Consider the following 288,358-nt stretch of genomic DNA (forward strand, 5'->3'; position numbering starts at 1 on the left):
CCCAGATGAACTTTCCTCCGAAATTCATGCTCTACATTCTGGACCCACAGCTTCTTTACAGCTGGCTTCTTATCCAAAAATGACCCCCTTAAAAAAGGAACCAGATGCCCCTACTATTTAATTTGAGTCTGGAACCACTTCTCCGGCTGTTGGAGAGGCAAGTATGAGGGATAAATACAGGGAATGAAAAGGTTAAACTGGCGACCTTTGCAGATGATTTAACCTTCCTGGCGGTAAGCCCGAGCTGAGCTCGGGGTAAGCCGCCGGAAGGCACTGCTCAGGCCCCGCTGGGCCGATTTGCATAATTTTTTTTTTGCTGCACGCAGCTAGCACTTTGCTAGCTGCGTGCAGTGCCCGATCGCCGCCGCTACCCGCCGATTCGCCGCTATCCGTCGCGCCGCAGCCGCCCCCCCCCCCAGACCCCGTGCGCTGCCTGGCCAATCAGTGCCAGGCAGCTCTATGGGGTGGATCGGAATCCCCTTTGACGTCACGACGTCGATGACGTCGGTGACGTCATCCCGCCCCGTCGCCATGGCGACGGGGGAAGCCCTCCGGGAGATCCCGTTCTTTGAACGGGATCTCCGGATCTCCGATCGCCGGCGGCGATCGGAGGGGCTGGGGGGATGCCGCTGAGCAGCGGCTATCATGTAGCGAGACTTTGTCTCGCTACATGAAAAAAAAAAAAAAATTTAAAAAAAAAAGATTTGCTGCCCCCTGGCGATTTTTTTGCAAACCGCCAGGAGGGTTAATGTTATTTGGATGACCCCCTAAGACAGATTCCTATAGTTTTTAAAACAATTGAGCAAGTTGGGGAACGGAGCTGATTCAAAATGAATCAGGCTAAGTCACAACTGCTATTTCTATCTGCGCAGAGACCAAAATTTGACAACATTCAGACCAAAGTCAGTACACAGGTAAAATATCTGGGAATCAACATTAGCAAAGACCCTTCATCCTTGTACTCTCTCAACTATGATGCTTTGTTAAAATCAATAAAGATTACAGTTAACTTTTTGGGAAAATCTGGCCTTTTAATTTAATGGGAAAAAGCGCTTTCATCAAGTCGGTAAGCTTCGGACGATTATTGTACCCACTCCACACTATCCCCTTGCTACTAAAACGCAAAGATTTACAGACAGAGATTTTACGCAATTTCTCTGGGCGGGAAGGAAACCCAGGATTGCTTTGTTTAAATTGAAAATGTCTAAACAAAGAGCTGGAATGGTGCTCCTGGATGTCCAATCTTATAATTTGGCATGTCTATTTAGGCATATACGGGATTAGGTAAGACAAACCAGCATTTTTTCCAACTTTAATCTGGAGACAGTTTTTGTTGAACCATGGTCCCTACTAGCGATCCTGCACACCCCTTTAGAAACTAAGCAGATAACGATTAATGGGCAGCCTGGAAGGAACTGCAGAAGAAATGTACCCTCACTATGGTTATTTCAATATATATGCCCCTTTAGCAACATCCCAGTTTTGATGCCAGTTTGGCTCATAAAGGTTATTTAGAATGGGAGGAGAAAGGAATTACAAAACTGGAAATATTTTACATTTACAGGAACATAGATGGTGCAGCTTTCCCAAACTTTGCAACTCATATGGTGTGCCATAATCACATTTCTTATACTATGCCTAGGTTTAAGATTTTGTCAGATCTAACTTGAGACATGTCCAATGTTTGGTGCATAAATTACTTCGACAAACTGGTATTTCCTTCAACTCATAAAATGTCATTAACTGAGGTTCAGTCGAGCCTACTGGAGCGCAAATAGGAGCAATGGGATCATATGTACCTAAAGAACAAAGATTTTGGTATGAAATTTGGTGGCGAGTGAAGTGGAGAGAGAATCTCATTTTAAGATGATACATGGGGCAAAATATGCCTTTACCTAAAATATAAACAACCTCCAGCTTACTATAACCCTTTTTGTAGATTACCAACTGCCTACATCTATCCTTGTTTTGGGTCATGCCCTATAATTGTTAAGTACTAGGGTAAGGTTAAAAACTATGTAGCTGGTGTGAGTGGTGTACATTTAAGGGCCGGTTTACACTTGAGCGGATGCAGAATGCAAACGCTAAGCGCATATGCGAGGTCGATGCGTACTGTCTGTTCTGCATCCGTATGCAACAAATATGCCCAATTGTTCCACGTCCACGGTCCACACATCAACCCCTCCACTCCTAAATTGATCATGTCCGCCTGTACACATCGCCACTCACCTGTACACATCGCCACTCACCTGTCCTGCCTGCTCAATCCCTTCTAAACAGCTCGGATGCCCACAGGAGCAGGGGCTCTCCATAGGCTGCATCAGGCTAAATCTTCCTAGCAACAGGGAGAATTTTCATTGGTCCAACATGAGCCAATGAGAATTCTCCCAGTTGCTGAGGATTCCCATTGGTCTTTTGCAGCCCAATGGGGTTTGACTATATAGAAGGGACCGAGTGGCGGGACACGTTAGTATGACGTCACTGCAGCGACGCGGATGCGGCAACTAGCCTAGTGAGAATGGCAGTGTCCATTCTCATAGGCTTTCATTGGACACATTATCCCGTCCGGTCTGGGAGAATGTACCAAGATGGGACTCTGTATTCTGTCTCACAATCTGCGGCACATGGATCGTGCACTAATCCATGTTTTGTAAGAAGTGGAACTGGATCCTATTTTGAACATAGGATCCGCTTCCTGTGTTTAAGCGGAGCTTTAATGGACAACTGAAGTAAGAGGTATACGGAGGCTGACATATTTATTTGCCTTTTTAACAATACCAGTTGCCTGGAAGCCCTGTTGGTCTATTTGACTGCAGGAATGCCTGAATAACGCCAGAAACAAGCATGCAGCTAATCTTGTCATATCTGACCGTAACATCAGATTGTGGGTAAAAGTATTAGAGGCAGAGGATCAGCAGGACAGCCAGGCAACTGGTATTGCTTAAATGGAATCCCTCTTTTTACAGTTGTCCTTTAAAAACATATCGCACGGAAATGTTTTTAAACCAAGTGTGGACTGGCCCAAAATACTTACATAGTTATTTTGGTTGAAAAAAGACATACGTCCATCGAGTTCAACCAATACAAAGTACAACTCCAGCCTGCTCCCTCACATATCCCTGTTGATCCAGAGGAAGGCGAAAAAACCCCCACAAGGCATGGTCCAATTAGCCCCAAAAGGGAAAAATTCCTTCCCGACTCCAGATGGCAATCAGATAAAATCCCTGGATCAACATCATTAGGCATAACCTAGTAATTGTAGCCATGGATGTCTTTCAACGCAAGGAAAGCATCTAAGCCCCCTTTAAATGCAGGTACTGTGTCTTTTTAATTAAAAGGAGCCTGAGGATACTGTGAGATTGGATATAAATGTACATCCCAAAGGGAAGGCACATATGGCCCACCTTATGCTGATACTGGCAAACAAAATAATTTATAAAAAGTGGATCTACACATCGGCACCTACTGCATGGGATCTTCAGGAAGACCTGGTATGTATGTTAGAAATGGCAAGAGACACTTTTACACAAGATCAACTAAAAAGTTTTTATGACGTGAAAGAAAATCATAACTACCACATATGGCAGAAATACAACAAATGGTACACCCGCTCAAATACACTAGTTGGTATTCCCATGGCCGTATTTCAGGCAAGGCCCCAAAGGTCATGGCCTAGGGCACCAGAAAAGCAAGGGGCAGGCTGTGGGCAGAAGTGCGGCAGTAGCAGTTAGTCTTTTGTCTTGCTACACAGAGTTTGCACATAGCAGTGGGCGGCTACCAACAGCTGGATCTGGTACTCGGGGGATGAAGGCGGCAGCGAATGGACACTTAAAGGGAACCTTAACTGAACGGGGGGTAAAGAGTTTCACTTACCTGGGGCTATTACCAGCCCCCTGCAGCAGTCCTGTGCCCTCGGAGCCGCTCTGGAATCCTCCGGTCCCCCGCTGTCACATAGTTTCGTTTTTGACGACTCACCAGTCGGCCGGCCACCATGCATATTATTGGACGCATTCATTACTGCAATTAGCGCTGTTGCGGACCGCAACGTGTACAAAAATACGCGTTGCCGCATTCCGCACGTGTAGATATGCAGCAGCACGTATTTTTGTACGCGATGCGGTCCGCAACAGCGCTAATTGCAGTAGGGAATGCGTCCAATAATACGCATGGCGGCCCGCCGACTGGTGAGTCGTCAAAAATGAAACTAAGTGACAGCGGGGGACCGGAGGATTCCAGAGCGGCTCCGAGGGCACAGGACTGCTGCAGGGGGCTGGTAATAGCCCCAGGTAAGTGAAACTCTTTACCCCCCGTTCAGTTAAGGTTCCCTTTAAGGTGGCCATACACTCGTTAGATTAGCAGCAGATAGATCATCAGATAGATTTCTGATCTATCTGATGTGTTTAGGAACATTTTTTACTAGGAACAGATTTGAATACGTTTCAGTATGAAATCTATTGAAAATCGATGTGATGGCATTTTTTTGCCATCAGATTTCCATTAAGTCCAATGCAAAATGATAAGCAATCTCAACAGATCGACCTAGATTTTCCAGCCTGCCAGATCGATTGAAATCGAAATCGGCTCAGTGTATGAGACCCTTTACAGTGATCTCTGAGCTGCCTGTCACTCACCGAATGTGTTGCTGGCCAAGGAGCTTACAATCTAATCCCTGCCATCATGTCACTAATGCTGGGTACACACAATACGATTTTCCACCAGAAAAGATTCTCTTATCTTCCGCTGATTTTTCTTATCTTTTTCCATTCCCTTCTATGAGAAATCAAGCCAAAAAACGATCGGAAGGAATATCGGACATGTCGGAAATTATCTATCAAACCCATCTATTGGTGGTAAAAACGTATGGTGCTTTCCCAGCATAACTGTCCTCACTTCACTAAAGGTGGCCATACACTTATAGATTTGCAGGAGATTCGACCATCAGATAGATTTCTGGCAGATGCCTGTCAAGTCGAATCGGACAGGAATCTATCTGATGTGTGCCACACACTAGGAACAGATTCCCAATAGATTTCAGAATGAAATCTATTGAAAATCGATCTAAATGCATTATTGGACCATTAGATCCAATGCAACTCTATGGGCCATTAATCTGCTGCCAGCAGCAGATCGACCTAGACTCTCCATCCTGTCAGATAGATCAAATTGATCGAAATCGGCTGCAAATTGATCGATCATCTGATTTAATAGAATCAATTTGCGATCGATGGCTGAAATCAAGCAGTGTATGGGCCCCTTAACTGTCCTCAGAGGAGCCTACAATCTAGTCCCTTCTATCTGTGTTGTGGGGTTTAGGATGCTGTCGGTCTGGGGGCAGCTGGTGATAGTGGGCCTTATGCAGTAAAAAGTACAAATCCGGCCCTGGGTATTCTTAAAGGGAACCAGAGACGAAGCACCCTTGTGTATTTTACCATAGAAATCAGTGGGAACATTAGAGAAAACATTTACCATGCTCTCTGTTCCATCCTCACTGCTAAAAGTGTCTGTTATCTAGCTGAGATAAGAATCCCGGACTGAGCATTGATTCTGGCTTTGCTATAATGACTCAGCTATAATGATTCCTGAGCAAAGCCAGCAGGGGGCAGGCTTGGACTTGAAGACAGCAAAGAACACAGTCTCAGCTATAATTATTCTGTAGCAAAGCCAGACCGACTGCTTAGTCGGGATTCTTATCTTAGAGGTGATAACAGGCAAATTAAACAGAGAACAATGTAACAAAGAGCAGATTAGGTGTTTACTGTCATGTTCCCACTGATTTATAAGGTAAAATACATGAGGTTGCTTCATCTCTGGTTCTCTTTAAGGTAGCCACTAACGGTCCAATTTCTAGCGAAAAATCGTTTGAGCGATCAGAAATTCTGATCGGAAGTGAAATATTGTAATAAATCGTTCACTACACCATCAACGAACCAATCTTTACTTCCTATCTATCACAACCAACAAGAAAATCCAAATTTTGGTTCGACAAAAATTCATTCGGGCGACATTTTTTTCACTCCTTCATAATCGATTGTGTCCACCAATGGAGATTATTTACAACCAATCCGATCAGAATTTCTGATCGCTCGAATCATTTTTCTCTAGAAATTGGACCGTTAGTGGACATCTTTACTCTGATCTACATGGCACGTTAGGACACTTGCAGGTTACGCAATGCCTTTCCTTTGGAACATACCGGTCTACACAGATGGCAGTGAGGGTGGGGGGCTTTTGAGGTGTTGGACAATGGACATTATTAAGTTTTTATGCTGTATAGAACACAGTTATCACTTTATCTTATTATTAGTCTTGAAGTGTCTGTGTACTGTGGATGATGTCAATGGAACTCAAAAATAATAAAACATTATTAAAAAAAAATTTAACCATCTTTGGCATTAGTGATCTTATAGGACACAGTGAGGCTGAAATGCGTCAAAGTCACATTTTTAGTTGCAATAAAGATGGCCGCTTTATTAGAGAGATTTAACCAAAGTGCAGATCACTATATCTTGGTTGGTTACATTGTTTATGCTTAATGACTGTGGTAGACTGTAAGCTTTAGATGATCTATGCACGCTATAAAAACCTGCGGAATTTATTGGCGCCGTATAAATAAATACCGTATGTGCAGGCACCTTCAGGCAAAATATTGAGTTCGGTTTTCATGACAGATTTGCTTTAAGACCGAATTTCCCTTTTTTTTCCTCTATCCCATCGTATAGATGGCGCATCATAATTTAGTTTGATTGCAGCGCGTAAAAATGGACCAGTGAGGATGAGGTATAATAGGCAAGCCATTTGTCCCAGATAAAGATAATCAATGCTTATTTTGTTGGGCTGCGGTATGTTGACGGTCGTTACTTAGATTTATCGGTGTGTTTTGGATCCCGGCAGTGGTGGGGAGCCATGCTGCATGTGTCAGGGGATAATACATTTATATTAAGCGGTGTCATTCTAGCGGAGGGAAGCAAACCAAGCGTAGCCATTTAATAAAGCGCCCGGCGATGAATTTCACGCAATGAAAAGTTAATATTCCTGCCATTAGAACTGCAAAGCAGATGGCAAAGAAAGCCAGTTTTGACTGGGATAAGTAGCAGTAATTATACTGAAATTCCTTCTCGTCATCATCAGTGCAGCTGTATTATCTGTGCTGCTAATTATGTTTCCACATAGAGGTTAGCTAAGTTTGTCCCACATTAATTCATGTGTTATACAGTATGATTTTTATATATACTGTATATATATATATATAGCTATATATTAGTTTTATATTATTATTATTATAATTATTGTATCCATATACTGTAGTACCAAGTTTCCCCCGAAAATAAGACCGTGTCCTATATATTATTTTTTGCATCAAAAGTTGTGCTAGGGCTTATTTTCAGGGGATGTCATATTTCTATAAACACACAAGTTCCTGTGCTGTGAGTCCTTCTGCCTTCTCCACAGTGCCACCTTTTCCTCTGCTGGATCTACCTCTTGTCTCTTTAGTGTCTTCTTGGAGTACCCCTCTGTACCCGTGTCTTCCTCTATCCCATCATCCTATGTCCTCCGCTGAGTCCCCCTCTGTCCCCATGTCCTCCTGTGTCCCCCTATGTCCTCTGCTCTATCCCCCCTCTGCTGTATCCCCCTCTGTCCCCATGTCCTCCTGTGTCCCCCTTTGTCCTCTGCTGTGTCCCCCTCTGTCCCCATGTCCTCCGCTGTGTCTTCCGCTTCCCCAGTTCCATACTGCAGTTTCCCCGAGCTTCAGGCTATGGGCAAGAAGTAGGGCAACTTATGTTTCTGGGCTCCAGTAATAACACATTTTTCCATACATTTTCCCTTTACTGCCGCTAAGGGCTCTTTTCCACTATGAAATGCGATCGCGATTCCGATCGCAATCGCGTTTCAATTTCCAGCATGCGATTGCGATTGCGATTGAGCTACTATACTCATTATAGTCCAGCTCAATCGCATACAAAACGCGCCAGGACAACGATTGCGCTTTGACCAAAATCGCATCGCAATCGGATCGCACTAATGGAAATTGCTGCTGCAGTTTCCATTAGTTTAATGTACCTTGCGATTTGCGATCAGAAGCAAATCGCAAATCGCAGGCTAGTGGAAAAAGGCCCTAAGGCTTACTTTTGGGGTAGGTATTGTTTTTTAAAGCTGAACTGAAGTTGTGATATCAAGAGATCAGGCTACCAGATATCTTGACAGGTAACAAATCAGCATGCCTTTCCATGATTTAAAAGAGAATTGTTTTGGCATTCGGGGAAGGTCAGTGCACAAATTATTAATGACGTAATTTAGGACATCAAATGGTAGGCACAACCGTATTTTTTCAGTAACAATAAGGGGGAATTGCAGGTATAACGCGCCACATCAAATTATGTCCAAAACACTATTTTATTTGCACAACAAATAGGGACACATGTGCACTCTTTGCACACCGAGTACACCACATACATATAGTAAAATTAATTACATACACACTATCATACACACTTTCCATGATTTGCTGTTCTGTTTACGTTAACCCTTTGGGGACTGGCCGCCTATCCCCCCTTAAGGACCAGGTGTTTTTGCTGGAGGAGGGGCGCGCTTGGGGGGTCAGGCATCCGGATCCCCAGTGGGGCTTACTGGGCTCGGTGTCCCCCCTGTAGCCAGATGTCCCCCTTGTAGCTGGCAGCTATTACTCGCCTTCCAGGCTCTGTCGATGAGCCGCAGTGGACCCCTCCACTCCACTGGCATCTCCTCACCTACTGCCGCTCAGTTCTGGGAAGCAGCTTGATGATGTCATCAAGCCGGGACCCGGCACTGACGTAAGAGAGAGCAGGGATGCCAGCCAGAGCAGTGGGGAGCGCCGATCGTCGTGGGAACGGCAGGGAGGTGAGTGGATCCTCTTTTTCCCCCCTACCACCGCAGCTGCCAATAGTGATCACTACGATCCGCCAGCAATCGTAGTGATCACGTGATCAGCAACCATACGCGATGGCTGCTGATCACTGATGGGAGATGTCAGCTGTCATATGACAGCTTAATCTCAACTCTCGGGTGTGTATGACGGTGTCGGGAGCGGAAACGGCGGGGCTAGAACAGCCACAAGTGCAGCGTAGGATCTAATAGAAGCGGTCCGGAAAAGGTTAAAGTGGACCCAAACTCTTGCACAGCATCCAATGAAAAGTTTTTATTTCACATATAATTGTTGGAGAAATTCACTGCACTGTGTCCTGTGTTTGTTTAGTGGATCCAAGTGTGTAATTAGTTCTTATCAGTAGCTGTGAATGAACTGCAGGATCTCTGTCAAGGCAGCTCTATCCATACAGTCAACACTCGGCCTTAACCCCTTAAGTGCTCCCTAAAAAGTGAAACCAAGTTAAAACTTCCGAGTTTTTTCTTTTTTTTTATTTCTATAAATTGTAATGAAGAACTCTTTTTTTTTCCTTAAATGTTATCATGCTGTGGCTAATCCTTTAGAACAAAGAGGAAGTTCTGAGCTTAGTTCCACTTTACATCCAGAAGTTGCTGGAGTTTGTTATATGAAGTGTGTAAGATCTTCGGGGCACTCATGGCAGCGGAACATTGAGACCCATGCTGAGGCTTAAGCCTCTGGGTCTCGGCAGGCCGCTGACGTCACTGGAGCATATGGCACTCAGCTCCCATTGGATAGGCGGCGGACGCGCTCTCAGTACGCGCCCCGCCGCTGTAAACAATAGCCACGTGTGTATATGGCGTGTCAGCTGACCTGCTGACACACTGCAATGTCTTTGGTTACTTGGATGCTTTTGCTTTCTGATTAGGTTAGCCCTTGTATTTAACTCAGTTGAGCGCCCCCAGACATCGCCCGTGATAGCATTTAGCTTTGGCTTGCTGCTGGGTATGCGCTACCAAACATTTGATTACTGTTGCCTTGTATCTTTGACCACGTTTAACTCTACCTTGATTTCCTGTTGCCGACTCTGATTTGTATCCTGACCACGCTTATTTGATTCCCTGTTGCCGACTCTGCTTTGTATCTCGACCACGCTTATTGGAATACCTGTTGCCGACCCTGCTGTGTACCTGGACCTTGCCTGTCTGCTGCCTTAATCGACTTCTGCTTGGATAAGGACTTGTATGGGTGCTGCCTGGACCGACACTGGCTACACTGACCACGCTACCTCTTAGTACTTGAACTGCATCCCATTCTACCTGCCAACAACCACCTGACTCTCATCTGGATTGCTTCATCTTCCAGGCCTCAAGTGACTATAATGCCTGTGTATACTGTGCCTTATTTCCTTAGGTTCTGTGTGGTGGATACTATCTGTCAGTTTGTATGCTACATCTACCTGCAGGGTATTGTAGTTCTGTGTTAGGTAGGAGTTTGTGCAGATGTTATGGGCTGGGCTAGAGGTCAGTCATATGGGCATACAGCCTGACCTATAGTCATCAACCAGACAAGTCTGACAAAGTGATTGTGCACAATATAGAGTTACTTTGTTGCCTTACATGATTTAGGGTTTGGGGAAGGGAGAATTGTTGCCCTTGCTGCAGAAGTAGAGAGGGTTGCGTGATATGCTATGCTGGGTAGAACAGGTGTCACAGATTCCATGAGTATAGTAGAGAAGGAGGCAGATTGCACAGCCACAGAACTTTGTCCTTGTGGTTGAGTTGAGTAGACACCAGTAATTTACATAAAAAATGGTATGCATACCCAATAAATCAAGCATATAGGGCTTGATGCATCAATCTACGCTAAATCTACTGTGCACACACCACGCGGGTTAACATAACTGCGTGCGGTTCTGTGTGTGTAGCCTGCGCTCCTAACTGCCGCGCGATTTGAACGTATCTTGACCGTGGTGCTCCACTACATAAGATAAGGGGTACGTACAGTGCTGCCCATAATTATTCATACCCCTGGTCAGAGCCGGATTAAGGCCAAATGGGGCCCTAAGCAAAGTAGCAGATTTGGGCCCCCTTCCCTAAACCCCCTCCCCTCCCCCCCCCAACATTCTATGCATCAATTCAGACATGAAGTGAGAGCGATATGGAGGCTGACACACACACATATATTTGTACTTTTCACTGCCCAAGGCCTGCTGTCACGCCCCCTCCCCCCCCAACTAACAATATCCTCACCAATAACTACCCCTTCAGCGCTGCATACACAGGAATCCGCACCCTCCTGTGCCATTTGTTGTCCATCTGCACCCCTCCATAGTAACAGAATGCATCTATTGCCTGAAGGCTAGTGATCCCTCTGTACAGCAGCAGTCTCTGAATTCTCCCGAAAAAACATTTTTTAAAATCTCAGACAGGCGACAATTATTGCATGTTACGGGAAACTTCAGGGCAATGCAGAGGCACCCCACTAAGGGATTATCTATATACAAATAATATCTAAGGTATCTGTATATAGTCATATATTTGAGAGCAAAAACCAAAGGTATACTGTTTTAGCTATCCCTTTGGTTTTTGCTCTCTTTCTAATGTTTTTTTGTTCACTGCTCAATTGCTTAAAGGCTTATACCCAATATGCAATCTTTCTAACGACTGGAGATTTTTAGAGTGACAAGTGATCGTTTCTGTGATCACACAATGTTGGTACAGATGCGCAATTAAACGAGCGACGTGTGGAGATGTGCGGTGATAACGTCCGTCACAGCAGATTGGATCTTTCAGATCCTTGGCGACTCCACTCAAAGTACCGTGATCACTAGACTTCCCGCTCGCACCTGTCGTGTGCCATCAAGTGTACCCACTAGCAGGAAGATGGATTGGGGGACACTCGCCATCAAGAGACATCACTGGAATCCATTTTCTTGGGTCGTCAGGTGAGTATTCAGCTCAATGTGTACCTGAGACAAGACGACCACAAGGATTTATACTTACCTGGGGCTTCTTCCAGCCCCCTGTAGTCCGTTAGCTCCCTTGTTGTCCTCCCGACTCACTGTCAGGCCTGTAAATTTAGCGACTCGACTAAGACATGGGCCACTGCATATTTCACGTTCTCGGCTGTGTGCACCCTCTGATTGTGATCCTGTTGCTGGGAGCATATTGTGCATTGACAGTTCACAAAGATGGTCATTGCACTTACGAAAACACTCCTGGTTATGGGATCATGATGGGGGTGTGCGTAGCTGGGACCGCACATGTGCCATGCACCACAATCCAGCAGGATTAAGGACTCCACCACGGCACAATGGAGGGGATCACAACAGACTACAGGGGGCTGGAAGCAGCCCCAGGTAAGCATAAATACTTGTGGTCATTTTCTTTCAGTCAGCCAGGTTTAGGTTAAAAAGGGGGAAGATTGAGTTGGTGTGTGGGTTACAAGTAACTTAAGACATACTCAGACAGGGGAAACAATTGAAATGATAGCTTTCGCCTTACTTTACACACTTCATATCAGCCCCAGGAGCCAGGCAACTGCAAAAACCTCTGACCTCCTCTGACCTGTTGTAAAGATTGCAAAGATTACAGACTTGTTCTGGGCAACTGTACCTTGCCACAGACAGCCTGCTGAGAGCTAAAGTGTTAATTAGTAGAGGGGAGAGATCGCATTCACAGGGGATGGAGGTGACAGAGGAGCTAATATTGTGAAGTGTGGAAGAGAGAATGCAGAACAGCATAGACACACAACGCGGATCCCTTCTTACCGCTCAGTTCCTTCCATCCGTGCCCTGCAAAACCAGCTGACCTGAAGTTTTTGAGGAGGGGGGAGGAAGAGCTGAAGAAACACGCTGTGTTACAGCAAGCTGAGCTGCAATGTCCGTGCAGCTGCTGCTGGCTATTGTTTATATGCTGCTCTCTGCTTCCCATACTTCCTGTAGTTAGATGCCCGCTGCCCTGCCTGTATACATGTACAGATTTGAAGGTGCATGGCACAGCACATGGATGTTAGTGGACGAGCGACAACTGGCATGTGGAAGGCTCTCTTTGGGAGCACCTGCCCAGAAATCCTGGCGCTGACCCTCTGCAGGCTAAGGTGGAGGCTGGAGCGTCTGTTTACCATGGCAACAGCGACGCTCAGCCTCAGCTTATTTCCGGAACCGAACTGCACTGTGTGGCATGCGAGGCAGGAAGGAAGGTAAACGAGCCGGGTGACATGCGTACATGCTAGAGATGGGAAGTTCGGATCTTTTCAATGATCCGGATGATTCGAATCGGATCATTGAAGAGATCCGGATCTTTGATCCGAATCTCGGATCATTTTACTACCGAAGCATTCGGGGGTGAAATGAACAGCAGGACAGGTCTGTGGGCAGGAGAAGGAGAGGGGGGTGGACACACGGAGAAGGGGAGAAGATGGACAGAGGGCAGGGAGTGGACAGAGAAGGGACAAGCAGAGAGCAGAAATGTTTGCACGTAATACCCACATGCTGCAAATCACATGCTTTACATATATTTCACCTATATGTTCATCTGTACACTTTGAAAGAAAAGGTCGCACAGTGAAAGAAAGCATTCCCAGAAGATAAGTGCAGCTGTTTAGTGCCGAGTGCAGGAGGATTATATTACGCTGCAATCACAGTGCCTGCAAAGTTACTGAGCTGTGCTGAGCCAAAAGCTTCCAATGTGATCACTGTGCAGCACTACGGAACAGCCAGCCTATAATGGGCAGCACGTTATAGCCAGTATGTGTGCTCTACACATATCTGGCAGCGGCACCCATGTCCCCTCTCTCTCATCTACCTGTCTCCCTGCAAGGCTGCCTCCCATCCAACAGAGCGATCCATCTCAGCTCTGCTTCCAGGACCCCGCTGCCTGCTGAGAGGGGGCGTGTCGCTCCTGGCCCCGCCCCTTTTCCGATCCGAATCGTTCATTTTTATGATTCGGATGATCGACTCATAAAATAGATTCGGATCAAAGATCCGAATCGTTCATGATCCGGACAACACTAGTACATGCTGCTGATGGGACTCCTTAGCTGCAGCAGCAGCAGCAGGCAAAAAAAAGTTAATGGAAGGATGGTAATGGGGCCCTTTAGGCCCTGGATGGGGCCCTAAGCTGGTGCTTGTTGTGCCTGGTGGATGATCCGGCCCTGCCCCTGGTAAATTTTGACTTAAAGTTACTTTTATTCAACCACCAAATCTTTTTTTGATGGGAAATGACATAGGTGTCTCCCAAATGATAATAAGATGATGTACAAGAGGCATTATTGTGGGGAAAAAAACACATTTCTCTTAAATTATATTTCAACAAAAAAGGGTCCAGTCCAAAATTATTCATACCCTTCTCAATAATCAATAGAAAAGCCTTTATTGGCTATCACAGCAATCAAACGCTTCCTATAATTGCAGACCCGCATTCTGCATGTCTACACAGGTATTTCTGCCCATTCATCTTTAGCAATGAGCTCCAAATCTTTCAGTTTGGAGGGTCTTCTTGCCATCACCCTGATCTTTTGCTCCCTCCACAGATTCTCAATTGGATTTAAGTCAGAACTCTGGCTGGGCCACTCCAAAACGTTAATGTTGTTGTCTGCTAATCATTTCTTCACCACTTTTGTTGTGTCTTTTGGGTCATTGTCATGCTGAAATGTCCACTGGTGCCCAAGGCCAAGTTTCTATGCAGACTGCCTGATTTTGTGATTGAGAACCCTCAGGTATTGCCCTTTTTTCATGGTACCGTTTACTGTGATTAGGTTCCCTAGTCCATTGGCTGAAAAAATACCCCCAAACCATTAGGTTCCCACCACCATGTTTGACAGTGGATAAAATTGACAGTGGGGATGGTGTTCTTTGGGTTGAAGGCTTCTCTTTTTTTATACCAAATGAAGGAAACATCATTGTGACAAAACAATTAAATTTTTGTTTCATCTGACCATAACACAGAAGACCAGAAGTCTTCTTCTTTGACCAGATGAGCATTTGCAAAGGCCAAGCGAGCTTTTGTGTGCCTTATCTGGAGAAGTGGAAATCTTCTTAGTCTACATCTGTGGAACACAGCAGTGTGGATTGCCTACCTTGAGACATTGCCACCACCAGAGCTTAGATTCACCAGGATCACCAGGTGGTGATCCTTGGATTCTTTTTCACCTCTCTCACTATCCTTATGGCCAGTACAGGTGTCACTTTTGGCTTTTGACCACGTCCTCTGAGATTTTCCACAGTGTGGAACATCTTGTATTTTTTTTAATAATACTTTGCACTGTAGCCACTGGAACTTGAAAACATTTAGAAATGACCTTGTAGCCCTTTCCTGACTTGTGAGCAACCACAATGCGCAGCCGCAGGTCCTCACTGAGCTTTGTCTTAGCCATGACTGTCCACAAACCAACTGCAGAGAGCTGCTGTTTTTCACCTTTTGAGTTGATTAAAACAGTGGTTCCTAATTAATCAAGGTAATTAGAATGCTTTAGAACAGCTTGGACTATTTGGAATGCTATAGAACTTTGGATTTTCCCAGAGACTGTGACAGTTTGTGAAGGGTATGAATAATTTTGGACTGGACACTTTTTGCTCAAATGTAAGTTAAAGCTGAGAAATGTTTTTTTCCACAATAATTCCTCTTGTACATCTTTTGGGAGACACCTACAGTATGTCATTTCCCATGAAAAAATTACTTGTTGGTTCAATCAAAGTAACTTTAAGTCAAAATTTGCCAGGGGTATGAATAATTACGGGCAGCACTGTATGCACTGAATACCAAACTTCACTGTGATTGTGGTTATGCGATCCTGACTGCAAGGCAACTGAGCCAGTAGATAACAGAGTACATTTTCAATCGTTCTTTTAACTCTATTGCTTACATTCACATCGCATTTCCAGCACATTTTAATAAGACTAAAAATTTTCTTTTCATGTTTTTTTGTTCCCGTCTCTCAGCTTTCGAACACCCACAGGATTGTATATTTTTAACAGGACAATTATGTCAAGTTGAAATCTGGCAGCAGAGTGTTTTGTAGGTGTCACCATATTGTCACAAGCGGTAATGTTCCATAGATATGCTTGGCATGTCGCTAATTAGCGTGTGCATCCTGACTGGCTGCAGAGCCAGGGAGCTGCTTGACACATTTGTGTGGAATGTCCTTGTGTGCCAGCTAACAAACTGCCAGACTAATTACTTCAGACAAACCTGTTGACATTTTCTGTTGAAACTCCTCTCACTGCCGCCGCACGCTCTGTGGGAGGGGGCCGCTTACCTGTCATATTCATGTCAGTAACCCTGGCTACGCTCTGCAGAATTGACAAAAGCAACCAAAATGAAATACAGAAGTTTATTACTTTTTCAAGTCATTTCCTATGAGTGGCTTGTTAGGCTATATCTACTGTATGTAAAGGGGTGACAGGTTCTACCATGGCTTGCTTGATCAGCAGGCCTAGCAGAAAATTTAGCCTTCCCAGAAAGTGACATCTTCAGTTAGTGATCAGAGTAAGGTGTTCAAAGAACTGCTATACGTTTCCCTCAGATACACAGCTTTCAGACTTTCACATATCTGTAAGGACAGCAACTTAAGATGGAATATGAGGAAGCATGCAATGTACTTTGCAGTGTATGTGTAATGATCTGCTCAGCTGCCTGTGCAGGCAGGCAGCTTTTTGACCATTGTTCAGGTCTGCAGGTCTCTGGAAGAGAGACCTTTTGTCAGTTTTTCAGCTTGCTGCTGCTGAAGAATTTGCATACGTTTGTCATGAAAATTGCCTAGCCACATCCCTTGTAGGCTTGCTCTATATATACCATGTGATATCACAGACCTTCGCTGGTCATAAGGATTAGTTCCTGTGAAACACTCCGGAGAGTGTCAGCCTTGCTCATTGTTTGAAGATTAGCTTAGAGTAATTCTTGGGACTGCACTAGGCAGATTCCCTAAGTGCAGTTAGGATTGCATATCTGTTTTGTTTGTCTGTTGCGATTGTCCTGTCCCTGCGGTGGCCTACAGGAAATCGTTCAGTGTGCCTGGGTGCTAACCGGAACAGCGGTTGTTATTGGTAGCCCCTTCTGTTCTGTTCCTCTTTCGCTAGTGCTGTGCATCCTATCTCTCGCTTGTCCCTGTTTTCGTGTGTCCGTCTTGTCTGTTACGAACGCTTGCTGGAGGCTCGGTGAGGTAACCGTTAAGCAAGCGCTCGCGTCCTCTCTTTCATGTTTGTCTGTCGGTGGTTAGTTAGGCGTGCTTGTCTCTATTGTGCTTATCACGTGTAGACCGCGCATAAACGCGTGCACTGTTGCGAATGAGTGCGGTGTTCGCGTTTAGCTAGCGTTTGTTATTTTCCTTATCTTCTCATTGTATGATTTGCTGTGCCTTTGCTACTCTCGTGTTCTGCCTTGCTGTAGCCTTGTGTCACCTCTGGCAATCGCCTCTCTCGCGATTGCGTTCCTACTTCATATCTGCTGTTGTGTATGCACCGTCGCGGGTTGGCGACTAGTTTGGTGCACACACATACAATCTGTCCCTGTGCTCATTCTCTTCCGCAATCGCTTCTCTTGCGATTGCGTTCTCACTTGGTTTCTTCTGTTGTGTGTCCACCGTCGCAGGTGGCGGCTAGATTGGTGGACAAACATACATTTCTCATCTGTGCTTATTCGGTCTTGTGTCGCTGTTAGCAATCGCCATCTCCGGCGATTGCCTTCTCGCTTTGTCTTCCTGTTTGTGTGTTCATCGTCGCAGGTGGCGACTAGTTTGGTGAACACACATACCCTCTGTCGCTTTGATCTCTCTCTTTCACGGCTATCTTGCCCTGCGTTTCTTCCCTTCGTACAATTCCTGTCTGGCATGTGTGGCAGGGCAGAGGAGCTGTTCCTCTGCACTCCACAGCTCCCCCTGTCGACAGGAATTTCCCTCTACAGGTGCATTGCACCTTTTGCTGGGTTTCCTCAAATTACACGCTTGTGGAGGATTGCCGCAGTGTCAGCGCACGTCTTGTGCGCTGATCACGGAGGGAATTCCACAATCGTTACAGTATGCAAGCTGAAGCTCAGGGACAAAATCAGATATTTGCCTAAAGAGAGGGAGGCCTCAGAAACCTATTGAGGCTTCACTTGGCGGTCTGCTGTCCCCCATCGCTGAGCGCCCTCCCCCCCAAGTTTAGTGACAAGGCATTGTGGCTAATCCTATTGGTGCCTCGTGCGTCCTCTTCAGCCTTCATGGCCGCGCAGTAGACGCTCAGGTCCGCATGCAAAGTAGCACGGAGTTGTGGGCTCTGTGCTACTATGCATGCGGGGGGCGGACTCAAGCTTCTACTGCGCAGCCATGAATGCAGAAGAGGAACCACGTAGCCATGAGGTGGAGGGGGCTGCGCTTAGCAACGGGGGGCTTCTGACAACCGAGGGAAGCCTGAATAGGATCCTGAGGCTTCCCTCACTTCATAGTAAGTATCTGATTTTGAACGCAAGCTGGGTTAAAACAGGGTTGTCAGCCAAATTCAATTTACCAACTGCTCTGTGTTTATTATGTAGTCTGTATTCCCCCTCCCCCCTTTTCTCCCAACTAACCGAGCTCTCTGTTGGTGGGGTCTGATTGCCCCCAGATGTTTGTTTGTTTGTGTATTTTTGTTTTTCTTTATGTTTTTTTTTTAAATAAAAAAATGTGTTTTTTTTATTTGTTGTACTCCCCCCTCCCTCCCCCCCGCCAGCCAATCCCCGTGATCAGCTGTTATAGGCTTCAGCCTATGACAGCCGATCACCCCTGTGCCTCTGAATGGGACAGCTGTGTCACACGGCTGTCCCCAGTACAGCGTTGCAGTAGATTGCAGCGCTGTACCAATAATTAGACGTCGGTTTCCCCATCTAACAGTCTCGCCGCTCGGAGACTGAAGGCTCCGCTCCACCCACCAAACAGTAGATGTGTGCGCAGCATTTGCGCGATCTCCTGCAAAACAGAGCCCCAGGACTTTACGCTGATCGGCGCTAGGCGGTCCTGGGGCTGCCACCGCGGCCACGCCCATCAGTTTGATGCGGTCGGCTAGAGGTTAAAACAAACTTGAAGCGAAAAAAATTTGGAATTACAGCGAAAGCAGTGCTCAGACAGTTATTAAGGCGAGTCAAAAGAGGGAGTGCAAAACACTATGAAAACTGTGTAACTCGGCCGCCAGCGATAGCTGGAAGCTGAATAACATATTTCCCTACTGTCCATGACGACCTGGAGGGGGAATAGTAATTAACTCCACCGGGGCCTTTGCAAGGAGCAGGGTGAGCCTTTTTTCAGCTTTACCCGAATAATGTATAGTAGCAAAGAAAAGAGTCTCGTTTTTTATTTTCAGTTATATAACTTTATTTTTATTTATTTTTTTATAACATTGCATCATTCTGTCATATTTGCAGTTTACAAACCACACACTGTATTTTAAGCTATAAAACAGAGCAGAGCTTTTGACACTCTAACTTTCATGCAGTAAAACCTTATCTCAATCTGCCTCTCACTGTTTCTTGGCAGTTTAAAGTTCACCAGAGCTGAGAGTGATTTGGAGGCTGCCATATTTCTTTCCTTGTAAACAATGCAGGTGCCTGGCAGTCCTGTTGATCTTCTGGCATACGTAGTGTCTGAGTCAAAACCCTGGAATAAGCATATGGCTAATTCAGTAAAACCTGAGTCAGCTGAGTCAGAGTACCTGGTCTGCATATGCTTGTTCAGGGTCTGTGGTTAACCGTATTAGAGACACAGGAGCAGGAGGACTGCCAGGCAACTAGTATTGTTTAAAGGAGAACTGTAGCGAGAGGTATGTGGAGGTTGCCATATTTATTTATTTTTAAGCAATACCAGTTGCCTGGCTATCCTGTTAATCCGCTGCCTCTAATACATTTAGCCATAGGCCCTGAACAAGCATGCAGCAGATCAGGTGTTTCTGACATTATTGTCAGATCTGACAAGACTAGCTGCATGCTTGTTTCTGGTGTGTTATTCAGACAACACTGCAACCAAATAGCTCAGCAGGTTAGCCAGGCCACTGGTATTGTTTAACCACTTCACAACTGAGGTGTTTTACCCCCTGACCACCAGAGCAATTTTCTCCTTTCAGCGCTCCATCCATTCATTCGCCTATAACTTTATCATTACTTATCACAATGAAATGAACTATATCTTGTTTTTTTCACCACCAATTAGGTTTTCTTTAGGTGGGACATTATGCCAAGAATTATTTTATTCTAAATGTGTTTTAATGGGAAAATAGGAAAACATTTGGAAGAAAAAACATTATATTTCAGTTTTCCGCCATTATAGTTTTTAAATAATGCATGCTACTATAATTAAAATCCATGTAACTTATATGCCCATTTGTCCCAGTTATTACACCATTTAAATTATGTCCCTATCACAATGTTTGGCGCCAATATTTTATTTGCAAATAAAGGTGCATTTTTTTCAGTTTTGCATCTATCCCTAATTACAAGCCCATAATTTATAAAGTAACAGTGTTATACCCTCTTGATATAAATATTTAAAGATTTCAATCCCTAAGGTAACTATTTAAGTTTTTTTTTTATTGTAATTTTTTTTTATTTATTTTATTATTTCAAAAAAAAAATATTGATAACAATTGGGGAGTGTGGGAGTTAATTAGTTAAAATTAATAGTAAAAATAATTTATTTGTATGTGAAAAAAATGTTTGGGTGTAGTATTACTTTTTGGCCACAAGATGGCCACATTTTTTTTTTAGGCGTCCTGCAAGCGTCGGAAGGACGCTTGCAGGAAGGGAGGCTGGGAAACTGAGTTTTTTCACAATGATCGGCTGCTTCTCGTAGAAGCATGCCGATCATTGCGGGGGCAGAGATCAACGAACGGGAATGGATTTTGTAGATAAATATTGTAGCCTCCGTATCACTCTCACCCCGGTTTCCATTTAAGTGCTTCAAAAAACAGGTCTGTATTCAACCCAAGTTAAACGGAATAGTTTAGAGAAGCTCTTTTGCATTGATAACAACTGAAGTTTTTTAAACGCTTCCTGTACTGAAAAAAACAATATGAGACTTTTTTCTTTGCTACTAATGTTCTATTTGTTATCTGTACTACACTTACAAATCATTATCTCATAAGTCTAATTTCGCTTCAGGTTTGCTTCATGGACCGTAATGCTGCTGCTAGTGACAAAAATAATGACAAATGTGGATTCCATTCTGACATCTGTGAGCGGTTAGAGTTCTACATCACAATGTCACCCATAGTTGAAATTTTGTGTCTGTCTGTGTGTCCTTTGCTCTGCCTCTCCCAGTGCCAGACCGCCCATGACACCAAGTGAAACTTTGGCGTCAGGCGGCATGTGTGGCTGAAGTGGCATCTTGCCTGCCTCCTTCCATCGAGAAGGTAAGATGATCAACGGCAGCAGGGAGGGAGGGGGGAACTACCTATCTGGCTACCTATACTGGGGGTAAATAAATGGGCTACCTATACTGGGCCTGGGGGAAACTATACTGGCTACCTATACTGGGCCACCTGCACTGGGTCTGGGGGCAACTATACTGACTACCTATACTGGGCTTGGGGGCATCTATAGTGGCTACCTATACTGGGGGCACTAAACGGGCTACCTATACTGGGCCTGGGGGCAACTATACTGGCTACCTATACTGGGCCTGGGCCAACTATACTAGCTACCTATACTTGGGGGCAACTATACTGGTTACCTATACTGGGCTTGGAGGCATCTTTACTGGGGGCAACTAAACCGGGCTACCTATACTGGGCCTGGGGGAAACTATACTGGCTACCTATACTGGGCCACCTGTACTGGGTCTGGGGGCAACTATACTGACTAACTATACTGGGCTTGGGGGCATCTATAGTGGCTACCTATACTGGGGGCAACTAAACGGGCTACCTATACTGGGCCTGGGGGCAACTATACTGGCTACCTATACTGGGCCTGGGGCAACTATACTAGCTACCTATACTTGGGGGCAACTATACTGGTTACCTATACTGGGCTTGGAGGCATCTTTACTGGGGGCAACTAAACCGGGCTACCTGTACTGGGCCTGGGGGAAACTATACTGGCTACCTATACTGGGCCACCTGTACTGGGTCTGGGGGCAACTATAATGACTAACTATACTGGGCTTGGGGGCATCTATAGTGGCTACCTATACTGGGGGCAACTAAACGGGCTACCTATACTGGGCCTGGGGGCAACTATACTGGCTACCTATACTGGGCCTGGGGCAACTATGCTAGCTACCTATACTTGGGGGCAACTATACTGGTTACCTATACTGGGCTTGGAGGCATCTTTACTGTGGGCAACTAAACCGGGCTACCTCTACTGGGCTTGGGGACAACTATACTGGCTACGTATACTGGGCCTAGGGACAACTATACTAGCTACCTATACTTGGGGGCAACTATACTGGTTACCTATACTGGGCTTGGAGGCATTTTTACTGGGGGCAACTAAACCGGGCTACCTCTACTGGGCCTGGGGGCAACTATACTGGCTACCTATTCTGGGCTTGGGAGCATCTATACTGGCTATCTATACTGAGCCTGGGGGAAACTATACTGGCTACACATACTGGGCCTCAGGGCAACTATACTGCCTACCTATTCTGGGCTTGGGAGCATCTATACTGGCTACCTATACTGGGCGTGGGTGCAACTATACTAGCTACCTATACTTGGGGGCATCTATACTGGTTACCTATACTGGGGTGGGGCCAAGGCCGGTTCTAGACTTTTTGCTGCCTGAGGCAAACTTGTGACGATGCGTTCCCCCTATTCCCAAATTGGAATGATCGCACAGCACCTGAAAATTTGCACTGCACGTTATAACTGCGGTGAGACTCCCAAAAAACACCCTCAGTATAGGTAGGCAGCCAGTTATAGGTGCCCCCCATATTGGTAGCTAGGTACAGTTGCCCCCAGTATAGGTTAGCCAGGTACAGTTGCCCCCAGTATAGGTTGGCCACGCACTCTCTTCACTTCCTGTTTCTGCCTGGTGGGGTAGTTATACTGACTACCTACTGGGGGCACCTACCTGGCTAACCTATACTGGGGGCAAATACACTGACTACCTTTACTGGGGCAACTATACCTGGCTGACCTATATAGGGGGCACCTATATCTACCTATCTATACTAAGGGTTTTCTTCTTTTTTTTGGTTGCACCACAGCTATAACGCATCCTCTCAAATTTGCCCCAGGCAGGAAAAAGTCTAGAACCAGCCCTGGCCTCTCCGTATTAAAATTTTGCCTCATCATCAGTAATGGGAAGCATGTGAGCGGCCGTCACCAGGTGCCTTCATTCATTCTCACTCATTCCTGTCAAATCCCCCAGGTTTCCTGTATATCTTTCCAGATTCATTAATAGCCTCATTTGGCTGAAAAAAATATCCACATTTCATTAAGTAAGAAAAATTATAGGCAGATGGAAATGAGAATACCATCTGATTGGTCACATCTTTGCTTTACCTGAGCAATATTGGCGATAAACTCTTTCCAACTATCAGAGTTTTACAGCGCCGTTACTGCTCTAATGTCCTGATCTACGGAATAAATCACTGCAGTTCTTTTTATGGTTCCTCGCTGGCATTTTTTCGCATTAATGATGACTGCGGGTACATTGGAAGTTACATTTATTTTCCTGTTTGAAATTGAGATAATCCGGCCCTACAGTCTTAAATCTGTGCTTAAACCGTGTTTAGTACTTTTCTGGCGGATTGCCTTAAAGTGCCTTTCTGCCGCAACTCTGCATAAATTCTTCAAAGGCGTAATATTATTGCGTGCTTATTTTTTTTGCAGAGCATTCGAGCTCATTAGTCAGGTGAATCTGAACACATTCTGGGCCCACAAATTAGGACAAGGGGCCGCTGGAGGGTGTGCCTGTACTTTTGCAGACTTCATGTGATCTAGGAAAAAATCATCACTAGTTGGATGGAGTGAGTTTTTGTTTCGTGTAGAGTGGCCATGTTGTTCAGGGGTGCAGTCATGGCGTAAACATCTTATTTAAAAGTACTTCCAGTGGAAATAGACAGAGCCTGTAATGACAGGCACTGTCTGCATGAGGATGGACGGGGTGTGTGTGTGTGTGTGTCAGGGTTGCCAACCTGTTTTCTAATTTTTGATGGACAAAAGGCCCAAAAAAGCAGGACACCCAAAATTTTGGACGGACGGGGGGCGGAGTTGGGGGCGGAGTTAAAAGCGCACTTTTAAGTAGAGTTGCGGGTGGCGCTAAGCTCTGGCCATTATTATTTTTAATATTTATATAGCCAGGGCTGTGGATACGGAGTCGAAGAGTCAGAGCAATATTTGGGTACCTGGAGTCATTGGTTACAAAAACTAAGGCATCGGATTTGGATGATTTCTGTACCAACCTGTATATAGCAATGACCTCTTCTGCAGCACTTTACATAGTACATATAGTCATGTCACTCAATCCACAGAGGAGCCCACAATTTAATCCTGTCATAGTCTAATGTCCTACCATATTATTATTATGTATTTATATAGCACTGACATCTCCCGCAGCACATTATAGAGTACATAGTCATGTCACTGACTGTCCTCAGAGGAGCTCACACTCTAATCCTACCATAGTCATAGTCTAATGTCCTACCATATTATTATTATTATTATTATGTATTTATATAGCACTGACATCTCCTGCAGCACATTACAGAGTACATAGTCATGTCATTGACTGTCCTCAGAGGAGCTCACACTCTAATCCTACCATAGTCATAGTCTAATGTCCTACCATATTATTATTATGTATTTATATAGCACTGACATCTTCTGAAGCACTTTACAGAGTACATTATCATGTCACTGACTGTCCTCAGAGGAGAGGTGGGTCAACTTTTTGACTCAAAGGCCACATTAGGTTTTCAAGTTTGACTGGAGGGTCAGACCAAAATAGGAGTGTGGTGCACATAGCGCGCCCTGGCAAGAAAATGGTGTGGCCACGACAGGATGTGGGCTGAGCTAACTGTAATGTAACAGAGTAACACAAATACAGTGGGCCCAAGTTCTCTCCCAAAACGCAGGCAAAGTGACCCTAAAGTTAATTAGACAATGTTCCCCCACCCACAATCAACAAAGGCCCAGGGACAGGAAGCAGACTCCCTCAGACAGAAAGACACGTAATGCGGCAGTGTTTCACCAGAAAATACGTATAATGGCACAGCGTTTCCGCAGTTGGATACCTTCCACCTAATTTCAAGCACCGTACAGTGCATTTTAACCAGCAACAAGCCTACAACAAGCTACAGCACGATATACTGTACATATAGATTGGATGGAATGCATACCTCTAATAGTCCTTATCACTTAGATTTTTTTCTTCAGAGAGAGCCAGGCTGCCAGACTCCAGTAGTGGACTGACCGTTCATTATCCTCGGCTTCCTCCATGCTCCAGCACCAGTCCAGGCTCCATCCAGCACTGCATGGCAGTAGGCCTGGCTAAAAGGGATTGCTAATCCTCTCTGCTGTGGCAGGCACGGGGCGGGTGGGTCACTCTTACTCATGACACTGTGACTGTCATTCTAAGGGCCATTTTACACTTAATCAGTTGCTCTCAGTTAAAACGTAAAGAAAACTGATTTTCAAAGTAATGCCCATGTTTTCCTATGGCACCTTTCACACTTAACACTTTTTAACTGAAATCTTTTTCACAATGCACTGCTATGGAAAAACGCGTACCAACTAATTATGTGTAAATGGGTCCTAAGTCAGTGCAGTGTGTGGTCTGTCCTTGTCTGCTGCTGGTTGCATGGTCTCGTGCCAGTGTGTGGCAGTGGTGCCGGTGTGTTGTTCAGGCAGGACACACAGTAATGCAGGCTGGCTGGATGGCTCAGCTGCACGGGTGCCTTTGCTGCTCTTTCACTTTTCCTGGTGCGAGATGAGTGCGTGACGTGGTAGGATGGCCCAGCTACCTCTCTCTCTTTATTGCCAGGATAGAGGGCTGGAGCCAAAAAATGCGTTATTGGATTGATCCATGGATGAGGGAGGACCGCATGCTTGGCCACTCGAGCCCCGGCTTCCCAAGCTTCCTAGGACAGCGAAGCAATATAGCTGTCTGAAAGTGCACTGTTTGCACAGCAGGTGCACACAATACGGGCAAGAACAGACAAGTGATTTTGGGGGTGTTTGGATAGACAGTCCATCTAAATATGTATGCATGGCAACCCTGGTCAGCCATCTACCTCCGTGGGGTAGATTATGACATTTTTCATATGTCTAAATCCTTGGTGGTGTAGTTAGGTTTTATTGTGAGGTGCATTTATTTTCTATTATATAATTCACTGAGAAACAAGCATGACTGATATAATTTATAGATCTCCTTTATGAAACTATAATAGAAAACACATGCAGCTCACAATAAAACAAAAGTTTTGTGTGCAACACTAGACTACAATAATACAATACTCTAAGTTGCACAGCATTACTTTAGGGTACATTTCCATACATTATTTAGCATTGTGTGTGACATGCAGCCCTGCCTTGCCTGTCAGGGCTCTGCATAATGTCACACACACCATAAGCAGAGGAATTCTGTGTCATCTGCTCCTGGCTGCAGAGGTCATATACCCCGGAGCAGACGACACAATCTCACATGAATTACACTAATTTATACCTGTCTGGCTGGCTGAGAATTAAGGAACACGGCTGTGAGCAGAACGCAGCTCTCTCCACTGTAATGCTACTGCTATTGCTACTGCAGAGTGCAGACAGAGTTTGTGGGGAGCGAGCTCTGTCGGCTGGCTGCCTCTCTCTCTCATTGGCTGGAGAAAGGCACCAGCCTAAAAAAAGAAATCTCCTGATTGGTGGGCGGGAGAGAAGGGGGGAAAAGAAGCTCCTGATTGGTGGGTGGCAGGTAAAGGGGAAAAAAAACTTCTGCAGCCGCAGGGGACCTGGCTACCTATAGCTGTCTGCATAGGAAATAGCGGCAGTGTCAAAGAGTTGTTATTTTAACGGACGCCTGTCCCAAAAGGACGGGCAGTACAGACGGGAAATTTCATGTGTTTATTACGGACTGCCCGTCCTTAGACGGACGGTTGGCAACACTGGTGTGTGTGTGTATGTGGGGGTGGGGTCACAGGGCTACAGTATATACATTACTTGTCCTGAAGTCTTCAGGCAGAGAGACCCACCATGCGCCCCCCCCCCAGGCATTGCGACGGCGGCCATGTTTCTGTAGACTGCCGAAGGTCTTCATAAACCTCCGCCCGCGTGGCCACGCCCCGCTCCCAGCTTCTTAGCCATCAATCAGGTGTTTGGTGGCTGCTGAGCTGGGGGCGGACTGTCGCCACGCAGGTGAGTGTGCACATAGCCCGGGCAACAATTTGAAGAAAAAATTGCACAGGCTCGGAGGCCGAGTGTTCACCTGCCTGGATGGATGACGTCAGGACAGGTGAGTATTTCACTGGAAGTACTCTTTAAAGGGAGGGACCCTAAATAAACTGTAAAAAGAAGAGTTTTACCTGGGGCTTCTGCCAGCCCCTTGCAGCCATCCTGTGCCCACACTGGTCCTCAACGAACCTCTGGTGCCCTGTTGTGGCTAAGTTTTGTTTTTGAGTCAGCAAGCCACTGCGCCTGTGCAGTGCTGGCTGCACGCATCCTCATTCGCCTGCACAGGACACTCCCGGTGATGGGAGCGCAAATGAGGACGAGTGGGGTACCGAAGGATCATTGAGTACTGGCGCAGACACTGGACAGCTGCAGGGGGCTGGTAGAAGCCCCAGGTAAGTAAAACCCTTTTTTACAGTTAGTTTAGGTTCCATTTAATGTTTGCAGAAGCCAATTTGCATAATTAGAATCATTTTTATTTGACCAAATAAGTTTGTACTAACAAGGAATTTGACTTGGTAGTTGCTTAATGAACATAGACAGTATGATACAGGCAGGGGTCGAGTCCTGCGTGGACGCGGGTGAACGGCGTTCACTCACTTTTTCTTCAGAGTGAACGCCGTTCACCCTGGCTTGTGTGGAGGGAGCAGAGCAGAGAAGGCGAGCTATGGGGACAGTGGGGATGGGCGGACATCTCCCCCCCCCCCATCCCTCACCTTTGTGCTCCCCTTCCTGCCTCTCCCCTCCAGCGTGTCGGGCCCGGTGGCGAAAGTGGGTGGAGACTTTCCGCCTTCTTCCAGCCGCAAGGGACGCTCCGCTCTGTGTGTGGCTAGAAGACCAGACTAGCCGCACACAGAGCGGAACGTCCCTTGCGGCTGGAACGAGGTAAGTCTCCGCCCAATTTCGCCGCCGGGCCCGACACTTAACAACGCTGGAGGGGAGAGGCAGGAAGGGAAGCACAAAGGTGAGGGATGGGGGGGGGGGGAGATGTCCGCCCATCCCCACTGTCCCCATAGCTCGCCTTCTCTGCTCTGCTCCCTCCGGGTGGGGGCACACCTGGCTACCTGGGAACATATACCCCTGCCTACATATACTGGGGACATATACACAGGGGTCTAGTCCTGGAAAAAGAAGTGAGTGTACTCACCCGGAGAATACCTGCACAGCGCGGCGCGCCAAAAATGGGCGTGGTCAAGCACACGGTGGGCGTGGTCATGGGTGGGGCCAAATATACATGACCTTAGCAGTGATGTAAAAGGTCTGATGAGGAAGTTTGAGCTCTGCCGTAGTGTATCCCCCAAAAATAGATGTAATCTCACAGCATTTCACCAAAAAGACACATAATCTGGTAGAAGTTCCTCCAAAATACAGATAATATGGAAGTGGTTCCCCCAAAATAGACAATGTGGCAGCAGCAGTTCCACCAACATACACATAATTTGGAAGCAGTTCCCCAAAATACGCGAAACCTGGCAGCGGATCACCCAAAATACACGTAACACCCAAAGGACATATAATCTGGCAGTAGTGGTCCCCCAAACATACACAATCTGGCAGCAGTTCCCCAAAACAGAGCCGGGACAAGGTCCTCCAGCACCCAAGGCTGAGACACCAAAGTGCGCCCCTCCATCCCTGCCACCCCAGCTGTCACATACTGATTGCTATTAGACTAAGAGGCGCCAAAGGGCCCACAACCTCCCCAACACCTTAATATCTAGTTATATGGCTTGCAGTCACTGCCATGTATCCCCTTTTCTTATTTCTTTCTGCTTCAAACACAATTAGGAATGACAGCTGAATGAATTCTGCGCCCCCTCCTACACTGCGCCCTGAGGCTGGAGCCTCTCCAGCCTATGCCTCGGCCCGGCCCTGCCCCAAAATACACGTAATCTGGCAGCAGCCGTTCCCCTAACATACACATAATTTGGCAGCTGTTCCCCAAAATACATAACAGCGGTTCCACAAAAATGCAGATAATCTGACAGCAGTTCCCCCAAAATAGGTACCCCCAGGTAGCCAGGTCTATAGGTGTCCCCAGTATAAGTAGCCATGAGTATAGTAGTCCCCAGTATATGTAGCCAGAGGTATAGTTGCCTAGTATATGTTGCCAGGGGTATATGTGCCCAGTATATGTAGCCAGTGGGATATGTCCCCAGTATATGTAGTCAGGGGTATATGTGCCCAGTATATATAGCCAGGGGTATATGTGCCCAGTATATGTAGCCAGGTGTATATATGCCCAGTATATGTAGGCAGGGGTATATATGCCCAGTATATGTTGCCAGGGGTATATATGCCCAGTATATGTAGCCAGGGGTATATATGCCCAGTATATGTAGCCAGGGGTATATATACCCAGTATATGTTGCCAGGGGTATATATGCCCAGTATATGTAGCCAGGGGTATATGTGCCCAGTATATGTAGGCAGGGGTATATGTCCCCAGTATATGTAGGCAGGGGTATATGTCCCCAGTATATGTAGGCAGAGGTATATGTCCCCAGTATATGTAGGCAGGGGTATATGTCCCCAGTATATGTAAGCAGGTGTATATGTCCCCAGTATATGTAGGCAGGGGTATATGTCCCCAGTATATGTAAGCAGGTGTATATGTCCCCAGTATATGTAAGCAGGTGTATATGTCCCCAGTATATGTAGGCAGGGGTATATGTCCCCAGTATATGTAGGCAGGGGTATATGTCCCCAGTATATGTAAGCAGGTGTATATGTCCCCAGTATATGTAAGCAGGTGTATATGTCCCCAGTATACACTACGGCAGAGCTCAAACTTCTTTTTCCAGGACTAGACCCCTGGATACAGGGATAGACAGTATGATACAGGGATAGACAGTATAGATAGTACAAGTCTAGGACAGTATATGCGTTAAATGGTAGCAAACGGTGAGACGGGTACATTTTTCAGTTCTATGCTGTAATGCTAACATGTTACATAGTTATTTAGGTTGAAAAAGACATACGTTCATCGAGCTCGATCAGAGAATAAGGTACAACACCAGCCCGCTCCCTCACATATCCCTGTTGATCTAGAGGAAGACAAAAAACTCATACAAGGCATGGCATGTTTACAAGCCCCAAAAGGGTTGAAAATGAATTCCCAAATCCAGATTGCAATCAGATAAAATCCCTGGATCAACACCCCTGGGAATTACCTAATAATTTTAGCCATGGATGTCTTTCAACGCATGAAAAACATCTAAGCCGCCCTTAAACGCAGATATAGAATTTGCCACAACTACTTCCTGTGGCAATATATTTCACATTTGAATCACTCTTACTGTAAAGAAGCCTTTCCTGAATAAATGGCTAAAACTTTTTTCCTCCATGCTCAGATCATGTCCCTTAGTCCTTTGCACGAGCTTAGAGACAAAAAAAAATGTATCTGACAAGCTTTTATATTGCCCTCTGATGTACAGTATTTATACATGTTAATTAAAACTCCTCTAAGGCTGTTTTGTTTTCAAAAGGAAATAAGCCCAGTTTATCTAACATTTCCTGGTGAGACCATCCATCACTCTAATCAATTTTGTTGCTCATCTCTGCACCTGCTCTAAAACTGCAACACCCTTCCTGTAAACCCAGAACTGCATACCATGTTCCAGATGCGGCCTTACTATAGAGTTAAACGGGCAATATTATGCTAGCATCCTGAGTTTTTATTTCCTTTTTAATGCATCCCAAAATTGTATTTGCTTTAGCTGCAGTGGCTTGGCATTGATTACAATTATTTAACTTGTTGTCAACGAGTACTTATAAGTCCTTCTCCAAGTTTGATGTCCCCATCTGTGTCCCATTTATTTTGTATGGTGCTAGACCATTGGTGCAACCAAAATGCAGGATTTTACATTTTTTAGCATTCAATTTCATCTCCCATTTATGTGCCCATACAGCCATTCTATCCACATTCTTCTATGTCACAATCTTGATAATTCTGCACAATTTTGTATCATCTACAAAAATAGCGAAATTACTTTCTACTGCATCTACTAGCTCATGAATAAATACATTGAAGAGTATTGGACAGGGGCGTAACTAGAAGCCACCGAGCCCCCCTGCAGAGATTCTGACAGCCCCCTCCTGGGCCCGCTCAGGGCCGTTTTGGGGGGCTGGAGCATGAGGGGAAAACCATGGCCACGCTCGGTGTGGAGGGGGACAGTCCCCACCTCCCTCGCCTCGGGCTCTCCCCTCTGCGCTCCCCTCCAGCTTAAATTAGTGTCTGGGCAGCGGTGGGCAGATACATACCTTCCTTGCGTTCCACCGCGGATACTTCTCGCTCTAGTGTCTGACGCTACTTCCTGTTTATAGACGAAGTGACGTCAGACGCTAGAAAGAGGAACATTCCTGATGCAACGCAAGGAAGGTATGTATTTGCCTGCTTCCCATCCGCTGCCCAGACACTAATTTAAGCTGGAGGGGAGAGCCCGAGGTGAGGGAGGGTTGGGACCGTCCCCCCTCCCCACCGACTGTGGCCACGGCTTTCCCCTCATGCTGTGTCCCCTCCAGCCCCCAAAATGGCCCTAAGCGGGCCCCGCGGGAGCCGGGGCTGCAGGCCCTATTGTTACGCCCATGGTACTGGACCCAGTACAGACCCCTGTGGGACACCCACTGCTAACAGTCACCCATTTTGAATTTGATCCATTGACCACAACTCTTTGCTTTCTGTCCACTAGCCAGTTCCATATCCATGCACACAGATTCTTCCCTAGTCCTTGCATCCTCAACTTTTGCACCAGACTGTTGTGGAGGACAGTATTGAAGTCCAAGTATATCACATCTACAGAATTCCCAGTATCCACATTAGCATTCACCACCTTATAAAAGCTGAGCATGTTAGTCAAACAAGACCGGTCCTTAGTAAACCCATGCTGTTGCTGACAAATAAAGGGGTTTATCGATAACTAAACTTAGTTCCCTTAGTACCCGAGGATGTATGCCATGCCAGGTGGTGCCTTATCCGTTTTGATTTTATTTAGTCTTGCCTTCACTCTTTCTGTGTTGAGAGGTCCCAAGCTCTGCCACAGCTCAGGACCCCCAAACCACATGCTACACCTCAGGGGGTAGAATGGGCAGTCCTTCAGAGACTAACTGCCAGTGCTTCCCGTAACCACATCACAACGTGAAACTGAAAGTGTCCCTTTAGGCGTTACAGAGAATTCAGTTCAGCCAGTGCATACATCGGTACTGCAGATCTGGACATATACAGTGTTTCTCAACATTTTATAAGTGTGTACCCCTTTTAAAACCCTGAACTCATCGAGTACCCCCTAGCATAGTAAACATGATCACAAGTACCACTTGACAAATGTATATTTAATCGTAGTACAGATAATTGCTTCTAAACAATGTGCAAGCATTTATTATTGCTTTTAATTAGCTAAAATACTAATTTGGTGTTGTTTAAATAAAAATTATAATTTTCTAAATCTCTAAATTTGTTATTCTTGGTTAAAGAGAGTCTGAAGCGAGAATAGATCTCGCTTCAGACCTCATAGCTAGCAGGGGCATGCGTGCCCCTGCTAAAACGCCGCTATAGCGCGGCTTAACGGGGGTCCCTGTCCCCCCAAACCCCCTCCGAGCAGCGGGGGAGCGCTTCCTGGTTGGGGCAGGGCTAACCGCCGCAGCCCTGCCCCATGCGCGTCTGTCAGACGCGTACCTCCGCCTCTCCCCCGCCCCTCTCAGTCTTCCTTCACTGAGAGGGGCGGGGGAGAGGCGGCGATGCGCGTCTGATAGACGCGACTGGAGGCAGGGCTGCAGCCGTTAGCCCTGCCTCCAGGAAGATCAGGTCCAGCGACCTTTTTTCCGACCCAGGTTTGCGGGGGGTGGGTTGGGGGTGAAGGGACCCCCGTTAAGCCGCGGGATAGCGGCGTTTTAGCAGGGGCACACGTGCCCCTGCTATATATAAGACCTGAAGCGAGATTTAGTCTCGCTTCAGTGTCTCTTTAAGTATATCAAGCCCGAGTACCCCCTGGACCCATCAGAAGTACCCCCTGGGGTACGCGTACCGCATGTTGAGAACCTAGGTACTGGCTGACTGGCTGTGCTCTGCAGATCAGGCTTATTGCAGGTGCTGCTTGGTGAGTTAGCATTGCCTTTCCATATGTGTTTTTTCTCTTCAACTTAGGCATGCCAATTCAAGTTGAGACCACCCCCTAAAAGACCATGGCCATGACATCACACTGTGGGAGGGGTTTCACCACAATCTCAGCCACACAGACCCCCTTGATGATCTATTCGAGAAAAGGCAAACATTTCTCATGGGAAAGGTACTGATTGTTTTTTTTTTCTTGCATATGCATTTTTCAAGTCTTTTGCATGCGTTTTTATGTGTTTGCGGTCCGCACATACAAAATGCAAATCACTAGGAAGACAATCACTAGGAAGCGGAAATACATCACAAAAAAATAAAAAAAAGCATATTATAACATATGGAAAACGCATAAAAAACACATACCATTGCGTTACAATTGCCTTCCATTATGTGCGTTTTTCATGCGTTTTTGAAAATTATGCAACAAATCCAGCATTTTTAAAACCGCATATGCATTTTTTTATGAGGCCCATTGACATGCATTAGCGGCAAAAAACTTTGCATTTTCCGCAATGTTAGCGTTTCTGCTATGTGTGTTCCTAGCCTAAAGCAAAGGACACAGAATCCAATTATATAAAGGCAGCCTTAGTCGCTGCATTAATGGAACAAACCACTAGGTGGCACAAGAACACAACAGTTAGAGTATTTTACTTTTTTTTCCTTTATAGGAAACCTGATTTCAAGAGAATAGTTATATTTACTTTTAAAATATATTCCTTGCCTGGCTATTGTGATGTCTGTTTCTACAGAGAATAGGGGAATTTTCACACCACGGGAAATTATGCAGTGTTTGCGCTGTGATTGCCGATAAGCTACGGTGACCAGACGTCCCGGATTGCCCGGGACGCGTCCCGGATTCAAGGTTCGCCTTCCCAGGCTGCATGAGGTCCTTGGAAACGTCCCGCTTTTAGCAGCGGGACGTCCCGGCCTCGGGACTCTGGTCACTTTATTGCATGAACTGACAGCGGCGTCTATAGACGCTGTGCCAGTTCACTGCCCGCAGCCCCGCTCCAGCCTACTTACTGTCTTCCGTTGTTTGTAGATTCACCCTCTCACCACCACTCACCAGGTCAGTAGTCTTGACCTGTCGGCCGGTGCAGGTCCCCAGCAGGTACACCACTCCTGCTAAACCACACTGTAGATCGTTGAAATCAGAGACCGCCCTCAGAAGGCTTTTTCAACCACTGTATTCACAGGAAACCAAGCATGACAAAATACACGACATGTTTCGGGCGTCGCCCTTCCTCACTTGAGGAAGGGCGACGCCCGAAACATGTCGTGTATTTTGTCATGCTTGGTTTCCTGTGAATACAGTGGTTGAAAAAGCCTTCTGAGTGCGGTCTCTGATTTCAACGATATACTTACTGTCTTCCAGTGTTCCGACACCGGCAGGCGAGCAGGGCTACGGCAAGATGGCTGCCGAAGCCCTGTACTGGAGACTATTTGTGTCTCCAGTACAGGGCTTCGGGCGCCATCTTGCCGTAGCCCTGCTCTGCCTGTTAGCGCGGGAGACTGCAGGAGGATCGTCCGGGGGAGATGCGCGCCAGAGGAGTCTTCTGCCAGGTGAGTAAATGCTTTTTTCCCCCAGATGTTGTCCACAATGCGTTTATTTTGTACTGACATGTTTGCCCGCAGTGCGTTTATTTTGTGCTGACATGTTTGCCCGCAGTGCGTTTATTTTGTGCTGACATGTTTGCCTGCAGTGCATTTATTTTGTGCTGACATGTTTGCCTGCAGTGCGTTTTTTTTGTGCTGACATGTTTGCCCGCAGTGCGTTTATTTTTTGCTGACATGTTTACCCGCAGTGCGTTTATTTTGTGCTGACATGTTTGCCCGCAGTGCGTTTATTTTGTGCTGACATGTTTGCCCGCAGTGCGTTTATTTTGTGCTGACATGTTTGCCCGCAGTGCGTTTATTTTGTGCTGACATGTTTGCCCGCAGTGCGTTTATTTTGTGCTGACATGTTTGCCCGCAGTGCGTTTATTTTGTGCTGACATGTTGTCCATTGCGTTTATTTTGTGCTGACATGTTGCCCACAATGCGTTTATTTTGTGCTGACATGTTGCCCACAATGCGTTTATTTTGTGCTGACATGTTGCCCACAATGCGTTTATTTTGTGCTGACATGTTGCCCATTGCATTTATTTTGTGCTGAAATTTTGCCCACATTGCGTTTATTTTCTGGTGTCTGGGGTAACTGTTGCTGCATTTATTATTTAATGGTCATAGTTGGCTCTGTTTGCTGCTTTGGGGTTACGGTATACTATTAAATAGCATCACACAGTTTCTGCACACCCATGATGCAAAACCTCTTCTGACCACATCATGGCGTAAACACTGCTTTCTCATGCCTCGCTGTTACATCATTATGTTAGCTCCGCCCATACAATGTCATGGCCACACCCATGCGCGCCGCATCCCCCATTTTTCAGCGCGCCGCCCCCGTGTTTTTTGCCCCCCCCCCCCCCGTCCCAGGTTGAACCAACAAAAACCTGGTCACTCTGATAAGCAAATGACTAGTGCAGTAGCTTGCTATGGGAGCATTCACACTGTAGTGTTTGTGATGGCAAAAGTGCACACTCACACACACTTCACCCATCGCCAGTGGCGTAGCTAAGAAGCTGTGGACCCCAAAGCAAGTTTTACATTGGGGCCCCCCAAAAACTCTATACATAATAATTGATGCGGTGCACCAAAACCTGCCAATGGCAACTAGAGTGTCAGAGGTGCACGAAGGGAATGGGGAACAGTTTGTTACTGATTACCACTATTCAAAGTATCTATAGAAGTCAAAAGCCCCAAATAAGCAGTTGTCTATCTAGCGCTGAAACTACTGTTCACATATTGGAACAACATCCACCACCTATAAAGGCATAAGCTTATGCCTTGATAAAGGGGACCTGATTGTCCCCGAAACGATTGTCGGTTGAGACGATTTGGTGTGTATTATATATGTGCATTGGAACAATAAAAGCACGTTGTTCCTTGAAGACTGTGGCCTCAATTCACGGAGCTTTATCAAACACTTTATCAAACGTTTGATAATTTACCTCATGGGTAAAATCTAATTTTGAAGTCACTAAGGTGTTATATATTTATTGAACGTTTTATCGGTAAAACATTCGATAAATATATAACACTTTAGTGAATTCAAAATTACGTTTTACCCATGAAGTAAAGTATCAAACGTTTGATAAAGTGTTTGATAAAGCTCCGTGAATTGAGGCCTGTGTGTGTATCCCTCTTTTGACGACTGTTGGATTGTCGCTGCTACGGGTTCCAGCACCAGCACTGCTCTAATATAAGTGTGTGATTCTTTCGATTGAAGGGTCACTTGCATAGTGTACCCCTCCCGGCTATCATTCGCATGCCCCTGCATGCCCTTCTCTACGTCACTGGATTCCCAGCTTCCCCGTCATACTTGCGTTATTCCATACATGCTCACCGCACTGCCGCCACCAAAAATGTAAATTTTTTTGCACTGCGCATTGACTTCAATACATTCCGCCACTGCTGCCTCGCCGCGGAAGTCGCACAGTAACATGCTGTTGACTTTGTGAGGGTCGGCAGCGAATCAGTTACTTCCAGCATGAAGCGGATAGTGTACTGAGCCCCATACACTTTATTTGCTGTTGCGTTACCCTGTGTGCAGAAAAGGTAATGCATCGCCAAAAAAAAGTGTATAAGTGTAAAAGGGGCCTCCGTGTTTAGTAACCGCATCTGGAATATATATACAAATAATAAAAACAGCACACAAAGCATGACCACTTGGTCTATTCTTAACAATGTTAATAATTAAAATTTAATCACAATGCTTTGACAGTTCTGTCTGTATTGAACCATGATTGGATGAAAGGCGTGTGCTAAAAAAAATGGCTCAAAGCCTCTTGGCCCCGGTTTTCTGTGGTGAGGCGCACATCAGTTACATGTTTCTGAAAACTATACGTCTGCAGTGTATTATTATTCTGTATAATCTGATATAACAATGTAAAAGTGAAAACAAAAATCAACATGATGACCTCATGAAGGAGATTATTCCAAGAATAAAGCAATAATAGCTTTGGCATATTACGCTCCAAATGCTAAACCACAACATGTCAGGTTATATTTTCTTTTGTTTTACAAGGTATTTATGGGGCCTCGGATTGAATTTCATACAGATGGAATAAAAAAATAAAGATAATGTCAAACTTAGTTTTCTATTACGCTACATTATTATCGGCAGGACAAGCTTAAACTTTTCACTTTCTCACACATAAGGAACTGAACTCAGATTTGTGAAATAAGAGACACTTGATTAGCAAAGATGAATTTCAGAACACTCAGGCCTTTTCAGAGCTATTTTCAGCTGAACAAACATTTATTTATCTCATCCAGTTTCTACGGCTAAGTTTACAGTGGGATTTGTGTTGTGTTCCTTGTGAAAATAGGAACACAACAGAACGGAAACGTTTTGCATGTTGTGTCACATACAGTGAAGCATATTGTCAATGAACAGTATGCTTTACTGATAATGTGTTGCAATACTGCATTCTATTACATTGCACCACATCAGAAGCAATTTGAACGTTGCATAAATTAACCTCCCTGGCGTTATGATTTTTTCCAGGTGTAGGTTCTAAAAGTCGTGCAATTTTTTCACAAGCTTTTAGACCCTAAAAACAAGAAGAAAAAAAAACATACCACAGAGAGATCTGCAGTACTGTAGGTCCTGCATATAACTCACTCAGGCATGGGATTACCGCTCTGTGCTGCGGATTTCCGTCCCGAGCCGGACGCGGGATTACCGCTAAGGAGGTTAAATGTTGCAGTGCGACTTTCTATGTTACAATGTGTTCGTTATGTTAAGCAACGTACACAGATCCAACTAGCACACAACATGCGCATGACCACCAGCATCACCCGACGAACTGCACGACTTGATGTACTGCACGACCTGCAGGTTCACACATTCAGACAGATAAACGACCAACTCCTTTACATACTGCGCATGCAAGTGGAATGACGGACTACAAACTGAAAACAAGTACAAGTCATTTAAAATATGTTTAAATGACTTGCACATACGCATCAACTGCACAATATCAGACCAACATTCGTGTGAGTTGATCCGACAGTTGGATTGGGCAAGCCAAATATCAGGAACCGGCCTCACAGCAAGCCCGCAGAGACAGTTCCCGACTGGGGTTTGACCAGACCGAGAGGGGAAGCAGCCTTATTCAAGCTAGCACAAGGCTGTAACCCCTCAACAACACTTCAACCACCACCAGCAGCTGCTAGACACTTTGACAATTCCCACTCTGTTGTCGAGTGGCCTGCACTCAGTCCAGCGTTTTCATAATTGGGTCAGCTTTGAGCTTTAGGCCAGAATACAACAACGCCACACACCCAATGCAATCACACGGTAGCAAGGCACAATCCAAGCATTACAATCAGGCACTGAACTTGTAACAAACACTGCAGTCTCTCTCTAGGAATGTGAGCTCTGCTAGTACATCAGAAGTCAGGCTTATTAAATAAGGATTTAATATTCCAAAAAGTAGAACAGTGCAGAAAGAAATATATACAAAGTTATTTATGAAACAAAGTAAAAAGTTACAAAAACAAAGTAAAAAAGTACAAAGGCACACAACAAGACAGTTTGTAAAAATAAAAACGGGAATCAAAACAGAAATTGAACCAGCGCAAAGGTCCAACTTGGTCGTGGGAGGACATGGGGTCTGATCGGGAATCAGGGACCTCTCTAGCTCAGCGCTACCTCCAGGAGAAGACAAGTTCTGAATTTTCCATGCTGACTTTTAAAGGAAGGTGCATAGCCTTACGTTATCTAATGTTCAGATCCAGAATTAATTTAATTTCTTTAGATGATATCACGGTTTTCAAAGACCTCTGTAATATCCCAGCTTGCTGTGATATGCAAATTTCAAAGGTTCCTTTTCCTGTTCCCAGACTCTAGACCAATGGTGTATACAGACTTCAAAGCAATGCAAACACCTCCAGCACATCAGACTATTCAGGACAACTGGTTGGGTAATTATCTAATTAACTGTTTCCTTGCTGGAGGCTAGGTAAATACACAATGTCCAGGTGTCTGGGAGCTTTTCAACTTAGTTGGTCTATTCAAATTAGATTCACAGAAAGCTGCAGATTTTCTCTTTCAAGATCTCTTCCTACTTTACCCAGTGTCCAGGTGACAATCATTCCCTAAAGCCAGGCTGTCTCCAGACGTGCTAACCAGGGTGCTAAGTAGGTTAGCACCGGATTTCTCAATCAGATCGCGCGCTAACTTTGTGCGCAAAACTTTACACGCGCAAAGTCCTATGCGCGCTAAGTCCCACAGGCTTTAATGAGCACTTTGAGCGGAGCGCCCTGCGCTCTGTGCAGTGCGCGCATAAAGTTTTACGCGCATAAAGTTTTACGCGCGAAAAGCTTGTTTAGATGTGCTAAGGGGGTTTTCACAGGCGTGCTAACAGTTAGCACCGCTTTGTGAATCAAGCCCTTTGTATTACTTCTTTTCTGGGTCCACTGACGTCAGGAAGTGAAAATCTAAATTGCTCTGCAAAAGCGCTTACAAAAGTGATTTTCTAAGCTCAAAGTGCAGGGAAAAGCACTTTGAAAAAAGCTCAATAAATCGCTCAGCGCTTGCGATAGATCTGGTGATTTATAATGTGAACAAGGCCTAAGGCCCCAAGACATACTAGAAGGCAAGAGATACAAAGGTATTTGCTCACTTAACCAGTTCACCCCCAAGGGTTTTTATCCTAACGGACCAGAGCAATTTTCAGTTGTCAGCGCTCCTCCCTTTTATTCCCTAATAACTTTATTACTACTTATCACAAGAAAATGATCTATACCTCGTTTTTTTCGCCACCAATTAGGCTTTCTGTGGATAGTACATTTTGCTAAGAATTTTTTTATTCTAAATGCATTTTAATGAGAAAAACAGAAAAAAAAAGAAAAAAAATCATTATTTCTCAGTGTTCAGCCTTTATAGTTTTAAAATTAAACATTCTCCTGTGGATAAAACAAACACGTTTTATTTGCCCAGTGGTCCCGATAATTAAACCGTTTAGATTATGTCCCTACCACAATGTATGGCGACAGTATATTATTTTGAAATATAAGTGGTTATTTTTCTGTTTGTTCTGGCCATAATTACAAGCCCCTATGTAATAAATTAAAATTAATTTTCCCCCATAAAATATAGAATAAAAAAAGCTGAGTCCCTAAGGTAACTATTTATTTATTTTTTTTAAGCTGATTTTTTTTTTTACAAGTGTTTTTTTTGGGGGGGAGGGTTGGAAGTGTAATTTTATTAATGATGTGTATATACTTGAAAATGTATGTATTTTGTAAGTGTAATATACTTTTTGGCCACAAGATGGCGCTGGTGAACACTCATAGGACGTGTTCACTTTTTTTTTTTTTTTTTACACACTTTATTAAACTGTTACATTTCCTGTTTATGTGAATGGACGTAGCCGCTGTTCGCGGTCACGTCCATTCACTCCAGGCACTGCGATTGGGTAGAGGACTGTTCAGTCCTCTTCCCCAATCGCCCAGCACGGGATCCCGACGGTAATGGCGGCGGTAGCGGCGGACACACGGCGGTAGCAGCGGCGGGAATGCGCGACGTATTAAAACGTCATGTTGCTGTTAATAGCGGTAAGCATGACGTTTTAATACGTTAGGATGGCGGTAAATGGTTAAATATAGCTGTGGAGATCACACAGCACATGTAAATATTGCCATTACACAAACTGCAAATAGTGCGACTTGCGTTATACACTTAACATATGTGTACGAATGTAAAGTTTAGTGAACACCCCTCTTTCTGTCTCAACAAATGATTCATCTTTCCTTAGCTGTTTATCTTATGATTTGTCTTTCCCTATCTGTTTTCCTCATGAATAAGCTCTCCTAGGCAACTGTGCAATTAGATTGTAAGCTCCCAAGGGCAGAGATCTCCCCCTGGTGTTTCTGCTGTAATTTATCATATGAACATGCGTCAGTACTGGTGATGTCTCATACCACATATCTACTATGTACAGTATGTATCTGTAATTGTATTGCAGGTTGTCCTCATTGTACAGTGTGTGGAACTTCTCATGTATTTATGCTCCAGTCCCCAATACTGTCTGTTTTGTACTGTGTACAGTGGTACGGAAGATGTTGGCACTATATAGATAAAAAATAATAAACTGTTTCTCCTAGGAGCTAATTTTTCATCTTACCTAGAAATTTTTTTTAATCACCAAGCAACTAAAAAAGCACAAACAAAATAGGTACAAAAGTACATCAAACTTATTCTTAAAGAGACACTGAAGCGAAAAAAAAATATATGATATAATGAATTGGTTGTGTACTATGAATAATTTCTAGAAGATTAGCAGCAAAGAAAATATTCTCATACTTTTATTTTCAGGTATATAGTGTTTTTTCTAACATTGCATTATTCTATAATATGTGCAGATTACACAACACTCAGCATTCAAAATGAGTCTTTCAGAGCAGTCTGTGAAGTAATGACCTCTCCTCTAGCAGAGAAAAAGTAAACAGTTCACTTACAGTTGAGATAATAAAAGTCAGATAACAGCCCTCTCCACGACTAACTTAGTCGGAGAGCTTAATGGCTTGTTTGCATAGAGATAACAACTGGAGTTTCTCAACTCTTCCTGTACTGGAAACAATTAGACTGATGTATCTGATCTTAATGTTTTATTTCTTAGCTGTACTACACATACAAATCATAATATCATAATTTTTTTTCGCTTCAGTGTCTCTTTAAGGCCCGTACACACGCCTGACTGCAGGCAACGACGGGTCCGTCGTCACCTCCCGCTGGGAGGGTTTTCAGCAGACAGTCCGGCGTGTGCACAGTTTGTCGGCGGACTGATAAGGCTGTTTCTGAGCGATCTGCCGGGCGGATCGCTGAGAAACAGCCTTATCAGTCTGCAGACAGACTGTACACACGCCGGACTGTCGCTGGAACGCCCGCCCAGAGGGAGGTGACGACAGACCCGTTGTTGCCTTCAGTACGGCGTGTGTACGGGCCTTATGTATTTCTATGCTTGCTGGGAGTTTAAAATGTACTTTTGATAAGGTGTGAAAGCATGTCCTGTCAGAGAACTCAGGAGAAAAGTTAATTGCATACGGGCCATTATCTGTTTATCTCTTGAATTAACGATCCTTATAGCTGAGGTGAACAAAGAGTAATGCCAAATACGGTAATTCCAGTGGCAAGCTGTGAGAATCAACCCCAAAATGGCAGCTTTTCCATTCGGCACACCCTGTGCCAAAAAGTGTGGGCTGTGTGTGTGTGTGGGGGGGGGGGGGTAGAAAAGAGGGAGTGGCAGACATTATTTACCTCACAGATGTATCATGCCAAAGCTTTGGGCACTACGCGGCTTCGCTGCAAAAAGCCCGTCTTCGTCCCTTAGGGGGAAGTTCTTTTTATGGTGTGGTGAGAGGGGACAAAGTAAGATTTGCTAACAACACTACTAATCATTTTGACCTGCATTTTTTTATTGAAGTAGCCACCGACTATTCATTTTATATCATTTCCATGTTAGGTTAAAGACTTAGATTAAAACTAATGGTGCTTCATAACCTAAAATCAGAATTTTTCTTCACGAGAATGCATTGTTAAATAAAAACAGGCTGCATGTTAACGTAACCAATGAATGGGTTGGTGCAATTTCTCAATCAAAGCTTTAGGACCATACATTCATAAAACCATTAGGGAAGGGAGAGGCAGGCTTGTGGTAATGGTGAAAACATTGGCAGCGATGTTCATGTGCAAGATAATCTGCCCCTGCAGGCTTCAGCTAGACCACAAGCTATTCCGGGTCTTACCCCTAGGGGGTGATCCAGCCGGTAACTGCTTCTGGCAACAGCATCACGCACAGCTAATGAGATCTGTAGGATAGGGGTGAGGTAAATAGGAATGACTAATAGGAATCACGTTACATAGCCGTGGAGAGAGCGTGCAGATTTTATTACCTTTCAGAAATGTCTTTGTAATGCGTATTCTCACCATGGTGATGTCACACTTGACTTTTAAACTTTTAGAAAGGCAGATGTGTTTAGAAGAGAAGATTTCATGTAAACTAATCAGTGAGCTTTCAGGCGATATTTATGACAGCGCTGTGTGCCTTGGGCAGGGCCGAGAAACATTGTGGTCATCATAAGGAATGCGCGGTGATTCTTAGTATATGTCAAGTGTCCCTTATTCAGAAGGACAGTCCCTCTTTGGGAACCAAATTCACCTGTCCTTCTTTCTTACTCATTTGTCCCTCTTTCAGGACTGATGTACAGATTTGTGTAAATATATGCATTTTTCTGCTGAAAATGTGTTTAATTGACTCCAAACTTTATTTCCATCCATTAAATTAATATATTTCTTAGTTCCAAATATTAATATGAAGAAAATGTCATGATGAGAGAAAGGGCCAGTGTGACTAGAATTCTAAAATTACATCTTTTGCTCGTGACTTTTTAGTGGTATGCATGTGTTAGGGGTGTGGCAGGGGTGTGATTAGGGGTGTGGCAGGGGCGTGTCTTAAAGTGCCCCACTTTCTTATCTCAAAAAGTTGGGAGGTATGATGGTGACTAAGGAAAAATGAAGATCACATTTACCAGTATTGCAATGGCAAAGCAATGTTTTCCTGAGAGCAGGAGCAGGCACCTTTGTCCCTGCGGTAATGTGTGTTTCCATCTCTCTGGCGCTCTGCAATCGACTTCTTTGTCTTCCTTGGCCGAGTTTAACCTAGTGTGTGTACGAACCTTAAAGTGAACCTGAAGTTAAAGTGATATGGAGGCTGCTGTATGTATTTCCTTTTAAGGAATACCACTTGCCTGGCTGTGCATAAAAAAGGCGAAGCAGGTGGTTTAGGTGCCGCCATAGCAGCAATGTTGTACTGCGTGGCTAGATCGACATCTCCTCTCCACTCACAGCGCTGCAATGCTGACATCCTCTTTAGAGTTCCAATCACATGATATGTTATGTGATCGTAACCCAGGGGATAATGTCAGCATTGCAGTGCCACCTGGTGGCGGAAGAGGGGTGATGAAAGAGGCTCTTTTATCACTCCTCTTCCACCACTGGGCGGCGTTGCAGGGCTGCCACCATCCCCGGGGTTACGATCACATGTCATATCATGTGATTGGAACTCCGAAGAGGATGTTGGCATTGCAGGGCCGCCGGCAGAGGAGAGGAGATGGCATCCAGCCGCCCGAAACAGGTAAATATGAAAGCTCTGTGCTTCTCTGCACACCGTGCCAGGCTGGGGAAGGCACACTTCCCCAGTGGCAAAAAAATAAATAAATTGTCCCTGCAGAGCACATACAGCTTTTCTGCTAAAGGGTTCAAGAAAAACATTTCTTCATTACAATTTATAGAAATCTTACAATAACCCCTGCAGTGTTTACTTCCTGGTTTCCTGGGAGCACTGAAGTGTTAAGCCCGTGTTTACATATTTGTCCAGTACAACTGCACAGCTCAGCACAGATCAGACAGAGCTGACAGCCTTGATTTACACTTGCTCATTACTTGAGGACAAGGGGGAATTAGACTAATCTCTCTAAACACACAGAGTAAATTATATGTGGTTTCCTTGTCTTCTGTGCAAGAGTTTCGGTCCGCTTTAAAACTCATAACACAAACGTGTTATGAGCTGTGGTGTTCCAGCGAACCCCTAAAGGGGGGTATTGTCTTATATCTGTATGAAACACTTGGCCAGCCTTTGGCACTCATAAAGACTAAATCTATTGCATTACGGGAAGCTTACATTTAAGTACTGTATATACTCGAGTAGAAGTCTAGAAATTTAGGTCTGATGAAGTATAAACGTGTAGGGGTCGACTTATACATGAGTCACGGGCAAAACTGAGCACACTGAGTAATAGGTGTACTATTAGTGACATTCCCATTTGTAGCAATTTACCCTGTGGTAAGTGATACTGTGGGGAAAGGGAATGCCAAGAAAACACAGGTCTGAAAGTCTTGGCCACAACAATTAACAAGGAAAAGGGCAGGGGGAAATACTGGGCTGCAGGAAGGGGGCTGTCAGCTTGTTTACTGTACAGAGCTACAATAACTCAACATGCGTACAGAAACATCAAAAACAGCAGCGCAGCTTAATGTGCTGGAGCACACGCTATGCATGCCTTACTTAGCAGCGCTCACTGCCATGTAAGGAGCGTGCCATCCCTTAGTTACGCGCAATGGTTCCGTAGCAACGCGTGTAACTTTAAATGCGGACGGTCCTGTGAAGTATCGCTACCGCGATACTTCACTAGTGGCTGTTACTACATCAATTAACATGTTAATTGACATAGCGTGCGCTCCAGCACAAGCTGCGCTGCTGTTTTTGATGTTCCTGTACGCATGTTGGGTTATTGTGGCTCTGTACAGTCAATTAACAAGCTGACACATCATTGCATTCCAGCAGTTCTGGAAGTGTGGTTAACTTACAGACAACAAAGGGTGATTTGCTTATTCAGCAGTGATGCATCCTGGGACACATCATATACTCCCTCCAACCTAAATTATCGCAAATACCTGTTTTAAGAAGGAACACTTTTGTTTTATTTTCATTGATATTCTATTTCTGATCCATGCATAGGATCAATTTTTTTTTATTTACTATTTAAACATGTGTAATTTGGTTAGTGCTTCTCTGGTTATGCCAAATAAAAACTTTTGAAACTAAAATTTACTGATATTCTATGTTTTAAAATTGTAAAAAAAATGTTTTAGAAATGTAAATTACCATTCTAAAATATCAGTAAATATGGATAATATTTTACTACAACTTCACCTAACGCTATTCTCACACAGAACCATCCCTGTCTAACTTTAAAAGGAACCTGATGTGTGAGACCATTGGAAGCTGCCATATTTATTTCCTTGTAAACAATACAAGTTGCCTGGCAGTCCTGCTGAGATTTCTGGTCAGAAGGGTCTAAATAACACACCTAAAATAAGCATGCAGCTAATCTTGTCAATCTTGTCAGATTTGTCATAGACATCTGATCTGCATGCTTGTTCATAGTCTATGGTTTAAAGTATTAGAGGCAGAGGGTCAGCAGTACAGCCTGGCAATGTGCATAGTATGAAAGGAAATAAACATGTCAACCTCCAAATGCCTGTCGCCTCGGGCTCCCTTTAACTGCCCTTCCCCCTCCCGCCTAACCTTAAAAACACCCCCCTACACCTAACCTTAACCGCCCCCCACCTCACACCTAAACTTTAAAAACGGAAGTCGTTGGTTTCGGCACTCACCACTGGGCACTAAAACCAGCAATGTTTTGCGCGCGGGGCACACGGGGAGTGTTATTCAGGGCTCTGGCGATCGCCAGATCACTAATTACACCTTCCTCCTTATTGCAAGGATTTGGAGGAGTAATTGTATTTAGAGTAAACCAAAGACCTCGTAAAGTAAAGATTTGATACTCACCAGTGGCCAGTACCATAAAAAACCCGTCTGAGTCCCACGCCGTCCTCCCGTGGTCTGCCGTTCAGCCGCAATCAGCCCCGGTAACTGGCTCAGTAGCATTAGCCCGGGTCTACTGCACATGCACGGGAGGTCCGCACATGGGCAGAAAACCCAAACTGGACCTGACTGAGCCAGTTACTGGAGCTGATCGCGGCTGAACGGCAGATGGCGGGAGGACAGCATGGGACTCAGTTGTGTTTATGGGGCGGCACGAAGCCCCGGGTAAGTATCAAATCTTAACTTTACAAGGTCTCTGGTACACTTTAACGCCGCCGGGGAGTTTAGTGGCAGCAGGGAGAGCCGTCATTTGGCTCTCCCGGCGCCCAACTCACCGATGGTGTACTAACACGTATGCTTAAAAACACCCCCCACACCTTACCTTAGCCACCCACACTCACACACACCTTACCCTTAAAAACACCCGCCTACGCCTAACCTTAACCTATCCCAATCCGCCAATCCACTGCAGTTATGATAATGATGGAGCTACGGCATAGGCGCCATTATAAATTTGGGCTATAGTGATACATTTGGGTGTCCAAATTTCACACTATAGCGGCACCCATGTTTCTTCTAATAGCAGATGCCCAAATTCCCTTCTTCAAAAACGAATGGCTAATTGTGAGTTGGTCGCGTATTAGTCAAGTGCAGAAAATGGGGTATACCTGTACAGACATCTGCCTGACTGAAATCATAGCTCCCAACTGTCCCTTTTTCAGAGGGACAGTCCATCTTTGGGAGCCCTGTCCCTCTGTCCCTCTTTCCTCCTAATTTGTCCCTCTTTTAGGACTTTGTCCCTCTTTCTATGTAAATATATATATTTCTCTACTAAAAAGTGTGTTTGAGTGACTCTAAACTTTATTCCCATCCTTCAATTTGATATATTACTCATTTTTAAAATGTTAAAATAAAGGAAAATGAACCAGGATAGAAAGGACCAGTGTGGTTGGAATTATAAAACAACATATTTTCCTCATTACGTTTTTATTGTATGAGTGACTAGGGATGTGATGGGGGTGTGATCAGGGGTGTGGCATGGGCGTGGCTTAAGTGTCCCTCTTTCTCATCTCAAAAAGTTGGGAGGTATGCTGAAATATCGCAATTCGCAAACAATGGTTGGCTGTCAAGTCAGATGTAGAGGCCTCTGCTGTCTCATGGAAATAGTGAACTGTGAGAAAACTAACCAGCAATAACAATAATTTCTTTGCTTGGTATGGCATCCTTTTAAAATATTACTGCAATTATAGCCTGATGTTTCTTCAATCGAATCCAGATTTGCTTCAAAATAAAGTTGGGGCAAAATTACTGCCTCGACACTGTAAATAAGCTTAATGTATAAGTTACGGATAATGGAGCAGAACTGCTTGTGAAATACCTCATAATAACAGCAGGCAGCAGCCAGAAGCCCACAGAGTGTGAAGGGAATAGAGAGTCAGAGAGAGAAGGTGAGAGGAACATTTCTCCTGACAGATAGATTGCTCTGTCATCTAAGAGTCTGCGCTCCAGTCAGCTGGGACACGTTACATTTACAGCTGTGTTTTTACAGGAAGTAGATCCATTAATAAGTGTTGTTCAAAACTTGCTACAAAAACTAAACTCCATGGAACTTATAAACAGATCTAAAAGAAAAGTTCAGCCACTGAGTGTCCACACAGGATTAGGAAAATATATGTGACTGCAGCGGCCTCATTAGAAAGAAACTTACAGTAAACCACAGTGTACAATGCTGACATTTTCTTTAGTGATTTACTTATTAAATATCCCACAGAGCTCACAATCTAAGGCCTACCACAGCTTAAAGTGTACCCGAGGCGGCATGTGACATGATGTGATAAACATGTGTATGTACAGTGCCAAACATATTAATAACCAGGCTGTTTTACTTGTTTTATTTTGCTGCCTGTAAGAGTTAGTTTTTAACCATTTACCGCCATCCTAACGTATTAAAACGTCATGCTTACCGCTATTAACAGCAACATGACGTTTTAATACGTCGCGCATTCCCGCCGCTGCTACCGCCGTGTGTCCGCCGCTACCGCCGCCATTACCGTCGGGATCCCGTGCTGGGCGATTGGGGAAGAGGACTGAACAGTCCTCTACCCAATCGCAGTGCCTGGAGTGAATGGACGTGACCGCGAACAGCGGCTACGTCCATTCACATAAACAGGAAATGTAACAGTTTAATAAAGTGTGTAAAAAAAAAAAAAAAAAGTGAACACGTCCTATGAGTGTTCACCAGCGCCATCTTGTGGCCAAAAAGTATATTACACTTACAAAATACATACATTTTCAAGTATATACACATCATTAATAAAATTACACTTCCAACCCTCCCCCCCAAAAAAAACACTTGTAAAAAAAAAAATCAGCTTAAAAAAAATAAATAAATAGTTACCTTAGGGACTCAGCTTTTTTTATTCTATATTTTATGGGGGAAAATTAATTTTAATTTATTACATAGGGGCTTGTAATTATGGCCAGAACAAACAGAAAAATAACCACTTATATTTCAAAATAATATACTGTCGCCATACATTGTGGTAGGGACATAATCTAAACGGTTTAATTATCGGGACCACTGGGCAAATAAAACGTGTTTGTTTTATCCACAGGAGAATGTTTAATTTTAAAACTATAAAGGCTGAACACTGAGAAATAATGATTTTTTTTCTTTTTTTTTCTGTTTTTCTCATTAAAATGCATTTAGAATAAAAAAATTCTTAGCAAAATGTACTATCCACAGAAAGCCTAATTGGTGGCGAAAAAAACGAGGTATAGATCATTTTCTTGTGATAAGTAGTAATAAAGTTATTAGGGAATAAAAGGGAGGAGCGCTGACAACTGAAAATTGCTCTGGTCCGTTAGGATAAAAACCCTTGGGGGTGAACTGGTTAAGTATGGAAGTGACAGCTGCTGTCTTGTTGGTACCTTGTCAGGAATATAGTAAACCTCACTGATATGCAGATTACAGCCATAAAAGTTTTCCTGGCAGGATACAATTTCTGAGGGCAGGGAGAGATAAAATACATGAACTGTTGACCTTTTTCTAACTCTGGGACACTTATTAGGCTGCCACTGAGCAGAGGCAACAAAAAATTCAATCTACTTTGTAAATGTTTAAATATAAAATAAAACCATGCGATATCTAAAAAAGGTCATTTATAGGAGTAGCAGTACAATTGTTTCTCATGAGTTTATTTTCATCTCGGGTTCACTTTAAAACTGGCAACATTTTTGATTCTTTTCTGACCAATTTAATCCTTTTAATACCTTCTGTTTTAACCACTTAAGGACCACAGGCTTTACCCCTCCTAGTGACCAGGCTATTTTTTACAAATTAGGCCACTGCAGCTTTAAGGGTTCGCTGCAGGGCCGTACAACTCAGCACACAAATGATTCCCACTCCCCTTTTCTGCCCACTAACAGAGATTTCTGTTGGTGGGCTCTGATCGCTGCTGCCCTGTTTGTTTATTTATTTGTTGTTGTTTTTTTTTAAAAAAATTCCAAGTCCTCCCTTCCCCCACCAGCCAATCACCACGATTGGCTGTCATACAGTAGGCATCAGCCTATGAGAGCCAATCACTCCTGATCCTTTGTAGGGGACAGCCGACTGACACGGCTGTCCCCAGTACAGCTCTGCCTTAGAACGCAGCGCTGTACATTTTAAATAGATGGCGGTTTCGGCGTCTAACAGTCTCCTAGCAGCGATCGCCGCTGGGAGACTGATGACAGAGCTTTGTCATTCAAACGGAGATGCGCGCACATCGACATGCGCAATCTCCTGCAAAACCACGCCCCAGGACTTCACGGCAATTGGCGTTGAGCAGTCCTGGAGCTGCTGCCGTTTCCACGCCTATTGGCGTGGAGTAGTCGGCAAGTGGTTAAAAAACACCCGAGGTGAAAATAAACGAATGAAATAAATTGTATCTATCCCCCTTCTCCAAAAAATGACTTTTTAAGATATTTCACAGTTTTATTTTTTATTTAAATCTACTTTTTTACAGGGTTTTTTGTATTGTTTTTGCTCAATGACACATTCATTGAAGTATGGTAGAGCTAAAATCTATGAACTATTGATCTTTTTTATCTCTTTCCTGCTCTCAGAAGCCATTTTCTGCTAGGAAAGTGTTTTATAGTTGTAATTTCTTATCAGTGAGGGTCTCACTGTAGTCTGACCCAGTCCTGACACAGACAGGAACTGCCACTTACATACCTGATGTTCAACTCTTTCAGGAAGAGAAAGAAAAAAAAGGAACAAAGCATAGTTATCTATGTGCTTGGCACTGTACATACACATGTCTATCTCATCATGTCACATGTCACCTCGGGTATCCTTTAATGGATCACTATCACAAACATCGTAAAATGTAAAATACATGTAAACGCATACAAATAAGAAGTTTGTTTCTTCCAGAGTAAAATGAGCCATACATTACTTATATCCCATGTTCCTGCTATTTACAGTAGGTGGTAGAAGTTTGAGAGAACCGAAAGGTTTTGGACTAGCCTATCTCCTTGTGGGGTGTTCTCAGGGTTTTCTTTATTTTCAAAAGCACTTAGCAAATGGCAGTTGCTCTGTCCAACTGCCAAAAAAGTGTGCAGTGAGCAAGGAGGCTGGCCAGCATCTTTGTATAAATCTTTTTAAGTGAGTGTCTTTATAAAGAATAAAGGCCATGCTGAGAATCCCCCTTGAAGAGATAGATAGTCCAAAATTGGTCGGTTCTGTCAGATTTCTACTACCTACTGTAAGTGAAGTGACAGCAACATAGGAAAAAAGTAATTTATGGCTCATTTTACTCTGGAAGAAACAAACTTCAAACTTCTTATTTGTATGCATTTACATGTATTTTAAATATTATCATTTTTTGCAATAGTGGTCCTTTAAAGGAATACTGTAGGGGGTCGGGGGAAAATGAATTGAAGTTACCCGGGGCTTCTAATGGTCCCCCGCAGACATCCTGTGCCCGTGCAGCCACTCACCGATGCTCCGGCCCCACCCCTGGTTCACTTCTGGAATTTCAGACTTTAAAGTCTGAAAACCACTGCGCCTGCATTGCCATGTCCTCGCTTCCGCTGATGTCACCAGGAGTGTACTGCGCAATGCCAGTATGGTTTGTGCCTGCACCATGCGCTCCTGGTGACATCAGGGGAAACGAGGACACGGCAGCGCAGGCGCAGTGGTTTTCAGACTTTAAAGTCTGAAATTCCAGAAGTGAACCGGAGGCGGGGCCGGAGCATCGGTGAGTGGCTGCACGGGCACAGGATGCCTGCGGGGGACCATTATAAGCCCTGGGTAACTTCAACTCATTTTCCTCCGACCCCCCTACAGTATCCCTTTAATAAGACAAATTTCTGTTTTGCATAGCATTTCAGTAAGGAGGCTTTTTGATCTTTTTCTGCCCCTTACACACACCTAGGAGTTCTGATTTACCGTGAGCTTGCTGGGAAATCTGTAACTGTTGATCCAATCTGCCAGATCTTTATTGTCCCCAACATATCTGTTTGCTTTCCAGAGACACTGCACCGGCACTGGTCTGAGGGGGGATTCTGGGCAGCTGTAATCTCCCCCTGCGTTTGCCTATGGATTGGATAGTCTCAGCTTAAACCAGCGCTGGTTCCCACTTACTGACGTACAGACATCTTCCTACACACAGGCTCATACACAGTATACCTGAAACACTGCAGACTGTTCCTCTCACTTGCCGGGGATATGTATCCTCTCCAACATATCCAGGTTCCTCCTACCTCACCACCACCAGCAGTCATGTGTTTTTCGCAACTTCCTGAGATCTCTCCTCTCCTTTGCTAAAAGCAGTGAGAAACAGAGAAAAGACTCTACTGTCTGCTCCCTCATCAGTCCTACCAGCTCCTACACAATATAGAGGCAACAGTAACTCTACAATGAATAGTTGCAATGTGCACATTGACCCCTAGGTGGCAATGAAGACACACATCTAGGCGGCCTACACATAGAAACAGCCCTGACGAGTTCCTAGCTTGACTTTATTAACTCCATTTGCCAAATCAGCAGAATATGCGTCTGTACACAAAAAGAGTGTACTAGGGGAGTGTTAGAAATCTTATACTAAGAATAATGATACATATTTTTTTTCCAAGTGATTGATTTGTAAATGATTTTAGTTAGCTGGCCTCTTGGTTAGGACTTAAAGAGGAACTTTAGTGAAAAGGGGGAAAAAATAAATGAATACATTGCAAAGTGAGAAGTTAAAAAACAGAAGAGAAATCAAGAAATGATTGATATTCGCCTTGTAATTTGTTTATATTCTTTGATCCACAATCAGCCTGAACGTAATCATCTTTACTACTGGCAGACACGAAATGAAACCACACCCTTTTACAATGCGATAGGCTAAAATATTTTGCTTTTTATTTTTTATAGTTATACATATGCACAGAGGGAGACACTGGTTTCTTGTCAATTGAAAATAGCTGTTATTTCCCCCTGTCATTTAATGCAGCAAGGCTCACAGACAGGAAAGTGTCAGGACCTAGGTCCTGACATCACTCTGTGGGAGGGGTTTCACTACAATATCAGCCCCCCTGATGATCTATTTGAGAAAAGGAAGAGATTTCTCATGGGAAAGGGGTAACAGCTACTGATTGGAATGAAGTTCATTCCTTGGTTACATTTCCTATTTAAGCCAGGGAACTAGCCTTTTGTAGGAGGCCAGCAACAGCCTCTTTCATATGCAGTGGCGTAGCTAAGGAGCTGTGGGCCCCAATGAAAGTTTTACAATGGGGCCCCCCAAGCACTCTATTCATAACAATTGATACGGAGCACCAAAACCTACAACTACAACTACAGTGTCAGAGGTGCAAGAAGGGGATGGGGAACAGCTTGTTAATAATAACTACTATTCAAAGTATCTATAGAAGTGATTATTATGAGCACAGGGCCAATAGAGAGCTAATACTGTAGGTGAGGGAAGGCCCTTCGGGGCCCCTCTGGCCCAAGGGTCCCCGATGCGTTCGCAACCTCTGCAACCCCTATTGCTACACCCCTGTTCATATGGTTTTTGTGACAGGTGTTCTCTAATATATATATATATATATATATATATATATATATATATATATAGTCTGGCTGACTAATTACATTCAAGCAGCCAGGATACAGACCAAGGCACGCTGCATAAAATATTCTGTTAGCAATTCTAGATTTTAGCCCCAGTGGAACAAGTGACATAAATTAAATCATGATGCTGGTCCCATATTATCAGCTCTGCATAAATCCTGCTCAGTAATTCCTCCCAGCTGCTAGTGTGACTCCCTGACCCTCACGGAGTGGGAACCAAAAACACAGAGACCCACTTCTGCAAGATGTTCATTGTGATTTTAGGGGGAAAGGTGCTGCACATGAAGACAAATATACTGTCAGTGGATAGAAGGATAGACAGGTCCCCTGAAAGCTGTTCCCTTCCAAACAAGAGAACCAGTCTCCTCAGGGGAAAAGGACTAGTTTAAAAGCACTGCAGTTGCTTCAAATTAGAAAACTTGGCAAGTGCTGGCGAATAGGAGTGGAGTTTTGCAGAGAGAAGTTCCTCATCTGCAGCTTGTAGGCTTAGCTCTCTCCCTGAGATCAGACTGTCTGCTGGATTGTCATTGTGGCTGGAGTACAGAATTCACAGGGATAAAAGGTTCTGTTCCCTGCAGGAAACTTATGGGACTATTTGGCTGCAAGCAAGTTCCTGGGATGACAGTACTCCAACATAAGGTAGGATACAGCACTAAGACGGGGACATCTCTGTGATAATGGGGGGTGTAGGATAAAGGGTAGGTCCATACAATTATCATTATTATTTTAGTATTTGTATAGCGCTGACATCTTCCGCAGCGCTGTACAAAGTATATTGCCTTGTCATTAACTATCCCTCAGAGGGGCTCACAATCTAATCCCTCTCATAGTCATATGTCTGTGTATGTGTCATGTAATGTATGTTTTGTAGTCTAGGGCCAACTAAGAGGAAAGCCAATTAATTTATCTGTATGTTTTTTGGAGTCCCCAGAGAAAAGCCACGCAGACACAGGAAGAACATACAAACTCACAGCTCCCACCTGTCCCTCTTTCGGAGGGACAGTCCCTCTTTGGGAGCCCTGTCCCTCTGGCCCCTTTTCCTCCTCATTTGTCCCTCTTTCAGGACTTTGTCCCTCTTTCTATGTAAATATATACATCATAGCTCCCAACTGTCCCTCTTTCGGAGGGACAGTCCCTCTTTGGGAGCCCTGTCCCTCTTTCCCTCTTTCTTCCTCATGTGTCCCTCTTTCAGGACTTTGTCCCTCTTTCTATGTAAATATATATATATATATTTCTCTACTGAAAAATGTATTTGATTGACTCTAAACGTTATTCCCATCCTTTAAATTGATATATTGCTAATTTTAAAATGTCAAAATGAAGAAAAATTAACCAGGATAGAAAGGACCAGTGTGGTTTGAATTATAAAACAACATATTTTTCTTATGACATCTTTATGGTATGTGTGACTAGGGGTGTGATGGGGACGTGATCAGGGGTGTGGCAGGGGTGTGGCTTAAGTGTCCCTCTTTCTCATCTCAAAAAGTTGGGAGGTATGTAAGCTCCATGCAGATAGTGACCTGGCTGGGATTCTAACCGGGTACCCAGTGCTGCAAGGTGAAAGTTCTATCCACTAGTACGACACCGTGCTGCCCATACAATGATGTATTTTATTTTCTTTCAAAATACTATAGAGCTGAATTAGATTTTTTTTATTTTTATGAGTATTGTGTTGGTGGATGTTCCTTGCTTCAGTTATCCCTTGGTAGTCTCACCCTGCATGCTGCATTATCACTTCTCCTAAGGTATTCTCTGGAAGTCAAAGCTAAGAAGGTAGACTGCAGGCAGGCAGAGCTGGGTACTCCTGAGGGGAGCTCACACTGCTGGGTGATAAGAAGCTGGCAGGTGGCTTGTATCTGCAGACAGAGGCATCACTGACTTGCAGTAAGCTGAGGGAAATACCAGGGATGCTTCTTGTTAGATAATGTAGCACTATCACTTATTCTGCAGCACTTTCCAGAGAACATGGCACAATTAACATTGCAATAGTTGTCCCTACACAGGTCTATAATGGCCCAATCTGGCAACAAATCAACTATTCCAAATATCAGTTGGGAAATAGAAACTAATATTTACCTTGCATCACTTGAATTGAAGGTGTCCATCAATGATACAATTTTGATTGTACAATCTTACCAAGCTTATGCTGAAGAATGGTAAACTAAGCAAATACGGTAGCAAGAATATTCTTGAGATGTCTGACATTCAATGATAGCAATCCACCCAGGCCTTGATGCAGCAAAGCAGCCCCAAACCATGACGCCCCCACCACCATACTTCGCAGTTGGGATGAGGTTTTCAATGTTGGTGTGCTGTGCCTGTTTTTCTCCACACATAGTGTTGAGTGTTTCTTCCAAGCAACTCAACTTTGGATTCATCTGTACACAGAATATTTTGCCAGTACTGCTGTGGAACATCCAGGTGCTCTTTTGCAAACTTTAAATGTGCAGCAATGTTGTTTTTGGACAGCAGTGGCTTCCTCTATGGTATCCTCCCATGTACTCCATTCTTGTCTAGTGTTTTATGTATCTTAGATTCGCTAACATAGATGTTAACATATGCCAGAGACTTTTGTAAGTCTTTAGCTGACACTATAGGATCCTTCGTCAACTCATTGAGTATTCTGCGCTGTGTTCTTGCAGTCATCTTTACAGGACAGCCACTCCTAGGGAGAGTAACAGCAGTGCTGAACTTTCTCCATTTGTAGACAGTTTGTCTTACCTTGGACTGCAAAGCTTTTTGAGATACTTTTCTAACCCTTTCCAGCTTCATGCAATTCAACAATTCTTAGTCATAGGTCTTCTGAGAGCTCTTTTGTGCGAGGCATCATTCACATCAGGCAATGCTTCTTGGGAAAAGCAAACTTGAAACTGGTGTGTGTTTTTTATAAAGCAGGGCAGCATTGATTGGACTCCAGCTGGCTAACACTTCACTCCAATTAGCTCTTGGAGATGTCCTTAGTTAGGGGTTCATATACTTTTTCTACCTGCACTGTAAATGTTTACATGGTGTGCTACTGTATACTTTGAAGGCATACATTTGGTAGTCCCTCGTATTACATACAACTGGTAAGATTGTGCAGTCAAGATATGTTTAACCCTTTAGCAGCCAATTTATTTAGAGGCTTGCAAGTGCTCCAGGCCAATGTATCTGAGCACAATGTTTTATTTCTTCTTTGTTACATTTCCCTGCTTCTAATTAGTACTGCTGTATTGTGTATTTATGACCACTTGTCACTAGGGGGCAGTGTGAGACAATAACAAAGGACTTCTGCTTTCAGTTTCTATATTTTCTTCTAGTAGAGAGAAAACAAAGCATTCCACGAATTTACAGCACAACGCTTTCTGCCGACTGAGGTCAAAAGCAGTGCACTGATCTCAAATGAGATAACTCTATAGAAACTGCTAATGGGTTAAGGTGCTAGTCGATTTTCCAGGGCAGATTTGAGCACTGTTATTGAATCTGCCAGAGAATGATGCCCCCAACATGCCCACCTGAACGTAATTTTGATTGAATTGCAGCAAAAATTATTAATCTGTCTGGACGGAAGATCTCGTTCACACGGGGCGGGGCGATAGCAGTGGTAGAGTGATGGCCGTAGCTGAAATCTATTAAAACTCTATCTGTCATGTGGCAGGAAGAGATCCTTCTCTGATCAGATTCCGATCGATCTTTTGGGCGTGTTGAGTGGCCAGCTATTAGTCAGGTTTCAGCAGCATTTTGATGGAAATCAACTGGTCTGCTACACTGTTGCGTATTCACTCAGTTTTCCCTTCTATGCATGTAGAAGAAAGAAAGCCCATAAGTACAGCACCACTCTAAAGATATATTAAATTGTTATAAATTTATTAACAAGAATTAACATCTGATAATTGACACATTGGAAAGTTCAATATATAAAAACACTTAAAAAGACCACATTGTCCTAGAATTCCAGCTGCAATAGTTGATATCCATCATACAAATAAATGAATAATTACTTGCAAATATAGAGAAATAAGCATCAATAAATTGTAAATTAAATAAATACCAACTTGGTGGGCTACAATGTAGAGCCCACCAGTGGTAGAACCCGGGTTCAGTATTACCTAAAGTGCATATAACATGTGAATACAAATATATACATATTGAAAGTGCTAAGTGCAAAAAATATATACATTAATGTGCAAATATTGAACTGCAAAAACTGTTGATCACTGATAATAGGAGCAGCCAGGGCCGGGCCGAGGCATAGGCTGAAGAGGCTCCAGCCTCAGGGCGCAGTGTAGGAGGGGGCGCAGAATTCATTCAGCTGTCATTCCTAATTGTGTTTGAAGCAGAAAGAAATAAGAAAAGGGGATACATAGCAGTGACTGCAAGCCAGATAACTAGATATTAAGGTGTTGGGGAGGTTGTGGGCCTTGTGGCACCTCTTAGTGTAATAGCAATCAGTGTGTGACAGCTGGGGTGGCAGGGATGGAGGGGCGCACTTTGGTGTCTCAGCCTTGGGTGCTAGAGGACCTTGTCCCGGCTCTGGGAGCAGCCCAAGGATAGAATGCATAGAGCGTGAGAAATAACAGTGAGAAACAAGATACTTAGCCCAGGTAATAGAATGTAGGCAGCTGGAGCAAGACTGGGGACCCCTCAGACATTCCACCAGGTTCGCGAGCGTCACCTCGCTTTGTGAGGAGGAGAGGACAGACTCTCGCTTCAGACTCTCTTTAAGCTAGTGATTTTCAATAGGGAGCAATTACTGATAAAGGGTTATATCAGCTAATCAGCTACTATGAAGACATATATATATATAAGCAAACATATGTAGAATGAAAGTGTAGAGACGCTGGCACTGCAGTTAATCCTTGTGAAGAAGGGGGGGGGCACTATCCCCACAACGGGTATGGGGAATGTAAATCCCAGCGTGCTCAGGCAAACAATGGTATCTGTGCATGAAAGGAGGAGAAAAGCGCCGGCACTGCTGTCATTACTTTATTTCAAGAAAAAAAGAATTTTTTATTTTAAGAAAAAAACACATACCCGGAGTGGAGATAAGTTGCGGTGGGTGCAGTGGGAGAGGAGCCTAGCCTAGCCTAGGCTCCTCTCCCACTGCACCCACCGCAACTTATCCACCTCCACTCCGGGTATGTGTTTTTTTCTTACAATGTATGTACACCAATCGCTGCATTTTTTCTGGAACTTGAGACACAGATATATGAAGCAAGGACAATGCAGAGAGGAGCCAGGAATCTAGTAGCAGATGCACAATGTGCTGTAATTGTGCACTATAAGACTCCTTAGCAGGATCATTATAGGACATCAACTCTTAAAGCACACCTGAAATGAGAAGAATATGGGGGTTGGCTGCCACGTTTATTTCCTTTTTTAAAAATGCAAATTGCCTGGCTGCCCCGCTGATCCTCTGCCCAGGGGCGTAGCAATAGGGGTTGCTGAGGTTGCGACCGCATCGGGGCCCTTGGGCCAGAGGGACCCCGAAGGGCCCTTCCTCAACTGCAGTATTAGCTCTCTATTGGGCCTGTGCTCATAATAATCACTTCTATAGATACTTTGAATAGTGGTAATAATTAACAAAGTGCTCTCCATCCCCTTCTTGCACCTCTGACACTGTAGTTGCTATTTTGGAGCACCATGTATAGAGTGCTTGGGGGCCCCAATGTAAAACTTGCATTGGGAACCACAGCTCCTTAGCTACGCCACTGCCTCTGCCTCTAATGATTTTAGCCATAAACTCTGCACAAGCATCCAGATTGACTGGATTTGCTATATGCTTGTTTCAGGGTTGTGATTCAGACAGTACTGCAGCCAGCAAGATCCAGGGCCGGTTGAAGCAACAATGGGGCCCCAGGGCAAAATAAACCTGCCCCCCAACGGATACCCTGGAACAAAAATCGGCATTAAGGGACCTTTTTTGCAGCTGGTATAGTCAGGGTGTGAAGCCCCAATCGGTCAGAGCTCCACATTCTGGCTACCCCAGCCTGCATGGGGGACAAGGGGTTAAAAAGTTTCATGAGGGGGGACCCCACATAATTTAAAAAAACAAAATTCCCACACTCTAAACAAAAAAAAAATTGGGAAAATAGGAAAAAATGCCAGGGATCTTCATACAGCCATATTGCGGCTGTATATCGATCCCTGGCCAAAGCGCTGCGGCTGCGTATGGACCCCCAGGAAACCCCGTCAGGAAATGTAGTGCTCTTTCTTTTGATGCATGTAAAATTACACTACCGTTAGGTACTAAAAGTGACATTTACCGCATTTAAAAGTATACTTTTTTCCTTCGGAACTTTAAAATCGATTTTCTTATTCCCAATCAGTGCAGTTTCTAGGCTAAAATGCACCCAGGGCGAGGGTGTAAAAATTGCGCCCCCCCCCCCCCGCAGCAAGGTATGGGTACCCGCAGTATAGGTTAGCCAGGTCTAGTTGCACTCAGTATAGATTCCCCCAGAATAGGTACCCCAGTATAGGTAGTCAGCTATAGGTCCCCCCAGTATAGGTAGCCAGGCATAGGTGAGCCAGTATAGTTGCCTCCGGTATAGGTTAGCCAGGTAGGTGCCTCCAGCATAGGTAGCCAGTATAGTTGCCCACAGTATAGGTTAGATAGGCAGGCGTCCCCGGTATAAGTTAGGTAGGTAGGTGCCCCCAGTACAGGTTAGCTAGGTGGGTGCCTCTAATATAGGTAGCCAGAATAGTTGCCCCCAGCATAGGTTAGATAGGTAGGTGCCCCCAGTATAGGTTAGTTAGGTAGGTGCCTCCAATATAGGTAGCCAGTATAGTTGTCACCTGTATAGACTAGCTAGGTAGGTAGGTGCCCCCAATACAGGTTAGATAAGTTAATGCTCCCACTATAGGTTAGATAGGTAGCTTCCCCCCAGTATAGGTTAGGTAGCTGCCCCCCAGTATAGGTTAGATAGGTAGCTGCCCCCCAGTATAGGTTAGATAGGTAGGTGCCCCCCAGTATAGGTTAGATAGGTAGGTGCCCCCCAGTATAGGTTAGATTAGGTAGCTGCCCCCTCAGTATAGGTTAGATTAGGTAGCTGCCCCCCAGGTTAGATGGGTAGCTGCCCCCCAGTATAGGTTAGGTAGGTGCCCCCCAGTATAGGTTAGATAGGTAGCTGCCCCCCAGTATAGGTTAGATAGGTAGCTGCCCCCCAGTATAGGTTAGATAGGTAGCTTCTACCCAGTATAGGTTAGATTAGGTAGGTGCCTCCCAGTATAGGTTAGATTAGGTAGCTGCCCCCTCAGTATAGGTTAGATAGGTAGGTGCCCCCCAGTATAGGTTAGATAGGTAGGTGCCCCCCAGTATAGGTTAGATAGGTAGCTGCCCCCCAGTATAGGTTAGATTAGGTAGGTGCCCCCCAGTATAGGTTAGATAGGTAGGTGCCCCCAGTATAGGTTAGATTAGGTAGGTGCCCCCAGCAGAGCAGGGACAAGGTCCTTCAGCACCCAAGGCTGAGACACCAAAGTGCGCCCCTCCATCCCTCCCACCTCAGCTGTCACACACGAATTGCTATTAGACTAAGAGGGCCACAGGGCCCACAACCTCCCCAACACCTTAATATCTAGTTATCTGGCTTGCAGTCACTGCCATGTATCCCCTTTTCTTATTTCTTTCTGCTTCATACACAATTAGGAATGACAGCTGAATGAATTCTGCGCCCCCTCCTACACTGCGCCCTGAGGCTGGAGCCTCTCCAGCCTATGCCTCGGCCCGGCCCTGGCCCCCAGTATAGGTTAGATTAGGTAGGTGCCCCCCAGGATAGGTTAGATTAGGTAGGTGCCCCCCAGGATAGGTTAGATAGGTAGGTGCCCCCAGGATAGGTTAGATAGGTAGCTGCCCCAGTATAGGTTAGGTAGGTGCCCCCATGATGGAGGGGGGAGCCGCGGGGAGGGCAGCCCGACCTCTCCCTCCCTTCCTTTCCCCGGGCCGCCCTCCGTGCGATCCCCCCTCGGACGGAGTGCAGAGTAATGCAGCAGGGAAGCACTATGCAAAACTACTCACCTCGCTGGCTCCAAGCGCTGCTAGTCTCTCGCCGCCAGTCTCCTCTCTGCCTACACGCTGATACACACACACACGCTGCTTCCTGTTTAGCAGCGTGTGTGTGTATCAGCGTGTAGGCAGAGAGGAGACTGGCGGCGAGAGAGCAGCGCTTGGAGCCAGCGAGGTGAGTAGTTTTGCATAGCGCTTCCCTGCTGCATTACTCTGCACTCCGTCCGAGGGGGATCGCATGGAGGGCGGCCCGGGGAAAGGAAGGGAGGGAGAGGTCGGGCTGCCCTCCCCGCGGCTGCAGCTCCCCCTCCATCACAGCGCCCCCCTCCCAGCAGCGCCCCGGGCGGCGGCACGCCCCGCACGGCCGTAGAAACGGCCATGTTCCCAATGATCTCCTTAACATAGCCTGCAAATGTAGGGTTTCTAGAATTTAGGATTTGCTATTAACCATTAAAGTCAGCAGGTTTTTAAATGTGTATTTTTTTCCTTTGAAACTTTAAAATCGATTTTCTCAAAAACTATAAGGTTGATTTGAAATTTTTTTTCCCTCTTGTAGCCACTGGGGGCCCCTACAAGCTCTGGGGCCCTGGGGCAATTGCCCCCTTTGCCTCTATGGTAGCGCCGACCCTGGCAAGATCAGAAGGACAGCCAGGCAATTTGCATTGTTTAAAAGGTAATAAATATGGCAGCCTCCTTATCCCTCTCACTTCCGGTGTTTAATGTATTCCTAGAGGAATTCTCTACACCACTACAGTACAAAAGAACAATGCAGTATTATAAACATTCCTTTCATTCCAGTAAGGGATTCATATATAATATATGCATTAAGTGTATCTAGTCATGTTAATGTGCGATCTGCATACAGCAGTATATAGACAGTCATTGCTCCCCCCTGTACTGCAGGGGCCCCATAGCAGTCACATGGTGTGCTGTGGCTGTAGCTATGTCCTTGGCTGTAGAAATGGCAGACTGACATTCTGAGCTCTATAGCTATTACATATTGTTATCTATGCTTAAATAACAGCTGGGGCCCCCTCCCCCTCCTGTCTGGTATTATGGAACAAGTTTTATTTATTCATTAATAGAACTGTCAGAGTGAAATGCCTGCTAATCCTCAGCTTGCCTCTACTCTTATTACAGGCACACATTCACTTGTATTATTTCATTTTTTGTAGCAGACTTGCATCTGAAAGTGAACTTCCATCCTCCCAGTAGATCTCTTGTTTCTTCTGTTTTCGGCCATTTTTCATTCTCATTGGTTTCTAATAGAACTTTGGACTCATCATTGTGACAAATGTTTTCTGGACAAAGTAAGGCCCAACAATGGATTTATCAAAGTGACAGCTTTCTTGAAGCAGCCAGAGAGGCTTATTGATATTGTACACATGGTGACTGGGAGATGCTGTAATACCGCTCAGATTTCTGGGATTGGAAAGTGAGACACCTGTTACTGAGAAAATATTTGGGAAAAAGTCACATCCCTGTTATACTGTGATGACATCATGTGTTTAGTGGTCAGCACTGTTGCTTTGCAGAAAGCTTTGGAAACATAGCTTCCAACTGTCCCTCTTTTGGAGGGACAGTCCCTCTTTGGGAGCCCTGTCCCTCTGTCCCTCTTTCCTACTCATTTGTCCTTCTTTCAGGACTTTGTCCCTCTTTCTATGTAAATATATATATTTCTCTACTAAAAATGTGTTTGATTGACTCTAAACTTTATTCCCATCCTTTAAATTGATATATTACTAACTATAGAATGTTAATATGAAAGAAAATGAACCAGCATAGAAAGGACCAGTGTGGTTTGAATGATCAAACAACATATTTTTCTTATGAAATCTTTATGGTAGGTATGGCTAGGGGTGTGATGGGGGTGTGATCAGGGGTGTGGCAGGGGCATGGCTTAACTGTCCCTCTTTCTCATCTCAAAAAGTTGGGAGGTATGCGCTGGATGAAACACACACATTAGATAAAAGTCAGTAGAAACAGCCAGTAGTGACCGCTTCAGCTGACAATCATTAACCTTTCTAATGTGTGTACAATATATGTCCCATACATAGCTCCCAACTGTCCCTTTTTCGGAGGGACAGTCTCTCTTTGGAAACCAAATTCTTCTGTCCCTCTTTCCTCGGTAGCAGGAAAAAAGGGCCCTGGCTGAGGGTGGACGAAAAGGGCGCCGCCATAGACTTTAATTCAATTATTGTTAATACGGCGAAAAAAGCGCACTGCGATAAATATCGTTAACAACATTAGGACACTATAGTTTTTGAAGTATGTTACCATTTTAGAAGCTTGCAACGTTATCGGTTTTGTCTTATTATTTCATTTGTATGTACAGATTTTACGTTATCAAACATATTATCGTTTCTATGTGTAAAAGGGTGTTTCTGCAGAGAGAGTGGTTAGGGTTAGGCACCACCAGGGGGTGGTTAGGGTGGGCGGCGGTTAGTTTTAGGTAATGCTGGGGGGAGTTAAGGTTAGACACCACCAGGGGGGTCAGGCACCATCGGGGGGGGGGGGGGCAGGGGGGTGGTTAGTTTTAGGCACCACCAGGGGAGGGTTCTGTGTGAGAATAGGGTTGAGTTAAGCTGAATTTCTGTAACGTTGATATCTTTTTATTATTATTTCCCATATGTTTTTACAACGGTATTTATCGTTAACCAAGCTTGACAACGATGTTTATCTTTATCAGATTTCGTTATCTACCGCCGCCATTTCCATATCCAGCCGGGTCCTTTTTTCACTGCGTCCTTTTTTTCATGCACACCTTTCCTCCTCATTTGTCCCGCTTTCAGGACGTATGTACAGATCTATGTGAATATATGTAGCCTTCTATTGAAAAATGTGTTTAATTGGTTCCAAACTTTATTCCCATCCTTTAAATTGATATATTTAATTTCTAATGTTAATATGAAGGAAAACTGCTGATGATATAAAGGAACAGCGTGGTTTGAATTTTAAAATTACATATTTTGCTAATTAATTTTTAGTGGTATGCGTGATGGGGGTGTGATCAGAGGTGTGGTGAGGCATGATTAAAGGTGTGGCAGGGGAGTGATTAGAGGTGTGGCAGGGGCATGATTAGAGGTGTGGCAGGAGCGTGATTAGAGGTGTTGCAGGGGCGTGATTAGAGGTGTGGCAGGGGAGTGATTAGAGGTGTGGCAGGAGTGTGATTAGAGGTGTGGCAGGGGCGTGATTAGAGGTGTGGCAGGGGAGTGATTAGAGGTGTGGCAGAGGCATGTTTTAAAGTGTTCCTCTTTCTCATCTCAAAATGTTGGGAGGTATGCCGACGCCTGATTGCAAAGTTATTTGTGTTCCCCCCACCCTCTTCGCTATAGTCCCTTTGCCCCCTCCGTAGCAACAGAATGCTTGAAGACCTGATGGGTATCACATGTGTGTACATGCAGACTAAGCAGCCCCATGTATTTGTGCAAAAAGTATGCAAAAAAATATGCAAAATCACATAAAATCAACATTACCCACAAAATTGTAAGTATGATCAGAATCGTAAATTTCACTGAGCCGAAATTAGTCATTAGAATCAACACTATTCTACATCACAGTTACAAAAAATATGTTCTGTTATGCCTCATAAACTTCAAAGCAGTCGTGAAAAGTAGTGTTGGGCGAACATCTGGATGTTCGGGTTCGGTGTGGTTCGGCCGAACATGCCCCTGATGTTCGGCATGTTCGAGCCGAACCCCGAACCCAACCCGAACATGTCCCTTTGGGGTCCCAGCATAAAAGGAGAGCATGCCCCGAGCGTGGGGGGGGGGTCGTAAATGCCCCCACCCCTTCCCGCTAAGCTCTCCCTTCTTCCGGTACCCTATAATTAAATTTAAGTGCCCAAAAGTACCTGAGGAGGAGGAGGGCAGGAAGAGGGAAGCCGGAGTTCTTGGGCACTAGTACCGTCTGGTGCTTCCGCCCTCTCTTGACGCACTTCCTGTTTACATTTGAAGTCGCGTCAAGAGGGCGCAGAAGTACCGCGATGACGCGAACGAGGGTACGCGTCATCTACATGATGACACGTACCCTCGTACGCGTCATCGCGGTACTTCTGCGCACTCTTGACGCGACTTCAAATGTAAACAGGAAGTGCGTCAAGAGAGGGCGGAAGTACCAGACGGTACTAGCGCCCAAGAACTCCGGCTTCCCTCTTCCTGCCCTCCTCCTCCTCAGGTACTTTTGGGCACTTAAATTTAAATTATAGGGTACCGGCAGAAGGGAGAGCTTAGCGGGGAGGGGTGGGGGGCATTTCCGACCCCCCCCCCCCCCCCCGCGCGCTCGGGGCATGCTGTCCCTTTATGCCTGGACCCTATAGGGGGCTATGTTCGGCCGGACACGGCTGTGTTTGGCCGAACAAAGAAGGCCTGTTCGGGTTCGGGCAGCATGAGGTGTTCGGGGGGTGTTCGGGGGTGCCAAACCGAACCCGAACAGGCCAAAATCCGGGCGAACCCGAACAGTGGCGAACACTGTTCGCCCATCACTAGACTGAAAACATTACACAAACCTCTGAAAAATAACACAAAAACAAGATTACACAAAAATTGTAATTCTGATCAGAAGCAGAAAATTACAAGAAATTTTACAAGCCAAAATTACTCATTATGATCAATGCTACTCTACAACACAGCTCGCAATTACTTTATATGAAGCCTCTGCTCTGGAAGGTAGCAGTATAGCTCCCAACTGTCCCTTTTTCGGAGGGACAGTGCCTTTTTGGGAGCCCTGTCCCTCTGTCCCTCTTTCACCCTCATTTGTCCCTCTTTCTATATAAATATATATATATCTATACTAAAAATGTGTTTGAATGACTCTAAACTTTATTCCCATCCTTTAAATTGAAATATTACTAATTTCAAAATGTTACTATGAAGGAAAATTAACCACCATAGAAAGGACCAGTGTGGTTTGAATTATAAAACAACATATTTTTCTTATGAAATCTTTATGGTATGTGTGACTAGGGGTGTGATCAGGGGTGTGGCTTAAGTGTCCCTTTTTCTCATCTCAAAAAGTTGGGAGGTATGTAGCAGTACTGTAGGGGGCATTGAAGCTTCATCCCACCATACCTGCAGTGGGAAGGGCTTTGTTCTCTTACTTATAAACCCTCTGCATGCGTATAAAGTGCATGAGTGTAAAGTACACATGTGCAATGACTTTCGCTTGCAGAAATCAGGACTTGATTTCTCAAGCAACAGTTCAGGGCTGCTTGTTGTACAGAGACATCACTAGTCTACAGGCCAACATTACATTTGTTGCTGTGGACTGGGGAGGTGGTACAATGGCGTGATGCAAGATGGAGCCACTTCTGGAAGCAAGGTAGATCACCTTGCTTCCAGAAGTGGTTCCATCTTGCATCACGCTATTGTACCACCTCCCCAGTCCACAGCACAAAGATCTGGTGTTCCAGATCCTTATGCAATGTCAAGGAACTCCTGCACACATGCTAGATCCTCGCTCAAGATGTTACTTAATGGCCGTCTTGGTCGAATGTCCTGTAGCGTGTAAGCGGAAGTACTATTTATAATTGTAAGGGTGGATGAGCACCAGACATATTGTGGGAGAGTTTCAAAAGAAAGGAGAAGCGTGTGAAAAGTTCTGTACACAGACATGAGAAAAGGGGACAAGAGGGGATGAGAGTAGAATGCTATTAGCAGAGTGGAGGCTGCGTTTGATATTGCAGGCAAAAATTACCACAGAGAAGTATTGGGAGCACTGCTAAAGGCAGTCATACGCAGGTAGATTATGGCTCGATATACCTACCTTATCGATCATCATCTGTTTGGGATTGAATCGGACAGTGATCAATTGCTACCATACATGGCAAGCTCAATTTTCATAGATTCCAACAGAAATTTATAGAGCATTGATCATGGTAGCGTGATACTGTTCAATGCAGGTCTCACGCTACCTTCATCTGTTCAATGCAGATGAAGGTATATTGGGCCTTATTTATAAGAGACTTAGAGGGAAGAATTGCCTGAAGGGTCTGTAATGTCTCACAAGAGCCAGTCGCATGATTTATTTACAGTATGGGAGAGTGAAAAGAGAAAATGATTACATGGTGTGATGCAATACATTGATGGAATTCAACTGAAATTCACACAATGGGCTCAATTCTGGTAGCTATGTGAGGTAAATATTTTTTGGGAGGTAAAATACCTCATGAGGTATTTTCCTCTTCTTTTATCAATTCTGAAAGATTTTTCTTCATTTCCAAACATGAGGTAAAACATGCGGTAAAACATGAGGTAAATGCATAGAGTGAGGTAAAACATGAGGTATTTCTGTGGTAAGCCTGCAGCACATAAGTAAAAGGCCTCGATTCATAAAAGTGCTGTCGGGAAGGTAACGTCGAGCGGGGAAACACCGCTGTCGGTATTTCCGCCTTCAGGGTGGTAATTCATAAAAATTTTGCTAGTTGTGACAGGCGTGCGGAGATATTCCGCTGTAGGCAGGCGTTAGGCTGTCGGGAGACATGCGGAAACAGGAGAAGCAGGCGGAATCCCTCCGTGCGGTGTTCTCTCTGCAGCTGCTTGGGAGGTCTGTCCCATTCACTGCACTGTATTCCGCACGCTTCTCGCCACATCAGAGGTAGCGGTAATACCCGTCCGCATACCGCTACCTCTAATCTTTATGAATTGACATTTGTTACTTTTGCTATGATAATCACCGCGCAAGGCGGTGATTGATCACTCTGCTCGCGAATGTCGGCTTTTCATGCGGAAAAAGCCTTTATGAATACAGATTTTGCTGTGTGGTCGGTAAAGTGAGCAGTTTTCAGCATTTCCGAATGCGGGAATGCTTTATGAATCGAGGCCAAAGTCTTTAATTGTCTCCCATAAGTTAGGATAGTCTTTGGAAGATGTCTTTTTTTTTTTTTTTTTTTGAGGAGGGAAGGTGTATTTGATTATGTAGCAACCTATGAAAAGTAAATTTATAGGCATCCATTATATTAAAAAAAAATCATGAAGGATTGTACAGGGTTTGGAGCACTTTTTCTTTTTTAAAACAAAATGGAAGCTAGTGGTCAGATCACTTTTACTTATTTCAGTAAAATATGGGGGCCCTGAACACAGAACAAGCTGAAAAGGCTCCATGTTATGTGACAGATATCACAATTCGCCAAACACAAACGTGTAGCATGCACCATTTTCAGGTGATTTTCCGGCGATCGCGTTTAGTGCTATAGAAGCACTAATCGCGAGCGTGGAAAAATCGCTGCAGTTTCCAGTGATTTTTCTGTGTTAATTGTGGAAAAATCACTCCCGCAACCGCTGGCATTTTGCGCTTTTAAGTGTGAATGGGGCCTAAAGGACAATTGAAGCGAGTGGGATATGGAGGCTGACATTTATTTCCTTTTAAGCAATACCAGTTGCCTGGCTGTCCTGCTGATCTATTTGGCTGCAGCAGTGTCTGAAAAACACCAGAAACAAGCATCCAGAAACAAATAATCCAGTCAGGTCTGACAATAATGTCAAGAACACATAATCTGCATATGCTTGTTCAGGGGCTATGGCTAGAAAAATTAGAGGCTGAGGATCAGCAGGACAGTCAGGTAACTGGTATTGCTTAAAAGGAAATAACTATGGCAGCCTTCATATAACTCTCACCTCAGGTTCCCACTCGCTTCAGTTGTCCTTTAAGGCCATCATATACTATACATTTTTTTTAGTTTCAGTAAAACTTTAAGCTAATAAAAATCTATTGAAACTGAATGGCCATTCTTAATCAATACATTGATTAAAAATGGCCATTCTTGATCAAGCAGGCCTTAATACTTGGGGGGGGGGGGGGGTATGGCAGGCATGGCATGTCCCCCTAGAGCAGGCATGGGCAAACTTGGCCCTCCAGCTGTTAAGGAACTGCAAGTCCCACAATACATTGCAGGAGTCTTACAGCCACAGTCATGACTCATAAAGGCAAATGTATTGTGGGACTTGAAGTTCCTTAACAGCTGGAGGGCCAAGTTTGCCCATGTCCCCCTAGAGCCATACCTACCATACTAGCAGTGGTACTGATCTCTGACTGGATGGTATGGAACTCTGGAACAGGATGCAGTGAAATGCCCAGACTTGAAACAAGACATCCAGGTTTGGACAGTGCTGTAGGAAGTACATCAACGTTTGTGACATCCTATGTAATAAAACCTGTGTGTCCCTGTGTGTGCCTCCTGTCCCTGTGTAGCTGGGTCCGTGTTTTTTGCTACTGCGCATGTGCGCAGCACGGACCCAGCCTCACACAGGCAGGAGGACAGGGCCAGGGAGCCGGGCGGGTGTGTGAGCGGGCGGCCAGGTGTGTGCGCGGCGGGTATGCGCGCACTAACATGCGGCGGGGGCAGCGAGAAACACAGACCTAGAGCCCGTTTTTAAACGGGCTTGGGTCTGCTAGTTTCAGCATAAACATCCTTTGCTAACTTTCCCCGGAGAAACAAATTCTTCATGAGGGTCCATAAGTCCAATGACGTGAAACATGCTTGTGCCTCTGTCATCACAACTTCTCACTAAAAGAGAAGCACCTAATTGTAAACACCTGATATTTGTCCTGTGCCCCCACACTCATTTCATCTGGAAGGGGGCAAAGCTAGGAACTTATCTGCACCCCCTCATGCCATGGAGGTCTATGTGCCTGTCGATGTGCTGCACCCTTATAACATTTGCAAACCCCATGAGCCATGCCAGTAGACAGCACAGCTCAGCTGCATTCAGAAATCAGTATCCTGAGGAGCACGTCATGGTCATGTGGCTGCCTTTCTTTCGTTCTACATGTAGCAATAGAATGAGCTGGCCGGGCCCCCTGCAGAACCTTGGCCCACCAACTCCCCCCCCCCCCCCCCCCCCCAAGATCACAACTCCGACGGACCCCCTGTAGTAGCTTAAGCTGGCCACTAACGGTCCAATTTCTAGCAAAAAATCGTTCGAGCGATCAGAAATTCTGATCGGACGAAAAATCGTTCACTACACCATCAACTAACCAATCATTTCTTCCTATCTATCACGACCACCAAGAAAATCCAAATTTTCGTTCAACGAAAATTCATTCGGGCGACATTTTTTTCACTCGTTCATAATCGATTGTGTCCACCAATGGAGGTTATTTACAACCAATCCGATCAGAATTTCTGATCGCTCAAATGATTTTTCGCTAGAAATTGGACCGTTAGTGGCCAGCTTTAGATTTATCCCTACCCACCGATACAGCAGAGCACATAAGCATCAAACATTACCAGTTCTCAGCGGAGTTAGTGACTTGTTCTCTTCACTCCTCTCTTCAGCCATGCCATACAGTGTATCTCTTTGCAGTGCTTGATGCACATGTCATATGACATGTAGAGACGAGAGCCGTTAGGAGATATTAGAAAGTGAAGTCCGCACGATGTCGGTAGAATCAATATGGCTGTATTCAATCGTTACACATAACAAGCTAAAAGCCAGCACCACATCCTGACATGTTTCGGGCGTTACACGCCCTTAACCTCCCTGGCGTTCTATTAAAATCGCCAGGGAGGCTGCGGGAGGGTTTTTTTTTAATAAAAAAAAAACTATTTCATGCAGCCAACTGAAAGTTGGCTGCATGAAAGCCCACTAGAGGGCGCTCCGGAGGCGATCTTCTGATCGCCTCCGGCGGCCAGAAGTAACACGGAAGGCCGCAATGAGCGGCCTTCCGTGTTTCGCTTACCTCGTCGCCATGGCGACGAGCGGAGTGACGTCATGGACGTCAGCTGACGTCCTGACGTCAGCCGCCTCCGATCCAGCCCTTAGCGCTGGCCGGAACTTTTTGTTCCGGCTACGCTGGGCTCAGGCGGCTGGGGGGACCCTCTTTCGCCGCTGCATGCGGCGGATCGCCACGCTGCAGCGACGATCAGGCAGCACACGCGGCTGGCAAAGTGCCGGCTGCGTGTGCTGCTTTTTATTTGAGACAAATCGGCCCAGCAGGGCCTGAGCGGCAGGCTCCGGCGGTACTGGACGAGCTGAGCTCGTCCAGACCGCCCAGCAGGTTAATCATAGCATAGGCGCACGTGAGAAAGGGTGACTCCTATATAGAATAAGGTTACACCTGATACCACATGCTCAATTGACCCCACCCACAAAGAAAAGTGCATATAAAACAATGGGGGGAGAAAAAGACGCACAGAAAATCCCCACATTGAAATAATCTATTACATAAAAACATTACAAGGAGCATAAGAATGTAAATGCATGCGATTAAGCACCATATAACATCAGGCAGCATGAATTAAATCCTCTTCATGAAATTCAAGAGATTCAAAATTTAAACATATAATCATATGTAGACAAAAGACAAAGGTGGTCATTTGATCCACTTTAAGTGACTGTGTTGAGGTCCCATCTTGCATTAAGCCCTCCTGGTGAGCGTGTCCCTAATTGGAAGATCCAATAGGCCTCCCTGGTAAGGAGACGTTTGTAAATGTCTCCCCCTCTCACAGGCCTTAGGACACGCTCAATACCCTGGAATGAGAAAGAGGACATGTCACCTGAATGGACTGATCTAAAGTGCTTTGCTACATTGGACACCTCTAGGGTTAACCAGCCAGCCCCCCTGTAGTGTTCAGCTATACGTTGTCTGAGGTGCCTAGTAGTGCACGCCACATATTGGGTGTGGCATAAGGAACACGAGATAAGGTAAATCGTGTACCTCGTGTCACAATTCATATATTGTTTGATGGGAAAAGTTTTACCGTTGCAGAACGAAACAATAGAACGAGTGGGTTTGTGGACAATACAGTAGTGGCAAGTTGAAAAATTACATCTACATGAGCCAGGGGTGGTCAGCCAACACGTCCGTTGTGTACTGGAAGGGAGAAGGCTGGGTGACAGGATGTTCCCAAGTGTGGGAGCCCTCCTACTGGCAAATCTAACTCCCTGCTTAATGATCTGATTGAGAGTTTCGTCCGCCTGCAGCACAGGAAGATATTTCTTCACAATCTGCGTAATTTGTTTATATTCCTGGCTATAGGTAGTCACAAAAGTCGTGTCAATGTTGGATCGTGACTGCGTTCGGCGGGAGCCAGAAGTCAATAATTCCTCCCTGGTTCTCATCAAGGCCCGCCTCCTACCCCTCTCAATCATCCACCTGGGGTAGCCACGCTCCTCAAGACGAGAACTCACAGTGTCCAGCTCCACGCCGAGGGCCGAGCCATCAGAACAATTGCGGCGTGCCCAGATCGACTCACCCATGGGAACAGCACGGATGGTATGGGGCGGATGGCAGCTGTTAGCCCTCAGGGTGGAGTTGCCACTGCACGGCTTGCGGTACGTGCCTGAAACCACAGAAGCAGAAGAGGGGTCCCCCCTCAGTGTGAGGTCAAGACCTCACACTGAGGGGGGACCCCTGACCTCACACTGACAGAAGTGACAGGTTTTGGATTAGTCTATCTCTTCATAAGGGATTCTCAGCAAGGCTTTTATTCTTTATAAAGATATTCCCTAAAAAGGATTTAAACAATGATGCTGGTTAGCTTCCCTGCTCACTACACAGTTTTTGGGCAGTTGGACAGAACAAATGCCATTCACCAAGTGCTTTGAAAACAAATAAATCCCTGAGAATCCCCTATGAAGAGATGGACTAGTCCAAAACCTGTCGCTTCTCTCAGATTTCTACTACCTACTGTAAGTAACAGCAACATAGGAGAAAAGTAATTTATGGCTCATTCTACTCTGGAAAAAAATGTACTTCTTATTTGTATATGTTTGCACATATTTTACATTTTAAAAAATTTCGCCATAGTGCCCCTTTAAGATGTAATTTGGACCAAGGCAAGGTAGTAGATTTGGGCCCCCCTTGTAGTCTTTTTGGTAAGAGGAAGTGGAGGGAGGCCAGAGAAGTTGGCATTTGGGCCCCTTGACATCCACTAGATCTTTGGCACCTGCTTAGGTTACCTGGTGGACGATGCTGCGGCAGTACAGCACGGCTGTACAGACGAGTGAAAAGGATGTGTAGCAAGCTCCGGTGTAAATAGGAACTGTATGATGCTTCTGCTTCCGTGCTCTGCATCTACCCACAGAACTGGCCCCCTTAGCCCCAGGCCCCCCGGCTATGGCAGAGTCGTGGGGGTTCTTGTTATGCCCCTGGATGGACAGTCCTCACCAGTAGAATAATACTAAGCACACAGCAAGCCGTACAGCTGGGCTACAAGACAGGCCAAGGCAACAGACTCTTACTAAAAATAATCACAATTCAAGCATGAAACATATGCTGATGTTTTCAGCTGATTACACACAAGGAAGTCAATTTATTTATACAGTCAGTTCCAGGGGACCCGTTAATGAACAGAAAGACATGTAGCCGTTGCACTAATGCTTTATTAAGTCAGCATGTTATGGTTATGATAACACTGAGTGAAATCTAGCCCACAAATCTGCATACGGAGGCTTTCTACGATTTATCGAACACGACGAGCATTCTGGGGCCTGGACACAACTCAGCTTTCCTATATAGACACAAGAACGGCTATTCTAAGAATCAGAAGTTATTCCTGACATCTGGCCAACTCGCTGGCATTACAGCCATAAATGGCAGGACTGAGAGCATAATTCCTTGTAAATATGACCTGTCTTCCCAAGAAGAGGACTTCATTTGTGCTGGAAGAATGTAAAATTAAAAAAGTGTTTGTTAACCATAGCAGCTGACAAGGGATATGTTGTCTTTTTTGAGCATTCCTAAAAAAATGAATGGGTCAGATAAGAAGGTAAATTGGGCACAAAGCCTGATCGGTAATTTTTAACGTTGCCTTAGGCCGCAATGTGGCTCTGGTGACGCTGACTGCATTACCTGGCCGTCGGAGGTGGTGGAGAGGTGGCTGTTGTATAACTAAACTCCCGCTATCGTCGAGGGTGAAAAGCAGCCTAGCATGGAGGAAGCTAAACTTCTCAAACAGTTCACCAGCCTATCACGTTGTTAGCAAAAGACAAAGACAAACACTTATATAGCGCTTTTCTCCTGGCAGACTCAAAGCGCAGGTGTGCTTATAGGTAAGGGCAGTTGTTGCTGCCCATTTTCTGCATGCCAGCCAGCATGCCAGCCAGTCTTCCATGCAGGCATGAGCTTCAGAATTCCGCGGAAGCTAATTTTCCGAAATTCCGCCGGAATTGCGTGTTCCGCATTGTACCGCGGAGCGCGGAAATTACAAAACGGTAGTCGGAATATGCGGAATACCGTGAATTCGGAATCTGAATTTTTTGCCCAATCAGGAGATGCGGAACTAGTTGACCAATCATGATCAGCTGGTGAAATCACTTGCAAATGCTTGCTGATGCTGACGTCACTCCTCCTGTCCTGGTAACTCTCCTCACTATCGCCGTCCACATGCACTCAGGGACTCCTGGCTGGAAGTGACATCTGCAAACTTCTGCCTGGGCGCCACCCAATCACTCCGCATTACAAAAGAAACGTATTTCCGCAAAAAACGAAACTTTTTACATTTAAAAAGTACAAATCAACTTTATTAACAATACTATTATCAACAGCATTGATGATCATCTTAAATTTCAGATACAAAAACGATGTTTCAAATGAACGACTGAGTAATTCCTCAGAAATTTACGGAAATCCATTTAAAAATTACGGAAAATGTACCCGGAATGTATCGGAATTACGCCGGAATGCAGCGGTAGCGGAATTACCGCAGAATCGGAAATGGGCTCTTCCGACCATGCCTGCTTCCATGAAGTATCCAAACCCTTGAAATAAGCAGAGGGGGTCGGAAAACGATGTACAGGGTACGGTTACTATAAAGATAAGCTCCAGATATCATCAGAGGTAGTGGCGGGGGTAAAAGGTCACCCGGGTTTTGGCTATTACATAGCTGAACGCCACATCAGCTAACTGTTAATGTTAGACATGGGGGAGTGAGGTAATGTTAGGCGCAGATAAGGAAGGGTTAGTTGAAGAGAACACCAACCCACACATCCCATCTTCTACTTACCCCCTTGCCCATGCTTATAACAAGCCCATAGCATAGCTGAAGGGAAGCTGAAGTTGCGACCACACCAACGTCCTTGGTCCTTAGGGATCCTTACAGGGTCCCCTTTTCGTCACAGCATTAGCTGTTTATTATAGTGATTAGAACTTTCATGTTACATGCTGGGTCCCCGGTTCAAATCCCAGATAGGGCAACATCAGCACGGAGTTTGCATGTTCTTCCCGTGCCTGGGTGGGTTTCCTCCGGGCACTCCGGTTTCCTCCCACATCCAAAAAACATACAGATAAGTTACAGTGGCTTGCAAAAGTATTCGGCCCCCTTGAAGTTTTCCACATTTTGTCACATTACTGCCACAAACATGAAACAATTGTATTGAAATTCCACGTGAAAGACCAATACAAAGTGGTTTACATGTGAGAAGTGGAACGAAAATCATACATGATACAAGACAAGGCCTTGTCTTGGTAGGTTTACAGTTGTGCCATACTCCTTCCATTTCTGAATGATCGCTTGAACAGTGCTCCGTGGGATGTTCAAGGCTTTGGAAATCTTTTTGTAGCCTAAGCCTGCTTTAAATTTCTCAATAACTTTATCCCTGACCTGTCTGGTATGTTCTTTGGACTTCATGGTGTTGTTGCTCCCAATATTCTCTTAGACAACCTCTGAGGCCGTCACAGAGCAGCTGTATTTGTACTGACATTAGATTACACACAGGTGCGTTCTATTTAGTCATTAGCACTCATCAGGCAATGTCTATGGGCAGCTGACTGTACTCAGACCAAAGGGGGCTAAATAATTACGCACACCCCACTTTGCAGTTATTGTTTTGTAAAAAATGTTTGGAATCATGTATGATTTTCTCACCACTTTGTATTGGTCTGTCATGTGAAATTCCAATAAAATTGATTCATGTTTGCGGCAGTAATGTGACAAAATGTGGAAAACTTCAAGGGGGCCGAATACTTTTGCAAGCCACTGTATTTAGCTTCCCCCTAAATTGGCCCTAATCTTCGATACATACACTACACGATACATATATAGACATATTACTACGGTTGGGATTAGATTGTGAGCCCATCTGAGGGACAGTTAGGGACAACACAATATACTCTATACAGCGCTGCAGAAGATGTCAGCGTTATATAAATACTAAATGATAATAAAATAATAATACAACTGAATCATAGTGAAGACTGAAATCATTACAAATGCCCATTGTTGTTTTAATATGTACCGGTGTTTGTAAACTAGACTTGCATTGATCAAATCAGATTTACTGTGAGTTTCCCATAGGAAAAGCTACACACACGAATGTTTTAGTAAGTTGCCTATTTCTGGAGCCTCAGATTCTGTAATCTGCTCCTCCACTTTTTTGACATTTGCTTCCTGGCGTTTTGCATCTGTGTTTTTCTTCATTACAAGCTCTGTTAATGTTGGAAGTTATGGCTTTGTTGTACCAAGTCTGGAATAAGTATCTAAAGGATGATGAAATCAGCACTTTGGTCCGAGTTCAAAAATGTTTTCTCATTTCACCGGATGGACTAAGTAATAAAGCAGCTAAATCTGATCACAACCAGGGCAAAATGTTGCAAAGCAAGAAATATTAGTTTGGGAAAGAAACTGAGGAATATATACACATTTCATAACTAGTCGGCCAAATCCTGGTTAGAAAGCAGGTCTCTTAACTGGACATGTATCTGCAGCAAACAGGGCCGGATTTACCATAAGGCACTGTAGGCACCCGCCTACAGGCGCCTGATGATGGAAAGGCGGCTCACTCCCCTCTTAGTGCCTCCCTCCTTCCCTATGCAGAGTCCTGATGAGTGTTAATGAGAGGTTACTCACCCTTCTCTCAGCATTCCACTGATATCTCCCTTCAGTCAGGGACACCTCTAGCTACTTAATACTGAGGTTCCTCTAACTACATAATACATGGGGCACCTCTAGCTACTTAATATTGAAGGTACTTTTGGCTACCTAATACTAAGGGCCACCTGTAGCTCCCTATGACAGGGAAGGGAAGTAGGGGAGAAGTGACAGCTGGCAGAGCCAGCACACTTGTGGTGCGGTTCGGTGGGGGTTTGTAGGTTCGTGGAGGGTGAAGTCTAAGGTGCCAGGACATCTGTGCCTATAGGCTTCTCTGAGGTAAATCCAGACCTGGCAGGAAATAAAATATCATACTCCCCTCTTTGATAAGGCTTCTTCTGGACACCAAGGAGCCTCTTTAGTGATTCGGGAAAAGCAGCTATGAGGGTCTCAGCAGTGGTGCAGCTATGAAGCTGTGGGCCCGGTGGAAGTTTTACATTGGAGCCCCCCAAGCGCTATATACCAAAACCAATCAAAGACAACCACAGTGTCAGAAGTGCATGAAGGGGATGGGAAACTGTGTATTAATGATCACTACTATTCAAAGCATCTATAGAAGTGAATATTATCAGCAAAGGACCAATAAAGAGCGAATACTGTGGTTGAGGGAGGGCCCTTCGGGGCCCCTCTGGCCCAAGGGCCCCGATGCGGTCGCAACCTCTGCAACCCCTATTGCTACGCCACTGGGTCTCAGTAATCTGCTGCTTGCTGGAATTATGATTCTGAGAATCTCAAAGAGATGAACCAAAAAAAAGACAGGGGCCTTCTAAGAGTAGTGGTTAGTTCCTTTAGTAAGGCTTGGTTCCCACTTCCTGCTGCAAAAACCCACCCGTTGGTAGATCAGGGGAAAGCAGCAAGTTAATCCTATTGTTAAAAATAGGGTACTTTTTTAAGGTTCTCAGAATCATAATTTCAGTGACCAGCAGATAACTGGGACCCTCACGGGGCTCCTCCGGCTGTTTCAGGTCACTAAAGAGGCAATTGGTGTCCAGAAGAAGCCTTAAAGTAGACCTGAACCTAGAAAAGAGAAAAAAAATCCTGTGAGAAAACTCAAGGGGTGAGTTTATTGAATCAGAGCATAACAGACAGACAACTAGTCATTTTAAAGTAGTATTAAATAAGGACTGTCAATGAGATACAAATACAGTAATTCAGCAGATGCAGAATTGTGCAAAAGAAGTTTTTATGCAGCTTGAAAATGGACCAATCAAATCTTAACCTAAGCTTCATTCTATTGGTCCATTTTCAAGCTGCAAAAAAATCCATAAACAATTTGCATAATTCTTGCTTACTGGACTAAATTAAAAAAAATATTTTTTACAATATTTATTTATAGGTTATTTAGTAAGTGTTTGTCTATTGTAAAATCTTTCCTCTCCCTGATTTACGTTCTGAAATGTATCACTGGTGATGACATCTTTAGTTCTGCCAGGTGATCTGTACGGAATATTCATTACTGAGAGTTCTATGCACAGAGGGTGATACTGCTTGCTTGGCAGTTGGTAAAAGCTGTTATTTCCCACAATGCAACGAGGTTCACAGACAGCAAACTGGCAGGACCATGGTCCTGACATCACACTGTGGGAGGGGTTTCACCACAATATCAGCCATACAGATCCCGCTGATGATCTATGCGAGAAAAGGTAAAGATTTCTCGTGGGAAAAGGGGGTATCAGCTGCTGATTGGGATGAATTTCAATCCTTGATTAAAGTTCCTCTTTAAATTTTAGGTACAAATATACACATCTATAAAAAAATAGTTTAACCTAAAATATTTATTCTGTGGCGTCTTACAGCATTTAATACTTTGGTTTTGTTGTTAGCTTAAACTGGAATGAATTTATAAAACACTACAAAAAAAATATTATCATAAACCTAATTTCCTCTATCTGCAGAGGAGCCCTAGACTTTAAAGAGAACCTGTACTGAGTAACACATGTGGTAACTTCAAATGGACATTACATAGTTACCTTGCCATCAGTTCCTCTCAGAAGCTCACCATTTTCTTCTGACAATGATCCCTTCCAGTTCTGACAACATTTTGTCAGAACTGAAATATATCAGTTGCTGTCAGTTATATATCAGTTGCTGTCAGTTAGAGCTGAGAGGAGAACTGATGTGTCCATATTTCCCTATGGCTCAAGTGGGCGATGCTACAGTTTAACTGTGTGCTGACCAGAAAGCTGTTATGGGGTAATGGCCATTTTCAAAATGGAGGACGGAAAATTCCCTTGATCACAGTGAACAAATAGGACGCGGGACAGGAGAAAGACACTGAGGAGTAGACTACATGGACGGTAAGTATGACTTGTCTATGCTTATTTTGACTTTTAATTTTCAGTTCAGGTTTTCTTTAAGGTGAACATTTATTCCAGATGTCTGTTTCTCTGAAGCCAGTGCTTGGACATAGAGCTTCATCTAATCTTCATAGATCTCTTCTTGAAACCAGTTGTGCTTCCAAAACAAAGTTTAAATCAAGATTTGTTCCCATTTGCCGAGGCACATGCTGTTCCCATTTAGCAGGTAGGATTTGCAGGAGAGGGACATGTGCACGGGCCTATGACCACATGCAGGAGATCAATAGCTATCACTGACCACATGCAGGAGATCAATAGCTATCACTGACCACATGCAGGAGATCAATAGCTATCACTGACCACATGCAGGAGATCAATAGCTATCACTGACCACATGCAGGAGATCAATAGCTATCACTGACCACATGCAGGAGATCTATAGCTATCACTGACCACATGCAGGAGATCAATAGCTATCACTGACCACATGCAGGAGATCAATAGCTATCACTGACCACATGCAGGAGATCTATAGCTATCACTGACCACATGCAGGAGATCAATAGCTATAACTGGACACATGCAGGAGATCAATAGCTATCGCAGAATATGTACGTATATATGTGATATTACACGACACAAACTTCCAGGAATGTTATAGCTTCCAATCAGAAACAAGTGGCTCACATACGTTCACAGATACAGTTCGTCACATCTTAGCAAAGCAGATTCTCATGTTTAAGTCCGTTGCGTTACAAGCTCTTGACTAAGGGCCCGTTTCCACTAGAGCGAATCCGCATGCGTTGTCTGCATGCGGATTCGCATAACCAATAGAAGTGGATGAGACTGTTTCCACTTGTTACTTTTTTGGTGCGTTTTTCTGTGCAGGATTTTTCTGCACGGTAGGGCCTGCAGAATTCGCCTGCGTGAGGAATGCAGGCGATTCACAGGCTATGTATTTAATAGGGAAAACGCACATGCGTTTTTTGCCGCGATTTTGCGTGCGAATTCGCACGAAAACTAATGCAAATTGAACCAGGCAGTGACATGGTTAAATTCGCATATACCCTGCCTATGCGAAATCGCATGCGAAATCGCGGCAAAAACGCACGCGGAATCGCATCCGCATGCGATTTCGTCAGCGGTGGAATCCCGGTGATTCGCACCGCACTAGTGGAAACGGGCCCTAACATTCCTCCTGAATGTTAGTCAATTATCTTCTTTCTATACTATGTTATATCATCTAGACTACCTATGTACAGCATACATCATGTCAGAACAGAAATGGATTATATAAAGGTTTAGAGGCCTACTTAAATTATAACAATAGTAAGTTTTGATGGGCCAGATGGATGGGCCCGTGGCTGGATTGGTAAAGGGCAGAGAGCTCCAGTCCGACTCAGACGCCAGCAAGGTGGAAGTGGAGTACTGGTTTGGGCTGGTATCATCAAAGATGAGCTTGTGGGGCCTTTACGGGTTGAGGATGGAGTCAACCTCAACTCCCAGTCCTACTGCCAGTTTCTGGAAGACACCTTCTTCAAGCAGTGGTACAGGAAGTCTGCATCCTTCAAGAAAAACATGATTTTCATGCAGGACAATGCTCCATCACACACGTCCAAGTACTCCACAGCGTGGCTGGCAAGAAAGGGTATAAAAGAAGAAAAACTAATGACATGGCCTTGTTCATCTGATCTGAACCCCATTGAGAACCTGTGGTCCATCATAAAATGTGAGATTTACAAGGAGGGAAAACAGTACACCTCTCTGAACAGTGTCTGGGAGGCTGTGGTTACCAGCTGATGACAGCCCACATTATAAGGCTTACCAGCTGATGACAACCCACATTATAAGGCTTACCAGCTGATGACAGCCCACATTATAAGGCTTACCAGCTGATGACAGCCCACATTATAAGGCTTACCAGCTGATGACAACCCACATTATAAGGCTTACCAGCTGATGATAACCCGCATTATAAGGCTTACCAGCTGATGACAACCCACATTATAAGGCTTACCAGCTGATTACAACCCACATTATAAGGCTTACCAGCTGATGACAACCCACATTATAAGGCTTACCAACTGATGACAACCCACATTATAAGGCTTACCAGCTGATGACAACTCACATTATAAGGCTTACCAGCTGATGATAACACATTATAAGGCTTACCAGCTGATGACAACTCACATTATAAGGCTTACCAGCTGATGATAACTGACATTATAAGGCTTACCAGCTGATGACAACTCACATTATAAGGCTTACCAGCTGATAATAACCCACATTATAAGGCTTACCAGCTGATGACAACCTACATTATAAGGCTTACCAGCTGATGACAACCCACATTATAACAACTCACATTATAAGGCTTACCAGCTGACGACAACCCACATTATAAGGCTTACCAGCTGATGACAACTCACATTATAAGGCTTACCAGCTGATGATAACCCTCATTATAAGGCTTACCAGCTGATGACAACCCACATTATAACAACTCACATTATAAGGCTTACCAGCTGATGACAGCCCACATTATAAGGCTTACCAGCTGACGACAACCCACATTATAAGGCTTACCAGCTGATGACAGCCCACATTATAAGGCTTACCAGCTGATGACAACTCACATTATAAGGCTTACCAGCTGATGATAACCCTCATTATAAGGCTTACCAGCTGATGACAGCCCACATTATAACAACTCACATTATAAGGCTTACCAGCTGATGACAGCCCACATTATAAGGCTTACCAGCTGACGACAACCCACATTATAAGGCTTACCAGCTGATGACAACCCACATTATAAGGCTTACCAGCTGATGACAACCCACATTATAAGTAGAGATGAGCGTAATGGCGTAATTACGATTTCGCGAAATTTCGCGTAATTAGTGTAATTACGTTTATGGCCGTAAGTACATAATCGTAATGAAGAAGGATTTCGCGTAAGCGTAATTTTCGCATTGCAACGGGTATTACGAAATTAATGCGTATGGCCATGCTCCCGAAGCGGAAAAGTTGACGCATGGATCAATGTTAGGTAGCCGCCGACTTTAAGGGTTAATAGCAAAAACCCCTTAAATGCTAAGAGCCTCAAATTTGGAGAATATATTAAGGAGATCAGAAGGAATAAGAGGAAAAAAATTTTTTTCAAAAAGACCTTCTAGTTTTTGAGAAAATCGATGTTAAAGTTTCAAAGGAAAAATGTAAACATTTAAAAACCCGCCGACTTTAACGGTTAATAGCAAAGCCTGCTTAAAGTTTAGGAACACCAAATTCCCAGCGTATATTAAGGGGATCAGTGGGAATAAGAGTAAAAAATTTTTTTTCAAAAAGACCTTATAGTTTTTGAGAAAATCGATTTTTAAGTTTCAAGGGCGAAAATGTCTTTTAAATGCGGAAAATGTCAGTTTTTTTTGCACAGGTAACAATAGTGTATTATTTTCATAGATTCCCCCAAGTGGGAAGAGTTTTACTTACTTCGTTCTGAGTGTGGGAAATATTAAAAAAAAAACGACGTGGGGTCCCCCCTCCCAGACCTCTTTAACCCCTTGTCCCCCATGCAGGCTGGGATAGCCAGAATGCGGAGCACCGGCCGCGTGGGGCTCCGCACCCTGACTATACCAGCCCGCATGGTCCATGGATTGGGGGGTCTCGGAAGGGGAGGGGCAGCCAAGCTTTCCCCTCCCCCTCCGAGCCCTTGTCCAATCCAAGGACAAGGGGCTCTTCTCCACCTCCGATGGGCGGTGGAGGTGGAGGCCGCGATTTCCTGGGGGGGGGTTCATGGAGGAATCTGGGAGTCCCCTTTAAAAAGAGGTCCCCCAGATGCCCACCCCCCCCTCCCAGGAGAAATGAGTATAGAGGTACTTGTACCCCTTACCCATTTCCTTTAAGAGTTAAAAGTAAATAAACACACAAACACTTAGAAAAAGTATTTTAATTGAACAAAAAACATAACCACGAAAAAAGTCCTTTAATATTCTTAATTAACCATTAATACTTACCTGTCCCTTTAAATAAATGATGCCTCGAAATAGCCTTCGGAAATGTTCTATCAGTTACAATGTAACAAAGTTATTACAATGTAACAACTTTGTTACATTGTAACTACGCCGCACCCGACGTCACTCGCCGCTGCCGCATACACTTACGCATCCGTGCAGGACGCTAAGTCCCCGCAGCTCCCGCTGTCCACCCCGCCCACATCTGTCACCCACATGTGGGTGACATGTGGGTGACATGTGGGAGAGGCGGGGAGGGCAGCGGAGCCGGCGGGGACTTAGCGTCCTGCACGGACCCGACAGAGCTCTGAGCTATATAGCTCAGAGCTCTCTAAAGCATCTTTGTATTTGGGCTCCAAGGAGCCCTATTGGTCCTTAGCAGACCAAAGATGCTTAGAGAGCTCTGAGCTATATAGCTCAGAGCTCTGTCGGGTCCGTGCAGCGCAGACGCGTATGCGGCGGCTGAGCAGCGAGTGACGTCGGGTGCGGCGTAGTTACAATGTAACAAAGTTGTTACATTGTAATAACTTTGTTACATTGTAACTGATAGAACATTTCCGAGGCTATTGCAAGGGATCATTTATTTAAAGGGACAGGTAAGTATTAATGGTTAATTAAGAATATTAAAGGACTTTTTTCGTGGTTATGTTTTTTGTTCAATTAAAATACTTTTTCTAAGTGTTTGTGTGTTTATTTACTTTTAACTCTTAAAGGAAATGGGTAAGGGGTACAAGTACCTCTATACTCATTTCTCCTGGGAGGGGGGGTGGGCATCTGGGGGACCCCTTTTTAAAGGGGACTCCCAGATTCCACCATGAACCCCCCCAGGAAATCGCGGCCTCCACCTCCACCGCCCATCGGAGGTGGAGAAGAGTCCCTTGTCCTTGGATTGGACAAGGGCTCGGAGGGGGAGGGGAAAGCTTGGCTGCCCCTCCCCTTCCGAGACCCCCCAATCCATGGACAATGCGGGCTGGTATAGTCAGGGTGCGGAGCCCCACGCGGCCGGTGCTCCGCATTCTGGCTATCCCAGCCTGCATGGGGGACAAGGGGTTAAAAAGGTCTGGGAGGGGGGACCCCACGTCGTTTTTTTTTTATATTTCCCACACTCAGAACGAAGTAAGTAAAACTCTTCCCACTTTTGGGAATCTATGAAAATAATACACTATTGTTACCTGTGCAAAAAAAACTGACATTTTCTGCATTTAAAAGACATTTTCGCCCTTGAAACTTAAAAATCGATTTTCTCAAAAACTATAAGGTCTTTTTGAAAAAAAAATGTTCCTCTTATTCCCACTGATCCCCTTAATATACCCTGGGAATTTGGTGTTCCTAAACTTTAAGCAGGCTTTGCTATTAACCTTAAAGTCGGCGGGTTTTTAAATGTTTACATTTTTCCTTTGAAACTTTAACATCGATTTTCTCAAAAACTATAAGGTCTTTTTGAAAAAAAAAATGTTCCTCTTATTCCTCCTGATCTCCTTAACCCCCTTGGCGGTATGAAAAATACCGCCAGGGGGCAGCGCAGCAGTTTTTTATTTATTTTTTTTTTTTTTAAATCATGTAGCGAGCCCAGGGCTCGCTACATGATAGCGGCTGCTCAGCGGCATCCCCCCAGCCCCGCCGATCGCCTCCGGCGATAGGCGATCAGGAAATCCCGTTCAAAGAACGGGATTTCCTGGAGGGCTTCCCCCGTCGCCATGGCGACGGGGCGGGATGACGTCACCGACGTCAGCGACGTCGGGACATCATTGGGAGACCCGATCCACCCCTTGTCGCTGCCTGGCACTGATTGGCCAGGCAGCGCAGGGTTCTGGGGGGGGGGGGTGCTGCGCGCCGCACCGGATAGCGGCGATCGGGCGCACGGCGGCGGCGATCGGGGTGCTGGCGCAGCTAGCAAAGTGCTAGCTGCGTCCAGCAAAAAAAAAAATTATGAAAATCGGCCCAGCAGGGCCTGAGCGGCACCCTCCGGCGGCTTACCCCGTGTCACACACGGGGTTACCGCTAAGGAGGTTAATATATTCTCCAAATTTGAGGCTCTTAGCATTTAAGGGGGCTTTGCTATTAACCCTTAAAGTCGGCGGCTTTTTTATACTATACGGAGCGTTACGGTTTAACGCGAAATTACGGTAGCGTTTAATGCGAAATTACGGCATGAACGAAACGTGAAATTACGCGTTGAAAATTACGCTTACGGTATTTTCAATTACGATTTTAATGGCAATTACGCTACCGTATTTTCGCATCGTAATCGCAAATTTCGCATGCGTAATTTTAGTAATGCGAAATTACGAAAATTTCGGCTCAACTCTAATTATAAGGCTTACCAGCTGATGACAACCCACATTATAAGGCTTACCAGCTGATGACAACCCACATTATAAGGCTTACCAGCTGATGATAACCCACATTATAAGGCTTACCAGCTGATGAAAACCCACATTATAAGGCTTACCAGCTGATGACAACTCACATTATAACAACCCACATTATAAAGTTTACCAGCTGATGACAGCCCACATTATAAGGTTGTATATCGGGCATATATGTGAGCATCTGCGGCAAATCTCCAATCTCCCCTCTTGTAGATTGTGATAAGAATTCCACTCCTCTGTAGGCTTGAATATAGCATATCCTCAGCAGCAAGGGTGATATGTATAGTAAATGAGGGAATAAGAACGATTTACACACACGCCCGATATACAACCTTATAATGTGGGTTGTCATCAGCTGGTAAGCCTTTGAGTTTTTCCTTACTGTCTGCTGCCATAGATTTGGAGTTCCTGGTTGGAGATAGCCAGCGCTGAGAATTTGGAATATGCTTTGTTACAGACATTTGGGACTTATCTGATCTTTCAGCTGCGGCTTGTTTATTAATCCCCTTATATTCTAATAGTTTAGACTGTGGCTCTGATTTAAAATGCAGAATTTTTGTTGAGGCCGGAGCCACACGATAAGTGCTTTTGTGAGCGCTTGTGTTTGATTAGCGCTTGCTGAGCACTTCCCATTCACTTTCATTAAAATCCGCGTAAAAATCACAGCGATTGCCACGATTGCGTACATGAAAAACCGTACGCGATCGCGGTTATTTTTACTGCGATTTTCATGAAAGTGAATGGGAGCGATTTTTTAACAAGCGCTCAGCAAGCGCTAATCAAACACAAGCGCTCACAAAAGCACTTATAGTGTAGATCCGGCCTTACTGAGTGTTATGAAGTCAGCAGAAAAGCCTGGTATACACATCCAAGCTTGATTGGCCAATTCTATACCTTTCATGTAGTATGAGAGCTTACCTACACAATCTGTTCATAGTATTCAATTGATGTTCGCCCTCATACTAGATGAAAAAATGGCTAACCATTGGCCAATCAAAACTGAAGTTGTGTACAGGAATGTGGGGACCAGCAGAGCACAGAGTTTGCTAAACCTTTAAATAATAGGAGATCAGAAGCAGGGCCGGATCTGGACTTCCCAGTGCCCTAGGCCCAGTACCACCAACCGCCCCCCCCCCCCCCCCCCACACACACACACACACACACACACACACTCAGGGTGCATACACACATCAGACCATAGTCTTTGGAAAATGAAAGATCACAGACCAATTTTACCCCCTTCCATGTAGCATGAGAGCCATACCTACACAGTCTATTCTATGGAGCTGAATTCCCCATCAGACAGAAATCTTTGCAAGATGCTGCACACACAGATGCTGTACAGGCACAAAAGATCAGTATCTGCAAAATATCAGTATCTGCAAAAGATCAGTATCTGCAAAAGATCTGTTACTGCCAGAGATCCATTCCTGCAAATTGCATTCATAGTCTATGAGATCTGCAGATCATCATACACACCTTGTTTAACTGACATTGATCTGCAGATCAGACAATCATCTGCAGATCTGAAAATCCATCCTGGTGGATCTGATCTGCAGATGAATGTCTGTTAAACAAGGTGTGTATGAGGATCTGCAGATATCATAGACTATGAATGCATTTTGCAGGAACGGATCTTTTGCAGGAACAGATCTTTTGCAGATACTGATCTTTTGAATGTCTACAGCATCTTTGTGTGCAGCATCTTGCAAAGATTTCTGTCTGATGGGGAGTTCAGCTCCATAGAATAGACTGTGTAGAGTATGGCTCTCATACTACATAGAAGGGGGTAAAATTGGTCTGTGATCTTTCATTTTCCTAAAGGCTCATACACACATCAGACCACAGTCTTTGGAAAATGAAAGATCACAGACCAATTTTACCCCCTTCCATGTAGTATGAGAGCCATACCTACACAGTCTATTCTATGGAGCTGAACTCCCCATCAGACAGAAATCTTTGCAAGATGCTGCACACAAAGATGCTGTACACATTCAAAAGATCTGTTCCTGCAAAATGCATTCATAGTCTATGATAACTGCAGATCATCATACACACCTTGTTTAACAGACATTCATCTGCAGATCAGATCCACCAGGATGGATTTTCAGGTCTGCAGATGATTGTCTGAACTGCAGATAAATGTCAGTTAAACAAGGTGTGTATGATGATCTGCAGATCTCATAGACTATGAATACAATTTGCAGGAACGGATCTTTGGCAGGAACAGATCTTTTGCAGATACTGATCTTTTGTGTGGCTGTACAGCATCTGTGTGTGCAGCATCTTGCAAAGATTTTTTTTCTGATGGGGAGTTCAGCTCCATAGAAAAGACTGTGAAGGTATGGCTCTCATACTACATGAAGGGTGGTAAGATTGGTCTGTGATCTTTCATTTTCCAAAGACTATAGTCTGATGTGTGTATGAGCCTTAACGATCACTTGTTTGCAGGAGGAAATGCCTGTTTTAGTGACTTGTGTATACCTATGAATGTTTTTTCTCTGAAAAATGATGAATGATTGTTTTTCCTGTTAGAGCAGTGAGTCCCTAATGCCTGGTACGCACCAGATAGATGGGTTGAATCGATTTTCCGATCACTTATACAAAGTCGATTAGAAAAATGATCAGAAATCAGATTAGACCTGTCAGAAATAATCAATTCGAACCCATCTATCTGATGGCAAATTGCATGGTGTGTACCAGGCATGAAGTAGCAGAGCGGCGTTCATCTCCCTCTCTGCTCTTCTGTAATCACAGATCTGTTGCATCTATTTTATAGTATTTATTGTACTGATTCTTTCACAGGTGTTTTTTTTACTGTTTGCCAACACTGTACAAATATATATTTTTTTTTAATTTTTAGTGTATGTTATTACTTTTGGTATACAAAACAGAATGTAACAATACAAAAGTATACAACAGTACATTTGCAATTATAATTATAGAGAAGTTGTCTATCTCATACTACTGCAGACAGTACTGCTGCCTTTAAAATGAGCCAGCAAGGGGTTAAGATTTAGCTTAGAATGGGCTGTCATAAATCTCTCTAAGGAAAAAAAAACACCTTATCTTTCTGTTTAAGATTTACAATCCAGGGGGAGAGAGGAGAAGGAATGGCTCAAGTCATTAACAGAGTCTGACCAGCAATACATTGTTTAGCCCAGCTTGAGTTGTAAAGTGGAAATAATTCTGTTACCTACTGGATCAGAAATTTTGTCTACATTGTGATCCATGTTTCTCTCACCCCTGGCAATAAACTGAAGCTTGTATCATCGCACACCAGCACACCACGAAGTAAGGAAAATACACAGAGCTCTGGAATTCTGACTGTGTGTGCAGCAAAGCCTGGCGGCTTCAGAGCAGGAGAAATGATTTATTTTGACATGCAGCCTCTTATCTCTCTCAGGTCCTGGCGCCCTTTAATCCTTTGGATTTTTTTCCACCCTAGGCCGTGGCCTCTGCGGCCTTTGCAGAAATCCGGCCCTGATCAGAAGCAGACAAAGCATAACGTCACACACATCAGAAACCTTCACAACAAATTCAGCTATTTTATTTTCCATTGAACTAATCCTACTTGAGATTTTATATTAAAAAAAAAAAAAACAACAAAATGTTTGAAAGTATTTCGTTTTCAAAAGCCCAGGAAATTCTAGCAAGATAAATGACAATTTTCCAGAAGCAGAAAGCTTGCCAGGATCTGTACGCCGGCTTTGTGTGTTGATAAATGAAGCTGATTGTAGATGATAATATAAGCCCAGAGATTTCAGAAATCTATTAAAGGACTGACATCTACCATGGAGAATCCTAGAATCATAATCATGTCAGTATGAAGATCAGCAGAGCATGAGGAACTGCAGTGCAAGGAGCAGAAATGTACAAAACACCCAATCAAAGTTTGTTATTTAGATCAAGCTCTGTGAAAAAATTTCTGTTGCTTCTCATGTGACTGGTTGTTCCTGTATCTTTACATCTCTTCTGGACTGGATTGAATGTTCCCTGGCTGAGCAGTGATGAGAACTGGGTATATGCATGCTATGAATTGCACACAGTCTAAGCATGAAAGCTATTGCACATGTATATTCCAACAATTAGAACATAGCAAGGATTTCTAAAAGTCTTATAAATTAGCAGTTGTGCAGTTGTAGTTACATGCAGGCAAGACAACCAGATTTATTGCAGAAATTCCACACTGGGGGTGGTTGGATGTGTCTATAATCAAATGATGCTATTTTGCTAACCTTTTAATAATCTTTATTATGATCTGATACTTGCAAACAATTTGTAATAAATAAGGCAAGGTTTACTGTCAGGGACGGATCTAGACCAAGTTGCGCCTGGGGCAAGGTCAGGTTTTGGCGCCTCAACTGCCATTCCCCATCCAGTTTTGGCGCCTAAAGGTCAGGTTTTGGCACCTAAACTGCCATTCCCCATCCAGTTTTGGCCCCTAAAGGTCAGATTTTGGCGCCTAAACTGCCATTCCCCATCAAAATTTTGCCTCCTTTTTAAGTATTTAACAAACTGCGCCTGGGGCAAGAGACCTGTCTGCCCCCCCCCCCCCCTAGATCCGTCCCTGTTTATTGTACTCCTAATCTTCTGCAGCATTCTTCAGTTTTGAAGATGCTCAGCAAATCTACACCATAATGTATGTTTGTAAGCTGCTTTATAAATTAATACTAATTATAATAACAATAAAGTTCAGCTTTAACAAAAATATTACTAGTAATAGGACCATCTTCTAATGGTATGTACACACTTGCGACTATGGTCGTTTGAAACAGCAGCTTAACGATCGGTCTGCCGACAATCGGGGAAAGAACTTTACCAAACGATCATTAAGTACAACGACGAACGAACGATATCGACACGATGAGAAACTACAACAGGGTGGATCATATTGAACGACAATCGTTACAAAACTATAGTGTGTACAGTTATCTGCCGAGAACGATCGATACAAGGGCCAATGCGCCTGCGTTGGATTGTGCCCAGCTCTCGTACTTCCTTTGTAGCGCGGCCCGTAAAGATTGTTACATAACAAATTTCAAATAAACTTTAGAAAAGAGAGAAATCGAGAGCCCAATATGGTGTAGTATGTCAGAGAAACGAAGGGAAATGAATAAGTGAGATGGTTATACTCACAAACGTGGGTTACCACACAGGCAACCACTGTATAGGCAGGTGAGGAGATTAGACCTGTCCTCACTCAGGATTAGGAAGTCGCTCTCTGTAGATCAGAAAAAATGGGGTAGGGTCACCCCTCCACCTGGGGTGGACTCAAGTATACTGGTAGGTGATCAGAGGCGCCAGCAGAATAAAATTAATATAAAATTGTTAAAAATTGCCGGGAGGGAAAGTGGTGGACTTCCCCTCAATAATAAGGTCTGTCATCAAATCAAACGAATACATTTATTCAATAGTACCCCAAAATCTGCAACGCGTTTCGTGGCAACAGACCCAAGTTCAAATAAACTTTGTTTGCAAGTTAACTATCATATATTTGTATCTATTGTAACCCCATGTTTGTGTTTTTTTTTTTAATTCTACATAAATATGTACAGAACATTTCCCTCTGATCGTTCTTTTCTGCAAGAACGATCGTTAAAATGTGTATGATGATTGCTGCATCCCATCGTTGCATTCCAATCGTTCCATTATTGTTCGTCTTGTAACTATCGTTCCTTGTAAACTATCGTTATCGCAAGTGTGTACGTAGCATAAGGATGACTACTTTGGTTCTTACCTCAACTTCTGGCTGCCAGCTGCTTCATTTGACTGTGTAGCCTGAGGTTCAATAAGGTCCTGCTTCTCTGTTTCCTTAAGTTTCATAATACTTTAAAAGAAACATTGGTGGTGCCCAGTGGATGGAGGTTGGTGGTGTACAGTGTGGCATTTATTGGCTTCTTCAGGGGCCAATAAATGAGCAAGGAACTCCTTATAGGTCTAAAGGAAAAGTGTTAATGAACTAGAAATGCAGTTTCCTTTAGAAGCTGGCCTTTTTTAATTTGATCTGGTTAGTGTCAGTATAAAGCCGAGAGTAAATAGGAAATACATACACAAGTCCTAGTAGGAACAGTAAATTGTTGCAGTATATTTAGCTTGTGTTGGATATTTACATGGTTTGTAAAACTGGACACGCACTGGAGTGTATATGACCCGTCCTTACCTTCCGTAAATGATGGTTCATCTTCTTACCCCAGATATATCATCTGCAACCTTCCAACCACTGCTTCCAAATCCTAGTGACCAGATGTGGACCTTATCATTACAAAGTAGGGCTTTGCAAAAACAGAGTTACAACACATTTATGAACTGTTTTCTGAGACTTTGCGCATGCCAGAATGTTGCTATCCATCCCGGGAGCTTAAAAATGCTGGATGCATGATGTACAGCACTGCTGTCCAAAGACACTACACACGTGCAGTGGGATGCAAAAGTTTGGGCAACCTTGTTAATGGCCATGATTTTCCTGTATAAATCGTTGGTTGTTACGATAAAACATGTCAGTTAAATATATCATATAGGCAGGGCCGGATTTACCATAAGGCACTGTAGGCACGTGCCTACAGGCGCCTGATTGGGCAAAGGCGGAATTTAATTGTCCCCTTCATAATTAAAACTTTTAAAATGCGCTCTTTCATGTCAGCGCCGCTCGCCCCGCCCACTTGCGTCTTCATCCGGTGACCGCAAGTACAGTGAGGGGCGGGCGGCTAGTCAAACACGCAGAGTCTGTTCATCCGCTCTCCCCTCCCACTAGCCACCTTTTTGTGCCTACACGCAGCGCTGCGACTTGCAACAAGTGAGCAGCAGCTGCTGCGTGCATAGGCATCGGGGGAGGCGGCGCGCTTTTCGAAATTCTGCTGCCTGCTGGGCTGGGACTCCTCGGAGAAACCACATGGGTGGCCAGGCTCCGGGCACCACTCACCAGTCTCCGTTACAGTGGCCCCGCCTACAGACCTCCGAGCAGCGTGTGGAGTGTGTTTCCTGCCTGAGCCTGACACAGACACACTGTTTGACCGCACATTACTGTGGTCGGGACTCGGCAGGAGAGAGGAATGAGTTTGTGGGCAGTCTGACTGTGGCTGCAAGGGCCTAGCCCCTCCCTGAGAGAAAAGGTAACTTGTGCAGATGCACCATTGCTAATCCTCCCCTACATAGACACACTCACTCTTTTGCTGTCTCTCTACCTCTCTCTTTCTCTCTCACTGTCTCTCTCTCCCCCCTCTCTTTTTCACTGGCTCTCCCTCCCTCTTTCTCACAGACTCTCTCTCTCGCTCTCTCACGCTGTCTCTCTCTTTCATGCTGTCTTTCTCGCTGCCTCTCTCTTTTACGCTGTCTCTCTCTTTCTCGCTGTCTCCCTCTCTCTTTCACGCAGTCTCTCTCTCTCCCCCTTTCACACTGTCTCTCTCCTTCTCACTGTCTCTCTCCGCTCTCTTTCACACTGTCTCTCTCTATATTTCTCTCTCTCTTTCACGCTGTCTCTCTCTCTCCCTCTTTCTCGCTGTCTCTCCCTCTCTCTCTCTTTCATGCTGTCTCTCTCTCTTTCACGCTGTCTCTCTCTTTCATGCTGTCTCTCTTCCCCGCTTTCTCTCTCTCCCTCTCTCTTACGCTGTCTCTCTCTTTCTCGCTGTCTCCCTCTCTCTTTCACACTGTCTCTCTCTCTCTCTCTCTCCCTCTCCCCCTTTCACACTGTCTCTCTCTATATTTCTCTCTCTCTCTCTCTTTCACGCTGTCTCTCCCTCTCTCTTTCATGCTCTCTTTCTCGCTGTCTCCCCCTCTCTTTCACATTGTCTCTCTCGCTTTCTCTCCCTCTCTCTATTTCATGCTCCCTCTCTCTTTCACGCTGTCTGACTCTCTCTCTCACTGTGTCTCTCCCTCTCTTTCACACACTCTCTCTTTTTCACACCGTGTCTCTCTTTATTTCTCACTGTCTCTCTCTTTCTCGCTATCTCTCTCTCCTCTCTTTCACACTGTCTCTCTCTCCCTCCCGTTCTCGATGTCTCTCTCTTTCACGCTGTCTCTCCCTCTCTCTTTTTCGCTGTCTCTCTCTCTTTCTCGCTGTCTCTCCCTCTCTCTTTCTCACTGTCTCTCTCTTTCATGCTGTCTCTCTCCCTCTTTCACGCTGTCTCTCCCTCTTTCTCACTCTTTCCCTCTCTTTCACATTGTCTCTCTTTCTCACTGTCTCTCCCTCTCTCTCACGTTGTCTCTCTCTCTTTCACGCTGTCTCTCTCTCTCATGCTGTCTCTCCCTCTCTCTCTCACGCTATCACTCCCTCTCATGCTGTTTCTCTTTCTCTCACGCAGTCTCTCTCTTTTTTGCGCTGTCTCCCTCTCTCTCCCTCTCTTTCACATTGTCTCTCTACCTCTTTCTCATTGTCTCTCTTTCACACTGTCTCTCACGCTGTCTCTCTCTCCCTCTTTTTCTCGCTGTTTTTCTCGATGTCTCTCTCTCTTGCTGTCTCTCCCTCTCTCTTGCTTGCTGTCTCCCTCTCTCTCTCTCTCTCTTTCACACTGTCTTTCTCTTTTTCACACTGTCTCTCCCTCTCTCTCTCTTTCACGAGGTTTCTCTCCCTCTCTTTCACGCTGTCTCTCTCTTTCTCGCTGTCTCTCTCCCTTTTTACTCACGGTCTCTCTCCTCTCTTTCAAACTTTGTCTCTCTCTTTTTCGCTGTCTCTCCCTCTCTTTCTCGCTGTCTATCCCTCTCTCTCTTTCAAACTTTCTCGCTGTCTCTCTTTCTCGCTGTCTCTCTCTCCCTCTCTCTTTTGCTGTGTCTTTCTCTCTCTTTTCACCTTATCTCCCCCCTAGCTCTCTCCCTCTTTCTCTCCCTCCCTCTCCTCCTCTCTCCCTCTTCCTCCACTTATCTCCATCTCCCTCCCCACCTCTCTCCCCCTCTCTCTGTCTCTCTCCATCCCTCCTTCTCTGTCCTCCCCCTTTTTCTCTCTACCCTCCTTCTCTCACCCCCTCTTCTTTCTACTCCCTTCCTCTGTACTACCGTCCCTCACTCCCCCTCCCTACTTTCTTCTTCTCTCCTCCCTCCCTCTCTCTACCCCCTTTCTTTTCTTTTTCCCACCTTCCCTCTACATCCCTTTTCTCTCTCCCTCTCTCTACCCCTTCTTTTCTTTGCCCCTCTCTCACCTCCTTCTTCTCCCACCTCTCTCTTCTCCACTTCTCTCTCCCCCCCTCTCTCTGTTCTCTCACTTTGCCAGGCTCCTCTCAACAACCTTCATCTGCTTCACTTCCAGACCTTTAAAAACAGTCAGTCACTGAGCCTTGGAGGGGGATGTAATTGACTCTCCCTACTCTTTCATGCAGTCTCCCTGCCAATCTGCCACCTTCAACCTGGCTTAGAGCACTGTTTCCATAGGGCGGCACAGCAGCACTGGACAGCTGTCGCCTGACATTAGAGCAGCAAAAACATCACTGCTGAGGCATAGTGCTGTCACCACACTATGTACCACAAGGTAATATTTGCATTACCATGCATGGTTTTATTTCATAAAAAAGGTGGGGTGTGACTTGAGGGGTGTGGTCTGTGATGAGGGGTGGAGCTTAGGGCGCAAGAACATCTGTGCCTATAGGCTCCCGAGCTGTAAATCCGGCCCTGCATATAGGAGACGCACACAGTGATATTTGAGAAGTGAAATGAAGTTTATTGTATTTACAGAAAGTGTGCAATAATTGTTTAAACAAAATTAGGCAGGTGCATACATTTGGGCACCACAAAAAAAGAAATGAAATCGATATTTAGTAGATCCTCCTTTTGCAGAAATTACAGCCTCTAAACGCTTCCTGTAGGTTCCAATGAGAGTCTAGATTCTGGTTGAAGGTAGTTTGGACCATTCCTCTTTACAAAACATTTCTAGTTTATTCAGGTTTCATGACTTCCGAGCACGGACAGCTCTCTTTATCTCACACCACAGATTTTCAATTATATTCCAGTCTGGGGATTGAGATGGGCATTTCAGAATGTTGTACTTGTTCCTCTGCACGCATGCCTTAGTGGATTTCGAGCAGTGTTTAGGCTCTTTGTCTTGTTGAAAGATCATGTCCCAGCGCAGCTTCAGCTTTGTCACGGATTCCTGGATATTGGTCTCCGGAATCTGCTGATACTGATTCCTAGTCCCTGCACTGGCCACACAGCCCCACAGCATGATGGAACCACCATCATATTTTAATGTAGGTAGCAGGTGTTTTTCTTGGAATGCTGTGTTATTTTTCCTCTATGCATAACGCCCCTTATTATGCCCAAATAACTCAATTTTAGTTTCATCAGTCCACAGCACCTTATTCCAAAATAAAGCTAGCTTGTCCAAATGTGCTTTAGCATACCTCAAGCGGCTTTGTTTGTGCTGTGGGCAGAGAAAAGGCTTCCTCTGCATCACTTTCGCATACAGCATCTCCTTGTGTAAAGTGCGTTGAATGGTTGAACGATGCACAGTGACTCCATCTGCAGCAAGATGATGTTGTAGGTCTTTGGTGCTGGTGTGTGGATTGTTCTCACCATTCGTCGCTTCTCTTTATTCAAGATTTTTCATGGTCTGCCACTTCGAGCCTTAACTTGAACTGAGCCTGTGGTCTTCCATTTCCTCAATATGTTCCTAAATGTGGAAACAGACAGCTGAAATCTCTGAGACAGCTTTCTGTGTCCTTCCCCTAAACCATGATGTTGAACAATCTTTGTTTTCAGGTCATTTGAGAGTTGTTTTAAGACCCCCATGTTGCTACTCTTCAGAGAAAATTAAAAGAGGAGGGAAACTTACAATTGACCCCCTTAAATACTCTTTCTCATACTTGGATTCACCTGTGTATGTGGGTCAGGAGTCACTGAGCTTATCAAGCCAATTTGAGTTCCAATAATTAGTTCTAAAGGTTTTGGAATCAATAAAATGACAACAGTGCCCAAATTTATGCACCTGCCAAATTTTATTTAAACAATTATTGCACACTTTCTGTAAATCCAATAAACTTTATTTCACATCTCAAATATCACTGTGTATGTCTCATATATGATATATTTAACTGACATTTTTTTATAATAACAATCAATGATTTATACAGGAAAATCATGAAGATTAACAAGGTTGCCCAAATTTTCGCATCCCACTGTATGTCCCTGTTCCCATGGCAGTAAATTTCAAGTTTAGAAAACCCAGTACTTTCTTATCTGAGGCTGAAAATGATCAGGCAACTTGTAAAGGGTTATGAGTGTAGCCCTTGTATCTGCACATTCTGTGCTTTCTGGCTCCCACCCCAATTAGTTTGATTTAGACCACACTCCATTGGACAGATCTCCTGGGTAGGGGGGCAGCCCCCAACACAGATGACAGCGAGTTCTTGGCTTTCAGACATGAATAGTTCTTAGCTTAGCCTAGGAATGAAAATTGATAAAAGTGGGCACCAGTCAGTTTGTAGAAATTGCAAGCGACATGGATTGTTACCAAACTCGGGATGCAGAAGAATTGTAATAACAGTTTTTCCAGATATTATGCATAACATACCTTAACAGTTACCTAGCGATCATACTTGGTACTTTTGGATACTCGGAGAAGGGATAAAGGACTAGCCAACCATTTGTCAGCCTCATAATAGGTGGTGATCTCAGTATCAGAATCACAAGCTACAATTTATTTGACTGCCCTTTAGTAAATGTCAATTCCGATGTCAATCATTGGCCCAAATCTAATAACAAATTGGGTAATGGAGCCAAGTGGGTTTGAATGTGGAAAGGGTCTTTACTCACAGATCTGTTGCATATATATGGCCTCAAGTAGAATGGGACAAGATTAAATGGGTTGCCCATTTTGATTACCTTTTTGTATTTAGAAGACAGGAAAAATGTTGGCAGGACATCTATTGTAGCTGAAGGTCCAGATCAGGCCTGTCCAACTCCAGTCCCCAAAGGGCCATATGCATGATCAGTGTTTAGGATGGACAGAAAAATGCAGAAGTGTGTTCTACTTGATGAACCACACCTTTCCTAATTCAGTCCCATCAATGAATGTGAGCTTTGCCAAAAATATGTGAGGACCTTGGCCCTTAAGGACTGGAGTTGGACAGCCCTGGTCTAGATAATCGACCTCTCAAGTGGGGTGGAAGCCTACTAAGCCTCAACTCCCTTTAAAGTGGAACTGTAGAAGAAGATAACTTGTCAATAAAATGCTTTTTAAACCACCAACAAACAAGAACATACTCTAGTACTGGTTCACCTACTTTTTGGTTCTTTTTCAATGGCAAAATGATGGGTAGTTATTTTAAATTGAAGATGAATAATTATCTCCCAAGAGAAAACTCAGGAAAAAAAAAGTTAATTGCATATGGGCCAGGCCTGTGTGTCTCTAATTAGCACACAACATTTTTTTTTCTTCATGCAGTAAGGCCTTGCTCACATTGCATTCCGTTTGCGTGTCCGTCCGCGTTGGGCTTTTTTTGAAGCGTCTTTTTTTTACAGATTCCCGGCACTTGGGTGAGCGATTCGTTCTTGTGCTTAGTGGTTTTCTAAGCGTTTTTTCCAAGTGGTTTTGTAATTCACTCTCTGAAGCAAGTCAGGAAGTGAACTCTTTGACCCGGAAAAGAATAAATACAATGTATTTATTCTTAAAAACGCGAACGCAATCGCTGCACAAATCGTTTTGTGAGTATTTTGCGTTTCTCCTATACTTTCCATTGAGGCGGAATCGCCCCGAAAATGGTCCCCACACCGCTTTTCTAGCCACACAGCGCACAACCCGCGCTGATATGAACTTTCTCATAGACATTCATTGTCCACGCGGTCAGGGGGCGTTTTTAAAAACTGCACGCGGGCGAAAAAAAAGCCGAAAACGCCAGGAGTGTGAACAAGCCCTAAAAGAGTATTCCACTTCAACCAGTGGCGTAGCTAAGGAGCTCTGGGCTTTGATGCAAGTTTTACAATGGGGCCCCCCAAGCACTCTATACATAATAATTTATACGGCGCATCAAAACCAGCCAATGACACCACAGTGTCAGAGGTGCAAGGAGGGGATAGGGAACAGTTTGTTAATGATTACCACTATTCAAAGCTATCTATAGAAGTGATTATTATGAGCACAGGACCAATAGAGAGCTAATTCTGCATTTGAAGGAGGGCCCCTTGGGACCCCTCTGGCCCAAGGGCCCCGATGCGGTCGCAACCTCTGCAACACCTATTGCTACGCCCCTGACTTCAACTGCTTTGACACAACTGTCTGACCTCAGTGTGTCTTCTCTGCATAAGCAGTAGATATGCAAATCTCCTCTTGGAAACTCTCCCAGAAAATCAAAGCCATTAGCTGCTCACCAGGTGGCCCAAAGCAATGCTAATTAATTAGTGCATCTATGTGAATAAAACTAGTAGAGGTGGAAAGCAGACTGCTTCAAGTGGGATGATGTCACCCCTGAGCTCCAGGAGTCCAGTAGGTGAATATGAGAGGGCATTTAGATCGCCAGGAGGCGTTCTTTGAGTGAAGTGGGGCAGTAGTAATAACAATGGGAAAAAAAAGTTCAATGGAAATGGGTTTGAAGCAGTTCTAAAGCCTACAGGCTGCATTAGCTGCAACGTTACTTACTCGTCCACACTAGCTGTAGCGAAAATAATCCTTCTCTCTGGTCACTAGTCCAGGCCCGGTTTTAGCTACAATGGGGTCCTGGGGTAAAGGTAACATGGGGGGCCCCTTGAAACCAAATCCTCCCCTCTATACCCCCCCCAGGGCCTGTGAGCCATCTGCCAGGCCCGATCCAATCCCCTACCCCCGCCTCCCCCGTCACACATATCATTAAGTGCGCATAATATGCTCCCTAAAAAGCATTTTTGGAGATCCCATTATTCACCTTCTCCTTTTCCTATATGGATTGTACACAAAGCATCCCCACTCTCATGGGTCACCATAGCTGGAGGGGAGGAGGAGCACCTTGGGGGCCCCACAGGCTCTAGGGAAATTGTCCCCTTTCCCCTATGGAAGCGCCAGCCCTGCACTAGTCACTGCGTCTCATTGCTAGATGCTGACCAGCTCCTGTTCCTTGGCAACCAGTGGTAGCAACTACAGTTTGGCAGCAGTCGCATATCGCATACATATATGGTTATTGAAGTTGTGTGTTACTTCTAACGTGCATCTTCACTCACAGTAATTAGAAAGCAATGGTTTTCATACTCAGCTATGCATGGAGCAACTTTAGCAATCTACCGAGAATGTTTTCTTATTTCGATGGGACGGCCCTCTGAAGGGATTAGAAAGGATGAGGGGAGGATGGAGAGCTCTGACTGGAAGGCTTTGGTGTATGTCAGTCTAATGGAAGGAGGAGCTGTCTGAAATAAAGAACATCTGTTTGGAAGGGGGCTTTGTGACAGACTTGTGTATAGTGATCTATACAGGAAAAGGAATTGTTTCCTGTTCAATCCTCGAGATGAACGACATAATGTACAGCTGTAGAGAGGGAATAGTGAGAGTTCTGATGTAATGTCTAGTAGTGAGAACAATGCTAATCCCTGCCATGGTGTTACACTAAAAGGCATGGAGTGAATTTTGTTAATGTAGTTAACCTCTGCCCATATTTCATAGTATTTGGGGGATTAAGAGGGATATTTGCTTTCCTTGGGATTCTGACGCCAGAGTTGCATCATGCTGCAAAAAGGCGAAGTAGCTTTGAGCACCACAGCAGTCTCAGATCCGCTCCCTCACACTCGGTAAGCAGCTGGTCGACTGGAAAAGGAGGACTCCGCCCCCCACCCTCATCCCTTCAGTTCTCACCATAAAGAAAAATCCCTCTTTCTTTATGAGAATGGAAACAAACAGCTCTAATCATTCTACTTTGTGGTCTAACACTGTAAAACCTAAAAAAAAATGCACTCCATCATGGACCACTGCTGCTTGCTGTATCTTCTTCTTGTCGTATAGCTCTAATCTTGCTCTCCCCATCAGCCCCTCTGCTGGCTGCGATTAAGCATAGAATACATTTCATTCCTCAAACTCTAATCTACATAATTTTATTCAGCTTGGCCTTGGAAAGCTTTTTTGGCCCAATTCTTATTTACCAGCAAAAGCGCATCCTGGAGTCTGCACATGTCATCCTCGCCTTCTTACCAGTCACTTATTTTTCTTTCTCACATGTTCAGTACTCTGGTAGGCCTCACTCCTACTCTAGCATTCTCAGCTACCCGCAGTTGTATAGTGCCAGCTCCTGAAACCTTTAGGCTGGAAGCACACCTGGCTGTGCAGAAGACCATGAGTTTTCTGCAACATGCATGTCTGCATTTTTCTGTGCGTTTTTGGTGCATTTTGTGTTTTTTCAACATTTTAGCTTTTTCCTTGAAGAAAAATACAGTATCATATTTCTTTTATTAAAAAAACGCATGTAAAAATGCAGTGAAAAGCACTTCTTCAGCGTCTACATTGAAATACACTCTGTGCGGTTCAGGTGCGTTTCACAGAAATATGATGAAAGTTGTGCTCACATTGGAAAATGCAGAGATATGCGGTTTTTAATGCGGCCTATAGACTTTCTTTATGTGCAAAAACGCATTCATGCATTTTCCACAATGCTAGCGATTCTGCCTAATGTGATCCTAGCCTCAAACCAATAGTGGGGCCATAAACAGTTCATGCAAAGTGCATTCAGAACATTCAGCAACACAGGTATAAAATACATATATGGTATGAAAACATCCAGCGATACAGGACATGTTCTTTTGATAGAATATGTGCCAAAGAACTGAGAAACACTAGAGGAAAGAAATTTCTCTTGCAAGCTTAGAGGTTGGTGACACTATGTAAGGTGACGAAGAGGATAGTTGGTGAGGTAGCGATTTCTGACATCTGATGCAGATGGGGATCTGTCTCTGAGGGGAACTGCTTTTCTACAGATGGGAATAATAAGATTGTGTTTGATGATTTCAATACTTGAACCATGACGGACAAGTTATGAAAGGGAGTTGCAAGGGAGAAGCATAACTAATGAGAAGTCTTGGATTGTGGGAATAGGTCATCAAAATGGAGGATAGAAGGGTTCCATGTGAAAAGCAAAGGTTGTGGGCGGGATGGTAGCTGGAAATTAGTTCATCTACTTGCAGTAGATAGGGAGGGGAGGAGTACATGCAGGCAGGATTCAGCTCCCCCCTCCTGCTTTCTTCTCTGCCAGCCAGGAAAGGAGAGAGAGAGCCTTTGCATGTGTGTGTGTGTGTCTACATGTATACATAAGCTTGATGTCTCTCTCTTCCTCCCTCTGTGTGCTTGCTGTGCATTTCTCTCTATACAGAGTCCCCTCCTACATAAACTACTAAAAATAAAGCAGACAGCTCTGAATCCTCAACTTTACATTTATCAACAGCTCTGGCCAGGTGATAACTCACACACTTTACACTTGCATTCCTCTCTGTGAATTAACATCCTATCTTTAAGTTTAGAACTCTGTCGTTATCTATAGGCTGGTTTCACACTGCATATTGGCGTAAGAGATTTGGTGCGTCGCGCCGGCCACACTGCATCGCACCGCCAAAAACAGGCCTTCAGGGAATACCGCGTTAGTACACAGTATTCCCTGTCTGGAATTCAGCCAAGCAGGAAGTGATGTGCACTTGCGGTCACTTACTACTTAAAGTATGCGGAAGAGCACAGAAGCGTATTGTAAAGGTACGCTTCCCGGCATGCTCGCTGCGACGTCGCAATGCCAGTGTTTTAAAAAACCCTGCATCGCCATAGACTAATAACTTTCGAGCCGATGCAGATTGCTGCAGGTCGTTGCAGGAGCCGCACAGTATTGTAGGTATGTGCTAGCGTTAAATTGGGCACTTCCGGCGCAGCTTACCACAACGTAGGGAGTATAAACGTCCCCACAGACTATCATTAGGCTGCGGTAGCAGTGTGTCAGTTTGACGCACCGCACCGCCCAAGTGTGAAAGGGCCTTAAGGATTGAAACCTTAACTTCAGACATCACTCCTTAACTTAGACAGAATCCTTATTTTAAAGTGTACCAGAGCTGACATATAAGGAAAATTTGATACTCACCCGCAGCTTCCTCTAGCAGCATAAACCCATCTGAGTCCCATGCCGTCCTCCCACAGTCTGCTGTTCAGCCGCGATCAGCCCCGGTAATAGGCTCAGTTGCATCAGTCTGGGTCTACTGCGCATGCGCAGGAGTTCCGGGCATGCGCAGTACACCCAGGCTGGACACGACTGAGCCTATTACTGGGGTTGATTACGGCTGAATGGCAAACCGCGGGAGGACAGAATGTGACTCAGATTGGTTTATGCTGCAGGAGGAAGCCACGGGTGAGTATCAAATCTTCCTTATAGGTCAGCTCTGGTTTCCTTTAAGGACTGCTGGAGGTAAATTGCTTAGTAAATACTAAATGCTTTATCAACATGGTGATAACAGTAAAAACAAAATCGTTGTTAAAGGGGTACTATGGCGAAAAATTTTAAAATTTCAAATATGTGCAAATATAGACAAATAAGAAGTATGTTTGCTTCAGAGTAAAATGAGCCATAAATTATTTTTCTCCTATATTGCTGTCACTTACAGTAGGTAGTAGAAATCTGACAGAAATGACAGGTTTTGGACTAGTCCATCTCTTCATAGGGGATTCTCAGCAAGGCTTTTGTTCTTTATAAAGATATTCCCTAAAATGGATTTAAACAATGATGATGGCCAGCTTCCCTGCTCCCTGCACAGTTTTTCGGCAGTTGGACAGAGCAACTGCTATTCACTAAGTGCTTTTGAAAATAAATAAATGCCTGAGAATCCCCCGATGAAGAGTTGGACTAGTCCTAAACCTGTCGCTTCTGTCAGATTTCTACTACCTACTGTAAGTGACAGCAGCATAGGAGAAAAGTAATTTATGGTTCATTTTACCCTGGAAAAAATGTGTTTCTTATTTGTTTATGTTTGCACATATTCAAAATTTTAAAATTTTTCGCTATAGTGCCCCTTTAAGGACAGGAGATAAACCTAGTAAATTGTGGTAATTGTTAAATTTTACTGATATTTTACTATCACTAAACTTATTTAAAAAATTAAAACCCTATTTTCACACCAACCCTCTCTCTACTTACAGATGCCTAACACTAATCTCCTTTACCCCCAATGCAATCTCCACAGATACTGTATCTGTGCCATCTTAGCTGTTTAACCATTTCAGCCCGCGGGGATTCTTCACCTTATGCATCAGAGCAATTTTCACCTCCCATTCATTCGCTAATAACTTTATCACTTCTTAACACAATTTATTGATCTATATCTTGTTTTTTCCACCACTAATTAGGCTTTCTTTGGGTGTTACATTTTGCTAATAATTATTTTTTTATAAATGCATTTTAACAGGATTAATAAGAAAAAAATGGAAAAAAATCATTATTTCTCAGTTTTCAGCCATTATAGCTTTAAAATAATCCATGCTACCATAATTAAAACCTATGTATTTTATTTGCCCGTTTGTCTCGGGTATGACACCATTTAAATTTTGTCCCTATCACAATGTATGGCGCCAATATTTTATTTGGAAATAAAGGTGCATTTTTTTCCATTTTGCATCCATCACTATTTACAAGCTTATAATTTAAAAAATGTTCGTAGTATACCCCCTTCAAATGCATATTTTAAAAGTTCAGACCCTTAGGAAACTATTTATGTCTTTTTTTTTTTTTTTTTAATTGTAATATTTTTTTTTCATTAAAAACTTTATTTGGGTAATATTTTGGTGTGGGAAATAAACAGTTAATTTTTAATGTTATTATATGTGTAAATTGTAATGTAAAAAATATGTAGATGTAGTTTTACTATTTGGCCACAAGATGGCCATCTTCAGTTTTTTTTTTCTCCTCGTGCTTCTGCGGAAGCACAAGGATGATGCAGAAAATGTTACGTGCAGAAAGACTGAAGGCTCTTGTAAGAGCGCTTCGGTTTTTCTGCTGGGGACACGGACCGGTGATCGGGAACCATGTTCCCGTTCACTGATCCCAGGGCTACCAGGGGACAGCACGGGTGGGGGCGCACCTGCGATGGCACGCGGGAGCGTGCCAAAGCGCGGCACTGCAGCAGAGCAGCCGCCCAGACGTGAGCTTCACGTCCGGGCGGCAAAAATGGTTAAAAAGTAACTGTCTGGCATAAAATCATAAATCAATTATTTATTTTTATCTGGTAAACAAATAATAAGGATGCTAATCAGGCAATCCAAAAGTTCAAATCACTATTACTGTTCTTCTTGATAAATGATCATTCCCCAGTTTACCTGACTCTTATTTGGTACACACAAAATTTGGTACACAAAAAGGAAGTTGCAGGGCATGCTGGGTTGTCCTTTTTTGCATCTCTATTTCCCCCTCAGACTAATGCAGCCTGATTGGCTGAATCCTCTTTCCCTTCTGTTTTCCCCTCCCACACCTCTACTCCTCTCTGATTGGCCAATATTTCTCATGCTGAGACGATGCACTTTCTATAGTGAAGGGCGGGCAAATCAGGCAGAGGAGAGTAGAGCAGGAAATGACATCAGGATTGGCTTCAAAATAGCCACACTTAAAATGGGAAATGCTAAGAAGGATTTTCTCTTTTTTTTACTGTAGAAAAATCACTAAAATCAAATCGTGGACAGTGCTATACATATGTTATGTAAGTAGGGCAAGTATTTATCTACTTATATATGTGGGGGGAGGGGGGGGTTCTGAGATAGTATGGCAGACAGCTCCTCTTTAAAGACTCCTTTTTAATCACATGGGCACAGCTATAGACGCGATTAACATTGAGGTCTATGTGCCGCCCATTTTACCATAGAGCTACTGGCTTCCAAATTACCTGCTTGAATGCAGAGGTGTGGAGACCCCTGGAGGCTTGCATTGGAATGTGATGTTCAGTACCTTGAAGCTACTCTTTCTAAATCTCCTGGAACAGCTTCTATTGTACATGAAAACTAGTGTTTGTTGTTCTTGGGTGTAAGAGGAGGTATTGCATATTTGATACTCTTATAAAACTTTTTGCCTTGTTGTTCTAGTTGTGTTCTCTGGAATTTCACTTCACATCATAAAAGTATTTTGTAGAGGGATTTTGGCATGGAATAGATCCTGTATAGCTCTGGCTGATGCCCAATAGCTGCAGCTCATTACATGTGTGCATTTTTGCTCTTGTAGTGTTACAATGCAGGAATATGTCTGAGAGTTTTCCAAGCTTAAAAAAACAGCAACGAAGAAAAGTATTATATCAAATGTATTATTGTTAAACTTGTATCTGATTTGAGGTTTTTCAATGCCTATCAACATAATGAATTAAAGTGTACTTGAGGCAGATTTACATGTAGAAAAGGAACACAGAGGCATGTTGTCATGCCTCTGTGCACACTCCTTATGGTTCGTCTCGGTCCCCCCTGTGCCCCGCTAACCCCCCTGGATTTTTCCCAACATGCAGAATGTCAGCAAGTTAATGGGGAAGGAGCTTCCTTTGAAGGAGAGAAATGCCCCTTCCCCACCTATCAGAGCCTTTTCACTGGCCTTCCACTGCATCATGCAGTCTGCATGCTTACCACCTCTCCCCGCCCTCTTCATGCCAATCAACGCTGTCCTCTGAACAGAGCCACTTCCGCAGCATTAGGATCCCAGAGGTCACAGAAGTGAAACGAGACGAGAACAGCACGTGGGAGCGGCGGGGAACAGCAGTAATAGACGCTGCCTGAATGATCCGGCTATAAGGGCCTGTTTCCACTACACGCAGATTGGATGCAGAATGGATGCAAGAAAACTGACTCCAATGAATGCCTATGGGAAAATCCGCATCAGAAAAATTGCGTGTAGTGGAAACAGGCCCATAGACATTCATTGGAGTCAGTTTTTCTGCATCCATTCTGCATCCAATCTGCGTGTAGTGGAAACAGGCCCTTACCCTCCACACCTCCCCCCCCCCCCCCCCCCTCCAGGATCAGGTGGCATGCTTTTTCTGTAGTTTTATTACTGCCTCGGGTTCTCTTCAATGTCATTTTGAGTTAAACATTTGTGCATTAAAGAAAGCGCATCCTCATCACCCTTTAGTAAGGTGATTTATGCTAAGGTGGCCACACACCATACCATTTTTTAAATATCTGTTCAGTTTAAGAATTGCAATCAATTTTTCTGACTGATTGTAACATTTCAAAAATATGACCAATGTACCACACACCTATGTTCAATGTTTGCCCAATTATGATAAAAATGATTGGAAACTGAGAAAATTGCTAGGGTGTGTATATTAATAAATTGACAATCTAACACACACCATACAATCTTTAGAAAAATTTAAGAAAAATTTCCAGCAATCCGGATCGATAAAAATAAAAAAAAATAAAAAACCGGGAAATCTGATCAGATTTTTCAGTCGAATGAAAAAAAAGCTTTCGATTTTTTTTTCTGGAGGTCCGATCATATTTATCCAATTACTGTAAAATCGGATCATTTTATTGTATCGTGTGTGGCCACCTTTAGCCCAATGTTGTTAGAGAAATTAACCCCAGTTCAGGCAGAGCCGCTATTTGTCATGTGCTACCTTTGCCGGGGTCACACTTGTCTATTTTTTTGAGTGTTTTCTGCACAGAAAAACTGATTGAAACTGAGAACTCATGCTAATCAATGGGCTAGTTCACACTTAACGTGTTTTCCGCACTCAGAAAAAAAACTGTCATCCTCCAGCATAATTCTTCACATTCTGTGTGTTTTCTCTATCGATTACACTGTGAAAAAGTGCATGTTTTTCTGCATACAAACACACATGTTGAGCAGAAAACGTATGCAGAAAAATGCACACTTAAACTCAAAGACAAGTGTGTGCGTACGTATTGCTGAGCCGCCGTTGAGCTGTTCAGGGTAAGCCAAATGACAGCTCTCCCTGCTGCTGCTAAACTCCCCGGTGGCGTTAAATACTATTCCCCCTCTGAGTTGTCGCAACTCGGAGGGAGATATAATTCAGGGTCCGGCAACCGCCAGAGCCCTGAATTACTCTTATGCGCAGCATTACATTGCTGCTATGAGGCGCCGGGCTTTGGCGGTGAGTACCATGCTGTGAAAACCACCTGTTTCAAAGTGTGTTCCCTGCCTGAATGTCAGCCGCTCTGCCCCATTTGTAGCAATCACATGACTAAATGCCTATGTCACTAGATACTGTAAAATTCCACACCTCTTAAATAAAAAATAAGAACAGTCCAAATAAACTAATGTGATTTTTGTTGTTTGTTTTGTTTTTTACCTACTTTTTAGTACTTTTTTTTTTTAATTTATTTGTATTCTGTAAATAAGCTTAGCATACATCGCCAGGGAAAAAACACAGGCAAAAAAAACATTCACTAAATTGCGGAAGCAGATTTACATGTGCAAAGTCTTATTGCATGATGAGTGGAGCGCAATGCATTATATTACATGCAATTCACTCATCATGTGTAAGACTTTACACACGTTATTCTGCTTACCGCAGTTTAGTGAATACGCCCCATGGTGTCTCGGTGAGAGTAAATTTATAACAAAGCATAAATCTGTAATTATGGAGCTGAGCTATAAATAGAATTCTCTTCATAAAGAGGTGTTTTATTATATTTTATGTGCTAACAGTTTGTTTGAGAAGCTGGCAGTTTGATGATGGGGGTTGATGAAAGCGTTTGTCATGATTTAGGAGAAATAATAGCTAAGTAAGCTATGACTTTTCTGTTCAATATACAGAGGGAAGACTCCGCATGTGCACAGGACGGATTTGTTATTCATTACCATCGGAGATGTGTTGTGTTTATATCTGGTTTGTTTCCAGATTCTTGGCGTGCCAGGACTTTATCGTCTCGTTTCTTCGTTCCCGCTCTTCCCTTGACTCTTAACCTTGCGGAGTATTTCCACCAGCATTTTATTAAAGTTTACATAGTCCATTCCAGCGTTCCTCTAAGTAATCACAGACCTCAGTGAGAGAGCCTTGCACTGCACATGGAGGATATGCTGGATAGGATCGAGGTGTGGTGGATACATGCAACATACTAGTCTCCAGTTCTCACACTTACGACGATTATTTGCATTCCTCCTGTACTCACCTCTGTTTCAAAGCTTAAAGCAACTCAGCAGAGACGGATTATCCATACGGTATATCTAGGCAGCTACCTAGGGCCTGGAGACAGTCTAGGGGCCTGGTGGATGCTAGCCCCCACCGAATCTAACTAAAAAAAAAAAAAAAAAAAGGGTGACCATCAGCAAAGTGTTATCTTGGCTGGGCCCTATTTCATCTTAATCCTTTTCTGCAACTCAGCCTGTCTCACACGCTTTAACTAATAGCCGCTGTCATAGGCTTAAAGAGAATCTGTACTCTAAAATTCTTACAATAAAAAGCATACCATTCTATTCATTATGTTCTTCTGGGCCCCTCTTTGCTGTTTCTGCCACTCCCTGCTGCAATTCCTGTCTTGTAATTGCCAGTTTTAGACAGTGTTTACAAACCAAAGACATGGCTGCTAACCAGCATGTGATAGGCGGAGCGAAGCTCAGTCTGTGACTCATACAGAGCCTGGAGGGGGCGTGGAGAGGGTGTGCATAACTTCTGCTTATCACAGCAGAGCAGCACACTCCTGCCTTAGCCGACAAACCCGGCAAAGGAAAGAAGATTAGATTACATAACAGAGATAATACAGCCACTGTGCAACTAGGAAAGGCTGCAGTAAGACAGACCACATTAGAACAGGTATAGGAACTTATAGGATAGAAGAAATAAGGATGAAAATTTTGTTACAGACCTTCTTTAAGCCTATGAGAGCCGATCACGCTGATTGGCTGGTGGGGGGAGGGAGGGTTAAAAAAAATAGAAACATTTATTTAATCTTGCTTGCAAAAAGGGCTGGCACCACACAGAAGTGAAAATAAAAAAGATTAGCTCTTTATTAGTTTGTCATTAAAAGGACAGCATAGTCAAAAAATCAGGCTATGGCGGCGACAGCCTGCTGTTTCAAGCTGTTAAAGCTCTTTATCAAGCCACTCAGCCCATAAAAACCACATATCAACTGACATCAGCTTATGTACAAAAGAAGATTTCAATCAGCCAATTAATTCAAAGTTATGGGCACCATTTCGAGTGCTCGGAACTATACGCGGACCTGATGGGGAACAAGTAAGTCATGTGCTAGAAAAAACAAACATACCTCCCAGGGAGATCAGGAAAATCCACAGCGGCATAGCGCTAAACATGCCTCCGCATCGAAGCTTCAGTGCGGGTGACGTGGACCGGAGGGAGGAGAGAGTCACGGGCACCAATCAAAGCCGGCGCCCACCGCCCACCAATCATCAAACAGTACGCGCTACACGCGGCCAAACGGTCGCATAGCAATACATGGCGTCATGGCTCAGACACTCCCCCGTTAGCCATAACAACCTAATAACATATGCAAAAGCGCCAATCTCCACAGCGCATCTCCACCACAGCAGCCCATCAGATAGAGCGGACAAAATATCCGCATACACATCAAAGTGCTGCGATGGTACAGCAGGCTGCAAGACCAGCATCAATAATATTCTCACCATGCCGCTGTGTGTCTACAGCGGCATGTCCTTGGGGTCCCTCCTGTTCCTGATCTTAAAGGAGGAACTCCAGTGAAAATAATGTAATAAAAAAGTGCTTAATTTTTACAATAATTATGTATAAATGATTTAGTCAGTGTTTGCTCATTGTAAAATCTTTCATCTCCCTGATTTACATTCTGACATTTATCACATGGTGACATTTTTACTGCTGGCAGGTGATGTCACTGCAGAAGGATATGCTGCTTGCTTTTTTGGCAGTTGTAAACAGCTGTTATTTCCCACAATGCAACAAGGCTCCCACAGTGTGATGTCAGTACCTCAGAGCTGTGAGGCGCTGACACAGGCCCGTTTCTAGGGCCGTGCGGCCCGTGCGGGCGCCCTGGGCGCTGAAGGAGTGTGGGCGCAGTAATGGAGGGGGGAGTCAGCCGCGGGGAGAGCAGCCCGACCTCTCCCTCCCTTCCTCTCTGGGCGCCCTCCGAGTGTGACTGCATAGGTAGCGGCGTAGCGCTGTCTACAGAGCGCATTAGCGCAACTCACCTCCCTCCCTGGTTCCAATCGCCGCCGGTCTCCTCTTCTCTTCATAGCCGCTGATAGATACACACGCTGCTTCCTGTTTAGCCGGAAGCAGCGAGTGTAACTTTATCAGCGGCTGTGAGGAGAAGACAGAAGAGGAGACTGGCGGCGATTGGAAACAGGGAGGGAGGTGAGTTGCGCTAATGCGCTCTGTAGACAGCGCTACCTGTGCAGTCACACTCGGAGGGGGGAGCACAGAGGGTGCCCAGAGAGGAAGGGAGGGAGAGGTTGGGCTGCCCTCCCTGCGGCTGACTCCCCCCTCCATTACTGGGGGCGGGAAGCTACCTATCTAGCCACACTGGGGGCAGCTACCTATCTAGCCACACTGGGGGGCACCTACCTAATCTAACCTATACTGGGGGGCAGCTACCTATCTAACCTATACTGGGGGGCACCTACCTAATCTAACCACACTGGGGGGGGGGGCACCTACCTAATCTAACCTATACTGGGAGGCACCTACCTAATCTAACCACACTCGGGGGCACCTACCTAATCTAACCACACTGGGGGGCACCTACCTAATCTAACCTATACTGGGGGGCACCTACCTATCTAACCTGTATTGGGGGCAACTATTCTGACTCCCTATATTAGAGGCACCCACCTAGCTAACCGGTACTGGGGGCACCTACCTATCTAACCTATACCGGGGGCACCTGCCTATCTAACCTATACTGGGGGCAACTATACCGGCTACCTATACTGGAGGCACCTACCTGGCTAAATGGGGACAACTATACTGGGGCACCTATGCCTGGCTACCTATACTATGCCTGACTACCTATACTGGAGGGGACCTATAGCTGGCTACCTATACTGAGTGTAACTAGACCTGGCTAACCTATACAGCGGGCATGTATACCTGGCTCCGCGGGGGGCGCAATTTTAACACCCTCGCCCTGGGTGCATTTTAGCCTAGAAACTGCCCTGCGCTGACATCACACTGTGAGAGGGGTTTAACCATAAAATCAGCCATACAGAGCCCCTGATGATCCATTTGAGAAAAGGTAAAGATTTATCATGGGAAAGGGGGTATCAGCTATTGATTGGGATGAAGTTCAATTCTTGGTCACGGTTTCTCTTTAAGTCCTCTATGTATTTGGCTGTACGTTTATGGTGGAGAGTGCTATTACTTAGATATACCTAAAAGCGCAGTTTTGTCTTGGGATCCCATAAGTTGTAGCACTGCCTCTTGGTGTTCACTTATAACAGCCAATCAGGCTACATGTTTAAATATAATCATTTACTATAGGCAGCGGTCCCACTTTTCCCATAGTTTTTATTATTCATAAACAAGACTCACTAAAACCATAACTATAGTGTAGTCTGTAAACATTTAAAAGGTTATTTCAAAGTGTGAAGAATGGAATAATACTCACAAGGCTATGTCATCTCAAAGGCAACCACTGTATGAATAGTTGGGGAGAGCAAGCTCAACCCCACTCTGGTAAAGAATTCCCTCTCTGTAGTGCTGCAAACATGGGGTGACACCCTTCCACCAAGGGTGGACAATGAATACTGCTATGATTGATAAAACAGAGGCGCCAACAAATACAAAACAAACTATAATCAGTTTAAAGTGGACCTGTGCTCTTGCAAAGAACAGGCTGAAAAGTGTTAATTCCACATAGAAATGCGGTAGAAATCATCTGCACTGAGCTGTGTTTGTTTATTTAGCTACCGTTGAGTGTAACAGGTGTGTAATCAGCAGGCATGTCTCACAGCACTGAGGCTCTGGCAGGAGCTGGCTGTACAGGGCTGAATAGGAAAAGACAGATGCTTTAACCCTTCCTTTGCTCCCTGAAAGTTCATCCAGTAAATTTTCAGGGCTTTTTGGGGATTTCTGTACAGTGTAACAAATCATTTTTTCCCTGATTGTTTTCATAGTGTACCTAATGTTTTACAGCAGAGAGGAAGTTCTGGGCTCAGATCCACCTTAAAAAGGGAGGAAGAGGTGGACTTACCTTCCCAGGAAGGACACAAATGGTCTAATTCATAAAAAAAAACAGCTCAATTTGGGTACAACTCCACTTTGCTTTGCGATGCATTTCACGACGGGGGGGGGGGGGGGACACTCCTTCAGGCAATAAATATATATGGGGGAATGTCTGAGAAACGCTCTCTGTAGGTCTACAGAGACTGGTTCTCAGATACTTCCACATATTGTCTGAAGAAGCTGTTTTTTTTTTCCTGCAAAACGTATCACACAAAGCAAAGCAGAGTTGTACACGAATAAACTTTTATTTTATGAACTGTTTATGTCCTTCCTGGGCAGGTAAGCTCACTGCTCCCTCCCCTTTTAAACTAATCTTAGTGTATTTTATACTTGTTGGCACCCCTGTTTCATCAATCATAACAATACTGTTTTTCTTGCTGTGCCAAACCAAACAACTGCAGACACGTATTTGCTGAAGGTTCTGTATGACCACACCAGTGTGCATCAATTGTCACAGTCACTCAGAAATGAATCAATTTTCCAAGGAAATTGCTTATCAGTCTGAAGCCCAGCGAATGATGTCTCAAGTGAGAGAGGTTCTCTCTAACATCCAACATCTGCCTATTAAGCCATTCACTCCACGCAGCTGTGAGAACATCTTGTGTCCAATATAAGTAAACACATCTTTCCTCATAAGAGAGAGATGATGGGAAGAAGAACGAAATCTCCACATGTATTCATTGGATTCAGATGTGTTTGTGCTGCCCCGTGCAGTGCGGAGACGCTCCATAGCAATAGGTGGCCAGATATCAACATTGACGAGGTACAGCGGGAACAATACTCTGCTTGATCAACTGACATCAGTGTAAATGATAGACGGATGGGGAGGGAGGGGGGTGACCTTGTTAACGCCCCAATTCATCTTGTAGCACAGATTTTTACAGGATGTATAAATAAGATGACTTTCAAGAAACTTGTGCCAATGTTTTATCTGTTTACTTTACTATAGCAACAGAATTCGTGGTATGGATTCGCATATTTAGCGTGTCATCCTTGCTCAGTATGACTTTAAGGGTCCTTCTACACTTTGGTCATTGTATCACTGCACATCACACAAAATCGCCACATACCGATGCAAAACAATAATAGTCTCATACACAGCTTCCCTTACCCTGTTGTTCTATCCCTTTTTTTTAACCCAAAACAAGTTTATTAAGCATCAAGGTAGTGATACAACACTGCCGGTGTGAGGCAGAAGTCAAGCACAAAGTTCAATACATGCAAACAGAATACAATTCCATATAAACATTCTTCCTATATAGGTTTTAATGCAATGGAGCTAGCGCGGAGTACAGGGGGACAAATTTGACATATGTAGTGGGTTCCAGCAAACCAGACAGTGCATACATATATATGTAAACTTGTGTATACTCTTGTTGTATCAGGACTAGAGAGGGTATCTATCTGTTTATCCATCTGTCCCATATTAGGTGAAATTTATTGGGAGCTTTTCTGTGCATATAAATGAGTTTCTTATAGGGTATCATATTGTCAACACGCCTGATCCATTCAGCAAGTGTAGGGGGGTTTGGAGAAAGCCACTTAAGGGAAATTTCTTGCCTAGCATGGAAGAGAGTTTGGCTTACGAACAGCTTGTCATTCATTTGAATGTCCTCATCTGTGATAAGGCCTAGTAGGCAGAGTGCAGGGTCAAGTGTGACTGGGCAGCCCATTTTGTCATGCAGAAATGCTACCACCTGGGTCCAGTAGGTGACAACAGTTGGGCATTCCCATATCAGGTGGAGGAACGCTGGGTTGGGTTGTAGACATTTAGGACATTGGTCAGAGCGGTTTTTGTCAAATTTAGCAACTTTTGCAGGAGTAGTTGTTCTATCCCTTAAAGGACTTCTGAGTTTACAGCTGATGCAATGAACTACAGATTTTACATACTGTAGGTGGTGGAAGTTATGTGCGCATAATACACAGCATTGAGACACAGAATGGGCAACAGATCCCTGGCCAATCAGCCTTAAAGTCTAAAGGGTTAAAGGTTTACTTACCTGGCTGGGGTTTTTTCCAGTGCCTATAAGTCTCCGTGTCCCTCACTGCAGCTCTGGTCTTCTCTTGGGTCCCGCTGTATCGCTGTGGGTCAACGCCTTCTCCACATGCGCGGGCATGCAGGGCGCCAGCATTCACGCTCCCAGCACCGGGAGCATTCTGTGAAGAATGTTCTGGCAACGTGAGTGAGATCGTGGGCGGCGCGTGTGCTTGCGCATGCACAGAAGACGGCGACCTAGGGGGGTCAACGATGTTTACGGGGCTGACAGCGAGACCCAGTAGAAGACCGGAGACAGAGCTGCAGCAAGGGACACAGAGACTTCTAGGGGCTGGAAGAGACTCCAGGTAAGTAAAGCTGAATATCTATGTTTCAGCTCGCAACTTCTGTAAACCTTGCGAGCTGAAAAATGTAAGGCGGATTGGCCAGGACTCTCTAACACTCTGTCTCTCAATGCTGTGTATGATGCGCACGTACCTTTCACCCCCTATGTAAAATCTGTAGTTGGTTTGTTCATTGCAATAGCTGTAATCTGCCACTGCCTTGTATTGTTAACTGTTGTATGGTTTATATTGTATTGTTATACTTTGTGTTCTATCGTACAGTGCCATGAAAACTTCTGGAGTTATATGAAAGAATAATGATAATTATAAGAGTTCTTTGGGGCTGTCACATTGATTGTAGTGTGGTGTGGCAGTGCAGAGCAGGATCATCCACAAGGCAACCTAGGCGACTGCCTGGGGCCTAGTGGCCATCAATGGTTCCTGCTGCTACTGTCTCTGATCAATCTACCCATCTCAACTAGCCAAAACGACAATAGGAGGAAGCGAAGACTAGTACCTTTCCTTGAGCCCCAGTTCATCTTAATCCTTTTCTGTGGCAATGTGTATAGGTTACATTTTCTTGGGAAGAGAAGCATGCTTGAATGGTACTGTATGCCTCACTGTATGGCTGCACTGCACTGTCAAGGTTTTGGCAACGTTGCAGTGTGACTGAAGGACAATCAGATTCAGCACAGTGTGTAAGAAGCCTCAAGGTTCTCTTGAATGTAGATCATAGCACCCTTCCCACTATATGTCGCTCTTTGTGATGCTTTTCCTAAATTTGCTATACAAAGTTCTATATTCAGTCCTGGAGGTTTACTAGTTTATAATGAAGGAGTATTTTCATAAAGTGAATAAAAATCATGGGGTCATGTAGCGAAACTCTTTTCCCCATCCCCTCACTCCTGGCTTGTCTACCATAATGTGCTGCTTTCTCATTTCTCTCCTGCCTCTCCTGCCCCCTCCCTTCCTGCTTCTGGTCTCCATACTGGGCTCCCTGACACCCCAACTCCCATCTGTTTCCCCATGTCTTGCTTACCGCTCACCCATTTCTCCCTCCTGGGGTGATTGCCAATACTGTGCTCCTGCCACATCCCTACCCTCAAACTACCACCCAATCTCCCTCCTTCCCTTTGCCCCTAAACTCCTCAAACATCTTGTCCACTGATGCATTACTCAATACCTCCATACCAACTTCCTATTTCACCCCCTACAACCTGCACACTCAACAGAAACAGCCCTTGCCAAAATGGTCAATGACCTTACCCTTACTCTTGTAGACCATCTCCTCATCCAATCCCTACAGTCCTTGGGCATCCATGGCCTTGCCTTTCTTAAAATGTCCTCATACATCTCCAACCAGTCCTTCACAACTTCCTTCAACGGCTCCTCCTCATCCCCACCTCCTTTCAGTTGGGATCCCCAAGGGCTCTGTTTTGAGCCCCCTCCATTTCCTCCATCGGCAAACTCATCTCTTCCCTTGTCTTCAAATACCACCATTATGGCGACGATACTCAAATTTATAGAAAAGATTCAGCGCTCACAATCAAAATAAACTCAGAGGATGGTATACACCTTTCTGGGTCTATACTGTCCAATTAACCAGGGTGTACCTAAATAATAGGTTACACCTAAATAACAAGTCCACAATAAATCTTATGGGGGTGCTGCAAGATATGCCAGGTTGTTCTGGTAATAGTCGATGCAGGAAAAAATCATGCGCTCCCCCTCCTCCACGATGGTCACACTTGATAAGATACAGAGGTGCAGATCCCCTTACGGGTACAGACTCACCAGATCCTAAGGTCTCAGGTGACCAAGCCTCACTTCCGGGGGTGTTGGCCCCCCTGTCGCCTCTCTGGCTGTCATGTCCGCCAGCACCTGCTGGCTCTGCTGGCTCCGCCGGACTCTCCTTCCCAATAGTTATGATTCCACTGGACTCTCATTCCCAGTTGTTTGAGATGTGGGGATAAAAACAAAAAAAAGGACCCGCCTCTAATTGTGCATTACCTCTTTTATTTGAATAAAACTAGTTCAAAGCAAACTTAGTAACAAGTATCTGTTAAGCAGCGGGATTGGTTACAACATATAGGCTAAGAGGACTTAGCTCCCGGGTGGCTGCCTCCCGCCGTCTAAGTTCACTCTCCACGCCGCTGCTACTAAAGTTAAAAAACGCCATGCCGGGGATCACAGCAGTGACGCCACTCGGCTCCTCTTGCTGGCGTACGCGTCACACGTTACGCATGTACGCGTTGACGATACTCAAATTTACCTCCATATCCCTGATCTCTCCTCCACCACCATGGATAGTCTCCTCATGCCAGTCAACTATTTCCTCCTGGAGGTCAGCTAGGTTCCTTAAGCAGTCCTAGACAAAACTAAATTCCTGATCTTTCCACCCGATGCTGCTGCACCCTCCCAGAACACCTGATATTCATGGAGAATTTCACTTTAACCCAGATGCAAACACCACAGCTGAAGAGATGTTCCCTTGGTCACATAAGGAAGCAGTAAAAACTTGGCAGAAGTAGCAACAGACAGGCACGTGGGATACGGCAATTGTGCAGAGCAAAGCAAACATTGGCAGACCGCAATCAAATTACAACTCCAATATAGACACTATAACATAAATGTGTGTTTTACACACAGCTTGTTGCGGATGACACTTTTTTTCTGTTTGGTTAATAGTAACATTTGGTACATTGTTCTTAGTTTGTAAGCTTGTAATACTTCCAAACAGGATTTACAGAACAAATTGCTGAGTGGGACATTGGGTTCTGTGGTATATTGCTGTTAATACTGCCACTTCCATCTGTCAGACAAGCTGGCAGTAATTGTACCGGAATGGCAATAAACATAACATTGTCTGAGCAGCACGCCGGTTTTGTTGAAAGGTCAAAAGAATCATCCATATTGTGGAAAGAGACATTAAGATGGTAATGAATTCTGTACAGCCCATGCACAATGCCTTGCTAGGAAACCCTGTTACTTGCTTTAAAGGGATCCACACAGCTTTTGTATTCTGCAGTTTGTCCTGGTTTCTAATAGCTGTAGAAGCTGCCATTTCCACCTCCCCTTCCTTCTACCCTTATTTATCCAGGGGAAAGTGTGAACATAATCAGGTGTGAATCGCTAAACTGTTTGAAGTACAGTGTCCTATTTCCCCCTGCTGATGAAAGCCTTTGTTTGCTCATTGCTACTGCTTATTACAGCAGTCTTTACCTGTCTGCTCTTTCTGCAGATGGCAGGCTGCCAAAGTAGAGCAATAAAAGCCTCTAACAAACATTTAAAATTGAAAAGAAGAGGTAGACTGGATTTTTTTTTAGTAATGATCAACATTGTTAGCATGCATTTTTAATGAGCTATTAGGATGCCCTGTTTCATACCTGAAAACACATTACAAACTAAAATATAAAACACTTAAAGAGACACTGAAGCGAAAAAAAAATATGATATAGTGAATTGGTTGTGTACTATGAATAATTACTAGAAGATTAGCAGCAAAGAAAATATTCTCATACTTTTATTTTCAGGTATATAGTGTTTTTTCTAACATTGCATCATTCTTTAATATGTGCAGATTACACAACACTCAGCATTCAAAATGAGTCTTTCAGAGCAGTCTGTGAAGTAATGACCTCTCCTCTAGCAGAGGAAAAGTAAGACTTAAGGGGCCCATACACTCAGACGATTTTCTGGCCGACCGATCGATCCCGATCGATCGATCGATTGATCGTTTGCAAATCGGTTGGCCAATCGACCGATCGATGGCCGATTTCGATGGATTTCGATGGATTTCCATCGAACTGGCAGGGTGGAAAATTTAGGTCGATCTGATGAGATTGCTTATCAGTTTGCATTGGCCTTAATGGAAATCTGATGGCAAAAAAATGCCATTAGATCGAATTTCAATAGATTTCAAACTGAAATCTATTGGAATTCTATCCTGGTAAAAAATGTTCTAAAAACGCATCAGTTAGATCATCAGATGCATTTCTTATCTATCTGCTGCCAATCTGACGAGTGTATGGGCACCTTTAGTCGGAGAGTTAATGGCTTGTTTGCATAGAGATAACAACTGGAGTTTCTTAACTCTTCCTGTACTGGAAACAATTAGACTGATGTATCTGATCTTAATGTTTTATTTCTTAGCTGTACTACACATACAAATCATAATATCATCATTTTTTTTTTTGCTTCAGTGTCTCTTTAAAAGAATAAATAAAGCTATAAATAAGTCAAAATGTTGTTAAATTCAGCTCAGACGACTGCAGCACATGGCACATAGTGTAAAATCTGAAAATAATGCAATTATGAAAATAATGTAATGAATACAATTGTGTTTTATGGTGTTTGCACATTAAAAAATCGTTATTTTTCCCCGATATACATTATGCGATTTATCGCAGGTGGCAACATCTTTAGTGCATTTCCGTGGAATGCTTGTTTACTGTAGTTCCGACGCCAGTGAATATAATGCCTGGTCTCCCAGAATGCTCTGGGGAGGTGGGGGGGGGGATTCTACAAAGCTAAAAAGTCAATGGCTAAACATCACTGGGAGGGCGGGGCTACATCGCTATATATACAGCAGTGTATAGATATAGGATGTGTTTCTGGTGCTGAAACTAAAAAGGGGGAGGCCCAGAAGGGAGAGGCAGCTAGCATACAGCCACCCCTCTCTGGAGCATACCAAGTCAGATTTCTTTTGAATGTGGGTGAGGTATCTTACATGGAAATTGGGGGCAACAAAGCCACACCCACCTTGGAAAATATCCTTGTCTTAGTGTAAGGCTGGATTCACAGTGATCAGTTGCATAACACATGCACTGTGAACTGCAATGGAAACTGGGCATACATTTTAATACAAAGCCTGCATGCAGCGAGTTAGAATAATGCGATTAGTTACAAAGCAGTACTGTGAAAAGGCCAATAGAATTGTATGAGCATTGAGTTGACATGCAGAATTCTGCAGTGCAAGTGAGATCTATGAACTGGCCCTTAGGGGATATAGAGCCAAAAAGATATCAGTATGGTTTTAGGATGCAAGAGGTAACCACAACACTAGGAGAAACCCCACACAAACACAAGTCCCTTTAAATGTGAATAGTCATGGTTGATTGGGAGATTGCAGTTTTAAAGTGGTAAGACACTAGCATTCCTCTTTGTTCTAAAACATTATTTACAGCATAACTTCTACTACCACAAAAAAATTGTAGCAGAACAGTATTCAAGCAGTTAAACACAGCACTTTGTTCTTCAGCAGAAAGCTCACAAAAGCTTTTGACCCCATCCGAAGAGGTGATAACATTATCTTGTTTACATTCCTCAATTAGTATACAGCCAGTAGTGTGCTGAAACGGCACTGAGCTGAGAAGCAGAGACAGCTGAGTGAGAAATGATTCCTAGATAGATTTTAATATATAAATACAGCAGCTATTAATAAAATGCAATGCCAGCTTTAAGAGAAGATAAACCGTACTTTGAGAACTTGTAATTCGTAAACAGGCAATATTACTTGTGCACAAAAGCAAATATGATAACTGAATGGGTAATAAAAAGTAGAAAAACACATTTTTATGGAATGTTAAGTCAGAGTTGTATCCCACTTTAAAACAATTACAATTCTAAGCTGATATGTAGCCGAGACATTAAATATATATTCTGTGAAAGGTCATTTAACATAAAAGGATATTCTCAATGTAAATTCTCAATATTTTGTCCAAATGCCAAGAATCCCATCTGTTCATTCAGTCTCTGCCTGAAGTTGTAGATTAACACCACATGAATTACAGTAATCCAGGTGCTGGCAGCAATGGGTGGACCACACTATCCCGCCTCCACTGATCCTCCCTTCATAAGCATTCATAAGGAGTCTGTTCTGTATTAGTGTTACCTTGGGGAGCAGTAAAGGTAGGAGCTGTTCCAGGGTCTCATGAAATATTTGGACATGCAGAAAAGGGCTGTCTTCTGTGGGAAAGGTTTTTATGAGGCAATTTTTTTTACTATATTCTATGAAACTTTATTTAAGTCTCACATACAATGCTTTTCTTAAAGTGACCTTGTAGTGACATGGATATAGAGGCTGTCATATTTATCTGAGCAGAGAAGAGCACAAAACGAAATAATTTTTATTGACCATCAGAAAATAACATTTTGTAAGAACCACAATACAGCACAGTCCCTGGTCACCTGATGCAAGGCTTACACACCTAAAACAAGCATTTAGCTAGTATGGTCATACCTTAGTAAGAGCACCTGATTGCATCCCTGTTCTGTGGCAGTAGCTTAAAGCTGAATACTTACCTGAAGACGCAGGAAGATGGATCACAGATACGTCACCTGATGACGTGTGTTCCCCGACCCATCTTCCTGCCCGCAGGAACACACAACGGCATGCAATGGCCGCAAACAGGAGGTCAAACGACCATGGTACTTTGCAGTAGAAGTTATTGGGGATCTTAAAGATCCGATCTGTTGTGAGAGTTGTTACTGCCGAGCATCACAAAACATCGTTCATGTAATCACGCGCCTGTATCCACGTCACGAAATGATCACTCACCGCTCAAAAAATTGCCAGTCTTCATAAAAATAATGTCGTGGGTACGGGAATACCTGCCTGAAGCTCATTTCAAAATCATCTAGACATCTTGTTATGTGTTCTTTACGCGGACAGCAATATGCTGCTTTGAAATCTGTCCCCTGGCAACCAGAGACAGAGGGACCCTCATATTTAGCTAAAGTATAGTGACAGCCATTAGAGGCAGGCACGAGTTCGGGTACCCGCGGATATCCGCAGGTCACCCGAAATGCAGGTCGGGTTCAGGTACCCATTTTTGTTTGGGGGCGGCTGCGAGTTAGGTTGCGGGTAGCATACTGCTGGTGCGGGTCGGATTGCGGGTAGAGTGGGTGGCAGGGAGATGTTCTAGTTACCTGTCCAGACGGCTTCTTCTCTTCCTCCTCTCGGGGCAGTGCTGCACTTCAAACATGTTTTCTGGCTTCCAGTCACATACTTTGACATGTGATCGTAACCCAGGGGATGGTATCAGCATTGCAGTGGCGCCCAGTGCTGCGAGTGAAAAGCAGGTTGCGATTAGAGCTTTAGACAGCTGAAAAGCGGGTTGCAGGTCAGGTTGTGCTTGCGAAGGCTCGCAGGTCAGGTGCGGGTAGCGGTTACGTAAGAAAGCAGGTCGCGGGTAAGGCATGGGTAGTAGGGCTGCAGGTCAGATGCTTGTCTAAAAAAGTAGACCCACGCAGGCCTTTAACAGCCACTATTTTAGTCATACATTTGTAAACACTCCTGCTGCTGCCCTGCAAAGTATCTGAATTGTTATTCAGCGGTACTTTTAACGGTTTCTGTGCAGTGCTTTACAATGGCATCAATCATTTAATATTACTTTGTGAATCATTTGCTTTCAGTTCATTTTATAAATAAAGTCGTATACTTTGTTTATTTCTCTTGCTTACATGTATGGAGAATACTGCCAAACCCCACTCCAAAGTAACAGGGATATTTCCTGATATGAAGCATTTCCTTGAGACTGGAAAGGCCCCCCTGGAATGATTTCTGTGTTGACACGGGCTCTTACTCACAGTCTTTCAATTCTGTTTTGATTTGTGCTTTACAGATCCCAAATTCCTTTGTATTGTTTGGCAGACACAAAGTAATCTGAGATAAGATTGCGTAGTATATTCGTGCTCTTTGATTATTTAAAGAAGTACAGGCTTTTCCAGACTAAAACACAAAGTTCAGTCCCCAAACCCAAAGCATCCAATTAAAATCCATTTTATGCAGGACAGGTCTGTTTTCAGTAAAATTGATTCTTATTGGTTTGTAGAAACAGCACTTTGAAACTGTGGGGTGCACTTTTTCCCTTTTTGCCCTGGGCACTGTCTATTACATAGTAGTCACAAACAATTTTTTATATGATTTTATTTAATTTTTTTCTCTTGTGCTTGGTACACAATATGCAATTTCCTGTCAGATTGACGGGTCAAATTGATAATTTTTGACAGGTGCAATCGGGTTTCTGATCTATTTTCCCGACTGATTTTGTGCAGAAGTGATTGGCCCTGTTGAAAATGATTGATTTGACCCATCAATCTGATAGGAAATTGTTCCAGGCATTAGTTTTTGTCTTAAATTGGGAAGTTGAAGAATTTCCAATCACATTTGTATGTAGCTGTGTCCCATTAGTATGTAGCTGTGTATGTAGCTGTGTCCCTCTTTTCATCTACACTTCTGTATTCTGGCCTTTGTATAAAGTGGAACACCACAGGTTATGAAATAATTCACATGACAGCAGGTAGCAGACAGCAGTGCAGACACAAGGGAGCGGACACAACACCACCGTGATGGGCAACCGTGTCTGCCTGGAAGACAGTGAGCTCAGCAACAGATGCGCCCCTTGCTGGATTTACAGATGTTTTAAATCTATGCATGGACATTTATATGTAGCATACACAGTAATTAAGTAAATTGTTTGGACTACCTAAGCGGTACCCGTACAGTGTGGTTGATATAATTTTTTTTATCACTGTGTCATTGATGATAATTGTATTTTGAAGCACTGTATGAATTTATACTACCATTTCTTTATGAAATAATTCAGCCTCCATAAGTGTGGGACTGCTTGAATGAAATTATAGTCTCTGTTGAAATTTTTATTAGAAAATAATATCTTTCCTTGGACAAAGTCCACTACCTCCAGGCGCAGGGCCCAGCAAAGGGGACTATGTTTGCCCCATCGCTGGCAAGCCAGTATGTGAGGAAATGGGAACAGATGCTTTTTGGCAACAAGGATCTTGATATACACCTTTGTTGTAATTCTTATGTGGCGATGTGGCACAGGAAGGTCAACAACATTCTTGTTTTTGGTCAAAATCGAAAGGGCAGATTCTGGAATCAAGGGTAGACCAAAGTTCCAACAGGAAGCCTTTAAAAGGGTGCACGGTACCCAAGGGAGTAATTAGCATTTCTGGTCACTGAAGGACTCCAAACATCCAAGCCACAATCTCAATCCTTTGTTACTCAGTTTAGGAGAGAACAGATACATTTGAGACAAATACTGGGGAAGCATTGGCATGTGTTGAAAAATGACACGCTGCTCGACTAGCGTGCCTCCAACACCTGAATTAGTTGCCAAGCCTGTGCCTACTATGGACTTAAGTGGAATTTAGTTACACTGAGTAATCTTCCTTTAACTTCTAGAAACTTACATTGCTGGACTACAAGCATGTTTAACTGTGGTGACTGCCAGGTTGACAGATTTTTGAAAACTGTGTTGCAATTAACAAAATTATCATTTTTTTCCATTTTGCTGTTAGGTAGCCTAATTCTAAATCCAACTCTGATTTTGCATTTGCTTTTCTGTCCATATAGATCCTTTTATGTAGGAAAAACATAACATGCATTTTGAGATTAGAACACATCTGTCAGACATAAGGTGCTGCAATATAAGTCAAGTTTTTAGACATTTTAATTTAAAACATAATAGGTGTTATGATGAGATTTTACAGGTTTTGAGTGAATCCAGTGAAACCCTAGGAGGGTGAGATGGATTGATTATGATGTAAATGCAGCTGAATATTTTCCTTACATGCCCTGGTATCGCCATTCTATAATGAAATTGCCAACTGTTTTTCGTTTTTGCCGGATTAAACTAGTGCTTTTACTGCTTAATAAGACTCAAGGTTGCTACATTATAATATGAAGCTATATTATAATTATACTAATTATCTAGCTACATCATTAGGGGTCATAATATAAATACCGAAAATAATACTGATATTTTACTACAATGTAACCTAAAATTATTCTCACCTTCTCTTACCCATACCTAACCTTAAGCTCCCCTCCCCCCCCCCGCCTAACCCTTAAAAACACCCTGTATGCCTAAACTTTACTTCCCCCCCTCCACAACTAGCCCTTAATCCCCCACAACTAACCCTTGAAAAACAGGCCCCACCCCTAATCCTTAAAAACACCCCCCAACCCCCTCCACGCCTAACCTTACCTTAACTGCCAGTAGGATGCCTAACTCTTAAAAACACCCCCCTCCACGCCTAATCTTAACCAACCCCCCTATGCCTAACCTTAACTGACCCCCACAGCTAATTTATTATGTTGATTTTGGGGTGCCTCCATAAGCAACATTAAAAATAGTGGCTATAGTGTGAAATGTGCTATTTTATCGGTTGCAAAATTTCACACAATATCTGCTATTTATAATGGTGCCTATGACAGCACCCAAGTTTCTTATGATAGCAGCTCAAGTTTCCTGCTTCAAATGCAGTTCAGCAGCTATGTACACACAGACTGGGTTAATTTAGTACACATGGATACTTTGTACACGTGCTGTGAATGTGTTCATCTCTAAGAGTGTCCAGGACAGGCTTTCTCAACCAGGGTTCCTTCTGGACTCTGCAGAGGTTCCTTGGCATTTTCCCCCATCGTGGAGGAAGTATAATAGAGCACATTATAATGGGGGTACTGTAATAATAAGCACTAAATTGGGGGTCAGAATAATAATGAACACAATAATAAAAAGCACTAGGATAAGCAGACAGTATAATGAGTGGCAGTGCAATAGGAGTTAGTGAACATAGTTTGCGCACATTTTCGCACGCAATTGCAAAATTCCATGTGCAAAAGCGAATATTTGTGTGCGAAAATTCACGCTTCAGGGGTTCCTCGAGATTAAAAAATGTTTGCAGGGGTACCTTGAGATCCAAAAGTTATTTGCAGGGTTCCTCCAGGATAGAAAGGTTGAGAAAGGCTGGCTCAGGGGGTATTTCTGCTTTGCAAACCTCAGTTAGAGCTGATTATATGGCTGAGGGTTATACATATTCTGCCATTTCAAGCTAAGCAGTCAATTTGTCATGTGTGCTATCTGCAACTTGTCTGTATGTGTGTCTCTACATGTTCTCATCGGACATCTGCGTTATACCATTAGCGATATTTGCCACTACTGTATATGCTTTTGTGCTTCTCAGTAGCTATTTGATTTATATGCGTGTGACTGCAGCATGGATATCTGAGATCTGCTAGATGATACACTGAGTGGCATTAGCCTTCATAAACTTCTACTCATTTCTTCAGCTACTTGATTGCATAAGTTAATGTGTTAAGCAGAGTCTGAAGCGAGAATAAATCTCGCTTCAGACCTCATAGATAGCAGGGGCATGTGTGCCCCTGCTAAAACGCCGCTATACCGCGGCTTAACGGGGGTCCCTTCACCCCCAAATCCCCCTCCGTGCAGCGGGGGAGCGCTTCCGCATTGGGGCAGGGCTAACCGCCGCAGCCCTGCCCCACGCGCGTCTGTCAGCGCGTATCTCCGCCTCTCCCCCGCCCCTCTCAGTCTTCCTTCACTGAGAGGGGCGGGGGAGAGGCGGCGATGCGCTGCTGATAGACGTGACTGGAGGCAGGGCTGCAGCCGTTAGCCCTGCCTCCAGCAGCAGCAAAATATACGACCAATTTGGTCGTTGATTTTGCGGGGGGGGGGGGGGGTGTTGGGGGTGAAGGGACCCCCGTTTAGCCGCGGGATAGCAGCGTTTTAGCAGGGGCACGTGTGAGCTATGAGCTCTGAAGCGAGAATTATTCTCGCTTAAGTGTCTCTTTAAAGGACAACCAATATGAAGTTTGTAAAATGGAAAATACATGTGTACTAGTTGTACATTTGTCCCAGAGTAAAATGCACTATTAATTTATTATTTTCTTTGTTGCTATCACAGTAGAAAGAAACATTTGCCAGGTTTAGGACTAGTCCATGCCCTCACTGAAGATTTTCAGTCATTTCTTTATTTTTTTAATAAAAGCACTCCCAAGAAAGAGGAGGTTGGGGGTAGATGAGGACTCATTGAAGAAGGTTGTGAAGGAGCAGTTGGAGAATTAGGATGAGAGCCTGGCCAGGGCGAGGTCATGAATGCCCATGGACTGGAGGGACTGGAGGAGTAGGGGATGGTCCACTGTGTCAAAAGTTGCTGAAAAGTCAAGGAGGTGGAGAATTTAGTATTTGCCTTCAGCTTTAGTTATTGACCATTTTGGTGAGAGCGGTTTCGGTTGAAATTCAGATTGCAGTGGGTCTAGTAGGGAGTTGACATTGAGGTACTGGGTCAGGCATTTGTGAACCAGATGCTCAAGGAGTTTTGACGCAAAGGGGAGGAGGGAGATAGGGCGGTAGTTGGAGGGTAGTGAGGGGTCGAGGGAGGGTTTCTTGAGCAGGGGTAGTACAGTGGCCTGCTTCAAGTCTGAGGGGAAGGTGCCTGTGGATGAGGAGATCATTAACAAGTCAGTGAGGACTTGGGCCAAATCCAGGAAGTGAGGATGGAGTAAGTCAGAAGGGACAGGGTCAAGGGGAGAGGTAATGGTATGGGAAGTATAGGTACGTTTTTGTTTTACAATATTCATTTATAGATTATTTAGTCAGTGTTTGCCCATTGTAAAATCTTTCCTCTCTCTGATTTACCAGTGACATTTATCACTGGTGGTGACATCTTTAGTCCTGTCACTCGATCTCTGGAATGTTTGGTTACTGAGATTTCCAAAGCAGTACAAATAATACCTGGTCACCCAAAATGCTCTGGGAGGAGAATTCGGCATATCTTAACATCCTAGGCTAATCATCACTGTGAAGGTTGGGCTACATAACCAACATACAGCAATATACAGTAGCAAAAAGAAGTATTTGAACCCTTTGGAATTATATGGATTTCTGCCCAAATTGGTCATAAAATGTGATCTGATCTTCATCTAAGTCACAACAATAGACAATCACAGTCTGCTTAAAGAGAATCTGTAACGTTAAAACGTCCCCTGGGGGGTACTCACCTCGGATGGGGGAAGCCTCAGGATCCTAATGAGGCTTCCCACGCCGTCTGCCGTCCCTCGGGGGTCTCGCTGTAGCCCTCCGTACAGCGGTGACGTAATATTTACCTTTGCAGGCTCCTGCGCAGGCGCTCTGGCTGCTTTCGCTCCGAAGGAGGCGGAAATACCCGATCTCAGTCGGGTCCGCTCTACTGCGCAGGCGCAAGTCTCCGGCGCCTGCGCAGTAGAGCGGACCCGACTGAGATCGGGTATTTCCGCCTCCTTCGGAGCGAAAGCAGCCACAGCGCCCCCGCTGGAGCCTGCAAAGGTAAATATTGAATTGAACAGTCGGCACAGTCGCCGGCTGTTCGGAGGGCTGCAGCGAGACCTCCGTGGGACAGAGGACGGCGTGGGAAGCCTCATTAGGATCCTGAGGCTTCCCCCACCCGAGGTGAGTACCCCCCAGGGGATCTTTTTGTCGTTACAGAGTCTCTTTAACCTCTTGACGACCAGCTAACTCCGATTGGCGTAAACGGGTCGTCTGCGGGTTTCCATGGAAACGGCTGCTCGTTCGAGCGGCCTTTCCATGTCTGTTCACGGAGGGTGTCTCCGTGAACAGCCGGAGAGCCGCCGATTGCGGCTCGCCGGCAAAATGTAAACACGTGGGGAAGAAATCAGCGCTGTTTACATCATACGGCGCTGCTGCACAGATCGGCAATCCCCGGCCTCTGATTGGCCGGGGATCGCCAGCATATGATAGGCTGAAGCCTATCCTACAATGCGCAGGACGGATATCCGTCCTGCGCAGCCCAGGGAGGAAGAGGTAGGGAGGGAGAGGAAGGGAGCACAGAAAATGCTGCGGAGGGGGGCTTTGAAGAGCCCTCTCTGCAAAGCGCAGCAAGCCGGCGGCGATCAGACCCCCCAGCAGGACATCCCCCTAGTGGGGAAAAAAGGGGGTAAGTCTGATCGCCCTGGCATAATCCTGATCTGTGCTGCGGGCTGGAGAGCCCACGCAGCACAGATCAGGCAAACCACACCTGGTCGTCAAGTGGTTAAACTAATACCACACAAATAATTAAATCTTTCCATGTTTTTATTGAACACACCATGTAAACATTCACAGTGCAGGTGGAAAAAGTATGTGAACCCTTGGATTTAATAACTGGTTGAAACTCCTTTGGCAGCAATAACTTCAACCAAATGTTTCCTGTAGTTGCAGATCAGACGTGCATAACGGTCAGGAGTAATTCTTGACCATTCCTCTTTACAAAAGTTCAGCATTTTTCTTGGAATGTCTGGTGTAAATCGCTTTCTTGAGGTCATGCCACGGCATCTCAATTGGGTTGAGGTCAGGACTCTGACTGGGCCACTCCAGAAGGCGTATGCTTTGGGTCAATGTCCTGTTGCAACACCCATCTTCTGCTGAGCTTCAGCTGGTATACAGATGGCCTTAAGTTCTCCTGCAAAATGTCTTGATAAACGGTGGAATTCATTTTTCCTTCATTGATAGCAATGTGTCCAGGCCCTGACACAGCAAAGCAGCCCCTAACCGTGATGACCCCACCACCATACTTCACAGCTGGGATGAGGTTTTGGTGTTGGTGTACTGCAGGGATGCTCGGATACCCCTTTTTAAAATCCAAATTGGTTCGGATCCGGATACCCAGATATCCGGATCCGAATCGGATATCCAAATCCGAATAGAATCGGATATCCGAACCCATTATCCGGGAAATCTGAATTGATTCGGATATCTGGATCGAAAACCGGAAGTGGCCTTTAAATTGCTTCCAAAACTCTTTCTCTCTCTCTCTCTCTTTCTAGGACTGAATGCCTCCAATTTCTGCCATTGAAAGCCTCTATTCGGGTATCCAAACTAACTAATCAACCGGATTGCGGATTTCAGATAGATATCCGAATTAACTCAGATAGTGCTATTCAGATTTACACATATATCCGGAATCGGAATCAGAGTTCGGATAGTGGAAAAAGTTCAGATTATCTGGGTAGTTCGGATACCCGAATATTGGATGAGCATCCCTGGTGTACTGTTCCTCTTTTTCCCCACACCTAGTGTTGTGTGTTTCTTCCAAGCTACTCTACTTTGCTTTCATCTGTCCACAGATTTTTTTGCCAGTACTGCTGTGGAACATCCAGGCGCTCTTTTGCAAACTTTAAACGTGCAGCATTGTCTTTTTTTTTTTGGGGGGGGGGGGGGGGGGGGAGCAGCAGTGGCTTCCTTTGTGGTATCCTCCCATGAACTCCATTTTTGTTTAGTGTTTTATGTATCATAGATTCACTAACATGGATGTTAGCATATGCCAGAGGCTTTTGTAAGTCTTTAGTTGACACTCTAGGATTCTTCTTCACCTCATTGAGCCTTCTGTGCTGTGCTCTTGCAGTCATCTTTACAATACTGCCACTCCTAGGGAGAGTAGCAGCAGTGAACTTTCTCTATATATAGACAATTTGTCTTACTGTGGACTGATTAACTGCAATGCTTTTGAAGATACTTTTATAACCATTTCCAGCTTTATGCAAATCAACAATTCTTAATTGTAGGTTTTCGGAGAGAGCTCTTTTGTGCGAGGCATCATTCACATCAGGCAATGCTTCTTGAGAAAAGCAAACCCAACGCTGGTGTGTTTTTATAGGGCAGGGCATCTGTAACCAACACTTCCAATCTCATCTCATTGATTGGACACCAGCTGGCTTACACCTCACTCTAATTAGCTCCTGGAGATGTCATTAGTCTAGGGGTTCACATACTTTTTCCACCTGCACTGTGAATGTTTACATGGTGTGTTCAATAAAAACATGGAAACATTTAATTATTTGTGTGGTATTAGTTTAAGCAGACTGTGATTGCCTATTGTTGTGACTTAGATGAAGATCAGATCACATTTTATGACCAATTTGTGCAGAAATCCATATAAATCCAAAGGGTTCACATACTTTTTCTTGCTACTGTATAGATATAGGAAGTGTTTCTTCTGATGCTGAAACCGGGAAAATTTATGTAAAAGTGGGTATCCTATATAATAATTGCCCTGTCGCTGCGTGCTCCTGTGTCCCTGCGTTCTGCCTGGCACGCAGACGGACTTTAGACAGTGAGGACGGGCGCAGGGGAATGGGCGGGTGTGTGCCCGCTTGCAGGAGCATGGGCGTGCATGCGCGCAGGTTGCAAACGTGCACGCATGGCGGGGGAGGGGGTTGCGGCTGTGGCCTAGTGCCCATTTGGAATGGGGCGGGCCTTTTAACTAGTCCTGAATAATTTACTGCGTTAGACTGCATGTTACTACAGTGCCTCTTTCATCATAATGATTATGCCTAGAATATTGTGTTGGCCTCTCTATATCAGAGCTTTGGATGTTTCAGGGTCACATTACATTCCACTGTCGCAGCAGATTTTATGATGTTTGTATCACGATGTAAAAACACCACCGCAGCCCCGTTTCTTGCCCCGTGCAGAGCGTGCCGCCGCCCGGGGCGCTGTTGGGAGGGGGGCGCAATAATGGAGGGGGGAGCCGGAGCCGCGGGGAGGGCAGCCCGACCTCTCCCTCCCTCTCCTCTCCCGGGCGCCCTCCGTGCTCCCCCCTCAGATGCAGAGTTCGTAAGCAGCAGGGAAGCGCTGTTTACAACTCACCGGCTGCCTGGCTCCAAGCGCTGCTCTCTCGCCGCTGGTCTCCTCTCTCTGTATACGTACTGATACACGCTGCTTCCGGCTACAGGAAGCAGCGTGTATCAGTACGTATACAGAGAGAGAGAGGAGACCAGCGGCGAGAGAGCAGCGCTTGGAGCCAGGCAGCCGGTGAGTTGTAAACAGCGCTTCCCTGCTGCTCACGAACTCTGCATCTGAGGGGGGAGCACGGAGGGCGCCCGGGAGAGGAGAGGGAGGGAGAGGTCGGGCTGCCCTCCCTGCGGCTCCCCCCTCCATTATTGGGGGCATCTACCTATCTAACCTATTCTGGGGGCACCTACCTAATCTAACCTACGCTGGGGGGCACCTACCTATCTAACCTACACTGGGGGGCACCTACCTAATCTAACCTACACTGGGGGGCAGCTACCTATCTAACCTATACTGGGGGCAGCTACCTAATCTAACCTACGCTGGGGGGCAGCTACCTATCTAACCTATACTGGGGGCAGCTACCTAATCTAACCTACGCTGGGGGGCAGCTACCTATCTAACCTACACTGGGGGGCACCTACCTAATCTAACCTACGCTGGGGGGCAGCTACCTATCTAACCTACACTGGGGGGCAGCTACCTATCTAACCTACACTGGGGGGCAGCTACCTAATATAACCAACACTGGGGGGGCAGCTACCTATCTAACCTACACTGGGGGGCAGCTACCTAATCTAACCTATACTGGGGGGCAGCTACCTATCTAACCTATACTGGGGGGCACCTACCTAACCTATACTGGGGGGCACCTACCTAACCTATACTGGGGGGGCAGCTACCTTATCTAACCTATACTGGGGGGCAGCTACCTAATCTAACCTATACTGAGAGGCACCTACCTATCTAACCTAGGGGGGGGGGGCGCAATTTTTACACCCTCGCCCTGGGTGCATTTTAGCCTAGAAACTGCACTACCACCGTGAATGTGTTGATTATTTAGGAGGGATACCAAGAAATTCCGTAAAATCTCATAAGCCCTTATTGGAAGTCTCTGATTTGTGTGGATCTGAATTTCATAATGACTCTTGCCAATTATTATTTAATTACGAAGACTGTAAGAACACTCCCTGCATGACAGCTGTATACCAGATGCCAACTGACGGGACTAAACGGGGGGGGGGGGGGGGGGGGAATATACAGTACAGCACATGATGTCCATTTACATCTTCTAGGTGTCTAGGCAATGCATGTTTATAAATGGCTTGAGTCACTCCTTTTAGCAGATGCTGTGGAGGATATCCAGTATACTTTTCCTGAATTATTTAGAGTTTTAGACTATTGTAAAATTTCAAAAATGGTGTTTTCTACCAAGATACCTCTTTGAAGGCATATCATTTTTAATGTACCGTATTTTTACCATATTCAAAACTGGGGAGAAAAGTCACTGTGTCTTATAGTCCACATACAGGGAGTCCCCGACTTACGAACTCCCGGAGCGATGTCGGGGACTCCCTGTACTGTCCACGCATTCTCCTCTGCTCCCCTGTGTGCTTCTCCACTCCGCCTGTGAAATGTAATTAGCAGCAGCAGCCGCCTGTATCTCTCACCTGACGCGAGGGTGCCTGCTTCGATCAACTGCTTCTCCTCTCACTGGGGGAGATTTATCAATGCATTACCGACAGTTTTTTCTTCTTAATCTGTTCTAACCAGCAGGGAGAACAGTTCTGCATGATAATAAGAACCTTTTTAAATCCCTGATTTACATTCTGAAATGTATCACATGGTGACATTTTTACTGCTGGCAGGTGATGTAGCTGCTGCTTGCTTTTTTGGCGGTTGAAAACAGCTGTAAACAGCTATCACAGACGGGAAACTCCCAGGAGTACCACGGTCCTCAGAGTTTCTTGTGGGAGGAGTTTCACCACAATATCAGCCATACAGAGCCTCGTGATGATCCCTTGTGAAAAGTAAAAGATTTCTTATGGGAAAGGGAGTATCAGCTACTGATTGGGATGAAGTTCAATTCTTGGTCACGGTTTCTCTGATGCCTGAGACAGTTCTGCACAGATTTATAAAAACCTACCAATATCTTGTCTCAGACACTCTTGATAAATCTGGCCCACTGTTTCTTTTTCCTAGTTCCAATCCATGTGCAATGTTACAAACAGAAAATACCAGCAAAAGAGGGAAGTATGAGTGAGAGGAGAAGCAGCTGATCGCTGCTGGCACCCTCAGTGAGAAATACACGTTGCTGCCACTGCTAATTACATTCCACACGGAGGAGTGGAGGAGAACAAGGGGGGGTGGAGGAGGACATTGGGGGGCAAGGGAAACAATAGAGGACACAGAGGAGGACACAAAGGGGGACAGGAGGTGGACACAAAGGGGGACAGGAGGCGGACACAAGGGGGACAGGAGGCGGACACAAGGGGGACAGGAGGAGGACACAAGGGAGAACACAAGGGGGGGGAAGGAAGAGGACACAAAGGGAGACAGGAGGAGGACACAAGGGAGGCAGGAGGACAAAAGGGGACAGGAGGGAGACACAAAGGGGGACAGGAAGAGGACACAAAGGGAGATAGGAGGAGGACACAAAGGGGGACAGGAGGTGGACACAAAGGAGACAGGAAGAGGACACAAGGGGTTCAGGAGGGGGGCACAAATGGGGGCAGGAGGAGGACACAATAATTGGGGGAAGAACAAGACATTACAAGACACCCCTGGATCATGGACACACCAGGTTTAGTATATTTTTTTTACATTTTTCTCCTCTGAACCTAGGTGCGTGTTATAGTCTGAAAAATGTGGTAAACCACCCCCAAATCAACCTCATTCCTAACATAAAAGTAACTATAACCCCTCAATGTCCTAACAATTCCCCTGTTAAACTCCCTCAGTTTTACTCCCAGACTTAAAAAAGCTATTAAACCCTATTTGTCCTAACAGTCTCCACTTCCCTTAACCAACCCCATCCCCCCCCCCCACACCCCAACTCCAAAAATAAAGGGCCATAATTCTCCCTCTGGTATGGAAGTACAGCACCACAATGGTTGTAGAAAGGAAAAGTAATCTCAATAAAGGCTGCTACGGATCGTAAGCCTCGTACACATGCCCGGCACAGATCGGGATCTGGTCCCTTGATCAACATTGCAGGACTGGGGCTGTACAGATGAGTCACTAACCTGCAGGCTACAGAAGTGTTCTGTTGCTATGCGGGGGGGGGGGGGGGGGGTGGCGGGGGTGGCAAAGGGCCGCCAGAGCGGCACATGTGTAGCATCACCCAGGAGTCAGAATAAGTGGTTAGATCAATGTTCTTGGCTGGTGGTCCACAAGGCTGATCAATGGCCGGCAGCAGCCTGAAAGGATGGGGGGAGGGAGAGTTGGGGCTGCTGTAAACATGCTCGATTCTTTGCCAAGGTGGTCATAATTGGTCACCTTGACCGAGTTTAATTTAGTGTATGTACACAGCTTAACTATCAGTGTGACTGTGTTGGGCACAACATTGCATTAAAAGGAGCATGTCTGCTGGAAAAACTCAGCACAATCTGTTCCAATGGACCACAATACAAAATGTTTTCACTGCTGGTGAGTGATTACATTGGCACAACTATTTTAGTAGTCTTTTAGCAATATTGGTATAAACCTGAGACGAGGGGACAAGATGACTTTCTTACTTACATGGGGCTTCTTCTAGCCTCCAGTAGTCTGTCCTTGATTTCTTCTTGGTCCCCTTCATTTTGCTGATGAATAACTGACTGAGTAGCAGGCTATTGTGCATGCACTGTCCCAGCTGTGCTGAACACAAGCTGGTAAAAGTCTATATGAACTGCACATGCACAAAATGCTCCCGGCCACGAAAGCAAGATCAAGGAGGGGCATGGCCTGGACAGCCCATACATGGTAGCCCGCGACTCAGCCAGTCGCTGACTTTAATTTAGCTGACAGCAGTGCAACAGAAGGGACCTGGAAATCCGAGCAAGGCTGAACATAAACATTTATCCCAAGCTTGATTCTCAAAACTCACTGAAGGCCTATAGCAATTTTATTTATGAAGCAGCAATTGCTCACAGGAAGTGTCGAGTGAGGAAAGTTTTCCAAAATTGGGGTAACAAATAAAATCCCAAAGGAATTCCAACTCTTTTCCACTCTATCCAAAACTCAAATAAAAGTTTGGCTAAAGTTGTATCTTTTGTAATATCACTCCAATATTCCAATGTGAATGGCTGCCAGAATATCTTTAAAACGGTGCAATAAACGGCACTACAGATCTACGAAGACTAATCTGTTATCTGAATCAGTTCTGGTCACCTTTTCATCTCTACATTTCTCTGCCTGTGGCCAGGACACAAATCTCAACATGTGAGATTTATGTTATCATTACCAAGACTTTACAGCCCAGCCAGGGGCGTAGCAATAGAGGGTGCAGAGGTAGCGACCGCATCGGGGCCCTTGGGCCAGAGGGGCCCCAAAGGACCCTCCTTCAACTACAGTATTAGCTCTCTATTGGTCCTGTGCTCATAATAATCTATCTATAGATACTTTGAATAGTGGTAATTATTAACAAACTGTTCCCCATTCCCTTCCTGCACCTCTGACACTGTAGTTGCCATTGGCAGGTTTTGGTGCGCCGTATCAATTGCTATGTATAAAGTGCTAGGGGGGCCCCATTGTAAAACTTGCATCGGGGCCCAGAGCTCCTCAGCTACGCCACTGAGCCCAGCTATGTCCTTCTTCCCCTACTGCAGCTCATAAAACATTCAATTATGAAAATAACAGAAGATTTTCTTTTTACGCATGCAGGATATGAAATTCCAGATGTTGATGCCTTGTGAAGTCACTTCAGATTCATGTTAGTATTGTGCTGAAAAACAATTCATACCTTGTGAAGTGACATTATGGCATCCCGAATCCCGATGTCTTGTTCTGGCCTTTCCAGTGGCGTAGCAATAGGGGGTGCCGAGGTAGCAACCACATCGGAGCCTTTGGACCAGAGGGGCCCACTAGGGGACTTTGCATTGGTGGGAGCTTTACATTGGTGTTATGCTGGTAATGAACACCTCGATATGTGCATTGCATAGTGGTAATCCTTAACAAACTCGCTCTGCTTTCGGTTAGACAGCAGGGCTCCATGAGCCGGTCAGGAGACGATTTCATTGGCTCCTGACCCTGTGATCACTGTGATTGGCTCACAGTGATCACAGAGTCAGGAGTCAATTAAATCTTATGGTGAGCCCCGTTTCCTGACCGAAAAGTCTCTGGGCGTTAAGTGACCAGAGACTACTAGTCCGGAAGCTGTTAAAGTGGACCTCTATGTATTTTTCTGCGTAATTATTTATCCAGATCATGGTATATCCAAAGAAAAATAAGTTAGGCACCTTTTCTGTTCTAGAATACCCGTAGTTTTAGATTAGGAAACACAAGGGGTGGAGTGGCCTTGCTGAAAAGGGGACAGGTGTGCCAATGCCTATACAGACCCCCGCACTCTGGGATCAACCATAGGATAGATGAAGAGGAGGCAGGCACCACCAATCATAAGCTCTTTAAGTTTATTGGCATGCTTTGAAAGCTTGACGACTAGCCTTCACAGCATGATGACATCTTGCCAATAAACATAAAGAGCTTTTAATTGGTGTTGCCTGCCTACTCTTTATCTATCCAATAGTTTTAGACAGGGCCGTGCCGAGGCAGAGGCGAGAGAGGCTCCAGCCTCAGGGCACAGTGTAGGAGGGGGCACACAACTCAAGCTATCATTCCTCTATTGTGTTTGAAGCAGAGAGAAATAAGAAAAGGGGATACATGGCAGTGACTGCAAGCCAGATAACTAGAGATTAAGGTGTTGGGGGGCCTGGGGGGCCTCTTAGTCTAATAGCAATCAGTGTGTGACGGCTGGGGTGGGAGGGATGGAGGGGCGCACTTTGGTGTCTCAGCCTTGGGTGCTGGAAGACCTTGTCCCGCCTCTGGTTTTAGATTGTGCGGTTTGAGAGCGCTACCCAAACCAATGTCCTCACAACTCAGAGTTCTCTTTAAAAAGTCTTCCTCCTTCTTGTTGTCAGAAAAAGATTAAGAAAAAATGGACCCTAGACAAGATAACACTTTGTGCCCACCACTGATAGGCACCTGGCTTTTTAAAATAAGATTTGGTGGGGGCTAGCATCCACCAGGCCCCTAGACTCTCTCAAGACCCTAGGTAGCTGCCTAGAATTGCCTTGTGGATGATCCGGATCCACTTGTTGTTGTTCCAATCCTTGCAGAGGCCTCAAGGATATATGCAGAATAAAACATGAAAAAGGAAAAAAAACAAGTCATCATGTAGTCTTTGATACACCAATTATTTCTGCGGATAACAAAAGTTTGCTTTCTTAAAACAGAAAGAATTTGCGATAATTCAGGTTGAAGTGAGCTCCGAGATGTTTCCCAGTGCATCACTGCTGAATATATGCAAATCAACCAGTGTTGTCCTTAGAAGCTAAACACACCTCCAGAACCGCTGGAATGCAATGATGTGACAGCTTGTTAATTTGTACAGAGTCATAATAATCCAACATGCATACAGACTGTTTCAGGTTGTTTGATCCTCATCAGTGCATGGCATGGATTAATTTGGCTCTATGGAGTAGGACTTGTAACAGACTAACCAACAGGCTCATGGTGAACCAGAACTCATTGGTGTGTGTGAGGGGCTACAATGGTCCTAAAAGCCCCCTTACTAAAATACTAAAGATAACAAAAGTTTGCTTTCTTAAAACAGAAAGAATTTGCAATAATTCAGGTTGGAGTGAGCTTGAGATGTCTCCCAGTGCATCACTGCTGAATATATGCAAATTAACCATTGTTGCCCTTAGAAGCTAACCACACCTCCAGAACCGCTGGAATGCAATGATGTGTCAGCTTGTCAATTATTTCTGCCAACAAGGTATTAAAGAGACTCTGAAGCCTCCAAAAACATAATTTTACATAACATAATTACTTTAACATAATTGCCCCTCCTAAAACACCGCATCCCTGCGGCTGAAAACTCAATTAATCACCCCTAACAACCCCAGGCAAAATCCACTGACTTTCTTGATCAAACACTGTGAGATATATATGGGTGGGTATGGTCCAAATCAAACAAAAACTGCTCAGACTATTTTTAAGAAAATATCTACAAAAAACTTTTATTAATCACTGTATCAAGACAAAACAATTTAAAAATGTGAGCCTCCCAAGCCTCCCCAAAGAAGCACCCACCCCACCCGACAAGCCCCTCTCCTACAGCCTTCAATCACCCTCATCCAATAGCTAGCCCCTACTTGACCTGTAATCAAAAAATGAAGTGAAGCATGTGCACCTGCCCCACTACAAAAGTTCAAACACCGGTGTACCCGTCTGAGCTCAGACTCCTAATGTCCGGTCATTGGATAATCTCAATGGTGGGTTGGTTCATATGTTCCCAGTGTATAAGCCACAGATAGGGACATTAAGCCAGCAGATGTGTAAGCCAGGATCGTCTTATCCAATAGAGAATGGTAAGGCAAGGAAATCCAACAAGAGTAGTGAGCCACAGTAGCATAGGCCTCTGGTTCAAGCAGCAAAGATAGGCATCCATGCGTACAAATTCCCCCTCATAGGGTAATGCATGTGATTCTCATTGCCTCAGCACAGTTCAATCAGGTTAATGCAGCATAAGCGCCACAGCAAGCAGGCTGCCAGCACAGTTCAACCAGTTTAGCAGCAGCACAAAAAGAAGAGAGCAAGCAAGCCTTAAGCAACATGGATTGTTCTTACATATGTTGTAGTTCCTCTCTGGGATCAACCAGAAGTTGCCCGCTGGATGGCCTCAATACTCTGTGGCTGGATAGTCGTTGCAGGCTGGTCTTCGACTGGGGCTGGTGGATGCTGGATGAGGCTGCCGGGTGAGCTAGATGCCCAGGTGTTCGGCCAGTGGCCAGGCAAATCACAGGTGCGTGGTGCGGGGAGGACGGGACACAGCACATGCGTCCTCGACCGGTTTCGCCGGACTTCCGGCTTCCTCTGGAGGTATGACACTTCCTGTGTCGCCTCCTATTTATTCCCCCCGAGGTCCGGCAAGAACAGAGAGGCCAAGCCACGCCCACCCACACCAGCGGCCAATGCCGGGCGGGAGGGCGGAGCCGGCCGACACCACGGGCAGGCACAAATCATCTACCCGAAGCGTCAGCACGGCACCGCCCACCCGCCCGAACACCCGCTGGGCGACGGGGCGGGGCAGGCAGACACCACGTGAAAGTCGCTAAGCAACCAACACGGCGCGTCCGCCAAGCCCCGCCCCCACGCCCATACATGCCGCCGGAGGGGGCGGGCGAGGACGAGCGCAACACCAGCCCACGCCAGACCAGGAAGGGAAACAGCACAGGGGCAGCATCAGGTAAACAAATCTCAGATCCTCCCTAAATGCAACATATAGAACATTAAGTCCCAGATTTTGAAATAACACAGAAGCTAATCCCATTACATAGTGACAATGGAAAGCATCCTGTCTATATTTATTCAAATACCCAGGAACTCAACATAAATCGCGGCTCATATCAACATAAGTCGCGTATTTAAACATTCCTGGTATAAGGGCAAACATCAGCCCGTAATATGGCAAATACCTATACAACGATCTCACATCTAAATGTCTGGCGATGTGCGGCAGAAAAAACCCCCATCCCCGGGGTCGGCAAAGCATGCCACAGATACCAGATCAGCTATAGATCCCACAAGCCCATCAGAGTGGTAAAAACGAAGCATAACTGGTATGCTCGTTCAGACCAGGGGGCCTGGTAGCCTCCAGTTCGAAAATCCAGCGTGACTCCTTTTGCAGTAATAGGCGATCCATGTCCCCACCCCTGATGGAGGCATGGATCCGATCAAGGCCTACAAACCGCATTGCGGTAGGACTACCCGCATGCATAGTTTTAAAGTGTCTGGCTACGGGAGTGAAACTGGAAAGGCTTTTACTTTTAACATTGGTCACATGTTCAGAAATCCGTGAACACAGTTCACGTTTGGTTTTACCTATATAGAATGCACCGCAAGGGCACAAAAGAAGATACACTACCAAAGTGGTATTGCAATTAACATAATGTGCCAATTCCCAGTTTCTACCATCCGGCAGCCTGACACTTTTTCCCACCTGTATATACCTGCACATGGTGCAGCCACCACAGGTGTAAGTGCCTGTCACTTTACAATGTTTAGATCTAATAGAAGGATCCGAAAAGTGGCTACCAACCACCCTATCTCTCAGTGAAGGAGCCCGTCTAAAAGAAAATAAAGGTTTGGTAGGAATGATTTTGTTTAATCTGGAATCATTGGTCAAAATATGCCAATGTTTCTCAATTATGTGGGCAATCCTGGAGTGTTGAGCTGAATATCTGGTGCAAAAACGCACAGTTTGTCCACCACTGTCCCTCACACGGGAGCCAGTCGCGAGCAAAGAAGCTCGCGCACTGGCATCTGCTCTTCTAAAAGCTTTTTTCAGGGTGCCCTCCGGATATCCCCTTTCCCTGAATCTCCTCCTTAGGATGTTGGCCTCTTCCCTGAAAGCCGCATCTTCAGAACAGTTGCGTCTTATTCGCAAATATTGGCCAGTAGGAATACCCCTTAAAGTGTGCGAGGGGTGAAAACTGTCCGCCCTAAGGAGTGAGTTAGTTGCGGTTTCTTTTCTGTATAGGCGTGTTGCCAACTGGCCATCCCCATCTATCCGGATGGAGATATCAAGGAAGGGGACCTCCGAGGTGCTAGACTCCATAGTAAATCTCAGATTGCTGGAATTTTCATTCAACGTCCCTACAAACTTCTACAATAGGGGACCACCCCCTGTCCAAAACATGATGATGTCATCGATGTACCTGTGCCACGCCAGAATGTGGCACAGGTACATCGAGAGACCATCATTGGCAAAAAGCCACCGTTCCCACTCCCCCAGGTACAGGTTTGCATACGACGGGGCACAGGTCGTCCCCATCGCTGCCCCCTGCACCTGGAGGTAGTGGGAGCCCTCAAAAATGAAAATATTATTGGTCAACAAAAACTCCAGCAAAGTCAGTAGGAACTCACTGTGCGCAGCGCACTGTATGCCCAGCTCACTCAAAAATATGCCCACCGCCCGTATTCCGAGTTCATGCGGAATGCTTGAATAGAGGGCCTCCACGTCCAAGGTCACCAATAGCGTCCCTATGGGCAGCTGCAATCCGTCTAAGACACGCAAAAGATGAGATGTGTCCCGGATATATGAAGGTAATGCCTGCACATGCGGCTGTAAAAAACGATCAATATAAACACTGATCTTTTCAGTCAGGGAACCCCGTCCCGAGACAATTGGACGGCCAGGAGGTTTATCCAATCTCTTATGCACCTTTGGTAGCGCATAAAAAGTGGGGCATATGGGACTCACAACCTTCAAAAACTGCGCCGTATTGTCATCTATTACATTCCTGATGACTGCCTCGTCAATGATTGAAAAAAGTTTATGCTGACATATGGTGACCCTGGACGCCGGGACCCTCACATAACACTCACGTCTGCTGAGAATATCCAGACACATATTTCTGTATAGATCCACAGACAAAATGACAACGTTGCCCCCCTTATCTGAAGGTTTCACAATCCACCTCCTATTCTCTATTAATTCATTAAGTGTCTCACGTTCCTCCAATTCAAGGTTATCAACGGATGACCTGTCGCCCTTCAATTTCACCAGATCTTTTTCTACCACATCAATGAATGTTTTAAGATTTGGACTTAAGTTAAACGGGGGAAATTTCCGTGATCTATTTCTTAGTCCGACATCCTCCAGCCGGGGAAGGAAGAAGCGAGGACCCAACCCAAAGGGAACCAATTCCATGTCATCAGGGTGAACCGAACTCTCAGACGCCAGCTCCTGCAGATGCTGCAGAGCTGCCAAGTCCTCCTCCGACCAAGGCTTATCATCTTGAGTTAGCATTGACCGTTTCTGAGAGTTATCATAAAACGACTGTAGTAGAATTCTGCGACCAAAAAGGTGCAGGTCTACCACAGTTTCAAAAATATCTGCATTATGCATAGGGCAAAAACCCAAACCCTTAGACAATAATTTAAGATAAGATTGAGGAATGGTTTCACCTGTTAGATTGATGACCCGTAAGTCCCCACTCGACACAGATTGTCCCGGGGAAGGGCTCACCTCGACTATTTCCCCGACTGGGCACCGACCAAAAAATCCGACCCCGAATAAGAGGAAGATGAGGGGCCATAGACCGGGCCCCCATTGCCTCCATGGGGCCCCCGGCCAACGTCCCCCCCCACACCCCTCCCATCCGAATCTTCTGAGCATGAGGGATTCTGTTTTTTAGGTTTTCTCTCCTTCTCCTTCTGTTTACTTGTTCTAGGGGGTTCGCGTCCTGACCGTGTGTCGTGTTTTCGTAGTCCCTCCCCTACCGAGACAGAGCTATCTGAAACAGAGCTACTAGGGGCTACTGATGAGTCTGATTCCTCAGTTTCTGATAGTATGGGTTTATTCCCACGACTTTCTTGGTTGTGGATTTTGGTGCCCTAAGGAGGCAGAGCTTTGGGCTGTCGCTCTGCCTCCATGCGCGCCAATCAGTGCTGATCGCTGCCTCTCCCCGCCCCTTTCAGTGAAAGAAGATTGAGAGGGGCGGGTGAGAGGAGGTGATCCGTGCTGATGGACGCTTGTAGAGGCAGAGCTGGAGCCCAAAGCTCTGCCTCTATGTGGAAGGAGCCCTGCGATGTGCCCCAGGGAGTTTGGGGAGATTTATGGAGTTCAGCCATAGGGATGTGGCGTTTTTGGAGGGGCAATTGTGTTAAAGAGGATTTTAAAGTAAAAACATGATTTTTTTTGCAGACTTCAGAATGAGAGGATTCCTGTGATATTTTAAAATGGATCACCAGCCTTCACCAGGTGACAGCACCACTACCACTGCTACCACCAGGGTGGCACACTCACCTGGCCCACGGGCTGCCCAAATTTACTGACAGCAATAGCACCTGACACACACCAAGAACAGGACCTCTGGTCCTGGACCACTCATCTCCAATGTGCCTGAAAAGAGAAAAAAGAGACCATCATTGCACAGCATCATAGGTTGTACTCCCACAATTGCAACTAAAACACCACTACTGTGGCCACTGTAATTGCAAGTGCCTCTTGCTCGCCCTTTAAATATGCTGTCCACCCTCACAGATAGAAGTATTCGCTTAGGCCCTGCATGCAGTCACCAATAGAATATCACACTCCAGTTCCGTCTTCAGCTTTCCCCAGATATTACCAGGTACTGTAATTTTGAAAGATATTACCAGGTCTCGGCATCAGCCTCCACTGCTCTCACTGGTAGTGGCAGCCCCCTCCCCCCAGCTCAATAGACATTAGGGATGCTCACCGCGTTCCATGGAATTCATTTTTCCGCGATTCCGGACGGAATTTGGTGGTATCGTTCCGTCGCATCGGAACGGAATTGCCATAGCGCTATAACGGAAATTCCTCGGAACGATGCATAATTCCGGCGGAATGCAGATTTTTGTAAGCCAATCACAAGGAAGCCCCTAGAAGAAGTTTAAAGTGAAAACAGGATTTCTTCATGAAAATAGGAACTTCTGCACCAATCAGATGCTTACAAAAACCACCCAAACGGATTTCTGCATAAAAATCGGAATTATTTCAGCACCAATTACAGTGTTAACAAAAACCAATCAATCCTATGTTAGCAACCAGCTCCCTAGCTATCTCAGCTATCCCACCCATTTTGTATGGGTCCCATAGCCTACGCAACACCTTTTGGGGCGCCAAAACCACCGCCATAGAACCACCGCCAGGTCCCAAAGCTTACACGACCCCTACTGAGGCGCCAAAACCACCGCCATGGAACCACCGCCAGGCCCCATAGCTTACGCGACACCTCCTGGGGCACCAAAACCACCGCCATGGAACCACCACCAGGTCCCATAGCTTACGCGACACCTCCTGCGGCGCCAAAACCACCACCATGGAACCACCGCCAGGTCCCAAAGCTTACGCGACACCTCCTGCGGCGCCAAAATGACCACCATGGGACCACCACTAGGTCCCATGGCGTACGCGACACCTCCTGCGGGACCACTGCTAGGTCCCATGGCTTAAGCAACACCTCCTGCGGCGCCAAAATGACCGCCATGGGACCACCAATAGGTCCCATGGCGTAAAAGACACCTCCTGCTGCAAAAAAATAAAATTAAATTAAAAAAAAGTTTCATTTGCGATTACTTTAATTTTCCCACCGGAATGCGGAATTCCGCGGAAATCCGCAAAATTCAGCGGAAAAGTACTGGCGACGGAATTTAGCGCTGGCGGAATTCCACAATTCCGGCGGAACAGAATTTGCTCTTTCCGATCATCCCTAATAGACATCAGTAAAACTAAAAATGCACTTTTTGTATAAAATCCAGAGGATGCCTTCTATCCCTCCATGCTGGTCAGGTGCCGCCCTTAGCTCCGCCTGTTCTGGAATACATTTCATCACTTCTACAGAGTAATGATAGGCATACATGTTAGATTAACCCATTCAGGTTCCGTCGTTTTCACGTGAGAAATGTTCACTTCCCATTCATTAGCCTATAACTTTATCACTACTTATCACAATGCACTGATCTATATCTTGTTTTTTCCGCCACCAATTAGGCTTTCTTTGGGGGGTATATTTTGCTAAAAGCCACTTTACTGTAAATGCATTTTAACAGGAAGAATAAGAAAAAAATGGAAAAATTCATTATTTCTCAGTTTTCAGCCATTATAGTTTTAAAATAATACATGCCTCCATAATTAACCACTTGAGGACCTAGGGCTTTCTACCCCTTAAGGACCGGCCACTTTTTTTCCATTCAGACCACTGCAGCTTTCACGGTTTATTGCTCGCTCATACAACCTACCACCTAAATGAATTTTGGCTCCTTTTCTTGTCACTAATAAAGCTTTCTTTTGGTGCTATTTGATTGCTCCTGCGATTTTTACTTTTTATTATATTCATCAAAAAAGACATGAATTTTGGCAAAAAAGTGATTTTTTTAACTTTCTGTGCTGACATTTTTCAAATAAAGTAAAATTTCTGTATACATGCAGCGCGAAAAATGTGGACAAACATGTTTTTGATTAAAAAAAACCCCATTCAGTGTATATTTATTGGTTTGGGTAAAAGTTATAGCGTTTACAAACTATGGTGCAAAAAGTGAATTTTCCCATTTTCAAGCATCTCTGACTTTTCTGACCCCCTGTCATCTTTCATGAGGGGCTAGAATTCCAGGATAGTATAAATACCCCCCAAATGACCCCATTTTGGAAAGAAGACATCCCAAAGTATTCACTGAGAGGCATAGTGAGTTCATAGAAGATATTATTTTTTGTCACAAGTAAGCGGAAAATGACACTTTGTGAGAAAAAAAAAAAAAGTTTCCATTTCTTCTAACTTGCGACAAAAAAAAAATGAAATCTGCCACGGACTCACCATGCCCCTCTCTGAATACCTTGAAGGGTTTACTTTCCAAAATGGGGTCATTTGTGGGGTGTGTTTACTGTCCTGACATTTTGGGGGGTGCTAAATTGTAAGCACCCCTGTAAAGCCTAAAGGTGCTCATTGGACTTTGGACCCCTTAGCGCAGTTAGGCTGCAAAAAAGTACTCAGGAGAAGTAGTATAATGTGTTTTGGGGTGTATTTTTACACATACCCATGCTGGGTGGGAGAAATATCTCTGTAAATGACAATTTGTTAATTTTTTTTACACACAATTGTCCATTTACAGAGATCTTTCTCCCACTCAGCATGGGTATGTGTAACAATACACCACAAAACACATTATACTACTTCTCCTGAGTACGGCGATACCACATGTGTGGCACTTTTTTGCACCCTAACTGCGCTAAAGGGCCCAAAGTCCAATGAGTACCTTTAGGATTTCACAGGTCATTTTGAGAAATTTCGTTTCAAGACTACTCCTCACGGTTTAGGGCCCCTAAAATGCCAGGGCAGTATAGGAACCCCACAAATGACCCCATTTTAGAAAGAAGACACCCCAAGGTATTCCGTTCGGAGTATGGTGAGTTCATAGAAGATTTTATTTTTTGTCAAAAGTTAGCGGAAAATGACACTTTGTGAAAAAGCACAATTAAAATCAATTTCCGCTAACTTGTGACAAAAAATAAAATCTTCTATGAACTCGCCATACTACTAACGGAATACCTTGGGGTGTCTTCTTTCTAAAATGGGGTCATTTGTGGGGTGCCTATACTGCCCTGGCATTTTAGGGGCCCTAAACCGTGAGGAGTAGTCTTGAAACGAAATTTCTCAAAATGACCTGTGAAATCCTAAAGGTACTCATTGGACTTTGGGCCCTTTAGCGCAGTTAGGGTGCAAAAAAGTGCCACACATGTGGTATCGCCATACTCGGGAGAAGTAGTACAATGTGTTTTGGGGTGTATTTTTACACATACCCATGCTGGGTGGGAGAAATACCTCTGTAAATGGACAATTGTGTGTAAAAAAATCAAAAGATTGTCATTTACAGAGGTATTTCTCCCACCCAGCATGGGTATGTGTAAAAATACACCCCAAAACACATTATACTACTTCTCCCGAGTACGGCGATACCACATGTGTGGCACTTTTTTGCACCCTAACTGCACTAAGGGGCCCAAAGTCCAATGAGTACCTTTAGGATTTCACAGGTCATTTTTGTTTCAAGACTACTCCTCGCGGTTTAGGGCCCCTAAAATGCCAGGGCAGTATAGGAACCCCACTAATGACCCCATTTTAGAAAGAAGACACCCCAAGGTATTCCGTTAGGAGTATGGTGAGTTCATAGAAGTTTTTATTTTTTTGTCACAAGTTAGCGGAAATTGATTTTAATAGTTTTTTTTCACAAAGTGTCATTTTCCGCTAACTTGTGACAAAAAATAAAATCTTCTATGAACTCACCATACTCCGTACGGAATACCTTTGGGTGTCTTCTTTCTAGAATGGGGTCATTTGTGGGGTTCCTATACTGCCCTGGCATTTTAGGGGCCCTAAACCGTGAGGAGTAGTCTTGAAACCAAATGTCGCAAAATGACCTGTGAAATCCTAAAGGTACTCATTGGACTTTGGGCCCCTTAGCGTACTTAGGGTGTAAAAAAGTGCCACACATGTGGTACCGCCGTACTCAGGAGAAGTAGTATAATGCGTTTTGGGGTGTATTTTTACACATACCCATGCTAAGTGGGAGAAATATCTCTGTAAATGACAATTGTTTGATTTTTTTACACACAATTGTCCATTTACATAGAAATTTCTCCCACCCAGCATGGGTATGTGTAAAAATACACCCCAAAACACATTATACTACTTTTCCTGAGTACGGCGGTACCACATGTGTGACACTTTTTTGCAGCCTAGGTGCGCTAAGGGGCCCAACGTCCTATTCACAGATCATTTTGAAGCATTTGTTTTCTAGACTACTCCTCGCGGTTTAGGGCCCCTAAAATGCCAGGGCAGTATAGGAACCCCACAAGTGACCCCATTTTAGAAAGAATACACCCCAAGGTATTCCGTTAGGTGTATGGCGAGTTCATAGAAGATTTTATTTTTTGTCACAAGTTAGTGAAAAATGACACTTTGTTAAAAAAAAAACAATAAAAATTAATTTCCGCTAACTTTTGACAAAAAATAAAATCTTCTATGAACTCGTCATACACCTAACAGAATACCTTGGGGTGTCTTTTTTTTCCAAAATGGGGTCACTTGTACCGCCCTGGCATTTTACAGGCCCAAAACCGTGAGTAGTCTGGAAACCAAATGTCTCAAAATGACTGTTCAGGGGTATAAGCATCTGCAAATTTTGATGACAGGTGGTCTATGAGGGGGCGAATTTTGTGGAACCGGTCATAAGCAGGGTGGCCTTTTAGATGACAGGTTGTATTGGGCCTGATCTGATGGATAGGAGTGCTAGGGGGTGACAGGAGGTGATTGATGGGTGTCTCAGGGGGTGGTTAGAGGGGAAAATAGATGCAATCAATGCACTGGGGAGGTGATCGGAAGGGGGTCTGAGGGGGATCTGAGGGTTTGGCCGAGTGATCAGGAGCCCACACGGGGCAAATTGGGGCCTGATCTGATGGGTAGGTTTGCTAGGGGGTGACAGGAGGTGATTGATGGGTGTCTCAAGGTGTGATTAGAGGGGGGAATAGATGCAAGCAATGCACTGGCGAGGTGATCAGGGCTGGGGTCTGAGGGCATTCTGAGGGTGTGGGCGGGTGATTGAGTGCCCTAGGGGCAGATAGGGGTCTAATCTGATAGGTAGCAGTGACAGGGGGTGATTGATGGGTAATTAGTGGGTGTTTAGGGTAGAGAATAGATGGAAACACTGCGCTTGGGTGGTGATCTGATGTCGGATCTGCGGGCGATCTATTGGTGTGGGTGGGTGATCAGTTTGCCCGCAAGGGGCAGGTTAGGGGCTGATTGATGGGTGGCAGTGACAGCGGGTGATTGATGGGTGGCAGTGACAGGGGGTGATTGATGGGTGGCAGTGACAGGGGGTGATTGATGGGTGATAGGTGATTGGCAGGTGATTGACAGGTGATCAGTGGGTTATTACAGGGAAGGACAGATGTAAATATTGCACTGGCGAATTGATAAGAGGGGGTCTGAGGGCAATCTGAGCGTTTAGGCGGGTGATTGGGTGCCCGCAAGGGGCAGATTAGGGTCTGATCTGATGGGTAACAGTGACAGGTGGTGATAGGGGGTGATTGATGGGTAATTAGTGGGTGTTTAGAGGAGAGAATAGATGTAAACGCTGCGCTTGGGTGGTGATCTGATGTCGGATCTGCGGGCGATCTATTGGTGTGGGTGGGTGATCAGATTGCCCGCAAGGGGCAGGTTAGGGACTGATTGTTGGGTGGCAGTGACAGGGAGTGATTGATGGGTGATAGGTGATTGGCAGGTGATTGACAGGTGATCAGTGGGTTATTACAGGGAAGGACAGATGTAATTAATGCACTGGCGAATTGATAAGGGGGGGGGGGGGTCTGAGGGCAATCTGAGCGTGTGGGCGGGTGATTGGGTGCCCGCAAGGGGCAGATTAGGGTCTGATCTGATAGGTAACAGTGACAGGTGGTGATAGGGGGTGATTGATGGGTGATTGATGGGTAATTAGTGGGTGTTTAGAGAAGATAACAGATGTAAACGATACATTTGGGAGGTAATCTGACGGCGGGTTTGCGGGCGATCTAATGGTGTGGGTGGGTGATCAGATTGCCCGCAAGGGGCAGGTTAGGGGCTGATTGATGGGTGGCAGTGACAGGGGGTGACAGGGGGTGATTGATGGGTGATAGGTGATTGGCAGGTGATTGACAGGTGATCAGTGGGTTATTACAGGGAAGAACAGATGTAATTAATGCACTGGTGAATTGATAAGGGGGGGTCAGAGGGCAATCTGAGCGTGTGGGCGGGTGATTGGGTGCCCGCAAGGGGCAGATTAGGGTCTGATCTGATAGGTAAAAGTGACAGGTGGTGATAGGGGGTGATTGATGGGTGATTGATGGGTAATTAGTGGGTGTTTAGAGGAGAGAATAGATGTAAACAATGGATTTGGGAGGTGATCTGATGTCGGATCTGTGGGCGATCTATGGGGGGGTGATCAGATTGCCCGCAAGGGGCAGGTTAGGGGCTGATTGATGGGTGGCAGTGACAGGGGGTGATTGACGGGTGATTGACAGGTGATCAGGGGGATAGATGCATACAGTAAACAGGGGGGGGTGGTCTGGAGGGGGGGTCTGGGGAGAATCTGAGAGGTGGGGGGTGATCAGGAGGGGGCAGGGAGCAGGGGGGGGGGGGATAAAAAAAAAATAGCGTTGACAGATAGTGACAGGGAGTGATTGATGGGTGATTAGGGGGGTGATTGGGTGCAAACAGGGGTCTGGGGGGTGGGCAGGGGGGGGTATGATGGGTGCTGTGGGCGATCTGGGGCAGGGGGGGGAGAAATCTGTGTGCTTGCGTGCAGACTAGGGTGGCTGCAGCCTGCCCTGGTGGTCCCTCGGATACTGGGACCACCAGGGCAGGAGGCAGCCTGTATAATACACTTTGTAAACATTACAAAGTGTATTATACACTTTGTATGCGGCGATCGGGGGGTTAACATCCCGCCGGCGCTTCCGTATAGCCGGCGGGATGTTGCGGCGGCGAGCGGTGACAGGCGCCGGCGGAGGATCGCGTCACGGATGACGCGATCGCTCCGCCCATGCCCTTAGAAGGACCGCCGCCTCTGTGGGTGAGCCGGTCCTTCAGGGCTCCACTTCCCGGCCGCCTCTGTGCGTTAGGCGGTCGGGAAGTGGTTAAAACTCACGTATTGTATATGCCCATATGTCCCTGTTATTACACCGTTAAAATTATGTCCCTATCACAATGTATGGCGACAATATTTTATTTGGAAATAAAGGTGCATTTTTTCCATTTTGCATCTATCACTATTTACAAGTTTAAAATAAAAAAAAATATAGAAATATTTCATCTTTACATTGATATTTAAAAAGTTTAGACCCTTAGGTAAATATTTACATGTTGTTTTTTTTTTATTGTAATGGTTTTTTTTTTATACTAAAAATTTTATTAGGGTACTTTTGGGAGGGTGGGAGGTAAACAATAGATTTATAATGTAAATGTGTGTTAATTCTGTTTTTTTTTTTTTTTCAGGTGTAGTATTACTTTTTGGCCACAAGATGGCGGCCATGAGTTTGTTTACATGACGTCACTCTAAGCGTAGCACGCGCTTAGAGTGACACATCGGGAAGGGAACGGCCAGAAAAGGCGCAGCTTCCGAGAGAAGCTTTTTCAGCGGGGGAGAGGAATCAATGATCGGGCTCCGTAGCCCGATACATTGATTCCTTGGCTACCGAATCCGCGGCCGGGAGTGCGCGTGCACGCGCACGATCGGCCGCGGGGGCGCGCGGTAGCGCGCATGGTTCCTGGACGTAGAAACTACGTCCAGGAACCAAAATAGGTTAAACTCATCAAAGGTGGCCATGAAGGACAAGACAAGACAAGACAAGACAAATAACATTTATATCCTACTAATATAATAAATGGGAAAGTTCAGGTGTTTGGATGTTTGGATGTTTGGATGTTTGTTACTCGATCACGCAAAAACGGCTGAACGGATTTGAATGAAATTTGACACACACATAGTACATTACCTGGAATAAAGTATAGGATACTTTTTATTCCCATAACCAAAAAGAGACAAATACAAATTTCACTGGAAAATGTAAACTGCAGCCATACACTGTAACACTGGAGGAGTGTTTAGCTTCTAAGTGCACAATGGTTAATTTGCATATATTCAGCAGTGATGCAGTGGGAGACATCTCAAGCTCACTCCAACCTGAATTATCGCAAATTCTTTCTGTTTTAAGAAAGCAAACGTTTGTTTTTCTTAACATCTTAGTAAGGGGGCTTTTAGGACCATTGTAGTCCCTTACACACTCCAATGAGTTCTGGGTCACCATGAGCTTGCTGGGTAGCATGTCCCTCTCGGTGTTACAAGCCCTACTGCATAGAGCCAAAGTAATCCATGCCATGCCCTGATGAGGATTAAACAATCCAAAACAGGCTGTATGCGTGTTGGATTATTATGGCTCTGTACAATTTAACAAGCTGACACATCATTGCATTCCAGCGGTTCTGGAGGTGTGTTTAGCTTCTAAGGGAAACAATGGTTAATTAGCATATTTTCAGCAGTGATGCACTGGGAGACATCTCAAGCTCACTCTAACCTGAATTATCGCAAATTCTTTCTGTTTTAAGAAAGCAAACTTTTGTTTTTCTCACACTGTTAATGGTAGGGTTCTCAAACTTTGCACAGTTGGTCGTTGGGTGACTAGGGTTATTATTCAGAAAAGTGGTTGGAGCCTATAAAAGCCAATCAAAATTCACCTAATGATTTTCAAGGGGGATATTTACATTTCTGCCATTCTTGCACTGTTAATGGCACAAGCCTCAAACCTGGTATAGTTGATCATTGGGTGACTGGGGTTCAATTTCAGAAAGAGGGTGGAGTCACAAATAGCCAATCAGATTTGTTTCATTCCAATGCAAATTATTGTTGCCAAACACCGCAAAGCTCACAAACTTGGTAATTGAGTAATTGATTAATTGTGTGTTAGGGTTAGGAAAGTGGGCACAGCCAACACCAGCCAAATACATAAGCGGGCAATGCCGGGTCATAAGTGGGCGGAGACAAATACAAATTTTACTGGGAAAATGTAAACAGCAGCCATTCTTACACTGTTAATGGTAGGGTTCTCAAACTTTGCACAGTTGGTTACTGGGTGACTGGGGTTAATATTCAGAAAAGTGGATGGAGCCTACAAAAAACAATCAAAAATTACCTATTGATTTTTCAGGGGAATATTTCATTGCTGCCATTCTTGCACAGTTAATGGCACAAGCCTCAAACCTGGTACATACAGCTGATTATTGCGTGACTGGGGTTTAAATTTATATAAGGGGGTGGAGCCCCAAACAGCCAATCTGATTTGTTTCATTTTAATGCAGGTTATTGATGCCAAAGACCGCAAAGCTCACAAACTTGGTCATTGAGTAATTGAGTAATTGTATGTTAGGGTTAGGAAAAGTGGCGCAGCCAACACCAGCCAAATACATAATCGGGCAATGCTGGGTCATCAGTAGGCGGAGACAAATACAAATTTCACTGAGAAAATGTAAACCGCAGCAATTCTTACACTATTAATGGTAGGGTTCTCAAACTTTGCACAGTTGGTCACTGGGTGACTGAGATTAATATTCAGAAAGGTTGGTGGAGCCTACAAAAGCCAATCAAAATCCACCTATTAATCTTTAAGGGGAATATTTAATTGATGCCATTCTTGCACTGTTAATGGCACAAGCCTCTTGCACTGTTAATCACCTGTACCTGGTACAGTTGGCCATTGGGTGATTGGGGTTCAAATTCAGAAAAGGGGTGGAGCCACAGCCAATCAGATTTATTTTATTTCAATGCAAATTATTGATGTCAAAGACCGCAAAGCTCACAAACTTGGTCATTAAGTAATTTTGTGTTTGGGTTAGAAAAAGTGGGCGGAGCTAGCACCAGCCAAATACATACCTGGGCAATGCCGAGTCTTCAGTGGGCGGAGACAAACACAAATTTCACTGGGAAAATGTAAACTGCAGCCATTCTTACACTATTAATTGTGGGGTTCTAAAACTTTGCACAGTTGGTCACTGGGTGACTGGGATTAATATTCAGAAAAGTGGGTGGAGCCTACAAAAACCAATCACAATTCACCTATTGATTTTCAAGGCAAATATTTAATTGCTGCCATTTTTGCACTGTTAATGGCACAAGCCTCAAACCTGGTGCAGTTGATCATTGGGTGACTGGGGTTAAATATTTAGAAAAGGGGTGGGGCTACAAACAGCGAATCAGATGTGTTTCATTTCAATGAAAATTATTCATGCCAAAGACCACAAATCTCACAAACTTGGTCATTGACTATTGACAATTGTGTGTTAGGTTTAGAAAAAGTGGCCACAGCCAACAGCAGCCAAATACATACCGGGAAACATCAGGACATCAGTGGGTGGAGAAAAATAAAAATTTAACTGCCAGAATGTAAACTGCAGCCATTCTTACACTGTCTGTCAATGGCAGGGTTCTTAAACTTTGCACAGTGGGTGACTGGGATTAATATTCAGAAAAGTAGGTGGAGCCTACAAAAGCTAATCAAAATTCACCTATTGATTTTCAAAGTAGTGGAGCCACAGCCAATTATTGATGTCAAAGACCGCAAAGCTCACAAACTAGGTAATTGTGTGTTAGGATTAGAAAAAGTGGACAGAGCTAACACTAGCCAATTACATACCCGGGCAACGCCGGGCGACCAGCTAGTATATATATATGTGTGTGTGTATATACAGGATCTTCTCAAAAGATTAGCATATTGTGATAAAGTTCATTATTTTCTGTAATGTACTGATAAACATTAGACTTTCATATATTCCCGACCAAGTATTGAGTGCATAACTGAACATAATTATTTGAAGGTTGACTTTTTTTGTTTTAAAAACACTTTTCTTTTATTGGTCGGATGAAATATGCTAATTTTTTGAGATAGGAAATTTGGGTTTTCATGAGCTGTATGCCAAAATCATCAATATTAAAACAATAAAAGGCTTGAACTACTTCAGTTGTGTGTATTTGAATCTAAAATATATGAAAGTCTAATGTTTATCAGTACACTACAGAAAATAATGAACTTTATCACAATATGCTAATTTTTTGAGAAGATCCTGTACATGTGTAAACACATCAGATAGATCAGAAATCTATCTGATGATCTATCTGCTGCTAATCTTAAGCTGGGAATACACGTTAAGTTTTTACTTTAGATAGATGGGTTCGATAGATAAATTCCAACCTGTTGGATCTGGTCGATTCTACTTTCGTTTCGATTCTCCTCATTCAAGTGAATGTAATTGATAAGAAAAGATAAGGAATCGAGAGGGGAATCGAGCAGTGAATCGAGAGTAGAATCGATCGAAAGCGAAAACGACGGCAAAAACGAACGCAAAAACGCATCGTGTATTCCCAGCATAACGAGTGTATGGCCACCTTTAGATTTCTGTTACATTTTTCTGTTAGATTTTCTGTTAGATTATTTTCTGTAGAGACTGGTCATTATCTCTGGTGCATTGTCTTCTGGTTATCTCCTGCTGAGCAGAACAATGCCTAAAGGTGGCCATACACTTATAGATTTGCAGCAGATTAAACCATCAGATGCCTGTCAAGTCAAATCTGACAGGAATCTATCTGATGTGTGCCACACACTAGGAACAGATTTCCAACAGATTTCAGAATGAAATCTATTAGAAATCGATCTGAATGCATTATTGGACCATTAGATCCAATGCAACTTTATGGGCCATCAATCTGCTGCTAGCAGCAGATCGACCTAGATTTTCCATCCTGTCAGATCTATCAAATCGATTGAAATTGGCTGCAAATCGATCGATTTGGGAATTTGATCTGATCGATCGATTCTATCCAATCGATCCATCGATCATTGGCCGAAATCGACCAGTGTATGGGCCCCTTAACTGCTAGGCAGATAGATGGTTAGATAGATCATTTCCAACATGTTGGAAATTATCTGGCAGGTAAATCTAACAGAAAATGGGAATACACGGCTCGATTCTGAGTCATTTAGATGGCTCGATAGATAATTTCCGACATGTCCGATCTCCCAACCGATTGATTCTGCACTTGAATCTGCATTGAGGACAATGGAAAAAGATAAGAAAAACAAGCGAAAGATAAGAGAATCGCCCGCAGAATCGAGCAGCAAAAACGATCGGGCGCAGAATCGAGTGGCAGAATCAACCCGTGTATTCCCAGCATGACAGAAAATTGTATGGTGTGTACCTAGCATTAGGTATATCTGCTGGCTTGGTCCAGGATGCACCACTCCCTGATACCTCCTGGGTCCCCGCAGCACCTGTGAAAGAAGCCATAAAAGGGCAGATGCTCCCCTGCTGCCTTCTGTTTTCTACCCACTCCCCGCCTCCGGTCAGCCCTCCTTTCCTCATCATCAAGGAGGGCTGGAAGTAGGCGGAGAGAGGGCAGTGAGTGGGCGAAGAGTAGGAGGGAGCAGAGGACTGAGAAGACCTGCCCCGTGCTGCTTATCCAAATTCAAAAATATTGTTGAAGTGTTTTAGACAGGCGCCACAAGACCGGGAAGCAAAGTAGTGAAGCATGGCACAGACAGGACAGCAGGTATGTGTGCCGTAACAGCGCACACCTAAACTTATGGCTCATACCTTGTTGCAAGGAGGCCAGGAGGGGGCGCAAAACCTGACTTTGTCTCCGGGCACTGAGAACCCTAGCTACCCCTCTCCACTCCTTAAAGGTTATTTCAGCGTCAGTGTAATTTGGGGTTAAAATCCTCCAGGGCTGTCTTAGCACGGAGATAGCCCCATTTTGACAATGTCATGTAAATTTCCACTTCACATCTCCCTACTGAAATATCAGCTTTGACCAACTTTTTGACGAACACAACAAAACGGTCTTCAAAGCATCACAATCACATTGTTAGTTGTACATCCAGTCTTGGCAGGAAATGAAAGCCTTCCTTTTGTTTCCTTCTTTCCTTCCAGCAGAAGTATTTGTTTGTAGGAGGAATGTTTTCTTGGGGTCATTGTTATGGATAATATTATGATGTCTTAAAGAGAACCCGAGGTGTGTTTAAAGAATGTTATCTGCATACAGAGGCTGGATCTGCCTATACAGCCCAGCCTCTGTTGCTATCCCAAACCCCACTAAGGTCCCCCTGCACTCTGCAATCCCTCATAAATCACAGCCGTGCTGTGAGGCTGTGTTTACATCTGTAGTGTCAGTCTCAGCTGCTCCCCCGCCTCCTGCATAGCTCCAGACCCTGCCCCGTCCTTTCCCTCCAATCAGCAGGGAGGGAAGGGATGCAGGCGGGGACTGGAGTTCTGCAGGAGGCGGGGAGAGCAGCAGACTGACACTATAGAGATAAACACAGCCAGCTCTGACAAGCTGTTTGTTAGCAGTGTGGCTATGATTTATGAGGGATTGTAGAGTGCAGGGGGACCTTAGGGGGGTTTGCGATAGCAACAGAGGCTGGGCTGTAAAGGCAGATCCAGCCTCTGTATGCAGATAATATTCTTCAAACCCACCTCGGGTTCTCTTTAAGCATCATCCTATGCAGCACACAATGCGCAACCTAAGACCCCTTTCCCGGACTCCCATTTGGTGCGCAGACCTCCTAAGGTAGGTGTGGCCTCCGCACTTACTGATTTTCTGAACATGCATCAAAGCACATAATTAGATCAATGGATATCCTTTTGTCTTTGCTCATCATGAGAACAATATCCGCATTCCTTGTTATTTCAGATCACATGTAACACAGATGGTGAATTGGGTGCCTGGAAAAGCCCAGCAATGTCACTCAGCCATCGAGTCACGAGTGATAATAAGTATTTGTTTAAAGGTGGCCATTAACGATAAAATTTGTCGAACAAACGATTCTTTGCATGAACAAATGGAAATGATCATTCAGGACCACTAACGGACAAAAAACTCCTAGACAATCTTAAATCAATCCGGTTTTCGGTTCGATCTTGTCAATCTGATCGGATTGGTTAGGAGACTTTTGTCCATTAGTGGTCCCAAACGATCATCTCTGATCATTCTGTGAAGAATCATTTGTAAACGATCGTTCGGCAAATTGTATCGTTAGTGGTCACCTTAAGAGACAATCAATAAGATCATTAAATGGCTAGCTGTATTTTTTAAGAAAACACATATGCAAGATGACGAAGAGTTCCGTGGCTGTTATTTTTATTGGAGTTGATTCACAAAAACATATTTCAACTATTAAGTTAAGCTATTGTGAAGGTCAGACGATGGCTCCTGCGACGCCCCCTTGATGACGGTCGCTAGCGTTGCCTCTTCCTGTCGGCGTGTTAATCGCGAGGTCATGCGTACAAGGCGGCACGAGCGAGACTTCCAGCGATCGCGGTACTTTGCACAGTGTTGTCAGGGATCTCAAAGATCCGATCCGCCATGTCAGTCTTTCGTCATCGGCATGACGCTAAGCGATGTTCGCATTGTGCGCCTGTACCCACCTCGCGACGTCATGTAAAAATCGCTGGTCATCAGGAAAAATGTTGGGAAAATTGCCAGGTGGGTACATAGCTTCAGTGAGATGGTGCCTGTCACAGGTCTGTCCTGGACCCACCCTGATGTCCTTGTCCACAGAGTATAGAGCAGGGCTGTTTTTAGGCATAGACAAACCAGGCAGATACTGTAGAAGGGGGCACCACTGAGCTATTTTAAGCACACTGTGCTTTATGGAATTTTTATACACACTACTGCTAGTTAAGACAGGTATGAAGGGTATTTTGAACATTTAAACGGACACTACTGATTAACATAACAATGGAGTTTTGAATAGCATAACAATGAGTGGTAGCTGCTATGAATGTGCTAATTAAGCTGCAACTGGCTTAGATGCGGCCTTTTACAACTTTTTATTATTATTATTATTTATTTATAAAGCGCCAACATATTCCGTGGCGCTGTACAATGTAAGAAAACAAACAAGGGATACATAATGATACAGACAATGATATACATCAAATATAAACACTGATACAAAATACAGAACTGCTGATTACAATAGCAAATTTAACATGATGACTAAAATGTATAAATATCTAACAAGTGTCTAACAGAGTGCAAGCAATTACATTAATAACATTCAATGACACAAAAGGGTGAGAGCCCTGCCCTTGCGAGCTTACAATCTAAAGGACTTTTTGGATATTCCAACCCAGGCTGTATGAACACAGTATGATATCTTTATAAAGTGGCTGCACACCCCACGTAACAATTATCGGAAGGATTAATTGTGTGTATTCTGTGAGTTTGGGCTGGTGTGGTGTATCTGTCCTGGTCATAATGTGTATATATTTTATAGATTTGTTTTGTAAATTAATATTTTTTATCTAATTTTGTTTCATCAGTCCACAGAACACTATCCCAAAACTTGTATGGTAGTGTTCTGTAGACTGATGAAACAAAATTAGAACTGTTTGGACCCATGGATCAACGCTATGTTTGGAGGAGGAAGAACAAGGCCTATGAAGAAAAGAACACATTGCCTACTGTGAAGCATGGCGGTGGGTCAATCATGCTTTGGGGCTGTTTTGCTTCTGCAGGTACAGGGAAGCTTCAGGGTGTGCAAGGAACTATGAATTCTCTTCAGTACCAGGAGATATTGGATGAAAATGTGATGCAGTCCATCACAAACCTAAAGCTTGGGAGACGTTGGACCTTTCAATAGGACAATGATCCCAAGCATACCTCCAAGTCCACTAGACAGAGCATGGCTGCAGATTAAAGGCTGGAACATTTTGGAGTGGCCACCGCAGTCACCAGACTTAAATCCGATTGAGAACCTCTGGTGGGACTTAAAGAAAGCAGTTGCAGCGGGCAAGCCTGAGAATGTGACTGGACAGGAGGCTTTTGCCCATGAAGAATGGGCTAAGATACCCGTAGATCACTGCAAGACACTTGTGTCAAGCTATGCTTCACGTTTAAAAGCTGTTATAACTGGAAAAGGATGTTGTACTAAGTACTAAGAATTAATGTCACCTGGGGGTTGAATAAAACTGATAATGATGTGAGCACAGAAATGACATTTGTGATTATTTCATTATAAATGTTATGTTATATTTGTCTGACTTACAAGTGCCTCTTTGATTTAATTGTAAACAAGCTATTTGAAATGATCAAAATCAATGTCAAACTGGACAAAACACTCAATTTCAGTGGGGGTTGAATAATTTTGAACACAACTGTACATGGGGCCCCAAGAACTGTATTGATATGGAGCCCCAAAACCTATCAAAAACAGCTGGTGAGTCAGAAAGGTGTATTTAGAGTAAGGAAACCGTTTAGTAAGGATAACCACTATTCAATGCACATTGGGCTTAAAGAAAACCTGAACTGAAAATTAAAAGTCAAAATAAACATACACAAGTCATACTTACCTCCTGTGTAGTCTACTCCTCAATCTCTTTCTCCTTCCCCACGTCCTGTTTGTCCACTGTGATCAAGGGAGTTCTCTGTCCTCCATTTTGAAAATGGCAATTACCCCATAACAGCTTTCTGGTCAGCACACTGTTAAACTGTAACATCGCCCACTTGAGCCATAGGGAAACATGGACATTACTTGGCACATCAGTTGTCCTCTCAGCTATAGCTGACAGCAACTGTTAAATAACTGACAGCAACTGATATATTTCAGTTCTGACAAAATGTTGTCAGCACTGGAAGGGGTCATTGCCATAAGAAAATGGTGAGCTTCTGAGAGGAACTGATGGCAAGGTAACTATGTAATGTTCATTTGAAGTTACCTCATGTGTTTATTTTAAATAATTTTACTCAGTACAGGTTCCCTTTAAAGGGAACCTTTGAGAGGGAAATTGATGTTTTCTTGTAAACAATACCATAGCATGCACAGTGAAATTACACTGTGCTCAGATAGTGTAAAGTGCACTTCGTTACACTTAATGAGAGCTCCACTGAACAAGCCCGGAGCCCGGCGAGATTCCTGCACTTTCATTGGTCCGGTAGGCTGTCTGTCACTCGTGCAGGCATGGAAGATGCCGATGCCTAGAAACAGGCCCGTAAACCGGACTGAATTCCTCAAGCTGTACTGGAAAACAAAAAGGGACTTCAGATAATTTCTTAGTAGGGCGAGTGCTATATGTGTGTATGTTTATCTCATCATGTCACTTCAAGGTGCGCTTTAAAATTAAATCACCCCTATAGATGAATTCTTTTTCTTCTTGTTCACATCATGTGCAGCTGTTACTCTTTATGTGAAACATAGAACATTGCCTGTAAAGTAAAATGCTGTTGTGTTCTCCTATAGGGCCGATGATGTTTATTTTGCTGTACATTACCAGCTATGTTCTCTGTGCCAGCGGGCAGCCTTTGAACAATAAAGTGAAAGGAGATCACCAGAACATAAGGTATGTCTGTAGCATACCAGGACTGCCAGGGCCCCCGGGACGACCTGGGGCAAATGGATTAGCTGGGCAACATGGACGGATTGGCCTGCCAGGAAGAGATGGGAGAGATGGCAGGAAAGGAGAAAAGGGTGAAAAGGGAGCCCCAGGTAAAGAAAATCTGATTCTTGTTGCTAATGGGAAATTGGGGACACTGTACTGCATTGGGATCATTCTAGGGCATGTGTGAAATGTCTGTCAACAGAAAACTCTTGGCATTGGAATGGCTAAAGCTCTGCACTGAAGAGGCTCCTTATTGTTAAAGTAGACCTGAACTCTTGCACAGGACAGAAGGAAAACAAAGAGAAATGCACCCTATATCAATTTAGAGAGTTTAGCCTGTCTAATTCCCCCTCATCTGTGACTAATCATGAGTGTAATTTGATCCCTCAGCTGTGACAGCTCAGGAATCTCCTCTGCCACAGTAAAGCAGTAAATGTTTAAACACAGGATTAACTCTATGTCTGCTTCCATGAAAGCAGGAAGTAGACACACTGCAGATTTATTGCAAAATTTGTATCAGCTGTAACAAAGAAATGTTTTTCTTTAAAGGTTATTAGGCTGTTGCTTATTTTTTACAACAGGGAGCATGTACTGAGTTCAGGTTCGCTTAAAGGATGCCCGAACTAACATGTGACATGATGAGATAGACATGGGTATGTACAGTGCCTTGCACACAAATAACTATGCTGTGTTCCTTTTTTTCTTTCTCTGCCTGAAAGAGTTAAATATCAGGTATGTAAGTGGCTGACTCAGTCCTGACTCAGACAGGAAGTGACTACAGTGTGACCCTCACTGATAAGAAATTCCTCTTTTTACCTCTTTTTTTGCTCTCAGAAGCCATTTTCTGCTAGGAAAGTGTTTTATAGTTGGAATTTCTTATCAATAAGGGTCAAACTGTAGTCACTTCCTGTCTGAGTCAGGACTGAGTCAGCCACTTACATACCTGATATTTAACTCTTTCAGGCAGAGAAAGAAAAAAAGGAACAAAGCATAGTTATTTGTGTGCTAGGCACTGTACATACACATGTCTATCTCATTCATGTCACATGCCACTTCGGTTATCCTTTAAATACAGCTGCAAGGAGTAGTCAAGACACCACAGTTAAAGATATCTGACAACTAAAAAGAGAAAATCTAGAAAGAATTCTGATCTTTCGAAGAGGATAATGTTTGAGAGACAAAATTAAAAAGGCATGAATTGAAAATGTTAGCATTTGGACAGGGCTGGATTTAGCAATAGGCAAAATAGGAACAACCCACCCTTACCCCATTCCTCTCTCCTTCAACTGTTCCTGTTGTCTTCCTGCTCCTTTACCTCCAATTTCAGGTTTTTTTTTAGGGAAATGCACTAATTTGTGCATAATTACTTGCTGTTGTGGTAGCACACATAATGGTATTTTGTTTATTGTACTGTTACTACTTCTTTAAAGGCCATTTATTGATGTATACTTCGGCATAATATTTGTTGATTGTTTTATCAGTATAAATGGGACATATGGCATCTTCCTGAGAGGGTGGAGTTTGAGGCATCAGGTGTCTTCAGGTTCTTAAAGGAACACTGTCATGAAAAACTGTAAAATGTTAAATACATGCATATATGTATAAAAAGTACATTTACATTATTTTTCCCTGTGTAGCTGTTGCTTACAGTAGCTTGTAGATATTTTACAAGTTTTGGACTAGTCCATCTCCTCATGGGGGATTCCTAGGGTTTTCTTTATTTTCAAAAGCACCTACTGAATGACAGTTGCTCAGTCCAACTGCCAGAATAGTGTGCGAACAAAGAGGAAGGCTTGCTGGCATCTTTGTATAGATCCTTTCCAGGTAGTGCTTTTGTAAGGTAAAGGAAATACTAAGAATCCCCTATGAGGAGATGGACTTGTCCAAAACCTCTCATATCTGTCATATATTTCTACTAGCTACTGTACGGCTACTGTACGACTGCAATTTAGAAAAAAAAAAATAATAGATAGCACATTTTACTCTGGGGGGAAATGTACTTTTTATACATACTTTATGTGTACACATACTTTTAATTTTACAGCTTTTCATGATAGTAGTCCTTTAACCAGTTCAGGACCACAGGCTTTACCCCCCCCCCCCCCAAAGACCAGGCCATGTTGGCCACCGTAGCTTTAAGGGCTCGCTGCAGGGCCGCACAAGCACACAAGTGATCCCCCCCCCCTTTTTTCCCCACCAACAGAGCTCTCTGTTGGTGGGGTCTGATCGCACCCCAGGTGTTTGTTTTTTTTTTTATAAATATTTATGTCTTTATTTTTCTAATATTTTTTACTATTTTTCTTCTCTTACCCCCCTCCCCTCCCCCCCGCCAGCCATTCAGCGCAATCGGCTGTGATAGGCTTCAGACTATCACATCGGATCACTTTTGACCCTCTGGAGGGAACAGCCGTGTGACACGGCTGTCCCCTGTACAGTGCTGCCTTAGATCGTAGTAAATAGATGGCGGTTTTGTCGACTAACAGTCTCCGAGCGCGATCTCCTGCAAAAGACAGCCCAGCGTTAGGTTGTCCTGGGGCTGCCCATCGGCGTGACACGTGACACGGTCCTTGACTGGTTAAAGATACATTGAAGCGTAAAAAAAAAAAATGATATAATGATTTGTATGTGTAGTACAGCTAAGAAATAAAACATTAGGAGACATAAGTCTAATATTGTTTCCGGTACAGGAAAAGTTAAAAGAAACCTAAACTGAGAAGGATATTTTCTTTTTAAAATGATACCAGTTGCCTGACTCTCCTGCCGATCCTGTCTCTAATACTTTAGCCACAGCCCCTCAGCAAGCATGCAGATCAGGTGATCTGGCTGAAATCAGACTGGATTAGCTGCATGCTTGTTTCAGGTGTGTGATTCAGCCACTGCTGCAACCAGATCAGCAGTACTGCCAAGCAACTGGTATTGTTTAAAAGGAAACATCCATATCCCTCTCAGTTAAGGTTCCCTTTAAGAAACTCCAGTTGTCATCTATACAAAAGAGCCATTGAGCTCCACGACCTTCAAAGTCGCAGAGAGCTCTGTCTTCTGAAGCTTGTTATTTCTACTGTATTTTTTTTTCTCTCCAGAGAACAGGTCAAAAGTTCACAAGACTGCTCTGTAAAATCTTTTAGAATGCTGAGTAGTGTGTAAACTGCAAATATTAGAGAATGATGCAAAGTCATAAAAAAAAACTTTATAACTGAAAATAAAAATATGAGAATATTTTCTTTGCTACTAATGTTCTAGTGATTATCCGTACTACACAACCAATTCATTATATCATATTTTTGTTTTCGCTTTAGTGTCTCTTTAAGTTATAAATCCGGCCCTAGGTATAAAGAATGATGTAATTCTTCTATAGAATATTTTCAGTGCAAACCTTTAAATGTTTACATAACTGAAATACTTGCATACATCTGCTTTATATATAATGTATTATTTCCTAAGGCTTAATAATGACTTCATTTTGTGCCCCCCTGGGGTGCAATCCTGCTGTGTTGTGGAAACTATAGCTGTGAGACATAGAGTTACTGCAGATCAAAGACATACAGCTTTCTGCAAAGATGTGTTTAATGGGAAACTTTACAGGGATTCAGTCAGTTATAATTTACATTATTTGAACCCCTAACAGATTTACAGAGTGATATTTATGTTAAGCTTTATCACAAGTTACAGCCATGTTTATTGCTTTGCAAAGTCTCAATGATTATCTAATGACTAAGAATATTTTTTTTTCTATGCACAAAGCTGTTTTAGTATTAGCATAAGTGAGCAGAATCAATACATTTCTGATAAATGTTATAATCAGAGTCACTGAATTAACATTCCATTCTTATAGTACAATAAAAAAGTTAGCTTATTGCACAGCTTTTCAGGAGCTCCACCTACTGGTTTTGATTAGTAAACATTAATCACTTTACCCAACAGGCTATTTTACTATTTTACCCTTCCTGCCAAGAGCCATTTTCACCTTTCAGCGCTCCTCCCATTCACTTGGCCACAACTTTATCACTGCTTATCACACCTAAATCTGATCTATATCTCATTTTTTTACACCACAAATTAGGCTTTTGTGGGTGATACTTGTTTTAAGTAATTATTTTATTTTCTATACATTGTAAAGGGAAAAACAAGGAAAAAAATAAAACAAATACCACTATTTCTCCTATTCCATCCCCTATAAACAATACTACTGTAGATAAAACCCACATATTTTATATGCCCATTGGTCCCAGCTATCACAAAATGATGCTCCTATTACAATGTATGGTGACAAAATATTGTTATTTGGAAATGTATTATTATTATTATTATTATTATTATTATTATTATTAGTCCCTAAGATAACTATTTATGGTTTTGTTTTGTTTTTTGTTTGTTAATGCTGTCACTTTGTTGTTATTTTTTAAACAAGTGTTTTATTTGGTAACTATGGGGGCAGGGTGGAAGAAGAGGTTAATAACTATAGGAAATGTATTTTTTATGTACTTTTACTTTACTTTTTGACCACTAGATGGCATTGCACACTATACTGTGTTACCAGGAATTGTTTGATCTTTTCTGTACTTCATGCTTTACTTTCATTGTAATGAAAAAACATTGGCTTCTAATTGCAGCCATGATCATTCATACACAGGCACTTTGATTGGCTCAGGGAAGACATGTTCCCGTTCACCAATCACACACAAGTAAATCCCGGCATGAATGAGCAGTGGGAACATATGCACGCACACCTGCCGCTGATTGACAGGATGTGCCTGTACGTCCTGTTTGAGTTAACGAGGCAAAAATTGGATGCATATATACTTCCAGTTGGTGTTAACTGGTTAGAGTTAACTGGTTAATATTCATGTTATAATTGAATTTGCATGCTCTTAAAGTGCATCTCGAGGCAAACATTAACAAATAACCTGTTGGTAGAAAGTACAAACTTCTCCAGGGAGTCACCCCAGTCTGCAGCCCTGTCTTTGGAATACCTTTTCTCCCTCTTTCACTGTGACTTTTGGACATGCGGCAATTCAGAGCAATGGTCCTGAAGAAAGAAAGAGAAAACTGGGTACCAGAGGGTGGCTCTCTACAGAGGTAAGTATGGTATGTCTTCATTACAGATTAGTTTTCATTTAGTTGTGGGCCTGGAGTTACTCTTTAAAGACAAAATTACAAAAATATATTTTTAGTACTGGATCAAATAGATAGACAGACTGATTAACACAAATACAGGGGTTGGAAAAAATAATGGAAACACCTTAAAAATCAACAAAATATATTTTAATATGGTGTAGGTCCACCTTTAGCATTACAGCCTCAATTCTCTGCCATGTTTTACGGTTGGGAGAAGGATGAAGGATGAAATGCTTCTTTTGGCTGTCTTCCAAACATACACTCAGCCGGAGGTCGGACATAAGGTAAATGATTTGTGCAGCTCCTGACGAACAGTATTTGTGAAACTGGGTTCTGTAGGTGTTCATGCAGCTCTGCAGTGATTTTAGGAGCTGTGGTCTTGCAAGCTTTTCTAACAATTTGATTTAGAGTCCAACGGTCTCTCTCAGACAACTTCAACTTTCGGCCACAACTGTACTTTGCTGAGGACGTTTTTCCTTCTCTTTCAGAGGCAGTCTGTAACGATCGGTGTCAGCACGCAGAGACAATCTGATTATTGGTGATCTGCAGTATCACCAAGAATACAGATATATACCTGATTATTGATGATCTGCAGGATCACCGATAATACAGATATATACTAACCTCTGGACACCTATGTATATAAGAGTGTTTGGTGTAACAGTAATACTTTGAGAAACACACCTGATGAGCAGGTGATTTTAGGCAGTATAGGCAATACTGCTTTAGAGAGTACAGGAACCTTCCAGCAGCCTGAGACTCTCCAAGGGGTGGAGTCAGGCTGGAGGTAGGAAGGACCAGAGGGTGAGTGACACCAGAAGGTGGATATCACTATCTGATCTGGAGACTATCTCTTAAGGGGAGAGATAGCTCTCGAGGTCGGGCAAGCCAGGTCGGCAACACACGGACCGACAAAGTACAAAGACAGAAAGCTGATTCGGTATCCAAGGCAAGCAGGGTTTGGCAACGGAATATCAGATATGCAAGGTACCGAATCAGTGATCAGAGCAATAGTCAGGAAAGCAATAAGTCATAACAGATATCAAACAATGCCTAGTCTGGGTGTGAGGTCCGTGGTCTCTACACCCTGGAACTAGTCTTATGTATAACAAGTTCCTTAATCTGAGTGTGAGGTCCGTGGTCTCTACACCCTGGAACTAGTCTGATGGATAACAGAATGATAACACAAGTTCCCTAGTCTGAGTGTGAGGTCCGTGGTCTCGACATCCTGGAACTAGTCTGATGTATTAACAGAGCAATAATACAAGTTAACTGGCTCAGTGTGAATTCCCAGGTCCTCCTGGTTCAAACACACTGTTGGATCTGACTAAGGTCTGAGTGCTTCCACGTAGTGTTCGCAACGGCAGACAACTTGTGACTGGGCAGCAGTAACTATATATGGAGTAGTGCTCTCTGGCGCCACCCCTAAGTGATCAACCAATAGTTACCAGCTCTGGGGTCAGCTGATCGGCTCGGTCAGCTGATCCCCCCTTACCCATCATAAAAGTTCTGCCTCTCAGCGCGTATTCCTAAGCCTGTGTGAACTAACAGACTCAGCCACACCAGACACACGCTGCTGCGTGCAAACCGCCATGCTGGACACGGAACCAGCCGCCTTGCTGTCAATACATGCGGCGGCTTTTCCGCGTTCTGCCATGTTACCAGACGCACGCTTCCACGTGCAAACCGCCGCATTGGACGCGGAATCAGCCGCCTTGCTATTAGCACACGCGGCGGCTTTTCCGCGTTCTCTCACACAGTCATTACTTTTGAGACAGTACCTCTTGAAATGGCAAGCATTCTGGCAGTTTCTGTTACAGTAGCGCCTGCCATATGAGCTCCAACAATTTGGCCTCTTTGAAAGTCTGAGAGATCTGACATTTTTATAAATTATAACCAACTTTTGTTTAAATATCTGTAAAAAACAATTGTTTTAATTAAACATATCAAATGACAAAAATAATAAACAAAAACAATTTAACATTTGTCAAGTTTTGATTGCTTAAAACATGTTCAAAGATTATGATGCCAAATTGTTAGGTGTTTCCATTATTTTGTCCAACCCCTGTAGATCACTATAGATGTGCTTTAAGGGTACAGTTTAATACTTGGGAGGGTTGCTGAATGTCCAGTGTTACATGAAAGGAGAACACTCTCTAAGGGAGCAGCATGAGAAAAGTCCTGGAGATATAAGTAAGAAATGTTGACCATGGTAGGAAAATGAACAACTTGCTGAACAGACAGAATGCTTTATTTTAGAAGATACCAGATCATTGAGGACATTTTACATTAGAGCCAGGACTTTGAATGGTATGGCTCAAAGTATGTCCAAGGTGTAGGGGCTGACATAGGGGTGCAATACTTATAGAATGGGGAGAGATGTTTGTAAGTTGAGGTGTAACCCTCATATGCTGTTTTTCCCACTCATTGTTTGATTACTCTTTTAATCTAATATCTATCAAGATGGCCCTAGTTTTTTTTTTATAGACGTTAATTAGTTTTGATGTTTTTATTGAATATCCTGTTGCACCTATTCAAAAATTCTAACAATGGCTTTAAGTCTGTTAAAAAAAAAAAATCACAATCGTAATTTCAAATATGGGCTTAATTTAATAATGACATACAATCCCAATGCTTTGACATGTCTATGAACTATTAAATCGAGTTTAAACCATGACGTTCTTTATCAAATTTGTTGAAATATAAATATGTATGGCAACCCTTTCCAAGTTTGGTAGAGTTGTATTATTCTTGGTTCCCATTCATCAGCTAGAAGGACCACTTACACTTACACATATAGTATTAACGCATTCTTTATTTATTTTTTTCCTGTATCTACAATATATAATGCAAAAATGTTTTCACTATTAACCAGTTCACTTCACTCACTGTCCACATAGGGGCTCAAAATTGAATTTCCATACCTAAGTCCAGGGTTGGTTTGGTAAGATAACCTGCTACTATGTTTTTGGGTTGTGGGAGGAAACTGGAGCACCAATGGAAAGCCCTGAAACAAATAAAAAGTCCATGCAGTTCTGGCAGAGATTTTAATCTAGGTTGTAGAACTACAAGAATGCTAAATACATCTGCATGTAATCTGGTAAGCTGAAATACAAATGTCTCCAGTTGGAGTCAATTGTAATTGGGGTGGATGAACACCCTGTAGAAAAAGTCACAGGAGACAAAAAACGGGAGCCCAGTAGTGCAATATGTCAGTGACCACTATAAAAGTAAATAAATTAGAAGCACTACTCACAAAGGGAGGTTGCTGAGGGCAACCAACCACAGGGAGCAGGTGGAGACAATAAACCCGACTCCACTCGGGGTGGTCCTAGCCAGAACAGGAAGGATGGTCGCTCTCTTAGTGGAAAAAGGGGGACAGAGTCCACTGTGGGGACTCCACTGGTGGTCTGCCACCTCCCCTCGGACAGGGTGTGCTCGGGGGTATACTTAGCACGCAAGAGGGAAAGAGGCGCCCTGGTGTAATAAAAGCATCTAAAATCAGCTTAAAATCGAAAAGTAATATGAGGTAGCTTACCTCAATGACAAAACCTCTGTAGTTAATACAAGGGATTTTTATTAGCACATGCAACGCGTTTCGCGGGTCTCAGCCCGCTTCATCAGGCCAGTAAAAGTGCCAAATAGGAAAGATCATCTAGCATAGGAGCCTCCCTTTGCTAGATGATCTTTCCTACTTGACACTTTTACTGGCCTGATGAAGCGGGCTGAGACCCGCGAAACGCGTTGCCTGTGCTAATAAAAATCCCTTGTATTAACTACACAGGTTTCGTCATTGAGGTAAGCTACCTCATATTACTTTTCAATTTTAAGCTGATTTTAGATGCTTTTATTACACCAGGACGCCTCTTTCCCTCTTTCGTGCTTCAGTTGGAGTGCCTTTAAACAAATACCATAACAGGCATTGGCACCACTGGATCAACCCCACACCACTAAGAGAAGCAACAATCTAAATAAGCAAGGAGGACTTAGAATTAAGGGCTTTAACCTCCCTGGCGTTCTATTACGATCGCCAGGGAGGCTGCGGGAGGGATTTTTTTAATAAAAAAAAAACTATTTCATGCAGCCAACTGAAAGTTGGCTGCATGAAAGCCCACTAGAGGGCGCTCCGGATGCGTTCTTCTGATCGCCTCCGGCGGCCAGAAGTAACACGGAAGGCCGCAATGAGCGGCCTTCCGTGTTTCGCTTACCTCGTCGCCATGGCGACGAGTGGAGTGACGTCATGGACGTCAGCTGACGTCCTGACGTCAGCCGCCTCCGATCCAGCCCTTAGCGCTGGCCAGAACTTTTTGTTCCGGCTACGCTGGGCTCAGGCGGCTGGGGGGACCCTCTTTCGCCGCTGCATGCGGCGGATCGCCGCGCTGCAGCGGCGATCAGGTAGCACACGCGGCTGGCAAAGTGCCGGCTGCGTGTGCTGCTTTTTATTTGAGCCAAATCGGCCCAGCAGGGCCTGAGCGGCAGGCTCTGGCGGTACTGGAAGAGCTGAGCTCGTCCAGACCGCTCAGCAGGTTAAAGGGAATCAAGCAGGTTAATTGCAGCAATACTTACTTCTGGACAACCTGCATGTATTGTTAAGACTTAACATTTATTAGAAGTAGCAAGAAAAATCGAACACAGGGGTGTAAAACCTGAGTGTGACTTAGTTGTATATGATGGCATTAGTTATTACAGTTCTATGTATTTATTGTGTTGTAGGATTGTATAAGCTGCAGGGACACCAATGTGTTATGTTCTTAATCTGTGTTAGATTTTAACTATTATTACGTCTAATAAATATGGCGTTTTTTTTTTTTTTTTAATAATAATACATAAAGGTTATCTGGAAGTGAATATTTTTAATTAACCTACTTGATCCCCTTTAATGTCCCAAATTCTAAATCCTCCTTGCGTAATCTGGTATGATATTGTCTATCCATCATTCATTATTGTGAATCTTTACATCCATTTATTTTAAAGGTCTACGAGGAAAAACAGGACCACTAGGACCCATTGGTGAAAAGGGAGACCAAGGAGAGAGTGGCAAAAAAGGACCAACTGGTCCACTTGGAGACCCAGGGGAAACTGGGCCAGATGGACTTCTTGGACCTAAGGGTGATAAAGGCTCACGAGGAGATCCAGGAGAACCTGGTGAGTGCAAGTGTGGAAATATAGTGCTCAAATCTGCCTTTTCAGTTGGAATCACCACCAGCTACCCACAAGAAAGACTTCCAATTTTGTTCAACAAGATCATCTTCAATGAAGGAGACCATTACAGCCCCTCGATGGGAAAGTTCATATGTGCCATCCCTGGAATTTATTATTTCTCTTATGACATCACGCTTGCTAACAAGCACCTGGCAATTACCCTTGTACATAATGGAGAGTATACAATAAAGACATTGGATGCCAACACAGGAAATCACGACGTTGCCTCAGGCTCTACACTTCTCTACCTAAAGCCAGAGGATGAAGTCTGGCTGGAGATATTTTATACTGATCAGAACGGTCTGTTTTCTGATCCCAGTTGGGCAGATAGCTTGTTTTCTGGATTTCTTTTATATGCAGATACTGATTATCTGAATGCCTTGACTGATGATGACTTTTGACATAATACGCATTTTGTCATGGAACTTATACCCTTTACAGTCGGACCTTGTTCAAAAGAGAATGTAATAAATACTAGCCTATAGATTTTGTTGGAGGACCAGCCGCCACAAATAGAGCTGTCACATCTTGCTCACTTTTACAAATGCAACTTCCTGGAGCAGAGCTGGAATTCCTGGCCTGTATCCTTCTTTCGTAGCATTTACATGTGTAGTTGTGTTTTTAATTTTCATTCCTGACATTCAAGCTCCCTCCAGTATTGGGCTTTGGAGGAAGCTGTGGGCCAGGGTACAGCGTCAAGACACAGGAAGATAACATAGATAAGAAAGCTGCACTGGGTGATCAGATTAGTGCTCTCAGAGAAATTGGTAAAATACAGTGGATTGATCCCTGCATGAGTTTATAAAGGGGGTATGGAGTATCTGGCCTCACTTTCTCTGTTATAAACAGAAAAGTACCTACAGGGGAGTAAAGGTTGCTACAGCAGGGGAACCCAGAGCTGTGGGGGCAGCCAGCTACTAACTTTCCCTCCCTTAGATCGAAGGGACCGGCCTCCAGATCAGGTGTTTTTGTGGTTACACTTGCTAAGGGTGTGAATATCATCATGACCACACTTGTTTTATGGCCCTTGCAAGACTGGTTTCTAGTGGCCAGTGACTGGATAGTGTACTGGTTATGGGTACTTCCTCTAAAACAGGAGACCAGGGTTTGAATCTTGGGTCTTCCTGTTAAGTAAGCCAGCACCTATTCAGTGAGGAAACCTTGGTCAAGACTTCCTAATACTGCTGCTGCCTATAGAGGGCATCGTAGTGGCTACAGTTCTGGTGCTTTGAGTCCACCAGGAGAACAGCGCAATATAATCTTCTGTGGCTTGTCTTGTCTTCCAGGCTGTTAGGGTCACCAAAGGGAAGCAAGGGAAGGAGTGTGAACATTGAGAGGCTGCATCAAAGGTTTGCTGGGGCCTCCCTTAAATTTTAGTTATGCCCCTGGTTACAGATGAGGACAAAAATTGGGAGGGATACATCAAATATCCTTGACTCCTAACTTTAATTCCTGATATTTTTCTAAAACTAACCCTATTCTTAGGCTTTACCCATCCCAAATATAAAGCTAGGACCATAAAATAATTGGTAGTACTGCCTAAAAACTGTATAGTACCACCCAACCTTGTTATGTCTACCTAACAATAAGTAATAACTTATCAATAACCATCCTGCAGACAGTATCCCCTGTCTTCAAGCATGGAGCAGCTGCTATGGTAAAGAAAATCTACTGCTAGAGAAACCGGAACCAGTTTTATTCTGACCTGAAGTATTCTTTTATTTAATCACATGGGCATTTTAAGATGTCAGAATTTTGTTGATTGACTTGTTAAATATTATATTGTAAAAACAAAGACAATATTTTATTTTTATGGAATTGTGACAGCTTGTTAAGTTGATACTTTCTGTACAATAAAACACATTTTTACTGTTTACTTTTTGATCTAGCAGTCACAGTTATAGAACTTATAGAACTGTAACACTGCAGCTAGTTACTTAAAGAAGAGCTATCAGCCATATTATATCAGAAATAAACACATTTATAAGTAGATAAATACTTGCTCTACTTACATAACATATGTATTGCATTGTCCACATGTTGATTTTAGTTTTTCTATAGTAAAAAAAGAGAAAATCCATCTTAGAATTTTAAATTTTGACTCTTGTCTATCTTGAAGCCAATCCTGACATAATTTCCTCCCTTACTCTGTCTGTGCATTGCCCGCCCTCCTCCCAATCTTCAGACACTCCCACCCAGCACTGCAGTAGTGACGGCTGATATGGTTTCAACTTCTCAGCATGAGAAATATTGGCCATTCAGAGAGAAACAGAGGTACGGGAGGGAACAAGGCTTTAGCCAATCAGGCTGCATTAGTTAGGTCTGAAGGGAAAGTAAAGAAGAAAAACAGTAAACCCAGCATGCCCTGCAACTTCCTTTGTGCGGCAGATGTACCAAATAAGAGCCAGGGAGACTGGGGAATGATCTTTTATGGAGAAGGAAAGTAAGAGTGATTTTTAACTTTTGGATTCCCTGGTTAGCATTTTTATTATTTGTTTACCAGGTAAAAATAGAGATTTGATTTTTTTATTTTATGCCTGACAATTATGCTTTAAAGAACAACTATCAAAGAAACTAGTTTTCTGTAAACCTCACATGCCTATAAAGCTTTAAGCCAGCAACACTATAAAGCTTTTCAAAGGTCTCTGAGAAAAATGTTTTGTTTATCAGCTGTTTATAACAATTTTGTGTTGGCATCGGTGGGTGGGGGAGGATTGTGGGTAAAGGGGAGGCAGAGCTGAACTGTAACCTGGCTGTAAACTACTTACTTTACACTGCGAGGCAGAGAGAGAGAGTGAGAGAGAGAGACAGGAACACCCAGACTGAGATGCAGCTGATGATCACTTACACACATTTGAAGCTATTTTTCTGCTTTCTATCATTCTGAACAGATTTCAGTCACAGTATTAGAGCCAGTGAAGATTGTTTCTGTCTGCTGGATGTGCGGGGGTACAGTCCCCCATATTAATGCCCACAGTGAAAACTGTTCTCTGTAAATGTAATTTTCTTCATATAAAACATGAAAGATGACATTTAGAATTTTAGTTAACTTTAAAGAGGAACTCCAGTGAAAATAATGTAATTAAAAACGTGCTTCATTTTTACAATAATTATGTATAAATGATTTAGTCAGTGTTTGCTCATTGTAAAATCTTTCCTCTCCCAGGATTCACATTCTGACATGTATAACATGGTGACATTGTTACTGTGGGAAGGTTATGTAGCTGTTTCTAGCTGTTCTGGCTGTTAGACAGCTCTAAACAGCCATTTCCTGTCTGTGAACATTGTTACATTGTGGCAGTTTGCCAGGAGTACTGCGGTATTCAGAGTTTCTAGTGGGAGGGGTTTCAGCACAAAATCATTCACACAGCGCCCCCTGATGGTCTGTTTGTGAAAATCATTATATTTCTCATGTAAAAGGGGGTATCAGCTACTGATTGGGATAAAGTTCAATTCTTGGTTGGAGTTTCTCTTTAAAGAGAACCCGAGGTGGGTTTGAAGAATCATATCTGCATACAGAGGCTGGATCTGCCTATACAGCCCAGCCTCTGTTGCTATCCCAAACCCCCCTAAGGTCCCCCTACACTCTGCAATACCTCATAAATCACAGCCACACTGCTGACAAACAGCTTGTCAGAGCTGGCTGTGTTTATCTCTATAGTGTCAGTCTGCTGCTCTCCCCACCTCCTGCAGAACTCCAGTCCCCGCCTGCATCCCTTCCCTCCCTGCTGATTGGAGGGAAGGGACGGGGGCAGGGACCGGAGCTATGCAGGAGGCGGGGGAGCAGCTGAGACTGACACTACAGATGTAAACACAGCCTCACAGCATGGCTGTGATTTATGAGGGATTGCAGAGTGCAGGGGGACCTTAGTGGGGTTTGGGATAGCAACAGAGGCTGGGCTGTATAGGCAGATCCAGCCTCTGTATGCAGATAACATTCTTCAAACCCACCTCGGGTTCTCTTTAATAGTTGTCCTTTAATGGGACACTATCGATTGGCATGCTTTTTTTAATTGAGATAGGAAATGTTTGGGAAGTGCTGCTAAGTGTTGGTGTATACATCTGAATCCTTGTCTCTCTGTTCACTGTTATCTAATGCCTTTCACACTTTTCTGAGGGCAGTCTGCTGAAATTTTGATGGCAGACTCAGCCATGAGGGGAGGGGGGATTCCCTTCTCAGTGCATCATTAACTCTGTGTGCAGAAAGCTCAGTCAGAGACAGTCAGAGCTTTCTCTCACAGAGAGCAGAGGGAATGTATCTTATGTGCAACATAAACATCTGTAATTGTGTGTGTGAAACCTGATATATGAAAACAAAAGCTTGTCAGGTAATCTGCTTCAATATTACACTGTTCTTAGCATGTCAGACTGAAGAGATTCACCTCTGCAAATAAGACATTCCAAACGTAGCTAAAATCTACACACAATGAATTACAGCTTTTGCCACTGATATTTAAGCAGAAAAGGCTATTCTAATGCAATGTCACTGGTTCTCCATGGAATAATTATTCCTTTAAAAGGAAACGTAAAGTGAGAGTAATATGGATGTTGCCATCTTCATTCTCTAATAAACGAAAGCCAAAAACTCAGCATGAAGGCCAGGCAACCGGCATTGTTATAAGGGGAATGAAGATGGCATCCTCTGTATTCCTCTCACTTCAGGTTGCATAGCAAGTCCAACAGAGGGTCGGCACCAATAAACTGCAAAACTGATAGTGGCCCAGAATTACTATACGAGAGTATACGGGGCTAAAAGTGACTGAAAAGCCATCTTACTAAAAAAGCAAAGCTAAAAATAATTCTGCCTTCTTAAAACAGACAGTATTTGAAATAATTCAGCTTCAAGTGAGCAACTGTGGTTTCCCATGTTGAATTGGTGTGGCTCTGTATAAGCTATAGGCTCACTATACACCATAAGTTCTCGGCGTGTGCCTGGCTTTCAGGGGCAAAAAGAGATGATTTGCAAGTTCTGGAGTGGGAAACCACAGTTGCTCACTTACAGCTGAATTATTGCAAATACATTCTGTTTTGGGAGGGCAAAATTATATTTAGTAACTCTTCAACATACTCTCCCCAACTCTTGCCTAATGTAAAATGAACAACAACAGCCCTGCAATCTCAGTGAAAACAGAAGCAGACAGAAGCAGACTGTAGACGAGAGTAACCTGGCTAAAGAAGATTGTTCATCTCGCATGAATGAGCAGCAAACATGACAGGGCACTTGAGCAACAGCATTGGCCTTTTGGCTCAAAACATTTGCCTGGCCTATGCTATGTACTCTGCATTGCACTTACATAAAGTAATAAAGGGAGTATTCCTACATTTGGTAGATCACTGCTATTTTGCCATGTTTCCAATAGTCTTCTTCAGCAATGGCAAGAATGGCCTGTGTTTTTCTGTCTCAAATTCAGTACACAACCTCTTCTCTCAGCAACTGATTACAGAATCATAGGAACAACTGATTACAGAATCATAGGAGCAACTTATTACAGAATCATAGGAACAACTGATTACAGAATCATAGGAGCAACTGATTACAGAATCATAGGAGCAACAGATTACAGAATCATAGGAACAACTGATTACAGAATCATAGGAGCAACTTATTACAGAATCATAGGAACAACTGATTACAGAATCATAGGAACAACTGATTACAGAATCATAGGAGCAACTTATTACAGAATCCTAGGAACAACTGATTACAAAATCATAGGAACAACTGATTACAGAATCATAGGAGCAACTTATTACAGAATCCTAGGAACAACTGATTACAAAATCATAGGAACAACTGATTACAGAATCATAGGAGCAACTTATTACAGAATCATAGGAGCAACTTATTACAGAATCATAGGAACAACTGATTACAAAATCATAGGAACAACTGATTACAGAATCATAGGAGCAACTTATTAAAGAATCATAGGAACAACTGATTACAGAATCATAGGAGCAGAGCCAGCCTTTGCCCTGTGCAACCTGAGCTGCCACTCAAGGAGCAACAATATTCCTTTATGATGCGGTGCTCTGGCTTGTACTTAAGGCCTGCCCCCCGATTTCCACTAAGCTCCAGGCTACCTAATACTGGGCCTCTTCTGGTTACCTACGGTATACTTAGGAGCACCGATAGCTACCTAATACTTGTGGAGACATCTAGCTACCTAATACTTGGGTGGACTTAATACTGGAGAGGGAGTATCTCTGGTTGCCTAATACTATTTGGGATGCATCAGACTACCTAATATTCGGGGACACATTCGGTTACCCAATACTAATAACTAGGGGCATACCTTGCTACCTAACACATGCCATTACGTAGAACACAATGTTCTCGTTAGCGGTGTTGGTGTGTGTGTGTGGGGGGGGGGGGGTTTAAACTCAGGGTGCTGTTAAACCTAAGGCCGGCCCTGCATAGGGGAACATATCTTATGTAAGGAGAGTGGTTATGTAATGATTGACTGATGAGCCTGTTTATCTATGACATACTAAACCTTTGCAATAACACCTGGAAACACTCAAATGACTGATGGAATTAACAGAAATTGCAAGTTAAAGTGTACTAAGGCCTAAGTGCACTTTCTGCTGTGTCATCAGTTTTGTGGAAATCTTATAGCTCATGTCAGTTATCCAGAAATAACTGCCCAACTGGGGATCCTGACTGCACCTGATTAATTAAGTAGTCATAAATTTGGATAATAAATAAAAAAAATGCAATTTTACTTAATTTGAGTCTGAAAGTGATTTGTTTTGTTGATGGATTAAACATAAATCTACTGAATTCCTAACTGCTTCAGGCTGCAGCCAAATCAAGTCACAGAGGAAAGGAGACTCCACCAAAAATCTGTACTCAAATTACACATTTTCAAATATAATTACAAGAACAATTGTGATGAGCAGTCTAAGCACACACATACCCTGCAAAAATAAATAAATAAATAAATAAAAATTAAAAAAGATCCAATTTTAAGAAATCCAGGTTTTGGGAAGACTATTTCCCTAAACAGTAAAATAGCCTAAGGCTAGGTACACGGGCCCTTATTCAATTAACTTTATTCTACTTTGAGATCATTTTTCATCTTCTCTTTAAAATAACTTTATTAATGTTGTTCATTAACAGTGTCCAGGACCACTCAGGATCACAACAAAGTCATAGCAGACTACAGAGGTCTCAGAGATGGGAAGTGAGAGAAGCTCAGTGTGGACACAGACAATAGGAAATACCTGACAGATGGGAAGTGAGGGAAGCCCAGAGCAGACACAGCCAATAGGAATTATCTGACAGAAGTTCTTATCCTTCTCTTCTTGTTCTAAAGGTGACCATACACGATTTAATCTTTTGGTTTATTTTTAAACCAGATCTGATTTCTTCTGCTTTATTAAATAATTGAAAGAATGGAACCAATATACCATACTCTTATGATACATTTTTCCAAAAATTGAAAAAAAAACCTCACTTTTTTTTGTATCTGATTTTTTTATTTATTTGAAAAATCTATAATTTTTTCTCAAAAAATATGTTGGATTTTTTATGCAATCAATTGTTGTTGTTTTTTAAAATATGGAAAAATTGATCAATTTCATTGTATCATGTATGGCCACCTTCAAACTAATAAAAAGAATTGACTTGGCTTTAGCAAAAATATAAATAAGTAATGTACTTCAGTAACAAAACTTCAAGAGATATTATAACTCACAACATTACAACAGCCCCTGATCTGTTATACAGGGAGTGCAGAATTATTAGGCAAATGAGTATTTTGACCACATCATCCTCTTTATGCATGTTGTCTTACTCCAAGCTGTATAGGCTCGAAAGCCTACTACCAATTAAGCATATTAGGTGATGTGCATCTCTGTAATGAGAAGGGGTGTGGTCTAATGACATCAACACCCTATATCAGGTGTGCATAATTATTAGGCTACTTCCTTTCCTTTGGCAAAATGGGTCAAAAGAAGGACTTGACAGGCTCAGAAAAGTCAAAAATAGTGAGATATCTTGCAGAGGGATGCAGCACTCTTAAAATTGCAAAGCTTCTGAAGCGTGATCATCGAACAATCAAGCGTTTCATTCAAAATAGTCAACAGGGTCGCAAGAAGCATGTGGAAAAACCAAGGCGCAAAATAACTGCCCATGAACTGAGAAAAGTCAAGCGTGCAGCTGCCAAGATGGCACTTGCCACCAGTTTGCCCATATTTCAGAGCTGCAACATCACTGGAGTGCCCAAAAGCACAAGGTGTGCAATACTTAGAGACATGGCAAAGGTAAGAAAGGCTGAAAGACGACCACCACTAAACAAGACACACAAGCTGAAACGTCAAGACTGGGCCAAGAAATATCTCAAGACTGATTTTTCTAAGGATTTATGGACTGATGAAATGAGAGTGAGTCTTGATGGGCCAGATGGATGGGCCCGAGGCTGGATTGGTAAAGGGCAGAGAGCTCCAGTCCGACTCAGATGCCAGCAAGGTGGAGTTGGAGTACTGGTTTGGGCTGGTATCATTAAAGATGAGCTTATGGGGCCTTTTCGGGTTGAGGATGGAGTCAAGCTCAACTCCCAGTCCTACTTCCAGTTTCTGGAAGACACCTTCTTCAAGCAGTGGTACAGGAAGAAGTCTGCATCCTTCAAGAAAAACATGATTTTCATGTAGGACAATGCTCCATCACACGCGTCCAAGTACTCCACAGCGTGGCTGGCAAGAAAGGGTATAAAAGAAGAAAAACTAATGACATGGCCTCCTTGTTCACCTGATCTGAACCCCATTGAGAACCTGTGGTCCATCATAAAATGTGAGATTTACAAGGAGGGAAAACAGTACACCTCTCTGAACAGTGTCTAGAAGGCTGTGGTTGCTGCTGCACGCAATGTTGATGGTGAACAGATCAAAACACTGACAGAATCCATGGATGGCAGGCTCTTGAGTGTCCTTGCAAAAAGGGTGGCTATATTGGTCACTGATTTGTTTTTGTTTTGTTTTTGAATGTCAGAAATGTATATTTGTGAATGTTGAGATGTTATATTGGTTTCACTGGTAAAAATAAATAATTGAAATGGGTATATATTTGTTTTTTGTTAAGTTGCCTAATAATTATGCACAGTAATAGTCACCTGCACACACAGATATCCCCCTAAAATAGCTAAAACTAAAAACAAACTAAAAACTACTTTCAAAAATATTCAGCTTTGATATTAATGAATTTTTGGGTTTATTGAGAACATGATTGTTGTTCAATAATAAAATTATTCCTCAAAAATACAACTTGCCTAATAATTCTGCACTCCCTGTAAGACAATGAGCCTATGCATTTCAATTCAAAAAATTCAGGACAAACAAACCATTTAATAAAATAATAGTTTCCTAATGTCCACTTTGTACTTTTCCAGGGATAAGGCAGAAGACCATAATTCTGCTTGGCGCAGAGAGAGAACATTGGCAGACTGTATTACAATTTATTTTATGGTAATTATGCCAAGCATATTTTGGATTAAACGTCCACAGATTAAATAAGCAGCTAACCAAGCCTAGAACTGGATTCATTTAATATCTCAGCCCCACCAAACGGAAAAGTTAAATCATTAAAGTAGAACTTCACCCAAAACCTTTTGTTTTTAGTTTGGATACAAGGACAGCTTTGAAGCACTTGTCAGTTTTTATAGCTGTCTATGCATAAAATGGAAGAATCCTTGTCTTGGTAATACTCGGTGCATATGTCAAAAAAGGGCGCCCAGGAAACCCGATAGTAGAATACCGGTAAATGTATGGCTATTCTACTATTAAAGTGTATAAAATGATCGTACTATAGTTGAACCTAATCTCACACTGGACCCTCTCACTACCAATGCCTAACCCTAACCTCCCCCCCCACACTTGACCTTAACTGTACACACCGCCGCTAAACACTCCTTGCAAAAAGGAAATTTTCAGGCACTGCCATAGGGGTCCATTAAATGTATTGGTAAGGAGGGCGGCCCTGACTCCAGACATTTTACAAGCTGGTATTATACTGTACATAGGAATGACAGCACACAGTATGGATATAAGCCTTAAAGAGGCGCTATAGCGAAAAATTTTAAAATTTTAAATATGTGCAAACATAGTCAAATAAAAACAAAAGTTTGCTTTCTTAAAACAGAAAGAATTTCATTTTTTTCCAGAGTAAAGTGAGCCATAAATTACTTTTCTTCTATGTTTCTGTCACTTACAGTAGGTAGTAGAAATCTGACAGAAGTGACAGGTTTTGGACTAGTCCATCTCTTTATAGGGGATTCTCAGCAAGGCTTTTATTTTTTATAAAGATATTCCCTAAAAAGGATTTAAACAATGATGCTGGCCAGCTTCCCTGCTCGCTACACAATCTTTTGGCAGTTGGACAGAGCAACTACCATTCTCTAAGTCAGAGGTTCCCAACCGGTGTGCCGCGACACATTTATGTGTCGCGGCAGCACCAGCTATGTGTCGCCGCTCTCTGCTCCCCCTGCTCGTCTGGGCTCTCCCCTCCATAACATTGCGGCGGTGGCTGGCAGCGACTGCGGTGGGCGGGACTTACCTCCTCCAGTGTACCGGCGAGTGGACGCTGTGCGTGCGTGCTTGCAGCTAGTCTGGTCTTCACTAGACCAGACTAGCTGCACGCATAGGCACAGCGTCCACTCGCCGAAACACTGGAGGAGGTAAGTCCCGCCCACCGGCGCCGCTGCCAGCCACCGCCGCCGCAATGTTATGGAGAGGAGAGCCAGGGAGAGGAGCCCCAAGGTGAGGGAAGTGGGGGGGAAACGTCCGCCCTTCCCCGCTGCTCTACCCAATGCTCCTCTCTGCTGTGCTGCTCCGCTCCAGCTGGGGGGCCACTATACACCTGGCTGCATATACTGGGGCCACTATACACCTGGCTGCATAAAGCTGGGGCCACTATACACCTGGCTGCATATACTGGGGCCACTATACACCTGGCTGCATGTACTGGGGCCACTATACACCTGGCTGCATGTACTGGGGCCACTATACACCTGGCTGCATGTACTGGGGCCACTATACACCTGGCTGCATGTACTGGGGCCACTATACACCTGGCTGCATGTACTGGGGCCACTATACACCTGGCTGCATGTACTGGGGCCACTATACACCTGGCTGCATGTACTGGGGCCACTATACACCTGGCTACATGTACTGGGGCCACTATACACCTGGCTGCATGTACTGGGGCCACTATACACCTGGCTGCATATACTGGGGCCACTATACACCTGGCTGCATATACTGGGGCCACTATACACCTGGCTGCATATACTGGGGCCACTATACACCTGGGTACATATACTGGGGCCACTATACACCTGGGTACATATACTGGGGCCACTATACACCTGAGCACCCCTCATTGTGCCTGCAGCATCATCAGATTGTTACTGAGCCCCTCATTGTGCCTGCAGCATCAGCAGATTGTTACTGAGCCCCTCATTGTGCCTGCAGCATCAGCAGATTGTTACTGAGCCCCTCAGTGTGCCTGCTGCATCAGCAGATTGTTACTGAGCCCCTCAGTGTGCCTGCAGCATCAGCAGATTGTTACTGAGCCCCTCATTGTGCCTGCAGCATCAGCAGATTGTTACTGAGCCCCTCATTGTGCCTGCAGCATCAGCAGATTGTTACTGAGCCCCTCATTGTGCCTGCAGCATCAGCAGATTTTCTGAGCCCCTCACTGTGCCTGCAGCATCAGAAGATTGTTACTGAGCCCCTCATTGTGCCTGCTGCATCAGCAGATTGTTACTGAGCCCCTCATTGTGCCTGCAGCATCATCAGATTGTTACTGAGCCCCTCATTGTGCCTGCAGCATCATCAGATTGTTACTGAGCCCCTCATTGTGCCTGCTGCATCAGCAGATTGTTACTGAGCCCCTCAGTGTGCCTGCAGCATCAGCAGATTGTTACTGAGCCCCTCACTGTGCCTGCAGCATCAGCAGATTGTTACTGAGCCCCTCATTGTGCCTGCAGCATCAGCAGATTTTCTGAGCCCCTCATTGTGCCTGCAGCATCAGCAGATTGTTAATGAGCTCCCCACCATTGTGCCTGCAGCATCAGCAGATTGTTACTGAGCCCCTCAGTGTGCCTGCAGCATCAGCAGATTGTTACTGAGCCCCTCACTGTGCCTGCAGCATCAGCAGATTGTTACTGAGCCCCTCATTGTGCCTGCAGCATCAGCCGATTGTTACTGAGCCCCTCATTGTGCCTGCAGCATCAGCAGATTGTTACTGAGCCCCTCATTGTGCCTGCAGCATCAGCAGATTGTTACTGAATCTTTTCTATCATACGGGACGTGTCATGTATATCTGAATGTTTGGCATGATGTGACGTGTCACGGATATCTGAATGTTTGTCGTGATGTGTCACGACCTGGAAAAGGTTGGGAACCACTGCTCTAAGTGCTTTTGAAAATAAATAAATCCTTGAGAATCCCCCATGAAGAGGTGGACTAGTCCAAAACTTGTCGCTTCTGTCAGATTTCTACTATCTACTGTAAGTGACAGCATCATAGGAGAAAAGTAATTTATGGCTCATTTTACTCTGGAAAAATGTACTTCTTATTTGTTTATGTTTGCACATATTTAAAATTTTACAATTTTTTGCCATAGTGCCCCTTTAAGGTGGCCACACACCATAGGTAAAAATGTATAGAATAAGCTAAAAATACCCATTGATTGGCTCTGTTGGCCTTGCCTGTTCTAGGAGAAAAAAGTGCCCCTGGGGGATACTTACCTCAGGAGGGGAAGCCTCTGGATCCTATCGAGGCTTCCCCCGTCCTCCTCTGTCCCACGGTGGCAGCGCTAGATGTCCCCAAACAGCAGGCATGTAAATATTTACCTTTCCGACTCCAGTGCAGGCGCAGTAGCCTCTTCGGCTCAGGCTAAGTTGGAAATAGCTGATCCCAATCGAGCACTTGCGTCTGCGCAGTAGAGAGGACCCGATTGGGAACGACTATTTCCGCCTTAGCCCATCGTGGCCCATTGGGGAGCTGCAGGGCCGGATTTACCATAAGGTACTGTAGGCATGTGCCTACAGGCGCCTGATGATAGAAAGGCGGCACCCTCCCTCCTTCTCCCTCCTTCCCTGTGCAGAGTCCTGATGAGAGTGTAAATGAGAGGTTGCTCACCCTGCTCTAAGCATTCCACTGACAAGATCTCCCTTCAGTTGGGGGCACCTCTAGCTACTTAATAATGAGGGTACCGTTGGCTGCCTAATACTAAGGGGCACCTGTAGCTACCTATGATGGGCAAGGGAAGTAAGGGAGAAGTGACAGCTGGGCCAGCTAGCACACTGGTGGTACGGTTCAACGGTGGTTTGTAGGTTCATAGAGGGAGAAGTCTAGGGTTCCAGGACATCTGTGCCTCTAGGCTCCTGTGAGGTAAATCCGGGCCTGGGGAGCTGCTACTGCGCCTGCGCTGGAGTCAGGGAAGGTAAATATTGCAGGCGATACTGCGCCTGCGCCACAGCACGACAAATTGTCGGGTGTGCTTTTGTGAGACCACCTTGGGTCGGAGGAGGAAGGGGGAAGCCTCGATAGGACTAAGAGGCTTCCCCCTCCCGAGGTAAGTACCTCCCAGGGGTACTTTTTTATGTTACAGAGTCTCTTTAAAGAAACTGATAAGTCATAAGGTAGCAAGCACTATAGTAGATACAGTGGCCCTTATTCAATGTACTTTTTCCCCTAGGTGATATTTTCACAGCTTAGCAACGAAATGCCTTTAAGCCACCAGCAAGCAAGAAAATACTCAGAATAATTATTACAGCACTTTTTCACATACTTTTTGGTACCTTTTCAATTGCAGAGTGCTAGAAAGTTCTTTTAAACAGAAGATGAAAAATGATCTTTTTCATCTTCTGTTTAAAATAACTTTTCAGCTTTCTACAATCACTAAGTGAAAATGTACTGCCAAAATCATTCTATGTTCTTGCTGTTCACTTGAAAGGTATTTGATTGATAAGTTGTGAAAATAAAGAACGCATGTGCAAAGTGCCTTCAAGCACGCTGTTAAATATACGCAAAATCACATCATGCTAATTTTATGCATATTTTCTCAAGAAAGGAAAACCTTATGTAAATATGTCCCATAAAGTCTTTGCGTATCTCATTTGAAAAGTTGCAGATGCATTCCTGAGATGATTCTGGCACAGTCACCCCGTCATCCATGCCTCTGTTGGAATAAATGATGGCTTACATCACTGGCATGTTCTGCAGGCACAGAAACCATTGTTCACAGCCAAATAACATCAGGAAAAGGCCTCGCCCAGAGCGGTCATGTGACCACAAATCCAAGCTTTAAACTTTTGTATTAGTTTTTTTAATTACCGGTAACTACAAAGGTGCAACAGGCAGAAGAGAGCGTAAATCTGATCTGCAGCGACGTAACTGCAGCCCCTGTAACTGCAGAGGGGCCCAGAGCTGTAAAGGGGCCCCAACTACTAATTCACTCCCCCTGATAAAGGGGTTCATCCTGCAGAACAGGTGTTTTTGTGGCTATACTTGTTATGGGTGTGAGGATTACGATGTCCACAATTGTTTTAGGACCCCCCAGGCTGTAAGCGTCACAAGGTGTTGGCAGGGAAGGGGTGTGAACATTGGGGGGGCTCATGGTTTGTAGCTATGCCCCTGCTCAGCTGCGTGAACTTCTACTGGTATTTAGGTTTAAAGGGAACCTGAACTGAGTAAAATTATTTATAATAAACACATGATAATCCTGCAAATGGATATTTCATACTAACAGTACCTCCCCATCAGCTTCTCTCAGAAGCTCATCGTTTTCTTCTAACAATGATCCCTTCCAGGCCTGACAAGATTTTGTCATAACTGAAATATATCAGTTGCTGACAGTTATATATTAGCTGCTGTCAGTTATAGCTGAAAGGACAACTGATGTGCAAGGTAATGTCCATATTTCCCTATGAATCATATTACAGCTTAAAGATGAACTCCAGTGAAAATAATGTAATAAAAAAGTGCTTCATTTTTATAATAATTATGCATAAATGATTTAGTCAGTGGGTACTTATGTATTAGCCCATCTGGAAAGTTTGGCAGCTTTTTGTTAAAGTTCTCTTTGCTCCCCCATGAAGGTCTGACCATTTTTGGAAAGCTGAAAGTCCCGGCTTTTTGTTGCACCAGGTCCCGAGTCGGTATGATGCTCAGTTCCCAAGTTATGGGGCTTAGAAGGAGGGGTGTCCCCTGAACTTGGCTGCAGAAAGTGCAATTACAGAAGTACAGGACAAACCCCTCATGATGATAAGCAGCACACCCGGTAGGTTGTCTTCTTTCTTCGCAGCATAAAACTGTGACTTCAAAACTTATGTCACGTGCCCAGGGTTTCTCATTACAGATGAAGGAGTAGCGCAGCTATGCACCCTCATCTCCTCTCTGCCTTACTGGTAGTGTTGGGCGAACACCTGGATGTTCGGCCGAACATGGCCGCGATGTTCGGGTGTTTACGCCGAACTCCGAACATAATGGAAGTCAATGGGGACCCGAACTTTCGTGCTTTGTAAAGCCTCCTTACATGCTACATACCCCAAATTTACAGGGTATGTGCACCTTGGGAGTGGGTACAAGAGGAAAAAAAATTAGCAAAAAGAGCTTATAGTTTTTGAGAAAATCAATTTTAAAGTTTCAAAGGGAAAACTGTCTTTAAAATGCGGGAAATGTCTGTTTTCTTTGCAGAGGTAGCATGCATTTTGCCGCCATGCAGTCATAAATGTAATAAAGATAAGAGGTTCCATAAACAGGGACCGGCAACGCTAACCCAGCAGCAGCACACGTGATGGAACAGGAGGAGGCGCAGGAGGAGAAGGCCACGCTTTGAGACACAACAACCCAGGCCTTGCATGAGGACAAAAAGCGTGCGGATAGCATGCTTTTTGCCGCCATGCACTCATAAATGTAATAAAGATAAGAGGTTCCATAAACAGGGACCGGAAACGCTAACCCAGCAGCAGCACACGTGATGGAACAGGAGGAGGCGCAGGAGGAGAAGGCCATGCTTTCAGACACAACAACCCAGGCCTTGCATGAGGACAAGAAGCGTGCGGATAGCATGCTTTTTGCCGCCATGCAGTCATAAATGTAATAAAGATAAGAGGTTCCATAAACAGGGACCGGAAACGCTAACCCAGCAGCAGCACACGTGATGGAACAGGAGGAGGCGCAGGAGGAGAAGGCCACGCTTTGAGACACAACAACCCAGGCCTTGCATGAGGACAAAAAGCGTGCGGATAGCATGCTTTTTGCCGCCATGCAGTCATAAATGTAATAAAGATAAGAGGTTCCATAAACAGGGACCGGCAACGCTAACCCATCACAGATGGTCATTGTTCATGTTACTTGGTTGGGGTCCAGGAGTGTTGCATAGTCGTTTCCAATCCAGGATTGATTCATTTTAATTTGAGTCAGACGGTCTGCATTTTCTGTGGAGAGGCGGATACGCCGATCTGTGACGATGCCTCCGGCAGCACTGAAACAGCGTTCCGACATAACGCTGGCTGCCGGGCAAGCCAGCACCTCTAGTGCGTACATTGCCAGTTCGTGCCAGGTGTCTAGCTTCGATACCCAATAGTTGAAGGGTGCAGATGGATTGTTCAACACAGCTACGCCATCTGACATGTAGTCCTTGACCATCTTCTCCAGGCGATCGGTGTTGGAGGTGGATCTGCACGCTTGCTGTTCTGTGGGCTGCTGCATGGGTGTCAGAAAATTTTCCCACTCCAAGGACACTGCCGATACCATTCTCTTTTGGGCACTAGCTGCGGCTTGTGTTGTTTGCTGCCCTCCTGGTCGTCCTGGGTTTGCGGAAGTCAGTCTGTCGGCGTACAACTGGCTAGAGGAGGGGGAGGATGTCAATCTCCTCTCTAAAGTCTCCACAAGGGCCTGCTGGTATTCTTCCATTTTGACCTGTCTGACTCTTTCTTCAAGCAGTTTTGGAACATTGTGTTTGTACCGTGGATCCAGAAGGGTATAAACCCAGTAATTGGTGTTGTCCAGAATGCGCACAATGCGTGGGTCGCGTTCAATGCAGTCTAGCATGAATTGAGCCATGTGTGCCAGAGTCCTGCCAGAATCCTCATCATCCTCTTGTGAGCGTTGTGATAGTTGTTGTGATACATCATAGTCGTCACCTTCTTCCTGGTCTGCTTCTGCTGACCATTCGCGCTGAATTGTGGAAGTCCAACGTGCACCGCTCTGGCCCTCGTCAGTGGTGGCATGAAATTCCTGCTCCAACTCCAGCTGTTCCTCCTCCTCTTCTTCGTCATAGCTGCTGGGGCCAGCGTTTCCTGAGGCAGATGGCCTGATGTTGGTACCATCACGTTGATCGTTTTCTCCTTCAGATTCCCCCAGTTGCATCATGACAGCTGTTTCCTTGATTTTCAACATTGACTTCTTCAGTAAACACAGCAGTGGTATGGTAATGCTGACTGAAGAGTTGTCACTGCTCACAAGCAACGTGGATTGCTCAAAATTTTGGAGGACTTGGCAGAGGTCCAACATGTTGGCCCAATCGGATCCACAGAAGCTTGGCAGCTGTCCGGATGCGCCTCGGTACTGCGCCGTCATGTACTGGACCACTGCACTCTTCTGCTCGCAAAAGCGGGCTAGCATGTGCAGCGTAGAATTCCAGCGCGTAGGGACATCACACAGCAAGCGATGGTGGGGGAGATTGAAGCGCTCCTGCATCTTGGCGAGTGCCCCCGAAGCAGTACTGGAATTTCTACAATGTTTGGCCACTCGTCGCACCTTCAACAGAAGATCGGCCACGCCTGGGTATGTCCTCAGGAACCGCTGAACTACTAGGTTCATCACGTGCGAGAGGCAAGGGATGTGTGTCAGCTTAGCCAACCTGAAAGCGCGAATGAGATTACTCCCATTATCACCCACAACCATGCCCGGTTTCAGGTCCAGCGGTGCCAGCCACAAATCCGTCTGTTCCTTTATTCCCCTCCAAATTTCCTCCCCTGTGTGCTGCTTATCCCCAAGGCAGATCAGCTTCAGCAACGCTTGCTGACGCATGCCAACAGCTGTGCTGCACTGCTTCCACGATCCTACTGCTGCTGGGTTAGCGTTTCCGGATGAGGTACAGCTTTGAGATGCGTTGGAGGAGAAGGAGTCAGAGAGGTAGGTGCTGCTGTTGTTATCCAGTGGGAGTGACGGCGGTGCAGCTGTTTGCGGCGTGGGCAACACCCGCGCCGTAGCAGGTGAGGAATCACTGCCAGGCTCCACAAGGTTCACCCAGTGCGCGGTAAGGGAGATGTATCGACCCTGGCCGAATGCACTCGTCCAGGTGTCAGTGGTGAGGTGAACCTTGCAGGCAACGGCATTCTTCAAGCTTCGGGTTATTTTGCTGACCACGTGCTCATGCAACTCAGGCACTGTAGAGCGCGCAAAGTGGTAGCGGCTGGGAACCACGTAACGTGGGATGGCCACTGACATCATGCCCTTGAAGCTGTTTGTCTCCACCACTCGATATGGCAGCATTTCGCAGGCCAGAAGCTTGGCTATGCTGGCTGTTACTGCCACGGCCCGGGGGTCATTTGCTGGCAATTTCCTCTTGCGCTCAAGCATCTCCGAGACAGACAACTGAACCGTAGGGCTGCACACTGAACGGCTGTTGGTTGTTGTGTTTGATGACTGGGAGACCCCAAGAGCACTATTCCGGAAAGTGACAGTGTCAGCGTCGTCTGATGTTTGTGAATGTTGTTGTGAACCACGCAATGGCTGGGCTACTGCTGCTGCTGAGGAGGGTCTGGTGGTGAGTCTGGTGACCCCAAGGGAGGCAGTGTTGCTGCTGGTACCCTGTCTTGGCGGCCACAGAGTGGGATGTTTGGATACCATGTGGCGGGTCATGCTGGTGGTGGAGAGGTTGTTAATATGTTTCCCCCTGCTCAGGCGAGTCTTGCACACCTTGCAAATCACCATGGTACCATCCTCACTGCAGTCTTCAAAGAAAGGCCAGACTTTGGAGCACCTGCCTTGCTGGCGATTTCTGTTTGCGCCTCTTTTTTGTCTCACTTGAACTTCCACGCTTGTGGTGCCTGAAATTTCGCGCCGCCTACCTTGTGGCACAAGTCGAACTCGTGCAGCAGTGGGTTCTTCAACAGACTCATCTGTGCTGCTGCTACGACGGCGATGTTCTCCTTCACATACAAAATCTGGGTCTCTGTCAACATTGTCCATACCCTCCTCCTCCTCTTCCATCTCCTCAAACTCGTCATATGTGATTGTGGGCCGCCGCCGTGGAGTAGAGCTCCCCACAACAACCTCTGCGCAGCACACTCCAACGTCGTCTTCAAGATCTTCTCGGCCGACCTCCTGCAATTGAAACCCCTCCTGCCCAACTTGCTCTGGGATTTGGGTTTCCGAGTCCTCCTCGGACTCGCCTTGCATTTCAGTGAGCGGTGCATTTCCCACAGTCAATGGTTGTGAATCCGGGCACAAAATTTCTGGCAGTTCCATTGACCTTTGAAAGGTGGAAGTTTGTTGGGCTGGGAATAGCTCCTGCGAATACCCCATTGTGTCCTGAGGAAATTCTTCGGACTTGTTATTTGGCAGTTGTGTGCGTGGTGTCGCTGCCAGTTGTGTCTGCTTTGTGCCCACTGGCTCCTTGTAACTGGCTGAGGACTCGGACCTCGTGCGTGATGTGCTGGTGCTGCTTAACCCACTGCTGGACGCCTGAGAGGTCATCCAATTAATTATCTGGTCCTGTTCTTTTGGATTTGTGAGGGTTGATTTCCTGGACAACATGGGCGGTATTGAGTGGGTTTTCTTCGGTGCTCCACTGTGGCCTGTACGTGAACCGTCAGGGGGAACACCTCTTCCCTTGCCCCTCCCTCTTTCACAGGATTTCTTCTTCATTTCACTTATCCGTAAAAGTACACGCTGACTGGCAGCAGTACAGTGGCAGTACAGAAATGCTATACAGTGGCGGGTGAGCGGTGTACTACTATTCCCAGCAGCGACACAGAGCACAATGCTATACAGTGGTGGGTGAGCGCTGTACTACTATTCCCAGCAGCGACACAGAGCACAATGCTATACAGTGGTGGGTGAGCGGTGTACTACTATTCCCAGCAGCGACACAGAGCACAATGCTATACAGTGGTGGGTGAGCGGTGTACCACTATTCCCAGCAGCGACACAGAGCACAATGCTATACAGTGGTGGGTGAGCGGTGTACTACTATTCCCAGCAGTGACACAGAGCACAATGCTATACAGTGGTGGGTGAGCGATGTACTACTGTTCCCAGCAGCGACACAGAGTGGCAGTAAACACAATGCTATATAGTGTGGGTGAGCGGTGTACTACTATTCCCAGCAGCGACACAGAGCACAATGCTATACAGGGTGAGCGGTGTACTACTGTTCCCAGCAGACACACAGAGTGGCAGTAAACACAATGCTATATAGTGTGGCTGAGCGGTGTACTACTATTCCCAGCAGCGACACAGAGCACAATGCTATACAGGGTGAGCGGTGTACTACCGTTCCCAGCAGACACACAGAGTGGCAGTAAACACAATGCTATATAGTGTGGCTGAGCGGTGTACTACTATTCCCAGCAGCGACACAGAGCACAATGCTATACAGGGTAAGTGGTGTACTACTGTTCCCAGCAGCGACACAGAGTGGCAGTAAACACAATGCTATATAGTGTGGCTGAGCGGTGTACTACTATTCCCAGCAGCGACACAGAGCACAATGCTATACAGGGTGAGCGGTGTACTACTGTTCCCAACAGACACACAGAGTGGCAGTAAACACAATGCTATATAGTGTGGCTGAGCGGTGTACTACTATTTCCAGCAGCGACACAGAGCACAATGCTATACAGGGTGAGCGGTGTACTACTGTTCCCAGCAGACACACAGAGTGGCAGTAAACACAATGCTATATAGTGTGGCTGAGCGGTGTACTACTATTCCCAGCAGCGACACAGAGCACAATGCTATACAGGGTGAGTGGTGTACTACTGTTCCCAGCAGCAACACAGAGTGGCAGTAAACACAATGCTATATAGTGTGGCTGAGCGGTGTACTACTATTCCCAGCAACGACACAGAGCACAATGCTATACAGGGTGAGCGGTGTACTACTGTTCCCAGCAGACACACAGAGTGGCAGTAAACACAATGCTATATAGTGTGGCTGAGCGGTGTACTATTCCCAGCAGCGACACAATGACCGGGGGACCCTGGCTAGCCTGGCTGGAGAGAGAACTACCCTGCCTGCCTACCCAAAGCTAAACCCACAGACAAATGGCGGAGAAATGACGTAGATCGGGTATTTATTTACCCGAACCACGGGACCCGTTCGGCCAATCAGAGCGCGTTCGGGTCCGAACCACGTGACCCGTTCAGCCAATCACAGCGCTAGCCGAACGTTCGGGTAACGTTCGGCCATGCGCTCTCAGTTCGGCCATATGGCCGAACACCATCAGGTGTTCGGCCGATCTCGAACATCACCCGAACAGGGTGATGTTCTGCAGAACCCGAACAGTGGCGAACACTGTTCGCCCAACACTACTTACTGGCATGTGCAGGTGACTCAATTCCACCGTGCTCTCTGCAGCAAAGTGCAGGGGACACCTGTCCCCCGAACCCCCCTAACTTGGGAATGGTGCATTGCATGGACCTGGTGCAAAAGAAAGCCGGGACTTTCAGCTTTCTAAAAATGGTTAGATTTGGCTAGGGGATGAAACAGAACCTTAACAAAAAGCTGCCAAACTTTCAAGACGGGATAATACGTAAGTACCAGTCAGTGTTTGCCTGTTGTAAAATCTTTTAAATCCCTGCTTTACATTCTGTTATTTATCACATGGTGACATTTTTACTGCTGGCAGGTGATGTAGCTGCTGCTTGCTTTTTTGGCAGTTGGAAACACATTGCAACGAGGTTCACAGACAGCAAACTGCCAGGACCATGGTCCTCAGAGTTTCCTGCGGGAGAGATTTCACCACAATATCAGCCATACAGAGCCCCTGATGATCCGTTTGTGAAAAGGAAAAGATTTCTCATGAGAAAGGGGGTATCAGCTACTGATTGGGATGAAGTTCAATTCTTGGTTACGGTTTCTCTTTAAGGCCTCTTTTCCACAAGCAGTTGAACTGTGTGCTTAGTAAGCAGTTACTAGGCAGCAGTGAGAATTTACCAGGCAGCAGCAAACAGTTGTGGCCCGTGGAAAAGAGGCCTAACAGTGTGCAAACCCGGAAGCTGTTACATGGTCATTGCCATTTTTAAAATAGAGGAAGGAGAATTCCATTGATCACACTGGACAAACAGGATGCGGTGGAGGAGAAAGAGAGAGTAGACTACACAGGAGGTAAGTATTACCTGTGTATGTTTGTTTTGACACCCACTTCTGATACCCCTTTCCCAGGAGAAATCTTTACCTTTTCTCAAATAGATCACCAGGGGGGGCTGTGTAGCTGATATTGAGGTGACAACCCTGCCACAATGTGATGTCATCTCTAGAAAGGTGGAGGGCGCTTAGGTAGGTGAGTATAACTGTATTGCCCGCTGCTAACTAGTTAGGTACAATTGTAGCTAAGGAGAGCAAACAGATATCCGGGCACCAGCCAGCAAAAGTACTGCATAAACTCCTTTATTCCTTCCCCAAGATCCCTGACAGAAAATTGCAAGGCCTAACAGCCGTTTCACAGATAAATCTGCTTCTTCAGATGCCCGGATATCTGTTTGCTCTCCTTTGCTACAATTGTACCTGTTTGTTCCGGAGGCACGGCCTACAACCCCTGTTACCCCCTTGGGGCTGCCTACCAGGGCATTTAGTGCCACCCTACGTGCTCTTTTTTCTGCTAACTAGTTAGGTGTGGGGACCCACTCACCTCACACAGAATGATTATAATAGGTAAACAGATACTAGTTGCGCTGGGTTTAACTGGTGTCTTATATTATTCCCTCAATATAGTCTGCGTTCCAACCGTTATTCAATAGAACATATGAAAATGTATTCATCAATAAAATACATATATTACATTAATTACATGCAAGTCAAGAAATAATGGTGTATAGTTAATTCATTCAACCTGGCAGTCATCCACAGACCCTCCAATGTGCACAAATTGCCAAAAAAAGGGTACCAATAAAAATATGTAAAAAATATAAAAAAATATAAAAACTAGATCCTCAATATTTTGTAGAATGAACTTCCTCTGAAAAAAAGGGGTGTTAATATGTCCCAATGTGAGTCACAGTAAGGTCTTGCGGAGGGTCAGCTCCCTTGGACCTATTACCAAAGTCAATCTTCCAATGTGAATATACGTTTTTAGATCCCGAGCATCAGAGCTGTAATCAGCATATAGGTTACGTGTGATTCATAAAGTTCATAGGTGAGCTCACCTCCTTCCTCAGAACGGCAGCAGTGATTTCCAGTTGTGCTGTTGACAGTAGTACTCACGTACTCACGTACTCAGGCAGGGGCTGCTAAAAGAGTTGCGGGGGTCCAATTAGTGTATCCGAGCTCCGGCCGGTGGTTCGATAACACTGTACGACTCCGTGTTGTGTCCACGATCTTCCGTAATGATCGGGTGCAGTAGTTCCGGGCGATGGCTGGTCTACTTCCGGTGACGTCACCTGCCTCCTCGCGTCCTGTATTGCTAGGTTACCGCTGATTTGCGGTTAGCAAGGGTAATAGACAGATTGGGTCTATAGTGCTTGCTGCAAGAAGTCCTCGCTAGTGCAATGTAGGATGATACAGAGGAAAGGTTAAGACTAACGCGTTTCGGCAGTCTGCGGCTGCCTTTGTCAAAGTCAGTTATGAAGTGGACGGCCACATCAAGGCTGATATATACTGCTGCCCCCTCCCATCTTTCAAGCATATTGTCTCCTGGGTCCTAGTGTGTCTTGTCCCGCTTGAATGGCAGTCCACACATTTGTTGCATATATATTTTTCTGTATATATGTTTCTCTGCTCCAGATAGTAGAAAATAAAAAGGAAATAAAATATACACATATACATATAAGAGCTACATGTACACAAGAAAAATTCGTGTACATATATATAAAAAATGTGTAGAAAAATATATATATATATATATATATATATATATATATACTAGTGGGGATACGGCTGCATCTGGATTCTTAAGGCACAACCATATTAGAACAGTTTGAAATTTGAAAAACGTTTTCAGGATTACATAAGTGAAGTATACGTGTAAATGAAGGGGTAACGTTTCAGAAATAGATATATATACCCCCCTGTGTAGTAGAGGGGGATAGGCAATTCTGTATACATGTGGATGGTCTGCCACATTGGATAGGTCTGCTGCAGCCACATACATTCGCAAAAACCCCAATTCCCTCGATTTTTTCATTGGGTGGATCTGGGCCACATTTATTCATAAAAACCCAAATATCTCAAATTCTGCGTTCAGGCCTCTGGGGGACATCGTGTCTAGATTAAAAATCCAGAAACTCTCCCTACTGGACATTTTCGCTATATAGTCACCTCCCCTGGCATCTCTACCTACTATCTCCAGGCCCATAAATTTGGTATCTTGAATTTTGCAATTATGTTTTTCTTTGTAATGTCTTGACAGGGAATGTCCATCCCATCCCTTCTTCATATTTTTAAAATGTTCCCCTATCCTTTCTCTCAGTAGGCGTTTGGTTCTGCCTACATAGTATTTGTCACATGGGCACTTGATGCAATAAATTATGCCTCTTGTGTCACATGTGATTAGTTGTTTAATTTTCATGCAACCATGTTGTGTGGTGATCTCCATGATTTTGTTATAGCCTCTCGTGTCCCTACAGTTGTTACATCTACCACATCTTATAAATCCTTCTCCAAGTTTGTTATTTTTGTCTCCCTTATTGGTAGTCGTGGCAATCTTGAGGCCCACCGTACTGGCTTTCCTGAATATAAAGGATGGTACTTCTGGAATGATGGTGTGTAATGTCTTATCTTTCTTGAGAACGTTCCAATGTTTCCTGATAATATTCTGTATCTTTTTGTTGTTTGTATGGTATTGTAAATTAATACGCATTTCATGTTCATTTGTTATCTTTTGGGGTTTCTTTTTCAGTAATTCTTCCCTATCCATGTTGCCCATGATCTGTATTGCTTTATCTATGTCATTCTGTTGATAGCCCTTCTCCAAGAATTTATCTGTCAATGTTACGGCCTCTTGTTTAAATTGGTTTTCCTCTGTGCAGTTCCTACGGATTCTTGCCATTTGTCCCTTTGGGATATTCTCAAGCCAGGGTGGAAAGTGACAGCTTGTGATGAGTATGTAGCCATTGACATCTGTTGGTTTCGCATATGTTCTTGTTTTTACAGTATTGTTTTCAATGTATATATCTAGATCTAAAAAGTGTACATTGTTAGTACTTGTTTCTCCTGTAAAGATCAATCCTGAATCGTTATTAATATTTCCCAAAAATTCCTCCAGTGTCTCCACACTTCCTTTCCAAATGAACAGGATGTCATCAATAAATCTGCGCCAGAGGACCAGGTTCTCTCCGGGTCCCTCATTGCCATAAATGTGGGTGGATTCCCAGTATGCCACAAATAAATTAGCATACCCCGGAGCGAACCTGGTCCCCATGGCTGTCCCGCTCTTCTGTAAATAATGCTCTCCATCATATACAAAGTTGTTATGGGTTAGAATGAACCATATAGAATTCAATATGAAGTGCCGTTGTTCCACCTTTAACAAATCATCCAGCTCTAGGAAGTATTGTGTAGACTGAAGGCCTTTATTGTGATCAATTATTGTGTATAATGAAGTGATGTCCAAAGTCCCCAGGATCCATCCTTCTTTCCATTCTATTTCTTTCAGCGTATTAATTGCATGCCTTGTATCCTCAAGGAAGGCTGGTGTTTTCCGTACATAGGGTTGCAAAAATGTATCGACGTATCTAGAGAGATTTGAGGTGCAGGAGCCAATCCCCGAGATAATGGGTCTTCCTGGAGGGTTATCCAGAGTTTTATGTATTTTTGGGAGATGGTACATGATTGGGGTTCTTGGATGTTTAATATTGATATATTCTAGCTCTTTCTTATTGATGATACCTTCAGAGTATGCCTCCTCAGATAGAGTTTTCAATTCTTTTCCAAATGTATTTCCAGGATCCCTCCTTAGTTTTTCATATACCTTTTGATCACTCAAGATTCTTACCGCCTCTTTTGCATAATCTTCTGTATCTTGAATCACTATGCCTCCCCCTTTGTCCGCAGGGCGAATAGTAATATAGTTGTTCCTCTGTAGTTCTTTTATTGCTTTAACCTCTGTGGAGCTTAAATTATTGTAGTCATATTTTGTGGGTTCTTTCAGCCGTCTTATATCTTTTTCTATTAGGTCTTCAAATAGTCTCATCTCTTTGCTCATTTCCTGGATAGGATTAAATCTAGATTTATTCCTCAAGTTGGTATGTTGGTATATTGTCCGTTCGGTTTCCTCTATAGTCTCCTTCTTCAGGAAGTATTTCTTAAGACACAATTTTCTAGTGAATCTCTTTATGTCAATATATGTTTCAAACTTATTTATATTCTTTGTAGGAGCAAATTTGAGGCCCTTAGAGAGTAAGCTACGTTCTCCCTCTTCTAATTTATGTTTGCTCAGGTTAAAAATGCCTAATTCTTTATCTGTTTTTGTTAGAATGTCTTGTGCCATTTTTGTCTGCCCTGGGAGTGGTTGTGCATCCCTCTTTCTCCTTCTTCCCTTTCCTCTACATCCCCTCTTCTTCCTAAAAAAATATTTCTCAAGGGTATTTGTCGCAGTGTTCTTTCTCCCTTCCTGAGTCTTATTTCTTGATCGTGTGTTGTTGGATACATGCCCATCTTTTGATCTTTTTCTGTTTATTGGGTTTTCTTCGATGTTCGTTAGTTGTGGAGTTCTCCTTTTTCTTCCAAGGGGTGAGAATCTATTATAAGTCGGAATACTATAAAGTAGATCCTCCTTTCTGTTCATATGACCCGTATTAGTTGTATGTATGTCTTCTTGTTTACTTGTAATAGTAACTGTATCCTGCTTTCCTTTCGATTTGGCTCCCCTGGATTCCCAGTATTTGTCTTTAGTAGTGTTTCCTGTTTGGTTGTTCTCTGATGCATGTGTATAAGTTTCTTTTATTTGTTGTCTGTTGGATCTATTTGGTTGCTGGGGTTCGGTCTCATCCAATGTTAACAGGTATTTATTATTATTATTGTTGGGCTGGCTCGTTCTGTTAGGGTTTTTCTTAGTCGCTGTTTGTTTCCCTGTTTTGTCCATTCTCTTTGTTGTTTTCGTGTTCTTCCTAGCAGTGCTAGCTGGTATGGTCGATTCCCAGATTCCTGATACTGCTGTATTGGTCTTTGTGTAATTTTCATCTATATCACTCTCCTCTGAATCGCTAGCTGGTTCCCATATATGTTGTTCATCAATTAGGTGTGGTCCCGTTTCATCCACAGTTTTGAGGATTGTGGGGAGATACGTGATGTTTCATGTGTACTCCAATTGGGATCGTCGGTATTTTCCTTTTCGATATTTGATGTTAATGTTCTAATAGGAATTGAATCCCGTAGGAATTTGCGTTTCTTCTTTTCGATAATTTCTGATTCTAAATCTTCCAGTCTGTTCTGTACATTCTTCTCCAGTTCTTGATATTCATGCAAATTTCTATATTGTACAATGTCCAATCTGACTTTTTTAATATCACTACTCATGGACAAACATTGTCCCCTTCTGATGTTTCTGATGAACGTCATCACTTGCAGAGAAAACTCGTGGAACATGCGGTCCCATTCCGTTTGGGTTTCTTGATTGGATAAGTCCGCGGCTAGTTGTTTGTATATGGTAAGTCCTACTGGGCTGATATCCCATAGAAGGTACTGGTCCAGGGTGGCTACTTCCCACATATTTTTCATTTCCTTTGTTAGGAGTTTTTCTAAGTATCTTACATCAGTGATCATATCTTCTAGGTGGACACCTTTAATTTCTATTTGTTGATTGTTGGTGAAGAAGGATTTAATTCTGGTCTCTCTATGGGATCTGAAGGACCAGATATCTTCCTTAGCCTCCTTAGCTGCCATCATTCCGTGGGTACTTCTATTTTTTGAAAAAACTCTAGAAAGGTGGAGGGCGCTTAGGTAGGTGAGTATAACTGTATTGCGCGCTGCTAACTAGTTAGGTGTGGGGACCCACTCACCTCACACAGAATGATTATATTAGGTAAACAGATACTAGTTGCGCTGGGTTTAACTGGTGTCTTATATTATTCCCTCAATATAGTCTGCGTTCCAACCGTTATTCAATAGAACATATGAAAATTTATTCATCAATAAAATACACATATTACATTAATTACATGCAAGTCAAGAAATAATGGTGTATAGTTAATTCATTCAACCTGGCAGTCATCCACAGACCCTCCAATGTGCACAAATTGCCAAAAAAAGGTACCAATAAAAATATGTAAAAAATATAAAAAATAGATCCTCAATATTTTGTAGAATGAACTTCCTCTGAAAAAAAGGGGTGTTAATATGTCCCAATGTGAGTCACAGTAAGGTCTTGCGGAGGGTCAGCTCCCTTGGACCTATTACCAAAGTCAATCTTCCAATGTGAAGAATACGTTTTTAGATACCGAGCATCAGAGCTGTAATCAGCATATAGGTTACGTGTGATTCATAAAGTTCATAGGTGAGCTCACCTCCTTCCTCAGAACGGCAGCAGTGATTTCCAGTTGTGCTGTTGACAGTAGTACTCACGTACTCACGTACTCAGGCAGGGGCTGCTAAAAGAGTTGCGGGGGTCCAATTAGTGTATCCAAGCTCCGGCCGATGGTTCGATAACACTGTACGACTCCGTGTTGTGTCCACGATCTTCCGTAATGATCGGGTGCAGTAGTTCCGGGCGATGGCTGGTCTACTTCCGGTGACGTCACCTGCCTCCTCGCGTCCTGTATTGCTAGGTTACCGCTGATTTGCGGTTAGCAAGGGTAATAGACAGATTGGGTCTATAGTGCTTGCTGCAAGAAGTCCTCGCTAGTGCAATGTAGGATGATACAGAGGAAAGGTTAAGACTAACGCGTTTCGGCAGTCTGCGGCTGCCTTTGTCAAAGTCAGTTATGAAGTGGACGGCCACATCAAGGCTGATATATACTGCTGCCCCCTCCCATCTTTCAAGCATATTGTCTCCTGGGTCCTAGTGTGCCTTGTCCCGCTTGAATGGCAGTCCACACATTTGTTGCATATATATTTTTCTGTATATATGTTTCTCTGCTCCAGATAGTAGAAAATAAAAAGGAAATAAAATATACACACATATATATATATATATAAGAGCTACATGTACACAAGAAAAAATTCGTGTACATATATATAAAAAATGTGTAGAAATATATATATATATATATATATATATATATATATATATATATATATATATATATACTAGTGGGGATACGGCTGCATCTGGATTCTTAAGGCACAACCATATTAGAACAGTTTGAAATTTGAAAAACGTTTTCAGGATTACATAAGTGAAGTATACGTGTAAACTTGTGAACTTGTGAACTTTTTGAACTTGTGAACGTGTGAACTTTTTCAGAGGAAGTTCATTCTACAAAATATTGAGGATCTATTTTTTATATTTTTTATATTTTTTACATATTTTTATTGGTACCTTTTTTTTGGCAATTTGTGCACATTGGAGGGTCTGTGGATGACTGCCAGGTTGAATGAATTAACTATACACCATTATTTCTTGACTTGCATGTAATTAATGTAATATATGTATTTTATTGATGAATACATTTTCATATGTTCTATTGAATAACGGTTGGAACGCAGACTATATTGAGGGAATAATATAAGACACCAGTTAAACCCAGCGCAACTAGTATCTGTTTACCTAACAATGTGATGTCATGACCATGGTCATGACAGTTTCCTTTCTGTGAACCTTGCATTATGGGAAATAATGCCTGTTTCCAACTGCCAAGCAACCAGTATCTCCCTCTGTGCATATTTATATCTATAAAAAACAACTTTTTAGCCTATCCCATTGTTAGGGGGTGTGGTTATAGATAATGGCAGTTGGTGCCGTCTACTTTTTTTTTCATGTCTGCCAGTAGTAAAGATGATGACATGCAGGCTGATTGTGGATCAAACAACATGGATGAATCACATGGTGAATATCAATCATTCCTTGATCGATTTTCTATTTTTTAACTTCTCACTTTGCAGTGCATTGGTTTATTTATTTTTCCCCCTTCTACTATTTTTCGGTACAGTTCCTCTTTAAATTTCTCATACATACAATCAGCGGCTTAGCTACAAACCCTGGCAACCCAATGTGGAATTTGGACCTGCCCTTGAACTTTGTATGGTATATCTGCCCATAGTCCATTAAACATCCATATATTGAATTTTTTTTATTGTCTGCTACAATAATAAGTATGGCCCAGCCTCTGTCCTCAGCCTTGGCAAGATGGGATTTATCTGACCAGGCAGACTAATGAAATAGGATAAGAATGTGCTAATAAGACAGAGACATGACAGTAATAAGCACATACGCTGTTATAAGCTGTGCAAAATCAAGTAAAGGTTTGCCAAGAGGTTATTGGTCCTTAGCATGAGATAATGTCAATGTATGGAAGAAAAAAACTAAAGGGATTTCAGATTTATTTCACTATTCCACAGGCATGAATCACAACACTGCAAAACTGTGTAAAAATGTTATTAGTATTGTATTTATGACAGAACGCGGCAATAAATTGCAGATATACAAAGTGTACTAAGAGACAAAGACAAAGTTCTCAACCGAACCGAACATAATAAAAAGTATATTTACTGCCAAAAGACTATACTGACATATCATATTAATTGTTGCTGCGCTTTCAGATTTAAGCTGACCAAGCAGTATTTTTGGAGAAGAAAATATTAACTTGAAAGATTAGAGGTTTAATACACTGCAAAATTTTTACTGGGCCTTTTTAACATTTTGTTTACTTTGTTGCAAGATCCTCTCCCAAGTACAGCAGCAGAGAAATGTGCCTGAGCACAGAGTGGGAATGGGGCCAGATTTTTGGAAGGGCCACAAGGGCCCAGGCCTTAGGCAGTTGCTATCTAGACAAGTAAGAGGGGATTGCTGCATACTGAGAAGGAGCCTGCATATGGAAGAGTTGGCTGCAATCCCGGGAGCAACACAGGGAAGAAGGGAGCTGCTGCCCAAGGGTTTCACTAGCAAGGCCGTATTTCAGGGCCAGATCTAGCACTAGGCACTGCAGGCTCGAGCCTACAGGCGTCTACAGCTGCCATCCTGTGCTCCTCCAGCCTCAGTGTATATAATGCAGCGTATGGACGTAGCGTCAGCAGTGCTAAGTTCTCTCACCTTTTGCAGCGGTGCTCCAAGGATGCGTCCTCCGGTCACAACTCACGCCCTCTATTTTCCTGCATCGCATGATGATTACACGTGATGTACGTGGAGAGTGAGAGGCCAGGCAGAGCGTGAGCTGTGACAGGAGGATGCATCCAGGGGCGTAACTAAAAATCACTGGGCCCCCCTGCAAAACTTGAATGGGGGGGGGGGGGGGTGAGATTCCTCAAGCATCACTACGGTATACAGCACTGGGGAAGGAGTAGAAAGGCTGGGGGTAGAGCAGCGCTGTACGCAATACTCTGCTGAACACTGAATAAGGGACTGTCTACTAATCTTTGTCTGCAAAGCTTTGTATGATTTCTTATCAGTGGCTGAGCAGATGCAGTCATTAGAACAATTGTGTAGAGAGCAGAAAGATTTTTTTCTCTCAGTACCCTTAGTTGTCAGTCTCTCAGGACAGGGAAAGGAAACTTCTCCCCCCACGGGGCCCCTTGCGGCTTCTGGGCCCCCCTGCAGCTGCATCCCTTGCAGGGTCTATTGTTACGCCCCTGGATGCATCTTTGGAGCCCAGCTGATGCAGGTGAGAGAATTCAGCACTGCTGATGCTGCACCCATACTTTGCATAATATACACTGGCCCTAAGGGCCCTTTCACACGGTGGCGGTGCAGTGGGGTAAATTGCCGCATTGCTACTGCATCCTCATGAAAGTCTAAGGGGAAGTTCATAGACAAAGTCATGTTAGTCTATGGCGACACAGGGCTCTTTACACACGTTTGTGTTGCGATGTCCTGGCACGCATGCGCGGAAGTGTATTTTTACAATACGCTTCCTGCACTTCTGAATAACCGAAGCAGGAAGTGACTGCAAACGTGCATCACTTCCTGCTTGGCCTGAATTCCAGACAGGGAATACCGTGTACTAACGGTTAAAGGGAACCTTAACTAAGAGGGATACGGATGTTTCCTTTTAAACAATACCAGTTGCCTGGCAGTCCTGCTGGTCTCTTTAGCTGCAGTAGTGGCTGAATCACACACCTGAAACAAGCATGCAGCTAATCCAGTCTGACTTCAGTCAGAGCACCTGATGTGTATGCTTGTTCAGGGGCTGTAGCTAAAAGTATAAGAGACACAGGATCAGCAGGAGAGTCAGGCAACTGGTATTATTTTAAATGGAAAAATCCATATCCTTCTTAGTTTAGGTTCCCTTTAAAAAAAAGCTTCCCCCCTCACCATTATAGATAGGCACAGGGTCCCCAGGATAGGTGGCCAGGACCTCCAGCATAGGTAGCCAAAGGCTTCCCTCACCATTATAGATAGGCACAGGGTCCCCAGGATAGGTGGCCAGGACCTCCTGTATAGCTAGCCCCCTCACTATAAGTGTCCAGAAGGAAGGACCCCCTGCATAGGTAGCCCCCTCACTAGAGCTAGCCAGAGGGTCCCCAGCGTAGGCAGCCAGAAGGACCCCCGTGTATAGGTAGCCCCCTCACTACTGGTAGCCAGAGGACCCCAGGATAGGTGGATAGGTGGTCAGAGTGCTCCTATAACAATTGTTCGTGATAATTTCAGGTGAAATTCTAGAATAAGAGTCCCCTGATGTCAGCAGCAGTGGCATAGCAATAGGGGTTGTAAAGGTCTCCTAGGCCCCTCCCTCAACTGCAGTAGCTCTTAATCCTGTGCTTGTAACAATCACTTCTATAAATGCTTTGTATTAATAATAATAATCATTAACAAGTTGTTCCCCAACCCCCTCTTGCACCTCTGACACTGTGGTTGTCCTTGGCAGATTTTGGTGTGCTATATCAATTTTTATGTATTGGGGGGGGGGGGGGGGGACATTTACACTTATTTAATATAACAATACTAAATAAAAGACACAGCAACAGTACAGATTACAAAAAAAATAAAAAATAAATGAGTACATGATTGCAAAATATTATGCTTTTGTATTGTAGCCAATCAGTATCTCACATTATTATTTAGTATTTATATAGCTATGCATTAGTGACATGTCAAGGGAAATAATAATACCAGCTACAAAAATCTAAAGTGAAAGGCAACAGGCAGCTCCGCTATAGAGTCCACAGAGTGGAGAAGTGCAGCGTTCCTGATCCCAGCTCAGCCCCTTTCCCATAGCACTGGAGGGATGCTGGGAGTGGGCGGGGCTACCTATACAATGGCTGCCTACAGTTACAGTGTGTGTATAGAGTGCAGCTAGCAGTGCTGTGACCTGTGGCAGGAGGATGCCCTGGGCTGTGTATGGGGTAACTCGTGTTACCAGCAGCCGCAGCGATCCTGTGTAGTGTAGCTATATATGTATAGTTACATGAGGAGCCCTCAGTGCTGGCTGCAGATCTCCGGGTGATGAGGATACAGGACTGAGTCCCCTCTTCTGATTGGGTTTCCAGGGGATCCTAGCTGTGGCACCATGCAGGGCACCGAGGACAAGCAGAAGATGATAGTGGAGGTAACACGGTGTTATTATATAGATGTAGCTGCATGCATTCTCCCCCACATCACTCCCCTGCACTTCCTACACGTCTCTTTATATACAGTATATCCTCATTATTCGGTATACCCTCATAGCTGCACTGACTTGTATGTGTGAGTTTTGTGCTTTTCAAGTTGTGTTTGGAGGGGTGAATTATGAATATTAGTAGCTGCGTTCTCTGCTAGGGCTGTAGTTGTTGATGTGGGAGGGAACATGTATGGAGGTGTTGCTAGGCTGGTGCTAAACAGAAACCAACTGTTACTGTGTAATACTAGACTAGTGATCATGGTTTGTATGTATATTTGTAATATAAACACTGTGTGTGTGTGTGTGTGTGTGTGTGTGTGTGTGTGTGTGTGTACACTCTGTCACACACACTCACTCACTCTCTCACTCTCACACATACACACACTCACTCACTCTCACACACACTCTCTCTCTCTCTCTCTCTCTCTCTCTCTCTCTCTCCTCTCTCTCTCTCTCTCTCTCTCTCTCTCTCTCTCTCTCTCTCTCACACACACACACACCCCCCTCTCTCTTACACACTCTCTCTCTCTCTCTCTCTCTCTCTCTCTCTCTCTCTCTCTCTCTCTCTCTCTCTCTCTCTCTCTCTCTCTCACACACACTCCCCTCTCTCTCTCTCACACACACACACACCCCCCTCTCTCTTACACACTCTCTCTCTCTCTCTCTCTCTCTCTCTCTCTCTCTCTCTCTCTCTCTCTCTCTCTCTCTCTCTCTCTCTCTCACACACCACTCCCCCCTCTCTCTCACACACACACACACACACTTCTCTCTCTCTCTCTCTCTCTCTCTCACACTCTCACACTCTCACACTCTCACACTCTCACACACACACTCACACACACACACACACACACACACACACACACACACACACACACACACACACACACACACACACACACTCCCCCCCTCTCTCTTACACACACACACACACACTCTCTTAAAGGGACCCGAACAGTAGATGAAATTGGTACTTACCTGGGGTTTCCTCCAGCCCACCGTAGGCCGCGAGGTCCCCTGGCGTCCTCCTGGCTCCTCTCCCGGTCCCACTGGCGACTTCATTACCAGCGACACCCGAGCCGAGTGACGACACAACACTTCCTGAATGGTAACAGTCCTGCTCATGCGCGGTTTTCTAACTCTGAACCGTGCATGCGCAGGTCTGTCACCGCGCATGCAGAGCGTCACTGTTCAGGAAGTGTTGGGCCGAAACTCGGTCTGGGTGTCGCTGGTAATGAAGTCGCCAGCGGGACCGGGAGAGGAGCCAGATGGAATCCGGGGACCGTGCGGCCTACGGTGGGCTGGAGGAAGCCCCAGGTAAGTACCGATTTCATTTTCATCTACTGCTCAAGGTCCCTTTAAATTGATTATATATGGATGATTTTGGACACTGCATTTTATTCTCCCTCAACTGACATTTTTATGGTGTTACATTTGAGGGCTTCTAAATAAACAAGGCATGCAGTCTATGAGAAGAGATAAGGGCCCATGGCCCATATGCAATAATTTTTTACTCCTGAGTTTTCTCCTAGGAGATATTTTTTCATCATCTATTTGGAATAACTTTTCATCAATTTGCAATTACAAAATCACCAAAAAGTAGGAGAAAAAGTACTAGCAAAATTATTTTGAGTATTTTTTTTGCTTGCTGGGGGTTTAAAAGGCATTTTATTAGCAAGTTTGGAAATATCACCTAGGAGAAAACTCAGGAGAAAAAGGTAATTGCATATGGGCCCATGTGCTATTTCACTTTTTCTTCTGAGTTTTCTTTTTAGGAGATAATCTTACATCTTCTGTTTAAAATAACTTTTCAGCACTTTGCAACTGAAGAAGTGTTAAAAAGTAGGCGAAAAAGTACTATCAAAATTATTTTGAGCATTTTCTGGTTTGCTGGTGGTTTTAAAGACATTTCATTAACAATTTTGAAAATATCACCTGGGAGAAAACTAAGGAAAAAAAATTGAATTGCATATGGGCCAAGGGCTCTTTCAGACGAATGACTGAACTGCGCCCTTGCCGAGCAGTTCAGTGTCCCGTCTGCCCTCCACCAGTGCAATTCAGGTGCAATGTAAAGAGGAACTGCAGTGAAAATAACATAATGAATAAAACTGATTATTGTTTACAATAATTATTTATAGCTTTATTCAGTGTTTGCCCATTGTAAATATTTCCTCTCTCTGATTTATATTCTGTAACTGATCACTGGTGGTGACATTAGTTCTGCCAGGTGATCTGTACGGAATGTACTGAGAGTTCTATGCACAGAGGGAGATACTGCTTGCTTGGCCGTTGGAAAAATAACATTATTTCCTACAATGCAGCAAGGTACACAGACAGCAAACTGTCAAAACGGTGGTCATGACATCACACTGTGGGAGGGGCTTCACCACAATATCAGCCATACGGACTGCCCTGATGATCTATTAAAAAATGGTAAAGATTTCTCGTGGGAAAGGGGGTATCAGCTACTGATTGGGATGAAGTTCAATTCTTGGTTAGGCTTTGTTTACATCTAAAATCAAAATCGCTGACGCCAGTGATTTTTGTTTTTATTTTTTTGGCGTTACCCTTATCATCCATTTATCACTTTTTGCACAGAAATCCTGGGGAAATTGAACGCCAGGGAGGTGCCCACACACCATACATTGTTTTTTAAATATCTGTGCAATTCAAGAATTGCTATCAATTTTCCTGACTGATTGTAACATTTCTAAAATCTGACCAATGTACCCCACACATGGTCAATTTTTCCTCAATTATGATAAAAATGTTGGAAACGCTGAGAAAATTGCTAGGGTGTGTATATTAATAAATTGACAATCTAACACACAACATACAAAATTGAAGAAAATTTTCCAGCATGCCGGATCGATAAAAATTGAATCAATACAATGAAAAAAAGCGTTTGATTGTTTTCGGGAGATCGAATCATATTTATCGAAATGCCGTAAAATCAGATCATTTTATTGTATCGTGTGTGGCCACCTTTACAATAAAAGTGTGCCTCACTTCCGGGCCCAAATGCACATGCCGCTCTGCAGCTCTTGCGTCATCCTGACTGGACCTGCTGCGCATGAATGTGACAGCCCCATAGGACTGTCACTGCTTCTGCGATGGGAAGTGACGTTTTCTGCAATGCGACAGAACGCTAGTGTGAAAGAGGCATAAGTGTGCTGAAACTTGGGTTCAGAAACACATACTTGCCTAAGGAGAAGGAAGCCTGCGGATCGTATAGAGGCTTTCCTGTCGTCCTCCGTGGCTGTCCGGGACTCTCCAGCTGATCGGGGCTTCGCTTTTCTTCTGGCAAGAGCACGGCTGCGCCTGTGCATGAGCAGCTCTGCCTTACAGCGCAATGTACTCACACAGGCACAGTGCTGCTGCGCTTGTGCTTGAGGAGGAGCGTGGCCACGATCAGATTACCCATAAGCTCTTGCCGGTAATCTTTGGTGGGTCCAGGCCCTGCAACAGGAGACCGCAGGACGGTGTGGGTACCCTCTATGGATCCAGAGGCTTTCCTCTTCCTAGATAAGTATGTGATTTTTTTTTTTTTTATTTTTTTTTTTAGTTGTTGTTTTTTTTTGTACCCGAGCTTTATCTAATATCATGCAATTCATAACTGATAGCCATTTACCATTATTTCCCTGATGAAAGCTCAGCTCAGGTCACTGCAGGCATTGATGTTCTCTTGTGATAATAAACAGCTGATTGGGACCTGGAGCATCATTTGTCGGTGTGATGACTGCTCAGGCCAATCAGCAACATCCTGAAGGCAGCTAATTCAGCCAACTAATGGTAAGCGCAAGTGGTGTAGTGGATTGCACACTAGCTTTGCTGCACTAGAATCCCAGTTTCAAAGGTTAACCAGGACACTTATCTGCATAAATGATGTATGCTGTCCCCTGTGTTTCTGTGTTCTCCCCTGTGTGAGGGTTTCATTCTGGCCTGGCATTGTCCCCCCTCCTCTCCCTGAAATGGCTCTGAGGCTATGGTGGGAACATTAGACATGACTATGGTATGGTTCACATCGTGAGGTACAGTCTGTAATGTAACTGTGAAAGATGTCAGCACTTTATAAGTGCACAATAGTAATACAGTAACTAATAGGCCTCATACTGGCTGGAAGTGGAAGCCTTCAGAGAACAAAGTTGAAAAACATGCTCCCTCCGATACCTTTCAGTAATGAGGGCCTACTCAAATTTACTGCTGTGTATAGCAGAAAGCATACGTGTACTGAAAGGTGCCAGGAAATCCGGGCACAGGTTGAGGCCGAAAAACATCTCATCCTGCCTGCTGTGGCAAAGTTCCTGGTGGCATGAATTACTGTACTGTTCCCCTCCAAGCCAAAAGTTTGCTTTCCTAAAGCAAAAGGTATTTGGTATTTGAATAACGCTGTTTTTTTTAATTGTAGTTTGGGTTCCGTCTTTTTTAGGCTATAGCCGTAATTCCTATTGCGGCCTATGGCGACGCCCTAATCTTTTTACCTGACTGGTAGCAGCCACAAATTCATTCCTGTATATGCTTCCCCTAGGAACTGCTGGACAATGAGGATCAGGCTCAGGTGGAGCAGCTGAAGAAGACTTTGAAGGCCCAGCGTCAGAAGAGGCTGAAACCGGTATGTTACCACCTGGTCTATGGCCTCTGGTCATTCCCAGCATTCCAGCTGCATCAGTTACTTATCTTTACTGACAATGAACATGTGGATGTTTGAATTACAATAGAGGCATATCTACCTTCCTTTCTGCAAGAGGACATATCCAAGTTTATCGCATTAAAGGCTGTATACAAATTTGTGACTACTGTCACCCAAAATGATCATAAGAAAACGTTACACACTCCCAAACAAAGAGACAAGACGCAGAATATGTATTACGCTTTTCTCCTGGCGGAGTCAACACGCCAGAGCTGCAGCCACTAGGGTGCGCTTAGTAGGGAGTAGCAGTGTTAGGGATTCTTGCCCAAGGACTCTTTACTGAATAGGTGCTGGCTTACTAAACGGGAAAATCTGAGATCAGAACCCTGGTCTCCTGTATCAGAGGCAGAACCCTTAAAGGGGTTCTGTGGAGTGCTGGAAAAAAGAAAAACTAACACTTACGTGGGGCTTCTATCAGCCCCCTGTAGCTGTCATGTCCCACGCCGTCCTCCTCCAATCACCTGTTCGCCGCCGGCACAGGTCAATTATTCATCTAACAAGACGAATAGTGCGCGCTCCTGCTTGCGTCTTCGGGAGATTACTGCGCAGGCGAAGTACAAGTTTTTTTTGTGCTGCGCAGTAAGCTCCCGGAGATGCGAGACGAATAATTGACCGGTGCTGGCTGGTGGAAACAGGTGATCAGAGGAGGACAGCGCGGGACATGACAGCTACAGGGGACTGATAGAAGCTCCAGGTAAGTGTCAGTTTTTCTTTTTTCCAGCACTCCACAGAACTCCCACATTAAAAATACAAGATTTCAGAAATAAAATCTATTTTCTAACTTTATAATAATAAATAGCAGCCTTTTTCAGCTGCATGATGACAAATATAAAATGTTTTACATTTATTGGAGGAATCCCTCCCTTCCTTTCATATTGCCGGGACAGAATCCGGCAGACTGGTGGAGGAGATAAAAAAACACAAAACACAGGCTGCTACTGATGATGTCACAGGGGAGGTGATCTCAGCTTGTGTGAGATTTCACATAGACAACGCCCCTGTGAGGGAGGGTAGCTGATGACAAACACACCCATGATCTAAAACCTCCTACTAAGCTCAGAAGTAATGGCTGCCACCTGTATAAAGAGAAGGGTAAAAAGCATGCACTGAAATGCTCATAGGCTTGAAGGAGTGTTTATTTATCTTTGTATGTGTCAGAGTGGTGCAACTAAATATTTTGAATTAAAAAAATGTTTGGTTTGGGTCCGCTTTAACCAGTAAACTATCCAGCTCTCTGCTGAGCAGCTTGTTCTACGCTATGGGAAGGGGAGAGGGATGGGTGTACATGAGAGAATTCTAGGAGAAATATTATAACTGTTTATTTTATTTGTGATCTGTCTACTGCCAGCATCTCCCTGTGGTGGTAATAGACAATACACAGAGTAGAGTTTAGCGCCAGCAGTATTGGGGTACAAGTAATACACACTTGAACTGGTCAGCTAGTAAGATATACGTAGAGGTGGAAACTATGCATGACCATTACACAGCAGTACCAAAACACACTAGGCGAGAGAACCCTGCACTTATGAACTTACAAGCTATAGAGCAATAAAAATGACAGCAAGATAATGTGCTCTAGCACATTAAATTGCCACCAACCAGTGTCCAGACTTCCTGTACACAAATAGTCACCTAAAATGATCACCATTAATGGTTTTCAGCAACCAAAGTGTAACGTTAGGCATACTCTGTACAATTTGTAGCAGATCAAGTAAATGATTATCTTCCCGATATGAATCGTTTATCCCGCAAGTGGCTGCACTGCCGCAGCTGCTATCCCTGTACTGCTTACTCACCTCCCCCCCCCCCCTCCCTCCTCCATACTCCAACTGGCATTCATATGGTAAAGAATGAGCATGTCATCTGATCAGATGGTTCTTAGTTTTTGAATTGATTTTCATTGGTTAATGAGTACTTGAAATGCCCAAAAAAGTGAGATACTTACTTCAGTAGTAGAAAGCCTCTGGATTGCCCAGTGTGTTCCCAGGCCCTCTTACACCCCACTGTTCCAGTGCTTTCTCTACACAAATTTGGCAAGACCTGGTTGAATATGTTGCTTGCGGGCATGATCCTGTCCAAGTACGAACTTCTTACTGGGCATGCGCGAATAAGGTCTGAGCATGCTCAGAGCAGGATTATCCATCCCACCTGCCACTTTGTTCAACCTCTCTCTACTTCAGCTTTCCAAAAGGACCCCAAAGGGGCCACAAATCTACTACCTTGCCTAGGGCACCATTGCATCTAATTCCATCTCTGGGCATGCCCAGTAGAAGGAAGCTGCTCTTGCACAGCATTTTTCTCCACGCATGAGTGCTTATTTCTACGGGGCAAGCACATCCCTTATTCACACATGCCCAATACAGAGAAGCTCGTACTTGGACAGGAGAACAGGCACAAGATAGAAGAGGGTCCTGGACAGCAGTGGTGAGATGAGGAGGATCTCGGAAGCCTCCGGACCAACCAGAGACTTCTTACAACTTAGCTGTAATGTATAGCCTGTAATGTTGTTGGATGCATGTACGGAATTTCTGCTGTTACCGTTTTTCCCAAAAAATTAAGACATTCCCCAAAAGTAAGCCCTTGCAAGAATTTCAAGCATGCTTGCAATATAAGCCCTACCCTGAAAATAAGCCCTAGCGGCAATAAGGGGAAAAAGTATGGCAACTCATGTTATTACTGGAGCCGATGGTCTCATTGACAGGACCATGGCTCTGTCATTGGGCCAATCACTGCACTCGCTGCACAATAATGGAGCCATGGTCCTGCCTGCGAGACCATTGGCTCCAGTAGAAACACAAGTTACCGTACTTTTTACCCATAGGCTGAAGCAGCATGGAGCGGGGGGAAAGAAGAGGATGCAGGGGACATCAGAGGACATGGGGGAAACAGGACAAAGGAGGACAGGGGATAGATGGGGACACCAGGAGGACACTAAAGGTAAAAGGGGGGCACACGAGGTGTCTCCAGCAGAGGAAGAGGCTACACAGTGGGGAAGGCAGGAGGACACACAGCACAGGATCTTGTGGGTTCATAGAAATATAAGACATCTCCTGAAAATAAGCCCTGACTTCTTTTGGAACAAAAATGTATATAAGGCACTGTTTTATTTTCGGGGGAAACCCATTATATAAGGAGTACAATGTTTTATGTCTGTCTGCCCGTTTGTCTCACCAGCTGATAGATCATGCCAGGGCTGCAGGAGACATGGTGGAAGATATCGGGCCGGTTACACGTGGACAGCGCAGTGAGTACAGCCCTGCGGTTACATTCTGGAATGTTTGGCTCTATAACACATTATGCTGTTGGATAGTGAAGTTTGCCAGTGTTCAGACTGGCCGGTCACACAAAGACTGTGCAGAGAGCTTGGAGGAGGATAATGCGCTAACATTATTACACAACACGTTTTTCCTCTTACAGACAGCCTGGAAATGATCAGGGAAAGTATCTAGTGAATGCAGAATGCCATCATACTTTAATGTAGCATGGGAAGGGATTCATGTAAAGGCTATCAGTAAATATTGTGTGTCTAAAAGGAACCCAAGGTGAGTGACATATGGAGGCTGCCATATTTATTTCCATTTAAACAATGCCAGTTGCCTGGCAGTCCTGCTCATCCTTCTGGCCAGTAGTGTCTGAATCACAACCCTGTTACAAGTGCATGGAAATGTTACCGTCAAAAGTGCAGGGAGAGCACCCATTAACTGCAAGTGTGTTACCGGGTTAATGTGCTTGTTGCTATGGTAATGAGCCGGGTAATACACATGGCGCTAATGGGTAAAAGGGCGGTGCACTCGCTGTGCTAGGACAACTTTACCGTACTTTAGTGCATCAGGCCCCTAGTCTGATTTTTGCCAGAAGCACTAAGCAATATGCTTGTTCAGGGTCTATGGCTAAAAGCATTAGATGCAGTGGATCAGCAGGACAGCCGGGCAATGTGCATTGTTTAAAAGGAAATAAATATTTCAGCCTCCATATCTCTCTCACCTCGGGTTCCCTTTAATAGGTATCTGGAACTTTACAGGTAAACTTGCAGATTTTAAGTCCATTTAAGTATGGACAAAAGTAATTGGGGAAAAAAAAAGTTCCAAACAACAAGATACGATAATCATGGAAGGTAACAGGTTTGCAGACTTGCATGCCTTTACAGGACAACTGAAGTGAGAAGAATATGGAGGTCAGATCTGACAATAAATGTCAGAAGCATCTGATCTGCATGCTTGTTCAGGGTCTATGACTAGAAGTATTTAGAGATAGAGGACCAGCAGGATAGCCAGGTAACTGGTATTGCTCAAAAGGGAATAAATATGGCAGCCTCCATAATCCCTCTCACTTTAGTTGTCCTTTAATTAATCAGTTACTTGTTTACATATCCTAAATCAAGAAAATGTGCTGCTATGCCTGCTGAAGTTAGGTATACACTATTGCATTACTGGCAGATTGCTGTCTACCTGATACATATCATTTGCCTGGTCTAAAGACCAGTAGATGTTAAAGGGAACCTTAACTGAGAGTGATATGGATGTTTCCCTTTATACAATACCAGTTTCCAGGCAGTCCTGCTGATCTCTTTGGCTGCAGTTGTGGCTGTTGAATCACACACCTGAAACAAGCATGCAGCTAATCCAGTCTGACTTCAGTCAAAGCACCTTATCTGCATGCTTGTTCAGGGGCTGTGGCTAAAAGTATTCCAACACAGGATCAGCAGGAAAGTCAGGCAACTGGTATTATTTTAAAAGGAAAAATCCATATCCTTTTCAGTTTAGGTTCCCTTTAAGGACTGTCTGCAAACATGCTTGATGGATGTTGCACAATGGTGATCGGGAACAAGTCCCTCCGGCGATATCGCTGGGCTGAGGCTGTACAGAGGTGTAGTTAGCCTGAAGGCTAACGTGTTCTGTTGCAATGCGGGGTGTAGGAGGACTAACGGAGTAGTGCGGTAATGACGTCACGTGGCAGGGGGGGTGATCGGGAAAACAAAGCTCTCGGCTGTTGCCTGGCTGAATCGATCTGCTGTGCACAGAACACAGGCAGGTTCTGCTCCTACTTCAGGCTTAGAATATAGGACAGGCTCTTCAGATTGCTGCACACTGTCACTCACAACACTGGTCTCTGATTGGAGATGCTGAGGCCTGGCTCATAAGGAACCGCCCACTGCTGTCAGGGTACTCCGCTCACATCAAGTTTTGCAATGTAACAAAAGCAAGCGTGACGCCATAGGAGTAAGTTCACCAGTCACTAATGCCTGGTGTCAGACATCTGGAGGATTGGACTAGACAGTGTGGAAAGCTTCATGAACTTTTTTTTATGGTTTTTAAAATGTAAAATAAGTTCAACAATGTTGGCAACAAGAACTGACCTTTTTAATAGTTTAAGTTCTTATTTCTGCCTGGATATTTCTGGACATGTATTTTCCCATTAGGAATTGTTGCGGCTAAACGTGGTGGTATTAGAAACGTGTTTGTGGGATATAGATTGGACTGCCCTGCCGTGTAAATTGCTTTCTGCTTTTCCCTGATCACATGCTGTTTCTATTTTCTAGAAATCATAGTGTAATTCCACATGTATGCCTATAACCACACGTGGATGCTTTCCAGGCCCAACACATTTACTCCAACACATTAAATATTGCTGAAATAATGAAGTTATGCTTTTTATTCCAGGTTATTGTTAGTTATGCAGCTATAAATAGATGGACCCCTCTCTGTTTCACAAATGTTTTAGGTCTGCCTCCACTGAGTGCCTCAAAGTCCAGCTCCACTGAGTCCTCTATGAGGGAGCGACTGAGGAGGAAGAGGGAAGCTGGAATGGTGAGTGAAATGGCACACTGCCCATTTATGATATTGTGTATGTCATGTGATGCTGGAGGGGAGGGGCCAGGTGTGATCACATGGGAGACAGCAGCAGTCAGGCTAGACTGAGCTACATCAGACTATTCACATGGGGGAATTTCTTTGCACTTTTCCAGTGGCTGTAAATGTGGCCATACTCTTATAGATGGCTACCATTTTCGACCATCCGGATAGATCCCTCTTAGATCAAATCTGATCAGAGAGGGATCGAATCCTTCTACACATTAGTCATAGATTTCAGCATGAAATCTATTTAACTGCAGTTTTGCACTGTTTGATGCAGTGTAACGCAATGGGCCATCAATCTGCTGCCACACCTGATTTGCTGCTGATTGATCATTACTTTTCATCTGGTGCAATTAACAGATTTGAATTATTTTGAATGAAAAACTGTCCCTTCAGCCAGCAGTTTGGGGCATCGATTTGTAGCAGATTTTCTCCGAGTGATCGAATTTTGTGGATATTAAGGGGGAAAATCGCTAAGTGTATGGCAACCTTAACAAATGGCAACTGTGCATTCACTAAAGTACATCACTCAGAAGGATTTTCTGGCATGTCCGATCTGCTCTTGATAGTGAACGAAATCGATTTTCAGATCAGTGCTGCACAAAATTGATTTCGTCATCGTTTTGACCAATCAATCTAATGGAAAATGGCATTGTGTGTACCAGGCATAAGAGTATTAGAGGTAGAGGATTAGCAGTACAGCCAGGCAATGTGCATTGTTTAACCAGTTTAGAACCATAGGCTCACACCCCCTAGTGACCATTTTACAATTTAGTGTTCTGCAGCTGTAAAAGCTTGCTGCAGAGCCATACAACTAAGCAGCCAAATCAATATTGGCTCCTTTTCTGCCCACCAACAAAGCTTTCTGTTAGTGCGCTCTGATCGCTGCTGCAGACTGGGTTTTTTTTTTTATATATAAAATTGAATGCCATTTTTTTAAATAAATAAGACTATTTTTTAAAATTATTTTTACATCCCCCACCAGCCAATCATGGCGATCATCTCTCATAGGCATCAGCCTATGAGAAGGGATCACGATCGGAGCCTCTCCAGAGGACAGCCTAGTGACATGACTGTCCCCAGTACAGCACTGCTATAGATCACAGCGCTGTACAATTTGAATAGACCGCATTTTCGCCATCTACAGTCTCCTAGCGGCGATCGACGCTGGTAGACTGATGACGGAGCTGAGCTCTGTCAAGCGGGGATGCGCACGCAATATCCTGCAAAACCCCACCCCAGGACTTGACGCCTTTCGACGTTAGGCGGCCCTGGGGCTGCCACCTTCCCGACGCCTATCAGCGTTAGGCGGTGAGGAAGGGGTTAGAAGGAAGTAAATATGTCAGCCTCCATATCCCTCTCACTTCTGGTTGCTTTAAAGGAAACCTGAGATGGGCAAATGAAAATAAATTGTACTTACTTACCCAGGGCTTCCTCCAGCCTCATGAGCACCGATGTGCCTCAGTTTGTCTGGTATTGGTCCCAGTAACTGGCACGTGCATGCGCAGAAGAGCCCGACTGGTACGGCTGAGCCAGTTACCGGGACCAATACCAGGAGAACGAAGGGGCTGAAGAGCACAGAGAGGGGCACATCGGTGCTCATGGGGTGGTAGGAAGCCCCGGGTTAGTATAAAATCTTTTAGTGTACTTGTCTCAGGTACACTTTAAACACTACTGTTTACAATATAAATGGGATACTTGAAAGCATTGTATGAGAAAAATGCAAGAGTTGATTTACCTTGATAAAACAATGTTTTGGTCATAAAAGATAAGTAGATTAGGATGAGATGTACTTGTAGCTTGAAGGACCACTACAGCTGAAAAAGGTAAACCGTTAAAATGTGACAGAATCGGCAGGTTTTGGACTAGTCCATCTCCTCATGGGGGATTTTAGGGTTTTCTTTGTTTTCAAACGCAATTCCTGAACAGCAGTTGCCAAGTCTAACTGCCGTCAGGAAGGCTGGCTGCTATCTTACTATTTTGGCAATTAGACTTACCAACTGTCATTCAGGAAATCCTTTTGAAAATGAAGAAAACCCTGAGAATCCCCATGAGGAGATGGACTAGTCCAAAACGTGTCGGTTCTGTCAGATTTTAACTGCTTTCTTTTTTCGCTTTAGTGGTCATTTAACACAGTGTTCCCCAACCCTGTCCTCACGGCCCACCAGCAGTGCATGTTTTGTGGATATCCACAGAGGTAGTCAATCAGCTCAGCTGAGACACTAATTACCTCACCTGTGAATGTTTGTGGTTTTCTGCAAAACATGCACTGTTGGTGGGCCTTGAAGACAGGGTTGGGGAACTCTGCCGTAACAGATAGATATTATAATTTTTGTTATTATTTTTTGGATTTAAGATCAAAGCTGAAAGTACCCTGCAGCAAGAGTCCCCGAGCGTCTCCCCGCGGAGCTTCAGCAGGTCTAGAGCTGCAGATTCCATTACAAAGTTTGATGATGAGGTAAGTTCACATTGACCTGCGCTACCTTCCTGTAACCTCCTGACTGTGTCATGAGAAGTGAGTACTACAGTACTTATGGATCCCACGCCAGGATGTGGTGAAAACAGGCTCATTTTGGTAAAGTAGACTCAAGCATACATTAACCGGTTCAGCACCGCAGTCCGAAAATCTCATGCATCCGAGCAACGTTCACCTCCCATTCATTCGCCTATAACTTTATTGCTACTTATCACAATGAATTGATCTATATCTTGTTTTTTCCGCCACTAATTAGGCTTTCTTTGGGTAGTACATTTTGCTAAGAATTATTTTTTTCTAAATCTATTTTAACAGGAAGATTAAGAAAGAAATGAAAAAAATTCATTATTTCTCAGTTTTTGGCCATTATAGTTTGAAATTAATATACGCTACCGTAATTAAAACTCATGTATTTTTTATTTGCCCATCTGTCCCGGTTATTACACCGTTTAAACGATGTCCCTATCACAATTTGTGGTGCCGATATTTCATTTAGAAATAAAGGTGCATTTTTTCAATTTGCGTCCATCACTATTTGTAAGCTTATAACTTTAAATAATATAATAACATATTCTCTTGACATGCATGTTTAAAAAGTTCAGACCCTTGGGTAACTAGTTATGTTGTTTTTGTTTTATTGTATTTTTTTTATTTTATTTTTTAATAAAAAAGTGTATGTGGGTAATTTTTGGTGTGGGAGGGAAACTGCTAATTTTAAATGTAAAATAATTTTTTTTTTTTTTTTATTAAAAATGTATGTGGGTCAGTTTACTATTTGGCCACAAGATGGCCACAGTTAAAGTCCTGGATGCGAAGGATCTCGCATCCAGGAACTAAAATGCTGGGGAGAAGTTTCCTGGGGGCAGAAATACCGCGCTCTCTGGAGAGAAAGTGTCGGTATTTCTGCGGGGAAGTTAGATCGGTGAATGGGAATTATATTCCCATTCACTGATCGGGGGGCTAGCGACTGGCAGCTGGAGCGCGCGCGATCGCGCGCACCAGCCGGCGGCAGCAGCAGTGCCTATCTGGACGAGGAAGCTCGTCCAGATAGGCCGAACTGGTTAAGAGCTGGTTCACACCGAGAAATCACAATCATAGCATTTGCAATTCTCATTCTTGGAATGAAAATTGTTCCTGAAAAGCTACATGCAGCACACGCGAGCGCAACACTGCAGTGAGTGTGAATGCTCCCATAGGGAGACCTTGCGCTAATTATTTGCCGATCGTAAACGGCCCCCAATTACCGCTGCTGTGAAATGGCCCTAAGTCAGGCACCTCATATTTCTGATTAGTATTATTCGATTGTGGCTTTCCTTATTCAGAAAGAGGAAACATCAACCTCATGACTCTCCATTCCTAATGGTGCTGAATGTCTCTGTACGGCATTATCCGGGTTTTTGAATAAGGAAACGCTGCTTTGAATAACACTACTACTTCTGGTAATGGTATTATAGTGTCCGGGATAATATTTCAGGCAAGTTAGGTTTAATCAATGACAATCTTGTTTAGCTAGGTTACTTTATGAGGTTAGTATAGTGTTAACAATGTTTTGGAAGCTAGGTAAAATGTTAGGTATTATTTAAAGTGAATGGGAACCGCATTTAAAAAAAAAATGAAGCAAATACTTAAGGAGAGGGAAGGCTCTGGGTCGTATATAGCCTTCCATCTCCTCTCTCGATGCCCTCTATCCTGTGCTGGCTCCCCCCTGTTTCAATCCCCCGCCAAACGGGTATTTGGAAGTCTTCGGGAACCGTGTCCTCCCGAAGACGTGCGGCTCCATACTGCACAGGCGTGAGCGTACAAGAGAGCGTGCTTGCGCAGGTGCAGTACAGGGCCGCCTTTCTTCAGGAGCACTCGGGCTCCCTGAAGACTTCTGAAGCCTCCTTCGGCCGGATAAAGCAGTATTTGACTAATTTAGTCAAATACTGCTACCGGGCGAGCCAGCACTGGAACGGGGGGACCAGGAGAGGAGGGGGAAGGCTCTATAGGACCCAGAGCCTTCCCTCTCCTTGGATAAGTATCTATCTTATTTTTTTATATGCGGTTCCCATTCACTTTAAAGGGTTCAGGTCAGGTTAAGGGATAAAAAATGGTGTTTGTGATTCGTCAGGGAGATTTTAAGAAACCTTGAAGCGCAAAAAAATTACGATATAATGAATTGTATGTCTGTTACAGAGAAGGAATAGAACATTGGTATCGGTATTTTTATTTTCAATTATTTCACTTTTTTTTTCTTTTTATAACAATGCTTCATTCTGTTGCAGTTGCAGCTTTAAAACCACACTCTGTCTTTTAAACTATAAAACAAAGCAGAAATAATGACCCTTTGAACTTTCATGCAATAAAACCTTATCTCAAGCTGTCTCTCCCTCTTTCTTTGCTGTTTTTAAGTGCTTCAGAAAATAAAGGCTGTATTTGCCCCAGTCGGTGGAAGAGTTCAGAGAAGCTCTTTTGTGTTGTTAACTAAAAATTTTTTTTCCCTGTAGTAGAAAACAACATGACACTCTTTTCTTTGCTACTAATGTTCTATTTGTTAGCTGTACTACACATACAAATCATTATCTCATAAGTTTGTTTTCACTTCAGGTTTGCTTTAAGGTTATTGCTTTTAGGAGAGGTAAGAAGTCACCATGAATATTAATTTGCCTTCTTAAGATAAAAAGTACTTGCAATAGTCCACTTTGGTAGGACAAGGAGGAGCTGCCATGCAGTGCAGTTGGAACACCATCATGACTGGAGCAGAGCTTATTGCCTTGTGTCGTCACTGGAATGGTTCTCTGTTTGTGCATTGTACATATGTACGTACTCACTTTTATATTATGCAATTAATCTTCTTCTTTCTTATGTTGTACAGCCAGAGGCTGACTCTCTGCAGAGGGTGAGGGATGTTGAAGCTCAGCTGACATCAAGAGTGCGCTTCCGAGATGCTGTCAGGACCATTCAGAAGAGATCCCATGTGAGATGACCCCTTTGATTGCTATCATGCACACAGTACTTTACAATACTATTTTGCTGTACAATTTCTAGGTCTCTGTTCTACGTTCGTACTCCTGTGATCGTGTATTCTAGCACATGGGGTTTCATGTTCGTTCAAGCTTTAGGAATGCGTGCCTCATGTGGGAAAAGAGGAAAGCTGTCCGATTTACAATAGCGGGCAAAAATTCTATTGTGAAATGTTAACCAACGCCAATGACATGCGAAACCTGCCCGGGCCATTGACTATAATGACTAGTGCAACAGTGCATGTTTTGCAGTGTGTAATAATTGCGCTAGATTTGCCCATAAAGTAAAGAGCCACCACATACAAGGTGCAGCTGTATACAAGTGGAAACGATTGCTACTGTGAATCCAACACCGAGGGACTGCGCCCACTAACGCAGTTGTATCTACTTCTGTCCTCTTTTCAGCATCTGTACCATTGATGTGTAACTGAAAAGCGGACACAACTGCGTCAGTGGGCTCAGGCTCTGACAGAATGTACCATCAGAGACAAGTTAACTTGGGGTAAAAGGTTGGGCTTCAGCAACCAGGAATGCAGGAAACTGAATCCAGAAGAGCTGAAGTCCTTTCAAAGTCCTAGGAAGGGAGGCGTCCTTGAGTAAAGGAGCTTTAGCTGCATAAGGTTGCAGAAAGCCACATGCTGGTGGGCTGTAGAAGTGTAAGTTAGTCCAGATGCACAGTACCACCAGCTGGGGATGCTGAGTGTAGCAGGACTCTACTATCCCATTCATACATCTTCATCTTCTCATTCACAACCAACAGATGCCTGCTCGCTCCAAGTCAATCTGAAATACTCCCTGCTTTGTCACATGGGCATGAAGGAGGCCAAATGATTGCTCTGGCTTCTGACCCTATTCTTCTTTTTTTGATAGGTCATACAAAACAGATTACCATACAGCCAGAGCAAAGTTCCAACAATAGGTATCATTCAGGATGGATAGTACACCTCCTGGACACCCCAGTACCTGAGAGAAATTGATCTTGAGCAAATCAGGATCAACTAATCTTGAGCTGCGAGACAATTTCCCCAAACTTCTCAAATTTAGTAGGGAAGCCCCTCTATGCGTAAATCACTTTTTCCAATTTCAAGGCATCATTTTTTTTTTATTTATTTATTTTTCAATTTCAAGGCATCATTTACTTGTTTAATCTATAAAACCGGAAGCACAGTGTTTTCCAAAACTGAAGGATCAGCTTTCTATCTATACAAGTGAAAGAATGGTAGCTATCCCAATACGCTCTGATACACTACCATCATCATAAGAGCCTAAAACACACAACAGAACAGTCTTAGGAGCCGCTGTCTGGTATACTTTATCAGTTATATCTAAAACACCTGTCCAATACCTACGCAGCCTGGGGCAATTCCACATCATATGTAACCAATCACCACGATCCCTCTTGCACCTAGGGCAGCCTGGAGAGTCGAGTTAACCAGCACGATGCAGGTGTTTAGGGGCTGTGCTTCTTTTCTGAGTGATAGCTTATCATGGCTGTCATTCTATAGTAAGATGACTTAGCATTAGATTGGCTGTTGAGGCTGTGTGTGTGTATATGTGTTGAATGGGGGGATAGTGCGAATGCAGCTGGAAGTGCTGCGGATATATTACCGGTAAATGCCACAGGTATTTCCTTCCTTATTTTGCAGTAACTGCAACCTCTTTACAAAACATTTTACACACAATTCATTTATAAAAAGAAAATGTTCTGTTAAAAGCATATAAAGAAATCAGCCTAAGGGTGAGAATAAAAATTGGTGTTTTCCAGGTCCCAGATGGCGTTCCCACCACAGATGAGGCCTTCAATTTCTTTACTTTAAACTTCGATCCAGAGCCAGAACCAGAAGAAGCAAAACAACAGAAGAAGGAAGAAGCCCAGAAGGAGGAGCCTGCAGGAGAGTCTAGTTCCCGGGTGGAAGAAGAGCAGGCTGAGGAACAAGAGGAAGGAGCGGTAGGACATTACTGCTGGGGGAAAAATGGCCGCCTTCTAATCTGGAGACAGGAATTGTTATGCTGGGTACACACAACACAATTTTCTGGCAGATTAACTGTCAGATCGATTATTTCCAGCAGGTCCGGTCTGAATTCTGATCGATTTTTCGAACGATTTTCCGTTCACTTCTATGAAAAATCGTCGGAAATCAGATCGGACCTTTTGGAAATAATCGAAAATTATCATAAAATGGTATCGTGTGTACCTAGCATTAGACAGCCTAATGGTAGTGATGTTAGCTATAAGTACGTAGTTACTCGTAATTGACCTTTTAATTTGATTATGCTGCCTGCGGCAGAGGGGGGTTATCTTACCTATGCTGCTGCCGATAGCCGATGCGCGTTCCACCCATGGTCCACTTAACTCTACTACTTCTTCCTTCAAACCCGGAAGGAGGAAGTAGTAGCACTACATGGAACGCGGGTGGAACAAATCGGTTATAGGTAGTGGCGGCATAAGTAAATTAACCCCGCCTCTGCCGCAGGCAGCACTATCTTATTTAAATTTTGATTATGAATAGCTACGTACTCGTAGCTAACATCACTACTTAAAGGATCTTGAGACATGACCACAGTGTTTCAGGGGCTGCAGGTAAAACACTAATTAAGGGCTCGATAGGCATAAGCGTGACTAAAAGAGTCTGACTTCACGATGAAGCAGACTACTGCACAGGTTGCCTGGCTACAGTGAAGTCTTTGCGCAACATGGCGGTAATTTATAGGAAAATTCCAGAAAGATGAATTGGACTTGGACTTAAAGAGGAACTCCAGTGAAAATAATGTAATAAAAAAAAGTGCTTCATTTTTCGAATAATTATGTAAACATGATTTAGTCAGTGTTTGCCTGTTGTAAAATCTTTATCCTGATTTACATTATGACATTTACAGTGGTTTGCAAAAGTATTCGGCCCCCTTGAAGTTTTCCACATTTTGTCATATTACTGCCACAAACCTGAATCAATTTTATTGGAATTCCACGTGAAAGACCAATACAAAGTGGTGTACACGTGAGAAGTGGAACGCAAATCATACATGATTGCAAACATTTTTTACAAATAACTGCAAAGTGGGGTGTGCATAATTATTTAGCCTGAGTGCAGTCAGTTACCCATAGACAGTGCCTGATGAGTGCTAATGACTAAATAGAGTACACCTGTGTGTAATCTAATGTCAGTACAAATACAGCTGCTCTGTGACGGCCTCAGAGGTTGTCTAAGAGAATATTGGGAGCAACAACACCATGAAGTCCAAAGAACACACCAGACAGGTCAGGGATAAAGTTATTGAGAAATTTAAAGCAGGCTTAGGCTACAAAAAGATTTCCAAAGCCTTGAACATCCCACGGAGCACTGTTCAAGCGATCAATCAGAAATGGAAGGATTATGGCACAACTGTAAACCTACCAAGACAAGGCCGTCCACCTAAACTCAAAGGCTGAACAAGGAGAGCGCTGATCAGAAATGCAGTCAAGACTCAAGAGGCCCATGGTGATTCTGGACGAGCTGCAGAGATCTACAGCTCAGGTGGGGGAATCTGTCCATAGGACAACTATTAGTCATGCACTGCACAAAGTTGGCCTTTATGGAAGAGTGGCAAGAAAAAAGCCATTGTTAACAGAAAAGCATAAGGAGTTCCGTTTGCAGTTTGCCACAAGCCATGTGGGGGACACAGCAAACATGGAAGAAGGTGCTCTGGTCAGATGAGACCAAAATGGAACTTTTTGTCCAAAAGGCAAAACGCTATGTGTGGCGGAAAACTAACACTGCACATCACTCTGAACACACCATCCCCACTGTCAAATATGGTGGTGGCAGCGTCATGCTCTGGAGGTGCTTCTCTTCAGCAGGGACAGGGAAGCTGGTCAGAGTTGATGGGAAGATGGATGGAGCCAAATACAGGGCAATCTTGGAAGAAAACCTTTTGGAGTCTGCAAAAGACTTGATACTGGGGCGGAGGTTCACCTTCCAGCAGGACAACGACCCTAAACATAAAGCCAGGGCAACAATGGAATGGTTTAAAACAATAACTTCGCAGTTATTTTTTAAAAAAATGTTTGGAATCATGTATGGTTTTCGTTCCACTTCTCAAGTGTACACCACTTTGTATTGGTCTTTCACGTGGAATTCCAATAAAATTGATTCATGTTTGTGGCAGTGTGACAAAATGTGGAAAACTTCAATGGGGCCGAATACTTTTGCAAACCACTGTAACACATGGTGACATTTTTACTGCTGGCAGGTGATGTCAGTTTTTGGCAGTTGGAAACAGCTGTAAATGGCTATTTCTTACAATGCAATGAGGTTCACAGACAGGAAGTGTCAGGACCATGGTCCTGACATCACACTGTGGCAGGGGTTTCACCACAATATCAGCCATACAGAGCCCCCTGATGATCCGTTTGAGAAAAGGAAAAGATTTATCATGGGAAAGGGGGTATCAGCTACTGATTGGGATGAAGTTAAATTCTTGGTTACGGTTTCTCTTTAAATATGCTAGTGACAAGATTAGCCTGTGTAAAGTGCTGAAGATTATGTTAGGGTTCTATAAGTACAAAGTGAATAAAGACATATTTATTGTTACAAAATAGTAAATAATTAGGGATAAATCCTTCAGGAGAAATCAGAAACAAAGCTTTAGAATAGCGTTTCACTGTCATTAGTCAGTTTTCTGACAAATGTTAGCAAATTAATGAGCAAGAAACTGCTTGAATAAAAAATACAAAGATAGCTAAATCACCTTAAAAAACAATAGACTCTGCCTGAGAGAACTTGCTAGCCTTCGTTAGCACAGTAAGAGGTATAGAAATGCTTTCTGGCACATAATTTAAACTGAGGAAAAGACACACAAAGGCCGATATTACAGTAGCAGATTTCCAGATGCCTTGAAAACTGCATACATCAGTTTTTTAGGCATTGTAGGGTAGATGTGAGGTGTCTAAACCAGGAACTTAGCCACTCCTTCCACTTACTTTGCACTGCAATGGGGAAATTGGCAAATGTAGACTTTATGAAGCAGGTCTTCATTCCTAGAAAAGCAATTACGTCAAATACATTCGAGACCTGATCCAAATCACTGTATTCCCAAGTTTCTCCTCAGTGATATTTTCACATTACAGTATAAATAAAATGCCTTTTAAGCCACCAGCAAGCAAGGAAGTACACATAATAATTTTGACAGTACTTTTTCATCTATTTTTTGGTACTTTTTCAATTGCAAACGTTAGATTAAACAGAAGATGAAAAAGTATCTCCTAGGAGAAAAACTTTAGAAGAAAAAGTGAATTGGATCAGGCCTTTGGTCTGTGTATGATTGATGTATATATTTATTTGCACTCACTGTGGACTATCTTTTGCATGGGTGTTTGACAACTTTTGGATTTGTGTATGCATTGTCCTTGGTGGGCACACGTATGAAGTAATATACTGAGCTGTACTTATACTTGTGTTTATAATTGTAAAAGGCCTTGATGTGTCATTTGCTTTTAGTTTTTCTTTGTGAAATAAAGGTTGGTATGTTCCTAATTCCGTACATCCGAACATTGCGTACAGATCACCTGCCAGTACAAAAGATGTCACCACCTGTGATAAATGTCAGATTGTAAATCAGGGACAGAAAATTTTTTACAATGGGCAAACACTGACTAAGTAATCTATAAATGAATGTTGTAAAAAAAAATATAAGCAATTTTATTCATTATGTTATGTTCACTGCAGTTCCTCTTTAAGTTACATTCCAAAGTTCTTGGCACAACAGATCTACACAATGACCGGTGAATGGTCCTGTTAGTAATTATATTGCAGCTCCTTATCCTGTAGCATCAGCATCCTGTAATTAGAAGACAGTGATGATATAATACTGATGGAGTGACGTTGCTCTAGGGGGAAGACAAGTCTTTGGTGCCGGAGGATGATCTGTTTCTCATAGAGCAGACAGCGCGTGACTTCATAGAGCTGACTGCAGCCGAGTATGAAGGATATCACACCCGACTAGAGAAAGAGAAGGACCTCCTATTCATACCCAGCCTGAGACCAGGTAAGTGCCTCGCTTCACTACCTACAGTACATGTACAGTGTCTTCAAACCACACACAAGTGCCAAATCCACCCCATTCTATTATGCTGTATGTCACAAAGTGAGTACACATTTTTTGTTTATTTTTAATAGCATTCATGGGACAACACTGAAGATATGACACACTGATACAATGTAAAGTACTGTATATACTCGACTATAAGTCTAGAAATTTAGGTTTAATTCACTAAATAAAAGAATACGGGTCGGCTTATACACGAGTCAAGAGCAACACTGAGTAATGTGTGTACAATCAGTAACATTCCCATTTGAAGCAATTTACCCAGTAGTATGTGATAATTTCTTGATAAAGGAAATGCCAAGAAAACACAGGTCTGGAAGTCCTGGCCACAACAATTAACAAGGTAAGGGGCAGGGGTTAAAGACTGGGATGCAGGAAGGGGAGTGAATAATTGCTGCACTTGGGGGCCTAAAGGAGTGATTGGCTGCAGTTTAGGGACAGGAGGGGTTAATGGCTGCAATGCTTTATGCAGTGCAGTCATAAACACCTCCTGGTCCCCAAGTGCAGCTGTTAATTCTTCCTGGTCTCAAAGTGCAGCCATTAACTTTGCTGGGTGGACTTTTTTACTTGAGTCAGTAAAAAATTCCAGCTTAAAGGAGAACTGCAGTGAGAGGTGTATGGAGGCTGCCATATTTATTTCCTTTTAAGCAATACCAGTTGCCTGGCAGCCTTGCTGATCTATTTGGCTGAAGAAGTGTCTGAATCACACCAGTAACAAGCATGCTGCTAATCTTGTCGTATCTGTCAAAATTGTCAGAACAACCTGATCTGCTGCATGCTTGTTCAGGGGCTATGGCTGAAAGTATTAGAGGCAGAGGATCAGCAGGATAGCCAGGTAACTGGTATTGCTTAAATGGAAATAAATATGGCAGCCTCCATACACCTTTCTCTACAGTTCTCCTTTAAGACAGTGAGATATTGTAGACGACTTATACACGATGTTGACTTATATTCGAGTATATACTGTAGTCACTATACAGGCATTACACACGTATGACTCCTCTGCATGGACATAATTCTGTACTCATGGGGGGGGGGGTCAAAAATCCGTGCCAATGCCTCTGGTGCCCAAAAAACAGGGGGGGGGGCGCGATGATGCAGTCTTGTAGCGATTACTAGTGTCTGAAATCCTAAAGACAGGTTTGTTACAACTTCAGAGGGTTAGCTGCACCCCAGTTGGGCTGACAAATAAACACACAGCATTTTGGTGGGGACTACCGAAGATCCTTCTGAATACACTGGGTGTGGGAGCAATAACCATTACCCCCACTCGCAATTTAACTATTTATTTAATAATCTGTTATCTGACTTTTAGCAAGAAGCAAAGAAACTTGTAGATGTACAAATAGGGCCTAGTCCTGCTGACTTATTTTTGCAATTATTATTCCCTTGTACTGATATTCAGACTGTATGATAAATAGTGGTAACAGAGGGGAAAAGTAAGCCTCGCATCTCCTACCTATGGAAAATGGGTGGATGGTAAGTGTTGCTTACTTAGTCCTGAATAAGGGCTGGCACACACTAGGTGCACTTTGGCAGTACTTTAGCAGCTTTTTGTCAGTGGATTCCAATGGGGGTGGTCCCACTAGCTGCATTAAAATACTGCTTGCAGCCAAACATTTGATAGTGATTGCATCAGTGACTACACTAACCAAATCGTGATAGCTCCAGGAAATCGCGGCACTTCCCCATGACATAGTGGGTCCCAGCCCTTAGGGCCCATTCACACTATAAATTGCAAAAACGTTTTGTGCGGGTGATTTTTACCGTGATTATCGTGGTAAATCGCTGATCACACTTCCGTGATTCAGAGCGATCGCGATCAGCGCCTTGTTAAGCACTGTACCGCGCTCGCTCCAGAATCGCGGCAAAATGCTGCATGTAATGCATTTTGCAATTAGCGCTAATCGCAAATCGCCCGCGATCGGCACCAATCACGGCAGTGAGATCACTGCCATATACTCTGTTGCACTAGCGCTTCAAAAAGCGCTTCAGCGATTAGTGGGAATCACCTGCTAACTGCTCAAGTGCGAACGGGCCCTCAGCCAGCACTAGCCCAGCAGCTGGGGGTAGCTTTGTGTTTAGATGTAACAACACATTACCACAGCTTTGCTTCCCTCCAGTGGTGTAACTAAGGCGCTAAGGAGCTGTGGGCTCCAGTGGGAGTCTGAAGCTTTAACCCTTCAGCAGCCAAATAAAGTAAAAACCACATTTTTCCTGCCGTGGGGGAAGTGTGCCTTCCCCAGCCTGGCAAGCTATGGCAGGGTATGCAGAACGGCACAAGGAGCTTTTATAGTTACCTGTCTGGACGGCTGGATCAGCTTCTTCTCTTCTCCACCACGGCAGCGATGTAACCCCGATATGTCTTCAACATGTCTTCCCGGTTCCAATCACATGATATGTAGTGATTGGGATCTAGGGGACCTTGTCAGCACTACTGCGCCCCCCGGTGGTGGAAGAGGGATGATGGAAGAGTCTCTTCCATCGCCGGGTAGGGCTGTAACGCTGACACAGTCTCCTGGATCCTGATTGCGTTATATCATGTGATCGAGATCCAGAAGACCTGTTGGAAGTGCAGAGCCGCCGGTGGAGGAAGAGAACAAGCCGCCTGGAATAGGTAACTATAACTGCTCTCTGCCACCTGCTCGTTTGGCTACACTAGGCAGCCAAACGAGATTTGCCGGCAGCGGTTTACCAGCAAACAATGAATAGCTTGGGCCTAACTGTGCTTTTGCAATTCAGGTGAGAGTTTTTAAGGTGAAGTTGTGACCTAGAATAGTACTGGGGCTCCTCTGAACTGAGAGTTTTTGAATGAATGGTTTGTTAAAGGTGAGCTTCCACTCATGTTATACTGAATCTTCATTTTGCCTTGCTTGTTAACTGCATTTATTGGAAGCCAATTTTGTAACGCTTATTGTCCGATTTCACACCCAGTGCCTCCTTCCCAGAAGCTTCCTGAGAATGTGCAGCCCAGGTACTTAGAAGATGAGGGCCTCTATGTTGGTGTAAGACCAGAAGTCTCTCGGACCAATCAGAACATTGTAGAGAACAGGCTCCTTCAGCAGGATGCTGTAAGATCACTACATTTTAAGATAATGACATGTCAACTCTACTTTGTGCAACACTAGGTGTTACTCTATCCCTGATCTTCGCTGTTCTCCCTTTCCTCCTTATACGTTGTCCTTTTTCACCCCTCTTTCCTGTACAGATGTTATCTTTTGCGTCAGCAAACTCTGAGTAGGGATGAACAGGTGACATGCTTGTATTTTAAAACGGAGCTAAAATCAATAAAATGATCCGATTTTACAGCAATTCGATAAAAACGATCATATCTCTCAAAAAAATCAAAAGCTTTTTTTTTCATTCGACTGATAAATACGATCAGATTTCACGTTTTTTTTTCCCGATTTTAAATTGATCCAGAATGCCAGATATTTCTCTTCAATTTCTACTAAAGATTGTATGGTGTGTGTTGGATTGTCAATTTATTAATATACACACCTTAGCAATTTTCTCAGAGTTTCCAATAATTTTTTTTTATCATGATTGAGGAAAAATTGAACATAGGTGTGTGGTGCATTGGTCATATTTTTGAAATGTTACAATCAGTAAAATTGATTGCAATTCTTAAAGGGAACCAGAGAGGATGCAATATACATACCTGGGGCTTCCTCCAGCCCCATACGCACGGATCGCTCCCACGTCGCACTCCTCCGCTGCCTGCATCACCTGCCACCGGGTCCCGTCATTGCCGCGAGTCGGCAAGTCGGCCGGCGGACGCGGCCGATTCTCCGCATCACAGGGTGCTCTCCCCATACAGATACGCATGTGGCTGTTAACTGCGCAGCCGCATGCGTACATGTATGGAGGGAGCCCCTGTGATGCGGACAATTGGCCGCGTCCGCCGGAAGTGACATGTCCGGTACCGGCGGATCCAGGAAGCTGAGGATGGCGGCGTGGGAGCGATTCAGGCTTATGGGGCTGGAAGAAGCCCCCGGTATGTATAAAATCTGTTTCTTTTTTCACCCCCCGTTCCTCTCTGGTTCCCTTTATATTGAACACATTTAAAAAATGGTATGGTGTGTGGCCACCTTAGCAATATAATTATACTAACACTTTTAAAGAGCAACCTTTTGTCTCCCGCATTTATGTTAATTAACTGCGGCTACTCACTCCATTACTGCTCTATCCAGACTGTGTCAGTGTGATCTGGCATCCCTGTACAGCCGCCTGCTTAGTCCACTAATTGATGACATCACACCCCATTTAAGGGAGTAGTAAGGAGTTTTAGGCGAGGGTGAGACTTCAACTGGTATTGCTGTGTTTATCAGTTGCTCTGACTATGGATGACCAGGTGTGACATCAGTGATTGATATAGGCTCCCTGTGCTGCATGAGGTTAAAACGGACATGAACTCAGAACTTTCTCTCTGCTCTAAAATATTACGTAACAGTATAATAACCTTCTAAAGGGACCCTGAGCAGAGCTTTAAAATGAAAATCAGCACTTACCTGGGGCTTCCCCAGCCCCTCCGTAGCCCACGAGGTCCCTTGGCGTCCTCCGGGTCCCCTCTGTGGTCCTGCTGGCAACCCTGTTAGTGTGGCGACTTCGGCCGAAGTCCAGCACAACTGCACATTCGCACACCTGGCTCGATCACGTGCGTAACCCTCCAGCGCATGCGTGGTTCTCGAAAGACTGAACTGCACTTGTGCAGAAGGCTTACAGTGAAGCGCACATGATTGAGCCGAGTGTGTGGACGGGCCGCGTATGCGCAATTGCGCATGACTTCGGCCGAAGCCACTGCATTAATAGGGCCGCCAGCTGAACCATGGAGGGGACCCGGAGGATGCTAAGGGATCTCACAAGCTATGGGGGGCTGGAGGAAGCCCCAGGTAAGTGCTGATTTTTATTTTAAAGCTCTGCTTAGGGTCCCTTTAAAGAAAAACATGTCTTTGTTACAGCTTACAGTACTCCTGCAATAAATCTGCGGTGTGTCTACTTTGTGCTTAAAGGGTTAACATTCTGTGTTTACATAATAACTGTGTCTGCCGAGGACTGCCGGTTTTCTGTGCTGAGAGCTTAAATTACACCTGTGATTCCTTACAGATGAGGGGGGATTAGACAGGCTCTTCTCTCTAAAAACATAATGGGTGCATTTCTCTGTGTTTTCCTTGTTTCCTGTGCAAAAGGTCAGATCCACTTTAATCAGCACCACACCATTCTGCATATAATAAGAGCGGCAGCATTTATCATTAAAAATAATTCAGGGGAACAAATAGGATAATTATTATTTATATAGTGCCAACATCTTCCATTCTGAGTACACAACACAGTAGTGAGTAGCATGAGTACATACGTAGCTCAACACACAGTACAATCAGAATATCCAGCAACGCAAGAATAAAATACATGCGTAGATCATGTGTGGTTTAACATGTCAACAATACTGGCACATGTTTATTTGATAGATTAAGTATAACAGGAAACCATAGAGGGAGGAACCTGCGCCTGCAGTTTAGAAGGTAGTGGGGTGGAGACTCTAGATGAGGAGTTGGAAGGGGATAGCAGATGAGGCAGTGAACCTCCACATCTGGCTATAATTGTCCTCACATTTGTAAGTATGCCGTATTTGTTCATTAAGCAGTTTGGAAAGAAATATGGCCAATGTGGATGAATTCAGAAAACAATAACCACAATTGCTCATGTCTAGTAGTGCTGGGTATAACCCACAAGAATAGAGCAACATTTTTATAGTGTCCAACCCCCTGTAAGCAAGACATGACCTCACCAGTCACACTGTGTCTTCCAAGAAACTCCAAGAAAAGGATTCTACTGCGAGTAAAGAATGGTTAATTGGTTAAGAATGGTTAATGTTCTCTCTTTATTCCGCAGCATTTACTAAAGTGACCGTGCAGTGGATCCAGACATGTGACTCCACCGTCATTTCTTAATACAGGCGGGTTTAATAAAAACACAGATGCAGTTCCTATCATGAACATTTTTACTTATGTAAAAATGCTGATTTCAGATGCAGGGCAATCTTAAAGTGAACCCAAATTGAGAGGGATTTGGAGGCTGCAATATTTGTTTTCTTTTAAACAATACCAGTTGCCTATGACAGCCGATCGCTCCTGATGCTCTGTAGGGGACAGCCGAGTGACACGGCTGTACCCAGTACAGCGCTGCCTTATAGAAAATAGTTTTGCCATCTAACAGTCTCCTAGTGGCGACTGCCGCTGGGAGACTGATGACGGAGCGGAGGTGCGCACGATCTCCTGCAAAACCCGGCCCCAGGACTTCACGCCAATTGGCGTTGAGTGATCCTGGGACTGCCGCCACAATCACGCCAATTGGCGTGGAGCGGTCAGCAAACAGTTAAACAGTAAACAGACTATATATACCGTTAATTCTACCATGTGAAAAATCACATGTCCTGCATCACTTGGGTCACGCTCTTTGTGCATCCTATAGGAGAGGCCTCATTTCACTAAGCAGTGTAGACTAGTCTACTGATGGTTTTTAGTCTACTGATGGTTTGGTATAAATCAGTTGCATTAAAAGGGAATTCACTAACAATTACCAAATGTTTTAGACCTGGTCTAAAACATTTCGGTAATTAGGTCAGTAAAGCAGGGGGAATGATCAAAAGATGCAATTCACAAATGAGTAGCTATGACTGACAGAAATCAGCTGGTCTAATCTCTGTCAGAAAAAGTGGGCGTTGGTTATTCCTTCTTTGCCTTTGCGAATAGCATCTTTTGATCATGTCCCCTGCTTTACCGATCTAATTACCGAATGTTTTAGACCAGGTCTAAAAACAGATCTAAAACCTTACACCAAACCATTAGTAGACTAAAAACCTTGAGGCAGGGGTCACACTTGTCTTTCAGTTTCTACACTTTTAAGAAAACTGAAAGACAAATGTGACCTCTACCTTACAACAGCTAATGTAATTTATAGAGAAAACTGACAAATTGCGCAAGATGTCAGTTTTTTTTTCTGCATGCGAAATCTGCATTAAAGTGTGACCTAGCTCATTGATTAACATGAGTTCTCAGTTGAAGTCAGTTTTTCTGTGCAGAAAACGCGTACGAAAGCCGGTAAGTGTGACCCCTGTCTCAGTAGACTAGTCTAAACTGCTTAGTGAATTGAGGCCATTAATACTATGCTTATTCCTAAAACAACTGTTTTCCTGTCATGTGCACAGAAGCAGAAATTCTCAGCCTCTCACAGTCTCTATGGATGTCTAAGTGTATCATTTTACTGCGGTTTGCAAAAGTATTCACCCCCCTTGAAGTTTTCCACATTACTGCCATAAACATGAATCGATTTTATTGGAATTCCTTATGAAAGACCAATACAAAGTGGTGTACACGTGAGAAGTAGAACGAAAATCATACATGATTCCAAACATTTTTTACAAATAAATAACTGCAAACTGGGGTGTGCGTAATTATTCAGCCCCCCTGAGTCAATACTTTGTAGAACCACCTTTTGCTGCAATTACAGATGCCAGTCTTTTAGGGTATGTCTCTACCAGCTTTCCACATCTAGAGACTGAAATCCTTGCCCATTTTTCTTTGCAAAACAGCTCCAGCTCAGTCAGATTAGATGGACAGCGTTTGTGAAGAGCAGTTTTCAGATCTTGCCACAGATTCTCGATTGGATTTAGATCTGGACTTTGACTAGGCCATTCTAACACATGGATATGTTTTTGTTTTAATTCTATACGGAAGAAAAAAGGCAAAGATCCGGGCACCTTCCGTTTGTCTTTATTGTGCGGACTCAAGTATTTGCAGACATCAACACATCGATGTGTCCATCAACAGTGGTGGTGAGGTGGAAGTGGGGGTGCCGGGCACCGCACGGGGCTTGCACAATAAAGACAAACGGAAGGTGCCCGGATCTTTGCCTTTTTTTCTTCCGCATAGAATTATTGGATCTTCTTTCTTCACTTGATCTGAAGGCACACGTTTGAAGGACGAGAACTACAGCAGCCGACAGCAGAGGGGTGAGACATCATTTAGCCTTTACACACTCGCACCAGCTCATATAAACATACCAGGAGTGCCACTCATAGAACTTTCTTCTTACATATAACGATTATGTTTTGTTTTAAACCATTCCTTTGTTGCCCTGGCTTTATGTGTAGGGTCATTGTCCTGCTGGAAGGTGAACCTCCGCCCCAGTCTCAAGTCTTTTGCAGTCTCCAAGAGGTTTTCTTCCAAGATTGCCCTGTATTTGGCTCAATCCAACTTCCCATCAACTCTTACCAGCTTCCCTGTCCCTGCTGAAGAGAAGCACCCGCAGTGCATGATGCTGCCACCACCATATTTGACAGTGGGGATGGTGTGTTCAGAGTGATGTGCAGTGTTAGTTTTCTGCCACACATAGCGTTTTGCATTTTAACCAAAAAGTTCCCTTTTGGTCTCCTCTGACCAGAGTACCTTCTTCCACATGGTTGCTGTGTCCCCCACATGGCTTGTGGCAAACTGCAAACGGGACTTCTTATGCTTTTCTGTTAACAATGGCTTTCTTTTTGCCACTCTTCCATATGGACAGATTCCCCCACCTGAGCTTCTTGACTGCATTTCTGATCAGCGCTCTCCTTATTTGGCCTGTGAGTTTAGGTGGACGGCCTTGTCTTGGTAGGTTTACAGTAGTGCCATACTCCTTCCATTTCTGAATGATCGCTTGAACAGTGCTCCATGGGATGTTCAAGGCTTTGGAAAACTTTTTGTAGCCTAAGCCTGCTTTAAATTTCTCAATAACGTTATCCCTGACCTGTCTGGTGTGTTCTTTGGACTTCATGGTGTTGTTGCTCCCAATATTCTCTTAGACAACCTCTGAGCTGTATTTGTACTGACGTTATATTACACACAGGTGCACTCTAGTCATTAGCACTCATCAGGTAATGTCTATGGGCAACTCGCTACACTCAGACCAAAGGGGGCTGAATAATTACGCACACCCCACTTTACAGTTATTTATTTGTAAAAAATGTTTGGAATCATGTATGATTTTCGTTCCACTTCTCACGTGTACACCACTTTGTATTGGTCTTTCATGTGGAATGCCAATAAAATTGATTCATGTTTGTGGCAGTAATGTGACAAAATGTGGAAAACTTCAAGGGGGGCGAATACTTTTGCAAATCACTGTATATGCTATATACTATACTCTGTACAGTACTGCAGAAGATGACATCACTATATAAATACTAAATAATAATAATGCATTTAGTGAATTTAAATGTGTATAAATCTGTAACAAGTACATGCGCGGTTGTGATAAACACTTCTCTTTCAGGATACAAGAGTTCATTCATATGCATGGGTCACTTTAAAGCGGTATAAAACCCTGACAATAATATTCAATAAAAACATGTTTTCCTACTTTTTATATGCCATACGGTTATCATATTTGCTTTTGTGCATAAGTATTATTATTCATTTAAAAATTACAAGTTCCCAAAGTACACTTTTTTTTTTGCTCTGAGAGCTGACTTTGCATTTTTAGTTCATAATTATTGAAGGCAGAAATGCTTTCTCAGTGTCTGACTGTGTTCAGGAGAGTCTGCAGTGTCAGAGAAGTGTTTACTTTACTGTATCAAGTAAGGAATGTAAACACAAGATAACTTTCTCTCCAGTTCCGATGCATCCAGCTTTCCCGGCAGGGAGCGTGTAAGTCCTGTGTTTAACTAATTTTTTTTTATAGATTCTTTATTTATCAACTTATTTTACAAAATACACTAAACATTCATATCCCATAAAACACAGACAGGTTATTCTTAATACCTGAAAACATCACTTCCCCAGAAGGACATGGGGACCTATTTTAACAGCTTGTTCTTATCTACAGCTTCTTTACATACATTTACATACATTTATATTATCCATCAATAATCAACCCCTTTCTGATTCGCTGTGACCATTTTACCCTCATTCAGTTCCCCTTCCCCCTCCCATTTCCATCCCCCCTCTCTCATTTCCCCCTTTCTTTAATATGAGTCCGAAAGGCATCCATACAGTCAACATAGAACTAAAAGAAGGAGAAAAGAGAAAAAAAAAAAAAGAGGAAAAAAGGACCCCCTAACCAAGACCCTTCACCTTGTCCGCTGCTCCCTGTCCGCCCCCCCCCCCACCCCAGGCTGGCCCATCCTAGATTTACCATCTCTTCAAAGAGGGCATCCATATAAAGTTAGTGGTTATTCATGTCTGTGCCCCGCCATCCCCAATCAGCTTCTTATAATCTTCAGTATATTTAAACACTTCCCATTTCTCCCATGTTAACTTATGCTGCCCCTCTTTTCCCTTAATATGATTTGTTAATTCCTCCAATCTTTGTGTTCTTGATATCTCCCCTATCCACTCTGTTAATGTGGGAGGTTGCTGGGTTTTCCAATGCCTTCCAATCAGTGTTCTTGCAGCGTTGACCAAGTAACTGCATAGGGATTGTCTATATTTCTTAATGCCCCATTCATTATGGTGCAAAAGAAAAAAAGCTGGATCTAAAGGGAGCTCATCTCCCAGAATTTCCCCCCCTAATTGTCTCACCCCTTCCCAAAATCCCCGAAGTCTATCACAACTCCAGAATATGTGGATGTATGTGCCCCTCTCAGTCTGGCATCTCCAGCACCCGGGGTCAGAATCTGGATATATAGTCCCTAGTCTGTCAGGGGTTAGGTGCCATCTAACTAATAATTTAAATCCAGTTTCTTGTATTCTGGTCGATATCGAAGTTTTATAGGAGAATGTTATAATTTTATTCCATTGAGCATCTGTGAATTGGCAATTCAGTTCATCCTGCCATTTCTTCCTGTAGGGGTCACTGGCGTCTTTTTTCTCATTTAACATTACATAGATTTTAGCAAGAGATCTTCTACCCTCCCCTTCTGACCTACAGAGTTTCTCGAATTGCGTCAATTCTCTACCAAATTCTTGTTTTCGCCCTTGTGTTAATAAAAAGTGCCTAAATTGCATGAAACTCCACCAATCTAGATCTTCCCTCCCTCTCTGTTCTCTTATTGTTTCTAGGGGTTTCCAATCTCCTCCCTCCACCAAGTCTCCCGCTCTGACCCCTCCCGAGTCTCTCCATCTCACATATTGCTTTCTACTTGGTCCCTGCATAAACCTATCATTATCCACTATCGGCATCAGTGGGGAGGGTGTTGGCGACAGTTCATGCTTTACTTTCAATCTATTAAAAATGTTCAATGTATGATTCACATATATTCCTGCCAGATGTGTAGTCCTATAAGTATGTGTGGTCCATGGAGTCAGACATAAAGGGACGTCGACCATATTCTGGTCCATCTCCACCCATATTTTATGTTGCCTATTTTTATGCCAGTCCACAATCCTGGCCACTATCGCCGCCAAATAATATAATTTAGGGTCTGGCAATGCAAGTCCTCCATGTGCCTTGTTTTGGGTCAGCAATAGATATTTTACTCTGGGGGGCTTATCCTTCCAAACAAATCTGGTGAATTCTCTTTTTAAGGTCTTAAAAAAGATTTCTGGCATTGGTATCGGTAGTGTCTGATATAAATAGAGGAGCCTTGGGAGTACATTCATTTTTAATATGTTGATTCTCCCTAGCATGGAGAGTTTTAACTTTCTCCATGCCAGGAGGTCCTTTTTTATGGTGTCAAGGAGTGTCCCATAATTGTGCACATATATCCCTCTTATAGTTGTTGTAATGTTTGTACCCAGGTATGAGATCGCTTCCCTGACCCATTTAAACGGAAAGTTTTCCTTGAGACTATCTTTCTCCTGTTCACTTATGTTTATCCCCATGGCTTCACATTTATCCCAGTTTATTTTGAAGTCAGAGATTCTCCCAAATTTTTTAAATTCTGCCATTAGGACTGGTATTGATATCCTAGGGGCTCTAAGATAGAACAGTAAGTCATCTGCATATGCCGCGACTCGGTGTTCCCTCTGCCCTATCTGTATTCCCTTAATGTCTGGGTTCTCTCTTATATGATTTAAAAATGGTTCTAGGACCAATGCAAATATTAAGGGGGACATAGGACATCCCTGACGGGTGCCGTTCGAGATCATAAATGGCTCTGAAAGAACCCCATTGACCTTCACCCTTGCTGTTGGATTCTTATATAGCGATCCTATCCAAGTAGTCATTCTATTCCCGACCCCTATAGACTGTATTACTGCTCCAGTAATCTCCCAGCCGACCCTGTCAAATGCCTTCTCCGCATCAGTGGAGAGCAGGACGACAGGGTCGGCTGAGGAGTCCACCCACTGCAGCACATTAAGTGTCCTCAGAGTGTTATCACGTGCTTCCCTCTTAGGGACAAATCCCACCTGGTCTGTCTGTATGATTTTATGAAGCCATGGGGACACTCTACCAGCTAGAATCTTTGCAAATACTTTAAGGTCCTCATTCAGCAATGATATTGGTCTGTAGCTAGAGCAGACCGATGGGTCTTTGCCCGATTTATGTATTACGGTAATATGAGACTCCGAAGAGTCTCTACTGAATTTCTCCCCCTCCCCTCCCAAGGCATTCATAGCCACTACCCATGGGCCTTCTAGTTCAGAAATATATTGCTTAAAATATTCTAGTCCGAATCCGTCTGGGCCTGGAGCTTTCCCCCCCGGCATACTCTTCACTACTCCTCTTAGTTCTTGAAAGGTAATAGGGGCTTCCATTCTTTCCACTTCCTCCTGTGTAAGCTTTCCCAGTCCTGCACTTTCTATGTACTCCCGTACCGCCTCTCTTTTGGTTTTCCCTCCTATTTCTTTGTCCCTTAGATTCAAGTTATAGAGGCTCTCGTAAAATGCGCGGAACACCCTTGCCTGGGATTCACTCCTGTAGTGTTTTCTTGTACTGCTGTCACATACAGGGCCGGATTTGTACTTTTTACCGCCCAAGGCCAACTGTACCATCTGTATGGTTGTTATCTCTGTGTGACCCAATGAGAATTCTCCTTACTCTCCATCATTGGATGTCACAGACAATAACTATTTCAGTAATACCAGTATAGATTATTAGTTATGTTTTCCTTAAGAACTTTTATGTTATGCTTGCCATCTCATTAATGATGGACCCATTGTGTCACCATGAGAGTTAGGCTGATGTATACCTGTAGGACAGAGCTTACAGGTCTTGCAGGGACGACACAAGTACAGGACAAGAGAGTTCAAAGGATAAAGAAAGCTGTCTTTGTAGATCGGGATGGCTGCATAAAACAGCTTTACTGCCCCTCACTGAGCCGCCCCTAAATTTCTGGTGCCCTAGGCCATGGCCTATGTGGCCTTGCCAGAAATCCGGCCCTGGTCACATATATAGGGTATAAAATTGGCTGTTTGCTGTTTTTTTAACGCACGTGCCAACAGTTTCCCTGTCTTATTTCCATGCTCATAATATAATCTATTACATCTCTGTGCTGCGTACCTTGCCCGCCTAAACAGGATCGATTTCAGTTTTTCCCTCTCAGATGTTAACTCCTCAAGTGTTTCTCTTGCAAGCCCCCTCTTATGTACATCCTCCAGTTCCTCTATCCTTTTCAAGCTTTCCTGTATTTCCTTCTCTTTCTCCTTCTTAATCCTGCTTCCCTCCTGTATTAATATTCCTCTTATCACACATTTGTGTGCCTCCCAGACCACTACCGGTGAGGATGCCGTGTTGTTATTTACTTCAAAATAATCTCTAATTTCTTTGCTCAGCCTCTGCGCTATATCTTCCCTCTTTAACAAAGCGCTATTCATTTTCCATGTAAACCTTCTATCCTGAGGTCTGTTCTTGCCCAGACATAATATTACTGAGGCGTGGTCCGAGATTGTAGTTGTCCCAATCATTGCCCTCACCGGACATGATAATAAATTATGGGATACCATAAAGAAATCTAATCTGGAGTATGTTCCAAGAGGGGACGAATAAAATGTATATTCTTTGTCTCCCGGGTGCTGGAGGCGCCAAACATCCATAAGCTGATGTTTATTCATCTGCTGCTTAATTTTCCGTATTGTTCCGTAAGGGAGATTAGATCTCCCTGAGGATGTATCTATAAGAGGGTCCAATACTAAATTATAGTCCCCCGCTAAAACTACAGAGCCTTCCGCAAATGTTTCTAGGGACCTCAGCATACCATTCAAAAACGAGAGTTGACCCGTGTTAGGTACATAGATATTGCCTATCGTTAGCTTTTGTGAGTTAAAAATCCCCTTTATGAACAGATATCTTCCGTTCCCATCCCCATGGACCTCAACATCCTGCATTTTAACTTCTCTAGATATTAATATTACCACTCCTTTTGTCTTAGAGTCAGGGGAATTGCTGTAATAGGCTGTGGGGTATCTATTGTTAGTTAGTTTCGGATGGGTAGTTCCTTTAAAATGTGACTCCTGTATCAAGGCTATCTGTGCATGTTCTCTGTGTAAAAGCTGTAAGAGTGAAGATCTTTTTTCTGGGATGTTTAAGCCACAGACATTCAATGAAAAAAACTTAATTTGTTCCTCCATTTCCCTTCCCATCATCATTTAACCTATACCCTCTCAGTTTTCTCCGACAGGCCCCCTCTCTGGGCAGCTGGGTGGGGCGAAGGACAGGAGGCAGCGCTTCCACCGCGTGACTACACCCAGAAAACCCACACCAAAACCAAAACACAAACCAAAAACTCACCCGAAACAAAAAAAAGACAATAAAACAAACATAAGCATACATCCTCTCAGGTATCTCCCTTTCATTCCTCCACCAATTCTTGTAGGGCTCTTTGAGCCCTTTGGAGATCTCCCCTGATGTTTTCAGTGGGCATTTCTTCCTCTTTACCCGACTTTTTTGGGGATCCCCAGGGGTCATTATCCACTCCCCTCTAATACCCGGTCCTTCGGGCCCTTGAGGAATAGAAGAATACACCATGCAGCAGGCATCTCTCCACCCACCCACCCGGTCCCTGGGCCCCCCCCTTAAATGCTTCGGCAGCCCCTCGATCCCACTTCCCCCATCCCCTACCGCGGCCATCACGTCATCTTCTTGGTGTGTTTACCCCCTCCGCCCACCCATCTCCCTCTCTCTCCCACCCGTCTTTATGCGTTCCATTAAACCACACCATCAGTATCTTAGTGTCCAGTCACATCTATCCCCTTTTCCTCTTCAAGATACATTTTCCAAAAAAGAGTTTTCTTAACATCCCACTCTTGTTATTTTTTCCCGGTCATCAGGGGGAGGCGGAGGGGGGGGGGGGGAGCCCGCCCACAGGGGGCCCCTCGGGGCCCCCCGTCGGCGGGAGCCCCCGCCCCCCCCCACACCCGTGTTCCCCCATCTCAAACCTACATTTTCATGTAAAAAAAAAACATCATACAAATGTGATCCCCCCTCTCCACCCTCCTCCCTCATATCTTCCTGACCCTCCCGCCCATCTATATGCATTTCATCATACCACACCATCAATACCTTAGTATCCAGTCTCGTCTAAACCCTTTCCCTTATCAGGACACAATTTCACAAAATGAGTTTTCTTCACATCCTAATCTATTATTTTTTCCCAGGCATCAGGGGGAGGCGGAGGGGGGGGGGAGCCCGCCCACCGGGGGCCTCTCGGGGCCCCCCGTCGGCGGGAGCCCCCCCCAGCCCGTCCCCCCCACTCCCACACTCGTGTTTCCTCCACAGCCAGACCCAGAAACCCTCCCCTCCCCCCTCCCCCAATAGTTTCAATGAATCTTACAAGTAACAATTGCATATTATTTAGCAAATTATTACCACTTTCCATCATATTTCAAGTGGCTCACATTATTCATAGTCACCTCCCAACCCTCCCCCCCCTTCTCAAACCATATATTTTCATGTAGAAATCACCGTTCAAAATGTGGCCCCCCCTCCCCACCCTCTGCCCACTTATCTCTCTGTACTTCCCACCCATCTATATGCATTTCATTAGACCGCACCAACAATACCTTAGTGTTCATCTAATCCCTTTCCCTCACCGAGATACACTTTCAAAGAGAAAAAGTTTTCTTAACATCCCATTCTCTTATTTTTTCGGGGCGTCAGGGGGAGGCGGGGGGGGGGGGAACCCGCCCACAGGGAGCCCCTTGAGGCTCCCCGCCGGCGGCGGCCCCCCCAGCCCGCCCCCCCCCCCCCCCCCCCCCCCATCCGTGTCTCCCCCAAAACCAGCTCCCAGAAATCCCCCCCCTCCTCCCTCCCCCATTAGCTTCAGTGATTCTTACAAAAATCAATTACATATTGCCCAGCAATTCATTACCCCTTTCCGCCCTATTTCACATAACCCCGAGCCGTGTGCTTTCAGATAGTAATCATCGTTCAAAAGTTCCTGATGCTTCCTGATATCATATTAAGTCTACTGTCCAAATCAACACAGTGAGGGAGAGAGACCCCCCACCCCATCCCTCCCCACCGCATTTATGTTCTTACATACCCTTTGCTCACCCACCCTACTTTCCAAATCTTCATGAAAAAACGAGTCTCTAGACACTAGGCCCCTGTCAAGAATAAATAAATCCATCGCAGTCTAGTGCAAAAAAAAAAAAAAACAAAAAAAAAACGGAGGGGGAGGGGGCAGGGAGAGACCAGCGGTAATCCGCTCAAACTCACGTGTCGAAGTCCGTCAGACTGTAGGGCCCCATTTTTATTCTTTACCCCTAAAAACAAAAATTTTCTCCGGGTCCCACTCCTTTAACTCCATTGGGGCCATCCCCAGTACTCTAAAGAGCTCCGGTAGTTCCTCTGGCCTCCGCAAAGTAAACAGCAAGGATCCTTTCTTGATCATCAAGGCAAAGGGGTGTCCCCATCTGTATATGGCGCCATCCTTCTGGAGCTGCTGGAGCAAAGGTTTTAGTGCTCTTCTCTGCTGTAATGTTCCTGGTGCCAGATCCTGGAATAGCATTATCTGTTTGCCCTCATAGACGATCCGTTCCTGCCTCCACGCTGCCGCCATAATTGCTTCCTTCTCAGCGTGATAGTGCAAGCAGCATATTACATCTCTCGGGTTTTCTATATTCCGTGAGGGCAGTTTTAGGGCTCTGTGTGCTCTGTCCATTAAAATGGCTTGTTCACCCTGTCGGCCCAGAATCGAATTGAAGATGGATCGCAAGGCTCCCTGTAGTCTTTCTGGCCCAATCGCCTCTGGAAGTCCCCGCACTCTGATATTATTTCTGCGCGAGCGGTTTTGCTGATCTTCCAGCTGGGTGCATAATGCAATGTTCATTTGCTTTTGCCTTTCTCTCACCATCTTCATATCTTTTATGCTTTCTTTTAGGGCTCCTAATTCCTCTTCCATCTTTGTCACTCGGATTTTAAGTTCCGTTACCTCCTCTTTTACTGCTGTAACTTCTGCCCTAGTAGCCTCCAGGATTTTCTCTGTTTGCTCCGACATGTCTTGCTTTGTGGGTAGATTCTTTAGATGTTTCCAAACCTCCTCCATGTTTGTTGGTTTCTTTAGTTGTGGTGAGGCCATGTTTTCTTGTCTGCCGTGCCTCTCAGTCGCCCTTTCCGCTGAGACACTCAGTCCCGGTGGTGTGAAGAACTCGGCCGCTGAACGCTGCGGCGTTTTCAGGATGGGCGCAGGAGCGGGGGCTGCCGCCGTTACAGCTTTCTTTCTGGCTCCTCCGGTCATCCCCTTCCCATTAGTGGAGACGCCGAGACGCCAGCTCCATGTCGGGGGAGTCTCCTCAGCTGCCGGGTGCGCGGATCGTGGACGCACCTACGTCATGACGCAGCTCCTCCTCCTGTGTTTAACTAATTGAATGCTGTTCTAGTAAAAAAAAAATGATGGCAGTATATAATATGCTGTAAATAATCTTTTAGAGCAGTGTTCAGGATTTCTACATTTCAGTCACTGGTAATTACGCTACCACAAATAAATCATGTATGGATGATCTCTTCATTCTCTTTGCCTTTTACACGTCTTCATAGGGAAAGAAATGGTTCGGAGATGATGGAAGTATTTTAGCCTTGCCTAATCCTATAAAACACTCCGCTACAAGACCACCTATATTCACTCTGCATGAAGGCTTAGACCCAGAACTTGAGGCCATCTACATAAAGGTATTAGGTTTATATAAATCTAAATAAAATTTTTCTTTCTTAAAGTACACCTGAAATGAATCTATTAAATGTGAATAATTTATGTGATAAATAACTTCTTACTAAATAACTTGCTGTTGCTTGTTGTTGCCTTCGGGGGCTTCTTCTGTTCTGGTCCATTTTAGTATTTGACTGCCTGTGCAGTCAGATCCTATTGGCTGCAAACACCTGCAGCCGTGGAGGAGCACAGAGTCACTGAGCATGCTCCAGTTCAAAACTGCACATGCCCAGTACAAGGAAGTTCTTGAGCCCATTGTATTTCCATTGGACACCAGCATTTCCTTTTACTGGGCACTTACTGGAATTCCTGCATGCGTTGCAATTCCCGCGCTCATATGCAGTATCATTTTTTTTATATAGTGGTAATATGGGACATAATGTTGTCTCTGTAGGCACCAGTATTTTGATGTATTTTAGATGGATGTATTCATTTGTGACGTATTGCCGCAATGATGATATGACATACTAAATTGACAATAGTATATTCTAATTCTGTAGGCTATCTGCTATCGTGGTTTATGGGACCTTTAACAAAGCTTAGGTCAATACCGAAAGTGTTTTAAAACTGGCTTGCCACCAGAGGTACATTATTTGGAGGGAAAGAACACTTCGATAGTGGCACAACAAGCACATTTTAGATACTCTTTGCTACTAATGCATAATTTGATGAAAGGTGTAGAAAGGTCTGTCGGCACTAGGCATGGGGTGGTACTTAAAGTAAATCTGAAGCGGCACAAGTTAGATACTTGCCCAAGAAGAGGCAAGGCCCTGAATCCCATAGAGCGGTGTACTGCAAACTTGGCTCTCCAGCTGTTAAGGAACTACAAGTCCCACACTGCATTTGCCTTTATGCATCATGACTGTGGCTGTCCAGACCCCTGCATGCATTGTGGGACTTGTAGTTCCTTAACAGCTGGACAGCCAAGTTTGCAGATCACTGCCATAGAGCCTTTCCGGGTCCTCTGTCCATCCTGTAGTTCCAGCGTCAGACCCCGGTGAAGTTCTACAATTAGCTTGGTTGAATAGATCATTGGCCCTCCTAGGGAAGTCTTCAGTAGTAGTCGTAGTTCTTTTGCAGACTAGCAGATCTATACTGCCTATGCATGAGTCCAGACGAACACATGCGCAGTGTGGATGCACCCCTTTTCAAAAGTACTCAAGGACCTCAGCACTTAGGAAGATTTCCGAGTCCAGCGGTAGAATGAAGGGACTGACTGAAAAGGCTCTATATGGGACTCGGAGCCTTTTCTCTCCATAGGTGAGTGTTAAACCTTTTTTTTCTTTTTTTTTGCACCACTTCACCTGCAACTTATAGCTACAGCTTGCGCGCTCTGACTTGAGACTTGATACCGTTTTTAAAAGCAAGGGGAGAGACGGCACTGCACGCAATTCAGTGTGTGTCACTGAAAGCTACGAGTCACATCAATTGTAACAGGAAGTTGCAATAAGCAGTCCACTCAAAACGGCCTTCAGGTTCACCTGTTATCCATTTCTTGCAATGGTTTGTAATAGAAAAAAGGAGAAAACAAATTGCAGGCACTACGGACCAACAGCAGTCCAACAAGAAGTATAGGCAAGTGTAGCATAGATGAAAGGGTTATGTTACTTGACAGCGTGAGTGTTGAAGCCAACAATTCAATATTCACTGGAGAAGATGCTCCTGCGCGTTCTCAAAGGCTCTAAGCGCATTAAACCTGTGAGAACGCGCAAGAGCGTGAAACTGTCCTCCGGCTACATTGTCCACATCAACACCAACCCACAGCCTTTGGGATCAGGTTTGTACTACTTTTGCTGGTGAACATATCATTGTAAGTATTTTTCAGCAAAAAGTTTGAAAGTGTACAGCAGTGCTGGAGTACCTCTCCAGTGAATACGCAATAATATGTTACACTGACTGTTGCAGTTGATGTGACTTGTGGCTTTCAAGGACACGCACAAATAAAATGCAGTTTGGCTCTTCCATTCATAATACATTACATGAGTGTTTCTTAACAGGCAATTCCGACTAAGAAATCCAACCAGTACATTGTGGGATCCGGAGGACTTGAGGAGGAGTTCCAGCTGGATATAGATATTTCGGGAATTGTGTTTACCCATCATCCCCTTTTCAGCCGAGAACACGTGTTATCCACCAAGCTGAGCCAGCTGTATGACCAGTATCTGGGGAGGAAGCAGAGGAACCTGGCTAGCCTCCTGACTGACAAGGTGTGTGCTCTATCTGCGGGATCATCAGCTCTGGCCATTACATTGCTATCATACACAGGAAATGTCATGTGATGATGTAATGATCACAGCAAATGAATCTAACTTCAGACATTCTCCAGACTAATGCATGAGCTAATACAAATAAGCTATGCACTGCAGAGTTGAAGTTTTGTAGTCTTTGAACTTAGTTACAATCTTTTGTTAAGTAGAGATGAGAGATTTCAGGAAATGCCAAACTGTCCCAGCTTTGGGCGGGGCGTGGTCCGCGGAAGAAGGCGGTAACTTGCCTATGCCTCTCATTGATGTACTGCATGGCACTTTTTATCTTCCCATCACTACCGCCATCACAACCAAACGTTCGGCTGTGAAGGAGGAAGTGTGAGGAAGATGTAGACCAGTGTGCAGTGCATCGACCAGTGGCAGGGATACAGGTAAGTCCATGCTTCTGCTGCAGACCACACTCGCATACATGGCAGGACCGCTTTGCATTTCACAAAACTGTTCTTGTTTATGCTGATTATTATGCAGTAACATGAATTTTTTTTATTTTACTTTTGTATAGTATGATAAAGGTTTACAACTTCTTTGGCTTTTTATTGCTAATTTGTGTCTCTATCTGTGAGAATATCCATCACTTTTTGTGTATACAGCAAGCAAGTGATAGATTCTCTTCAAGAATGACAGGTACAGACATAAAGAAAGAAAGAGCCTCATTTCCAGAACTACCATATATATATATTTTTTTTTACTACTGTATCATGACCCATATGAGGTAACTAATGAGGAGCCTGAATGAGGCATCAAACGGTCTCTTGTCAGAAAAGATCACTTGACCTTGCCCACCTACTGAGATTAACTCTTTGTAACCAGCCCTACAGCTGAACTACCAGTATCTTTTTCCCAGTTCCATCTTAGTGCAATAAAGCATTTTCACCCATTCAAACATCTTACACATGGGTTTTATAATCAGGAAACAGGATTACACACACTGACTGGGGTGAAACTGTAGCTGCAATGTTGGCTGCAGAGTTAACCAGGTATTTTAGATAGGTAGATAGTAGTTTGTGCTTTGCTAACTGAAACAAGTTTACTGTCATATGCATACAAGTGGGAAGATGAACCAGAAGATAAGGTTGGTTAATCGGTTGGTTGATTGATAGAAACAATACAATGTGTAAATGTGTCTGATTAATGCATACAGTTGCATAGCATACATTTACGTAGCGATGTCAAGAAAAAAGATTATTAGGTTTACTCTATAATTATACCCATTACTATAATTTTACCCATTACCTACAAAAAGTTACACATGGCAGATAAGTGTTGTCCACAACCGCTGTATATGACTCCTTGTCCAGGCCCTACTGTCCATTAATTTGTTTCCTGTGTTTGTGTCCGTTGTTTTTTGTGTTTTAGTTGAACGCACTCAGGAAAGCTGTAGAGACCCTCTCCACGGGAGGCTTCAGCACAGTCACTGAACAGAGCATCTCTGAATATAAGCTGGAAATTAGGTACGTTGTTTAAAGAGGAACTTCAGCCTAAACAAACATACTGTTATTAATTAATGTTAATTAAAATTGATAGGTAATATAATCTCTTACCCACCCTGCTTTAAAAAAACAGGCAAATGTTTGTAATTTCATGGGGGCAGCCATCTTTTTAGTTGAAATGAGGTGACAGGGAGCATGAGACACAGTTCCAACTGTTCTGTGTCCGGATCACCCCTCCCAGCTGCTAGGCAACGAGAACAACAACATCAGAATCCCATCATGCTCTGCACAGCATCAGGGGAAAAATGCCCAGGCAGATTTTTTTGATGGGGCGGAGCTTTGCTTCTGTGCAGCTAAAAATGAGGCTACGGTAAGAAAAACAAAGTTCTGATGCTGTGAACCTGTTAAAGAAACACCAAACCTTTTCAGTACTGCTGAGTAGATTTTTAGTCTGGAGGTTCACATTAATAAAAAATTAAAGTATGTAATAGTTCAAAATGAACTGGATAAAGCCTTATCGGGACTTCATTTTGAATTGGTGGTTGGTGGCCAAATGTAATAAATTAGAGGAATGCAGGGACAGATAGAAGACAGATACCTGTTCTGGATGATGTGGAATGGGAGGAGTTAGTAGAGGAATTTCCCAGGTTGGTGATATCTTCCAGAGATCGCCTGATTCAACTTAAAGGACAACTGTAACAAGGTATATGGAGGCTGTTGTGTATTTAAAAGAATACCAGTTGCCTGGCTATCTGCTGACCCTCTGCCTCTAATACTTTTAGCCATAAACCCTGAACAAGCATGCAGCAGATCAGGTGTTTCTGACATTGTCAGTTCCGACAAGATTAGCTGCATGCTTGTTTCTGGTGTTATTCTGACACTACTGCAGCCAAATATACCAACAGGGCTGCCAGGCAACAGGTATTGTTTAAAAAGAAAAAATATGGCAGCATCCATATTTTTCTCACTTCAGTTGTCCTTTAAGTTCTTACATAGGGTTTATTCCTTGATTAACGGATGAGGACAGTTGCTTCTTGTTCATCAAGCTGTGGGAAATGTTTAGATGTTAAAGGGACATATATCCACATCATATGGAAATTTCCTATGATGCAAGGTTTTTGGAGAGAAATACTCCATGTAATAAACTTCTTGGCAACCCGCTGTGTCAGCTAGCTGCCTCAGCAGAGCTGCTCATTTGTAAACACAGGATGTTAACACTGTCTGCTTCCATGAAAGCAGGAAGTAGACAAACTGCATATTTTTTGCAGGATTTGTATTATCTGTAACAAAGAAATGTTTTTCTGTAAAGGTCATTATGCTGTTGCTTATCTTTTAGAGCAGAGAGGAAGTTCTGAGTTCAGCTCCGCTTTAAGAATGGTTATTCAAAGGCCCCTAGGTTTTCTAGGTCTTAAAGCACACTTGAAGTGAGAGAGATATGGAGGCTGACATATTTATTTTAAAACAATGCTAATTGCCTAGCTGTCCTGCTGATCCTCTGCCTCTAAAAGCTCATACACACACACACTAGATAGATGTCACCCGATGGGAATCAGGACCCAGTCTTGCAGGCAACATTACTGTTTAGAGGCTGTATAGATGTGTAGTTACTACAGAGACCACATGACTGAGTAGTTCTCTATGAACTGATCTATCCAAGCTTGGCGTTTGGAAGCGCCTACGATTGCTCTGGAGCAGGTCCCTGCTGAATTCAAATGTGTGCTATCTACCGTGCATGACTAAGACCAGCAGTTCATATAACAGGACTCTGTTCCCTATATAACCCTGAGATCTCCCTGCCCCGTATGCAGGCTAACAATGTATTCTGTTCCAGGACTCTGTTCCCTATACTGTATAACCCTGAGATCTCCCTGCCCCGTATGCAGGCTAACAATGTATTCTGTCCCAGGACTCTGTTCCCTATATAACCCTGAGATCTCCCCGCCCCGTATGCAGGCTAACAATGTATTCTGTTCCAGGACTCTGTTCCCTATATAACCCTGAGATCTCCCTGCCCCGTATGCAGGCTAACAATGGTATTCTGTTCCAGGACTCTGTTCCCTATAACCCTGAGATCTCCCTGCCCCGTATGCAGGCTAGCAATGTATTCGGTTCCGGGACTCTGTTCCCTATATAACCCTGAGATCTCCCTGCCCCGTATGCAGGCTAACAATGTATTCTGTTCCAGGACTCTGTTCCCTATATAACCCTGAGATCTCCCTGCCCCGTATGCAGGCTAACAATGTATTCTGTTCCAGGACTCTGTTCCCTATATAACCCTGAGATCTCCCCGCCCCGTATGCAGGCTAACAATGTATTCTGTTCCAGGACTCTCTTCCCTATATAACCCTGAGATCTCCCTGCCCCGTATGCAGGCTAACAATGTATTCTGTTCCAGGACTCTGTTCCCTATATAACTCTGAGATCTCCCTGCCCCGTATGCAGGCTAACAATGTATTCTGTTCCAGGGCTCTGTTCCCTATATAACCCTGAGATCTCCCTGCCCCGTATGCAGGCTAACAATGTATTCTGTTCCAGCACTCTGTTCCCTATATAACCCTGAGATCTCCCTGCCCCGTATGCAGGCTAACAATGTATTCTGTTCCAGGACTCTGTTCCCTATATAACCCTGAGATCTCCCTGCCCCATATGCAGGCTAACAATGTATTCTGTTCCAGGACTCTGTTCCCTATATAACCCTGAGATCTCCCTGCCCCGTATGCAGGCTAACAATGTATTCTGTTCCAGGACTCTGTTCCCTATGTAACCCTGAGATCTCCCTGCCCCGTATGCAGCCTAACAATGTATTCTGTTCCATGACTCTGTTCCCTATATAACCCTGAGATTTCCCTGCCCCGTATGCAGGCTAACAATGTATTCTGTTCCAGGACTCTGTTCCCTATATAACCCTGAGATCTCCCTGCCCCGTATGCAGGCTAACAATGTATTCTGTTCCAGGACTCTGTTCCCTATATAACCCTGAGATCTCCCCGCCCCGTATGCAGGCTAACAATGTATTCTGTTCCAGGGCTCTGTTCCCTATATAACCCTGAGATCTCCCCGCCCGTATGCAGGCTAACAATGTATTCTGTTCCAGCACTCTGTTCCCTATATAACCCTGAGATCTCCCTGCCCCGTATGCAAGCTAACAATGGTATTCTGTTGTGGGACTCTGTTCCCTATATAACCCTGAGATCTCCCCGCCCCGTATGCAGGCTAACAATGTATTCTGTTCCAGGACTCTGTTCCCTATATAACCCTGAGATCTCCCCGCCCCGTATGCAGGCTAACAATGTATTCTGTTCTGGGACTCTGTTCCCTATATAACCCTGAGATTTCCCTGCCCCGTATGCAGGCTAACAATGTATTCTGTTCTGGGACTATTCCCTATATAACCCTGAGATCTCCCCGCCCCGTATGCAGGCTAACAATGTATTCTGTTCTGGGACTCTGTTCCCTATATAACCCTGAGATTTCCCTGCCCCGTATGCAGGCTAACAATGTATTCTGTTCCAGGACTTTGTTCCCTATATAACCCTGAGATTTCCCTGCCCCGTATGCAGGCTAACAATGTATTCTGTTCCAGGACTTTGTTCCCTATATAACCCTGAGATTTCCCTGCCCCGTATGCAGGCTAACAATGGTATTCTGTTCCAGGACTTTGTTCCCTATATAACCCTGAGATTTCCCTGCCCCGTATGCAGGCTAACAATGTATTCTGTTGCAATGTGCAGGGCAGGTGGAGCGATGTAGGTGGGATGTCACGTGATCCATCTGGCAAATGGCTGCCTCGGCGGACATTGGGAGTCTGGGGCTGCTATACACATACTGGATTATCAGCAAAGGTGGTCGCTATTGGCCGCCTTGGGTGACTTTAATCTACTGTGTGTACGGGCCTCAATACTTTTGGCCCTAGAACCTAAACAAGCATGGAGATCAGGAGTTTCTGACTGACATCTGATTGGATTAGCTGCATGCTTGTTTCAGGTGTTTTAATTCAGATGCTACTCCAGCCAAAGAGATCAGCAAGACTGCCAGGAAACTGGTATTGTTGAAAAGGAAATGAATATGGCAGCCTCCATATCCCTCTCGGTTCAGGTGTCCTTTCAGAAGCCATTGTCTTGGATTTGATCCACGTGCAAAACATGATCGTTAAACCTTATTTTCATGTTTCTTCATTCAAGTAGTTTTTATTGACATGTTGTAGACAACATATGGTTTGGATTACATTCCGGGGAGATAGTAAATAACAGGCAAAGTAATGTTTACATAACATGCTTATTATTTCATCCTCATGGATCTGTTTAACACTCTTGTAAACCTTTTCTTAAGTCGTAAACTCAGCGTTTTTCATAATATGTATTTTGTGCTTAATGTCTGTCTGTGGTGTATGTCCTGACCCATCCATAATAGGATAGGAATTTCGGGTCAAGGGCCGGGCCTGTTTGTTACTGTTTTATTATATAGACCAGTCCCGAGGATTCTGCAGATTATTTGAGCTCCAGAGCCTGCCGTTTGCCTTACACCCTTTTCTGTGCATACATGAAATAAATGTGGCACAAACAGGTCTTTTATGATCGCTTTAGGCAACAGTTTCTCTCCACAGTATGGATGAGTTGTTAGACTCTCTGCTGAGCAGTCTGTTGTGTTCTGTTGAGAGGGAAAGAGGGAGAACAAGCAGGATATGCCTCACTGCCGCTCACTGTAATACTAGTAGAAACGGTACCATGACAAAGTAGGACAGAAGCAAAAGGTAGTCTGGGACCCACTGCAAAACTTTGAATGCCCCCCCCCCCTTCTGCACAGGTAAACTGAGAACCAGTGTTATTCAATGGCTAGTGCACACTTGAATGTGTTTTCTCCATGCAGATAAAAACGGACAGCAGTGAAGCACTGCAGGCATTTTCTCTATCAATTACATTAGCTTCTGTGATAAAACAGGCATGTTTTCCCACATACAGACACACATGGTGTGCAGAAAACCAAAAGAGGAGTGTGCTCCCAGACTCGGCTTATTACACTCACTCTGTCCTGCTCCAATGGAGCAGAACTGGCTCTGCAGACTTCTCCAGCATCACTACACTACAGAGCATTTGGGGTGGGGTAGAGAGGTTGGGGCTGGGCACTATACACAAGAGTCTGCTGCACACTGAATAGGCACTGTCTACAAATATTTGTCTACTAAACTCTGAATGATTCCTTATCAATGGCTGAGCAGATGCAGTCATTAGAACAATTGTGCAGAGAGCAGAAAGTTTCTCTCTGTCCTTAGTTGTCAGTCTCTCAATACAGGGAAAAGAAACTTCTCACCTCAGGGGCCCCCCTGCAGCTTCTGGGCCCCCCTCCGGCTGCTGTAGTGCATACCACCACTATATGAAAGCTCTTTTATTGATGCTTCATGTTAAAATACAGACACAGCACACAGCCTGCTGTTTCGGGCGACTTCTCCTTACTTAAAGCTGTGTAGTGCAGTAATGCAGCTTTGAATAAGGAGAAGTCCTCCGAAACAGCAGGCTGTCAGTTGTGGCTGTATTTAATATGAAGCATCAATTAAAGACTTGTACTTGGCGGAAGAAGCAAAGCCCAAACCACTCCATGCTATTGCACAGACGTGAGGTGGCCTGTGCAATGCACCCATGCTTGTTCACGGATGAGATTGAGGCTTGCGCACTCTTCATAGATCGTATTTCAGCAGTTTCTTTAGAGGGGTGAGGTGTATTTCCCTTCTCAGCCTAGTGTCGCACTGAACTGCCCTCAGCCAATCAGTGAGGAGCAGGTATGTGGAAGGGGAGATGACAAGACAAATAACATTTATATTGCGCTTTTCTCCTGGCGGACTCAAAGTGCCAGTGCTGCAGCCACTAGCAGTGTTAGGGAGTCTTGCCCAAGCTCCATACTGAATAGGTGCTGGCTTACTGATCAGGAAGAGCCTTGATTTGAAACCTGGTCTCCTGTGTCAGAGGCAGAGCCCTTAATGAGTACACAAGCTTCCTTCTCCCCGGCAATGTACCAAATAGACCCAGGATGACTGAGATAAGATTTATTACAGCAGAAAAATGTATGATTATATAGGAATGCTTGCAATGCAGGGTCAGGTTGTAGACTGCATAATAAACACAGAGCAGTAGGTACCATAAATGGAATTTGATTTTAAGGCTGACAATTCTGCTTTAGGTTTGCTTTCAGTAAGAAGAACTGTGCTGTCGATGTGCTGTTTTACATGGTATAGATACAGTAATTTACCAGTGAATATTTAAGCTTTTGCAAATGTTAATCATAAGTGCCTTTATTTGGATCTGAACCGTATTTACAATTCATTACTTTCGTGACTAATATAAAACATGAGGGATACGATTGTGCCTTAAAACACAAAAGCATTCCTTTTCCTCCTCTTTTGTGGTATACGGTCTGCTCCAAATTCACAGTCGTTCTATTTATATTGTATATTTGGCTGCTGTTGCAGTGGGGGACAACATATGTTTTGCACAAAGATCAGACCACACAATTGGTTCCACATGGAGGTCCCCTAAGAGCCAGGAGAATCCCTGTGTCCCTGCAGGGCCTCTGTTCATCAACATGATCTCATAAAAGAAGTGTTTCTGGATAGGGAGCAAATGTGGCATATTGAGGATAAATGGTTGCAGGCAAATGGGACTTTAAAGGCCTCGAAAGTAGCGAATGTGTTGGAAAGACGACCATAATTGAAATCATACATGGAGGCATCACTTGGTAAAAGTCATGAAAATTCACATTCCTCTTTTATGGCCTGTTTATAGTTTATTATAGTAGTTTTTATTAACTGAGTCTGTGTTGGCCAGAAGATGTGGACACAGCGCAGTGCTGAACAGCCACTTCTATGTTCTTGTGTGGCCATAAACACTTAGAAAGCAACATGTCTTGCCAAGAACTAGTGGCATTGAAGCTGCTTTTATACCTACTGGGACCTTCCACTGTTCTGTACGCGACAGTCTGTGCTGTGCAGAAACACAACCACTGTTGTGGGCTGGGGACCCACTAGGGAAATGTTTACAGCGTTTTTGGATCGCTGGCAATTCCAAAGAAGGCTTTGCCAATGTATCTAAATGGTGGGAAATCCACTGGTGCGATTGCGATTAGTGTTAATCGCAATCGCAGGACATGCAGCATTTTGAGCGTGTTTGCCCTCAATGCTATGTATAGAAGCGCTGCAAAATCGCTTTGAACAGCATTTTTGCAGCAGTTGGGGGGGGTTGTTTGAAATTTTAAATAAAATGAATTATTCTTACCGGTTGTCCCGATGTCCGGCTTCTGTCCGTAGACCCTCCACCTAGCAGAAGAAGTTACAGGCCCTTCTCTGATTGGTCCTAGAGAAGAACCTATGACCTCTTCTTTATGGGGGCGGGGCTACGGATGGAAGACGGACATCGGGGCACCTGGTAAGTATGATAAAGTTTGAAATGAAAACACTAATCGGCAGCACTGTACAGTTATGACGTGATTGCAATTGCCCTAAGAATCGCCGCACACAGTGCTGACGGGATTTAAAAGTGCTGCAGTGATTCCTAGTGGATTCCAGCCCTAACTGCTTAGGCCTGGTGCACACCAGCGGAGTTTTTCTGAGCGTTTTGAGTTTTTAAACCTCCTGCTGCTGTTATCCTATGTGTCTGTGCACACTGCAGCAATGAGGTTTTGTAAAAAAAAACCATAGCATTACATTGGGAAGAGCTTTTAGAGGTTTCAAAAGCTCTTCCCAATGTAATGCTATGGTTTTTTTTACAAAAACTCATTGCTCCAGTGTGCACAGACACATAGGATAACAGCAGCAGGAGGTTTAAAAACTCAAAACTCTCAGAAAAACTCCTCTGGTGTGCCCCAGGCCTTACTGATTTTTTTGGAAAGTAAAGGATTTTAGACAGATATCAAATTGGCAGAATCTGCTTATACAGTAATCAATAGTTACAATCAATTAGTGTACAGCACCATTACAGTACACAAGACAGTGTAAGATGCATCCATTCAAACAGAAGAATGACTGGATCTACACCTGAAATTAAGCAAATGGCTTGTTTATTAACACATCATATTGCAAAACAGGTACAACCTTTCAGTACATGCGGACCTTTGTCAAGTGCACTTGATAAAGGTCCACTAAGGCTGAAACACTTGCTGAATGTAACAAATCCTGGTTGTATATTTACTGTAATTTCTGACAATTTTCAAGTTCATTCAATACAGACCTGCTGGACTCCTTATGTTGTCCCTATTGAAGATAGTTGGGGACCCTCGGAGGCACCATAGTAAATCCATCTACGATGTTATTAGTTCCAGAACATCTGACAACCAGGAAACTACTGTAATATATTTTAGAAATATCTTGGCTGCTGCTGATTTCTTACGTCTGTCAGCACAGGTTTCCATTTAATCAAGCGGTGGACAGAGAGATCTTAGTGTGGGAGTTTTTATGGGTTCAGGTATTGATCGCTAATATCTTGGCAGCAGCGAGAGTCACTGGTCGGTCTCTTTTGGTATTGAAGATTTAAAAGGACATTTGAGTCAGCTATTGCTATTATTATCCCTGAGGACAGCAGTGCTGGGAGGGTGGAGCTTAGCATACGTATGTAGGGTTCTATTGGCCAACAGGCATGCCACCTAGCTCTGGGCTGTTCCCAGCATAAACCCCACATTTGATGCTAATCTCAAGCAAATAAATGGGAACATGGCTCTGCCTACAGACTGACCTCTTCTTTATATAAATGGAACAATTGCTTTATCATTACTATTTATTTTTTGTTTTTTTAGACAAACGAGAAAATTTCGGGATGCAGAGCAAGAAAAAGACCGAACCCTCCTCAAGTCCCTCATAAAAACTTGGAAAGAGACCAAATCCCTGCGCGAATTTCAGAAGTTCAGCAACACGCCGGTGAAGCTCTTCTTACGCAAGTAAATGGTCGCGGTGTCTTACTAAGTGTGTAAGATGATTTGTGTGGTCAGATCTGTAGACCTATGGAAAGGAAGCATGGTGACCTCTGTAGTAATCGCATGGATTGTGATGACAGGTGGCTTCAGAGCCTGTGATGGAGGAGCTGAATGGAATGTGAAGGGACATGAACAATGTGGGGGTTTCACCAAAGGAAATTTTTACTGGGAGAAATTTGGAGGCAGCCATTGCTGGTCTTCTTTTAAAACATGCTGCTGCATGGGCTGAATCTAGTTTTTGGGGGACTGTGATATTTGTGCTGTGATATTTGTGCTGTGCATCTTGGCTCAGGGGAAAAAAAAACAGGTGCACTATAACATAGTATATATCATAGCTAGGTTTCAGGCGTTACGGTTATATTTTTATAATGGGGCTTGGCCGGGACCTGGACACTTAGTTTACTATACCCAAGAATTTAAATGTACTATTTACTATTTACTATAGCTTATATTGAATGCTTCTCTAAAACTCTCTCACCCTAATCCTAAAAAGACTACAGTGAAAACAAATATATCCACTGGCTAACTAGCAATCTATTGATGGCACAGAAAAGCACCTTTGCCCAGTGATGGAGGATCAGGGTGGGAGAGGAGGTAGTGGGGATCAGTGATGGAGAATGAGGGTGGGAGAGGAAGTGGTGGGTATTAGTGATGGAGGATGAGGGCGGGAGTGGAAGTGGTGGGCATTAGTGATGGAGGATGAGGGTGGGAGAGAAAGTAGTGGGGATCAGTGATGGAGGATGAGGGTGGGGGAGAAAGTAGTGGGTATTAGTGATGGAGGGTGAGGGTGGGAATGGAAGTAGTGGAGATCAGTGGTGGAGGATCGAGGTGGAAAGAGGAAGTGATTGGGAATAGTGATGGAGGATCAGAGTGGGAAAGACAGTAGTGGTGATTAGTGATGGAAGATCAGGGTGGAAGAGGAAGTAGTTGGACATCAGTGATGGAGGATGAGGATAGAAGAAGAAGTAGTGAGGATAAGTGATGGAGGATGAGGAGTGGGAGAGGAAATAGTGGGAATCACTGATTGAGGATGAGGGTGGGACAAGAAGTAGTGGGGATCAGTGATGGTGGATCAGGGTGGGAGAGGAAGTAGTGGGGATCAGTGATGGAGGATCAGGGTGGAAGAGGACGTAGTTGGATATCAATGATGGAGGATGAGGGTGGAAGAGGAAATAGTGGGGATTAGTGATGGTGGGTCAGAGTGGGAGAGGAAGTAGTGGGGATCAGTGATGGAGGATCAGGGTGGAAGAGGAAATGGTGGGGATCAGTGGTAGAGGATCAGGGTGGGAGAGGAAGTAGTGGAGATCAGTAATGGAGGATCAGGGTGGGAGAGGAAGTAGTGGAGATCAGTAATGGAGGATCAGGGTGGGAGAGGAAGTAGTGGAGGATCAGGGTGGGAGAGGAAGTAGTGGGGTTCAGTAATGGAGGATCAGGGTGGGAGAGGAAGTAGTGGAGATCAGTAATGGAGGATCAGGGTGGGAGAGGAAGTAGTGGAGATCAGTAATGGAGGATCACGGTGGGAGAGGAAGTAGTGGGGTTCAGTGATGGAGGATCAGGGTGGGAGAGGAAGTAGTGGAGATCAGTAGTGGAAGATCAGGGTGGGAGTGTGTAATGATCCGCTCAGCTGGCTGCACAGGCAGACAGCTGTTTGACCATTCCTCAAGTCTGTGGGCTGCAGGTCTCTGGAAGAGAGACCTGTCTTCACTTTGCAAGTTTCAGACCTGCTCTGCTGCTGAGGAATTTGCATACATTTGTCATGCAAATTGCCTAGCCGCTTCCTTTGAAGGCTTGCAGCATAAATACCATGTGACCCACAATCCTTTCAGAATCAGAATCAGAATCAGCTTTATTCGCCAAGTATGCCAGAGACATACCCGGAATTGTTTTTGGAGCACATGGCATGGCATTTGTACATACAAACAAACATAAGAACTACGTACATACGGTGAAGGGTAGGCTACATAAACATGAACATAGACATGTACATAGTGGGCGGCAATCAGTCAAACCGGGGTTATATGCAAGGGGAAGGGCACAAGCTGTCACGAGTTCAGTTTGAGTACCGCTTGGGGGAAGAAGGTATTCCAGCGTCTGGTGGTTCTGGTGGGGACAGCCCTGTAGCGGCGGCCCAGTGGAAGGAGCCTGAAGAACCAACTGCCCGGGTGGGAGGGGTCGGTCGAGATCTTGGTGGCCCTAGTCCTCATCCTGGCCGTGTGGAGGAGATCGAGTGGTGGCAGTGGTAGACCGATGATCTTTTCTGCAGTGCTGATTACTCTGTGGAGTTTGTACTTATCGCTAGCAGATGCCCCTGCGTACCAGACAATGAGGGATGTGCAAAGAATGGACTCCACGGTGGCAGTGTAAAAGCTCCTGAGCAACTCGCGTGGGATGCCAAATTTTTTCAGCTGGCGCAGGAAGAATAACCTCTGCTGTGCCTTTTTCTGGGTTATGGTGGTGTTCTCCCCCCATTTTAGGTCCTTAGTGATGGTTGTGCCGAGGAACCGAACGCAGGGGACCCTGGAGACTTCGATATCCCTTATGAGAATTGGGTGGAGTGGGGGGGGGGGCGTCTCCTGAAGTCCACGACCAGTTCCACTGTCTTTGCTGCATTGAGGACTAAGTTGTTATCTGTACACCAGTTGCAGATCCTGTCTATCTCACCTCGGTAGGCGTCCTCATTGTTACCGCTGATGAGACCAATGATTGTGGTGTCATCCGCAAACTTGATGACCTTGACAGAGTCGTCAGTAGAGATGCAGCTGTTGGTGTACAGGGAGAACAGGAGCGGGGACAGGACACACCCTTGCGGAGCACCTATGTTGGTAGTTCTCACCTTGGAGAAGCAATTGCCTAGCTTGACCCTCTGCGTTCTGTTGGACAGGAAGTCCCCGATCCACCTGCAGAGGGGGGGGGCTACTCCCAACTGGGCGAGGTTGGCCAGCAGGATTTCGGGGCAGATGGTATTGAAGGCAGAACTGAAATCCAAGAACAGTAGCCTGGCATAGGCGTTTGGCCTGTCGAGGTGCTCCGTAATGTACTCCAGGCTGATGTTGATGGCGTCCTCTACCGACCGGTTTGCCCTGTATGCGAATTGGTGTGAGTCAAGGAGGGCGTTAGTGGAGTGCTTCAGGGAGGCAAGGACCAGCCGCTCAAAGATCTTCATGATGGTGGGGGTTAGGGCAACTGGTCTGTAATTGTTGAGGTCTGTGTTACCCGACTTCTTGGGGACTGGGATAATCATGGACCTCTTGAAGCAGGAGGGGACCTTGCCCTCCATAAGGGATCTGTTGTAGATGGAGGTGAGGACAGGGGCCAGCTGGCTTGCACACGTCCTCAGGCAGATTGACGTTACCCCATCCGGGCCCGAAGCTTTCCTAGGGTCAAGCTTGTGTAGGTGCCGTAGTACATCCTCCTCACTAACTGCGGTCGGAGCATCACCGCCACCTCCCGGGACAGATGGGGGGAGTGCGCCCCATTGTACTTGGTCGCTGTCGTGCCAGACTGCTTGGGTGGCTTTTCGAACCTGCAATAAAACTTGTTGAGTTCATCGGCCAGTTTAGTGCTGGGGGCTGCTTGCTGGGGTGGGGGCTTAAGGTTCGTAGCTGCCCTCAGACCTTTCCATACCTCCCGTGAGTTGTTGGACTGAAGACTCCGGCTCAACTTGTCCGAGAAGACCCTCTTTGCATTTTTTAGTTCCCGGTTTAAGGCATTTCTGGCAGCTCTGAACTCCTCCGGGGAACCGGACTTGTGCGCCACCTCCTTCAGTTTCCTGAGCCGACGCAGCTTGCTGTTGAACCAAGGCTTGTTGTTGGGGTACACCTTGTAGGTCTTGGTTGGAATGCAGGTGTCCTCACAGAAACTGATGTAGGAGGTGACATTCTCTGCCCATTCCTCCAGGGAGGGAGCCGCCAGGGCAGCCCAGTCCGTGCAATCAAAGCATGCCTGAAGCTCCAGCTTTGCCTCCTCTGTCCACCTTTTGGTTGACCTGACGACAGGCTTGTTGGTATCAAGGAGCCTTCTGTAAGTGGGGATCAGATGAATTAGACTGTGGTCGGAGTTCCCCAGGGCAGCTCCTTGGGCAGCCTTGTACGCGTTCTTGTGGACAGTGTAACAGTGGTCAAGAGTGCGGTCATTCCTGGAGGGGAAAGTGACATGTTGCTTGTACCTTGGCAGTTCGTGATTCAGGTTTGCGTGGTTGAAGTCCCCCAATATGATGAGGAGGGCCCCTGGATGGCAGGTTTCCCACCGGGAGATGCAGTCGCTCAGGGAGCTCAGGGCCTGCTTAGCGTTGGCATCGGGGGGAATGTAAACACCGACAAGAACAAAGGATGTGATCTCTCTGGGCGAGTACCGCGGTCTGCAGTTGACGGCTAGGATCTCGGCGTCAGGGGAGCAGCTAATGCTAAGGATGGAGTTGTCGGTGCACCATGCAGAGTTAATGTAGAAACATATCCCGCCACCCCGCTTTTTCCCCGAGAGGGTGGGATCCCGGTCGGCACGGAGGAGGTTATAGCCTGGCACCTGCAGGAGGTTGTCGGGGATGCCATCGTTCAGCCAGGTCTCGGTGAAGCAGAGAACTGGGGTGTTCCTGCTGATTGCAGGTTTGCTGTCGAGGAGTAGGAGCAGCTCATCTACCTTGTTGGGGAGTGAGCAAACGTTCGCTAGTAGAATGGCAGGGATGGGGGAGCGGAGCCCTTTCCTTTTGAGTCGTGCCAGGGCGCCCGCCCTGCACCCCCTATGGCGCCGCTTCCTCGGGGTGCTGTTGACATTGCTAGATAGGTGGTCGAAGTGGGAGCTAACTGTGTCCCACAGGGATCTGCCGTCAAACGTTTTGCAGGTTGGTTGATCCAAGATGGCGCCTGTGCTGGGCGCCTCGGACACATGATGGTTTGTTGCCACTAAAACACTCCATGGGCTTGATTCACAAAGCGGTGCTAACCTACTTAGCACGTCTAAAGTCTTTAGACGTGCTAACCAGGGTGCTAAGTAGGTTAATCAATTGAGAAAACCGGTGCTAACCTACTTAGCAACCTGGTTAGCGCGCCTTAAGACTTTAGACTTGCTAAGTAGGTTAGCACCGCTTTGTGAATCAAGCCCCTTGAGTGTCAGCCTTGCTATTGTTTGCTAAAGATTATCTTAGAGTAATTCCTGGGGACTGCACTAGGCAGTCCTTCTAGTGCAGTCAGGATGTATTATCTGTATTGCCTGTCTTGTCCTTGCGATTGCACTCGCTCTGGCGGAAAGAGCAGTGGATCCTGCTAGGTCTATTCCTGTACTCGGATCACACTTGCTCTGGTGGAAAAGAGCAGTGGATCCTGCTAGCTTTGTTTCTCTACTTGGTTCACACTCGCTCTGGCGGAAAGAGCAGTGGATCCTTCCTGTCCTATCCCTAAACCCAGATCGCACTCGCTCTGGCGGAAGAGCGGTGGATCTTATCTGACCTATCCCTGTTTTCCGTTTGTCTGTCTTGTCTGTTTGTGCTCATTTGTGTTACTTGTGGCTAGTTAGGGTGGCGTGCTTGTCTCTGTTGCGCTTTTCATGCGGAGACCGCGCAGTAAACGCGTTCGCTGTTGCGAATGAGTGCGGTGTTCGCGTTTAGCGTTTGTTATTTTCGTTATCTTCTCATTGTTGTTTGCTGTGCCTTTGCTACTCTCGTGCTCTGTCTTGCTCGGTCTTGTGTCACTTCTGGCGATCGCCTCTCTCGCGATTGCGTTCATACTTTGTTTCTGCTGTTGTGTGTTCACCGTCGCTGGTTGTTGACTAGATTGGTGGACACACACACACCCTGTCTCTGTGCTCTCTCTCTTTAAGGGCTATCTTGCCCTGCATCGCTTCCCCTCGCACAATTCCTATCTGGCATCTGTGGCTGTGCAGAGGATCTGTTCCTCTGTACTCCACAGCTCCATCTGCCGGCAGGAATTCCCCTCTACAGGTGCATTGCACCATTGCTGGGTTCTCTCAGATTATACGCTTGTGGAGGATTTACACAGTGTCAGTGCGCATCCTGTGCGCTGACCACGGGAATAATTCTACAATCGTTACAGTGAGGAAGTAGTGGAGATCAGTGATGGAGGATGAGGGGGGGAGAGGAAGTAGTGGAGATCAGTAGTGGAGGATGAGGGTCGGAGAGGAAGTAGTGGAGGATCACGGTGGGAGAGGAAGTAGTGGAGATCTGTAGTGGAGGATCAGGGTGGGAGAGGAAGTAGTGGAGATCAGTGATAGAGGATCAGGGTGGGAGTGGAAGTAGTGGAGATCAGTGATGGAGGATGAGGGTGGGAGAGGAAGTAGTGGGGTTCAGTGATGGAGGATCAGGGTGAAAGTGGAAGTAGTGGAGATCAGTGATTGAGGATAAGGGTGGGAGAGGAAGTAGTGGGATCAGTGACCGAGGGTAATAATAGTGCTGCAGTACTGATTAGTGATAGAAAAGAAGGAAATGGCACAGTGATAATGAGTGCTGGTTAGAAAGAAGGCATCAGACAGGCTATTATCACATTAATGATACATTTGCATAAATAAAGTTGATAAAACAACCTAATAATTTAACTGTGTGTGGCCAACATAAGGTAATGAGTTTAACATTGGCATAATTATGATTTCTCCATATTACTGATGAACATGTGCTAGACATGTGTTTGTGAGATGGTTGTCCTCACTGGAGGGACTTTCGGTATTTGCCAGGAAATGTCCCATAAATACCAAATGCTGAAGTGTCTCCTTTCCTGATTTCAGGGAAGAAGTTAATAGGAAAGCCGACGTGGAATCTTTTGAAAATGAAATCCAAGCTGAAGTCAATGAGCTAATGGAGGAACATATGGAAGAATATGAAAAGAATCTGAAGCAATACAAAGCTGACCTAAAACAGTGGAAGTTGTGGAAGAAGGCCCAGGTACTGTTTACAGACACTTTGCTTCAATTCACAGAAAGTTATCTTCCAAACCAGGGCTGTGGAGTCAGAGTAATTTTGGGTACCTGGAGTCGCTGGTTTTATAAACCCAGGGGTCAGAGTCTAAGTCAGATGATTTTTGTACAAACTCCACAGCCCTGGTAAGTATTAGACTAAGGCAGTGTTTCTCAAACCTGTCCTTGTGACTCCCCAACAGTGCATGTTTTGCAGACAACCTCACCTATGCACAGGTGGGATAATTAGTGTTTCAGCTAGGTGGATTCCATGTAGTTGAGACACTAATTACCTGCAAAAGGTTACTTGCATGGAAAACATGCAGCGTTGGGGAGTCACAAGGACAGTGTTTGAGAAACACTGGACTAAGGAGTCGGAGCAATTTTGGGTACCTGGAGTTGGGGTTGGAGTCAGTGATTTCATTAACTGAGGAGTGATTTTTGTACCAACTCCACAGCCCTGTTCCAAACTATTATCCTCTTGTGGAGAAATAATAGAACTAGATGTCCTCTAGGGTGAGGTAGCTCCTTGTAGCTGGCCCCCTACAATCGGGACAAATAAAAATTCCAACGTTTGGTAATGCTAGGTTTCTGCCCATTTGTGCTACAAAAATGAAGATTTGTGCTGCTTACAATTTGAAGATAATAGCAATTGTTACTTTTCCAGACAGTAACATCGTCTAGCCCCCCCCCCCCCCCCTCCCCTCCCTTCCACAACAGCTTACTGACATGAAACTGGTATGGTTGGGTAGTGCCTCGTGTGCCAGTTCGTGGTGCAAAAATCATTGCTCCATCTTTTATAGTTTTTGCTATAGAAAGGTCAAATGTTCATTCAGTCGTACACTGTTGAAAATTTTTTTTAGTAAACTTTTGTTGAAAGGGGTTTGAGTGAACTTTTGACCTTTATAAAAACATTGCTATCTCGTAAACTGTAAAAGATAACATGATGATTTTTTTGCAACACAAGTAGGCACAAACACAACACTACCCAACTATACTGGTTTCATAGTAGAGAAGAGGAACACTGCTCAAACTCCTACTTCCAGTAATTCCGAGCCTAGGATGCTGTGGTGCAACAGAACACCGCTTGTCACATTGTAGTAACACAAGGAGAGTCCACTCAACATCCGCTTTCCTATAAAACAGCAACTTTATTGGATACAAATCACACTTGCAGGGTAACGGGGAACCGTAGAGCATATCCCACAATAGCTGATGCGTTTCTGACCCCTCCGGATACTTAAAGAAAACCTGTAACTTAAAAAGTGCCCCTGCTTCCCCTATCCTCCTCTGTCCCATGGTGGTCTGGCTGGGCCCCACTGAACGGCGGCGATGTAAATATTTACCTTCTGGCTCTAGCGCAGGCATAGTAGTGGCTCTCGGATCGGGATCAGACGGAAATAGGCGATCCCAATTGGATCCGCTTTACTGCTCGCCTGCGCAAGTAGAGCAGACCCGACTGGGATCGGCTATTTCTGCCTGATCGAGAGCAGCTACTGTGCCTGCGCTAGAGTCGGGGAAGGTAAATATTGCAGGTGCTACTGCGCCTCAGCTTGTCAAATTGTCGGCTGTGGCTTCTGAAGGGCCCAGCGTGACCACTGTGGAATGGAGTAGGATGGGGGAAGCCTCGATAGGATTAGGATCCAGAGGCTTTCATCCTCCCGAGGTAAGTACCCCACTGGGTTTTTTTTTTTGTTACAGAGTCTCACCATTATCTTCAAAACTAAGGTAGTAAATCTTTATTTTTGCAGCACAAATTGGCACAAAAGTAGCACTAACCAAACATAATGGACTTTTTATTTGGGCTGATTATTCAAAGGCTGGCAGGAACCTCTCAATGTACAGCCTGATGTTCGCACTGCCAGCTCGAACCAGCTACTCTCCGCACAGCGCTGCCGATAATGAGAATTATGGCTATTACGATGCTCAGTGATTAATTTGGGCGCCAAGAGCTCAAATTAGGAAAAAAAGATGTAATTTACCTGCCGTCAATAGTCAGTGAACGCATTAGTGAACGCATTAGATGAATCCCTTCCCCCCCATGTTGTGACAACTTGGAAGGGGGATATTGTTTAACCTGGCCCGAGTTTCAGCGGGTACAGGGTGAACAATCTTTCGGTTTGACTGCGCCCAAATTTGGCTGCGGCTTTTTTAAATGTATGCCTGCCAGCTGTTCCTTTATTCATAATATAATGTAATCATATATAATATACAGTGGCTTGCAAAAATATTCAGCCCCCTTGAAGTTTTCCACATTTTGTCACATTACTGCCACAAACATGAATCAATTTTATTGGAATTCCACATGAAAGACCAACACAAAGTGGTGTACACGTGAGAAGTGGAACGAAAATCATACATGAGTGGGGTGTGCGTAATTATTCGTCCCCCTTTGATCTGAGTGCAGTCAGTTGCCCACAGACATTGCCTGATGAGTGCTAATGACTAAATAGAGTGCAGCTGTGTGTAATCTAATGTCAGTACAAATACAGCTGCTCTGTGACGACCTCAGAGGTTGTCTAAGAGAATATTGGGAGCAACAACACCATGAAGTCCAAAGAACACACCAGACAGGTCAGGGATCAAGTTATTGAGAAATTTAAAGCAGGCTTAGGCTACAAAAAGATTTCCAAAGCATTGAACGTCCCACAGAGCACTGTTCCAGTGATCATTCAGAAATGGAAGGAGTATGGCACAACTGTAAACCTACCAAGACGAGGCCGTCCACCTAAACTCACAGGCCGAACAAGGAGAGCGCTGATCAAAACCGCACAATGGAGTGCAGAAGAGGCCCGACCTGGCCGCCGGCCTGGCCAGGTCGGGTCAGCCACCGGAGACCACCGGGAGCCTGCGGAGCGGCGCCGAGGGCACCTCCTGCCTGCCACGGGCTGGAGGAAGCCCCAGGTAAGTGGATAAGGATTTTTATTTTTTTTCATAGTCCCTGAACCTTCCCTTTAATGAGATGCTAATTATTCTGGTTTGCATGCAAAATTAATACAAATGTATTCAGCTTGGATTTGAGGAGATATTTACTGGCCCAGACCCCAGCTGCCCATCTCCAGTTTTCAGTGTAAAATAATCAATTTCTCCCTGATCAGTATCAAATGCAGTGCAACACTATGGCCCATCAATCAACTAATGCTGCTTCTATTTTTTTTTTAAAAGTGGACCTGAACTCTTGCACAAGACAGAAGGAAAATACAGAGAAATGCACCCTGTATGTATTTATAAAGTTTAGCCTGTCTAGTTCACCCTGTGACTAATCAGTGTAATTTGATCTCTCAGCTGTGTCAGCTGGCGGCCTCGGCAGAGCAGCTTATTTGTAAATACAGGATATTAACCCTATTTCTGCTTCCATGAAACAGACACTCTGCAGATGTATTGTAGGATTTGTATCAGCTGTAACAAAGACATGTGTTTCTTTAAGGCTGGGTACACACACAGCAGAAACGCTTGCGTAAAACGCGGTGTTTTTGCCGCTAATGGAAGTCTATGGGCCGAAGGAAAAAACGCATATAAAAGCGCATATGCATTTTCTGAGTTTTCAGACCTGCGTTTTTTAAAACGCTAGTTTTGTTGCATATTATGCATTAAAGCTGCCAAAACGCACATAATGAAAGTCAATGGAAATGCAATGGTATTCGTTTTTCATGCGTTTTTCATGCGTTTTCCATGCATTTTTTTTTATATACTTTTTTTCCCCCAAAAGTATTTTTTTTTTTTTTTTTGCTGTATTTTTGCTTCTTGTTGTCTTCCAAGTGATTTGCATAAAATGGAAATAAAAAAAAGGCATGCAAAATGCATATGCGTTATGTTTATGCAAATGCATCAAAATGCATGAAAAATGCATCGCAAACGCACGAAAACTGCAGTAAAAACGCACATCACATTAACATAAAACGTCATAAAACGCAGCCTTTCACGCTGTGTCATATGTGAACCCAGCCTAAAGGTTCTTATGCTGTTGCTTATCTTTTAGAGCAGAGAGGAAGTTCTGAGTTCAGGTCTGCTTTAAGTATACATGTAGTGAAAAAAAGTGCCCCAAACGGCTGCCTACTTAGGGATAATCCAGGGGATCCCTGTTGCCCTCCTCCTTGCAGTTCCAGCCCTGGGACTACCCAAAGTGCATCAAGAGCTTGCGCCTGCACACTTACATGAAGATTCTTGTATGGGAGCGCGGCTGCAAGCTTTAGGAGGACACATCGCTGGAAAGGTGAGGCGGACGGAGACAGGGAAGCCTCTGCAGGATCCCTCTGTCGAGGTAAGTATGTGATTTTTTGATGTGGATCCGAGATGAACTTTTACACATTGCATAATTGTGTTCCTTTCCTATTGTTTATACGGCATTCCTCAAGCCAAATACTTTTTTGTTTTAATTCTCTAATTCCCTATAAACTAAACAAGCCTCGCCCACAGATATTCAGAGAGCCTTGGCATTACCAGACAGTAGCAAGGGCTCATGGGAGCTCAGTCTGGGCAGGAGGAGGGGGAGGTATTACTAGCCAGAGATTTCAGAGGCAGAGGGGAGGAGGAGGAGGGAGGATTAGGTTTCACAGGCTGAGTGCTGAAGATGCAGATAAGCTTGCCTGTTTGTAATGTTTACAAACAACATGGCTGCTGTCATTGTATCACAGGAAGAAATAATCATATTCTATTGAAGCGGTTTGCAGCTAGGTTTGCTGTGTAAAATATCTAAACTTTAGATAAGCTATATAGACAAGTTACTTGTTATAGCTAGTTTTTCATCTCGGATCCGCTTTAAAATGTAAAGGTTTGCTTTAAGAAACTACCGGTAATAATCCCTTATCTGTCATGTTCCTGCTGTGAAAAACAAATAGCAGTATCACGTCATGTTTAATTAAATTTGAATTCAAAATAGAAACGTAGGAGTAAGAAGAAGGAAGGCACGGAAGAGGACGATGCGGTAGAAGATGGCTACATGGGAGAAGAAGCCGCCAAACCTTCCCCACCGACACAGCCAGACAGACAGGAAATAGAAATGCAAGTGAGAGACAAAGCGGCCAATATCAGGAGAAGACCCGGAGAGCCCATCCTCCACCCCGAGCTCACCCTCTCTGCATATGTCACCCCTAACAACGCATGCCCAAGGTAAGCCCTCCAGTATTCTATAGGAAAACTCCTCCCAGCAACACATGACAGCCCCTGGTGGAGGTAAGTGGGAGAATATTCATATTCTGGCTGTTATTATAAAGCCAGAAAAAATCCGGGTTGTTCCATGTTGCAGCAGCCTCTGTGTACACTCCTGTCACATTTCCATATGTACACTGCAATATTTATTTCCTTTTAAACAATACCAGTTGTCTGGCAGCCCTGCTGGTGTCGTTGACTGCAGTAGTGTCTGAATCACACACCTGAAACAAGCATGTGGCTAATCCAGTCAGATTTCAGGTAAATCCAAATTGAAACTGCACACTGTAAGGTTTGTGCCAAATTTTCATGAAGGGGACTCAGATGGAGGACGGTGTACAATTCCAGCATACTTCAGTAAATCAGTTCACTAATTGTCCACACACCAAAGTTATGCAAAACGGTTTAATAAGTGTCGACATGAAAAGGAGTCAAAGACGCGTAATCTACAGGCTTGTTCCGGGTCTATGGCTAAAGTATTAGAGGCAGTGGATTACCAGGACAGCCAGGCAATGTGCATTGTTTAAAAGGAAATAAATGTCAGCCTCCATATCCTGCCCACTTCAGGTGTGCTTTAAAGGATACCAGAGCTGAACTCAGTTGATAGAACAGGGAGAGCAGGCATGTATGGGAAGCTGTCCTCATGTCCACCGCTCCCCCTGTTCTCCTCCCTCCCCCTCCTTTGTTACCTAAATGCCCCCTGGCAGCCTCTTCCGGGTGGGGCATTAGTGCGCAGGCGTGGCCCGGCTGTGTGCATCCTACATCACGTGCCTGTGGCCAGGAGCGCTCTGTGCATGCACATGACTTAATCGTGACGTCATGCGCAGTGTGCTCTCGGCTGCATTAGGACTGCTCCCCCAACTGTGTTCAGCTCTGGGTAAGGAAAAACATAACATTTGTCAGTGCGTATAAACTAAATGGTTCACAGAATATTTGTTTCATGGGCCAGATGTGTATGCACTACCACACAGCTTGCTTCCTCTCCTCTCTAGATTTAGCTGGTAGTTGGGGTATTAGGTGTTACATAAAATTAGGAAGAACAAGAGATGCCAGGCTGCATTTTTCCAGCATCCCTGCAAAAGAGTAGGAACCATTTCCCTACATGGGCAAGCAAGGCATTTACCTCACAGGAAGTAGGGGGTGAGCAATCAGACTTCTGTCAGCTAAGAGGAAATTGCCCAAAGAGAACCCGAGGTGGAATATTTAAATCTTAATAGGACTCAGAGGCTTGTCACGTGCACAATGACATGTTTCTGTGTCTCTCTATTGCCGCTGCTAGTCCCCACCAGGGTCTGCTGTACCCCCCTGAAACTATCGCCAGGCTAGCGATAATCTGCTTGTCACTAGCCGTCTGTTTACCTGAGGCTTCTCAATCAGCCTCCTCCGCATTGCCGCCTCTATGACAGGCTTTGCCCGCTGCTCCCCGCCTCTGCTAGCTAAGTTAGAACTCTTTACTGAAGAAAAACATGCGGAGATAAAACTTAGACCACCATCAGGAAAGGCAGCTTACTTAGAACAAAGAAGAACACAGGGTGAAGACAGGAAATAACAATGCCACAGAGATCTTCATCACATTTTACAGACAGTGACATCTTGTGGTTGTTTTACTATACTGCAGTTTAGGTAATAATCCTGTTGATACTTCCCACAAGGTCAAGGTCCAGATATCTTTTGCTCAGATGTGTGATCAGGCTGCAGGGAGGTGGCTTGTGTTAGGGTAACGGAATCAGAGTGGTAAAAAGATAACTGCCCAGAAAAACATTTTAGCGGCAGTATCTCTGCATTGAGATGAACAGGAAATGGCGGCGCTGAACCCAACATCTCTGCTCTTTTCTTTGATTTTCAGAGGAGAAGTTTTGAGACGTGAAGATGTGCAGAAACATTCCTTGTTTATGAAAATTCTTTTCAACAATAAAGAAGTTTCCAGAACTGTGACCGTCCGGCTGGGACAGGACTTCAAAGTCCACCTGGGGCAAATATTCAACCTGCAGATCTTTAACTGGCCTGAAAGCATAACACTTCAGGTATGTACGGCTGCAAAAACACAGATATTCCATAGCTATGCATAGTAATGGGGAAAATTAACCGCCTAGGCAGACCAGAGTCAGTCTGGCCCATCAGTTTGTATTTGTAATACATTTCTAACTGCACTAATGCAGTTACAGATGACAAGACAATTAACATTTATATAGCGCTTTTCTCCTGGTGGAATCAAAGCGTCAGAGCTGCAGAAACTAGGGCATGCTCAGTAGGCAATAGCAGTTAGGGAGTCTTGCCCAAGGACTCCTCACTGAATATGTGCTGGCTTACTGAACAGGAAGAGTCGAGATTTGAATCCAAGTCTCCTGTGTCCTGAGTAGATGACCTCTGCCAGTTTACCGAGTATAGCTGTGGCTGGAATTGTAATCCTGTTGTTTTAATCCTGATCCTTGGGAATAGATTAGAAGATCCAGAATGAACAGGGATGGGTGATAATTCTGTCCCAGTGCACATCTCTCATTGAAAAGACTATCGACAAAAATGTTTTAAAATATAAAATACTTACATATAATGTGTACATTTCTCCTAGAGTAAAATTCACTGAATAACCTTTTTCCTATGTTCTACGTTGCTGTTACTTAGGCCTCGTTCCCACTATACGTGCTGCCATGCACATTTCAGCAGCGCGTATGGTGTGCGACACGCAAGAATGGCGGAAGTGCATAGACAGCCCTTCTGCCATTCCCATCCTATGTGCTGCGCAGCAGAGCGGTGCGCTATCACACTGCTGTATGCATTTTGTCTGGAAGCGCAGCGCTGAGCCATTCACTCTAATGAATGGAATCAGCAGCGCATAGCTGATTGTACGTGGTGCGTTCTGATTGCACGGCCATCTATGCTAAATGATGTGAATGAGGCCTTACAGTAGGTAGTAAAAAGCAGACAGATCTGATAGATTTTGGACTAGTCCACCTCCTCATTGGAGAATCTCAGTATTAATTTTATTCTTTACAAAAGCCTTTCCTGCAAAGGAGCTAAACAAAGATGTCAGCCAGTTCCCTACTGATTTGCACTGAGAAAGAAATGTCTTTCCTGTTATGTATATGTTGGCAGCGCTATAAGAAAATCATTTTTTGATGTAATGCCCCTTTAAACATTTTCGGGGCTAGTTTTTGCAGCACTGCTGTAGTGGCAGCGGGTGGGCTCGTTGTTGGTGTTGACTGAAACAAGATATATTGTGAGGCCCCATCTTACCAGCCTTGTATCCTGTAATATACAGCTTGTCCTCAACCTGTGTGCAGGCTACCACCATTTATTATAGTACGCATACAGAAATGACTGTGTGGTAAACGGATCCAGCTGTGTGCAGGCCGTATATCAGGGATTTCTCATGTCCTACATCTCAATACGGTTAATAAGCTCGGATCTGCACTCCATCAGCTCTCCTGGTTGTTCTCCTCACAGGTATGTGCACTGCAGGTCTATCATTCACTAGAGACCCCAAGAGAGTCGCATTCATATTTAAAGGGGAACTTCAGCCTAAACAAACATACTGTCATTAAGTTACATTAGCTATATTAATTAAAATAGATTGGTAATATAATCTCTTACCCACCCTGTTTTAAAAGAACAGGCAAATGTTTGTGATTTCATGGAGGCAGCCATCTTGTTCATGGGGGCAGCCATCTTTTTGGTTGAAAGGAGGTGACAGGGAGCATGAGACACAGTTCCAACTGTCCTGTGTCCTGATCACCCCTCCCGGCTGCACACGCTAGGCTTCAAATCTCAAATAAAAAAAAAAAATTGCACCAGAACAGCAGAACGAGAACAACAACATCAGAAATCCCATCATGCTTTGCACAGCATCAGGAGGGAAATGCCCAGGCAGTTTTCTTCTGTGCAGCTAAAAATGAGGCTTGTATAAGAGAAACAAAGTTCTGATGCTGTGAAACTGTTAAAGAAACACCAGGCCTTTTCAGTGCTGCTGAGTAGATTTTTAGTCTGGAGGTTCACTTTAAGGGAACAGCAGCCGGGGGTCTGCTGGGTTTGTTTTGTCCTTGAAATATCGCATGCTGTTACTGCCATGCACCCGATGCAAGATTGCTAGATGTATGGCCAGCAAACCTGAACTGAAAATTAAGTCAAAATAAACATACGCATATCATACTTCCCTCCCACATTGTCTACTCATCAATCTCTTTCTACTCTCCCACGTCCTGTTTGTCTGCCGGGATCAATGGAATTCGCCGTCATCCATTTTAAAAATGCTGATGTTATAACAGCTTCCGGGTCAGCACACTGTTAAACTGTAATATTGCCCACTTGAGCCATAGGGAAACTTGGACATTACCTTGCTCATCAGTTGTCCTTTCAGTTATAACTGACAGAAACTGATATATTTCAGTTCTGACAAAATCTTGTCAGAACTGTAATAAATCGCTGTAAGAAGAAAATGGTGAGCTTCTGAGAGGAACTGACGTAAGTATGTAATATACATTTGCACTTACATCATGCGTTTATTTTAAAACATTTTACTTGGTTCAGGTTCCCTTTTACGTCATGAGTTTGCTTATTCTGTGAGGTGCTGAGCGGTTTCCTTTACATTCGTTCCCATGTGCAGTTCTAGGGGCAAAACGGGCACATTCCTTTCCTCAATTTTACTCTCAAGACCAAAATGAAGCTTGTTGTACGGTGGTTGTGTAAATATTGCATATTTTATAGCATTTTTGGAAAAGGTGATAATTGGCACGATTCACAAAACTTTTTCACCTTATCTATGTTACATTTTTAAGCTCCCGAAGAGCAAAAATATAATATAATTAGGGTAAGAACAGTAATATTGAAATTAAGGAACAACATACTTTGAGTGATTGTTTTGCATGTAAATGTGCTGAAAGGTTATTTTTTTTCTTATTAATTAGGTGATACATATGTCATGTGTGAGAAGTTTTGTGACTAGGGACCCATGAGCCGTTTCTTGTCTTCTGTTAGATATATGAAACTGCTGGATATATGGGCACCACTTTGATGGCTGAGGCTTTCCTGCCTATCCCTGAGCCCACTGTGCTGACTGGGAACGCTGCAGTGGAGGAGGTGGAGTTCAGCAGTAATCAGAGACTGATGTATGACCATGAAGGCGTTGGCAGCGGTATGTACAACAATCAGATGTGGCAGCCCTCTCTGTGCTGTACACAGGGCAAAACACTAGGGGAATCTTTTCACCTCCCCCAGCACGAGTATCTAAGTTCCTGTATTTACACAAATATAAACAAATACAAACACTTGGTTCTGTTTCTAATTTTAAAACACACTAACTCTGTATCTCCATCTTGTGGCCAAAAAGTAAAACCACATCCAAATACCCTATTATACACCTTCCCATAGAAAAATGAAATACATTTTCATTATTTTTAAAAAACCCTTCGAGGTGAAATGGTTAGATCTGTTACTTTGTAAATTAGGGTATATGCATAGAGGTGTTTCATGTACTCCTCTGAACACTAGAGAAATCACCCAGCTCCATAGTGCAAAGAATTGTCTGCTTTGCCCCTACATGAGCCAAGACCATGATATTGTGTGTAGGTGTGTGTCCAGATTTAAGGTAAGACCACAAAGGCCATGGCCTAGGGCACCAGGAAGCAAGGGGCGGGCTAGCACACTCATGCAGTCAAGCTACCAAATATGTGAACTGCAGCGATCTGGGAACTGGGGGATTAAGAGGCAGCAAACGGGGGCAGCTTATTGTTTGTGACTGGAGCTGTCACTCACTGTCACCACTGGCTGCTTTTTGAGTCCGACTCCGCCCTTTATCCAGTTGCAACTTATCAGAGCTGTGGAGGGGCTGGAAAGTTCATTACATCACACCATGATGGCTGGGGAGGTTACCCAGTGCCGCTAGGGCTGACGGATAGGTCAGAGAAACTCCATGGGGCAGAAGCGGAGAGAGACAAGGAGGTGTGTAAATTGTGTGTGCTATGTAATTTAACCACTTAAAGAAAATCTGTAACGCAAAAAGTTCCCCTGCGGAGTACTCACCTCGGGTGGGGAAGTCTCCGGATCATATCGAGGCTTCCCCCTGTCCTCCTGTGTGCCACGATGGCGGCGATAAAGCTCCCCGAACAGCGGGGATGTAAATATTTACCTTTCCGGCTCCAGCGCAGTATCGGCTCTCCGCTCAGAGATAGGCGGAAATAGCTGATCACTGTCGGGCCACTCTACTGCGCAGGCGCAAGTCTCCTGCGCCTGTGCAGTAGAGCGGACCCGACGGAGATCGGCTATTTTCGCCTATCTCCGTGGGAATATTGCACAGCCTGACAAATTGTCGGCTGTGCGTTCCGTGGGTTGCAGCGAGATCGCCGTGGGACACAGGACGATATATCCGTCCAGACAGAATACCCTGCTGTCGCCGCGCCGGGCATGCGATCGTTTCTGAGCTCTCGACACTCTCTGTTATTCCTGAGATCAATGAATGTGAACATAGCTCCCAGTCATTGATCTAAGTCCCCGGCAGAAAAACCGACTGCCTCTGATAAGAGGCCGCAGTCTTTCTGCGGAAAAAAAAAAGGAACGGATGTCCGGACCGCACCGGATCCGGACCGGACCTAATCCGTACGGTTCCTATCCGGATTAGGTCCGGATCCGGTCCGTTTGCATCCGTTTTCCATGCGGTATGAACACGGTTGCGGTCCGGATCCGGTTTCTTAAAGAGATAACAACCTGTAAATACCTGGGGTCTGGGAGGTCAGCAGAAGCTCTGGGATCATTGTTGGAGACAGGTGGACGTGTGGAGACCATCTGTGGATACAGAGACTGCAGTTGGGACCATGGATCCAGTCAATTTTTACTCGTACCTGGGAATTCTCTCCTTCCTGTTGTTCACCTACTACTATGTGGGGAGAAGGCCTCACCTCCTCGTTATCAGACATATCATCAGACATGTTGCTGCCAAAGAGCTCCAGCATGAAATCCCTGCTGCTCCACTCTGTGAACGCTGGGCCCATGTGGTCCCCATTCAAAATGGCCACTAGAAAAAGCATAGGAAGTGGGGTAGAACGTCCAGTTTTTATATCCAGTGTGTTGTGCGCTCTCCGGTTCTCATTGCTTTGTATTGGCCGGATGCAACAGTCCGGCTCCGCTCCGGATACGTCTGCCGGAGGAGCCGGACCAAAAAATAGCGCATGTTGGATCTTATGCCGGAGTCCGGATCCGGTCCGGCTCCGGTCCGGACGAAACGGACGCATGTGAACGGACGCATAGACTTTGATTGCTATGCCGTGCGTCCGTTCCGCATGCGGTCCGGCTCCGGCACAGCGATTCCGGACGGCGACCGCTAATGTGAACCAGGCCTAATACTTTTTGACTGTGGCCATCTTGTGGCCAAATAGTAAAACTACACCCACATACATTTTTTACGTAAACACATATTACATTTAGAATTAACTGTTTACCTCCCACACCAAAAATTACCTAAATAAAATTTACAATAAAAAAAAAAAATACAAAACCAAAACAACATAAATAGTTACCTAAGGGTCTGAATTTTTTGAATATGCATGTCAAGAGGGTAGATTACTATAATTTTTTTAAACGATAAGCTTGTAAATGGTGATGGACGCAAATTGAAAAAAATGCACCTTTATTTCCGAATAAAATATCGGCGCCATAAATTGTGATAGGGACATAATTTAAACGGTGTAGTAACCGGGTTCAAATAAAATACATGGGTTTTAATTACGGTAGCATGTATTCATTTCAAACTGTAATGGTCAAAAACTGAGAAATAATTACATTTTTTTTCTATGTAGCAAAATGTACCACTCAAAGAAAGCCTAAATGGTGGGGGAAAAAAACAAGATAGAGATCATTTCAGTGTGATAAGTAGTGATAAAGTTATTGGCTAATGAATGGGAGCTGAAAGTTGCTCGGATGCATAAGGTGAAACACTGTAGACATCACTGAGCGCAGCTATAGCTGTAATTCCTATTACGGCCTATGGGGGTTGGGGGGGGGGGGGGGGGGTTGCTGTTGGTCCAGGTGGCTGGTGATAGTGGCCTTGGGTAGTAAAATTTACAGATCTGTGTGTGTGTGTTTATTGGATGCCTTTTGAAAGAGAAAATAATTTGTTGTGTAGCTATTCTGCTTTTGGTGGGTTCTGGAAGACAAAATTATCTCTCTGGGAAGCATCATCTGTAATGTGGAGACAGAGAAAGTGATCTCCTCTGGTGTATATAGGAGGGTGTGTAACAACGGCAGGGAGTGGACCCGTCACGCGTGTTGAAGCAGTGTGAATTATATTAGATCATAAATTCAGGGACGCATAAAACATCTGTCTTACATATACAGTTTAGCTTTGAATATTTAAAGCATACCAGAGCCGAAAGTCTCTGGTAAAAAGTGAAGGTGCAGTGGGTAAGGGGGCATAATGAAATACTTACCACACCTCCTGTTCCCCTCCGTCATTCGCTGTTCCTCTCTATTCAGTCCCGTTCTCCTGGGAATCCAAACCCGGATATATTGAGCCGCGCATTCGATGTACGTCCGTGCTGCTCGCCTGTGGCAGTGATGTCACAGGACATGAGCACACTCGCTTCTGTGTCCTGGCATGCATGCTGATTGGAGACGCGGGGGGAGCAAGATCGCTTCTGTCCTGTGACATCGCTGCGCGGTCACGGGGCGGGGGGGGGGGAACAGACATACTGCGGCGCGCAGTCACTCAAGTCGCAGAGGAGAATGGGACTGAGCGAAGAGGAACAGCAAGTGACGGAGGGGAGCGGGAGGCGCAGTAAATATTTGATTATGCCCCCCTACCCACTGCACCTTGACTTTTTACCAGAGCCTTTCAGCTCTTGTATCCTTTAATGGGTAAGGTGCAAAGAAGATCTATGGTATATAATGTTATGTATTTAATTAGCGCTCGACACACACTTGCTCTAGCTAGTTACTAGCGCATTGGTGCATTTCACCGCAGTTTTTACTCCAAGATTAATGGGTTAATCCGCACATTCATAGGTTTAGTTCTAGGCCATCCGTATTTCTGGACAATGTAACAGCTGTTATTCACAAAGAACTTTGATTTCGTGCCAAATCTTCCACTGTCTTTGATTAAACCCAAGTTGAGTAACTCATCAATCATGACCTCATTTGCGGCTTTGGGAACCTTTTTACGGCTCAGATATTCTGAGATGTATATTTTCTGGAGGAAACAGGCTGCAGATCTCCAGGCCTGGGGAGTGTAGTTTTGTGTTCCCAGATATCTCCTGTGACTCTGGTCATGTGATTAAAGGAAAACTGACTTGAGGGTGATATGGAGGCTGCCATATTTATTTCCTTTAAAACAATATCAGTTCCCTGACATCCTGCTGATCTTTCCTGGATCCGTAGTGTCACACATCTGAAATAAGCATGCGGCAAATCAAACAAACACAGAACATTTATATCACGCTTTTCTCCTGGCGGACTCAAAGCGCCAGAACTGCAGCCACTAGGACGTGCAGCTGCAGGCAGTCCAGCGCTGGCTCCCCCGAAGTGTCCCGGAATCCTCTCTTGACAAGGCTGACGAGCACTGATTTATTTACCTTTCCTGGCTCCAGCGAGGGCGCTGTTGCGGCTCTCCGCACTGAGATTGGCGATAATAGCCAGTCGCTGTCGGGTCCGCTATACTTCGCAGGCGCAGGAGACTTGCGCATGCGCAGTAGAGTGGGCCGACAGTGATCGGCTATTTCCACCTAACTCCGAGCGGAGAGCTGATACTGCGCCTGCGCTGGAGCCGGGAAGGTCAATATTTACACCCCCCTCTCCAGGGAGCTTTATTACCACCGCCATGGGACCGAGGAGGACGTACCAAGGTGAGTACTCCCCAGGGGCGTTTTTTTTTTTGTTACAGGTTTTCTTTAAGAAAACCCTTATTTCATACAGTAAATGTGTGCAGGATATCTTATCAGGCCCGTATTACGAGGCTCAGAAAGAACAGTCTGTACATCTGGATGTTAGGCCCTGAGCACATGAAGCGCTGGGTCACGTACTCTCATCTATCACTGCAGCACTGTGATGATATACAGGAACGCATAAATCAGCCTTATAATTCAGCATAGTCTTTACTCCACAGCATTCTCCACACAATGAGCCATACGGAAGTCATCATGTATGGGAGTAAATACTTTGCCTGGTACACACTTTCAGTTATGATTGGCCAATCCCTGACCAATTTTACCACCTCCATGTAGTATGAGGGTCAACAGATATTGATTACTATGAGCAGATTTTGCAGGTAATCCCTCAGGGTCCTTTCACACTGAGGCGGTGTGATGTAGTAAATTTACGGCACCCCACCACAGCCTAATGTTAGTGTATGGGGGAGTTCGCACTCCCCTCGTTGCGGGGTGCTGCGCCGGAAGTGCCCTATCTAATGTGTTTCAATATCTACGTTACCACGCGGCCCCTGCGGCGATCTGTGTCAGACCGAGAGTCATGTAAGTCTATGGTAATGTGCGTATATTTAAAAAACCAGCCGCAGTTATCTGCGTTGCACATGCACGGAACAGTATTTTAGAAAAGCACTTCCGATCACGTCATCGATTGCTGAACAGGAAGTGAGCATCACTTCCTGCTTGGCTGGATGCCAGACAGGGATTACCGCTTACTAATCCCTGAAGGCCTGTTTTGAGCAGTACGACCCCCGCACCGCACTGCCAATCTGCAGTGTGAAGCCGGCCTCATACTACATGGAGGTGGTAAAATTGCTAAGTGATTGGCCAATCATAATTAAAAGTGTGTACCAGGCTAAAGGTGCATACACACATCAGACTATAGTCTTTGGAAAATGAAAGATCACAGACCAATCTTACCACCCTTCATGTAGTATGAGAGCCATGCCTACACAGTCTATTCTATGGAACTGAACTCCCCATCAGAAAAAAATCTTTGCAAGATGCTGCACACACAGATGCTGTACAGACACAAAAGATCAGTATCTGCAAAAGATCTGTTCCTGCCAAAAATCCATTCCTGCAAATTGCAATGATAGTCTATGAGATCTGCAGATCATCATACACACATGATATAACTGACATTCATCTGCAGGTCAGATCCACCAGGATGGATTTTCAGATCTGCGGATGATTGCTTGATCTGCAGATGAATGTCAGTTAAATCATGTGTGTATGATGATCTGCAGATCTCATAGACTATCATTGCAATTTGCAGGAATGGATTTTTAGCAGGAACAGAACTTTTGCAGATACTGATCTTTTGTGTCTGTACAGCATCTGTGTGTGCAGCATCTTGCAAAGATTTCTGTCTGATGGGGAGTTCAGCTCCATAGAATAGACTGTGTAGAGCAGGGGTCTCAAACTCAATTTACCTGGGGGCCGCCGGAGGCAAAGTCAGGATGAGGCTGGGCCGCATAAGGGATTTCACAAAAAAAGTCAATACGAAGCTCCCCCCCCCCCCCCCCCCCCCCCGTCCCTTGCATTGATTTTTATTTCAAAATCAAATTCACACTGAAGCGAACTATTTTGCCTATTTTACCTTATAGTTCTCTTCAGTGCTCCCATTACAAGTAAACCGCCGTGTCCCCCGCCGCAAAACGAGGGCTGCAGAGCCCTCAAATTGCCCGGGGGGCAATCCGGAGGCATTTCCTGGAAGGGGCAGAGCTGAAGCTGAAAGCTCTGCTCCTCCCGACGCCAATCGCGGCGCATCGCCGCCTCTCCCTGCCCCTCTCTGTGAAGGAAGAGTGAGATGGGTGGGCAGAGGTGGCGATGCGCCGCGATTGACATCAGGAGGTTCAGAGCTGAAGCTCAAACCTCTGCCCCTTCCAGGAAATGCCGCCAGATTGCCTCCCGGGCGATTTGGGGGCTCTGCAGCCCTCGTTTAGCGGCGGGGATGCGGCGGATTACTTGGGAGCACTGAAACGAACTATAAGGAAGCTTTTGCCGGCGCGGGCCACAAAATATTGTATCGAGGGCCGCAAATGGCCCGCGGGCCGCGAGTTTGAGACCCCTGGTGTAGAGTATGGCTCTCATACTACATGAAGGGTGGTAAGATTGGTCTGTGATCTTTCATTTTTCAAAGACTATAGTCTGATGTTTGTATGAGCCTTTAAAGAAACCACACTAAAGAGATACCTTGTCATTGTTTCTTGTCTAGAGCATATCATTTATCTGATACATATTCTATTTGCGGTTGTTCTGTTTTTGTTTTTAGATGTCCCCTTTTCCTTTGAAGCGGATGGCAGCAATAAGATCGCTTTGATGACCTCCGGGAAAGTGTCCTATTGTGTGTCCTGGGCGGTTGGGGAGAATGGGATTCCGCTGGCTCCTTCCTTATCACAGCAGAAGAACGCTCTCCAACGGTAAGACGATGCCACGCCCGTTTCTCATATGTGGGCAGATTGTCAGGCTGGAAATAACCATTGTATTGTTGCTGGAGCGTGTATGTAAGCAATGGGGATGCTGTCTTGCAATGCAGCCTGTTTGTGTCAATGGGGTGTATGCAAAAAACTGCACCACCCTGGCGTTCTATTAAGATCGCCAGGGCAGCTGCGGGAGGGTTTTTTTTAAATAAAAAAAAAACTATTTCATGCAGCCAACTGAAAGTTGGCTGCATGAAAGCCCACTAGAGGGCGCTCCGGAGGCGTTCTTCCGATCGCCTCCGGCGCCCAGAATAAACAAGGAAGGCCGCAATGAGCGGCCTTCCTTGTTTTGCTTAGATCGTCGCCATAGCGACGAGCGGAGTGACGTCATGGACGTCAGCCGACGTCCTGACGTCAGACGCCTCCGATCCAGCCCTTAGCGCTGGCCGGAACTTTTTGTTCCGGCTACGCTGGGCTCAGGCGGCTGGGGGGACCCTCTTTCGCCGCGGATCGCCGCAGAGCGGCGGCGATCGGGCAGCACACGTGGCTGGCAAAGTGCCGGCTGCGTGTGCTGCTCTTTATTTGAAGAAAATCGGCCCAGCAGGGCCTGAGCGGCAGCCTCCGGCGGTGATGGACGAGCTGAGCTCGTCCATACCGCCCGGCTGGTTAAGCAGAGTTACATGTGTAAAGTATTACGCATGAGTAGAGCGTAATACATTGCATGTAGTGAATTGTATTCTGCTCTTCCCATTATGAAGTAAAACGTATGCATGTAATGCTGCTTAAAGCAAACCTGAAGAGAACATAAACTCATGAGATAATTAATTGAATGTGTAGTACAGCTAAGAAAGACATTAGTAGCAAAGAAAAGAGTCTCATATTGTTTTCTGGTACAGGTTTTCTGGTTTTTAAAACAAAAACCGTTATCTATGCAATAAGAGCTTCTCTGAGCTATTCAACACACTGGGTGAAATACAGTCCTGTTTTCTGAAGCATTTAAACAGCCAAGAAACAGAGAAAGTTTGAGATAAGGTTTTACTGCAGGAAAGTTCAAATGGCCAGTATTGCTGCTTTGTTTTATAGCTTCTGGTATGAATTGACAGAATGATACAAGGTTATAAAAAAGCTATTCAGTATAACTGAAAATAAAAATTAGACTTTTTTTCTTTGTTACTCATGCTCCATTTCTTAGCTGAACTACACATACAATTCATCCTATATAATAAAACCCTAAACTTTGTTCTCTGGTTGAACTCGATGGACGTATGTCTTTTTTCAACTCAAATAACTATGTAACTATGTGATGTCCCTAAGTCCGTCCCTGCGCATGTGCAGGGACAGATGCAGAGACACTGCGGAGAGTCGGAGGAGGACGTGGCCAGAAGGGGCTGGCTGCAGGCACGTGCATCGGGCGGGAGGCAGGCGCGTGCATCGGGCGGGAGGCAGGCGCGTGCATCGGGCGGGTGGCAGGCGCGTGCATCGGGCGGGAAGCAGGCGCGTGCATCGGGCGGGAAGCAGGCGCGTGCATCGGGCGGGAGGCAGGCGCGTGCATCGGGCGGGAGGCAGGCGAGTGCATCGGGCGGGAGGCAGGCGCGTGCATCGGGCGGGAGGCAGGCGCGTGCATCGGGCGCACGCACATGGCCGACGGGCGTGCAGTGGCAGTATTGGTGACAGACCTAGCCCGTTTTAAGTCACTAGTTATATCATAATTTATTTTTATTCGGTAGAGAGTACTGCTGCCATGCTTGCAAATAAGTGCAATTTAAAGCCAACCTAAAGAGAAATAAATTTATGAAATAACAAATTGGATGTGTAGTACAGCTAAGAAATAGAAATAGTAGCAAAGAAAAGACTCTCATATTGTATTCCGTACAGGAGTTTAAAAAAAACAACTTTAGTTATCTATGCAAAAGAGCTTCTCTGAGCCATTTGACCAAAGTGGTTGGAATACTGTCTTGTTTTCTGAAGCACTTCGGGTCCATTATTATGTGCAGTAAAATTACTGTACACTTTTTAAGCACTGTATCGAGATTGCTGTATGATCACGGAAAAATGCTGCATGCACCGCGTTACGCAATTTCCGCTAATTGCGCATCGCCTGCAATTGCGGTAGTGAGATCACTGCCACTTAGTTAGTATTGTGCTAGCGCTTTAAAAAGCGCTAATGTGCACTGGCGATTAGTGGGAAATTACCCGCTAATCACACCACTGAGAATGGGCCCTTAAACAGCCAAGAAACAGTGAGAGACAGCTTGAGATAAGGTTTTACTGCAGGGAGTTCAAAGGGTTATCATTTCTGCTTTATTTTATAGCTTACAAGACAGAGGGATATTAAAACTGCAACTGTGACAGTATGATGCAATTGGATAAAAAAAATGTATAACTGAAAATAAAAATATGAGACTCTTTTCTTTCCTACTAATGCTCTGTTCATTATCTGTACTACACATACAGTTCATTATATCAGAAGGTTTTTTTCACTTCAGGTTTGCTTCAAAGCCCAAACTAAACACAATATTGGACGTCATTACATTGTGAAAGCACACGTTGTTTAGTGTGAAGCATTTTCCAGTTTTCCTGTTTTATAGCTTTTTCTGCCTGCAGCTGTACACTTATATCTACAGATGCAAGACCCAGATGCACTTTTCTGGCTTCCTGTTCAGAAAACAGGGTCCTAAAATCCCACTTACTGTAAACTAAAAGTTTGCAATAGGCTGTGCCAACGTAGGTTTCCACCTGTCTTGTGCATACAACTGAATATGGATTAGTTGGTTGGACAACAGTGCAGCACAGACACAAATGTATACACTATTTCCATGCCCCATCATTGTCAATGCTTCTGGCAGCACCTTTAGCCACATTTTTCACTGTAATACTGGGTAGTGTAGTCTGGCATCTGTCTTCCTACTTCGGGAGTCACATGGTCGCTCCTCATGGACCCCACATCAGCTGACTCTACACAGAGTAGGAATCCAGGTATGATACAACTATAGTCCTGAACAATTTTAGGAAAACATTGAATCAAGCGGATTTCTGTCTAAAAAAATCACAATTTCTTTTCGATTCACTATTTCCTTCAAATCAAGCTTTGTTCCTCCCTGTGCCTCTCTGTCCCGCTCTCTTTGTGCAGGCTCTGTGTCTCTCTATGCCCCCTTTGTGTCTATCTCTGTGCCCGTGTCTCTCTTTGTGCATTCTCTGTGTCTCCTTTGTGCCCCCTCTGTCCCAAGCTGTGGCAGTGCTGGACATGCCTTCCAGCACAAATCCAGCGATGCCCGTCTATCTGTCTTCGCCTTCTGCATGCCTGGCATACTTCCTGTATGACACATGACAGGAAGTATGCCGTGCACAAGAGCCAGCAGACGGCGCGAGATGGATGGACAGCATTGACTCCTGTCGTAAAGTATGTCCAACACTGCCGATGCTGCAGACCGCACGCGCTGGGACTTGGGGGAAGTTTTTAGCTGCTTCTTCAAACTTCGTCCATGCGGAAATGACCTCGCCTCGGAAATCGTCGCTTTGGCAATTCTGAAATCGTGATCGCAGATTTCGGTTTAAATTCAATTTATCGTTCAGGCCTAATGCACTAGCAAACAAATTTGACTCATTATAAAGGTATAGTGTCCACCACTTTCTTCTATACACCATTTGCAGTATACAGACAGTCCCCTACTGACAAACGACCTGAGTTTCAAATTTTCATACATAGAAAGTTGTCTTCATGTAGAAAATATGCTGTACTTTGTATGTTGTTACATATTTTTTTGTTGCATGTTACAGTATTAGATAAACTGTTGTAAGTGGTTTTAAAACACATGGAAAACAACCAAAAAACATTGTTTATCCTCTTCCAGACATACTGTAAGTAATTAAAATCTATGCCCTGTTTATCGCCTTGGTTATGTTGAATGTCAGTTGGGCTTTAAAGGGACACTGTAGGGGGGTCGGGGGAAAATGAGTTGAACTTACCCGGGGCTTCTAACGGTCCCCCGCAGACATCCCTGTGCCCCGCGCAGCCACCCCACCAATGCTCCGGCCCCGCCTGCGGTTCAATTGTTCACTTCAGGAATTTCAGAATTTAAAGTCTGAAAACCACTGCGCCTGCGTTGCCATGTCCTCACTCCTGCTGATGTCACCAGGAGACCGTACTGCGTAGACACAGACCATACTGGGCATGCACAGTATGCTTCTGGTGACATCAGCGGGATCGAGGACACAGCAACGCAGGCACAGTGGTTTTCAGACTTTAAAGTCTGAAATTCCAGAAGTGAACCGGAGGCGGGGCCGGAACATCGGTGAGTGGCTGCACGGGCACATGATGTCTGTGGCGGACCATTAGAAGCCCCGGGGTAAGTTCAACTCATTTTCTCCCGACCCCCTACAGTGTCCCTTTAAGTTTTATTTCTTGTTTTGGAAACTTTTCACAAATCTGCAAATTGAAGTAGATGAATCATTCCGAATAACACTGAATTACAAAAACGCTTGTGCAGCACCAATGTATGTTTATGGAATTTATATAACTAAAGTAGAATGTTCGGTTAATAAGCATTCAGGTTCTCTGCACTGTATTCACCATCACACCTACTGTATGTAAACTGCTGTACAGAATATGTCGGTAATGAATCATGTACAATGTTCTGCTTGTGCTCGCAGTATTCTTTACTGTAACCTCTATTATGTATTCTTTTTTTTTTCTACGATAGAGCCTTACACAATACAGATGCTGTTTCTTCTATTGGAGCGTCTGCATTGACTGATATGAAGAAATTAGCCAAGTGGGCAGCGGAGTCAAAGCTGGACCCCAATGATCCCAACAATTCCGCTCTCATGCAGCTGATCATGGTGAGATACACAGGGTGGTGTAAAGCTAGTCAAGCAAAAAACACTGATGGAAATTTGGGTGCACCGGACGCTGCCTTAGGCGGGTAATGTGAATTACGGGCTATAGCGGGGCTCGTCAGTAATTTGAGCACCATAAAAAAACAGGGCCCAAATTACAATGAAAATGGTATATTTCAACCACCAGCAATAGCTGGAAGCCAAATTGTGTCTTTCCCCAGAGTCCATGGTGGCCTGGAGGGGGAATAGTAATTAACGCCGCTGGGTCTTTTGCAGGAGCAAGGGTGAGATGTTTTTCAGATTTATCTGGCGCCTCAATTTATTTAAAAAATAGGTAGAGTCCCCAAATCCATTATTAG

General features: G+C 44.4%; 2 protein-coding genes and 1 long non-coding RNA gene across 11 annotated transcripts in view; 2 read left to right on the forward strand and 1 right to left on the reverse strand.

Annotated features, from left to right (window-relative positions):
• Nucleotides 1–26,825: 26,825 nt before the first annotated feature.
• Nucleotides 26,826–173,980, forward strand: C1QTNF7 (C1q and TNF related 7). 6 transcript variants are annotated; one of them, XM_068267593.1, is made up of 5 exons: nt 26,826–27,252; nt 33,328–33,469; nt 54,468–54,528; nt 161,649–161,894; nt 171,877–173,980. In XM_068267593.1, exons 4-5 carry the CDS (start codon nt 161,654–161,656, stop codon nt 172,503–172,505), a joined length of 870 nt encoding a protein of 289 aa, XP_068123694.1. In that variant the 5' UTR covers nt 26,826–27,252; nt 33,328–33,469; nt 54,468–54,528; nt 161,649–161,653; the 3' UTR covers nt 172,506–173,980. The 6 variants fall into 6 exon arrangements, with proteins under 6 accessions (XP_068123694.1, XP_068123676.1, XP_068123703.1 ...); XM_068267575.1 differs by lacking the exon at nt 54,468–54,528 and adding an exon at nt 136,970–137,018; XM_068267584.1 differs by lacking the exon at nt 54,468–54,528 and adding an exon at nt 136,970–137,018 and having other exon boundaries at nt 27,121–27,155.
• On the reverse strand, nt 89,695–92,591 carry LOC137564155 (uncharacterized). The gene is made up of 3 exons (XR_011030538.1): nt 92,527–92,591; nt 92,104–92,303; nt 89,695–89,846 (listed from the first exon to the last, which is right to left on the reverse strand). It is a non-coding gene; the product is annotated as an uncharacterized lncRNA (long non-coding RNA).
• A 31,641-nt stretch (nt 173,981–205,621) lies between the features above and the next one.
• CC2D2A (coiled-coil and C2 domain containing 2A) overlaps nt 205,622–288,358 on the forward strand; it is a 135,113-nt gene continuing 52,376 nt past the window's right edge. For 2 of the 4 annotated variants that reach the window (XM_068277619.1, XM_068277646.1), the window contains exons 1-19: nt 205,622–205,922; nt 210,502–210,585; nt 213,838–213,907; nt 216,385–216,470; nt 218,875–218,976; nt 221,849–221,950; nt 223,762–223,944; nt 227,864–228,017; nt 231,012–231,148; nt 245,973–246,104; nt 248,139–248,348; nt 249,765–249,859; nt 258,614–258,754; nt 265,520–265,676; nt 270,567–270,796; nt 272,682–272,859; nt 275,807–275,963; nt 283,016–283,163; nt 287,864–288,002. In XM_068277619.1, the coding sequence (XP_068133720.1) occupies nt 205,884–205,922; nt 210,502–210,585; nt 213,838–213,907; nt 216,385–216,470; nt 218,875–218,976; nt 221,849–221,950; nt 223,762–223,944; nt 227,864–228,017; nt 231,012–231,148; nt 245,973–246,104; nt 248,139–248,348; nt 249,765–249,859; nt 258,614–258,754; nt 265,520–265,676; nt 270,567–270,796; nt 272,682–272,859; nt 275,807–275,963; nt 283,016–283,163; nt 287,864–288,002 (2,544 nt within the window). In that variant the 5' untranslated portion in view covers nt 205,622–205,883. Of the gene's footprint in view, nt 205,923–206,209; nt 206,235–210,501; nt 210,586–213,837; nt 213,908–216,384; nt 216,471–218,874; nt 218,977–221,848; nt 221,951–223,761; nt 223,945–227,863; nt 228,018–231,011; nt 231,149–245,972; nt 246,105–248,138; nt 248,349–249,764; nt 249,860–258,613; nt 258,755–265,519; nt 265,677–270,566; nt 270,797–272,681; nt 272,860–275,806; nt 275,964–283,015; nt 283,164–287,863; nt 288,003–288,358 lie in introns of those variants that run through there. The other 2 variants (XM_068277629.1, XM_068277639.1) reach the window with 2 other exon arrangements.

This window comes from Hyperolius riggenbachi, chromosome 1 (genome assembly GCF_040937935.1).
Source record: "Hyperolius riggenbachi isolate aHypRig1 chromosome 1, aHypRig1.pri, whole genome shotgun sequence".
In the NCBI taxonomy this organism is placed as follows: domain Eukaryota; kingdom Metazoa; phylum Chordata; class Amphibia; order Anura; family Hyperoliidae; genus Hyperolius; species Hyperolius riggenbachi.

Coding starts and splice junctions, on each gene's coding strand:
- C1QTNF7 (XM_068267575.1), top strand. Junction 137,019..161,648: donor TGAAGTCACTTCAGATTCAT/GTTAGTATTGTG, acceptor GTTCTCCTATAG/GGCCGATGATGTTTATTTTG. Junction 161,895..171,876: donor GGGTGAAAAGGGAGCCCCAG/GTAAAGAAAATC, acceptor TTTATTTTAAAG/GTCTACGAGGAAAAACAGGA.